The 280,205-nt window shown below is 49.2% G+C and overlaps 14 protein-coding genes, 3 non-coding genes and 2 pseudogenes across 20 annotated transcripts in view; 7 read left to right on the forward strand and 12 right to left on the reverse strand.

Annotated features, from left to right (window-relative positions):
- Positions 1–2,609: 2,609 nt before the first annotated feature.
- On the forward strand, positions 2,610–14,185 carry MARCHF2 (membrane associated ring-CH-type finger 2). The gene is made up of 5 exons (XM_049789461.1): positions 2,610–2,740; positions 8,800–9,026; positions 10,561–10,756; positions 12,714–12,923; positions 13,563–14,185. The coding sequence occupies exons 2-5, from the start codon at positions 8,851–8,853 to the stop codon at positions 13,719–13,721; spliced, it is 741 nt and encodes a 246-aa protein (XP_049645418.1). The 5' UTR covers positions 2,610–2,740; positions 8,800–8,850; the 3' UTR covers positions 13,722–14,185.
- Positions 14,186–17,304: 3,119 nt separating this feature from the next.
- HNRNPM (heterogeneous nuclear ribonucleoprotein M) lies at positions 17,305–58,245 on the forward strand. Of its 3 annotated transcripts, XM_049789429.1 has the most exons (17): positions 17,305–17,448; positions 29,006–29,175; positions 35,898–35,950; positions 36,886–36,893; positions 36,995–37,088; positions 38,378–38,416; positions 38,534–38,569; positions 39,632–39,785; positions 40,947–40,996; positions 42,158–42,218; positions 45,127–45,228; positions 46,538–46,582; positions 47,002–47,079; positions 52,229–52,282; positions 54,721–55,520; positions 55,914–55,965; positions 57,822–58,245. In XM_049789429.1, exons 1-17 carry the CDS (start codon positions 17,324–17,326, stop codon positions 57,983–57,985), a joined length of 2,085 nt encoding a protein of 694 aa, XP_049645386.1. In that variant the 5' UTR covers positions 17,305–17,323; the 3' UTR covers positions 57,986–58,245. The 3 variants fall into 3 exon arrangements, with proteins under 3 accessions (XP_049645386.1, XP_049645385.1, XP_049645384.1); XM_049789428.1 differs by having other exon boundaries at positions 38,378–38,569; XM_049789427.1 differs by lacking the exons at positions 17,305–17,448; positions 29,006–29,175; positions 35,898–35,950; positions 36,886–36,893 and having other exon boundaries at positions 38,378–38,569; positions 57,738–57,961.
- Positions 58,246–59,249: 1,004 nt separating this feature from the next.
- Positions 59,250–65,982, reverse strand: PRAM1 (PML-RARA regulated adaptor molecule 1). Its single transcript, XM_049788288.1, has 13 exons — positions 65,941–65,982; positions 65,107–65,169; positions 64,991–65,050; positions 63,608–63,884; positions 62,372–63,553; positions 62,225–62,291; positions 62,060–62,130; positions 60,190–60,247; positions 59,974–60,076; positions 59,690–59,852; positions 59,575–59,608; positions 59,446–59,480; positions 59,250–59,316 (listed from the first exon to the last, which is right to left on the reverse strand). The coding sequence occupies exons 1-13, from the start codon at positions 65,980–65,982 to the stop codon at positions 59,282–59,284; spliced, it is 2,190 nt and encodes a 729-aa protein (XP_049644245.1). The 3' UTR covers positions 59,250–59,281.
- Positions 65,983–68,196: 2,214 nt separating this feature from the next.
- On the reverse strand, positions 68,197–72,013 carry ZNF414 (zinc finger protein 414). Its single transcript, XM_049789445.1, is given in 12 exon segments — positions 68,197–68,386; positions 68,602–68,778; positions 69,372–69,422; positions 69,500–69,539; positions 69,541–69,636; positions 69,638–69,694; positions 69,696–69,750; positions 69,752–69,844; positions 70,587–70,692; positions 70,781–70,888; positions 70,986–71,301; positions 71,843–72,013. Coding segments are annotated over 12 exon segments (1,182 nt in total). The 5' UTR covers positions 71,846–72,013; the 3' UTR covers positions 68,197–68,306.
- Positions 72,014–72,261: 248 nt separating this feature from the next.
- On the forward strand, positions 72,262–72,392 carry LOC126031999 (small nucleolar RNA SNORA51). The gene has a single exon (XR_007503799.1). It is a non-coding gene; the product is annotated as a small nucleolar RNA SNORA51 (small nucleolar RNA).
- A 3,679-nt stretch (positions 72,393–76,071) lies between these two features.
- MYO1F (myosin IF) lies at positions 76,072–105,650 on the reverse strand. The gene is given in 44 exon segments (XM_049789414.1): positions 76,072–76,116; positions 76,118–76,135; positions 77,085–77,259; positions 77,360–77,555; positions 77,872–77,955; positions 78,301–78,449; positions 78,558–78,703; positions 78,955–79,107; positions 80,138–80,194; positions 80,196–80,276; positions 80,278–80,315; positions 80,652–80,739; positions 80,742–80,765; positions 82,126–82,212; positions 82,215–82,250; positions 82,252–82,276; positions 82,358–82,419; positions 82,421–82,457; positions 82,918–83,024; positions 83,695–83,776; positions 84,223–84,307; positions 85,462–85,636; positions 86,314–86,378; positions 86,381–86,399; positions 89,033–89,050; positions 89,052–89,069; positions 89,071–89,123; positions 89,246–89,282; positions 89,284–89,328; positions 90,253–90,414; positions 90,416–90,455; positions 90,798–90,889; positions 90,891–90,941; positions 91,692–91,742; positions 91,744–91,839; positions 91,948–92,004; positions 92,006–92,062; positions 92,064–92,084; positions 94,544–94,633; positions 94,734–94,821; positions 95,754–95,848; positions 95,938–96,027; positions 97,231–97,368; positions 105,629–105,650. Coding segments are annotated over 44 exon segments (3,336 nt in total). The 5' UTR covers positions 105,632–105,650.
- A 1,836-nt stretch (positions 105,651–107,486) lies between these two features.
- On the reverse strand, positions 107,487–125,585 carry ADAMTS10 (ADAM metallopeptidase with thrombospondin type 1 motif 10). 2 transcript variants are annotated; one of them, XM_049789412.1, is made up of 24 exons: positions 125,384–125,585; positions 124,828–125,174; positions 123,563–123,719; positions 120,893–121,113; positions 119,497–119,580; positions 119,266–119,411; positions 118,662–118,705; positions 118,432–118,537; positions 117,710–117,856; positions 117,274–117,415; positions 114,841–114,948; positions 114,186–114,331; positions 114,019–114,082; positions 113,237–113,339; positions 113,004–113,137; positions 112,796–112,919; positions 112,240–112,323; positions 111,955–112,118; positions 111,747–111,873; positions 111,500–111,629; positions 109,597–109,801; positions 109,345–109,521; positions 109,083–109,245; positions 107,487–108,142 (listed from the first exon to the last, which is right to left on the reverse strand). In XM_049789412.1, the coding sequence occupies exons 1-24, from the start codon at positions 125,469–125,471 to the stop codon at positions 108,033–108,035; spliced, it is 3,321 nt and encodes a 1,106-aa protein (XP_049645369.1). In that variant the 5' UTR covers positions 125,472–125,585; the 3' UTR covers positions 107,487–108,032. The 2 variants fall into 2 exon arrangements, with proteins under 2 accessions (XP_049645369.1, XP_049645368.1); XM_049789411.1 differs by having other exon boundaries at positions 111,747–112,118.
- A 28,506-nt stretch (positions 125,586–154,091) lies between these two features.
- On the forward strand, positions 154,092–158,410 carry NFILZ (NFIL3 like basic leucine zipper). The gene is given in 8 exon segments (XM_049788289.1): positions 154,092–154,265; positions 154,268–154,315; positions 154,317–154,434; positions 154,479–154,681; positions 154,683–154,780; positions 154,782–154,830; positions 154,832–154,894; positions 158,240–158,410. Coding segments are annotated over 8 exon segments (924 nt in total).
- Positions 158,411–161,570: 3,160 nt separating this feature from the next.
- On the reverse strand, positions 161,571–169,745 carry ACTL9 (actin like 9). The gene is given in 12 exon segments (XM_049788290.1): positions 161,571–161,657; positions 161,659–161,679; positions 161,681–161,731; positions 161,734–161,883; positions 161,886–162,002; positions 162,004–162,198; positions 162,200–162,256; positions 162,258–162,383; positions 162,385–162,429; positions 162,432–162,800; positions 169,341–169,438; positions 169,724–169,745. Coding segments are annotated over 12 exon segments (1,338 nt in total).
- Positions 169,746–187,098: 17,353 nt separating this feature from the next.
- On the forward strand, positions 187,099–187,228 carry LOC126031903 (small nucleolar RNA SNORA22). The gene has a single exon (XR_007503710.1). It is a non-coding gene; the product is annotated as a small nucleolar RNA SNORA22 (small nucleolar RNA).
- Positions 187,229–204,674: 17,446 nt separating this feature from the next.
- Positions 204,675–205,628, reverse strand: LOC126030098 (olfactory receptor 7A17-like). Its single transcript, XM_049788291.1, has one exon. The coding sequence runs from the start codon at positions 205,626–205,628 to the stop codon at positions 204,675–204,677; it is 954 nt and encodes a 317-aa protein (XP_049644248.1).
- An 8,778-nt stretch (positions 205,629–214,406) lies between these two features.
- LOC126030099 (olfactory receptor 7A5-like) lies at positions 214,407–215,351 on the reverse strand. The gene has a single exon (XM_049788292.1). The coding sequence runs from the start codon at positions 215,349–215,351 to the stop codon at positions 214,407–214,409; it is 945 nt and encodes a 314-aa protein (XP_049644249.1).
- A 7,440-nt stretch (positions 215,352–222,791) lies between these two features.
- On the reverse strand, positions 222,792–226,971 carry LOC126030100 (olfactory receptor 1571-like). Its single transcript, XM_049788293.1, is given in 4 exon segments — positions 222,792–222,862; positions 226,107–226,617; positions 226,620–226,661; positions 226,663–226,971. Coding segments are annotated over 4 exon segments (933 nt in total).
- A 2,570-nt stretch (positions 226,972–229,541) lies between these two features.
- Positions 229,542–229,651, reverse strand: LOC126031746 (U6 spliceosomal RNA). Its single transcript, XR_007503577.1, has one exon. It is a non-coding gene; the product is annotated as a U6 spliceosomal RNA (small nuclear RNA).
- A 12,954-nt stretch (positions 229,652–242,605) lies between these two features.
- Positions 242,606–243,541, forward strand: LOC126030101 (olfactory receptor-like protein OLF4; annotated as a pseudogene).
- Positions 243,542–247,144: 3,603 nt separating this feature from the next.
- LOC126030102 (olfactory receptor 7A10-like) lies at positions 247,145–252,958 on the reverse strand (annotated as a pseudogene).
- Positions 252,959–256,081: 3,123 nt separating this feature from the next.
- Positions 256,082–256,783, reverse strand: LOC126030104 (testis-specific Y-encoded protein 3-like). Its single transcript, XM_049788294.1, has one exon. The coding sequence runs from the start codon at positions 256,781–256,783 to the stop codon at positions 256,082–256,084; it is 702 nt and encodes a 233-aa protein (XP_049644251.1).
- Positions 256,784–268,386: 11,603 nt separating this feature from the next.
- Positions 268,387–269,325, forward strand: LOC126030105 (olfactory receptor 7A5-like). The gene has a single exon (XM_049788295.1). The coding sequence runs from the start codon at positions 268,387–268,389 to the stop codon at positions 269,323–269,325; it is 939 nt and encodes a 312-aa protein (XP_049644252.1).
- A 3,824-nt stretch (positions 269,326–273,149) lies between these two features.
- The window catches only part of LOC126030106 (olfactory receptor-like protein OLF4), a 14,514-nt gene continuing 7,458 nt past the window's right edge, over positions 273,150–280,205 (reverse strand). The window contains exon 2 of the mRNA XM_049788296.1: positions 273,150–273,397. Coding sequence (XP_049644253.1) covers positions 273,150–273,397 — 248 coding nt within the window. The remainder of the gene's footprint in view (positions 273,398–280,205) is intronic.

Consider the following 280,205-nt stretch of genomic DNA (forward strand, 5'->3'; position numbering starts at 1 on the left):
GGTTTATTCCTGGTTCTGCACTTAGGGATCACTTTTTTGTTTGTTTTGTTTTTGTTTTTTTGGGTCACACCCGGCAGCGCTCAGGAGTTACTCCTGGCTCTACACTCAGAAATCGCTCCTGGCAGGCTCAGGGGACCATATGGGATGCCGGGATTCGAACCACTGACCTTTTGCATGCAAGGCAAATGCCTTACCTCCATGCTATCTCTCCGGCCCCAGGGATCACTTTTGGCAGAGCTGGTGGGAGGCATATCGGTACCAGGGTGGGACCTGAGTTCCTGTAGTATCTCTTCAGTTTCATTTCTGATCATTTTATCTTTTTTTGTTTGTTTTGGAGCCACACCAGTGGTACTCAGTGCTCAGGAATCACTCCTGGCAGGGCTTAAATGTTGGGTCTGCCATGTGCAAGGCAAGTACCCTGCTTGCTGTACTCTCTCTCTGGCTCTCATAGTTTGATAATATATTTTTGGCCACACCTGGCGATGGTCTGTTGACTCCTGGTTCTGCTCTCAGAAATAGCTCCTGGCTGACTTGGGGGACCATTTGGGGTGCCAGGATTCAACCACCGTCCATCCTGGGTTGGCTGTGTGCAAGGCAAAATGCCCTATCTCTGTGCTATTTCTCAGGCCCCCTAGTTTAATAATTTTTTATTTTTGTTCTTTTGGGGGCCCCACCTGGTGGCATTCAGGGCTTACTCCTGGCTCTGTGCTCAAAAATTGTTCCTGGCAGACTAGGGAGATCATATGGGAGCCGGGATCGAACCCGGGTCCATCCTGGGTCAACTGCGTGCAAGGCAAATGCCCTACTGCTATGCTATGGCATCTGTTTTTTTTTTTTTTGGTTTTTGGGCCACACCCGGTAACTCTCAGGGGTTACTCCTGGCTATGCGCTCAGAAGTCGCTCCTGGCTTGGGGGATGCCGGGGGATCGAACCGCGGTCCGTCTCCTAGGCTAGCGCAGGTAAGGCAGGCACCTTACCTCCAGCGCCACCGCCCGGCCCGATAATTTGTTTTAACCAATAGTCAAATAGTTCACCGGTTTCCACTCTATTGGATTTTTTGGCCATAACCTTGGTGCTTAAGGTTTTTTTTTTTTTTTGTGGTTTTTGGGTCACACCTGGCAGTGCTCAGGGGTTATTTCTGGCTCCAGGCTCAGAAATTGCTCCTGGCAGGCACAGGGGACCATATGGGGCGCCGGGATTCGAACTGATGACCTCCTGCATGAAAGGCAAACGCCTTACCTCCGTGCTATCTCTCCGGCCCCCGGTGCTTAAGGTTTACTCCTGGCTCTGCCCACAGAGATCACTCCTGGTAGGACCTAAAGGAAGAGTCTTATGGGGTGCCAGGGATAGGACTGAGTCAATTCCAGGGTCCAGGAAGATAGTAATGTGGGTAAAGCCCTGGCCTTGCACATAGCTGACCTGATTCAATCCCCAATACCCATGTGGCCTACCCCTGAGCATCATGGGGTACGGAACCCTCAAAAAGAACTGGGTCAGCAAACTCCTCCATTGAACTATGTCTCCAGCCCAAGCTATCTGTATACTATGTAAGCTATCTGTATACTATGTATATACTATGTATGGGGGGTGGGGGTCAGGAGTTCAGGGGTTACTTCTGGCTCTGGGCTCAGAATTCATTCCTGGCTGATTCGGGGGAATCGATGCCAGGGATCGAACCAGCGTCTGTCAGGATTGGCGTGTCTGGCCCAATATAATTTTTTTCTCCTTTTTTTGGACCACACCTGGCTTTACTCAGGACTTGCTCCTGGCTCTGCACTCAAGAGTTGCTCCAGGCTCTGCACTCAGGAATTATTCCTGCTGATGCTCAGACCATATGAGGTTGGGGATTGAACCCGGGTCAACTGCGCGCAAAGCAAACGCCCTCCCGCTCTACTACCGCTCCAGCGCCATATTGATTTTGCTTCCTCCTGATCTGAGCTCAGGGTAGCTTCTGGACAGTTCTCAGGGGACCTGTTGAGTCACAGATGGAACATGGATCCCCAGTGAGCGAAGCAAGTGCTCAGCCCCTCTTTGTGCAAGATTGGGTGGGGGGAGGTTTGGGCCCCGCCCGGTGACGCTCAGGGGTTACTCTTGGCTCTGCGCTCAGAAATCGCTCCTGGCTTGGGGACCACATGGGATGCCGGGATTCGAACCACCGTCCGTCCTGGATAGGTTGCGCGCAAGGAAACTCCCTACTCCCAATTGCAAACGTTTTGCAATCTTCTAAGTCGCTTTTGGTTCTTTGCTTTTGCATTTATTAACTGCTCGTCGGCAGGGGGCGCAACGAAGCTCCGCTGCTGCCAGGGGCCGAGCCGGGCCGTGTGGGCGGGGCCTCAGAGATCAGGAGGCGGGGCCAAGAGCGTCAGGGAGGGGCGGGGCCTGACCGAGTCGAGGGCGTGGCCTAAACGTGGCCTAGGCTTGTCCAGGGCGCGGCGGGGGCGGGGCCAGGACGCGGCAGGGGGCGGAGCCGGCAGCAGCTGCGCGGCCGAGCCTCTGCAGACCAGGACGTCCCGGTCGCCTCTAGCCCCGCCTCCCTGGGCGGGCCGAGCGCGCTGATTGGCCGTCTGCGGGAGACACTCGGTCGCGATTGGTCGGCGGCCCTGTCAGCTCTGCGGGCGGTGTCCGGACGCAGGTGCGGGACGGAGCGGAGCCAGCGGCGCCCACCCGACCGGCCGGGCCGGGACCGGGGCCGGGGTGAGCAGTGGGGCCTGCGCGGCCGCCCGGCCCGGCCGCAGATCAGGTAGGCTGGGGGGGGGGGCCCAAGGGAGACGATCGCGGGGAGGGAGGCCACCCGGGATCGGTCCTGGGTTCGAGGCCCGGGCGGGACCTCCTGGCTGGGGCTCTGCGAGAGGTCCCGGGGCCTGGTGCACGGTAGCTGCTTCCTGGGCCTCAGTTTCCCCATCAGTGAAGCCAGGTCACCTCATGGGGATCCGGGGAGGGAAGAGAAGGAAGGGGAGCACCCTTCTCGGTTGTAAGGGGGTCCATGCCCTCCCCCCAAAACTGCTTTTCTGGGGGGGACCCTGCCTGGGATGACCATCATACCGCACTGGCCACCCAGGCTGCCTTAGCCCAGTTTGTTGGTGTTGGTGGATGTTCAGAGCAGGACAGCCTGTTTTGGGGCCTCCCTGCAAGAGTGCATTTCAACTCCAAATATTCCCCATGACGTGGACACAGGAGGTGAGTGCCAGGCTCTTGTTCAAGGCCACACAGCAAAAAAAATATCCAAGAGCTGAGTAGGATTTGAAGGCAGAGCCCAGGAAGGACTGGAGGACCCACCCGAGCCTCTCTGGTGGGTAAACAAAAGTAAAAGCTCCATATCCAGCCTAGAAAAAAACAGGAGCCACTGAGAAGGACGGTGGGTTTTTATTAAGCACTTACTGGACACTGACTGTATACTTGGGATCTTCAAACTTCCTCCAACAGATCCTTAAACTGATGAAGCTACTTCTAAAAGTAGAAGTGGGGTGGGGGACAGAGGGATAGCACAGTAGGGAGAGCTTTTGCCCTGCACGCAGCTGACCCTGGTTTCATCCCTGGCTGGCATCCCTGCCAGGAATCAACCCCGAGCATTGCTGGGTGTGACCCCAATGAAAAATAGCAACAACAACAAAATTAATGAATTTAAAAGCTGATGGTTAGGGTCAGAGATAACTCAATGGGCTGAAAGAATGCTTTGCCTGCGGCAGGCCAGTCTCAAACCCACATGATTTCCTGAACACAGCCTAGAATGACCCTAAGTGTCCCCAAGTGTGGGCCCCTGCCCCCTCTCAAATGATATTTATCAGCTGCTTTTGGAGGAAGCTCCCAAGTCCTGCTCAGGGCAGCCAAGCCAGACTGCCCACTAGTAGAGACTATTAGGGTGGGGCTGCCACTTCCGGTGCTGTTGGGGTCACCGAAGTCACGAGGTGCCAGTGATTGGACTCTGGGCCTTGCCCATGTGGGACAAGCACCCTGAACCTTGAGCTTTTCCCAGCTTTTTCCTTCTTAATATCTACAGATTTGTTTGTGTTGGGGCTACACCGGGCATTGTTCAGGGCTGACTTCTGGCAGGGTTCACGAGATCCTTTCAGGCAGTGGTCCTCAAACTATGGCCCTCGGGCCACATATTGTATTTGTATTTGTTTTGTTTCATCATTGCAAAATAAGATACATGCAGTGTGCATAAGAATTCGTTCATAAGTTTTGTTTTTACGATAGTCAGACCCTCCAATGGTCTGAGGGACAGTGAACTGGCCCCCTGTTTAAAAAGTTTGAGAGGGGCCGGGAAGGTGGCGCTAGAGATAAGGTGTCTGCCTTGTAAGCGCTACCAAGGAACGGACCGCGGTTCGATCCCCCGGCGTCCCATATGGTCCCCCCAAGCCAGGGGCGATTTCTGAGCACATAGCCAGGAGTAACCCCTGAGCGTCAAATGGGTGTGGCCCAAAAACAAACAAACAAACAAACAAAAAAAAGTTTGAGAACCCCTACTAGGTGTTGGGGATCGAACCTGGGTCAGCCTCCTGCAAGGTCCCTGGACTTTAGAACTGGTTGTCATTGGAAAAGCAGCAGTTTGTTGAGATTCTATTCTGGGATTTAGCTGAATTTGGTCAGGGAGGTGGGAGGCATGGGTTTTCTTCAGGGGGTCAAATGCCTGTTTTATGGCAGCTCTAGGTTGAACCCCCAGCATTTTATGGTGTCCCAACTACTGTGTTGGTGGGAGGCCCTGAAAACCACCACCCAGGACCCAAACTTTAATAAAAAGGAAAGAAAAGAGAAGGGAGGCGGGTATGAAGTTGGGGTTCTCCCAGTAGCATCTCCAAATAGGTCGACCTTTACTGGTTGAATTGAACCTAAGAGATACTATCCTGGAATCCCATGGCAGACACAATTTTATTTTAGTTTACTTTATTTTATTTATTTATTTATTTTTAGTTTCTGGGCCAAACTCAGTGGCACTCAGGGTGTACTTCTGGCTCTGCACTCAGAAATCCCTCCTGGCAGGCTTGGAGGACCACATGGGATGCCGGGGATCAAACCTGGGTCTGTCCTGGGTTGGCCATGTGCAAGGCAAACAAATGTCTTTCAGCTGTGCTATTTCTCAGTTATCCTACTTTATTTTTTATTTTCTTTTGTTTTATTATTATTTTGATTTTTGGGTCTTATCCAGTGGCGCTCAGGGGTTAGTCCTGGCTCTGCACTTAGAGATCACTCCTGGCAGTGCTCAGGGGACCTTTTGGGATAATGGGAATTGAACCCGGGTTGGCCATGTGCAAGTCAAGCTTCCTCTTCACAGTATTATTGCTCGCCCTTTGTATTTTTGTTTTGTTTTTTTGGGCCACACCCAGTGACGCTCAGGGATTACTCCTAGCTAGGCACGCAGAAATCACTCCTGGGTTGGGGGACCATATGGGACGTGGGTGGGGGGAGCTTGAACAGTGGTCCGTCCTAGGTTAGATGCGTGCAAGGCAAACTCCCTACTGCTTGTGCCACTGCTCTGGCCCCCTATTACTCACTCATGACCCTTGGCAGATACAGTTTACCAGCTCATTCAATTTCTTGGACAGGGTGGGAGCGATAGCACAGCGGCTGGATGTTTGCCGACCCATATTTCATCTCTGGCATCCCATATGGTCTTCCTAGCTTGCCAGGAGTGATTTCTGAGAGCAGAGCCAGGAGTAAACCCTGACCACTGCTGACTGTGGCCCAGAAACCAAATAAAGAAAACAACAAACAAAGAAACTTCATAGACAGAGAAGAATGAGGACAGAGAAAATGAGGCCCAGGGAGGTCAAATGATTTCTCTCAGGACACATAGCAGTAACAACAGTCCAGAGTTGGGAATTTCAGATCCACTCTCTGAGCTGAGTTTGAATCCTGCTATTGCGGGTCAGAGAGTTAGTACAAGGAGGAAGGCACTGACCTTGCATGTGGCTGACCCTGGTTTGATCCCGTCACTACCTGTCCTTCTGAGCACTGCCAGGAGTGTTCCCCTTTTCTGTGATCCAGGAAGAGTTCCATAGGTCTGCTGGGTGTGGCTGGAAAAAAAAATGGGAGGATTGGAGAGAGTACATTATTATTGAGTTTGATTTTTGGGCCACACCTGGCAGTGCTCAGGGGTTACTCCTGGCTCTGCGCTCAGAAATCACTCCTGACAGGCACGAGGGACCATATGGGGATGCTGGGATTTGAACCACCATCAGTCCTGGGTCGGCCGCTTGCAAGGCAAACACCCTACTGTTGTGCTATCTCTCCAGTCCCAAGAGAGTACATTATTAGTGAAGGCAGTTGGCTTGCATTCATTTGACCTGGGTTCAATCCCCAGCACCCCATAGGGTTCCCCCAAGCCCTCCCTAGGGTGATCCCTGAGCACAGACCTGGAACTTAGCCCTGAGCACTACCTGGTGAGGCCCAGAGACAAAAAAGAAGAAAAAAGGTGGGGGGAGAAATTTTCCTTAGGATAGCACAGCCTTGCACTGGCTGACTAGGGTTCAATCCTTGGCATCCCTAGAGTCCCCAGGAATGATTTCTGAGTGCAGAGCCAGGAGTAACCCCTGAGCACTGCAGGGTGTGACCAAAAAAAACTTAAAAAAACTCAGAATCAAACCAAACAAAAAGTTATCCTTGAAGAGGCAGGAAGATGCATCTTTGGGAGGAGGCATGGGGGTACTTAAGAGATTTCCTAGAGCCCGAGCCCACAGTTGAGGGCTGGGGATACGGGTCCCTCGGATGTTATCTTGCCCTGCAGCCTTCCTCAGGGCTTCTTGGGTTGTGCTGATACCTGCTTATCTGGAGACCGGGAAGTGCACTGTCAACTGGTCTGGCTGCTTGTGAGTGTGCTGCGGCCCAAAGTCACCCCAGACCTTAGTTTTGCTTCCTTTTGGAGTTTAGATTCTTTTTTTGGAGGGGGTCACACCCAGTGACGCTCAGGGGTTACTCCTGGCTATGTGCTCAGAAACCGTTCATGACTTGGGAGACCATATGGGACGCTGGGAGATCGAACCGAGGTCCAGGTCCGACCTAGCTTAGCGCCTGTAAGGCAAAGACCCTAACTGCTTGTGCCACTGCTCTGGCCCCTGGAGTCTAGATTTTTTTTTTTTGGGTCACACCCAGTGCTCAGGAGTTACTCCTGGCTCTATGCTCAGAAATCGCTCCTGGCAGGCACAGGGGACCCTATGGGATGCCGGGATTCGAACCACCGTCCTTCTGCATGAAAGGCCAACACCTTACCTCTATGCTATCTCTCCGGACCCGATTTTAGATCTTTTTAGTTTGTTCTTTGGTCCAAACCTGGCGACATTTAGGAGGTACTCCTGACTCTGCACTCAGGGATCACTCCTGTCAGGCTCAGGGGGACCCTATGGGATGCCAGGGATTGAACCCAGGTCACTACGTGCAAGACAAGCATCCCATGTGCTGCACTATTTCTTCAGCTACTGAGCTCAGGTTTTTTAATTTTTTTTTTGATTGGGGGAGGGGGCCACTCCTGATGGATCTCAGGACTGACTCCTGGCAGGTTTGGGGGACTGTACGAGGTGCCTGGGTTTGAACCTGGGTCAGCAAGGCCTACAGCTTACCTGCTGCATTGCTCCTGATCCAGAGGTTAGATCTTTTTGTTTGTTACTTTGTTTTTTGTTTTGGGGCCCCCCCTCTGGCTGTACCCAGGTCCTGCTCTGCATTGAGCAATTACTATTCCTGTGGGTGTTGGGAGGAGTGGGGAAGGGAGGGGACTCAGTATAGGGCTGGAACTCAGGCCAGCTATGTGCAAAGCAAGCATCTTCTCAGTATCTTTTCCTTGTTCTTCTTTCTTTCTTTCTTTCTTTCTTTCTTTCTTTCTTTCTTTCTTTCTTTCTTTCTTTCTTTCTTTCTTTCTTTCTTTCTTTCTTTCTTTCTTTCTTTCTTTCTTTTTTTTTTTTTTTTTTTTTTGGTTTTTGGGCCACACCCGTTTGATGCTCAGGGGTTACTCCTGGCTATGTGCTCAGAAATCGCCCCTGGCTTGGGGGGACCATATGGGACGCCGGGGGATCGAACCGCGGTCCTTCCTTGGCTAGCGCTTGCAAGGCAGACACCTTACCTCCAGCGCCACCTACCCGGCCCCTCTTTCTTTCTTTCTTTCTTTCTTTCTTTCTTTCTTTCTTTCTTTCTTTCTTTCTTTCTTTCTTTCTTTCTTTCTTTCTTTCTTTCTTTCTTTCTTTCTTTCTTTCTTTCTTTCTTTCTTTCTTTCTTTTTTAACCTTTTTGGGGCTCGAATCCAGACACCCCTCCTTCTATAAGGTCAGTAGGACCCAGTAGAACCAAACTACCTGGTCCTTTATTTATTTATTATTCTCCCCTCCCCATGATGCTTAGGGTTGATGCCTGGCTCTGCACTCAATAATCCCTCCTGGTATGGAGGCTTGGGGAGGACCCTATGGGATGCTGGCGCCCTCAGGTCAAGCTGTGTGCAAGGCAAATGGCTTCCCTGCTGTGCTATCTTTGCTCTGGCCCCACCTCTGACCCTTGATAGTTTTGGGGTTAGGTTTCTGGGCCACAGCTGCTGGTGCTGAGGCCTGACTCCTGGTTCTGGACTCAGGAATCAGTCCTGATGATGCTTTGGGGTACTCTATGGGATGCTGGGAATCGAACTGAGGCAAGCAAGCGCCCTACCCATTGCACCACCTCTCTGGACCCCTCTAGTCCTTTATAGTCTCCCTGAATCCTCCCCCTCCACTCTTAAGCCCCATGAGACAGATGGGGTGCAGGGTAAGCTGCTGCCACTCAGCTAGAGCAGAACCCTAGAGTAGGTGAGAGGGCCTCCCTGATCCCACTCTTTTCCTCCATGCAGGCCCCCCGGAACCATGGGCCTGGGGCCCTAGGGTGCAGGGCTCCCAGTGCCATGACGACGGGCGACTGCTGTCACCTCCCCGGCTCGCTGTGTGATTGCAACGGCGGCCTTGCTTTCTCCAAGGTCGTGGAGGCCTCGGGGCTCGGACCCCCCCAGTATGTGGCGCAGGTGACCTCCTGCGACGGCCGACTTCTTTCCACCGTCATCCGCGCCTTGGACACACCAAGGTGGGTGGTCTTGGAGTGTGTGTCTGTGGGTCCCCCTCCTGATTCCTTTCTCTCTCTCTCTCTCTCCCCACCAAGGGAACAATGTGGGGTTGCAGCAGAGGCACCCTGGTTTCAACCTTGCATGTGATTCCCTTGAACCCCGCCAGGGGTCGCATGTGAGCACAGAACCCCAAGTTAACCATGAGCACCAAAGCAAAGCAAAACCAATGGACCCTTTGGGGTGCTCAGCTGAAGAACCAGGCTTGGCATTCTCAGTCAGTGCCCTGGGTAAGGGTCTCCTTGGCTGCCGCTGGCATCTCCATTGTGCCCCTCATCCCATCCTTTTTCTCTCCATTTTTTTCTTTAGGCCTTCCCGGCTGTGCTCAGGGTTGACTCTTTTTTTTTTTTTGGATCACACCCGGCTTTGCTCAGGGGTTACTCCTGGCTATCTGCTCAGAAATAGCTCCTGGCAGGCACGGGGGACCATATGGGACACTGGGATTCGAACCAACCACCTTTGGTCCTGTATCGGCTGCTTGCAAGGCAAACGCCGCTGTGCTATCTCTCCGGGCCCAGGGTTGACTCTTAACTTTGTGTGCAGGGCTGATCCAGGCATGGCTTGGAGAACCATATGGGGTGTCAGGGATTGTACCCCACTTGCCCTCATGCAAGGCAAGCACCCTCCTTGCTAGATTACCGCTTTGGCCCGCCCTCTTTATTTATAGTATTTTGTTCTTGGGGCCACACCTGGCAATACTCAGGATTTACTTCTGGCTCTGCACTCAGGGGTCACTTCTGGTGGTACTCAGGAGACCCTGTGGGATCTGGGGACCAAATCCAGGTTGGCTATGTGTAAGCGCCAACCCTACCACTGTATTATCATTCTGGGCTTTTTTTTGGTTTTGGGGTCACACCCGGCAGCGCTCAGGGGTTCCTCCTGGCTCTATGCTCAGAAATCACTCCTGGCAGGCTCGGGAGACCATATGGGATATCGGGATTCGAACCACCGTCCTTCTGCATGCCAGGCAAAAGCTCTACCTCCAGACTATATCTCTGGCCCGTAATAGGGCATTTCATTTGCTTGGTCTCTCTGGTACCAGGGCTGCGTTTTTGGTTTTTTCTCTTTGGTTTTTGGTTTTTGGGCCACATCCTGCGGTGCTCAGGGGTTACTCCTGGCTGTCTGCTCAGAACTAGCTCCTGGCAGGCACGGGGGACCATATGGGATGCCGGGATTCGAACCAACCACCTTAGGTCCTGGATCGGTTGCTTGCAAGGCAAACACCATTGTGCTATTTCTCCGGCCCAGGGCTGGGTTTTTTTGATTGTCTGTCTGTTTTGGAGGACCTCACTGGACAGTGCTCAGCACTTCCTCTTGGCTCTGCACAAAAGGAATTACTCCTGGCAGGCTCGTGGGATCATCTGTGACAGTCTGGGAAAGCTTCCCAGGGGCAAGGGCATTTGGAGCTGGGTGTTGAAGGGTGAATAGAAGTTTTCTCAGTGACTGATGATTCCTAACACTGCCGTGTTTGCTTCCCTGTACTGTTTCTGTGTCCAGCGATGGCCCGTTCTGCCGCATCTGCCATGAGGGAGCAAGTGGAGAGACCTTACTGTCCCCCTGTGGCTGTACGGGGACACTGGGGGCTGTGCACAGGAGCTGCCTGGAGCGGTGGCTGTCCTCGTCTGACACCAACTACTGTGAGCTGTGCCACACGGAGTTTGCCGTGGAGAAGCGACCGCAGCCCCTCCGAGAGGTGCTCCAGGATTGGGTTGCAGGGAGGAGAAGAGGGAGGAGCACTGGAATCGTGGGTGGGGGGGAGTGAGTGGGGAAGTGATTTCTTCATTAGGGCTCACTTGGCAGTGCTCAGGGCTAACTTCTGGCCCTGTTCTTATTGGGAACTCAGAGGACCATATGGGATGCCGGGATAGAACCCGGGCCAGCTGAGTACAAGTCTTCCCTGCTGTACTGTCACTCTGGCTACCCCCTTTTATTTGTACTTTTTATTTGTTTTGTTTTGCCACGCCCAATAGTGCTCAGCACTTACATCTGGCTCTGATCTAGGATCATTCCTGGAGGGACTTGGAGGACCCTATGGGATGCCAGGGGTAACCTGCATTGGCTGTGTGCAAGGCAAATACCCTCTCCACACCCCCTGTTATTTATTTATTTTTGTTTTTTGGTACACACCTGGTGGCGCTCAGGGGTTACTCCTGGCTATCTGCTCAGAAATAGCTCCTGGCAGGCACGGGGGACCATGTGGGACACCGGGATTTGAACCAACCACCTTAGGTCTTGGGTTGGCTGCTTGCAAGGCAAACACCTCTGTGCTATCTCTTTGGCCCCATTTTTACTTTTTGTTTTGTGGTCACAGTGCTCGAGGCTTTTTCCTCTCTCTGTACTCAGGGATCTCTCCTGGCAGTGCTCTTCTCTGTGCTACCCACTGTACTATCTCTCTGGCCCCCTCTTGCTGTTGTTTGTAATAGACGGTGAAGGAATGTGGAATGAGTAATTGATGAATAAATTGTGTTGGTATTACATAAACATCTTACCTGCTGTACTATATAACTCTCTACTTTCCCTCTTTTTTGGGGGGGATTTCACATCCAGTAGTGCTCAGGATTTATACCTACCTCTACACTCAGGAATGTTTCCTGGTGGGGCTCCAGGGATGATAAGAGATGCTGGGGATGGAACCTGGGTCTGTTGCATGGAAGGCAAATGATCTACCCACTGTACTCTCTTTCTGGCCCCATCCTGCTGTTGTTTATGATAGACAGTGAATGAGTCTGTTGAGTGATGATGGTGGATTCTGCTGTACTATTGCTCTGCCATTCATCAATTTTTTTTTTATTTTTTGGTTTATGGGCCACACCCTGGTGCTCAGAAGTTACTCCTGGCAGGTTTGGGTGACCCTTTAGGATACTGGGGATTGAACCTGGATCAGCTGTTGTGTAAGGCTAACTGCCCTACCCGCTGTGCTATCCTCTGGCCTTTCCCCCCAATTTAGTTTTTTGTTTTTGTTTTTTATTGGGCCATACTTGGTGGCACTCACAGGTTACTCCTGGCTCTACACTCAGGAATCACTCCAGTTAGGCTCGGGGGACATATGGGATGCCAGGGATTGAATCCGGGTTAGCAGCATGCAAGGCAAAAAACATCACTGTGCTATCACTGCAAGAGTTTCTGACCATCACCACTAGGAAGTGAATTCCTAGATCAACTGCTTATTTATGGGAACGAGTCAACCTTAGTATCCCTTTTTTTTTGGCCACAGCTGGCAGTTTTCAGGGATTACTCCTGGTTCTGCACTCAGAAATCGCTCTTGGCAGGCTCGGGGTACCATATGGGATGCCTGGGTTTGAACCCAGGTCTGTCCTGGGTTGGCTGAGTGCAAGGCAAACACCCTACCACTGTGTTCTGGCCCCATCCCCCCAATATTTTTTTTTTTGTTCTTGTTTTTGGGTTACACCTAGAAGGGCTCAGGGCTTACTTCCCTTCTGCACTCAGGGATCACTCCTAGCATTCCTCAGGGGGTCCTATGGGGTGCCGGGATCTGAACTTGGGTCAGCCTTGTGCAAGGCAAATTCTCTCCCTACTTTCATATAGCTTAGGCTCCAGTGGGTATCTTCCCTAGGTCCTGCCACACCCCCCCCCCCCCAGCTTGGCCTGTCCTGTCTCTATGTGTGTCCCTTTCTCCCCCGTTCCTGCAGTGGCTGAAGGACCCTGGGCCCCGCTCGGAGAAGCGGACACTCTGCTGCGACATGGTCTGCTTTCTGTTCATCACACCGCTGGCTGCCGTCTCGGGCTGGCTGTGTCTCCGGGGTGCACAGGACCACCTCCGTCTACACAGCAGGCTGGAGGCTGTGGGGCTCATCGCCCTCACCATCGCCCTCTTCACCATCTACGTCCTTTGGACGCTGGTGAGTAGCCCCAGGATCCCCCTGAGCACAGAAGAGGCAGCTGGTGGGAACTCTGGTTGGTTTGGGGAAGTGGGGTGCCCTGCCTCTGTTCATAGTGGGCACAGAGAATCAATCCCCACCCCGATCTAGGTTGTGGGGGGATCCCTGGGCCAGGTGTAAGCCGTGGATATGTGGCTTCTCCTCCCAGTGCTAACTTCGGCACCCCCTTGACCCCCAATCAGGCTGAAGTGGAGTGGAGAGGAAGTATAGCCTTGTTTTTTATTTTGGGGGAGGTGGCCCACACCCAGCAGTGCTCAGGGGTTTCTCCTGGCTCTGCATTCAGGGATCACTCCTGGGGGACTTGATGGACCCTATGGGATGTGAAAGACATATTGCCTTTTTTTTGGGGGGGGGGGGTCACACCTGGAAGTGCTCAGGAATCATTCCTGGCAGGCTTGGGGGACCCTATAGGATGTCAGAGATTGGATATGGATTGGCCACATTCGAGGAAAATGCCCTCTCCGCTGTACTATGGGTCAGGGCACAATGCTTTGTTTTGGGGGCCACATTCAAGGAAAATGCCCTCTCCGCTGTACTATGGGTCAGGGCACAATGCTTTGTTTTGAGGGATAACCCGACCCTCCCCCCCCCATTCCTCAGGTCTCCTTCCGCTACCATTGCCAGCTCTACTCGGAGTGGCAAAGAACCCACCAGAAGGTGCACCTGAAAATGGGGGACGCTGCGGGCCCCGAGGGCACTCCCCTCTCCCCGCTGACCGCTGGACTCCTGAAGAAGGTGGCGGAGGAGACACCGGTGTGAGGATCCCTAGGACACCTCACACCTTCCCTTCCTGCACAGCGAGCGCATCATTGAAGGTGGCCCCTCGGCGGCCCAGGCTCAAGGCTCTTTGGCATCTGATGCACAGACACGGGTGGTCCCGGTCCATCGTTTCGGGGAGCCGCGCCCCAACCTGGGCACAAGCCATCTCAGCTGCAGCTCTTCTCCAGGGCCCATCCTAGGAGGCAGAGCCTCAGGGGCCTCCACCTCCAGCAGCTACCCCACTCCCACCCACCCCTCACCCGGGCAGGGCCCGGCGTTTCTTGCAAGCTGCACTCTGCTGCACTCTGGCTGCACCCGGCAGGCTCGCTTGCCTCAGCACGGTCCACTTTATCCAATTTTGCACCGCGACTCACAGACCCGGCTCCCCATCCCAGCCCCTCAGAAGACCCCGATATAGCCCTGGCGGGGTTGCATGCCAAGCAAGCGCCCCCCCCCCAGCCCCCAAGATATTCTTGGCGAAGAACACTTAAGATCAAGACAGATGGTGCAAGGTGCAAGCAAGCATGCACCAGGGGACTGTGGGCATACCCAGGACTTGAATGTTTGGGGATCAGGGGTTGCACTCCAGGGATCCATAATGCAACCCCAAGGGGGGACGAAACAGCTGGTTTTCCAAGTGGAGGGCAGGGAGCGGGTTCTAGAATAAATCATTTTTAAAAAAAACTTCAACTTTTTCATTTTTTTTCCAACATCCAGGGCTTACTCCTGGTTTTGTGTTTCGGGATCATTCTTAGCTGTGTTTGGGGTGGATCCTCTGGAATGCTGGGGATAGAACCCGGGTGAGGTGCGGCCAAGGCAAATGCCCTACCCGCCTTACCTGGACTCTCCAAACCTGTTTTTTTGTTGTTTTTTTTTTGTTTTGTTTTTTGGCTTTTGGGCCACACCCGGCAGTGTTCAGGGGTGACTCCTAGCTATCTGCTCAGAAATAGCTCCTGGCAGGCACTGGGACGTCGGGATTTGAACCAACCACCCTTAGGTCCTGGATCAGCTGCTTGCAAGGCAAGGGCCGCTGTGCTATCTCTCCGGCCCCTCCTAACCTGTTTTTTAATTGTTCTGTATGGATTGTATGTTGATTTTTTGTTTGGTTTTGGACCACACCTAATGAAGCTCAGGGTTTACTCCTGGCTCTGAGCTCAGATGTTGCTCCTGTAAGGTTTGGGGATCATATGGGATGCCGGGGATCTAACCCGGGTTCATCCCAGGTCAGCAGTGTGCAAGGCAAGCAACCTACTGTTGTGCTATTGCTCCAGCCCCTGGTTTGTATGTTGGAAGTCAGCCCAGACCTCCACAAGGATCATTTTGATGGAGCCTTCTTTTCTATTGTGGGGACAAAGGGAACTCGATCATTTTTGGCTGTAATCAGGGTTTACTCCTGCTCTGCCTTCAGGGATCCCTCCTGGTGCGGCTCTGAGAGACCCTATGTGATACCAGGAATTGAACATAGATAGGCTGCATGCAAGGCAAGAGTTGACCTGCTCTCCTATCGTTGTGGGGACGGGTCTGTGACTGCTGGAACTTTTGGAAGTATGGAAGGGCAAGGGAAGACTGCCCCCCTCGCACTCTGTGAATACCCAGAGTTTGAAGAGCCAGAAATTCTTGGTGACGATGATATTTAAAAAAGGATGGAGGGGGCTGGAACAGTAGCACAGTGGTAAGGTGTTTGCATTGCACACGGCCAATACAGGAAGGACACTAGTTTGAATTCTGGCATCCCCTATGGTCCCCTGAGCCTGCCAGGAGCGACTTCTGAACACAGAGCTAGGAGTAACCCTTGAGTGTTGCTGAGTGTGACCCAAAAACAAACAAAAAAAGAAGATGGAGCTTGGGAGCTGGAGAGAGGACAGGGGTAGGACACTTGCCTTGTACACAGCCCACCTTGTTTCATCTGTTTTGTTTGTTTTTTTTTTTTTTTTTTGGGTCACACCCGGCAGCACTCAGGGGTTCCTCCTTTGAACCTTCTGCATGCAAGGCAAATGCCTTACCTTCATGCTATTTCTCCGGCCCCCATCTTTTCTTTTTTAATGGGGGGGCACACCCAGCGGTGCTCATGGGTTACTCCTAGCTCTGTGCTCAGGAATTACTTCTGGTGGTGCTCAGAGACCATATAGGATGCTGGGGATTGAATCCCAGTCGGCTGTTCTATTGCTCTGGCCCCCCATGTTCCATCTCTGGCACCTCATATGGTCCCCCAAACACTGCAGGGTAAATCTTGAGTGCAGAGTGGGAGTAGGTTGAGCATCTCCAGGTGTGGCTGTAAAACAAAACAAAAGAAGGACAAAAAGAAAAAAGATGTTGGTACAATCAATCCTAAGGTTATTCTTTTAAAAACATTTTTAGGGGCTGGAGAGACAGATGGAGGTAAGGCATTTGCCTTGCATGCAGAGGACAGTGGTTTGAATCCCGGCATCCCATATGATACCCCGAGTCTGCTAGGAGCGATTTCGGAGCATAGAGTCAGGAGGAACCCCTGAGCGCTGCCGGGTGTGACCCAAAGAACAAAAAAACAAGCCAAAAAAGAGGGCGGGAGGGAGAGAGAGCACAGCGTGGTAGGGAGTTTGCCTTAGAAGTAGAAGGATGGGCCCGGAGAGATAGCACAGTGGTGTTTGCCTTGCAAGCAGCCGATCCAGGACCAAAGGTGGTTGGTTCGAATCCCGGTGTCCCATATGGTCCCCCGTGCCTGCCAGGAGCTATTTCTGAGCAGACAGCCAGGAGTAACCCTTGAGCACCGCCGGGTGTGGCCCAAAAATCAAAAATCAAAAAAAAAAAGAAGAAGTAGAAGGACGGTGGTTCTAATCCCAGCATCCCTTATGTTCACCCTCAGCCTGCCAGGAGCGATTTCTGAGCACAGAGCCATGAGTAACCCCTGAGCTCTGCCGGGCGTGACCCCCCCAAGAGAAAGAATGCCAAGTAAGGGACAATCCAATAGACTATCATCACCAGATCCCACCCTAGGGTGGAATACAATAATTGATTAGGGGGGGAATCAGTAAGTAACCCAACACCCTAACAGCAGTCAAATCAGGTCCCTTAAAGCTCCAGGATTAGGGGCCGGGCGGTGGCGCTAAAGGTAAGGTGCCTGCTTTGCCTGCGCTAGCCTTGGACGGACCGCGGTTCGATCCCCCGGCGTCCCATATGGTCCCCCAAGCCAGGAGTGACTTCTGAGCGCATAGCCAGGAGTAACCCCTGAGCGTTACCGGGTGTGGCCCAAAAACCAAAAAAAAAAAAAAAAAAAAAGCTCCAGGATTACAGGGGCCAGAATCAATAACAACTGTGGGACTGGGACTGCGCCTGCGCGCGGCGGTGGGGCGGGAGGGGGTGTGCCCAGAGCAAAGGAGGCGTGGCCAGGTCGGGCGAGGCGGGACGGGGCCCGGACGTGCTAGGGGGCGTGTCCCGAGCGGAGGGGGCGTGTCCAGGGCGAAGGCGGGAGCCGGCGGCGGCGCGGCGTCCGCGGCGGCTGCGCGCGCATGCGTGCCTTACCGGCCGGGGAGCGGGAGGAGGCGCCTGGGGGGGGGGTCACGTGGTCGCGCCTGCGCAGCGCCGCGCCGCCCGCTTCCCTCACACAAAGCCTAGACGCGGAGAAAATGGCGGCAGGGGTCGAAGCGGCGGCCGAGGCGGCGGCGGCGGCGGCGGCGGCGGAGCCCAAGATGGAGGAGGAGAGCGGCGCGCCGGGCGTGCCGAGCGGCAACGGGGCTCCGGGCCCGAAGGGGTGAGTCCGGGCCCGTGTTTGGGGGTGACCCCGCGCCCCTTAACGGCCCGCACACGTCACACACACACACACACACACACCGCCTCGGGGCGGCCCCCCAGATTGCTCTGAGCGTCGGGGCCGCTTCCGGGGGCCGCTCCTGGCCTCCGATCGGGGGGGACCCACTTCCGGGCCCCCCCCCGCTTCACCCCGCCTTAGGGGCGCCCCACTCGGACCCGGAGCCGGCCCCGGGTTGGTTGGGGTGTCGCCCTTTGGAGGCAGCCCGTGCCTCAGTTTCCCCCCTGGCGCCGCGCCTCGCCTCGCGCTTCTGGGGGCTCCGCGCGCCCACGCACCCGGAGCCCAACGGCCGCCCAGACTCGCACCCGGGCTCCCCCCACCCCACCCCACCCCACCCCGCCACGCGCTCCGGGGTTCTCGGAGCGCCCCGCCCCGCACCCCAGGCGCCCGCCCGCCCGCCCGATCTCGGGGGGTGGGGGGCCCCCCCGGCGGAAGTTTGCCCGGTGCCTACGCAGAAGCTTCTGGAGAGTTTTTGCTCCCCTCCCCTCCCCGTCCAAAAGATCATTTTTTTGGTCTTTTTATTTTTAATGATTTTTTTTTTGCAAATTTTGTTTTAGGGCCCACTTCCCGCCGTGCTCGGGGATCCCCGTCGCGTTGCAAAGCTGAGCCCCCCAGCAAAAGTAGCTTGCACACAACAAGCAGGGCTCAGCAAGCAAGAGGGGGTTCACACACACACACATACACACACACACACACACACGTTCACCCCATCTTACCCCCCCCCCCCCGCCGAAAACCAACCAAAGATTCGGGGGGCCCAGGCGGGAGTGCACCGTCTTCTTCCTTGTCCAACGGGAAGTTCCAAAATTTAAAAAAAAGAAAGAACATTTTTTTTTTTCTTCTCCTAGCTGTCAGTCAACTTGGAGGTCGGTGGAGCGGGAAGCTCAGTTGCTTGCAAAAAAAAAAAAAAAAAAAGAAAGAAAGAAAAACTTCTGCTGCCGGATTTCGAGTCTTTGGAGTTTCTCGCTTTTCTTTTTTTACTTTTTTTCCTTTTCTCTTAGGGGCCATGCATCCCCAGCGCTGTTCAGGACTTGTCATTTGGCTCTGTGCGCCCCGGATCATTCCTGGTGGGGCACCACCTCCCCGTGTTTTGCTGGGGGATCGAGCCCCCCAGATAAGGGCACTTTGCAGAGCGTCGTCCTACCCGTGGTATTACCTCTCAAGTTCTTTATTTATTTTATTATTATTTTTTAAACTTTATTGGTTGGTTTCTGGGCCACACCCAGCGGTGCTCAGGAGTTACTCCTGGCCCTGCATTCAGAAATCGCCCCTGGCAGGCTGGGGGACCTTCTTGAGATGCCAGGAATCGAACTGGGCCCCTCCTGGGTCCGCCACGTGCAAGGCTCTGCTATCTCTTGGGCCCAGGTCTCCAGGTTCTTTAAAGTTTACTGGAAAACCCCCCCGCCCCCTTTTTTTAAAGTGATGTGGGGGTAAGAGAGTATGCTGAGCGGTGGTCTCCATGCAACTTATTATTTATTTATTTATTTTTGTTTTGTTTTTGGGCCACACCCGGCAGTGCTCAGGGGTTACTCCTGGCTGTCTGCTCAGAAATAGCTCCTGGCAGGCACGGGGGACCATATGGGACACCGGGATTCGAACCAACCACCTTTGGTCCTGGATCGGCTGCTTGCAAGGCAAACGCCGCTGTGCTATCTCTCCGGGCCCGCAACTTAATAATTTTGGTCTCCTGTATCTGAAAGATAATCTGGAGATTGGGGGGTGGATGTCAGGATTTGTATGCTTGGGTCCACGGGAGGAGAGAGAAAGCTGGACTCCTGTTTAGTTTACCACCGATTAAAGAACAATAAAATCTTCCCAGTAATATAGTCACTATGCAAAGTTCACCGTGGAAGCCTGGCAGCGGTGACAGGCCCCGGGGAAGGGCTTGTGGGGCTGTGCGTGTGCCAAACTACAGCCTTGGACTTTCTCATTCTGAAGAGGCTCAGGCCCTGAGTTCCCCCGTGCCCCCTTACCCGCAGGTTTCAGGTTGTGTTCGTGAGAGGAGAAGGTAATAGAAGCACTTCTGTAAAGGAGCATTCAGTGTGCACAGCTGTGTGGTTAAACTTTCTGATTTTGAATGTGGGGGTGTTTCGGCCATATCCGCTTGTGCTCAGGGATGACTCCTGATGGTGTTTGGGCGGACCTGTGCTGTGTCAGCAGTGAAATTGGGTCCAAAGTGGGTGGACTGTGTGCAGGGAATATCCCTGTATGCTTGCTAGCCCTCAGGTTGAGAGAAAGATAGAAGGATTACACACACCCACACTCCCAACTCTCTTTGGCATATTCAAGGGAATGTTTTTTATTATTTTATTATTTTGGTTTTTGGGTCACAGCCGGCAGCACTCAGTGGTTCCTCCTGGCTCTATGCTCAGAAATCGCTCCTGGCAGGCTCGGGGGACCTTATGGGATGCCAGGATTCGAACCACCGTCCTCCTGCATGCAAGGCAAACGCCCTACCTCCATACTATCTCTCTGGCCCCTCAAGGGAATGTTTTAATTTTTCTATTATTTCTTTGGGGCCACTCCTAGAGGGCTCGGGATCATATGGGATGCCGGGATTCGAACCACTGTCCTTCCATGCAAGGCAAACCGCCTACTTCCATGCTATCTCTCCGGCCCCCCAAAGGTTATTTTTAAATCCTCTCCAAGGCTCAGGATTTCTGAGGGCCTGTAAGATGCCTTTATTTCTTTTCTTTTTTTTTTTTAAATATAATTTTTATTTTGATCATAGTGGCTTATATATTGTTGACAATAATATTTTAGGTACATATTTATTTCTTATATATCTCTGTCGTTCCCAAAGCAGCCGTCCTGGTTGCAGCAGGTGAGAGAGAAATGGAGTGAGTTACAGGTGATAGCTTCTGGGGTGCATTTTCCAAACGAAACATTTCCCCCTGCCCATTGTCAAATAGTGTTTTGTGACTGATTGATTTCAAAGTTATAGCACCTTAACTCTTAATCATACTGTACCTAGGATTGTTCAATACAGAATATTTTAGGAAGCTAGCCACGCACATAGGTTATACAGGTAGAAAACTTGTCTTTCCTTAAAAAACGTTTTTTGGGGGGGTTTGGTTTTGGGCCACATCCAGTGTTATTTTTGGCCCTGTATTCAGGGTTCATTTGTGGCAGTGTTTAGGGGACCTTAGGGGTGTCAAGAATTGAATCTCGGGGCCGGGAGGTGGCGCTAAAGGTAAGGTGCCTGCCTTGCCTGCGCTAACCTTGGACGGACTGCGGTTCGATCCCCTGGTGTCCCATATGGTCCCCCAAGCCAGGAGCAACTTCTGAGCACATAGCCAGGAGTAACCCCTGAGCGTTACTGGGTGTGGCCCAAAAACCAAAAAAAAAAAAAAAAAAAAAAAAAAAGAATTGAATCTCTGGGACCAGTGAGGTAGCGCTAGAGGTAAGGTGTCTGCATTACAAGCGCTAGCCAAGGAAGGACCGAGGTTCGATCCCCCAGCGTCCCATATGGTCCCCCAAGCCAGGGGTAATTTCTGAGCGCTTGGCCAGGAGTAACCCCTGAGCTTATCAAACGGGTGTGGCCGAAAAACCAAAAAAAAAAAATGAATTGAATCCCTGGTCTGTTGCATGAAAGGCAAAAAACCTGTCCTGTTGCCCCTTTTTCAAAGCTCTCAAGTAAAGCTCAAGCCACAAAGTTCAAGTCCTGGGAGAGGATTGGGTTAGGGACCTGGGTGCAAGCCCCACCTCCAAAGCACTAGGTCCATGGGAAAGAAAGTGTCAGGAGACATTTGTAATGTTGGAAACTAACCTGGTGAAAGGGAAGTAGTTACCATTAGTGGAAATTTTTTGTTGGGACCACACCCAGCCCTGTTGGGGACTACTGGCAAGGTGTCCTGTTTCCTGATGATTAGGACCATGCTGTACTGGGGCTCCAGTTTCCTTGGCCCTGAAAAATATGTGGGGGGGAGCTTTTCTTTTGGGTGGGGGGCACACACATGGTGGTGCTTAGGGTTTACTCCTGGCAGGTTACAGGGACCATATGCTGTTGCAGAGATCAAACTGGTATTAGCTGTGCGCAAGGCAGTGCCTTAACTCCTCTGCTATGCAAATATTCTTTTTTTGGGGGGAGGTTTTTGGGTCACACCCAGCAGTGCTCAGGGGTTACTCCTGGCAGGCACGGGGGACCATATGGGACACCGGGATTCGAACCAACCACCTTTGGTCCTGGATCGGCTGCTTGCAAGGCAAATGCCACTGTGCTATCTCTCCGGGCCCTGCAAATATTCTTAAGCATTTGTTGAACATCCACCCACTCAATGCTACCACCCTCAGTCTACTAGGTCATAACAAATAATGCACGAAACCAAAAACATCAGTAATACCTTTTCTTGTTTGGTTTTTGGGTAACACCGGACGACACTCGGGTTACTCCTGGCTCTGTGCTCAGGAATCGCCCCTAGCAGGCTCAGGGGAGCACATGGGATGCCAGGAATCAAACCACCGTCTCCTGGGTTGGCCTTGTGCAAGGCAAATGCCCTACTGCGGTGCTGTCTCCGTTCCCAGTAATCTGTATTAAAGGCAGGAAAAGTATGGCAAACAAAGGGCCTCATGAAAGTAGGACATGGAGGGGAGGGGTTGACTGCAAAACATACGTCCCATGTAGATTTCTTTTTTGCTAATTCAGGTCTGTTAGAACGTCTGAAAAATGTCTGAAAACCCTGGGTATCTATATTCATGAGGGACCCCACCATTGCTTGCCTCAAGGCTGTGAAAGAAGATGCTGGTGGGAAGAGGCAGACAGAAGCCAGAGTGTCCTGTCAGGGTTTTTGATTAGGCTTTGCACCATGATAATCTCAAGCTGCTCTTAAAGTACTTAGAGTATTGCAAGGATCACCTGGCCACTGGTGGGCTATAATTTCCAGTTAAGGGTTTTGGATTCTCCCCAGAAGACCTTTGTTCGAGGAAAGGGGGGGGGGCAAAGTTTTGTCCTGCTGCCTGACTCTGCTCTGGAATCACCCCTGTCTGTGCTTGGGGCATCAAATGTGGTGTGGCCCTGGGATTGAGCCCTCTTGGACACATGCACAGTTGTACTTTCTTTGCTCCCTGGTTGCTTCTTCATACATGGCTTCATGTCTATGAGCTTGTTACTTGGATTCAGCCACATTCCCAGTCTGGATTGATGATTTATAAAAAAAATTTGATCTTGGGGCCGGAAAGATAGCATGGAGGTAGGGCATTTGCCTTGCATGCAAAAGGACGGTGGTTCGAATTCCAGCATCCCATATGTTCTCCGAGCCTGCCAGGAGTGATTTCTGAGCGTAGAGCCAGGAATAACTCTTGAGCACTGCAGGGTGCTTGATCTTGTAGGTTCTTGGGAAGATAATGAATTTTCTTTTTTTTTCTTTTTCTTTTTTTTTTGGTTTTGGTTTTTGGGTCATACCCAGCAGCATCCTTACTCTTGGCTCTACACTCAATTATCACTTATGGCAGGCTCGGGGGACCATGTGGGATGCCAGAAATGTAACATGGGTCAGTCCCAAGTGGCCACGTGCAAGGCAAATGTCTGCCGCAGCTATTGCTCCAGCCCCTAAATTTTCTTTTTGGAGCCCAGAGGCTTTCTCTGTCTCTGTATTTGGAAGTGATCTCTGATAATCCTCCTCATGCTGAGATTTGAACCAGGGGCCTGGTTACCACAGCTGCCTGGAAACCCAAGTGCCTTCTCTTCTGGGCCAGGAGACACCAAGAAAGGTTTTCTGGTTGTCTTAACTCTGAGGCTCTTGCTGTTGCTGCGGCCACAGTACCAATCTGTGGCCTCTTGGGAAACAGCCATTTATTTGTATTGTTTTTGGTTTTGGGGCCATACCCAGCAGGGCTCAGGGGTTACTCCTGGCTTTGAGCTCAGAAACTACTACTGGCAGACTGTGGGGAGGGGGGACCATATTGGATGTTTGGGATCTAACCCAGGTTGGTCTCCTGCAAGGCAAACGCTCCTCCTGCTGTGCTGTTGCCTTGGCTCTTATTTGTATATTATTTAGAAGAGGTGTTAGAGCCCTGGTGTTTTGCTTTAATTTGAATATTTGCTGTACCTTAAAGTGATCTCATACCTGGGCTGGAGAAATAGGGTAGGGATTAATGCATGTACCTTGCATGCAGCCCTGGGAGGTAGCCCAAAGGGCTGGAACACATAGTTAGCATGTGGGTGTGATCCCTGATACAAAGAACTTCCTTGTGCCAGGGGAATACTGGCCTCGCCCCCAGAGATAAGCTCTCATTGCCATGGTGACTGTTTACCAAGACTGTTTAGGGTAGGGAGAGACTGCTCACCAGTGACGAACTGAGCTCTCTAGTTGCAAGAAATGGGCCTTGGAGTTCAAGCAGCAACTTACCCTGCTGTCACCTCAATTAGTTACCCTGAGCAGTTCCTCACCTAGGCTTTGGTTAGGCTGGTGAAGCTCACAGCCTTGTTCCTGCCACTCTGCAGGTTCTGCTGGTTTTGCTGTGGAAGAACTTGTACAGGACGGAGCAGGAATAACAGTGCTCTGAAGAGGAAGATTTATTTATTTTTGGTTCTGGGGCCACACCTAGTGACGCTTGGGTCACTCCAGGCTGTGCACTCAGAAATCTCTCCTGGCAGGTTTGGGGGACCATAAGGCATGACGGGATTCGAATGACCGTCAGTCCCAGGTCTGCCGCAATCAAGGCAAATAAATGTGTTACTGCTGTGATATCTCTCTGGCCCCTACAGAGGAAGATTTAGAGCAGCGCAGATTGAAGGAGTGTCTGGCCCAAGCCGGAGGACCCTGGGAAGATACTTGTCTTGCAATCAGCTAATCCAGGTTCCCCCCCCATATGGTTCCATGAGGTGCACCAGGAGTGATTTCTGAATGCGGAGCTAGGAGTAAGCCCTGAGAATTTCCGAGCACAACCAGTTGTGGGCCCCCCCCCCCAAAAAAAAACCCCAAAAAACAATAACTAGAGACCTGAAAGAATTTCTATAGTCTATTACTTATAGAAGGGATGGTTCTCTGGGGTGCCTGGGGGCTCAGTATTTTCCTCAGGAGATGTGGTCAGAATTCCAGGATATTGGGGTTGCCACTTCATATCGAACTTTTTTTTTTGGTTTTGGTTTTTGGGTCACACCTGGCAGCGCTCAGGGATAACTCATGGCTCTCTGCTCAGAAATCGCTCCTGGCAGACACGTGGGACCATATGGGATGCCGGATTCTACATGCAAGGCAAACGCCCTACCTCCATGCTATCTCTCTTTGTCTCCCAGATCATACTTTTTAAAAACTGTTTTGCATTAAAACAGGTTACCTGGGCCAGGAGAGATAGCACAGTGGTGTTTGCCTTGCAAGCAGCCAATCCAGGACCTAAGGTGGTTGGTTCAAATCCCCGTGTCCCATATGGTCCCCCGTGCCTGCCAGGAGCTATTTCTGAGCAGACAGCCAGGAGTAACCCCTGAGTACCACCAGGTGTGGCCCAAAAACCAAAACCAAAACCAAAAACAAAAACCAAAAAAAAAACAACAGGTTACCTGCTTCCAGGCTGGAATGTTTTAGGTCAAAATTGGGGGTGTTTATCACTAAGGGGCTGGAGAGATCAGAGGGCACTTGCTCTGCACACTTTGCATATTCCTGCATCCTGAGCAGTGCTAAAACAAATAGAATCACCCCTCAATCAGACCCATAGCCTGTCTTCCCTTGTAGTCCTCCCAAGTCCTCCCCCTTCCAGTGAGATGTTTCCCATCTGCTTGCATCAGTGGTTCTCAATGGGGAAATCTGTTTTCCCCTTGGGACATTTTCCATCTTCTCCTAGCGACTAAAAGAGTAGGGTTGCTGCTGTGCACACCTCCCCACCCCCCAGAGATACAGGGAGCTGCTATGAACATTCCTGTGTCCGCCTCCTCCTGGGCACAGCAAAGGATTAGCTTTGCAGATTAGAGTGTTCAAATATAGTTTCTTTGAGATCTTTATTTTATTTTATTTTATTTTATTTTTGGCTATGCTCAGTTGTGCTTAGGGCTTACTTATGGCTCTTACTCATGGCTTAAGGGTCAATTTTGGCAAGGCCCAGGGAGACCATATAAGATTCCAGAGATCATACCCAGGTTGGCTGCATGCAAGGTAAGTGCCCTCTCTGCTGTACAAAAGGCTCTGTCCAAACCCTCTTTTTGAGTATAGTCATTTAATACATAAATAGCCCTTCAAATGACGTGCCTTTTTTTTTTTTTTTTGGTTTTTGGGTCATACCTGGCAGTGCTCAGGGATTACTCCTGGCTCCACACTCAGAAATTGCTCCTGGCAGGCTCGGGGGACCATATGGGGACGCTGTGATTTGAACCATCGTCCTTCTGCATGCATGGCAAATGCCCTACCTCCATGCTATCTCTTCGGCCCCAAATGATCTGCTTTTTTTTGTTTGTTTTGTTTTTTGGGCCACACCCAGTGGTGCTCAGGGGTTACTCCTGGCTATCTGCTCAGAAAAAGCTCCTGGCACCGGGATTTGAACCAACCACCTTAGGTCCTGGATCGGCTGCTTGCAAGGCAAATACCGCCCCCAAATGATCTGCTTTTTACACCGGATTAAACCAACCAGATTCCTGGCATCTGATCAGATTTGGAAATCTTCCGTTTGTTTAGTATTGGTTTTGGGGCCATACCTAGTGATGCTCAGGACTTAACTCCTGTTTCTGTACTCCGGGATCAGTCACTCCTGGAAGGGCTCATAGAGCTCTATGGAGTTTTGGGGATAGGCCTTGTGAGTCTGCTGCAGGCTATTGCCCTCTCTCCTCAATAGCATTTAATATTGCCTGCTGTACTATTTCTCTCTCCTGGAAAGGGTGTTTTGCATGTATTGTCACCCAGGTTTGAGTCCTGAGACTGTCCCCCTGCTAGGAGAGAAACCTTGGAGGTCCCTGGTATGGCAAGGTCAGAGCCAACACCACAATGCTCAGTTTCTTTCATCAGGGTGTAGTGAGGGTGTCAGTCACCTGCAGTTGCCTGAGCACTGCTTGTGCCCACACTCTCATGCAGGTCCTGTTTAAAGCTCATAAGGAAGTACTTTAAATGTGATGTATTTTGTAACTTGGAGGTGAGCCTAGACTAGCATCGTTACTGTCTGTGATCTTCAGTTCAGTGTTTTTAAAATTGAGTCAGTGGAACTGGAGCGAAAGCATAGTAGGAAGTGTGTTTGCCTTACATATGGCAGACCAGGTCTGATATCCTGCAGCCCATATCCCTGAGCCTACCAGGAGTGATTTCTGAGCACGGAGCCAGGAGTAACCCCTCAGTGCTGCCACTTGTGGCCTAAAAGCAAAGTAACAACAACAGCAACAACGTCATAGGGGCTGGGGCAACAGTTCAGTGGTAAAGCCTGGCAAGTGATCAAACCAGGATTCCAGCCTTGACATTTCATGTGGTCCTCAGAACCTGTGGGAGTGACCTCTGGGCCCCACCCAAGAATAATCCCTGAGCATTACCAGTGTGGGCACCCCCAAACAAACAGACAGAGGGCTAGGTAAGCAGAACTGTCCTGTGGCTGTTCCAGGTGCCAGGAAGGGTTAGAGCCGAGCAGAAAGCCAGGGAGCAGCTGGGGCTGCGTGGACATTGGCTCTGCCTCGGAGGTCACACTTCCTGTAGCACTTCCTGTAGCGCTAGTTTGCGTCTGTGGGGCGGAAGCACATGGGCACACCCGGCACTCAAAGGCCAGTTCCCAGAGAGGGAGGCCCTGCTGAAGATGCATCCACCCTTCTTTACCAAGGGCGGCTGAAGGCACACTTGCCTCCCGCGTGGAGCTACTGCCTTCCTGTCTCCCCTTTTCTTTTCCTCTCTTTCACACCCAGAGGGGAGACCATCAACGGTCCAGTGTCAAATCTGGGCCTGCTCTATGCTTTGCGTGCATTCGGCCCCTCTCTGGCCCAGGTTTCCTCTTTATAGCCTCAAAGTTGTGGGGTTGGGTAAAGTACCACGGGCCAAGGGTGAAAGTCCCATAAATGGTGATTGGGGCACTAATTGAGATGGGTGCTGTAGGAAGGAAATAAGGTTGGAAGGGCCACAGGCAGTATAAGGTTAAGAAACTGGTGTGAATGGTTTTAGGGATGAGGGTGTTGGATCTTGAAAAGTGGTGCTCTGCCTCTGGGTCAGGTTGTCAGTCCAGCCTTGATCCGGTGCTGGGAATTTCCTGGGCCCACCCAGGCAGTGCTCAGGGGTCTACAGGGTTCCGCCCAATTGTGTTCACTGCTGCTAGGGCTGTACCCTGTGATGTTTGCCTCCTCTACCCAAGGAGTGAAGGTCCCCAGTGCTTTTTCATACAATTAAAATACCTTGCTGATTCTAAAACCATTTTTTGGGGGTGGAGTTCACATCTGTCGGTGCTCAGGGGTTACTCCTGGTTCTGTGTGCAGCAATCACTCCTGGCAGGCCTGGGGGACCTTATGGGATGCCGGGATTCAAACCACCATCCGTCCTGGATTGGCTGTGTGCAAGGCAAATGGCCTACAGCTTGTGCTATCTCTGGCCCTCCAGAATTTTTTTTTTTTTTTTGGTTTTTGGGTCATACCAGGCAGAGCTCAGGGTTTACTCCTGGCTCTACACTCAGAAATAGCTCCTAGCAGGCACAGGGGACCATATGGGATGCCGGGATTCGAACTACCGTCCTTCTACATGCAAGGCAAACGCCTTACCTCCATGCTATCTCTTCGGCCCTCCAAAACCATTTTTAAATATATCATTATTTTGGTGCTACGGCGTTCAGGAACCACTCTTGGCAGGTTTTGTGGGGACTGACTAGTGCATGGGTTTGAATCCTGCTTGGTTGTGCATGTAGCATGTGCCCGATGTGCCGTTCTGTTTTTGCTGTTCTTGTTACAGTTTATCTGATTTTCCTGATGAACTTTTCTCTCACACCAGTTAGCAATTATTAGGTAGCTCCTTACTCCCCTCTCTCTTCCCAGCCTGTGTTCTGTGTGACTTACTTCATTGGACTTGTTTCCCAAGTTCAGCTCTCATGTCTTTCATGCGTCCATCCTGTGTGGTGGGGATCACATTTGCTTCATTTTCCTCTTGGTTGGCTCGTGGCTTTCCACCTGATGACATTTGGTGTACAGGTATCTTGGTTCTTCGTTTGGGGTATAGGCCTAGGACTGGGTTGTTGGATCATAACTTCTGAACTGTTATAAGAGCTGTACCATTTTCCCACTTAACCAATTCCCCCCACAAGAAGACACTGTGAAGCCGTTGCCATTCACGAGGCCTGTCCCTTCTTTGACTGGGTGCTGTGTCTTAGACCGCCCTCCTCTCACAGACACACCTCTGAGTGCACTTGGTTTCCCCAGTAGGTGGGTTTGAGTGGTTGTACTGTGGAAACTTTAAGCTTTGTGGGGCACTTCTCAGTGTCTGCAGTCATTGTCTTTTTCAAATCAAACTAACATTCATCTGGTTAGTTATCTATCCATAGCTTGGTGTGGACTTGGAGAGCTGGCAAATCAAATATTGTCTTTCACACGATTCTGACAGACACTTTTCTCTTTCCAATTCAGTGAAGGAGAACGACCTACTCCGAATGAAAAAAGGAAGGAAAAAAACATTAAACGAGGAGGAAATCGCTTTGAGCCATATGCCAATCCGACTAAAAGATACAGAGCCTTTATAACAAATATCCCTTTTGATGTGAAATGGCAGTCACTTAAGGACCTGGTCAAAGAAAAAGGTAATGGTACTGGTGGTGGAGTAGGGTAAGAAGGCCGCTGCGCCATCTCTCCAATTCTTTCCATGGTGATTTTTGGGCATTGGAAGCTGTTCTGGGTGGAGCATGCTTGCTGTCCAGCCCCCACAGCCCCTTTGTTTTTGTTTTTGTTTTTGTTTTTTTGTTTTTTTGCAGTCAGGCCACCTGCATGTTGAACAGTGTGGTTTTATTGCCCCGGGGCTTGCAAATGGTTTTACTGGCTTTATTTGGCTACTAGGGCTTGGATAAGCTGGGGACCTTTTTAAAAACTCTTCCTATTAGATTGCATAGGTTTCTCCCCCCCCCCCCTTGTTTGTTTTCTTTTTTAAACGTTTACCCTCTTGTGGGAAGGTTGACATTATGTGGCTGGTCTCCAGAAGCCAAGTTTGGTCGCTGGAACTTATGCTGTTCAGATCCTAGATCCTGCAACAAGCTCGTTTCAACACAAGCTTGTGTTAGGACCTCTCTGCCCTTGAACAACTCAGGAGAGGTGAGGGGCACTCGGCGAGCTCCATGGAAAGCTTGTAAAGGGTCTGATGGGAGGAACGGGCGCCACTCTGTTGCCACCAGGAGGCTCGAGGAGGCTGGTGGCCCTCGGCCTCAACTACTGTGGACACCACAAGTGTCTGCTTTGTCGGCTTTGGTTTCCCTGTCCTGGTTCTTGGCCCTGCTGGTGGCACTGGCGGCTCATGAGCTGGATGCTCAGCCCAAGTTGAGATGCACAGTCTTGCTCGAAGAAGCATGTGGCTGAAGCCCAGAGGTCTCCTCAGCCTGCCCTGGAGGGAACCCGAGTCAGAGCCCTCTAAAATGGAGTCTTTTTGGAAGGACTGGCAGGTATTGGAGTTCTGGAGCATACATCATGCAGTGGAATTGGCGCTTGATTTGTCAAGTATTGTACACTTCCGGGACGATGTTGCCCCTTGGCTAGGCCATTTCGGTATGTGGACTGGTACTCCCAGGATTGGGCTTCGAAGCCATGAGTGGGCCCTGCCATCATTGTCCCATCACTTCATTGGACCATGACATGCCAGAAGAAGTAGGTTCCTTGAGCATGGACACCCTTGTCAGTCCCATATGCTGCTCCCAGGGGACCCTAACGGAGAAATGTGTGGGTGTGAGGTTGGTGTCCTACCTTGATGGGCCAAAGACTCGCCTTTTCTCCTTGGGCAGCGGGTGACGAGTCTTCCTTTTGTCTGAAGGGCGTGGCACGGGGTGCTCCCAGATGCAGTGGTCTTGGTTTTGCGGGACTGCTGCTGCCTTCACCACAAGCTTAGACTTCTGTTAACAGTCCAGTTGGGTCTCAGTTGAATCCGTTTCGGGAATAAGCCCCAAATGCGTGTTCTTGTGATTTGGTGGAACCGCTGCATTGCTCCTTCATGGCTAATCAGGTATAGTGCCAAGGAAAACGCCAGTGTTCGCATTTTGTAAGAGCTTGCTGGCCATTTTATTTTCTCCACTTATAGAAATGTGTGAACCAGTTTTGGAACATGATGGATAAAGTAGGTGACCTTTTTACTGCTTTCCCATTCAGTGATGGTAGCAGCCGCCGCCAGGACTTTTCTGGATGTAGAAGCAGCTCACCTCAACAAACTATTTTGCACTGTATTAAGTGTGGGGCCAGCCTGGTGGTTTACTTGGATACTTCCAAACTGGTTCTTCCTATTCCCCTAGCATAAGCTAAGAAAACCCTGGTTCAGCCCTTTCTCAGTGTATTCTTGGTGGTGTAATTTAGAATTACAGGTGTGCAGTAAATCAATTATTTTTAACAAATCTTCAAATGTTCTTGTATAGTGCTCCCCTATACAGATTAAATTCTTTTCCACTTAATTAAATGATTAGTTGTATTGTCTTAGCTGTGGGGGAAAAGGACTCAAAAGAGAAAGGTAATTCTTTATGGTAGCACCTATTCAGTATGTGAAGTCTAAAGTTTACTGTTTACATACTCCATAAATATTTATTTTATGAGGGATTAAAAATGTTTTTATGTCTTGCTTTGGTACACTTAAAATATGGTGAAATGATAAAATGGTTATTTGGAATCAAATATTTAAATGAAATCTGTTGCACATAATTTTTTTTTTTAAGAATAGCTAATGCAAGGAAGTAACTGGCTTTTATACTTCAGAACCTTTGTTCTCTGGCAGGTCCTGGTATGGGAACAGCACAGATTAGGGCTGTCACCAAGTGCTTTGTCAGTGTCCTCAGCAGAGGACCCGGAAACAGTCTGTTTTAGTGCTGGCTATCCTCTGCCCAGCCTGGCAGTGCCTGGCCTTTCAGCACCTGCTCACTGCCTCTCTCAGTAGCACTGGAGGTCCCCATCTTGAGTTCTCCCCAATTTACCGCCCAGCCCTTTGATCCTCGTGCCCCTTTAGTTTGGGCAACGGGCAGCATCTAGATGATGCTTGAACATTGGGAGCCACCCTGGGACAGTGGCTCTTCACTGCCTGCCTGTCCTGCTCTGCTCTGAAAGCCTCCCTGTGCTGAGCACTCGTTCTCCAGCCAGCCCATCCATCAGAAGTTGAGCTCTTCAATCAGACTTTTCCTTTCCCACTCTGAGTGGCTCGTAGATCCAAGGAAAAGTTTTATCCTTTTGACTGTGGGCAGGGTTGTAGTTCGGGCCACACTTGGCAGTGCTGAGGAGCTTGAACTCTCTGGGAAAGGAATCCAGACTGCAGCTTGTAGAACCCACATATAGTCAGTCCCTCCAGCTCTCCCTAGCCAGCCTTACTTGCTTACAGTCAGTGATCCATGGAGCAGAATGGCTGCTTTGGGGACTGGAGCGATAGCACAGTGGTAGGGCGAACCCTGGTTCAATTCCTGGTGTCCCATATGGTCCCCAAGCGTGCCAGAAGTGATTTCTGAGCGCAGAGCTAGGAGTAGTAACCCCTGAGCACCACTGGATGTAAACTTCCCCCAAACAAGAATGGCTATTATGGTCGCCAAAATGTTGCTGGATTGGAAAGAAAGTGACAGCCCACTGGAAGGATAGGGATTTGGAATTGGTGACCACAGACCCAGGTATCTGAGTGTCTCTAGCAGAATCGCAGCTGCCTAATTTCTATCACTTGACCGATACTGGGAAAAGACCAGTATCAGACCATCTGGCCCGAGGTAGAAACTAAGATTTCTGTGAGCAGTAGAAATAGTGCTTGAACATTGGGAGCAGAATAGTGTTGCCCTGCATTCCCACAAGTCCTGTGGATGAATGACTGTGCTGTGGGCTGCTTGTTCTAGAGGCAGGTGGGGCCTTCGTGCTGGCTGGCAGTGAGCAAACACGGATATGGTTTGCACTAGGCATACAGGCAGTGTGGAGCTTACTCCAGTCAATCCCACACTTAGCAGCAGTCAGTTTAACTTGTGTGAGCAAAGATTTCTCTTAAGTCCTTAATCCTTCCATTTTGATGCATCACTTTTAAGTAAATTTCCAGTTGACAGAAAAATTGAGGCCTGCAGGGCAAGTGGAGTTTAATGGAAAGTCTCTGGGACCATCTGCACTTCAGGGGATCTGCTGAGCAGAACTTCTTTACTGTCGAAGTTCAGATCGTTGCCAGTCTCTTTCTCCTTTATGTTTTCCACTCTCTGAATTGCAGCCCGTTGAGTGCAGCCCGCCCTGATAGTGGGCACATTGTACATCCAGCCTGACTTACGGGCATTAAAAGGTGGTGCTCATCTGCCACTATCCAATGGATTGGGAGATGGACTAGTCTCGATAATGTTAACTTATCTGAGTCAGGTGGTCATTGAGTACTTTTGCCACGGTTCAAGCAGTCCTTAGGTCAAGAAGCAAACTCCAAACTCACTCTGCACTTGTCCATCAGTGACGCATGGAGAGATGAGAATGTTTGCTAGCATGTGCTGTTTTTGAGGCCCCCCCCCACCCCCGGGGAAAATTGGCTTTTTCACACATGAATTATCTCTAGTGAAGTCTTGGCCTCTGCTTTGTTTGTTCCCAATTCAGATTTCAACATTAAAAAAACCATCACTCGTGATAAAATTCCATGTAGCAGTGTTCTAGTTGCTTTGAGGGCTTGCCTGAAGTTTGGGACATTGACCCTCAAGTGTTCTGTACTTGAAGTGAATTTCCAAGGAATTCACCTAAATTGGTTACAAGAGGGCTTTTGGAATGTTTTAAAATAATGCTGGACTGGAGCATCCAGTGAGTCTAGAAATGTCTCTAGTAAGTTGTTCTGATGTTGACACTGCATAGCCTCACTGTATTGGCAGTCTCATCTCCTTGGGGAGCTCCATGGAGTCTCCCTGTGCAGTGGGGAGAAGAGCAGCAAGGAAGTCTTCGTACCCAGGTGCCTGTTTAAGCGGGACCACACCACAGACTGGACACACTTGGCGCTGGTGACCCTCACCCACTCTCTGGCCTGTGCTAGAGCTGGTTTTTCAGGGGCCTCAACTTTGTCTTCCCAAAGGCAAGTGAGAGCACACAGCTCTCATTCATACACCAGAGTCCATATGGGCTGACAGAGGGATGTGAGGAACTAGGAGAGGCATTTGGCCCTTCCTGGACCTTCTTTTACTGCAGGGAGCAGCATTGAACCCCATTTTTTAGTGTATTGGCAGTTGGATATGTGTTGCAAGTCAGCCCCTGAAGAGGTTGACTGATGGAGGGATGGAGGATGAGGTCTTTCCCCTCCAGCTCGGAGCACGCATCTGCCACCCTGTCCAGCGACGGTTCTGAGGTGAAACGGTGGGTAAACAGCTCGCAGACAGTCAGGCTTGTGGAAATATTAGCTTTATTTAGTGGACAAGACTGAAGTCCAAAGTCTCAGCCTCAGTTCCAGCCAAAAAGCCCCTCGCCTTCCATAGACCCTTGTTTTTATCCCCCAGAATCAGGTACCACCCAATGGTGGGATCAGATACCAACCAATGGTGGAAGCAGAATCAGGTACCACCCTAGGGTGGGGGCAGAATGCCAAGTCACACCCTAGGGTAGGGCACAATCACTGATCAGGGTAGGGTCAGTAACATAATAATCCCATAAAATGTTTACATACACAACAGATATGTACCATTACTGGAAGTTCTGCTTTCTAAAACCCCTTTCTAACCTGGTTAAGATCTTAGAATCAATTTTGCCTTGGGCATGCTTGGTTTCTTAATTATACTTGCTTTTTGACAAACTGGCTTTCAGCACACAGACTAGAAACTTTCTAAAACACACCAGTATTTGAATTCTGACCATTTGGTTACAACTGTTGTGTCCTCGGTAATAATTCTGCACAGCTTTCTTTTCACCATCCTGATGTCCCGCCTTGGCATTTTCATCCAGGTTAGTCCTCAAATTGCTCTGCTCATGGCCTCAGGACTTTACTCCTGTGAGGGTGAAATAAAGCTACATAGACCTACCACTTGGCCATGGTCACTTTTCACTTTACCTGGAGCATGTACCCAAAGTTAAACTATGGGTCCCTCCTGTTTCCTCTCCTTCCTTTTGTGTGCAGAGTGCAGACTTGCAGGAAGGGACCAGGAAGGAAAGAAGGTGAGGCTACCAAACAAACTGGGAACCCGGCCTTCTGGCCTACTGCCAGCCAGACTACTTACTCACTTGCCTTTGAGATGTTACTTTTGTTTTACACTTTATCCTCTCGTGTTTAGGTTAATTTAAAGATCTTCATGGCTTAATATCCTTTGAACAAAGAAGTTAGAGTAGGCAAGGCCCTCTGGTACCATGAAGAGGGTTACTTTTGCCCAGGTACTACCAAGTGAAACAATGGCAGTTGACTTGAAGGAGGCTTTTCCGAGCAGCTTCCAAAAACCAAAGACCTTTCTTGCTTCCGGAGGGTCCCCCAGTGTGACCCATTTGTCTTTCTGTTTCCCATGTGCTAGCTTCGAGTTCTGCAGCCATGTTGGTGATTGTCTTATTGAATGGGGTCAGATATTGGTCATGGTGGTCATGAATTGGCAATCCAAACCTTGAGGAAAAGCTGTAGAATCTTTGGAAATGCTCTGTGTGGCCCGGAGCCCTGGGATGCTGACTGAGCTGTGCATTTGCAAGAAGAAAGCCTGGCTGGCTTAATGTACGCAGGAGACTCCAGATGCTGCTCTACTCCTGCTATTACTCTGCAGACGTCCCTTCTAAAATTGTGTAGCCTACTGCTGTGGGTAGGACTAGCTCTAGAGCTAGTGGACTGGGCCCCTTGTTTAAAAACTTAGAATTTCAAGACAGTGACAGCAGACCATTTAAGCTGAGTACAGGGCTTGGTGCGATTGTGAATTGTGTGGGTTCACAATCCCCAGCTAGTATCTCTCTGCGCTGTTGAGTGCACACAGACTTGTATGGAATATTTGAGCTCAGTGGAGAGGCAGTGTGGACTGCTTAACTGCTCTCGCCAGCAAGAGAAGCGTGTATAAAACGGTTTTCCTCTTTTCCTCCAAAAAAGTGAACTACGCTGACCTCTTTCCTATAGATTTGGATTGCCTGTTGTCATGAATGAGTCTAGGGAAATGGATATGGAAATGTGTGGAAATAGCTCGTTTGTGGTGGGAGGAAAATCAAGGACATATTGTTAACATCTGACCTTCTTTTACTGCACACCTGTAATGCCTAGTGTGGTGGTTTAGAGAATATGGAGTGTTTCTGGGCTTTCTTATAAGGCAGAGGCTCCATACAAGGTTGCTGATGATTGTTCTAAATTCCCATTGTTTTCTTGGCTTTTCTCCCTTGGTTTATGTGTCGTCTGGAAACTGATTTGTAGTTGGTGAGGTAACATACGTGGAGCTCTTAATGGACGCTGAAGGAAAGTCAAGGGTAAGTGTCTGAGAGAATTTCTTCTGTGGATTTACTACATGAAAAATGTAACTGTATGGTGGCGTGGAATCGAATGCAATCAGGATGGCAGTGAGTGCCCATGTTACAGCAGTCATGTTTGATTTCTGCCAAACATTAGAGCGGGGTGGGGAGGGGATTTGCAAATGGGGGAGTCCCGCTCTTCCAAATGGCTGGCCAAAGAGCTTTTTGGTATTCTGTTTGGATGCCCATTTTGGGTTACTGGGGACCAAGAGCAGCATTGTCTTTGTTAACAGAGGAATTGGCTGTGTGTGAATTATGCATGGAATTTCAGCGGTGGTACATTAATGTAAAACGTGTGTTCTTGTCTAGAAAATGTTACTCTTGGTTGTTTGCTGAATTTGAAAGTTGCGTGAACCCAAGATTCTGAAAAGGTGCCTTTGTGCCAGTAATTTGTAAAATAAATACCTAAAACCGGAACGTTTCAAATTGGCCTAGTTTAAAGAGAAGAAAAACTTTTTCCTGTTGTGCAACAGAATGGCTTAGAATAAGCCAAAGGATTTATTCCGAGCTTAATTTATGGAAGGGATGGATTTAGAAGAGGAGTATGATCAGGAATTGATTTGAGTCCAGAGGGAAGCAGATACAAAGCTTGTGCGATGACTTTTTTATTTTTTGAGATCTTGAATTTAGGTCTTACTGAGAGCTTCAAGTCGCTCTTGTTCAGTACTGCTAATGTGCAGGCACAGGGGTTCCTGAGGCGCCCAGCTTTTGATAGGGGAGGCCAGGCAAGACCCTCTGGCAGCGTTTCCTTAGGCGGGTCAATTAAAAAACAAAAACCAAACTTTGTTACATAAATCGTATTTTATACTTCTGACTGCCATTGATACTTAACATTTTTTCTTTTCTTTTTCCCCACTTCCCTTGCCGATCTGACTCACGTGTGACTTCCAAAGGGGTGTGCGTAAGTATTGTTTGCTTATACTTATTAGATGCTTACTGGCATTTTGGGTTTTCTGGGTGGTTGGGACTGATTTCATTCAATCTTCTTTTGATTCTTTGCAGCGTTGTTGAATTTAAGATGGAAGAGAGCATGAAAAAAGCTGCTGAAGTGCTAAACAAGCATAGTCTGAGTGGAAGACCACTGAAAGTCAAAGAAGTAAGCTCTTGATTGTATGTTGGGGGCCATACCCAATGGTACTGGTGCTCCTGGCTTAACTTCTAGCTTGGCACTCAGGGGACCCTGTGTGGTGCCAGGGAATAAACCTGAGCCAGCTGTGTTCAAGGCAAAGGCCCGGTCCGCTGTACTGTCTCTCCAGCCCCAAAGAAGTAAGCTCACGAATCGTGGGCTACTGCTGCTAATGGTCGCGCTGTCGCTGTTAGGAGCTAGGAAGAGACAGTGACAGTCGCCGGCTCTGTTGTTCATCGTTCAGTGGTGAGTGCACGGATGAGTGCTGACCGCCTGCCTCGCTCACCAGCTGCCAGCTTCCCCTCTACAGCCTCTCCTCCCACCCCCAGTCCCTGTGAATTTACTGAAGCCTCTGGGTAATTAAACCCCATCAAATGGCTTCTCTCTTGACGAGGAGGATGGGTTGTTGGTGAAATACCTCCCTTATTTGTGTCGCTTCTTCATTGCTGAGAGGACCAGGAGTAGGATTAAGGGTTTTTGCGTTAGAAGGTGAGGCAGATCAGGGTCGGGAATTCGGGAACAGTGTCAGTGGTTTAGGAGACAGCTGCAGACTTGGGCTTGAGTTAGCTGCTTGCGCAGCTTGAAGGACTGGGGGGACTTGGGTGAGCGAAAACTGGGTTCATGAACTCTGGGGTTACTCCTGCCTCTACGCTCAGAAATCTCTCCTGGCAGGCTCCGGGGAACATGGGATGAAGGGATTTGATCCACCGTCCTTCTGCACTCAAAGAAAATGCCTTGTCTCCATACTATCTCTGTGGCCCCAACCCCATTAGTTTTGACTCTTTCCTCAATACCATGAAGATCTTAGTGTAATGTTTTGTTTTGGGGCCACACCTGGCAGTGCTTGGGTTACTCCTGACACTGTGCTCAAAGAAAACTGGCAGTGCTTTGGGACCATATGGGGTGCCAGGGATTGATCCCAAGTCAGCCAAGTGGAAGGCAAGCACCTTCCCCGCTGTACTACTGCTCTGACCCCAGATATTATTTCAGTGTGAACCTTCTGTGTTTTCTCACCTCTTCTTTGTGTTTTGATAATTCTGTTGAGCTAAATGTTCACATTCTTTTTCTTCTTACTTATGTTGCTGGAATACTTCCTGGACTGGTCGCTTAGCTACTTGATTTTCTTCAAAAATGATTTCAAGATATGCTTTCCAAATAATCTTTCAATCCCTGAAGTTTTGAGGACTATTTCTTACTGTACATGCATAGTCTTGATCATTTCTGGGCCATTGAAGTTAATGCGTTTGTGCTTATTTTAGGATCCTGATGGTGAACATGCCAGGAGAGCGATGCAAAAGGTGATGGCTACGACTGGTGGGATGGGTATGGGACCAGGTGGCCCAGGAATGATTAATATCCCACCCAGTATCCTAAATAATCCTAACATCCCAAATGAGATTATCCATGCATTACAGGCTGGAAGACTTGGAAGCACAGTATTTGTAGCAAATGTAAGTAAACAGAAATGTTGTTTTTTGTCAATATGTTCTAAAAGTAGTTAACGGTTGAAGAACTTAAAAGGCAGAGTTTTCTTCTTGATCCCCTTTCCATTTTTAGGGGGGGGGCACATCCTAGTGGGCTTGCTTACTCTTGGCTCAGTGCTCAGGGACCCATATGGGGTGCCGGGGAACAAACTTAGGTTAGGGCATTTGAGGCATGTGCCTTTCTTGTACTATCTCTCTGGCCCTGGATCTGTTTCTAGAAGACTAGTTCAGATTGGGCATTGCTTCCAAGAGATTACATTGGTCCTAAGCCATAGGCTTGACTCTTTGCAAAAGTGGCAGCTGTGCTCTTTTTAGGTGTAGGGTGAAGAAGTGGAAGTAGCAGGCATATAGCCAAATCATGATCTGTATGTTGAGATGACTGCAAGGAGGACTATTGATAAAAGAATGGAGTGGGAGGAAGAAGAGAAATCCGACTCCATGGGGAGCAATTTTTAAGCAGCCACAAAACAAGCATTTGCTTAAAGATATACTCAACCTGCTTTCCCAAAGAGCCAATTGGGTTTCTTTTTTCTTTTTTCTTTTTTTTTTTTTTTTGGTGTGTGTGCATGGTCTATGGTGGCTTATTCCTCGCTCTGCTCAGGGTTCATTCCTAGTGGGCTTGGAGCCAGGGAATGAATGACCTTGGGTCCGCTGAGTGCAAGGCAAGTGCCCTTTCCCCGTATGGTGGAGTTTTGTTTATTTTGTTTTGGGACCTCACCCACCATCATTCAGGGCTTTCTCCTGGCAAGTTCAGGGGACCGTATGGGATGCTGGCAATCAAACCTGGGTCTGTCCCAGGTTGTCTGCATGCAAGGCAATGCCCTGCTATGTGCTATCACTCCGGCCCTGGTGTAGTTTTGAGACTAGCTGTCTTGATCCTATTTGAAATTTTCCTCTAGTGTTTCTGACTTATGTGGTAATTCTATTTCAGAAAAAAATAAGGCATGTTTTGTTCGTGAAGTAAGTAAAGATGTTTTACTTAACTAACCATTGTACATTGAGATTTTTTTCCTCCTTTCCTTGATTTAGCTGGATTATAAAGTTGGCTGGAAGAAATTGAAGGAAGTTTTTAGTATGGCTGGTGTGGTGGTTCGAGCAGATATTCTTGAAGATAAAGATGGGAAAAGTCGTGGAATAGGCACTGTTACTTTTGAGCAATCCATTGAAGCTGTGCAGGCTATCTGTATCCTTTATCTGGAATCTGCACTCTGATGTGGCCTAGTTACAATGATTACATAGGTGTTTGTGAGGTAGAGGGGACTTTGTATTACTCTTTTCTTTTTTTCTTTCTTTTTTTTTTGATTTTTGTGACACACCTGGCAGCGCTCAGGGGTTACTCCTGGCTCTATGCTCAGAAATTGCTCCTGGCAGGCTCAGGGGATCATATGGGATGCCGGGCTTCAAACCATTAACCTTCTGCATACAAGGCAAATGCCTTACCTCCATGATATCTCTCCGGCCCCCTTTGTATTACTCTTAAGTAAGGAGTCAGAAACTGTCCATTTCTGAGACGTGAAGGTCCCCGGAGCTCTTCCTTCGATTGGGATCACTTCAGTCCTGTGTAAATAGATGATTCACTTCCTCTAGGTACAAAACTGTCCCATGTCCATACAGAGCTGCGCTCCAGCCCACCAGTGGAGAGAAAATTGATTGTTAGTTTATTTATTTTTTTGGTTTTTCGGGCCACACCCATTTGATGCTCAGGGGTTAATCCTGGCTAAGTGCTCAGAAATTGCCCCTGGCTTGGGGGACCATACGGGAGGCCGGGGGATCGAACCATGGTCCTGATCCTTGGCTAGCGCTTGCAAGGCAGACACCTTACCTCTAGCGCCACCTCGCCGGCCTCATTGTTAATTTTTAATTTCTTCCTTTGATTGATGGGCACCCTGGCAGTGTGTGAAACTCAACCAGGGTTGGTAATGTGTCATATTAGTCCCATAGCTACCAGACTTTGTTCGGTCCCTTATTTAGAGTCCTACAACGTCAAATCTCCCGGGGCCTGACAGGATTTCGGGAAGCGCTTCTCTCAGAGGCAGTCCCGCCTGCTGCCATTTAGTTTTCCAAGTGCCATAGATGAGTGCAGTCCCTTATCGATGGGATAGTCACTGAGTATCTTAGCAGAAAGCCTGGGCTTCCCAAAAGTATGGGTGGCCTATCCTGTCAGGTGCACACAGACTGCCTCAGTTGTTTGTGTGTTCACTGTAGAAACGAGGTTGGCCATATAAATAGCGAATTAAATTGCTTTAGACACCCGCCCTGTGAAGGGACTGAGCATGGCAGGGAATTGCCACCTGCTGCAGTGCGGGCTTGTCGAGCTGTCAGAAATCCTTAATGGCAACCCCAGCTATGTTTAACGGCCAGCTGCTGTTTGACAGACCGATGCATGTGAAAATGGTAAGTGAGCAGCACTTGCTACTAACATTCGCCGTGGGCAAGAGCAAGTCTAGCGATTGTTGTTTTGTGGATCGGTGCGATTGGGGGTGTCCATTGAACAAATTGATGACAAACACTCGGCTGATGCAACTTTGAAAACTTCTTGGGTACAGTCAACTGTTCTGCCATCTGTACCTTCTCTGTGAGCGAATGCTCATGAGTTTTCAGCTTTCCTAGCAGCCGCATCCATCGTGCAGTGTTTATTTAGCATCATAGCTGTTGTGAATATGATTGCATCTTTTTCTGGTTTTGTTCTGGGGCCATTGTGGCAATTATATATAATAATAGCTCAGGGTTAGTCCTGGCTGTACATTCAGGGATGATTCCTAGAGGCCTTGGGGCACCTAATAGGGTGCCAGAAATTGAACCTGAGTAGGTACATGCAAGGCAAAAGCCTCACCTATGTGATCCAGCCCACTGCAAGAACTTTTTTTCTTTAAACTCTTTTTTGAGGGATTACTAATTCTTCATTCAGAACACTGTGTAGGGCAGGGGTCTCAAACTTGCGGCCCGCGGGCCGTTTGTGGCCCGGCTGGCCTGCAAATATTGCAGTATTCACGATTATTCGCTTACCAAATAATCGCAATAAAAATCGCATTAGTAAGAAAAAAATTTCATTAAACATTCGCATACTCCGAGCAGTTTCGTTCGGGGTATGCAAATATTTAATGCGATTTTTTGCGATTGTTTTTCTTACTAATGCAATTTTTTATTGCGAATATTCGGTAAGCGAAATCCCTTATGCAGCTCTGCCTCAGTCCGACTTTGCCTCCTGCGGCCCCCAGGTAAATTGAGACTCCTGGTGTAGGGTAAAGTGTAGAAGGTTAGGGATGCAGCTCCAAGACAGCGCCGCAGGGGGAGGCCTTGGTGTCCTTCCATGGACTGCGTGGCCCTAGTGAGAACCATTTACTGGGTAGAAGTCGAAGTAAAATGTTGGCCCTTTCCCTGACACAAATGGGACTATTGGACTCTTCCACTGATAACTTCTGTTATTTTGGGGTTCCCTGTTCACTTTCCTATTTTGTACCTGGTGTGTTCGGGTTTGTTTAGCCCTCTGTTGCTGGGCGTTGTTCCTAGGTACTACTGTGCCTGCATACTGATGTTTGTTCCTTTTCCTTTCAGGACGAGAGGGCCTTACCCAAGGGAGATTTTTTCCCTCCAGAGCGGCCACAACAACTTCCCCGTAAGTGTCTGAACAGAAACCTTGGCTACGTTGCAGCCTGTTCCAGGCTGCTCCTAGGGGTGCAATTCTCCTGACCTTTCTCCAGGGAGGGAGAGGCTCTCCTCAGCCACACATTGTAGGACACCTTTCTGGGTACTGCCCCGTGGGTAAGCGGTACAGTTGCACATTGCTAGTATCCTGGTGAAGGAAGAAGAAACTACAAAAGGGCACGCAGACTGTTTGGGGTCAGAGGGACTGGGGGTGAGCCTGGGACCAAGCAAGAAGACTCATAGGCAGACTCATAGGTGGTTGGTTCACTTTTAGTTCCGGAGAGCCAGAAGCTTGGTGGCTGATCAAGGCAGGGTCACAAGAGATGAAATGCAGGCACTTCCCCTTAGGGTCATGTTAACCTTTATTTATTTTGGTTTGTTGGGCCACACCCACACTGCATTGAAGGCAAATGATCCCTCCCCACTGTGCTATTGCTCCCCCATTGCCCTTTAGAAGTAATGCTTGGCTGATCCTTCATTTCGCCTTGAAAATGTGAGGGGAGGGCCCGGAGAGATAGCACAGCGGTGTTTGCCTTGCAAGCAGCCGATCCAGAACCAAAGGTGGCTGGTTCGAATCCCGGTGTCCCATATGGTCCCCTGTGCCTGCCAGGAGCTATTTCTGAGCAGACAGCCAGGAGTAACCCCTGAGCACCGCCGGGTGTGACCCAAAAACCAAAAAAAAAAAAAAAAAAAGAAAGAAAAAATGTGAGGGGTATTGCCCCAGTCTGGGGGGAGGGTTCAATGGAGAGGACTGCTTTTGGGGTGCTGCTATATGCTCTGAGAGGTTAGTGATGGCGCCATGGTCAGTGCTATTTGTGGACATGGTGGGAAATCATTGGGAACGTGGCTACACAGCAAAGAGGCGTAAGTGCTCCGAGTCCTGTGGGTCTGAATGCCCCCGCACAGAGCCTTGGAGGTGAGGGCCTGCGGCAACCTGACCCCAGACTGTGGGTGACCCAGGTTACTGATGCAGTGCAGGAGGATTTGCCCCGAGGGGAGGTGCTCAGGCAAGTTTGGGGGCTGGTAGCAGCTCCTCACTCCCTCCACTCCAGGCCTGCCAGCAGAGCTTGTCCTGAGGCTGGAACGTTATTGGCAGGAGGCAGGCAGGTGGCTTCAGTGAGCATGGCAGCTCTGTGGTGAAGGCCCAGGAGACCATGTCTCGATGGCAGTGACCGCCCAGGCCTACATTTACTTGTTCTGGGTATGCCCGCTGCCACACTGCCCCAGGGGACCCATTATTTGGGACTCTCAAACTCCCTAATGGTTTTGAAATGTCCCAGTTGCTTTGGAGAGTTAAGTCACCTTGGTGATCTGCTCTGTCCTCAGCAGTTAAACATGGGTATTGAGCAATCTCAGTACTAGATGATGGTGTCAGGTTTTAACTTATTTTTGAGTTTTATTCCCTGGGGTGGGGTAGATGTCTACCTGTAGTGTTTGGGGACACTATTTGGTGCTGGGGTCTGGGTCTTTTACTTGTAAACTCTGGTGATCTCCCTCAGGCCCCTCTGGTATCAGAAATTTCATCTAAAACTTAACCTGCTTAAAGAATCTCATCTGGGGGCTTAAATGATAGATAGTACAGTGGGGAAGGCTCTTGCCTTACATATGGCTGACCTGAATTTAATCCCTGAGCCCCAACTGAGTGACCATAAGTACAGAGGCAGGAGTAAGCCCTGAGAACTTCTGGGTGTGGCCTCCCAAAATGTAGGCTCTCATCAAGTCCTGCTTCACACCTGAGACTGGGCCCCTGGCACCAGTCCACATTTTTTTTTTCTTTTTGGTTTTTTGGATCACACCCACCATTGCTCAACTGCTCTTGGCTCTATGCTCAGAAATCACTCCTGGCAGGCTCTGGGGACCATATGGGATGCCAGGATTTGAACCACCATCCTTCTGCATGCAAGGTAAATGCCTTTACCTCCATGCTATCTCTCTGGCCCCAAGTCTACATTTTTTGTCCCTTTGTGTTTGTGTAACACGGAGAGAGCGCCCTTAGTTGCACTCGTGTTGTGGCTCAGTCTGCAGAATGTTTGTGGTGCCAGCGAGGCAGCCCATGTTTCAAGGCTTATGCTCCTAGTCCTGCCCTCTAATATGAGTATATTGTCATTTCCAAAGTCTTTGAGGATTCCCGAAGTACCAGGCAAGTAATTCCTTGGTGGAGCATTTGCTTGGTTTTTTGTTTGTTTGTTTGTTTGTTTTTTGTTGTTGTTGTTTTGTTTTTTGCTTTGGATCACACCTGGCAGCGCTCCGGTTACTCCTGGCTCTGTGCTCAGAAATCGTCCCTGGAAAAAAAAAAAAAAAAAAAAAAAAAGAAAAGAAATCGTCCCTGGCAGGCACGGGGGACTATATGGGATACCAGGATTCAAACCACCATCCTTCTGCATACAAGGCAAATGCCCTACCTCCATGCTATCTCTCCGGCCCCAGTGGTGGAGCATTTGCAGTGCTCCTGTCTGGCCATAAATTTGACGCTCAAACCCGCTGTCTGATTTGGCTGACAAGTCGGAGAGTGAAGATTGGAGGTTATTTGTGTGATTTACCTGATGTCCGATGTCCAGAGACACTTCTCAGTTTATGATGTAAACAGATAAAAAGCTGCTTATTTCTTATAAGTAGTTCAGTTTTCTGTAATTTCCAGTGAGCTGATTTGAGTTGCCTTTCTCACTTTAACTCCAGTCTGTGGTAGCATGTGGTAGGTGCTGCCGTTAGAAAGAAGCTCCAAGTCTGCTGCTGACATCATTTGGGTTTGCTGGTAGGTTGTCAGTGGCGGAGGTGGAGTTCTGCAAGCCGCAGTGTGGACAGAGCTCCTGCTTCTGTGGCCTGGTTTTCTGAGAAAGTGTCATGAGGCTTCACTTCTGAACATTTGCTTTTTTTCTTAGATGGACTCGGTGGCATTGGCATGGGGCTGGGACCTGGAGGACAACCTATTGATGCCAATCACCTGAACAAAGGCATTGGAATGGGAAACCTTGGGCCTGCAGGTGAGGCTGTTTGCCTTCATTGGGGATGGCTGGGAGCGTTGGTTATTGAAGGTAGTTATTGGGATATGGTGGTTATTACTGGGTCAGAGTGAATAAAGATTAGTGACAATCCCTGTTTATTCACTGCTGGTTCATTTTCATAAAGCAGTAAGTATATTGTTTTCAGATTTTTATCTTGGAAGTCATTATACTTTTGCTTCTACTTTATCCTAAGCTAAGGTAGTTGAGTCATTCAAAAAAGGGGACAAGCCAGTGAGCTGGTCTTGCTTAAGGTCACACTGGAGTTAGTGTTTGTCTGTGTGACTCCAGGGGACCACAGACAGCCATGCCACCATCCAGAGCCCCTGGACTCTTGCCTTCTGGAAGATGATGGAAAAAGCATGAAGGCATGGCACTACCAGGGCGAGGTGGAGTTCGGAAGCCTGTGTGGTGTCTTGGAAAGCTTGGGCTTATGTAGTTAGTTTAAACCTGTTCTTAGTGTTTTCACTTTATCTTTGTATGGAGGACAAGCACCACAAACACCGTGGTTTCCAGGCTTCAGACTTGGGCCTTGGTTTCTTTGGTGATTCCTCTGATATGAGTCTCCCAGTCTCCCTCCCATGTGTCTTGGATCCCCAACTCAAGATATTTCTTCCAGCCTGATCTCCATTCATTACTCCTCCCAGCAGCACCTAAGGAGAAAGGGTTGGGACTGGAACTGAGTTTAGTGTATGGGTAACTGCTTTTGGAGGTCGGTGCGGACAGTGTGATGGCCTGGGAGTGTGGTGTTATTGCATTGGGACTAGAGGTTCTGGGGGCCACCTTTATCACCTGAGCATGGGGCCCTCCAGGGCTCACCACAGAGTGGGGGACTCATGGGCCTGGGCATCAAAGTACATACACAATCCTTTAATTTCTCTGGCCCCAATGAGCTGCTCTTAGGAATTTTACCTTTATTTTGAATTTTGGGAAAATTCTGTCCTCTAAAAGTGAAACCCCCTAATCTGTCCTGATAGTTAATTGACGACTGGTTAAAACCACCTGATTCAACCATCTGTATTTAGTGAAAGTAACATGGAGTTTACAGAGTCCTGAGCCCCGTGATGATGACTTTGCTAGACTTCATTTTTTCTTGGAATATGATCTTGAGACAGATGTGATTAGATAGTAAGGCTCCCCTCCCCTTTTATTTGTCTTGATTTGATTTAAAGTGATGTGTGTAAATAAGGCATAGTTTTTGGTGTGGAATATTTTTTTGTGCTGATTAAGCTTGAATGTTAACTTACTGCCTTGATATAATGTTAGTTTGCATTGACTTTTTCTTTTTAAGGAATGGGAATGGAAGGCATAGGATTTGGAATAAATAAAATGGGAGGTAAGATTCTTGAAATAAAACTGTCATTTTAGGTATGGTTTTTCCTCTTCCTCATTTCTTTCCTTTCTCTAAGCCTTGCATGAAATTCTTCCTAGCATTTTCTGGCTAGCAAAAGCTTGCTTGAGTCTGTCTAGAAGTTATTTGTGGATCTCTTGAGTGGGTATTTTTGCTTTTGCCTCTGGCTTCCTAACTAGCTCTCTGACCTTGGCGAATGGCTCCATCTCCTTCCAAGTAGGCCTCACTTTGCTTAATCATTGAGGGTTTGGATCAGATAGTTTCTTCTGATGGTATTTCAAAGCCCAGGCACTAGAATTCCCCCTTGTCCCCAGCCTGTCAATTCAGGGTGATACATGAAAACCACCTTTCTTCCCTGCAGAACCTTGATGACTCACAATTTCTTGTGCATGTTTCCCTTCCAGGCATGGAGGGACCCTTTGGCGGTGGCATGGAGAACATGGGCCGCTTTGGCTCTGGAATGAACATGGGCAGAATCAACGGTAAGACTTGGTTTTTCCCTCCTGCTTGTACCTTTGCTATCTGTTGCCTGAGCTGGCCTTGAGGCTTTGGATTCTGTCCTCAAAATCTGATGATTATTGAATCAGTCGTTTTTCCCTTTACTCTCTTTTCTACCAAGTCAGGTGTGTATCATGGTGCCTTACAAGATGGTAAAATGGTTGGTTGTGTTTTAGAAGTTAGACTTGATTTGAGGGTGGGTGCGTGTTAATTCTGTAGTCACAAAGTCGTTGAGCTGACCTTTTGATTCTCAGGAATTGTTCATTTTATTGCATTTCTCGAGAAAGCTTCATGTAGACACCTGTGGTTGCGTTTTCCCTGCTAAAAAATGGTCCGTGGGTCCTGCCGGGGGAGAGAACTTAAGTGGTAGAGTACCTGTCTGGAATGTGGTGAGGCCCAGACTTGGTTCCCACCATCCCCTGCCCTCACCAAGCCTGGCTCGTTGAAGGAGGTATAAAAGGGCCTCCAGGTGTACGGAGTAGTAAAGTGTGTTTGGAGTTTTTGCTCAGCTGCCTGCTTCCCAGTAGTTCTAAACAGGCTGGTCATTCTGGTCCTCTCAGGGACTCGAGGTTCGCACAGTAGTGTTATTGCATCTTACAGCCCTCCCAGCTCTGCTATACTCCATGATAACATTCAGATGTTGGCTATGCTATATATAACAGCTGCAGCTTCATTTAGTCCTTCCAAGACCTACAATGTGTAGGTAGTGTTACTTTGCCCTATTGGAAACTGGGACATAGAAAGTGACTTGCCTGATGTTGCATGACCAGTAAATGACTGGCTACAGATCCCAACTGCCTTAACTGCAGAGCCTGCCCTCTATTTGGGGGATGACTATGGGGACAGGTGTCTTCCTTTAGGGTCACTTACAGCGGGACAGTAGGGGTGGCCTGTAGGCCGACTTGTGGGGATCTTCAGGCAGCTGGCTCTTTATATGAGCCCCCTCTCCTCCTCCAGAACCCAATCACACAACTGACAGTCAGGGCAGAGGTTCTGAAGGATTTGCTTATTCCTAGAAAGACTCCTTGTTAAGACAGGCCTCAGACTGTTAGAGGAATCTTCAAGCACAAGAAGTAGAGCACAGTGTGTTCCCTGCTTTGATGGGTCCCAGTGCTGGGTGAAGGGTGAGCTGGATATTGGGGTTCTCACTGTTACTAAAAAACGTGGGAGCTCGGCGATCCCAGTGAGCCGCATGTTTGGCCTGTAGAGCTGGAGCCACTCACCCAGGAATGGCTCTGCTGACTCGGCAGATACATCTCATGAGAGGAAATTTGGGTGCTGCTCTGGAGGGAAGCAGTGAAGTGTGGCGGTTGGTGGAAGCCTAGAGCTGTCTGAGCTCCTGTCAAAGGCCTTGGTAAGCCAGACCGACAGATCGCAGCAGTGAGGCAGACAAAGTTCAGGATGCTGCGCCCATGGTGCCCGCACAGGAAAGCAGGCTAGGGCACTCCCTTCCTTAGGGGCCCTGGGCTTGCCCCCTGCACTGGCTACCCACTTCTGAAGGCGCTTTAGATATAGTTGACCATGTATGTGCTAGTGTATCCCATCACTGAAGATGACAACCCTCACTCCGACATATCTGGTTGCCAGTAGACAGATGGACGAACAGTGGATTGTGTGTCCCTTACGTAGGAAGAGGCAGCTTAGCTTCATCCCCACTCTGTCCAGCCCACACGGGACATTTTCACTAGCCTGGGGTCCTTTCCAGCTCAGCATTTCTGAGACCTGCATTTTTCAAAGTTTTGGATTACTGTGAGATACAGTGACAGTGTTCCAACATCTTTCCACTACCAGTACTCATTTTCTGCCCTCCCCCCACTCTTTTTTCCCTCTCTCCTGCCTCGATGGCAGACACCACACCCCTATGCTCTGTGGTTTCAGTCTCACTGGGGTTCTTTTAAGACCCCATTTTTTTGACCTGCATTTCTTTATTCCCTATCCGGCCTGTTACCTATTTCCCAATGGACTGTTGGTTTCTGTGAAAGTATAGGAACTTCAGGTACATTTCAGGAAGTTTTTCGACTTTTTTTTGGGGGGGGGGGGGGCACACACATCCGGTGGGCACTCAGGGATTACTCCTGGCTCTGCACTCAGAAGTCACTCCTGGCTTGGGGGACCATATGGGATGCCGTGATCAAACCCACGTCTGTCCTGGGTCAGCTACGTGCACCCTACCATTGTGCTACCACTCTGGTCCGGGTTTTTCAATTTGTATTGGAGCAGGGGTAGAAGGTAGCTGTTAAGAGTCTGTTATTTGAGGGCTGGGAGGTGGCGCAAGAGGTAAGGTGCCTGCCTTCCTGCGCTAGCCTTGGACGGACCTCGGTTCGATCCCCCGGTGTCCCATATGGTCCCCCAAGCCAGGAGCGACTTCTGAGCGTATAGCCAGGAGTAACCCCTGAGCATTACCGGGTGTGGCCCAAAAACAAAAAAAAAAAAAAAAAAAAAGAGTCTGTTATTTGGGGCCGGGTAGGTGGCGCTGGAGGTAAGGTGTCTGCCTTGCAAGCACTAGCCAAGGAAGGACCGCAGTTCGATCCCCCGGCGTCCCATATGGTCCACCCAAGCCAGGGGCGATTTCTGAGCACATAGCCAGGAGTAACCCCTGAGCGTCAAACGGGTGTGGCCCAAAAACCAAAAAAAAAAAAAAGAGTCTGTTATTTACCTAATTTTTTGTTTTCTTTTGTTTTGCTTTTGGGGCTACATCCAGTGATGCTCAGGGGTTACTCCTGGCTTGGGGGACCATCTGGGAAGCTGGGGGATTGAACCATGGTTAGCATGTGCAAGGCAAACGTCCTACTGCTTGCATCACCACTGTGGCCCCAAGAGTCTGTTACTTACCTGGTTTTTGGTTTTGATTTTTGGGTCACACCCGGCAGCACTCAGGGGTTTACTCCTGGTTCTATGTTCAGAAGTCGCTCCTGGCAGGCTTAGGAGACCATATGGGATGCCGGGATTCGAACCACCGTCCTTCTGCGTGCAAGGAAAACACCCTAGCTCCATACTATATCCAGCCCCACTTACCTGATTTTTAAACTTTTTTTCTGCATGGCATCAGTTTTCTGATTCAGATGAGGGACCTTGCTTGTGAGGCAAGTGCGATAGTGCTGAGCCCATTCCCATCCTTTATCCTCAACTCCCACCTGTTACTTCTGGGGGCTTCGAAAATGTTGTGTAGTACTAGGGGTCAGTGCTAAGTTGTCTGCAGGTGAGGCACTTTCCCAACTCTTTTCTCTAGTCTTTTTTTTTTTTTTTTTTTTTTTTGGTTTTTGGGCCACACCCAGCGGTGCTTAGGGGTTATCCTGCTAGTCTTTTCCCATGGCTTCCCTTTCATTCCCCTATCAAGATTTGCTTGCTCTGGGCATCGAATTGGGGCCCTGTGGTCCATCCAGGTAGTATGAAATTTGGGTGTTTGTGGCAGCTCTGCAGGTGGCCTTGTTAGCTGGAGAGAAGGTGAGAAGCTGGCGAGAAGGGTGTTTTACTGCAGAGGTATTCCAGTAAAACAGGGTTTTTTGACTCTGATGATGACTGCCCCGTCCTGCTGCTGAGTTTCCCTGGCTCACACAGATCCATCACGGGGATGATGTAGGGTGGGTGGTAGGTGTTGGTGACTAGATCAATGTTGCTAGGTGTAGCCCACAAACCAAAAAAAAAAAAAAGACTTGTTACCTGGAGCTCAGGGGCAGAGCATTGCTGGCCCACACATTTGCATCTTCTGCCTTTGCTGCATTGGACTTCTGGTTTGGGGTGGAAGCCGGCTCCATCACTTGAGATGGCTTTGTGTTTTTGTCTTGAAATGGTAGGGCATTTATTTATTTATTTAGGTTTTGGGGCCATTCCCAACGGTGTTCAGGGCTTGCTACTCTGCAATTAGGAGTCATTCCTGTTGGTGGTAGGAGAGTGGACACAATGACTAGGATATAACAGGCACCAGGGGTTGAACCTGGGTCTGCTGTGGCTTCAGAGTTCTGGACTCTAAAAATAAAATTTCTTGACTAAAAACTGACTATGGGAAACCCCCAGGTGAGGCTAGCAGGACACGTGACTTTGTTCCCTGTGACCAGGCTGCTGCCTTCTCCCTGGTGCCTATGACAACGCCTGAGCTGGCACAGAAAGGTCACTACAGTCCTGGCTACTCCTTGGGTTTCAGAGGCAGGCCCAGGATCCCAGGGTCTGGACAAATGTCTGTATCACATGGATATGGGGTTTGCCAGATGGGCTCGGTGGAAATCTTTCTTGGAACCTCTCTTGACACTTGAGTTCTGTGGGTGCTGTTTTCTGTCTCTCCATCATTATTGCTGGAGCAGGTCTGTCCCTTGTGCTGCAAACAGGCCTGTGCAGTGCTGAGTGACTTCCAAGGTCAGGTCTCGGGAGATTCTGGAGGTGCTGCTGCCCAGACCTCTGGCTGTGGGTCAGTAGGTGTGGATGCATTGACTCCAGAGGACCCGGCCTGAGGTGGCTCAAAGGTGATCAGGGCGTTTCTGGCTGTGGGGACATCCTACGGTCTGTGAAGGGACTGGACTTTTATCACTCAGGTGCCTGGTGAAGCCCAGGGCACCTTGAGTGAGTGCTGTTCCAGGACCAGTCTAAAGCCTGTCATAGTGATGCATCCCGTCGTCACCCCCAGTTCTCAATTATTGCACTAGAAAAAACTGGGTAGGATCTTCTTCCATCTCCTTTGTAGGGTATTAGAATGAGGCCATTTGGCCAAGATGTAGGCACTAGGTTTGTTCCTGAAAGTGCTATTCAGATGGAAGTTTCCAAAGTCTCCCAGTAACAGTGTTGGGAGACCAAGAATATCCAGAATTTTTGTTTTCCTGAGACATTGTTTCAGTGTCCCTGTCACACCCAACCCTTTCCATAAGACTAGTGTCCTCAGCTTGTTCCTCATCTGTGTCTGTGGCTGCAGGCTGTGGGTCCAGACTGTTACTTCTGGTGTGTGTGTGTGGGGGGGCGGGCTGTTGATTTGGCAGATGCTGCTCCTAACACAGGGCCCGTCTCTTTCTGTGTGTTCCCACCTTCCCCTTCCTCCCTTTCTCGTTACTTGTATTACCTGTATTCTCACTTCAGAATCTGGAAACAATCACATTTCTATTGCCTTAGAGTAATTTCTGATTTTTTTTTTCTTCCTGTTTTCCACAGAAATTCTAAGTAATGCACTGAAGAGAGGAGAGATCATTGCCAAGCAGGGAGGAGGTAGGAGACTGCTTCTGCATTTTCCTTTCTCCAGGAGGTTGGAACAGCTGAGGGGGATGAGGATTGAGTGTCTTTCTCTCCCAAGCTGTGCCATTTGTCCATCGCCAGGTTATTGAAGAGCTCATTCTATCCTGAAACAGAATATGCAAGTGTTTGCCTCTTAGTTGTTGGAAAGAGTTAATAGCTCTAAAATACACGCAACCTCTGAGGTGTGCTTGTAAGCACTAACCATTGTCATTGTAATGGCCTCAGAATTTTTTTTTTTTTTTTTTTTTTTTGGTTTTTGGGCCGCACCCGTTTGACGCTCAGGGGTTACTCCTGGCTATGTGCTCAGAAATCGCCCCTGGCATGGGGGGACCATATGGGACGCCGGGGGATCGAACCGTGGTCCTAGCGCTTGCAAGGCAGACACCTTACCTCCAGCGCCACCTACCCGGCCCCATGGCCTCAGAATTTAATGGGGAGATTTTGTTTTTGGCATTTTGTAGTGTCTTATTCATAAAGGTGATTGAGTTGGTGGTGCAAGAGTGATACAACAATGGGAGGGCGTTTGCCTTACTCATGACTGAGCTGGGTTCCATCTCTGGCGCCTCACCTGGGTCCTGTGAGCCCCACTAGGAATGATTCCTGAGTTGAGACCCAGGAGTAAGTTCTAAGTGCCACTACTATCACTGGGCCTGACCCCAAGCCCCCCAAATTAAGTTGTACTAGGTCAGCAATGGCGAACCTATAGCACGTGCGCCAACGGTAGCACGTGAAGGCCTTGCAGCTGGCACTCGGGAAGGTCCGCAATTAAGATACGTGGCTCGGCAGGAGGCGAGTGTGATACTAAAATCTTGTTATTGAGGTTTAATTGACGTGCTGGCACTTTGAGGAAATTTTGTGTGGTTTTGTGCGGCAGTTTGGGCACTCGGGCTCAAAAAGGTTAGCCGTCACTGTACGAGGTGGTGTTGAAATACTGCCTAATGCACACATGGTTTCTCAAAAAAATGTACACTCCTAAAATTTCAGGAATTAAGGGAGAAAGTAATCAGTTTTTACTGCCCACTGAAGGGGCCGGAGTGGTGACTCAGAGTGGTAAGGTGTCTGCCTTGGTGTCACTAGCCTAGGACAGATCACTGTTCGATCCCCCAAGCCAGGAGTGATTTCTGAGCACATAGCCAGTATAACCTGAGTGTCACTGAGTGTGGCCCAAAAAAACAAAAAAAGTGTTTTAGTATATTTTTCCATTGGTAGATTTTTGTTTTTAGCTGGGCATTTCAAACTAAATGTTTTCATCTGCATTATTTATTCAAGGTCAGTCTGATTTTCCCTTACAGCAATGTCTCAGCTTTTTTTTTGTTTTGGGCTACACCCGATGGTGCTCAGGGTTTATTCCTGGCTTTGCCCTCAAAAATTGCTTCTGTCAGGCACGGGATCTGGGTCTGTTCCTGGGTTGGCTGCATGCAAGACAATAACTATTGGTTGTGACCGCTATGGGTTCTCTGGCCCCTCAGCATTTTCATGGTAACTCCTGGCTGGTGATTTCTGTGGTATTGTGGTTTTGGAGGGGGTCCTTATGTACAGCAGCCTTTCTGCCCTTTCTCCACCCTTTACCATTCCCACAGTGTCTGAGACCCATGTCTAATACCAGACCAAAAACCAAACTAGGTGATTCGTAAAAAGCTCCTGGCGTTGGCCAAGAGAATTAGCTCTTGAAATTTTGGAGCGTTGCCTCCTGTCTGGGCTGTCTGGAGCCGTAGTAGACTGCATGGAGGCTCACCTTGAGCCATTTTCAGAGCTCTTACTGGGGAAAGAGGGACCCTCGACTCCACATGTGGAAAATGGCCTTTCAGCCAGAGCCCATTCCAATGCGGAGGTTCCTGTGCACGGTAGACCAAGCACAGGTGCACTAAGGACCTGATCCTCAGCCTCATGCAGAATCTTCTCTGCAGGGCCACTGGCCAGACAGCTCCCTGTACAAGCTGTTTATTCCTCTACCTAGAGCTTATTGGTGTGTCTAATTCACCTAATTACTACTCTGCTCTCAAGGTGCTAAGGAAATGCTGCCCGACTTAACCCTAATGGGCTGCGAGCCGGCACTCCTGATGGTGGCCCTCTGTGTCTGCTTTTGGGTTTGACATTTACAGATCATAAAGCTTCTCCCAAGGAATGGACAGGTTATTGGTGACCCAAGTGCACTAGGGCAAAACCTTCCCTCCTTTTAGACTCGTGTGGGGGTCAAGCCCAGCACTGAAGGTGGAGGAAGGATTTACTTCCCAGATAACGATGCTGCAATTTAGGAGTGTCTGATTCCCAATGTTGGCACTTAACTCCCTGGTTTGTTGTGCTTGTGAAGTGCTTGGTTTGGTGCTCTGCACCCAGGTCCCTCTTTCTGGCCCGGTGTGTGCACAGAAAGGCTGGTCCCTCATATCCTCCTGTGTTTGTGTTCATTTCAGGTGCCGGTGGAGGCAGTGTGCCCGGGATTGAGAGGATGGGTCCTGGCATTGACCGCATCGGGGGTGCCGGCATGGAGCGCATGGGCGCAGGCCTGGGCCACGGCATGGATCGCGTGGGCTCTGAGATCGAGCGCATGGGCCTGGTCATGGACCGCATGGGCTCTGTAGAGCGCATGGGCTCTGGCATCGAGCGCATGGGCCCTTTGGGCCTCGACCACATGGCCTCCAGCATCGAGCGCATGGGCCAGACCATGGAGCGCATCGGCTCCGGTGTGGAGCGCATGGGGGCCGGCATGGGCTTTGGCCTGGAGCGCATGGCCACACCCATCGACCGTGTCGGCCAGACCATTGAGCGCATGGGCTCTGGTGTGGAGCGCATGGGCCCTGCCATCGAGCGCATGGGCCTGAGCATGGAGCGCATGGTGCCCGCAGGCATGGGGGCTGGCCTGGAGCGCATGGGCCCAGTGATGGATCGCATGGCCACGGGCCTGGAGCGCATGGGCGCCAACAACCTGGAGCGCATAGGCCTGGAGCGCATGGGCGCCAACAGTCTGGAGCGCATGGGCCTGGAGCGCATGGGCGCCAACAGCCTGGAGCGGATGGGGCCCGCCATGGGCCCAGCCCTGGGCGCAGGCATTGAGCGGATGGGCCTCGCCATGGGTGGCGCCGGCGGTGCCACCTTTGACCGTGCCATCGAGATGGAGCGTGGCAATTTTGGAGGAAGCTTTGCTGGTTCTTTTGGAGCTGGAGGTCATGCGCCCGGGGTGGCCAGGAAGGCCTGCCAGATATTTGTGAGAAACGTAAGTGATGCTTCAGGAAACTTCTCTGGAGTGGGTGGACGGGCCTGGGTGTCCCAGGGCTTGAATGGCGTGCCTGCCCCCACCCCCTACCCCTGAGGTGCTTACATTTTGGGAACTGATTAGGCAGAGGAAGGAGGGAGGCTTAGGTGTGGGAACCTGGGCTTCTCAAGGAAGGGGCCCCTGGACTGTAGTTAGGGGCACCGAGACTAACCCTCAAAACATTGATCGGATTCTTTATCCTGTGGGATTGGAGCCTTGTTTTAGACCCAGCTGCCTTGTGCCTAGCTGAGCTTGAAAGGCAGCTGGTGACCAGCACCCTCAGCCAATTGTGATATAGGTTAGAATTTGGTCTAATCGCTTCATTGGTCTCTTTTTTTTTTCCCTCTCCCTCAGCTCCCATTTGATTTTACATGGAAGATGCTAAAAGACAAATTCAACGAGTGTGGTAAGTGTTTGAGGAAGGCTCTAGAATGTTTCCAGGGCTTGTGGCTTCAGAGATCTTAGTTAGTGGCAGCTTAACCTGGCTGGGGCTACTTCCCATGTAGTCTCTGCGTCCTCTGGTCATTGGCTCTACAGGACCGATGGCACTTGCCATTTTTCTGCCAGGCTGGTTATGTGGGTAGCTTTCTAAGGTTCCTATTGGGTTTCCATTTCTTCTTAGGGCTTTTGAAAAGAAGTGAGTGGGGTCTCCCTGATTTCCAAGTGATCCCCAGATGCCCAACATTTGGGGCTCGTGTTTCTGAGCTCTGAGTTTGAGGAGGACCTGGAATAAGGTCATTTTGTTCAGGATCCATTTGTTGGGCCCACAAGGGTTGAATCCCTTGTGATGTCCAAGCAGCAGTTCCCAGTATTAGTCTTTTGGACTGACACATGTTCAGAACCTGACTGGTGCCTTAAGTGGGGACTCACTGGGTGAGCCTTTGCCCCTTCTGAGGGCTGGCCTCTGCCTCTGCTCAGTGCTGCGCCTCAGATGCACCTCTGCCCCCTGTCCCCGGCTCTCTGTTCCTGGTCACCAGATCTGGGGGCCATTTGGGCTGCTCCAGGCTGTCCACTTCCTGTTTCGGCAGTGCCTCATGTTTCACCACTCCTGGCTGTTCCCGCTGCTTCTGTTAGGGTGCATTGTTGAGTCATAGCCTTCCTTCCTGCCCAGATCTGGTCCCCTGTCCCCACAACTTAGTTTCACACTAGCACATTCCTTTTTCTTTTTAATCACTTTGATTTGGTCATGATGAAATCACCCAGTTGTTCATGCCTGGGTTCCAGGCACCCAGTGTTTGAGCTCCGACACCTTCCCAGAGTGGGATGGGAGCAGGCTCCTCTTTGGTCCTCTGCTTATTAGTAGGTTTTTTTTTTTTTTTTTTGGGGGGGGGGGGGCCACACCCGGCGGTGCTCAGGGGTTACTCCTGGCTGTCTGCTCAGAAATAGCTCCTGGCAGGCACGGGGGTATGGGACACCGGGATTCGAACCAACCACCTTTGGTCCTGGATCAGCTGCTTGCAAGGCAAACGCGCTGTGCTATCTCTCCGGGTAGTAGTATTTTTTTAAACTTTATTATATTGATTGATTTTTGGGCCATACCCGGCAGCACTTGTGTTACTCCTGGCTCTGCACTCAGAAATCACCTATGGCATGCTGGAGGATCATATGGGATTCGGGTCCTTTCTGGGCTAGCTGCATGCCAGGCGCCCCACCACTGTGCTATCTCCAGCCCCATCTCTGCTTATTTGTAAAGTCCCCGCCCACAGGCTCCTGTAGTTTCTTGTCCCTTGATTTGTTCCTTTCTCTTGCTGCTCCCACATGTCCCAGAGCCTCAAATTGCAAGTGCTGTTTCCAAATTGCTCTTGTTTCACAGGGTATTGGCAAGAGCCTTGTTTCAGCCATTTCTGAACCATCCTGGGCGTAGCCCCATCACTGTCCTGGAATGTGACCCCTGGCCTCAGGTCCCCCCCACACACAGTGCAGTGCCTGCATTAAGCACTAAGGTCATTGCTTCCTGATAGGGTCATTCCTGATTGGCCTGTCCCCAGCTGTCCCTAGCCTTTACTGAGTATAAAGGCCCATTGGTGAGGTGGCCCTTCTCTGGGCACCGTCTGGCTGGTCCTATTGCTGGCAGAAACATGGCAACAGTGCTGAGGCCATGCCCCCATAGCTGCCTGCCTGCCACGCTGTCCTGCGCCCCGTGTCCCCCCTATGACTCTGTGCACCGAAATCCAACAGGTGATCTGGACTGAGTGGAGCCGGGCAGGCTGCGCTGGGGGTGCTGACGCGTTGTGGTCTCTCTCCCTCCCTGTGCCCACCCAGGCCACGTGCTGTACGCCGACATCAAGATGGAGAATGGGAAGTCCAAGGGGTGCGGTGTGGTTAAGTTTGAGTCGCCCGAGGTGGCAGAGCGCGCCTGCCGGATGATGAATGGGATGAAGCTGAGTGGCCGAGAGATTGATGTTCGAATCGATAGAAACGCTTAAGCAGTTGCCTTTTTTAAACATCGATACCAGACCTCTGAATTTGTATTTTTTCTTGTTAACCATTTTAATTTGTTGGCTGGATGTATAAAGATGTTTAAAAAATTCAGTTGCTTTTTGGGGGTAATTTGAATTACTTTTTTAATGACTGGGGTTCCATTGGACTGTTTGCATTGAGATTGCAACGTGCGCAATTTTTTTTGTAGTTGTGGCATCTTGTTGACATCGACTATGACTTTGATAATAAATACCAGTTCCTGAAAGCTGCTCGCTGTTGCGTCTGTGTGCTGGGGTGCCCTGGTTTGGTTTGGGTGCGTGGATGGAGCTCCTTTGTCTCCTTCCTGGGAATGTCATGGGGCCTGGCCAGCGGGGTCCCCCCTGGCCTCCCCCTCTCCCCCCTCACTTTTTCAGGGCAGGCTCTTGGTGCTTAATCCCATCCAGTTTGGCTTTGTTGTTTCCCATTCTGTGATGGAAATCCCAGCAGCCACCAAAGTGTGGACCAAGCCAGGTCCAGTGCCTTCCCCACATGGTGAAGGGCAAGAGCTCCAAGGACCAGTCACTGCAAAGGCCCTGTTCTCAGATCATTTCATTGGACAATCCGTCCCTCCCTCCCCTCCTTTCCTCTCTCCCTTCCTTCCTGTGTTTTGGGCCATACCTTGGTGGTGCTCAGGAGTTACCTAGCTTTGCGCTCAAATCACTCCTGGCAGGTCAGGGGACCATATAGGATACCAGGAACCTGGGTCCATCCCTAGTTGGCTTTTGCAAGGAAAACATCCTGCCACTGTGCTATCGCTCAGGCCCCTTTTAGACATTTTCTGACATCACTTCTAGGGATACGGCACATGCACCTTAAGGTGCCGTCTCTGCTACCCCAGACCAGGTAATGGAATGTGAATTTCTTGACATCTCCATCCAGAACCGATTCTAGGGGGATTCCTTTGCACTTTTAACGTCCTCAAGATGGACCCAGATGGGCTGGAGATGTGCACAGTGGGGTTGCCTAGTGCTGCCACCCTCTGCCTCCCTTGGTTCCCTTGCATGTGCCAGTGAGCATCGAAAGAAGAGACACTCGGACTGCTTTTATTGCTTTACTTGGACCCACCAGGCAGTGCTTTAGGTCCCCAATGGTGCTGGGACTTATCTGGACATCCCTGTACCAGGCATGTGCACACGCCCTCTGAGCCCTCTCATGGCCCCAGGATCTTCAAGAATTGTCTTGTAGGCCTCAAGAGTTGACCAGACCAGGGGCTCTAGTGGATTCCTGGTCCCGCGTGCGCAGAGCTGGGCTTCTGGGCCTTATCATCCCCGAGGAATGGGCTGGTTGTCTAGAGGATCTGTCACAGAATGGGGGGGGGTACTGTGGGCCCCTCAATGATTCATGTCCCCAGTGGTGTCACGGGTGGGGACACATTTACCCCCTCAGGACAGTGGTTCCTGCCAAGCCACCCAGAGGCTTAACTTACCCCAGAAAGCGACATCATCATACACCTCTGTCTCCCTGCAAAGAGCATAGTTGGATGAGTGAGGACCAGCCCGTCGATGATAGGCAACCCCTACCCTGAGCACCCTGCACCCATCCCAGCTTCACTCACAGTGGCAAGAGTGCGGTCCTGGGCACGTAGCCGTCTGCAAGACAACATGGAAGGGGTGAGGGATTCCCTTGGAAGGGAGTGCGTCCCCTGCCCGTGCCAGGCCGAGCTCACTTACACTTGCCCTTAGCGTCCCGACACAGCATCTCATCCTTGTTAGTGAACTCTATCACCTCCAGAATTTCCCCGCGCCGAATCCCCAGGTGCTTGCCACCACCACGCCGGGTCTTGGCATTGGGGTCAATCATCATCTTGGTTTGGATCACGATCTCCCCCTCAAACTGGGGGTGAGGGAGGAGATGGGCCACAGCTCTTTGTCTTGTGCCTTTTCTCTCCCACCAAAACCCCTGCACCCTCAGTACCACTTTGCGCCCAGCCCTGTGCAGAGAGCTATAGCTATACCTTGAACTTTTTCCGGAACTCACGCTCTGCCTTCTCTGCCTTCCTCATCAGCTTCTGGGTCTTCGGATCTATGGGGGGCAGCAGCGGGGGCACCTTCTCCTTCCTGAGATACCCCACCCCCAGGAGTTGGGAGTTTGTGAACAAGAGAAGGGGCTACTCTGGCCCCCCCTTGCACAGAGTTCCTGGACCTCCACCTTTCGCCATGCCCCGTGCTACCTGACTTCTGGTTCTTTCGATGGCCACCTGGGTGGCTGCTTGACGAAAGCTGCTTCCTCTGGGGAAAGAGACCAAGTTAGGGCTCAGCCCCTCTCAACCTTCCTTAGACTTTCTGGTGTTGATTTTTTAGCACTTCAGGACTTTCCCAATCTTCTACTTGTTAACCCCATCCCCGGGATTTTTGCCTGCACAATCTTAAGTTGTATCCTCTTTGTGACTGTTAAAGGGCTGTTAAAGCCCAGGGCCTTGACACCAGCAGGACAAATTCCTCTTACACTGGGCCACCTCTCCTGCAACTGGCCTTTTCACTCTTTTTATACCTGTCACAGCCTTGGCCCAGAGGAGCGGCTCATTTCCATCCTAACCGCCGATAAACTATCAGATCCAGCTCTGGGCATGTGTTGGTATGTAGAGGCAGAGCAGGCCAGGGAACTCTCCCAAAGGGGAGCCCAAGACTTGCAAAAAAGCAAAGCAAAGGTTTTTTTCTAGGGGGGTATTGGCCACTCCTGGAGGTGCTCAGTGCTTTGGCCTCTCCTCAGGGATCGATCCTGGGGGTGTGTGCCAGGGATTGAATCCTGGTCAGCTGCATGCAAGGTAAGCTCCCTCCTGCTTGTACTGTGTATCTGGCCCTGTTTGGGGGTGCTTTTTGTGGGTGTTGGGAATGCGTCTGGCAGTTTTCAGGGATCACTACTGGCAGGACTTAGGGGACCATAAAAAGTGCTGGGGTCAAAGCTGAATAGAATAGCCCTTTTTTTCATGGGATGAGAAGGGGGACTTTAGGATGGAAACCTGGGAAGCATGACAAGCCTGGAGTGTGGCGAAGACAGAGGAAACTGGAGGGGTGTGGAGGTGACCCGCAAGGAAGCTCTGTGTCAACAGGACTGTTACTACCTGGCTCTGCCACCGACTGGGGGCTGGTTGGTCCCCTCCCCCTCCTGAAAAATTCTAGATCAGAAGGGAAACCAGCTGAGAGCCTAGATCCCCAGTATCCTGATGGGCCAGACCTTGTGCTGGCTTGACTTGAATTGGATGTGACTGATTTTTCACCAAGAAAGGAAGGAGGATGTGAGGGTCCAGAATGATGGGACACTGGAAGGGGTGCTGGCCTTGCACGTACCAACCCAGGTTCAATCTCCAGCACCCCCCAGGTCCCTGGAGTCTGCCAGGAGTGATTACCTAACAGAGCCAGGAGCCAAGCCCTGAGCATTGCTAAGTGTAGCCACAGGGCTGGAGAGAGAGCTTGGAGATAAGGCCTTTGCCTTCCATGCAGAGGGTCAGTGGTTCGAATCCCGGCATCCCATATGGCCCCCCAAGCCTACCAGGAGCGATTTCTGAGCATAGAGCCAGTAGGAACCCCTAAGCACTGCTGGGTGTGACCCAAAAACCAAAACAAAACAAAGTGTAGCCACCCCAAAAGAAAAGAAAAAGGGTGTGGGGGTCCTTTGGCTCCTGAACTGTCTGTCACAGTGCCCTAGTGGAGTTATTGCAGAGACAACCCCATCTTCAGCTCCTGCCTCCATGTCCCAGGCTGTGACAGCCTGTCCCCAACTCTGGCGTCTGTCTCCCTTGCCCAGCTGCCCCTGTGCCCAGCCTCTTTCTGGCTTGGGGGACCATATGGGATGCTGGGGATCGAACCCAGGTCTGTCCTGGATCAGCCACGTGCAAGGCAAACGCCCTACTGCTGTGCTATCGCTCTGGACCCCAGCCTTTTCTGACTTCATCCTTTGCCCACAGTTTTCTCTCCTGGCCTCTGGGTTGTCCCTCTGGGAGTGTGCAGGACCCTTCTCTTGCATCCCTATCTTTTGGTCTCATTCCATGGACCAGAGATGTTCCAGGGAGACCATCTGGGGCCTGGGGCACCCCGACACACCTGCACCCTTAGGCCTAGGCTCATCTTGGAGCTCCACATCATCGTACATCTCGTAAATCTCATCGGGGTCCCTGCAGACAGCACGGGGTTGAGGAGTTAGGGTTATTTCAGCCCCCCAGCCTGCCCTGCCCCCCATCCCCATGCCACCCACACTCCTTCACTCACGGCCGTGGTTGTCTCGTGGGTCTGACCTGACCGAGGGTCCCAGCTGCCGAATGGCTCCTCCGTACGGCTGTGAAGACATACGAGCTGCAGGGAGGTGGGCACAGCCCAGTATTCCCCCTCTCCCCAGCTGGGTCTCCCCAAACCCACCTGAGATGGGCCCCAAGTAACTCCGAAAGCGCTGGATGTTCCTGAGCCCAGGAGGCAGTGGTGGTTTGGCGGGCGGAGGCCCCAGGGAGGTGAGGGAGGGCAGTGGGCGCCGGGTTGGGGGACCAGCTTGGAGGCTCCACCGGGAACCCCCAGAAGGGAGAGCCCCAGGTTTGTGCCGACCCAGGACCCCCATGGCAGAGGGCAGCGAGCTCTCGGACACTGAGGCAGGGAGCCGGGCCTTGCTGGGGACCTCAGCCTCGGGGTGTCTCTGTGGCCGGGCCTGGGGTTGCCAGTGGGGCTGTGTGGCAGGGAAGAGGGGGAATTCGGGCTCTGAGGCTGTCCTGGGCAGACCCTGAAATTGCAGCTGTTTCCCCAGGGCCCCGCCGCTCCCCTGGGCCCTGTGCGGGTGGTCGCTCTGCCAAGGTGCTGGCAGCTTTCTCTGGGGAGATCCCAACTCTGGCAGCTGCAGGGCCTTCTTGGGTGGGCCCCGGACAACCAGCAGTTTAGGGGACTGTGGCTGGGGCTCGCTCAGGGACGGCTGTGAGGACTTTCTGGGGGGCTCAGTAGGCTCGAGCTGGGAGGGTATTTCTGTGGGCTCTGACATCAGCGGCTTCCTGGGGCACACGGGGATCCCCAGGTCTGGCTGCTGCAGAGGCCTTCTGGGGGACAGGAGTGGGTTCGCCAAGTGCCTGGAGGGAGCCCGCCCCTCGGCTTCGTGGGCCTTTGTCTGGGCAAACTCGGGCTGGGGGAGCTTCCTGGAGTTATCTGGGAAATCGGGCTTCTTGGGGGGATCCAGGAACTGAGACTTCCTGAGGGGCCCTGGGATCTCAGGCTTCCTGAGGGGATCTGGGACCCCGGGTTTCCTTTGAGGATCTGTGAACTCAAGCTTCTTGGGGGGGTCCAGGAACTCAGATTTCCTGGATGGACCTGGAATCTCGGGCTTCCTGAGGGGATCTGGGACCTCGGGTTTCCTTTGAGGATCTATGAACTCAAGCTTCTTGGGGGTGTCCAGGAACTCAGATTTCCTGGATGGACCTGGAATCTCGGGCTTCCTGAGGGGATCTGGGATCTCCGGTTTCCTGGGGGGATCAGTGAACTCGGGTTTCTTGGATGGATCTGGGATCTCAGGCTTTCTGAGGGGATCTGGGATCTCGGGCTTCCTGGGGGGATCAGTGAACTCGGGTTTCCTGGATGGATCTGGGATCTCGGGCTTCCTGGGGGGATCCATGAACTCAGACTTCCTGAGAGCATCCGGGATCTCAGTCTTCCTGAGCTGGGGAAACTTTCTAGGGGCATCTGCAAACTCATTCTGTGGGGGCTTCCTGGGGGGATCTGTGGGCTGAGAGGCCTTTCTGGGCCCCACAGTGAACTCAGGGCCCTTCTTGGGGTGTTCGCTCAGCTCAGGCTGTGGAATCTTCTTCAGGACCTTGAACTCTGGCTTCAGGGGTTTTTTGCTCTCAGGTTGGGAGGCCTGGAACCTGGCCTGCAGACTCCGGAAGTCCTGGGGGCTCCCCTAGATAGAGCACACAGAGCCAATCTTGAGGGGTGTGGGGGCTGAGGTCACCCACTCAGCACCATCCCCCGAGGCTATGTTCGCAGTGGGAGCCGCCCCTCTCCCCTCTGCCTGGCACACTGGTACCCATGCTCAGACCCAAGTCTGGTTCTTTCCCCAGTCCCTCTGAGCTTTCCTCTTTTTGTTTGCTTTTAAGATCACACCTGGTGGTGCTGAGGCCTTACCCCAGGGTCTACATTCAGGAATCATTCCTGGCAGGCTCAGGGGACCCTAAAGGATACTGGGGGTGCAAATAGGTTGCTGTGTGCAAGGCAAGTGCCCTCCTTACTGTGCTGTTGCCCTGGCTCCAACCTATGGGTTTTGTTTTGTTTGGGGGCCGCACCTGGCGGTGTTAAGGGGTTCCTCCTGGCTCTTCGCTTAGGGTCTACATTTTAGGGATCACTCCTGGCAGGCTCAGGGAACCCTATGGGATGCCAGGGATCGAACCTGGGTTGGCATCATTCATGTAGGCAAATTCCCTCCTCACTGTCTTATTGCTCCAGGCCTCCTCTCTTCTCCTGCCCTGTTGTCACTTACCATCTGGTCTCTGATCAGACCCCCCCCCCATAGGATCCCCCATCACTTGAAGCTGGCATGTGCCCCTCTGCCCCGTGCCCAAAGGTTTCTTCAGACATTGCATTGAACCGCAGCTCGGTTTGGCCTCCCTGCCCTTCATCTGACCCCGACCCCAACTTCCCCTGTTCCCAGCAGCCTCTTCCCCCAGTTTCAAAAGAACCAGACAGGGTCCGGAGAGATAGCATGGAGATAATGTGTTTGCCTTGCATACAGAAGATCGGTGGTTCTAATCCTGGCATCCCATATGGTCCCCTGAGCCTGCTGGGGGCAATTTCTGATCATAGAGCCGGGAGTGACCCAAAAACCAAAAAAAAAAAAAGAATCAGACAAGGGCAGAAGCGAGAGCATAGCAGGGAGGGCACTGGCTCTGTAGGCAGCCATCCCAGCATCCCATAGGGTCCTTCACACCAGGATTCAGCCTCAGCACTGCCAGGTGTGGCCTCAAAACAACAAAAAAAGAGGCCTTGGTGTTAATGCTATCCGGACATTGCCTTGCCGGCTCCACAGGTATGTACAGAGATGTTGAGGCTGTCGGTACAGGACTTCTGGAACTTTCCAAGATGGGGCACAGTGAGTGGGTGCTGGGGTGGGTAGCGGGTTCACTCACCCTGGCCCCCTGAGACGGGAGGAGGGGCCCGGCCCTCTGCCCTGCCAATTTATTTTCCTCATCCTACAGGACAGACCAAAGTGGGCATTAGTGCCTTCAGGGATGCCTTAGAATAAAGGAAATCCAGGGCCGGAGCATGGCGCAATTGGTAGGGCATTTTCGTTGCATGCGCTAACCTAGGACGGACCTTGGTTTCATCCCCCGGTGTCCCATATGGTCCCCCAAACCAGAGGCAATATCTGAGCGCATAGCCAGGAGTAACCCCAGGTGTGGCCCAAAAAGCAAAAAAAAGAAAAAGAAAAGATAAAGGGAACCCATAGGATGGAGAGGTCCTGGGTGTCAGGGTGTATGTGACTGACCCAGATAGGGGGACAGAATGACCCATTCTGTTACCCTCTGTCAACCTGGCTTGTGCCCACTGTTCCCCTCAGAGCACTTTGGCGCCTGGGGACATCCTGGGGTCACCTTCTTCCTATACCCTCACCCTACCTCCACCAGACCTTAAAGACAGTCAGTCATTCTGTCATTCCTGTTTCTCCATTTCCCACACCCCAAAATCTGGCCTCTGGTGGGAGTGAGCTTTCTGGGCTCCCCCAGGGGACTCACCATGACTCCAGGCACAGAATAGATCACAGGAGTAGGTTTGTTTGGGGGTCACGAGCCCCTCACTGCCTCTTCCGAAGTGAGAGCAGCGTTTGCCCCACAGGCTAGGGGTGCAGAGCAGGAAGGAAGGAAGGGAGGCGGGGGCCAGCCCAGCCTGTCCCCAGATCCTGTCTGGGGCCATCTGCAGTTCCTGTCCCACTTAACCACGGTCTACAAAGCCCCCCCCCACACCTCTGTGTAGTAGCAGTGCTGGGGTTGGTACTTGCCCCCCATCCTTGCCGCCACCAGCCTTGCCTTCCACGGGAATAGAGGGGTTCACCTTCTGTGGGGTGCGTGACTGGCTTTGGGGGGGTTGAGCCCACTCCAAGGGGCCCTTGCTTTTGCTGATGCTCTGGTTGCCTCATGTGCCTTCTCCATTTCAACACTTCCCTGTGTGAAGGTGGATTTCTTTGTCTCTGGAGGGGTTGTCCGGCTGGGGGAGGGACAGACAGAGGTCAGAGAAACTGGAACACCCAGAAATCGGAGACGGAGGTATAGTTCGGGAGGGGTCTGCATCTTTTTCTGTGTATTTTTTTGGGGGGGGGGGCCACTCTTAGTGGGTTACTCCTGACACTATAGTCAGAAATAACTCCTGGTTGGGCTCTGGGAACCCTATGGGATGCTGAGGATTGAAGCCTGTGGGTCACATGCGAGGCAAACGCCCTTTCCGCTGTGCAATTGTTCCGGTCCCAGGGGCCTGAAACTCCATGCACCCCAAATTTCTTATGCAATGGCCTGGAGATTCTGAAAGATTGGTCTGTGCTGAACTCTGGAAGCTTCCTCCATGCAGCTGATCTGAAGTAATCCTGGATAGTACATGTGTGGGGGTGTGTGTCCCCACCCTCTCCTGGGCGTCAGGACTGCGAGGTCCTTGGGGATGAGAATCATCTGGAACTTGGATTGATTGGGAGGAGATGCTGCAGCTGTGAAGGAGCACCCGGGTGGTCCCAGGGGGGGTGACTAAAGGCACCCAGATGTGGAGGGCTCCGTGTGTGAAGGAGGCCCAGGCCCCCTAGCTCTGATCCGAACAGCCCGGGGAGCAGCCCTTGAACTGCTCAGCCACCCAGGGTTGACTCCAAAACAGAACAAAAATAATAAAATGAAAAATAAACCAGCATGAGGAAGAGACTCTCAGACGTGGTTTCCTCTTTTGCACAGGAATCTGGGGGATGGCCCCCCTCTCCTCCCCGGGGTCTCATTTAGAACAGCAGCGACGCCATCGACTGCCTGCCCCGGCCCCGCCTTCCCGCTCCCCCTTTTGAGTCCCTGAGCTTTACTACGGGTTTGTGTGTGGGGTCTGGGGTGCAGCCTGGGGAGGTCCGAGGGCTCCCCGCCTCCTGCACAGGAGGGCAAACGGGGTGGGGAGCGGACACAGCGCCGGAACCCCGGGGACCTGAGCCCCAGATCATTGGACTGTGGGGCCCAGGGTCCTACAAAGGAGCTGGGAATTGGGGGCCTCGGACGATCGACCTAGGAGGGTTGCCCGGCTGGCCAGATGGAGTTTGGGGGCTGCACGCAGCGTCCTATATTGGGGTGCTGATCTTTGCGGCTTGGTCCCGAGTGCTGCACGGGGCTATGGATCCTTGTGCCCAGTTCCTGAGACATGGGGGTGTGGGATATGGGGCCCACGGGGGCTTGCGGACACCTGGACTTTCCAGGCATATTCCCGAACCTCATCTTCTCTTTATGCTTGGGGGCAAGAAGAGACCTCCCATGTTTCCCACGGCTGTTCAGGAGGAAAGGGCTTGAGGAGATGGGGCAGGAGGGAGGTGGGGAGGGCCAGAATGACATTCCCAAAATTGGGTGCCCGTGGACTGACCTTCCCACACATAAGCCACCAGGTGTGGGACACCCCCCCCCAATAGGAAGGGTGTTCCGAGTCCCAAGGTGGTTGCCCAAACCCAGGCTCTCCGTGCCAACCAGGAAACCCAGCCCTGACCCTTCCCTTTATGGAGGGGAAGGGGAGAGAGCCCTGAGTCAGGACTGAGAGGGGCACCGGGGATATGCGGGTCCCTGAACCCCTGCACCGTGGAGAGCGCCCTGTCCTCCTCCCCATTTCCCCATCACCCTGGCTTGCCCATCCTGGGGCTCCTGCGGCCTTCTAGTCTGGGAGGTGCAGGCAAAGGGGCAAACCCGACCGGCCTTTGCACCCCATCTGGGATTCCCTTCACCTGGGCTTTTGGTTTCAGGGTTTCCAGGCTTTGCTGATAGAATCACATTCCCATCCTTCGGGCTCTTGGAAATGGGGCTCACTGTGTTGGGGACCACATGGGATGCCCCACCCCACCCTCGGGGGGTTGGCTGGAAGCTTGTTGGGTGTATGGAGGCGGGTCAGGGAGCTGGGTGGGGCAAGCTGCTGTAAAAACTGGGGGATCGGGGTATCTCGATTTCCCAGGGGCAGCGAGCACTTTACCCTGGAGGTAAAGACCCAGAAACCACACAGGCAGACCCAGCGCGCTTCCTTTATTGTTCCCCGATCCCTTCACGTCCGAGCCCCCCCTTAAGCCCTTAAACGACACAATCCGTCCATCTCTCCGAACCAAAACCATGCGCTGGGCTCAGAGCGGCGAGAACGCGGGACATTCCCCATCTGCTGTCAACAGCGGCGGCGGCGGCGGTGGGGTCAGCGGGGCGGGGCCTGAGAAGACAGAGGCGGGGCCTGACGGTCGGTCCCACCCACAAGGCGTGGTCTATGCCGGGAAGGGGCGTGCCCTAAGCCTCGACCCCACCCACTTCCGTCTCCGAACCAGAAAACGAGGCGGGGCCCGGAGTTAGGTCACGCCCACATGCAAACGACAGGGCGGGGCTGGAGTGGGCCACGCCTCCCGGCGCGCTTTCCAAGGCCTGCCTTACCAGCTGCTGGTTCTTCGGGGCGCGGCTGCCCGGGCGCGGGGGCCCCGGAGCCGACGGGCCGGTGGTCCTCCAGGTGCCGGGTCATGGCGGGCCGCGAGGCCGTGGAGAAGGCGCACTGCATGCAGGAGTAGCGGCCCCGCGTGTGCTCCCACACTATGCGGCTGGGAGCCGCAGGCCCTGCGGGCAGGTGCGGGTGGAGGGGTCCCCCTCCTGTCAGTTTTGGGGTGCGGGTGGGTTTGGCTCTACCCCGCGGGGTGACCCATCCCGGGGCCCACCGCACGGAGAGACAGGAGAGGCGGCGCACAGGAAGGCGCGGAGGCCGAGCGATTGTTCTATTTTTGTTTTTGTTTTGTTTTGGGGTCCCACCCGGAGACGCTCAGGGGTTCCTCCTCCTGGCTCTGAGCTCAGAAACCGCTGCTTGGCAGGCTCGGGGGGACCATATGGGACTCCAGGGATCGAACCCAGATCCCAGGCGGTCCTGGGTCAGCTGCATGCAAGGCAAACGCCCTGCAGGAAATCCTGCACTTTTTCTTTTTTTGGGGGGGGGGGTCACACCCAGCAGCGCTCTACGCTCAGAAATCGCTCCTGGTAGGCTCGGGGGACCCTATGGGGTGCCGGGATTCGAACCACCGACCTTCTGCATGCCTACCTCCGTGCTATCTCTCTGCCCCGCAGGGTGACTCTTGGGGCCACTTGGGAAGGGGGCGGCGAGCCCACCCACCCCCCGAGGCTCTCCTCCACCCCACCCGATGGCGATCACCTGCACGCACCTGGGGGCGCGTCCGAGCCACCCTGGGGTCTCCGCGGGCTGCCGCTTGCACCTGCGGCCAGAAGGGTGGGTGACGGGGGTCAGGGCCGGGGCACCCCACTTTCCCGGCCGGGTTCCACCCGCACTCACCTTGGCTCTTCTTCCACACCGCGGCGCTAGAGGCGGGCGGCTCCGGGCGCGGCGGCCAGGAAGGGGCGCAGGCGCGGGGGGCTCAGGCCGAAGGGCGCGGGGTTCAGGTAGGGCAGGAAGGGCCCGGCGGGCGCGGGGCGCGGGGGTCGTGTAGGGCTCGAGCAGCGGGAAGGGCAGGCCGGGCCCCGCGGCGGGGGTCGGCCTCCGGGCGTCGTTCGGGCGCAGGGGGCTCCTTGTCCAGGGCAGGGGGGCGGCAGGGCCGGGCTCTGTGCGTGCTCCGCACACACATGCAGGTGCTTGAAGAGCGAGCGGTGCGTGCGGAAGCGCAGGAGGCAGTTCTCGCACCTGGGGGACAGGCACAGGGCTGGGCTGGTTCTCCCGGGCGGCCAAAAGGGGTGCCGAGGCCTTGCAGGGGTCCAGAGGGAGCTGGGGGCTAAATCCTATATCTCGATCCCCACCTGCAGGGCTGGGGGCAGGAGCCTCTTTTTTTCTGTTTTGGTTTTTGGGTCACACCCGCAGCGCTCAGGGTTTCCACCTGGCATGCTCGAGGGACCATGTGGGATGCTGGGATGTCGAACACCGTTTCTACTGCATGCAAGGCAAATGCCCCACCTCCATGCCATCTCTCCAGCCCCCCAAGCAGGAGCCTCTTTAATTAAGCCCACTCCCTCACCTCCCCATCTGTGGCTGCCCCTTCCGGATTTCTCCGCTTTAAGTTGCAAAGAAATAATAATTTTTGGTTTTGGGGCCACACTCAGTAGCCATGCTCAGGGATCACTCCTGAAGAGTTAAGGGAACCACCTGGGGGTGTCAGGAATCAAACCCGGGTCTTAATTTTTATTCAGATTGAAGACACCTTTCCCTAGGGAATGAGAAAGGAGCCATGCCTACTGAGGCCCCATCCACGCCAAGATCATTTGTCTACTCTATTGGGTCCCTTGGGCGCTTTTAGGCGGGACGGGCTTGAGGCCACGCCAACTTTTAACACAGCTGCTGGACCTTGAAGTCTCTTTCGGATGGGGGTTATGAAAGATCCAGACCACAGGTTATGGCCCCCCAGGATGCCTGGGGGTGGTGAGGGTCTCACTTGAAGTAGCGGTTGGGTTTATAGTGCAGCTTGCCATGTGCCACCAGTTCCTGCATACTGGGGAAGGTCTCCGTGCAGCTCAGGGCCGAACAGCGGAACAGCTTGCCTGGCAGGGCAGGGAAAAAGGACAGGAGTGTTGGGTGGTCCACCAGGGAGGGTGGTCCCCGTGCCTGCTCCCCGCTGCCCCGACCTACCTTCCAGAGACTGTGTGGGTGGGCAATGGGTACGCAGGTGCTGTGCCAGGTCTCGAATGCTGGGGAAACTGAGGCAGCAACCGGGGCTGGAGCAGGGTATCTGCTTCCCTGCGAAATGCATGGAGTAAGGGAGTCACTTCCCCACCCAAGCTCTCCTACCCAGGGGTCCGCCCTTCTCCCCCAAAGACCCCCAATCACAGATCACCTGGTGGCAGGCGACATCTGGCAGGGGGCTGCAGGTCCTCGCTGGTTCCAGAGACTGAGCTGGTCAGGCCCAAGCCAGGATCAGGTTGGCCACTGTGGTCAGGGCCTGGCGAGGTGCCCTGCTGTGTGCCTCCAGCCCCACCACGCTCCCACGCTGGAGGTGTCTCTGCCTGGTTCGAGCCTGGCTCTTCCCCCATGCTGGAAGAAGTGGCTGCAGCCGGGGCGACCACCGGGGACCCCGCTTCTTGGTGGGTCTCATTGGAGCTGGGTTCTGCAGTGGTCGGCTTGTCCAGTGGCCCTGACGCTTCCTTTTCTTCCTGGACAAAGGAAGAGACCGGGAGAAGTTCTCTGGGTGCAGGGTATGTGGGGCAAATCTCGGGGGACCCTGTCCCTTCCCAATGAGATCAATCGCTGGGCTGGCCATTCCAGCATGTAGGAAAGTCAGCACCAAGCATTAGGGGTTACTATCGGGGAAGAGGAAGAGGAAGGAGCGGGTATCCCCATACTATATGTAAAGTGTCCCCCCAAATAGAGAAAAGGGGGAGTACCCGTCGGGAAGGACACAGAAAGCATCATTCCCTTCCCCTCCATCCCCATACGGCCAGAGATGCTTAGACAGGCCCGAAGCGGCCTGGTGAAATTGACGAGGGGCGGGGCTCCAGCCTTATGGGCGGGGCCTTGTCGAGCAGGGCCCGGAAGTAGGGGTTGGGACTCTCGGTGAGTGACAGGCAAGGGTGGGTGAATACCCGGATGTGGGGGCGGGGTCGGCCGGGCGACCGGCGCGCGCGAGCGGCGCTCCCTCACCGGCATCGCCGCCTCGCGCGCCCCCCCCATCTCCCGCCCCGGCGCCGTGCTCACCATCCTCAGCCCGTTGGGTTGCTTGTTCTCGCGGTTTCAGCGGCTCCGGCCGAGGATGCAGCGAGATTTCACGGCGGCCGCAGGACGGCGATCACGACGGCGCCATTTTTCGCCTGGTGGTTCTCGCGAGAGCGGGGGCGGGGCTTGCCGCCGCCACTCCTGAGGGGGCGGGGCCTGAGCTCAGCGGCCTCTGACCTCGGGCCAGACCGCCTTGGCACGCGGAGGTCGCGGGTTCGATACCCAGGACCCCACTTGGTGTCTGAGTTCCTCCTCCCAGAGCACAGAGCCAGGAGTAAGCCCTGAGCACTGCTGAGTGTGGTCCAAAAACCATTATTATTTTTATTTTTTTTTAAAAACCATTAAAATAAAAAGGAAGAACCCAACTACCATCATGCTTGTAATCATGGTGCTTAAATAAAGATTTAAAAAAAATATATAACGTGTTCTTTACACTGACTGTATATAAAAAGAGGAGGTACAGTAAATGCACCCCATAGACACCTCAACCCAGGCCCTTTGCCTGGTCTGTATTGTGAATTGGGGAACAAAAAATAAAATATATGTGTATATATATATGTATATATATATGTACATAAAATACTACTGTGAAAGATATGTAAGCCAATATGGTCAAAATAAAAATTAAAAATAAAAATAAGGAAGAAATGGGCCAAAGGGTCAATAGAATGTGGCTAAGGACACCCATGTGTTGGTGCCGTAAACTAAATGTTAGGTATTGGTAATAGACAGTGGCTGGGTTGAAGATTGCTTAATGGGGCAGGGGCATAGGCTCTACATGCAGAACTTCAGTCCCACATCTCATTGTGGGCTTGTGAGTCCCAGCAGGAGCTATCCCCACTCAAGCATGGGATTCAGGAAGAGCTTCTGATTTGGGCCCAGGGATTGGGTGGGAAGCAATGCCGGGTGATTTCTCATGGCTTACCCTACACTCAGAAATTATTTCTGGGGCCGGAGAGATAACATGGAGATAAACCATTTGCCTTGCATGCAGAAGGACGATGGTTCGAATCCCAGCGTCCCATATGGTCCCCTGAGCGCTGCCGGGTGTGACCCAAAAACCAAAAAGAAATTATTCCTGTTGGTGTTTGGATGATCCTATGTGTGCCAGGGATCGAACCCAGGCATATGTCCCTGCTGTCCTATGGCTCAGTTTCTCAGGAGGAGTCTCTTGAGCACTCTAAGTGTGGCCAGAAAAATTCAAGTTCCCATCTCCATCTCCAGTAGCCCAACCACTAGCTTTTGTTTTTGTTTTGGTAGCGCTCAGGGGTTACCCCTGGCTCTGTGCTCAGAAATCGCTCCTGGCAGGGCTCGGGTGGACTATATGTGATGCCGGGAATCGAACCTGGGTCTCTCCCAGGTCGGCTACAAGCAAAGGCAAATACCCTACCGCTGTGCTATCTTTCTGGCCCTATTGGGGGACCATATGAGATATCAGGGATCAAAGCCGGGTCTGTCCTGGGTTGGCCGCATCCAAGGCAAACATCCTGTGTCTCTGCTATCTCTCCAGCCTCACCCACCCCTAGTTCTCTTTCATTCATTCTACCTGGAAGGTTTTTCTTCTTAAGAATGGGGTACTGATGGGGCCCGGGGCGGGTGGCGCTGGAGGTAAAGGTGTCTGCCTTGCCTGCGCTAGCCTAGGACGGACCGCGGTTCGATCCCCCGGCATCCCATATGGTCCCCCAAGAAGCCAGGAGCAACTTCTGAGTGCATAGCCAGGAGTAACCCCTGAGCGTCACAGGGTGTGGCCCAAAAAACCAAAAAAAAAAAAAAAAAAAAAAGAATGGGGTACTGGGGGCACGGGCTCAGGTGGCGCTAAAAGGTAAGGTGCCTGCCTTGCCCTGCGCTAGCCTTGGACGGACCGTGGTTCGATCCCCCCGGTGTCCCATATGGTCCCCCAAGCCAGGAGGACTTCTGAGCGCATAGCCAGGAGTAACCCCTGAGCGTTACGGGTGTGGCCCAAAAACAAAAACAAAAACAAAAACAAAAAAAACAAAAACAAAGAATGGGGTACTGGGGGGGGGGGCCGGAGAGATAGCACAGCGGCGTTTGTCTTGCAAGCCAAGCAGCCGATGCAGGACCAAAGGTGGTTGGTTCGAATCTCGGTGTCCCATATGGTCCCCCGTGCCTGCCAGGAACTATTTCTGAGCAGACAGCCAGGAGTAACCCCTGAGCACTGCCGGGTGTGGCCCAAAAACCAAAAAAAAAAAAAAAAAGGGGTACTCGGGGCTGGCGTGGTGGCGCTAGAGGTAAGGTGCCTGCCTTGCCAGCACTAGCCCAGGACGGACCGAGGTTCGATCTCCCGGCATCCCGTATGGTCCCCCAAGCCAGAGCGACTTCTGAACGCATAGCCAGGAGTAACCCCTGAGCGTTACCGGGTGTGGCCCAAACCCCCCCCCAAAAAATGGGGTACTCACTACAGTGTATCTCTCACAGCAGTAGGGTCATGGCTGTTTGTACCCCCAAAGTGCCTTGGAGGTCGAGGGTGGGGCTGCATGGGCCAAGCTCAGGGGGGTCTGAGAACAAAGCTGGTTTCCCTTTTCAGCACCCAGGAAATCCAAAGCAGGTGAGGGTGGGAATCCCAGCTCGTCCCTACGAGCCTTTTCCAGTAGTTTTTAGTTTTGTTGAGATATTTTGTCTTTTGCTACACCCAGCAGTGCTCAGGGATCACTCCAAGCTCTGTGCTCAGGAATCACTCCTGGTGGGTTTGGAGAATCCTATGGGATGCCGGGAATTGAACCTGGGTTGACCACTTGCAAAGCAAACACCCCTTCCCTCATATACTATATTTCCAGCCCCTTGTTTGTTTTTGTTTCTCGGGTCACACGACAGCGCTCAGGGGTTACTCCTGGCTCTAAGATCAGAAATCACTCCTGGAAGGCACAGGGGACCATATGGGATGCGGAATTCGAACCACTGTTCTTCTTCATGAAAGGGCAAATGCCTTACCCTCCACTGCTTGCTCTCCCAGCGCCTAGCCCCTTGTTTTGACGTTTAAGGAAAGATCCACACACCCAAGGCTGATGGGAAGCGTAGGGTTAGTCCTGGCTGTATAGATTCCAGTATTAGAGGCCTATGCTGGTGTCAGAGGATGGGTGGGCATAGACTCCAACCACATGGGTTATTTTTGTTTGTTTGTTTTTTTTTTGTGTCACACACTGGTAAACGCTTGGGTGTTACTCCTGGCTATGTGCCTCAGAAATCATTTCCTAGGGGCCGGAAGAAATAGCATGGAGGTAAGGCGTTTGCCTTGCATGCAGAAGGAGTTGTTCAAATCCTGTCATCCCCATTGTGGTCCCCTGAGCCTGCTAGGAGCAATTTCTGAGGTAAAGGCCAGAGCCACTGCTGGATGTGTCCCAAAAACCAAAAAAAGGAAAAGAAAAAGAAAGAAAGGAAGGAAGGAAGGAAGGAAGAAAGGAAGGAAGGAAGGAAGGAAGGAAGGAAGGATGGAGGAGAGGAAGGAAGGAAGGAAGGAAGGAAGGAAGGAAGGAAAGGAGGAAAGAAAGAAAGAGGGAGGGAGGAGGAAGAGAAGGAAATCACTTCTGGCTTGGGGGACCATTATGGGATGCCGGGATCAAACTGCAGCTCGTCCTAGGTCAAGTGTGTTCGCCAAGGCAAACACCCTACAGCCTTGTGCCACTGCTTCGGCCCCATATGGGTTATTTTCTGCTGCCCTCCCAGCAACTACTAAATGAGAAGATGCAGAACTCAGCGTGAAATGAAGCGCTTTCCCCATGTGCTCCAGGGTAGGGAAACTCCCATCCCTGGGCCTCTTTTCCCTCTTGTCTATTGGGGGCATTGCGGGGTTTGCTCTCATGAGGCTGGGAAAAAGATGCTGAAGGGGGCCCGCTTTGAAAGTTCATTCGTTGTGCTCACTTGGGCAAATTTTTATTGCCTCATTGCATTTCATCCAATCAAACCCAGAAGGTATGCCCCTTTTGGTCTCCAAAGGCATGCTCAAGGGACAGGCTGGGACAGCCTCAGCTGTTGTGACCCTTTGGAGACCAAAGGAAATGGGATGGGAGGATACCAGAGAGGAGGCCCAAAGGCCTTCAGTGCAGAGGTGGTGACTTCAGTCCCACAGTCTCTGGGCAGAGCGAGGAAGCCACTGGGTTGAGATTTCTAGGTAATGGTGGCGGGGCCCTGGCTTCCAGGCAGGATGGGGGGACCAGTGGGGTTGGGCTCCCCTTTGCTCTCAGATCTTCTCCACGTTAGTTTCCCGGGAAGAGGCCTTCCTGGCCATGCAATCTGCCTTTTCCACCAGCCTGAGGGGGTCTGTAGGGGAGAAGAGAATGAGGGGTATGCCTCCCACCCCCCTGCAGACCTCAGTACCTCTGGCCCTCAGATGAGCTGGCTCCCACCTCAGTTCGTTTCTAGCCTGTGGGGTTTGGGGTTGTTTACTGTATTTGGTTATGGGGCCCATACCAGGCGGTGGTGCTCAGGGACTATTCCTGGCTCTGTTCAGGAGAGATCATACCCTTACCCCACCACACCCCCCATCCTGGGTGGTGCTTTGGGGACCTCCTATAAGGTTGTAAGAGACCTTAACCCTCCTGTTCTATCTCTCCAGCTGCTCTGGGAATTTTATTTTGAGGGGTTCACACACTCAGTGGTGCTCAGATCCACTTCTGGCCCTTCTGTGCTCAGAGGTCACTCTTGGGCATGGTGGATCTACCTGTGAAGCTCCTGCCAACCCCCAACAGGGGGTGCTGTGGAGCCCAAGCAGGAAACTACAGGGCACCAAGGTAGGGGCAGGCCTATGCACTCATTTCTCTACGACCACGGCTGTTTGAAGAGATGATCACAATGAAGCTGGGGGACAGGCTGGTGTTGCAACTGAGTTTCCAGTGTGACCAGGGGGTTGGGGGTGTGTCACTTTTAGGTGCTAGATTGGTGCAGCCCCTTGAGCACCAGAGCAATAGCTCGGTGGGGAGGACGCTTGCCTTGCACACAGCCAAACCAGGGTTCAATCTTAGCAACCTATAGGGTCACCTGAGCCCCCCCCCCCAGGTGTGATTCCTGAGCACAGAGCCAGGAGTCAGCCCTGAGTACCTGGTTACTAGGTATGGCTCAAAAAACAATATCATAAAAATTTCCCATGTAACTTCTGGCAGGAAGAGGACATCTTGGCGGGGGGGGGGCATGAGAGAAGTGTCTCTAATACCCTGGGGGAGGGAATGGGGTTGTCTGACTTTGCCCTAATCCACCCTGGGCCCCCCACCACCGCACCTTCCAAAATTATCTCGATGACTTCGTTCACGTTGAAGCTCAGCTCGTCCACATCCTGCCCAACATACTGGTACAGTGCGCGGCACCTTGGGCCATGCGTCCGGGGTTGAGGCTTGGGCCGGCCCACACCGGGTACGGGTCTCTGCCCTATACTGCGCTTCCTCTGCATGCTGTTGGACACAGGGGGGCCCTCATCAGCACCCCCAGAACACTCACCCTCCTCACCCGCTCCGGGCAGCCCTAGACCTCCACCCAATGACCCCCACCTACCCAGCAACCCCCTGATCTGGCACATTGAGAAACTCAGTGTTATGCTCTGAGGGGGGCCTGGCCCGCTGGCGGCGGCTGGCACCCAGGGCTGAGGCCGGAGGGGCCTTGGGGCGCCCCTGGGAGCTCCCTCCAGATGTGATCTCCAGGGGCAGGGGATTCCTTCTACCAGAAGGGGGAACTCCATTGCGGTTCTGGCCTAGGGTGGGAACAAGAACAGGCATTAAAACGGTATATTTGTGATACTTAGGGGGAAGGGGAGGGTTACCCCTCTAGGAAAGAAGGCAGGTTGGTGCTAGAGCAATAGAAGTGAGGATGGGTGCTTGCACATGGCCAACCTGGGTTCAATCCTCAATATCCCATAGGGGCCCCCAGTATCACCAAGACTAAATGCTGAATGCAGAGCCAGGAGTAAGGCCTGTGTGTGGCCCCAAAACAAAACCCCCCACAGGAAGAAGGCAGAATGATTCCCCTCAATCCAGTTTGATGAGGACTGGACATAGCATTCTCCTCACCTCTGGGAGGTCCAGGGGCTGCTCGGGTCGGACCCTGGCCCAACCTTTGAACTTTTCCCTGGGCTTTGCTCTTGCGGGTAGGCTCTGAAAAAGATGGAGGGAATTTGAGAGTTGCAACCTACAAGCCCCGCCCACTTATGTGGCCCCGCCCCTCTGCTGCTGCCTTAGCAACACTTCATTCATGCGGAACTGGCTCCACCCACAACTAGACCCCGCCCCTCCAGACTCCAATTCTGATTGGCCTGGCTTTCTGGGCTGCCATTTGTGAGCCCACTCATTGGCTGCCTTACAGGCCACGCCCCTTTCCCACTTCAGTTCCCCTGATTGGTCGCTTAACTCCACCCAATAGAGGTGTCAGCCCCTCTGATCGGTCTCCCTTGGTAGCCACGCCTCCTGTAGCCCCGCCCCCTCGGTTCTGCGCAGACTCACTGGAGTTTTTGGGCAGCCCGTCCCCCACGCTGACCATGAGGGTCCGGCCGCTGGCCTTGAGCATGGCCTCGTCTCCCGAGCCACGGCAGAAAGTGACACTTCGGGTGCTGCCTCCGCCCCAGCCTTCTTTCTTCACCCGGAACTGTAGTCTGTGGGGACAGGAGGGAGCCCATGCAGGGGTCACTGAACACACCGCCCCTAACCCGCTCCAGCCAGGCTCAGGGGGTGCACCTGCCCAGGCCCTGTCGTGTGCATACGTGTCGCTGAAGGTCAGAGTCAGGGGCCTCCGCATCGCCTCCTCGAAGCGCTTGCACAGGAGGCTGAGGAACTCGGTCTTGAAGATGCTCTCCAGAAAAGCTGTCGGCAGAGTCCCTCTTGGAGCACGAAGAAATCAATCCTGCCGCTGGTGCTGGGTGCGAGGAGAGGCAGGTGAGTGCCAGCGATGGGCACTTGCTTTGCATCTGGGCAATCTACGCTTCTGGGGGTCCCCATCCCTGAGCCCCTCCAGGTGGGATCCTTAAGCACAAACAGGGATCACACTCTGAGCATCCCTCGGGTGTGGCCCAAAAACCAGCTCTGGGAGGCGATCTGCAGCACCAAGAGCTGGGCGTTTAGCAGCAGGGAAGGCACATGGGACCCTTTGGGGGTAAAGGCACCTGAGAGCAACACCCCCGCACAGCCTGGAGCCTCCACCTTCTTCTTCAGCACCTCCTGCACCCTGCCCCTTCTCGGGCCCCATACTTCCACTTCTCCCCGCCCAATCACGTAGACACACTTGGGCGTCAGGATTAAGTCCCTCTTGATGGGCTGTGGGGGAGGCAGGACCAGAAAGGATGGTGAGAGACATCTGGCTGGGAGTTGGGTGTGTGTGTTTGATGGGGTGCTTGTGAACTTGGGGGCCACAGCGCACCTGGGCACAGGTGTGAATGGGGCAAATTTACAGGTGTCTTACTTGGAGACACCCTCCCCTCGAAATGATCCCCTGTTGAAGGCCAGGAAAAGAGAGGGGTTGATTTTGGAGGTCCCAACAATAGCATAGTGGGGTGGGGGGTTTGCTTAGAAAACACACAGCCAACCTGGGTTTGAACCCTGAGCCCCAAGGAGTAATGCTTGAGGGCAAAGCTAGTAGTAAAGGCCTGAGCCACCAACCAGGGGATGGCCCAGAAATTAAAAATTAGGGGGTTACCCCTGTGTGCAGGTCTGAGTTGCTGGAAATGGGTGAAAGGGATCTGATGGATGGGTCAAGTCTGTCTGGACCACCTTAAGGCATATTTACTGAACAGGCAAGTTCATGTTTGTTGAGTGTAGATCTGTGAGCAGGTATGCCTGGCCAGAGGTTAATGTAACTGCATATTTTTGTGTTTTTTTACCTTTTTTTTTTTTTTGGTTTTTGGGCCACACCCCGGCGGTGCTCAGGGGTTACTCCTGGCTGTTTGCTCAGAAATAGCTCCCGGCAGGCGACGGGGGACCATATGGACACCGGGATTCGAACCAACCACCTTTGGTCCTGGATTGGCTGCTGCAAGGCAAACGCCGCTGTGCTATCTCTCCGGGCCCGTGTTTTTTACTTTTTTAGGCCCACACCCAGCAATGATCAGGGGTCACTCCTAGCCCTGCACTCAGGATTCATTCCTGGCAGTGTTCAGGAGGCTGGAGATCAACCCAGGTTTGCTGCCTGCAAGGTCATCTCCCTCCCTGCTGCCCCTATTGCTCCAGCCCCTGTACCTTTGCCATTGGTGAGGGTATTTCTAGGCCAAGCAGGTATATTCCTGAGGCACCAGGTGAGGGGTGTGCTAGGCCAGAGTCCAGCAACCTGGTTCTTGGCCTGTGGTCTCACCTTGAAGCGCCTGTCATACTTGGTTGACCCGAGTCAGCGAAATCCACCTCGTTCCCTCCTTGGCCAGGAACTGGCCGAAGCTCAGCCGCTCCTCCAAGCCCAGGTAGTCCCCAACAAAGTTCCGGTTGATGCTGTTACGTCCTCCGCTCCTCCTTCTTGTGCAGCAGGATGTTGGATGCTGCAGGGGGCACAGGGTGGGGGAGTGGGGGGGAACACTGTGTGTGGGGGTCCTGCTCCAGCAAGCCCATCGTTTTCTTTTTTTTTTTTTTTTTTGGTTTTTGGGCCACACCCCGGTCCGGACGCTCAAGGGGTTACTCCTGGCTATCTGCTCAGAAACAGCTCCTGGCAGTCACGGGGGACCATATGGGACACCGGATTCGAACCAACCACCTTTGGTCCTGGATTGGCTGCCTTGCAAGGCAAACGCCGCTGTGCTATCTCTCCAGGCCCAAGCCCCATCATTTTCTGCCCCCACCTTGCCCTAACCCCGTATCTGTTGCATCTCACCTTCTACCATCCCGCATTTCCTCATATTTCCGCACAGCCACATGGCGCCTCCAGGCCTTCTGGATGGTTCGAGCAAATCCATCGAACTTGCGCCTCCCCGCATTTCCTCCAGCAGGAAGAGCTGGGCAAAGGGGGGAATTGTAGGGTCTCAGCCTCTCCCAAAGATCCCTGCCACCCCCCAGCCCATTTAATTGTCATGCTTTATATTCCACTGCCAAAATATTCTTTTTTTTGTTTGTTTTTGTTTTTTGTATTTTGGGGGCCACACCCGTTTGATGCTCAGAGGTTACTCCTGGCTAAGCGCTCAGAAAATTGCCCCTGGCTTGGGGGGACCATATGGGACGCCGGGGAGATCGAACCTGGTCCTTCCTTGGCTAGCGCTTGCAAGGCAGATACCCTTACCTCTAGCGCCACCTCATCGGCCCCATATTCTTTTTTTTTTTTTTTTTTTTGGAGAGGCCACACCCAGGGCTGCTCAGGCTTACTCCTGGTTCTGCACTCAGAAATAACTCATGGCAGGCTCGGGGGGGCCATATGGGATACAGGGAATGAATGCAGGCCGGTTCTGGGTTGGTCACGTGCAAGGCAAATTCCCTACCTGCTGTGTTATCTCTCTGGCCCAATATTCTTTTTTTTTTTTTTTTTTTGGTTTTTGGGCCACACCCAGTAACGCTCAGGGGTTACTCCTGGCTATGTGCTCAGAAGTTGCTCCTGGCTTGGGGGACCATATGGGACACCGGGGGATCGAACCGCGGTCCGTCCAAGGTTAGCGCAGGCAAGGCAGGCACCTTACCTTTAGTGCCACCGCCCGGCCCCGGCCCAATATTCTTAATTCTTAATATTTGTGGGGTGATGGTGGCCAGAGTGATAGTATGGCCAAGGACAGCATTTGCCTTGTACACAACCAACCGGGTCCAATCCCCAGCATCCCATAGGGTCCCCGGAGCACCACCAGGAATGGTCCCTGAGTGTAGAGTCAGGAGTCAGCGCTGAGTCTCAACTGCTTGGCCTCAAAACAAAATCAAAAAAATTATTTTGCTTTTGGGTCACATTCAGGTGTGCACCCTGAAGAAGTGTTCGCCTGGCACATGGCAGGCCCGGGTTCAATCCCTGGCGTCCCATAGAATCCCAGAGCCCTGTCAGGACTAATCCCTGAGCACAGAGACCTGAGCACTGTTTACTGTGGCCCCTTCTTCCCAAAAAAGGGAATTAAGAAGCCTGAGTTCCCAACATGGGACTCAAAACCAAGCCTCGGCATTTTCTCCTAGAGGTAACACAGGGGCACAGGGGTCCTTGGGGGAGTGAGATTAGTCTAGCCCACCTTGGTTCTTCTGGGGGTCCCCTGTCTCCCTCTTCCCATGTCTGATCACCCCACTCTTCCTCTCTCCACACTTTCCAAATATCGGAGGCTGGTATGGGAGGAGGGTACCCTAACCGTCCAGGGTCACTGATTATGGCCTCCAAGTGTAGGACCCTCTCACCGACTCGGGGTTCTTGACGAAGACCTTTGTGCTGCCCATCTGGTACTGGTCAGGCTCCATGTTGACCGCTCGTAGCAGGTGCTGCACCCTCCCTGGCGCTCATCCCCCCCACGCCAGCGTGGCCATTGTCTCGGGGGTGAGGATGGCATACCTGGGGGCGACATCCTGGGTGTGGGAGCACCTGTGCAGGCAGGGTTGGGGGGCCTGGGGGAGTCCTGGGGTGCGGGCTCACCTCTGCAGGAACTTGGAGAACTGGCGGCGGTAGGCGAAGCCGGCGCGTCGCACACGGATGTTTTTCCTTCAGGCCCAGGTACTCTACCTGGTGCTTCACCCTGTGGGGGACCCCATTCCCATCTTAGGGGGAATACTGTGCAGCATACACCTTCCAGTGGAGAGTCTGGGTTGATGCTGGGAGCAATGGTGGGAGGTCGTCCAGTGGGTCCCAGTTTGTGTATGTGTGTTTGTATGCACATGGTTTAGAACCATACCCTTCGGTGTTCAGGGCTGACTCCTGGTTTTGTGCTCATGATTATGGGAGGAGCTTGTTGGGGCGTGGGCTTATGATTGGGGGTGCAGACTTGCTCTGAGGGCGGGGCTCCTGGCTAGGGGTGGAGCCTTGTTCTGGCTTGGGCTCAATTCCTGGCCTGGACCATTTGCTCTTGTCTGTTTTGATTTGGGGCCACAGTTGTCTGTGCTCAGGGGTCCCACCTGGTAAGGTTCCAGGGATCTATGGGGTACTAGGGATTGAACCCTGGACCAAGGCCAGTGTCTTCTTGGGGAGAAAGGATTCACCTGCTCTCCTCCCAGTCTCGGGGCTTCTTGGTCTCGTTGGGTTTGATGCAGCGGATATAGTGGGGTGTGCATTTCTTCAACGTGCCCACCAGGTCATTGGCCTGTTTCTGGAGTGGGGAGAGGCAAGTGGGGGTACAAGTGGATACAGAGATTCTGAAGGGGGGACCCAGAGACCCTAAGGGTCTCTTTGACCCTCAAACTCGCCACACACTGCCCACTTCACCCAGTATGTCCTAAGTGCTCAGAGCCCATGAGCAGAAAAGATTGACTGAGCAATTGGGGGGCATGGGCTTGGATCCATGTCTGATTGCCCTGCGGGGGGGGGGGACAGGGAGCTCTGTAGCAAAAGTGGGATGTGGGGATGTGGGATGAGCACTCCAAGGCGCTGAGCACAGACAGGACCTGCAGGAGCCCTGGGCTTCAGCACTGTTGTTGCCTGGTCCTCTGACACCTCTTTGAGTATCAGGGCTCAAGCACCAGGCGAAACTCAGTCACACAGGTAGGGAAAAACATAGGGCCAGGAAGTTTGGCTCAGTGGGCTGCACACCATAAGGGTCCCCAGTATAGAGTGAACACTAAGTACCAAGCACTACTTTGGTGGATGCCCCATTTCAACACACACACACACACACACACACACACAACACACACATGTAGGGAGGCTAAGGAAATGACCCAGAATGCTGTGTCCTGATTTTGCATGCAGGAGCTTGCATCTCATTCCCTCAGTTGCAGCTAGGAGTGACCCGAGAGTCCATTGTTCCAACCCAGACGCACCTTGATCTTGGAGCCTGCAGTGCTGGGCCGGCCCTTCTTGTCTCCATCCAACTTCTCAGGAAAGAGCATCCGGAGGAAGGCCCTGGGCACGGGGAGCGGCATGGGTGAAGGGGCTGTTTGGTCTTGGGGCAGGCCTCCCACAGCAGTGGGGTCACCCTGATGCCTGGGCCTCAGAAGGGCCAGAATGAACTCCCAGTGGTGGGACAAGAAGCAGAGAGGGTACTTTCATTTCTCTGCAATCTCCCTAGAATTAGGGTGATTTTTGGCCCATCATGAGTAGCTGATACTGGGCAGTGGATGATGGTGATGAGACTCAGAGCTACGGATGGGATGGGGCGCAGGGCCCCGAGTTTGGATCCCCGGCACCTTTTTGCATGCTGGAGCATACATCGGGAGCTCTGCTGACATTGTGAATCCGCCAGCCACAGTGCACCCTGCTGTCCATGCCAGGAACTGAAACTAGGGACCTCCCTGCATTGGGTGCCTCTACTTGGCGTCCCCCCCCCCCCCACTATCAGTTCCACTCACTGCTCACTGGACTGCATGAGCTCAATGAGGTCTGAGAAAAGTACATCCCGGTTCCTCTCGCAGAAGCCGCTGACGTCATAGGATACTAAGGGATGATGGGAAGGACAGGTATAAAGTCAAGGGGGTCAAGGAAGATTGGGGGTAATCTTTGGCACTGCAGAACTTAGTGGGGCTGCCATCCACCCTCGGGATCCTTGCAGTCTGATGTCTGCGTGAAGGTTGGGGGTGTTGGTGGGGCGAGAGGGAGAAATCAGTCCTGTCAGATTTGGGTGGGAGGTTTGCAATGGGGAGGTTCAGGTTCAGTCCCCCAGCATCACAATGATCTCTGGGAGAAATCGCCAGGAGTCACCCGCAGACCCTGAAAGCAGTTCCCGCTGGTGTGGCCCCCAAACAGAATGGGGAAGAGGGACAGAATGGTCGCACAGTGGGGAGGAACTGGCCTGGCATGCATCGGGGCCGCCGGGTTTGCTCTCCAGCACCCCCATAGACCTCACAAGTTCACCCAAAGTAATCCCTGAGCTTACTCAGGAGGGAAGCCCCCCAAATGAGAAAAGTACTAGTTCCAGGAGTGTACGTGGGCTGGGGGGAAAGAGATCCTGGGGTCACCCGTCCATTTCTGGAGAGTTCCACAACTCTACCCCAGCTCTGTCCCTGGCTCAGAGGGTCCCCAGACCCCCACCTCTCACTGGGCTTTAATACTTAACTGGGGATCCCTAGAGAAAGGGGTTTTGTTTATTCCGAGGCAGTTTGAGTGCTCCAGAATGACAATGATGAAAGTGGGTTCTTCCTTGCAAATCTTTTTTTTTTTTTTTGGTTTTGGTTTTGGTTTTTGGGCCACACCCGGCGTTGCTCAGGGGTTACTCCTGGCTGTCTGCTCAGAAATAGCTCCTGGCAGGCACGGGGGGACCATAATGGGACACCGGGATTCGAACCAACCACCTTGTGTCCTGGATCGGCTGCTTGCAAGGCAAACACCTCTGTGCTATCTCTCCGGGCCTTCCTTGCAAATCTTAACACCCCCACACCCCCCACAGCCCATTGACTCAGCTTCCCACCCCCCCAGAAGAACCAGCCGAGGCATTTTCTATGTTTTATCCCCACTTTGGCTTTGGCCTACACCTGGCAGTGCTCAGGGCTTCCTTCCTGGCTCTGCACTCGGATCACTCCTGGCAGCTAGCCTGGCCTATCCAAGAAGGCACGACCCTCCCTGCAGTGCCCGGCGTGGGCAGCAGGGGGCACAGCTCACCTTGCCCGCGTAGTGGTGGATGACGAAGCCGGCGCTCCAGCTGTTGAAGTGCTCGTGGGAGCCCACGGCCGCCTGCAGCTTCTGCAGCAGCGTCTGGTCAGCGCCGCCGCCCGTGGCGTGCATGGTAGCGCATACATCATCCAGGACGCTCATGATGCCTGGAGGGCTCTGCAGGGATGGGGGTGCGGGTATGCAAAGGAGAACTGCTGCTTAGCCCCATCCATCATGCAACCCGAACCCCCCAGAGAGCCCAGAACAGGCCATCCCAGGAGCTGTGGCTCTTCTGGAGATCTCGAGGAAGTGGGGTGGTGACCGACCCCTCACTCCAGTGAATGGGGTGGAGGGAACCCCTGCAGGGGATGTGGGGGGCAGGGAGTGGGGGTGACCTGTCAGGCAGAAGCACCCCTCTGCCCCTGCCTGCACTGGGTGCAGAAGTGAAAAGGAGGGACCAAGATAGCACATGCAGGTAGGGTGCTCGCCTTGAACCCAGGTTCAATCCCCCGACACCTTTTAGGATTTCTCCAAGCACTGCCAGGAGGGATTCCTGAGAAGTGGGGAGCCAGGAGTGACTCCTGAGCATCACCCCCAATCCCCCCAAAATGAAAAGGTGTGGCCAGAGCAATAGCACAGCCAGACAGTGTCGACCCAGGTTCTATCCCAGGCACTGCCAGAGTGATTCCTGAGCACCAGAGCTAGGAGTCAGCCCTGAGCACCGCTGGGTGTTGCCCATAAACAAACAAACAAAACAAATGAAAGGGCATGAGGCATGATGGGGTGACTGGCACATTGCACAGTCCCTGCCCACCCGCCTCTCCCTCCTAGCCAGCTCTGCCCCAGCAACTCACCAGTTTGTTTTCGATGAGGTCGCAGACGATCTTGTTGTTGAAGTACTGGATGGGTGTCCAGCGATGCCTTCCTGCACGTACTCCTCCTGCGGATGGCGAGTGGGTGGGTTGGGACTCATGGCCAAGCCCTTGATGCTTCCCCACGCCCTCAAACCCTCCTGTGCCCCCTCAGCTCTCAGCACTTAGGATAAACCCTAAATACTGCTCAAGTCTGGGTCCCAGAAGAAATGGAGACCCCCGGTGCATAACTCGCTTCCCCTCCTATTTTTGGAGGGGAGGCACACCTGGCGCTGTTCAGAGCCCGACTCCTGACAGGCTTGGGTGGTGCTGGGGTTTGAACCCAGGTTCTTGATCACAAGCAAGGTAAACCCCTTATTCATTGTTACTACTTACTTCAGCCTCTTTAGTTTCTTCCCTCCTCCCTCCTTCCCTCCCTCCCTCTCCTTCCTCCCTCCTTCCTTCCTTCCTTTCTCCCTTCCTTCCTCTCTTCCTTCCCTTCCCTTCCTTCCTTCCTTCCTTCCTTCCTTCCCTTCCTTCCTTCCTTCCTTCCTTCCTTCCTTCCTTCCTTCCTTCCTCCCTTCCTCCCCTCCCTCCCTTCCCTCCCTTCCCTCCCTCCCTCCCCTCCCTCCCTCCCTCCCTTCCTTCCTTCCTTCCTTCCTTCCTTCCTTCTTCCCTCCCTCCTCTCTTCCTTCCCTCCTCCCTCTCTCCCTCCCTTCTTTCCCTTCTTTTTTTCTTGGGCAACACCTGATGATGTTCAGGAGTAACTCCTTGGTACCCCAATAGGGTCCAACAAGCTTCACTGAGAATGACCCCTCAGCACAGTGCAAGTAGTAGCAGGTAGGGAGTTTGCCTGGCACGTGACCAAGCCGGGTTCGATCCCTGACATCCTATATGGTCCTTCCGAGCCTGCGAGAAGCCTATTTCTTTTTTTTTTCCATTTTTAATTTATTTAAGAAAATGCATTACATAATTGACATAACTGATCATAATAGGTTTGTTTTTAGGAAGACCAAAAGCAACATGATTTAAAAAACATAGGAAAATTGGGGCTGAAGAGATAGCATGGAGGTGTAGGGCGTTTGCCGTTTCATGAAGAAGGTTGATGGTTTGAATCCCTGCATCCCATATGGTCCCCTGAGCCTGCCAGGAATGATTTCTGAGCAGAGAGCTAGAGTACCCTGAGGCGCTGCTGGGGTGTGACCCAAAAACCAAAAAAAGAAAAAAAAAAAAGACTCTGGTTTCTGGGGCCAGAGAGAAAGCATGGAGTTAAGGCATTTGCTTTGCATGCAGAATGCATCCCATATGGTCCCCTGAGCCTGCCAGGAGCGATTTCGGAGCATAGAACCAGGAGGAACTCCTAAGTACTGCCGGGTGTGACACCCCCCCCCCCAAAAAGAAAATTCTGGTTTCTGTTCCAGAAACTAATTCTGAGTACAGAGTCAGGAGTAACCTCTGAGTGTCACTGGGTGTGCTCCACCCCAAAATGGAACAAAAGTGAAAGCAGTGAAACAATTGCTGAAGGAGTGAATGAAGGAAGCAGCTATTTCTCAGTTCTTGTCAAAGCTTTTTTTTTTTTTTTTTTTTTTTTTTTGTTTTTTGGGGTCACACCCGGCGGTGCTCAGGGGTTACTCCCTGGCTGTCTGCCCAGAAATAGCTCCTGGCAGGCACGGGGGGACCATATGGGACACCGGGATTCGAACCAACCACCTTAGGTCCTGGATCGGCTGCTTGCAAGGGCAAAACGCCGCTGTGCTAATCTCTCCGGGCCTTTTGTCAAAGCTTTTTTTTTTTTTTTTTTTTTTTTTTTTGTGGTTTTTGGGTCACACCCGGCAGTGCTCAGGGATTATTCCTGGCTCCAGGCTCAGAAATTGTTCCTGGCAGGCACGGGAGACCATATGGACGCCGGGATTCGAACCGATGATCTCCTGCATGAAAGGCAAACGCCTTACCTCCATGCTATCTCTCCAGCCCCATTGTCAAAGCTTTTGAGCCAGAAAACCTCTTTCAGAGGGAGCTCAGGGAACCAGAGCAATAGGACAGTAGTGAGGGTGCTTGCCTTGCATATGGCTAACCTTGTTTTGATCCCCAGAGTCCCACATTGTTGTCTGAGCAATCGTTAGGAGTAATGCCTGATGCAGGGGTGAGAATGTATCCCGAGCAATTAATATGTGTGGCACCCAAAACAAAAATAATTAATCGAGAAATGAATGAATAGAGGCCAGATAGATAAAAAGTATAGTGGGGTGGAGCATTTTGCCTGGCATGTTGGCCAGTGCAGGGTTCAATCCCTGGCAACACCCCAGATGGTCCCCTTACCTAAGCGCCACCAGTAGTGATCCCCGATGGCAGAGGTCCTCAAGCCCCAGAAACAAAGGATCTCAGAAAGAGGCAAAATCGAGTTGCATTTGGGGGATAGAGTGCAACTCTCAGCCAAAGAAGGACCAGTAGGATCCATGCGATGTTCCAAGGATGTGTTGCCGCTCGGAACCTGCCACATGTGACCCCATCGGCTGGTCACCCCACCTGGTGACCCGGGTTCGAACTTGGGTCGAGTGTAATACAAAGTCAGGGTCTTTTCTGGCTGTCCTAGTCTCCAGGCCCCTGGAAGTTGCATTTTGGGACCCCTGACCAGGTCCCAAAGAGGTGGGGGTCAGGGGAGTCGGGGGCAAGCTGAGGCCCTCGTGGTCTTTCCCTTTGAAGCCCAGCCATCCCCAAATACCTGCTCTGCCTTCAGTGTTGAGCTCGATAAAGATCTGTTTGTAGCTTCTCGTTGACGAAATTGATGCAGAATTGCTCAAAAAGCCATTTTTCTATGGAGAGGAAGAAAAGGAAGAGGAAGGAGGGGAGGGTTCTGGCTAGGTGCCCTGAGGATCACCAGGGATCCCCCCAGGAGCAGGGGCATAGAAAAGATAGAGGGGGGATGGGCTATAACACTGAAAGATCTCGAAGCCATAGATGTCCAGCACCCCCAATACTGTACTCATCCTGGGGCTTTTGCATGGCGCGGTTGATGGCCTAAGTGGAGGACAGGGCGGGGGAGATGACATCAGGCCAAACCCCCCCCCTTGAGCCGGTCTCTGAGACACCAATGTCCCCGGCTGTCCCCACTAGGAGGGGCCCAAGTACCTCTACAGTCAGGTTCTGGTCCTGGAGCGCTGCCCCACACCCCACCTCTAGCTTCCTCAGCTTTGAAATGGGCTCATGAGGCTGGAGAGAGCACAGCTGGTGTTGCATGCAGCTGACCTGGGTTCGATCCCAGCATCCTGAAAACCCCCTTCTCTCCCATGTACCTACTAGGCATGATTCTTGAGCAGAGCCAGGAGTAAACCCTGAGCACTGCCAGGTGTGGCCCCCAAAGCAAAATAAAATAAAATGGCTCATATGAGGGCCAGAGAAAGTGGTTACGATTCTTTGCCTTACAAACAAATGACCCAGGTTTGATCCCGGGGTATCCCATATTGTCTCCCAAGTCTTTCCACTCAGTGATCTAAAGTATTCCCTGAGTATTGTTGGGTGTGCTCCCCAAAAGCCCCCAAAATGGTTTTTTCTTTTTTTGGCTTTGAACCACAATATGAGGGCTTGGTTCAATCCCTGCACCTCCCATCTGGCCTGTCACTCACAGCTGCACATTTTTGCTCCCCGCTGGCATGGTTTGAGGGTGGCTGCCTCTCCCCCCACGTCCCTTCATTTTTTTTTTTTTTTGGTTTTGGTTTTTTGGGCCACAGCCCAAGCGATGCTCAGGGAGTTACTTCTGGCTGTCTGCTCAGGAATAGCTCCTGCAGGCACGGGGGACCATATGGGACACCGATTTGAACCAACCACCTTTGGTCCTGGATTCGGCTGCTTGCAAGGCAAAACGCCGCTGTGCTATCTCTGCGGGCCCCCACAGTCCCTTCTAGGTCTGGGTCTTCTGAGTCTCTTCCCAGGCCCACCAATCACCTCCACCAGGAAGTCAAAGAGCCGGGCGTAGAGCCCCTTGGCCAGGGCGTCGCGGGTGTAGGCCGCCTGTTCCACGTTCAAGGTGACATCGATGGACCCTCGGCTGCGGCCGCCCCAGCGACTGTCCATCTTGCGGCTGGTCAGCTTCTCCTGCAGCCGCCCCGCTGTCAATGCCCAGCAGGTAGGGCGGGAAGGCCCAGGGACTGGGGGGTGGGGCACAGGGTGGAAAAGGGAGCAGCATATTGGGCACCTGGGGCTCAGGCTACAATTGACTGTCCCCCCACTTGGCCTTGGGACATGCTATGCCTGGGTGGGGAGTCTCATATGCAAGGGCCAGACTGGGAAGAAGTAGATCAGGGCTCTGCATGCAAGATCACAACGCATGAAAGTTCGGATCGCGAGCGCACACAGTTGCAAGGCACATGGGGGAACGCTCGTGGACTTGGACCCACGGCAAGAAGATTTGGTCGTGCACGCACAAGGTTCTCCCAAGCAAGCCTATATGCCCTCCTGGGGATTCTGGACCCCCTTCTGCAACCCCACACTCACGGTCCCGTACTTCTTCCACCCCGGGCATAGTTTCCCGTCCTCGCGGAAGCTGAATGTTATCCAGGTGCAGAATCCCCGCCACGAGATGCGAGCACCAGTTGCTGCACATTGGGTGGAATCCCGATGATCTGCATGGCGTTCTGGGGGGGGAAGGATGACGGACAGGGGCAGATGCTGAACCTCACACCCACAGCTGGACAGTCTCCTGGCCACCTCACCCCTTAGGGCACAGAGGCCAGGGGATCTGGCCTACTGCCCTCCTTTTTTGGAGAGGGGCCCACCTTGGGTGGGACCCACAGTGATGAGGCTTGAATCTTAGGCACCCAAATTCAAAGCTCTTTGCTCCAGCCCTTCGAGCTAGCGCCTGATCCTCGCCTCTTCTTTACACCTGCTTGTTCTGGGAGACAGAGGGGCAAGTCCCTGCACCTCTCTGAGCCTCAGTTTTCCTTTTTTTTTTTGGGGGGGAGGGGTACGCCTGGCGATGCTCCTGGCTCTGCACTCAGGACCTCTTTCTGGCTGGGCTCAGAATCGTAGGGGGTGTCTGGGATTGAACTTGGGCCGGTTGCATACAAGCCAAGCTCTCTCCCTGCTGAACTCATCTCTTTTTGTTTTGTTTTTGTTTTTGAGCCACATCCCAGCGGTGCTCAGGGGTTACTTCCTGGCTGTCTGCTCAGAAATAGCTCCTGTCAGGCTATATACGGGGGGACCATAAGGGAAACCAGGATTCGAACCAAACCACCTTGGTCCTGGATTGGCTGCTTGCAAGGCAAACGCCGCTGTGCTATCTCTCCAGGCCCCTGAACTCTCTTTTGGAACCCCAGAACCTCAGTTTCCCTGCTTTGCAGCTGGAGAGGGTTGGGGCTCGTAGCAGAGGGGTCCCAGCTGGTAGCTTGGTGCTCACCATTGTCTCCTGGAAGGTCGCTTTTGTCATCCGTGCCATCCAACCTTGTACGTGTCCGATTGGTTGAGGTAGTAATAGTAGTCAGGGTCATGAGGTCCCAGGTTCTGGCGCTGCTCCGGGGTCGCGCCATCCAGCAGCTGTGGGATATGTGGCACCTTGCTTATGTTTGCCCCCCAGCACTGGGGAACCCCAGCCCCTTGAGGGTTCCAGGGTCCCCCCAGCCCCACCGGGCCCTGTGCTGGCACCTGGTAATAGATGTGGAAGTTCCTCTCGTTCTCGTTCTGCATGACCACACGGGATTTTCTCCAGCAAGAAGTTGGACGATCTTCCGCCATCACCGGCTCCCCGCCACGGGCTGAACCTGGATCTCAAAGTATTTGCCCTAAACCCCAGAGCACAGATCAGCCCCCGACACTGGCCCCTGCTGGCCCCCAGAGGTTTTATTTTTGTTTTGTTTTGGGGCCACACCCGGCAGTGCTCAGGGGGTTACTCCTGGCAGGCTCAGGGGACCATATGGAGATGCCGGGGATGAAACTGGGTAGGCTGCATGCAAGGGGTTGAAACTGGGGTATGCAGCATGCAAGGCAAATGCCCTACCGCTGTGCTATGGCTCCGGCCCTCTTGTTTTATCTTTTGGGCTCCACACCTATCCGGCAGTGCCTCAGGGATCACTCCTGGTTGCTCAGGAAACCTAATGAGGTGCAAGGGATTTAAGCCTGTCTAGGATACATTTGAGATAATTACCTTCTTCAGAGTAGTCTTTCAAGCTAGATCCATTTGTTCATCTATTCATTCATCCCTTCCTTCCTTCCTTCCTTCCTTCCTTCCTTCCTTCCTTTCCATTCCTTTCCTTCCTTCCTTCCTTCCTTCCGTCCTTCCTTCTTTCTTTTTTTGGTTTTTGGGCCAACACCCATTTGATGCTCAGGGATTACTCCTTGGCTATGTGCTCAGAAATCGCTCCTGGCTTGGGGGGGACCATATGGGACACCGAGGGATCCAACCGTGGTCCGTCCTACGTTAGCGCTTGCAAGGCAGACACCTTACCTCTAGCACCACCTCTCTGGTCCCGTCTTTCTCTTTCTTTCTTTCTTTCTTTCTTTCTTTCTTTCTTTCTTTCTTTCTTTCTTTCTTTCTTTCTTTCTTTCTTCTTCTTTTCTTCTTCTTTCTTTCTTTTCTTTCTTTCTTTCTTTCTTTCTTTTCTTTCTTTCTTTCTTTCTTCCTTCCTTTCTTCCTTCCTTCCTTCCTTCCTTCCTTCCTTCCTTCCTTCCTTCCTTCCTTCCTTCCTTCCTTCCTTCCTTCCTTCCTTCTTTTTTTTTTTTTGGTTTTTCAGGTCACACCCATTTTGACACTCAGGGGTTACTCCTGGCTAAGCTCTCAGAAATTGCCCCTGACTTGGGGGGACCATATGGGACGCCAGGGGATCGAACCGCGGTCGCGATCTTTCCTTGGCTAGCGCTTACAAGGCAGACACCTTACCTCTAGCGCCACCTCGCCGGCCCCATCTTTCTTTCTTTCTTTCTTTCTTTCTTTCTTTCTTTCTTTCTTTCTTTCTCTTTCTTTCTTTTCTTTCTTTCTTTTTCTTTCTTTCTTTCTTTTATCTTTCTTTCTTTCTTTCTCTTTCTTCTTCTTTCTTTCTTCTTCTTCTTTCTTTCTTTCATTCTTTCCTTCCTTCCTTCCTTCCTTCCTTCCTTCCTTCCTCCTTCCTTCCTTCCTCTTTTTTTTTTGGTTTTTCAGGTCACACCCATTTTGACACTCAGGGGTTACTCCTGGCTAAGCTCTCACAAATTGCCCCTGGCTTGGGGGGACCATATGGGACGCCAGGGGATCGAACCGCGGTCGCGATCTTTCCTTGGCTAGCACTTACAAGGCAGACACCTTACCTCTAGCGCCACCTCGCCAGCCCCATCTTTCTTTCTTTCTTATCTTTCTTCTTTCTTATCTTTCTTTCTTCTCTTTTCTTTCTTTCTTTCTTTCTACTTCTTTCTTTCTTTTCTTTCTTTCTTTCTTTCTTTTCTTTCTCTTTCTTTCTTTCTTTCTTTCTTTCTTCTTCCTTCCTTTCTCTCTCTTTTCTTTTCTTTCTTCTTTCTTTTTCTTTTTATTTTCTTTTTGGTTTTTTTGGGCTACACCCGGCGGTGCTCAGGGGTTACTCCTGGCTATCTGCTCAGAAATAGCTCCTGGTAGGCTCGGGGGACCATATGGGATGCCGGGATTCGAACCAACCACCTTAGGTTCTGGTAGGCTGCTTGCAAGGCAAAAGCCACTGTGCTATCTCTCTGGCCCCAGATGGAGATATTTTTAAAAATAAAATAAAATAGACCGCCCCAAATTTTGTTTATTTGTTTTTGGGATTTTTTTTGGCCATATCCTCTGCCATGCTCAAGGGACACTATGGGATGCTGGAGACTGAACCTGAGAGGCAAGTGCCCTCCCTGCCATTCTATCTCTCTAGCCTCCAGGAACAAACTCTTAAAAGACACAAATCTTTTAAATGATTCTCTTTTCAATCGACGCCAGCACCTTAAGTGACACCAAGAGGCGGCTTGAGAACTATTCCCTGGAGGAAGGAAGGAAGCCAGAAGAAAAACTGGGAACTGGAATGTGAGTAGGAAAGTATGTTGCCTGTTTGCTACCTGGGGTGGGGGGGTTTCCTTTAAAATGTCGCACAAACATGCAAGACATGTTGCTCTTGGGGAGAACAGGACTCTTTTGCTTGCAGATCAGAAACAGGAAGTGAGTCTCCCAACCTTTTTTATGTGTAGTTGGACTACAGTTTTGTGTGTGTGTGTGTGTGTGTGTGTGTGTGTGTGTGTGTGTGTATGAGTGAGAGAGAGACAGACTCACAAATCGGCTAGAATTGTTGTTGCGCACAGTCTTGGCGTTGCCGAAGGCCTCGAGCAGAGGGTTGGATTGCAAGATGACATCTTTCACATTCTGGGGGCAGCGCAGGTGGGGATAGGAAGAATTCAGGGGTGGTGATGAACTTCCGGGCATCACCTGGGGGAAGACCCAGCCCGGCCCGTTCTCGTCTCACCTGGACCTTCTCACCTCCGCCAGACACCTTGGAAATGTAGCCCATAATGTACTTGGCAGCCACCGTCTTGCCAGCTCCACTCTCTCCACTGTGGGGGGTGGGCACGAGGGGATGGTTGGGTGAACAGCCAGGGGTGGAGAGGTAGAGGGAAATGCTCTTTCTAGGCCCTGATCATTGCATTCATTCATATTCATTCATTCATTCATCCATTCAGTCATTTGCTCTTTCAGTACCTCCTATGTACCAGACACTCTTGGAGGTACTGGGAATTCAGAGAGAATGAGGCAATAAAGACAATCTCTAATTTCCGACCTTGATATTCAGAGGGTGGATGAAGACTGAAACAAATACCATAGAGGGCCAATGAGAGTATTGCGGGACGGGCTCTTGCCTTGCACATGACTGCCCCGGATTCAATCCTCGCATCCCAGGGCCCCCTGAGCCCTGCCAGGAATTATTCCATGAGCACAGAGACAGGAATAAGCCCATAGAACTTCCAGGTGTACTCACTCCCCCCCCCCCCCCAAAAAAAAAGAAAATGGCTCAGACAGGGTAACAAGGAAAGAAACATTGAACTGGGGCCCGAAGGGGTGGCCAGGCTGTGTTTGCATCGAATTTTAGGCAAGAGCCAGAGAGATGGTTCAAGAGCAGGCTTTGTGAGCAGATCCCCCAGAAGTTAGCTGGTTGTTTATTTGTTTTGGGACCACACCTGTCGATGCTCAGGACTTACTTCTGTTTCTTTGTTCAGGGATCACTCCTGAACGGTGCACACAGAACCCTTTGGAGTGTCCTAATCAAACCCGTGTCAGGCATGTGCGTAGCCACCTCCTCCCAATGTACTATCATCCCAGCCCCTGATACCCGAGTTTGATACTCCCTAGCACTGCCAGCAGTGTCTTCCAAACACTGCAGATGTGGGATGTGACTCCCCAACAAAACAGACATCTCTAGAGACATCTATCTGGGCTTGGGGGATGAGGTTAGGATTTGGAGGGTTGTCTGGCTGGCCCCATCTCTTACCTGATGATGACGCACTGGTTTTCACAGTCAATAAGCATGTTGCGGTACATGTTGTCGGTGAGGGCATAGATGTGGGGGGGATTTTCATACTGGGCCTGAGGTAAAGAGGACAGCAGTTCTCATTCCTTGGCTCGGGTATCCTGGGGGTAATGACTCTGCCCAACCTGGGAGGACCCAGTCTCACCGCGCCCTGGTAGAGGTCAATCTCACGATCGGTGAAGTAGGGCATTTGCTTGAAGGGGTTCACGGAGATGAGCACGGAGCCAATGTAGGTCTGGGTGATGAGGTGGTTAAGGACCATGCAGGATCTTGGCTGGCTTTGCCCTTCACCGATGCCTGGCCCCTCTTTTTTGGGGAGGAACTATACCCATCAAGGCTTAGGGTTTACTCTGTGCTCAAGGATCCCTCCTGGCTAGGTTGGGGGATCATATGGGGTATTGAGGTATGAGCTTGCGTGCAAGGCAGCTGCCCATGCACTGCCCTATTGCACAGGTCTGCCCACTTATCTTGTTCCATGAAGCCATTCCAAGCCTCATAATTGTGATGATGGATTGGTGAGTTTTTTTTTTTTTTTCGGGCCACACCCGTTAGATGCTCAGGGGTTACTCCTGGCTACGCGCTCAGAAGTTGCCCCTGGCTTGGGGGGACCATATGGGACACCGGGGGATCGAACCGTGGTCCTTTCCTTGGCTAGCGCTTGCAAGGCAGACACCTTACCTCTAGCGCCAACTCGCCGGCCCCGAGTTTTTTTTTTTGTTTTTTTTAATTCTTATCTTGGGTACTAGGGGACGCTAGAGTTCAAGAGTCCTTTGGTAGCAGGTATTGACCCTTATGCCCTGTGCTTTTCTGGAAAGTGCTCCAACCCCTTGAGACTGTCTGCCTGGCCCAACATAGAGACATGGATAGGTGGAAAAAGGGACTGAGGGGCCTTAGAGAAAGCACTGGGGAGAAGGCACTTGCCTTGCCCGAGGCTGAGTCTGCTTTGATCCCTGCCACTCTACAGTCCCCAAGCATCACCAAGTGTGACCCTGGAACATCACAAGGTGGATTCTGGGGTGATGCGGAATCTGAGCATCACTGCACCATCAGGCTCTGGCATTGAGCCACCAGCCTCTTGGCTCAGACTCTGCAAGACTGAGCACTGCTAAGGAGCCCCCTACCCCCCCAACCCTAAAACAAAAACTTGGGATTAGAAAAATAGGAGAGGGGAGAAGATGCTTGCCTTGCACACGGCAGACCTGGATTAGATCCCCAGCATCCCATAGAAATGACCCCCACCAGGAATGATTCCTGAGCACAGAGCCAGGAGTCAGCCCTGAGCATCTCCAGGTGTGACCCCCAAAGCCAAACCAATCGAACAAACTGGGGCTCAGTCTGGGATAGGCAGAAATGGACCAATCCCTCTGGGACGGGGAACCTGCCTCCCAGAGAGGCAGCTAGGGGATCAGTCTCCCCCACACTCCCCAGCGCAGGGTACAAAGATGTAGTCGTCCATGAAGCGTTTGCGTAGGTTCCCCACAATGGCATCCTCCGAGATCTGCGGTAGCAACACCATGTCGTCCACTCCGCTCTGCTTCACGTTGTGGCTCTGCCAGTGGAATCGCTCCTTGCTGCCCTGGGAGTGGACACAGGTGATGGTGAGGGTGGCGACACCCCATGAACCCACAGAGAGCCTCCCCACCCCAGCCAGCTTTCCTTTCTTCTATCTACTGTCACTGATGGGATCTATGAGATTTATCCTCCAGGAAACCTTCCTGGATTTCTCCTTTCTTAGCCAGACTGAACCCAGCCAGGGCATTAATCTTTCACACACCAGTTCTCTCTGGGTTGCTTTGCCTACATGGCAGGGATTGGGATCAGGGGAGTGAAGGGGAGTAGGTGTGAGGACCCTGCATCTGAGGAACTCCCACCCAGAGGAGGTTCTGTTCCAGGAAGCCTCTGACACACACCCAGACCTGGGACATGAGAATTGGTGCTGATTGTCAGCTGCAAGAAGAGGACCTGGAGTGACCATGGTCAAGGGAGAGCAAACCCCAATTAGAGGCCCCAGGGATGGTGCAGTTAAGACGCCTGGCATGCAGCCAACCCACCACCAGGGGGTGTTTCTAAGCTTGGAGCCAGGAGCAAGACCTAGGCAACTCCTGTGCTGTCCAAAAAATGAACATCACCAACCAACCAACCAACCATCCATTCATCCATTCATCAGCCATCTTTCCACCCTCTGTGTTCATATGTTCGTCGGTCTGTGTGTCTATCTACCCATCCAACCATCTACTTTTCCATCAGCTGTTCACCCATCATTCGTCCATCCATCAATCCACCTACCCATCCATCCTTCCACCCACCGACTATCCAACTGTCCCATTAATTTATCCACCTACTGATTCATCCATCCATCTATCCATCCATCAGCACACCCACTTAACCCATCCAGCCATCATCCTTCCCACAAACCACCTATTCATTCTTTGATCTCTGTTCATCAGCTTAATTATCTGTCCATCCATTCATCTGTCCCTGTCTGTCCATCATCCTTCCACCCACTCATCATCCATTTATCCATCCATCCATGCATCCATCCATCTACCCACCCACCATCCACCCATTATCTCCATTTGTCCATCTGTCCATCCATACATTCATCCATCCATTCACCCACCCACCTACCCAACTGTCCATCATTCTATCCATTTACTCATCACCTCATCCATTCATTCGTCCATCCATCCCACCTACCCATACTTTCATCTTTCTGTCCATCTGCTTATTTATCAGTCCAGTTATCCATCTGTCCCTCTGTCCAGCCACCATTCCACCCACTCATCATCCATCTATCCACACATCTACCCAATTATCCATCTATCCATCCATCCATCCATCCATCCATCCATCCATCCATCCATCCATCCATATGTTCTTCCACCCACCAATCCATCTCATAGTGACCTCCCAAGTTCCTACACTGAGCAGTAACTCAGCTGTGGGGATGTGGGGTATGTGTGTCCTAGAACACCCCCAGCATCGCTCCACACATGTAGGCACTGCTCCATCCCTTTGAGCTGAGAGACCTGCTCTCCTGGTCTTACCATGTTACCTTTCAAAATCATTTTGGTTTTGTTTAGGGGCCACACCCAGAGGTGCTCAGGACTGATTACTGTTTCTGCCTTCAGATGTCACTCATGGCAGTGCTTGGGGACTCTAGGGCCAGGGGTATGTCTAGCATGGTGTGGCCATGTTCAAGGCAAGTGCCCTATCTGGTTTTTTTTGTTTGTTTGTTTGTTTGGTTGGTTGTTTTGTTTTGTTTTTGGGTCATACCCAGCAGTGCTCAGGGGTTCCTCTTGGCTCTACACTCAGAAATCTCTCCTGGCAGGCTCAGGGGACTATATGGGATGCCAGGATTCGAACCACCGACCTTCTGCATATGAGGCGAACGCCTTACCTCCATGCTATCTCTCCGGCCCCAAGTGCCCTATCTTGTACTATCTCTGCACCCACCTATTCATCTTCCCTACCACTCTCATTAATCTTTCCTTAGTAATGTCAACATACTCTTTTATTTTTTAATAAGAGGCTTCATATTGTAATTGCACTCCACCTGTCTTGCCAATGAGAAATAGTTGGCACCAAGTCTGTGTTAACAAGGCTGTGAAATACGGTAGCTGTTCCTGTATTTGGCCTCATTTCCCCGGATGCCTTTGTGGGCCAAGGTCAGTGCTAGGATCCGGTTCCTTTCGCAGAAGAGAGAACTAGGCCAGCATAGAGTGGTTATATATTTTCTCTTCCACCATACAGCAGGAAGGGAGCACTCGGAAGCACTCCTTATGGGAGCTGCAGGGTCCTCAGCTCAGTCTGGGTCACATGGAGCCTTGGGGGGATAGTAGGGAGGTAGAAGACAGGTAGATCCTGTCCAAGGTTTCTCCTTAGAGATAAACCCAGGTGCCTACCTCCCACCCCAGCTTTTCTAGGCCTCTAGGACTGAGCTGTTCTCAAGGCAGTGGCTTGGGGCACCCTTATCCCCAAAGAGCCCCAGACTCAGTTCCTCTTTCTGCTTCTCCTCCGCTTCCCCTCCTCATTGACCACCCGGCATTTCTGTTCCTTCTGGGCCCCACCCCCAGGGCCCCAGGAATCCGGGGGGAGGCTCCTAAATCACTCCCAGCCTCGAGATCACAGAGCTGTGGGGTGCTGGCGTAGGACCAAGTGACTTCACTCTAGTATGTGTATGGGAATTTTTTTGCTGAGTCCCATGTGGATATTTATAACATCACTGCCATAGTCAGAAGACCACAGGCGGGGCTGGGTTGCTGCTGGAAGCATCTGGACCAGTCTGGCCTGCACCAGGGCCAGATCCCATGATTTCTCATCATGCACTGGGACCAGACTCCATGACTTCCTATTACACAGTGGAGACTGCCATGATTTCAGATCTTGCCTTGAGACCAACTCCCCCATGGTTTCCCATCATGCACTGGGACCAGACCTCCATGGCTTCCCATCATGCACTGGGACCAGACCCCATGGTTTCCCATCCTGCCATGTGCTAAGGCCACACCTCATGATTTCTGGGTCCTTCTGACAGCTCACCCCTGCTCTACGGGGAACCTGGTGCGATATCAATTGTGATTTCAGGTCTGGATGTCCAACTGGGCAGGGGCCCGGAGAGCACATCTCCATCAGTTTGCTTTATATGTGGATTTCATTCATTTTCATTTCCATTTGCAACCAGTGGTGCTCAGGGCTGACTCCTGACTCTGAGCTCAGGGATCAATCCTGGGGGTGCTTGGGGGACTCTATGGGATGCCAAGGACCGAACCTGGGTCAGTTGAATGCAAGGCAAATGACTTCCACATGTACTATCCCTCCTGCCCTCTACATTTTACATTGTAAAAACCTTCTTTGTTTTATATTTTGAGCCGTATCCATCTAGTGTGGCTCAGAGTATCTCTTAGCTCAGGGGACCCACAGGGAAAGCCTGCCACACCTCCAGCCCTAAGACAGATTTTCAAATCTATCTCCTGTTGGGAGGGGACCAGAGTCTTTCCAGTGAGAAAGGCACTTGTCTTGCATTGCAGCTGACCCAGGTTCAGTCTCCAGCATCCCATAGGAATAATCCCTGAACATTGCTGGGTGTAACCTCCTCCCAAAAGAATGCCTCTCCTACATGGATATTTTTTGGCAAGGGGGCAGGCAGTGGATGAAAAAATATAGAGATGGGGGGAAGTATTGGAGGATATCAGGAAATTGCAGGGGGGTGAACCCCAAGAATGTGAAGGGACTGGTCAAAGTTCTTGAGTGAAGGAAGAGTGGAAGTACCCCCTTTCCTGGTCACGGCTGTCCCTTTCTTAGGGTGCCCATCCCCCTGGATCAAGCTGAAATTGTTTGTCCCTCAGTCCCTTCCGTTTTGGGGGCACAACAAAGAGACCGTGGTCACTGCTGACCACAAGGCAAGGATGACTCAACCTCCCCAGCTCTTGTGAAAAGCAGTCAGGGCTCAGAGTGGGGAAGCAGATGGGGCATCGAACCTCATCCCTACAGACTCCCCACTCCCTACAGGCAAGGGGTCCAGGGAGAGTGGGGTTCCTTGCTACCAAAGGAAGGAGGGTTAGAACTCTAGAGGTAATGTAACTTCCTGAGCCCCTCATCTATTATGGGGGAACTGTGCACCGCACAAGGAACTGTAGGTCCATACTGGAAGATGTCTAGGGGTGGTCAGGGAGAGCTTCCTGGAGGAGGCAGGCTTGCCACATCAATTTCCAGTCTAGTTGTGGAGCCAGTGTGTATATTGGGGTGTGTGTACTAAGGTTCATTACAGGCACCATATGGATCCCCAAAAAGTGCAGCCGTGGGGGCCTACAATACCCCTGGAGTGGCCTGGGGGATCCCCAACACAAAATGAGATCCCACATGGCCCACATCCTCAAGCCCTCATTTTGAACTGTGGTTCTGATTGGCTAAGAGTCACCATCCAACCCCAAAATAGTGTGACCAATGGGGCCAGAGCAATATACAGACAGGATGGTGCCTGCTGGCATGAGGCCCACTTGGATTTGATCCTCAGCACCTCGTAGGGTCCCTGAGCACTGCCAAAAGTCATCCCTTACCTCAGAACCAGGAGTCAGCCCTGAGCATCATCGGGTGTGGTACCCTAACCAAGCAGACAACTCAAAACTAAAATGAGTGCTTCTCACCACAATTTCTCTACCCATTGGGTGGCCTCCATCACCAGCATCTCAGCAGGGCCTTGGCACCCCTAGCCCAGCCATTATAGTCCACACAGAGCCAGACCTGGTACACCCCCTTTCAAAGCGGCCCACATAATGTTAGAACCATGGGACAGTAGGGACGGCAATCAATGCCTTGCATATATATGGTTGCCCCAGGTTTGACCCCCAGAACCCCACAGGGTCCCTCAAGTCCCACAAGGAGTGACCCCTGAGCAACCAAAGATGATTCAAAAATTCAAATAAAATAAAGCAAAGTGAGCTATGCTTTGTTGCGGGGAGGGTACCAGGTAAATTAAGGCACAGGCTTTGCTTGATGATGGCCTGGATTTGATCTCCCCAGCACCGCAGGGTCTGGGTCACCCCACATTCCCCATGAGGGTGTCCCTAGCACCCTTGTTGCTACATCTCATGGAACTGCTGGCTTGACAGAAAAATCACAGAGGGGTCCCCAAATTCAACCCTCAGCACCTCCAAGGGTCCCTTGAACCCCACCAGGAGTGATCCCTGAGCACCACTTGGAAACACCCCTCAACTACAACCATTTAATAGGGTCCAGAGAGCTAGCACAGCGGGGAAGGAAGGCACTTGCTCTGCATGCAGCTGGCCCTGGTTTGATCCCCAGTCCTGCAGAGGTTCCTCTGAGTACCTCTCAGGATTATTTCAAAAATTGGTTTTGGGGCCATGCTTGGTGGGGCTCAGGGGACCTTATGAGATTCTGGGGATTGAACCCAGGTCAGTCGTGTACAAGGCAAATGCCTTTCCCACTGTACTATCATTCTGGGCTCTTAAACCAATTTTTTATAAAGGCCCCAATTTGGGGTCTGAGTCTTGACACAGCAGGGAGGACGTTTATTTTGCATGCAACCGAGCCAAGTTTGATCCCCGGTATCCCATAGGGCCCTCCAAGCCTTCCAGGAGTGATTACTGAGTGCAGAGCCAGTGTAAATCCTGAGTGCTGCCAAATATGGCCCCAAAACCAACCAACCAACCAACCAAACACAAAAACCCCAGAAACAATAAGGCCCCAACTTAGGAGCCAGAGTGCAGTGGGGAGAGAAAGTGTTTACCTTGCACAGAGCTGACCCAGGTTCAATCCCCTGCCAGGGGTCCCTGAAAACTGCCAGGAGTGATTCCTGAGTGCAAAGCCAGGAGTCAGCCCTTAGCATGACCAGCCATGAACCCCAACAATGTTTGAACTTTCTAATGACCACTGAACCCCACCAATGGCCACAAGTATACCCAAGGCCTCTGCTATCCTTATCTGCCACTGTTTGAGAGGGATAATCATGAACTTCACTTTTCAACAAGTTTGGCCACAATCCCCCATGCCTGCACCCCGGAATGGTCCCAGATGGTCCCCAGCATTGCTCCCCGCCATGAGCTCACACCCAGGTGCTCTACCGGGTACCCCAATATCAGCCACCCCGGGGAAAGCTGGGGAGTGGGCCCCTCTCTTCCTCCAGCACCCTTGGGCTCGGGGGCAGTTTCCCCCTGCCTGGACCCCCGACCTAGCCAGCGCCCAAGCCCGAACCCTGACTCAGCGTTTCCTGTGTTGGCTTCTGGGTGCGGTTTCCCAGGTAGCAAATCATTTCCGGTGTGATTTTCTGTTCTGCTTAGAGCCCAGCCCCGCTCCTTGGCAGGGCTGCCAACGGTCAGTCCCTGGGCTGTGGCTGGTTTCGGGGTTTCTTCCTATCCTGTTTGGGGGTGCTCAGGAGCGCCCCTGTCTGTGGGACCCCAGGGACTGCTCTTAGCAGTGCCAAGATTGAACCTGCATCTTCCACTGCAAAGCCGGTGCTCAGCCCAGTTATTCATCCCTGTGGCTCCAAGGCTTTTTTTTTTTTCCCCCTTGGAGGGGGCCTCACCCCCAGCGGTACTCAGGTATGACTCCTGGGTCTGTGCTCAGAGATCATCCCTGGTGGGGTTTGCCGGGGATCAAACTCAGGTCAACTTACATACAAGGCAAGCGCCCTCCCCGTTGTACTTTCGCTCTGGCCCTTCTTTCCTTTTTCTCCCCCTACTTTTTTAAGTTTAAAAATTATTTTTGAGGGCCCGGAGAGATAGCACAGCGGTGTTTGCCTTGCAAGCAGCCGATCCAGGACCTAAGATGATTGGTTCGAATCCCAGTGTCCCATATGGTCCCCGGTGCCTGCCAGGAGCTATTTCTGAGCAGACAGCCAGGAGTAACCCCTGAGCAACGCCGGGTGTGGCCCAAAAACCAAACCAAACAAAAATTATTTTTGAGCCACACCCAGCAGTGCTCATGCTTCATTCCTGGCTCTGTGTTTAGGAGTCATTTCTTGCAATGCACAGGGCAACTATATGGGATGCCAGGGATCAAATTCAGTCGACCGAATGCAAGACAAATGTCCTACCCGCTGTGCTGTCACTCCGACCCCTCTCCTTATTTCTTTGGGTCATACCTAATTGTGCTCAAGGGTTACTCCTGGCTCTGTGTTCAGGGATCATTCCCGGCAGTGCTTGGGTGGGAACAGGACAAACCATATGGGATGCTGGAGATTGAACCCAGGTGGGCTTGCTGTACTATTGCTCTGGCCCCAATATTTGTGTGTGTGTGTGTGTGTGTGTGTGTGTGTGTGTGTTTGGGGAGAGACCCACCCTGTTGCGCTCAGGGCTCACTCCTCTTGGGGTTCAAGGAACCCTATGCAATGCCTGGGATCAAATCAGGACTTGCTAAGTGCAAGGCAAGCCTTCATTCTGTGTACAAACTTCCTCCATGATGCTTTCTTTCCCAGAGGCCTTTTCTCTCCTTGTCTCCCATATTACCTCGAAGGCCCCTGGACATGGGGTTAGGGGGCTGGGGCTGCCCCAGGCACCCTGCCCAGCTTGGACACGATGACCAAACCCGAAAGACGAAGTGGAAGGCGCTTGACGCGCCAGACTCCTGGCTCCCTTTTCATTCGCTGTCTTGTGATGCCACCAAGTCTGGCTCACTGTGGCGTGGTCCTCAGCCCTCCCACGCTCTGCAGGAGTAGGGTGCACAGTCCGGACATCCTAGTCTCAGGGTGCAGGGGCGATGCCCCATGAGGAACGGCCTCTGTGGTTGTCACCGGCTCTTTGCACCTCATTGCCCAGGACAGGGTGTTAGTGACAGGCACTGACACCCTTACCAGTGTGTGGCCCCCAAGTGCACAACCCCTCTTTGGCTTCCCACTCAGAGGTCCCCCAGGGGACACTTGCAGCGGTGACAGATATGGGAACAGAAGGCCCGAGAGAGGGGAAGTAACTTTCTCAAGCTACGTGGGGTGAGGGGCCGTTCGTCTGGGTGGGAGCCTGAGTTTCCAGAGACCTCAGGGGGGGGGGATTCCCAGGTTCCCCACAACCCCCTGAGCTCTTCTTTTATTCCCACCTCCATCCTCATCACCCTCCTCTCTCCAGCCCATCAGCAGATGGGACCTCAAGGGGACCCCAGTGGTATTCAATAGTAGGTAGTTCACTGAAGTAGTACCTCAGTGGTAGTAACCTGCTACAGAGAGAACCGCCTCTAGCTTTTCAGTGCCCTCACTGACACCCCCTTTCAGAGACTGACCCTGTGTGTGTGTGTGTGTGTGTGTGTGTGTGTGTGTGTCTCTGTATCTTTCCCTCCACTTGCTCGGTGCCCTCCACCCTGCAGAACACTCTGGTTCAAGGACTTACCATGGTGGCCTGCCTGGAGGCGGAGTCTGGGTGACGTGTCTGAAGGGGTCTCTGCGAGGGTGCAGCAGACTCAGGGGTTCCTGGGGGGCGGCTGGGGCATGGCCCTGCTCCTTTCCTTTCACCAGGACTCCTGGCCCTAGTTCCTCTTAAAACTGGCCCCTTGCACTTCCTCTGTCGGGAGGGGCCACGGCTGCAGGGGAGGGAAGCGTGGGCCCCCGGGGGTGGGCGGGGAGAGAACCCCAAGAGCAGTGTCTGCGGTGGACCCGCTGCCTCCTCGGAGGCTGACGGTGACAGAGGGGCAGCTCCAGGATTCCTGGTGACCAGCACAGCCACTACCCTGTCACCCCCATTCTCCAAAGCTTGGGGAAGGGGCAGCGGGTAGCATGCAAGCCACAGCATGGTAGGTATTGCAGGCATTGGTGGGGGGACTGCAGGAATTTTTGGGGGGTGACCTTGGGAAGCATTGGGGTTGCTGAGGTCTCCACTAAAGGCGCTGACCAGCTCGGAGCAAATTTGCATCTACCTGAGCCAGTTTCTCAGAATAGCGCCTTGGAGTCAGCTATGCGCGTGCATGTAGGAGGACGGGTATGCGCTTATGCATATGCTTGTAGCTTTGTGTGCACATGCCTGCATGCATGTGGCTTGCAGGAGAGGGCAGGCTTGCCACAGGTTCCAGGTCCCGAGTTGGTCATCTTCCAACTTGGCTACTTTCACTCCTGGATATCCGTCCCCAGCACCAGGCACATACAGGAGGGGTGAAGTGTGGGTGCAGGTTCAGATCTTGAGGGTGGCGATCACCTGCCAGACCACATCCCTCTCGGGGCCTTGAGCAGTTTGCTGAAATGTTCTCAACTTGCAAGGCTCCCCCCCCCCACCACCACCACAGCCCTGGGAGGGCAGTTCCAAGAAGGTGACAAACTGTGATGTTTGTCACAAGGGTGAAGAGGAAGGGGAGGGGTCGTCTAGCTGAAGAAACAGAGCTAACATAAGCCTCAAGATTGGGGTCTCCGGCCCGGAGAGATAGCACAGCCAGCGGCGTTTGCCTTGCAAGCAGCGGATCCAGGACCAAAGGTGGTTGGTTCAAATCCCGGTGTCCCATATGGTCCCCCGTGCCTGCCAGGAGCTATTTCTGAGCAGACAGCCAGGAGTAACCCCTGAGCACCGCTGGGTGTGGCCAAAAACAAAAAAAAATTGGGGTCTCTGGGGAGATTGAAAATCTTCCAAGAAGTTGGTTTATATAATTTGTTGGTTTGTTTGCCTTTTGGAGACCATACCCTGCAGTGCTCAGGGCTCACTCCTGGACAGCTCTGAGGACCCTATGGGGTCCTAGGGATTGAACCCCGGGTCATCCATGTGCAAGGCAAATGCCCTCCCTGCTGTGCTATCTTAACTCTTTGCTCCTGTGCTGCAACATATATATAGGCTTTTGAGCCACAGCTGGCAGTACTCAGGGGTTACTACTGACTCTGCACACAGGAATCACTCCTGATGGTCTCAGGGGACCCAATGGGATGCTGGGGATTGAACCCAGGTTGGCTGCGTACAAGGCAAACGCCCTCCCACTATACTATTGCTCTGGCCCCAGCTGCAATATTTCTATCCTAGAATCTCAGGACTGTAGTGTGTGTGTGTGTGTGTGTGTGTGTGTGTGTGTGTGTGTGTGTATGTGTGTGAGTGTGTGTCTGTACAGAAGCCCTGTTGAATCTCAGGACTGTAGTGTGTGTGTGTGTGTGTGTGTGTGTGTGTGTGTGTCTGTACAGAAGCCCCGTTGACGTCAAAGGGGGAGGACAGGGACCCTCTTGTGTCTGCAGGTGGCTTGTTGCGGTCCATCTGATACAGGCTCCCCAACACACAGAAATGGATACAAGACAGAACTTTATTGATGTAGAGATTCTCTGCCATGGCTGGGCACCTCTGGGTAGACTATATAGCACCATGATGAAGCCATCTGGATGTTAGGGTCCTCCCCATCCTGGGGTGCGTGTGTGTGTGTCAGACAGGACCCAAGCTTGGGAAAGGTTTTCCCAGCCCTGCTCAACCCCTGCAGCTGGGGTGGGGGGACAGGAAAGCTCAGGTGGAAGGTGTTGGTGGCGCTAACCACTACCCCATGGCGAACAAACACCCCTACACCCCACTCTTCACAGTACATATTCCAATCATAGGGGTTGGGCAATTCCCTCCTGGCAGGGGCTTCACTATGACTTTGGGAGAAGATTTTGGGGGGTTCAGGAGGAGCTCAGAACAGGCAGAGCCACTCTCCATCCCCTAGCCAGGAGTCTGCAGGAAGGTCCCAATAAATAACTTCCGGTTCTCTCCCACCCTTCAATCCCGGCTCCTTCAGCCAGATCCACTTGCAGCCCACAGTGGAGTGGGGGGCCTGGGGGGGGGGGGACCCCGCTCCACCTTAGCGGCCCTGGCAGGTTTTACAGCACATCTGGCGGAAGTAGGCTCGGCTGCAGAACTGAAACTTGAGCACCAGGGGGCAGTAGGCGACCTTATTCACGTCCTTGCATTCTGCAAGAGGGGACAGGATGGGGTGGGAGAGAAAGAAGGGGTGTGAGGTACTGCACCTCCCTGCAAGGGCTGTGTCCCCCATATTGAGCTTCCCGTGCTGTCCCTTTTCCCTCGCCCTTCAAGGGGGCACACACCTTGCAGCTATGAGGGTTTTAATTTTGGGTGACACACCGTTACTTTTGGTTTTTTCTTTCTTTTTTTTAAATTTTGATTTTGGGCCACACCCAATGGTGCTCAGGGGGTTACTCCTGGCTCTGCATTCAGATATTGCTCCTGGCAGGCACAGGGGGACCATATGGGATGCCTGGGATGGGACCCAGGCCGGCTGCATGCAAGGCAAACGCCCTATGCTGTTATTTCTGGCTTTTTGCATTCAGGAATTACTCCTGGTGGTGTTCAGGGAATTCTGTGGGATGCCAGGGATAGAACCCAGGTCATCTGCATGGATGAAATCCAGCATCCAGCGACATTTAGAACTCTGCACTCAGGTATTATTTATTCCTGGCAGGGCTCTGGAGAATATGGAGAAACAGGGAAATCAAACCCGAGTTGCCTGCATGCAAGGCAAATAAATGCCCTATTCTCCTACCCATTGTACTGTCGTCCTAATTTATCTTTGTTTTGTTTTTGGGTTGCAACGGGCAGTGCTCAGGGGTTCCTTCTGACTCTACGCTCAGAAATTGCTCCTGGCAGGCTCTCAGAGGGGGACCATATGGGATGCCGGGGATTCGAACCACCGTCCTTCTGCATGCAAGGCAAACGCCCTACTTCCGTGCTATCTCTCCGGCTCCTTATTTATCTTTTGTTTTGGGGCCACACTGCAGAGACACTCAAGGCTCTGCAATCAGGAATTATTTCTGGCAGAGCCCTGGGGAACATACTAGGGATTCAGGAGATTCAAACTAGGTTCTCTTACCTGCATCTCTCTGGCCCTACCTACCTTCGGGGCCGTCGCCTGGGGGTGCGCTGCTCTCACACTTGGCCTCGCACTGCTGCGTGGCCGGCGGCCTCAGGGCCTCGGTGCACTCAGTGGAGAGCTGGCCGGTGTGGCTGGTGCAGCGCACGGTGCGTTGCTGCTGCCCTAGGCCGCATGGCCCGGAGCACTGCAGAAGGAGCCACCAGCTGAGTTAGTTCCTGCACCTTCTTTCCCCGCTTGCATGCACCTCCCTGCTCTCCCCCGGGGGTGGCACCTCCTGCCTTACCTCGCCCCACTCGCTGGCCATCCAGCGCGCGGGGGGACAGCGGCGTAAGTTGCAGCGCAGGGTGGTGGGGGGCTTGGCCGCGGGTGGGCAGTGCGCAGGGGGCAAGGTGGCCCGGTGATCGGCGCTCTTGCACAGGACCACGCGGTGACGCAGGCCCGGCCCGCAGCTGGGGGTGCACTGCATTTGGAGAGCGGCGCATTAATGGTGCATATACCAATGCAGCAGGGGAAATGCGGGTGGAAGGGGGCTGACCTCTGACCACTCGAGGGCGGCCCACTCCGGGGGGCAGACGGGGCCCTGGCAGGCCTCCAGCACCGGGGGGCGCGGCTGTGGGCACGCGCTGTCGTCCAGGGTCTTCTCCTCCGAAGCGGACAGGCGGCGCTGGCACAGGACTGAACGGCTGCGCACACCTGCATCACAGCTGCGGCTGCAGCGCGACCAGTTGCCCACCACCCAGCTGCAGGGAGAGCGGGGTCGGGGGGCTGAGAGGGTCTGCAGAGCCCCCAGCCTCCTCCTTCCCAACTGCTATCTCAGGATGTACAGTAAGCAGTAAGCCCTACAAGGAAGCCAGTCCTCCAAGTAGCGGTCTTTGGCTCATATTTGATTCCCTTACTCCAGGGGTCACTCCTGGCAAATGTTTGGGGAACCGGAGATCAAACCCAGTTCAGCCATGTACATGGCAAGCGCCCTCCCTGCTCTACTCCGGCCTCTTCAATTCATCATTTTTATTTCTGTTTTCTGGTTTTGCTTGGGCTACACCCAGACATGTTCAGGGGTTACTCCTGGCGCTCAGAGGACTCTATGGGCTGCTGGGGATCGAACCCGGGCTGGCTATGAGCAAGGCAAACACCCTGCCCATTGTACTATCATTCTGACCTCTTAGCTGATTATTTCAAGATTATTATTATTTATTTATTATTATTATTATTATTATTATTTGTTTTGGGCCATACCTGGCTGTGCTCAAGACTTACTCCTAGCTCTAATATTAGGGATCACATTTCTGTAGGCTCGGAGGACCATATAGAGTTTGAGGGGTTGAACTCCAGTTTGCCACGTGCAGGGCAACTGCCTTGTCCCCTGTACAATCACTGTCCCTCCATGATTGTTGTTATTGCTATTATTATCTTTTTGTTGTTGTTGTTTTTGTTTTTGGGTCACACCCGGCAGCGCTCAGGGGTTCCTCCTGGCTCTACGCTCAGAAATCGCTCCTGGCAGGCTCGGGGGACCATATGGGATCCGGGATTCGAACCACTGACCTTCTGCATGAGAGGCAAACGACTTACCTCCATGCTATCTCTTCGATCCTTATTATTATCTTTTTTTTTGGGGGGGTCACACCCGGCGGTGCTCAGGGGTTACTCCTGGCTGTCTGCTCAGAAATAGCTCCTGGCAGGCACGGGGACCATATGGGACACCGGGATTCGAACCAACCACCTTAGGTCCTGGGCCGGCTGCTTGCAAGGCAAACGCCGCTGTGCTATCTCTCCGGGCCCCCTTATTATTATCTTTAAGATGCTGGGAATCAAATTAAGGCAGGACATTACACCTGCAAGGTCAGATGCTCTTTAGTGAACTTCCTGGCCCCGAAACTGAAACTTCATGACCCAGGACTTAATAGCCTTTAAAAAAAATTCCACTTCTGAAACTGGAGAGATAGAACAGAAAGAAGTAGGGCATGTGCCTTACATGCAAGCGACCTAGGACAGATGGTGGTTCAAATCCCGACATCCCATATGGTCCCCCGAGCTTGGCAGGAGCGATTTCTGAGCGAAGAGCCTGGAGGAACCCCTGAGCACCACTGGGTGTAACTCCAAAACCAAAATAAGTAAATAAATAAATAAAAATAAAATCCCACTTTTGAGCCTGAGCCATAGCCCAGGTAGGGTGTATACCTTGCACCCAGCATCCCATTTGGTTCCCTGAGCATCATCAGGAGTGATTCCTGAGCTTAGAGAACTGAGTACCATAGGGTGGGACCCAAAACCCCCCCATCTCCCCAAAAAAGTTCCTCTTTGGGAGTCCCAGCATTTACTGGTTTGCTAGCCACGCCCCTCACCCCATTCCACTGCCCAGAGCTCGCCCCGCCCCTCCAGACTGACCATGCCCCTCGGAGCTCTCCCCACCCACTTCTGCTGTCAAATCTGTCACTCACTCCGGCGGGCAGGGTTCCGTGTTGCAGGCCCGCTGCCTCTTGGGCAACTTGCTGTGCCCGCTGCAGTGGTGGGGGGCCACGGCCGAGCTGTCCAGCTGATTGCGACACTCCACCGCCTGCACCTGGCTGCCTGTGGGCGGGCGAGGGATCCGGCTCAGGGCTGCCCTTCTCCTCCTCAACCCCCCCCAAAGTCCCCCGAGTTAGCCGAGCACCACCCCCGGGCCTGGTCCCCGCAGCCTCGCCTCACCGCCCGCACACTGGGCCGAGCACTTGGTCCAGGGCGCGTAGTGCCAGGCATAGGGCGGCAGCGAGTCACGGGAGATGGGGGCGTTGAAACGATAGCGCAGGGGAGGAAGCTCCCTCTGGGCCAGCACCTGGAAGGGGGTGTGTGTTGGGGGGTGTATTGGGGTGCCTCTGGCTCCACCCCCGGACGCTGGCGACCACCCCGATCTTACCATGACGATCAGAGAAGCGTTAAGGGGTCCCAGGGCTTCTAGGTTCTGCGCCTGGTCTGGCCCTTGTCTCAGCTGAAAGGTGGTGCCAGCCAAGGGCAGGCGGTGCGGTTGGGGGGTCCCCGGTAGCCCCTCGAGCAGCAGGGATTCCTGGTCTCCCTTCAGGGCTGGAGGGAGCATGTGGTGTTTGGTTTGAGGGGCTTGGAAGCCAGCACATGGAGCTGCTCCCTCACCTCACCAGACCTGCACACACACACACCCCCCCCCCCCCCCCCCCCCCCCCCTCACCCAGATGGCTGAGGGACAGATTCAGGTCCTGGATGAAGACATGCACCGAGCCCTTGGGGATCCAGACCACTTCCTCGTAGTACCCTGGCAGAGGAAAGGGGACAGGATAGGGACCCCCCCCCCCTTTCTGTCCTAGATGAATTCTCTCTTTGTTACTGGGCCACACCCGGCAGTGCTCAGGGCTGAGTCCTGGCCCAGCACTCAGGGATCACTCCTGGCAGGCTCGAGGGGGTGCTGGCTTGAACCCCAGTTGGTTGTGCGAAAGTCAAATGCCCTCCCTGCTGTCATATCTCTCTAGTCCCCCCAATAAGCTTTTCTTGGCAGAGTTCCCCCAAAGCTGTGGAGATGGGAAATTTTGACACCCATTTCTTACACTCGTGTATTGCCAACAGTGCCTGAGCCTCATCTGGGGAATCTGTGTAAGTTTTCAGGGGTTCACTGAGCCACCCTTTCCTGAGGGTTGCTATCACTTGGGGTCATTGTGATGGGCACTGCCCAGGCTCTTGTAGGGAGTGTGAGAGGGAAATTGGGGCACAGGGCGCCGGGCGCCACTTACCGGTGCCCGGAGAGGAGGGCTGGAAGACGCCCTCGATGGTCTCACAAGCGCTGCCATCTCCCCCACACACCCGACATCGGTCCTCCCGCAAGTCAGAGCCCAGTACTCGGTCACAGCCCACGTGCTGGGGTTATGAGGAGTGACAGCATCAGGGAGGCGCCCCATGCCCTCCGCCACCACAGCTCCCTCTTCCAGGAAGCCCTTCCACCTTGCACTCGCCGCTGACGCAAATGTCCACCGTGTCGGGGCGGCAGGTGGTCCCGTCCACCACAGCGGCAGCCCGCTCCGTGTAGAAGTTGAAGCCTTCGGCCAGACAAGTGAGCGAACACGCCTTCACGCCTCCTGCAAGGAACACTGCTGTCAGACTGCCCGATGCCCTAACTCCCAGACTCAAAGGGAAATGGAGAGGTACTTCGGAAGACCCCTCATCACCCCATTCACCTCCCCGATATGTCTTCCACGTGTAGAATTTGCCCCGGAAGGGGATGCTGTCAAACTCCGAGCACTGCATTTCCCGAAAGTCCTGGGAGCCTGGGGGACAGTCCTGGGGTGGGAGACAATGGGAAGGCCCATTGACAACGAGGCACAGTAAGGGAAATGGGGGGCCCAGAGCAGAAATGAGCTGGAGGCAATGGCTTTGAAGGATCGGGGAAGAGGATCAAGGTCCCACATGGATGAGGATTGAGCAAACCACTCTTGGCTCCCTATATTCTCACTTTGAGCACCCCACTTTTTTCCCAGTAAATTCCAAACAAAACAAAACAAAACAAAACAAATCAGTTTGGGGCTGGAGAAATATAGTGGGGATGGTGCTTGTCTTTCATGTGTGACTGACCCGAGTTCGATCCCCTGCACCTGAGCATCACTGGGAGTGATCCCTGTGTGCAGAACCAGAAGTAACTGCTAGCACCGCCGGCTGTGGCCCCCAAAATAAAAAAAAAAAAATAACTAGGAGGGGCCGGAGAGATAGCACAGCAGTAGGGCTTTTGCCTTGCACACAGCTGATCCAGGACAGAGTGGTTCGAATCCCGGCATCCCATAATTCCATATTGTCCTGTGAGCCTGCCAGTGGCCATTTCTGAGCACAGAACTAGGAATAACCCCAAAACAACAAAAACTAGGAGAAGCTAGACGTCTGAGGAATTGCCAAAGAGCCCAATCACCTTGCCCCACATATGTGGGGGGACCCAAGGGGATCCCGCTCTGAGATGGGGAACACTCACGTCAGTGTTGCAGGAGCGGTGCCGCCTCCTCTCCCCCAGACAGTACCTTCCCCCAATGGTTGGCCTGCAAAGGTGGAGGGGGAGCTGAGAAATCGGGGTGGGGGAAGTGGGGGGCACAGAAGGCTGGGGCTCTCATCCTCTCCTCACAGGGAATCCCCTGAGCTCACCTGGGGCTGTCGCAGTGCCGGCTAGATGAGGATACTCCACCACCACAGGTCCGGCTACAGTCACCCCAGGGAGACCACGGGCCCCAAGCTCCGTCCACACCCTCTGGCCGGGTCCCAAAGGGGACACACACCCTCTTGTAGCACCACTGTGGATGGGGTGGGGATGAAGCTGGCCCTTTAGAATGTGCGTGCCCCATTCCTACCCACCCCTCATCACCAGCACTTGACACCCACCCTGGAAAGTCTGGGGACAGGTAACAGGGGAAGTCAGTGTGGAGGGGAGGCCTATGTGTAATCACACCCCTGGACGATTCTAAGAATGTCAAAAACGATGGAGATTCAGGACCAGTTCAGGGGCGTGGCTTATATAGCCACACCCACGGGCGGTCCTTAGACTGTCAAATGAAGGTTCAGAACCAGTTCAGGGGCGTGGCCTGTGCATAACCACGCCCCCTGGGCGGTCCTTAGAATGATGCCGGAAATGAAACTGATTCAGGACCAGGACAGGGACCTGGCCTAAGACCAGGTCTGGGAGGGGCCTGCTGGTGCAGCGCTGATGTGGGCGTGGTTACAAGTTGGGGTGTGGTCTGGGAGACGCCCCCATGTGGGCGTGGTCTCAGCAGTGGGCGGAGCCCCGTCGGCCTACTAAACTCACCCCCTTGTCAATTGTGCGTGTCTGGCAGATGGTGCCTTCGGCAGCTGGGATGCTGTTGGTGATGCAGCGGTTGCTCTTGCTCAGACACCACAGCTCGCTGCAGACCTCCTGCGGGCCAAGGCGCCTGCTCAGGCTCGCACCCCCCACCCTTCTCCCTGGGGTATCCCGCCCAGCTCATGAGGACCCAGGCCACTGCACATTGCAGGCGGGCCAGGGGCACCGTCACCCCTCCAGTCCTGGGTCGCATCCTCTCTACCTCTTAGGTGCATTTAAAACACTAATGTGTTGGGACCGTAGCGATAGCACAGCGGTAAGGCGTTTTCCTTGCACATGGCCAACACAGGATGGACCCTGATTCAATTCCCGGCATCCCATATGGTACCCCGACCCTGCCAAGAGCGACTTCTGAGTGCAAAGCCAGGAGTAACCCCTATGCACCACCGGGTGTGACCCCCCCAAAGCAAAACAAAAAAAAAACCCACACACACTAAGGTGCACCCTCTCACTGGTCTTACTGGCAGCAATAGTGGATAAGACCCATCTACAGAGCTAGGGTCACAAGGCTTGATCTCTGGCAGCCCCTAATTCCTAAAGCCAGGAATAGCCTCAGAGCACTGCTGTGTGAAATGAAAATGAATTCCGACCAAGTCCTCGACAACAGGGTCAATGAATAATTCTGTAACTCAGCCCCTAAGCTTCTACTTAAGGCATCTTGATAAAAGAGGGCTGAAAGAATCTAGATTTCTTTGGGGGGTGGGATGGAGAACTCATGGAAAGAGGGGATAGGGGAGAGGTATTTTGGAAAAATCAGGCCTGGGAGAGAGCTTGGTTAAGGTTTAATTTTTCCCACCTGGTGGTTCTTGAACCCACCATCAAATAAAGGAGGTGCAAAAAACTTTAACTTGGGGGGCCACAGCCATAGTACATATGTGAGGTATTTGGCACTCGGCTGAGCCAAGTTTGGTCCCTAGCACCACAAACCTGTCACAGCCGGTGGTTGTGGCCCCAAATCAAACCAAGAGCTTTTATCTTTGAGACTGGGAAGGAACAAAGTCAGTGGGATTTGTGTGGGATTTCCACTCCAGGGAAAATCAAGTTCCCCTTCTTCCCATCAGTACCCTGCTTGGGCCAGCCCAGGTTCTGGAAGGGACTGTATGTACCGCCAGGAGCTGGGTCACACCCAGGGGTTCAGATGAGTGAATTTATCTGGGCAGCCTGACTGGCTCCTGGTCTGGCTGGCATCTCAGACTCCCTTGCCTTCCCAGTTTCTCAGCCTCAGCCTTCAGAGATAGCACAGGGATTAAGGCACTAGCTTTGCATGTGGCTTACCTCCAAGTTTTGATCTCTTACACCACATATGATCCCCAGAACACTGCCATGGGTGATCCCTGAGCACTGCTGGATACCCCCCAAATGAGAGGGGATGGGCCAGAGCAATAGAACAGCAGAGAGGGCATTTGCCTTGCAAGAGGCTGACCCAGGTTTGATCCTCAGCATCCCACAGGGTCCTTCCAAGCACCACCAAGAGTAATTCCTGAGTGCAGAGCCAGGAACAACCTCTGAGCACTGCCAGGTGTGGGTCTCCTACCCCCCAAAAAGGAGTTGGATTTGCTACTGTCTGTGCTAATGGAATTTTGGGAAAGGAGGTCCAAGCCGAAGAAAGAGTGGGAAGGGATCAGACAGCTTCAGAGCGTGGCCACTCAAGGACTGCTGGCTGAGAAGCGAGTGAACTGGACTGTAGGGGCCAGAGGGAGGGGTGGTGGGATGTTCTTGGAAACCTTTGCCTCTGGCCAGCTTTTCTGCCAAGTAGGGAAGACAGCTCATTCACAGAGAAATGACTTGGGTTCAGATCTGGATGTTTTGTTAAAAAACTGCTCTGGTGGGAGGCAAGGTGGAGAATACGGAAAGTGGGTGGGAGGGGAGGCAGCATCGGAGCACATGCCTGGATGCAGGAGACCCTAGGTTTGATCCCAGATATTTGATTCCCCTGCCCCCAGCATCACTGAGGATGGCTCCCCAACACCCAGCCCCCCCCAATAAAACAGGCTGTGGAGTTAGCTCAAAGAACTGTGCATGCAGGAGCTGGGTTCCCTCTGTGGCACCTTCAAGAAGTGATCTTCTGGCCCCCAGCATGTAAGGCCCGAGCATCACCAAAAATGGTCCCTGGGAGGTCCCTTGCCCCTAAAATCAAGGGTCTAGAGGACTAGGAAGCCCGACTTTTGCTCGCTTGTGCTATCTCTTCTTCATTCATGCTCCTGGATCTCAGCTTCCTGGCTCTCACCCCACTCCCCACTTCCCTGGCTCTTCATCCTTCCATCCGAGAGGGTAAGGAGGCTGGCCAGGTGGAACGCCACATCCCGTTCCCTTTGGACCCCCACCGCGGGGGGTATCGGCCCTCCCCCCCAGGAAGGAAAGCAGGAAGGCTCTCTCTACCCCGTATTTACACTGACGCGATTTGACGCCATGCTGGAAGCGGCACTGCTCGTCCGCGTCGTAGGCCTGGCCTGGTGCCACCGTCGGGTACACGAAGTCCTGTCTGGGGGGCCGGTTATTCAGGCAGAGCCCCAGGCCCGAGCTGTGGGGAGATGGGGAGAAAAAGCATTGGGCCAAGGGGGGTCATTGGACAAAAACTTGGGCTGGAGAGGTCTATGAGTGACAGACAACATGCCCCATGCCCCCTGCTCATCTGTCTGGCTGGAGCTCAGCCTTGGTCCCTAAAGTCCTTCTCCATCCCTGCCCACTAAGCCCCGCCCCTAGTTCTGCCCTGCCCAATAAAATCCTGCCCTGACTGTCCTACCCACTAAAGCCACGCCCCAAGCCAGGGCCCGTCCCTCCGCCTGACCATGTTCCCCCTGGGGTACTTCCTCACTCCAGGAAGCTGGTTATATAGTCCCTGCTGCAGGAGGACCACACGAAGGGGTTGGTCTTCATGGTGATGTGAGCGGCCATGAGCTTCGCGGGGTCCTGGCCTCGGGCCCCACAGCTGTTGCCCACGCCGTCGTGATTCATGCCAAATCTGGGTAGGGCCGGGCCAGAGGAATAGGGTTCAGTGGGAGGACAAGAAGCCAAGAGGCCTTGGCTTCTAATCCAGCTTAAGTCCATGCCTTATTTCCCCCCCAAAAAGAGGTGGCCCTGAGCACCAGTGGGAGTACATTCCCTAGGCTGACAAAAGAGAAAGCAGGCTGGAGGGAGAGAACAGCGGGGAGGAAGCTGGTCTTGCCTATCGCCAACCCAGGTTTGATCCCCCAAGGTGGGAGTGATCCCTGAATGCAGAGGCAGGAGTAAGCCTGAGCACTGCCGGGTGTGGCCCCAACACTACATAAATAAATAAATAAATAAATAAAATAATAGTGAGCCAGAGTGGTAGTATGGTGGGAAGGGCATTTGCCTTGCATATAGTGGATCTGAGTAAAAGTCTCTGCATCCCATATAGTCCCCCAAGACTGTACCAAGGGTACAGAGCTAGGAGTAACCCCTGAGCTTCCCTGGGGGTAACCCCAAAGCCAAAATAAAGAAAAAAGGAAAAATAAGAAAGAAACCAGAATGGCCACGAAGTCCACCCTGGAAAGCCTGCCCCTCCCTGCCCCTCACGTGTGGCCGATCTCATGCGCGATGGTGAAGGCGGTGGCTAGGCCGATGTCCTCGTTGATGCTGCAGCTTCTTTCTCGCTCACACATTCCTCCCACTGGGGCCAGGCCTGGAAAAGGCGGGTGCAGGATGGGGCCTCTGGCCTGATTGCTCTTTCCTTCAGCCACCTCCTCCCATATTTCCCCATGCTGTCCCGCAGGATTGGGGTCACCCAGCCAACCGCGCTCAGGTACCTAATGTGCCGCAGGGCTTGTTCTTGTAGATGCAGATGTCATAGCTGGGGAGGGCAGAGAGAGGAGGGCATTCAGGGAACTGGGCCAAGCCTGCTGCCCACTGGAAGCTACTAAACAGCCCCTCCCCCCCCCCGGACTGTGAGCTGGGCTTGTGGATGAATGGCTGAATGAGTGATTCAGTGATGTAAAGAGTGCATGTAGGTCTCTGCACCCCCAAATCCCCAGCAGCCCCATTCCCCTGCTCCCCCAAGTCCTCCCAGCAGAAATGATCCCCTGTTCTGTTTTGCCCTTTTTGGGGCATTAGGCCACACCCAGCAAGGCTCAGGGGTTACTACTGGCACTGCTCTCAGGAATCACTCTGGTGGTACTTAGGGAACCATATGGGATAATGTGGGAGGATTGAACCCCTGGTTCCAGTGCCCTGCCCACCGTCCTATTGCTCCAGCCCCTAGTTGGCTTTTTCTTTTTCGTTTTTGGACCATACCTGGCAGCATTCAGGACTTATTCCTGGCATCACTCCTAGTCTCACCACTATGCTCTTCCTCTGGCCCTGTGCCGCCCCCTCCACATCTGTACCCAAGCAGCCCCTGCTGGGTCCCCTCACCGCGTGATGAGCACCGCCGTGTCGTGGTTGGCCACGCCGTTCTCGGGAATGGCGTTGCCATGACCACTGCGGTTCACGATGGATTTCTGCCACTTGCAGAAGCTGTCCAGGGACTTTCCGGCGTGGTGGGTGATCTCCAGGGTGGGCTGAGGACACGGTGAGGGGAAGAGGATGGGCAAGGTCAGGGGCACGGGTGGGCCAGCAGGGAGTGGGCGGATAGGGGTATCGTACCTGGTCCTCCGTCAGCAGGATGAGGCGCGTGACTTGAATGTTCACGATGCTTCCCAGACTTGAGTCCTGGAACAGTTTGGCAACCTGACCTCCAAGAAACAAGAGAGACCGAGTCTTAAGAGGCGCCCAGGGCAGGGCATGTCATGACCACACGACCAAGAACCACCGGGAGCCAGAGCATCCATGGGTCACTCTTGGCAGGTATAGGAGCCATGAGACAAGTACCTGCAGCACAGGGTGCAGAAAGAGATTGAAGGTGCTTGTCTGGCACAAACCCACCTGAGTTCTATCCCAGGCACTGTACAGGGAGGGTGCCCAGAGTTGTCACCAGGGATTGCTCTTGAGCACAGAGCCAGGAAGAGCCCCTAAGCTAGTGTCCCTCAGCCCCTTACCAAACTATGAGGCTAGAGAGAAACTACAGTAAGGACGCTTGCACATGGCAGATCCAGGTTAGGTCCCTGGCATCCCAGAGGGGACCCCCCCTCCCCCCGCCAAAGGTATATATTTACTTTCATTAAATTTTTTTCCTCTATTTTTGTTTGTTTGTTTGTTTTTGGGTCACACCGGTGATGCTCAAGGTTTACTCTTGGCCCTGCACTCAGAAATCGCTCCTGGCAGGTTCCGGAAACCAAATGGGATGCTAGGAATCAAACTGGAGTCGATCCTGGGTTGGCTGTGTGCAAGGCAAACACCCTACTGCTGTGCTATTCCTCTAGCCCCTAAAATTATTTTGGTTTTTGGGCCACACCCAGGGGCGTTCAGAAATTACTCCTGGATCTTCTCTCAGAAATCATTTCTGGCAGGCTTGGGGGACACATGGGATGCTGGGGATTGAACCCAGGTCGGCCACGTGCAATTTAAATATATATTAACACATCTTGTGGTACTTGGGGGTTACTGCAGGCATTTCGGGGACCCTGGTCAGCTGCATGCAAGGCAAGGCCTTCCTGGCTGTATATAATATATATTATATGAGTGTGTGTGTGTGTGTGTGTGTGTGTGTGTGTGTGAGAGAGAGAGAGAGACAGAGAGAGAGAGACAGAGACAGAGACAGAGAGACAGAGAGAGAGACAGAGAGACAGAGAGAGACAGAGAGACAGAGAGAGACAGAAACAAAGACAGACAATGGCTTCATGTGCAGAAAGACCAGGGTCAACTCCCAGCATCCCTGCATGTGACGCCCAAACTCCCCTCCATCCCCCGAAGAGAGCACTGGTTTTTAACCATCTCATTATGGTTCAAGCCAAAGCTTCCTGCCAGTAGCCTGAGCTGCGTCTTCTCATCCTGGGTGGTGGGGTAGGTGCCATTTCTTCTCGTGATCTTTGTGTTTTTTGAGTGGCTGGGCTCTAGCATCCCGGGGTCCCCGGCCCAGAGAGAGGAGGAGGGGAGCACTTACAATGTTCATGATGGCTAGCACGTATTGCTCCACGTCGCGGCGCCCATGGTATGCCAACATCATTTTGTCCGCTACCACCAGGGTCTCCACGTAGCGCTCCCGGTTAACCGAGCGCTTCAGCCCCGGCTGGCCCCCCCGCTCTGTCTCATTGCCCACAGGCCGGGCGGGTGGAGGCTTCAGCGTGCGCAGCCACCAAGGGCGCCCCTTCCACGGCTTCTCATCTGCAACCAACCATGTCTGGTTAGTGTCGTGTTTGGTCCCCTCTGCCCCACGGACAGCGTGGACAACACCTCCTAGCAGGGCCACTGCGAAAGACAGTTCTTGGCTTTATGATCAGGTCACTTTGCAGACCATTGGTTACAGGATGGGGCCACACCTGGCGATGCCCAGAGTTACTCCTGGCAGCACATCGTGGACCGAACCCAGGTCAGCTGCGTGCAAGGCAGTCGCTCTCCCAGCTGTACTATTTCTCCAGTCCAAGACCAGTGCCCTTTTTTTCTTCTTGGTTTTTGGGCCACACCCACTGGTGCTCAGGGGTTACTCCTGGCTCTGCCCTCAGGAATCACCCTTGGCAGACTTGGGGGACCATATGGGATCCCAGGGATCAAACTTGCGTCAGTCCCGGGTTGTGCAAGGCAAATGTCCTACCCGCTGTGCTACAGCTCTGTTCTATTTTGTTGTAGTTTTTGGTGGTTGTTTTGGGGCCATCTTAGGTGGTGCTCATGAGTTTCTCCTGGTTAGTTTGGAGAATCTAATGGGATGGCAAGGATTGAACTAGGTAGGGTCAGTCGTGTGCAAAGCAAGCGCCCTCCCAGTTGTACTATCCCTCTGGTCCATTGTAGTTATTATTTTTTTTTTTGGTGGGGGGACACAACAGAGATGTGCAGGGGTTACTCCTAGCTCTGCACTGCCACGGCATGCATAAACTTAGGGGAACTCAGGAGGCACACCAGGTATCCCCAGATTTTCCTGGTGTGGAGAACTGAAATAACCCCCACGGGGTTCCTCAAAAGGCCCACTGTGAATCTTCTTCCCCTGCATGAATATTTGAGGAATTTCCAAAGAGATAAATCTGTGCTTGGTATTATATTCTCTGTCATTATTTGGCTATCTCTCCTTTGTAAAATCTCAGGCAAAAATATGGCCTCAATCAATTTTTTTTTTTTTTTTTTTTGGTTTTTGGGCCACACCTGGCAGTGCTCGGGGATTACTCCTGGCTGTCTGCTCAGAAATAGCTCCTGGCAGACACGGGGGACCATATGGGACACCGGGATTCGAACCAACAACCTTTGGTCCTGGATCGGCTGCTTGCAAGGCAAACGCCGCTGTGCTATCTCTCCGGGCCCTCAATCAATTTTTTTTTTCTCAGAAATCCCAGCACCAAAGATTACTAAGAGAATCCCTTTTCTTAGCACTAAAATTTAGACAATCAAAAGACAATATTTTTTCTCTTTTTCAAATATGTCCTTGCAGCCTCAGTGTCTGTTAATCTAGGGCATAGCCAGAATGCTATAGAATGCATAGCCAGAATGCTGGACCCTTCTCAGAAAATGGGCTGGCACCTAAGGGGACTTGACTCCTTCTTTGACTTCTAAAACAGAGCTCACCTCAGCAGAAGACCATGTTCCTAGTTTTTCTACTTCTTAATATCCCATATTTTGCATTTGAAGTTAGTCGTTAAAAGCTGCCTGGGGTTGTGACCTTCTCCTTAACTTAGAATTCTTTTTTTTTTTTTTAATGTTTTTTTTTTTTGGTTTTTGGGCCACACCCTGTGACACTCAGGGGTTACTCCTGGCTATGCGCTCAGAAGTTGCTCCTGGCTTCTTGGGGGACCATATGGGACACCGGGGGATCGAACCGCGGTCCGTCCTAGGCTAGCGCAGGCAAGGCAGGCACCTTACCTCCAGCGCCACCGCCCGGCCCCTTAACTTAGAATTCTTACAGCTCTCATCCATAGCTTAAGTATTGTTTACTGTTAAACTTTGCTTTGTGATTGGAAACATTCTTCTCTATACTATGACTGGTTTTGCCCTTTATAAACTTCCCCTGCTTAAAGATTAAACGTGTCACACTTCTGCCAGAAGATGTGCTGACCCCACATACTTGTGTGTGGTTTCATTATTTCATATTTCATATTTCGACGCCCATGCAACCCACTCTCCCTGAAGTGGATTCATTGAAATCCCATTGGCGCTGTAGGACAGAAGCCACCTGCAGCACTGCACTCAAGAATCCCTCCGGGCAGACTTGGGGGGACCCTGTGGGATGCCGGGGATCGAACCCAGATTGGTCACATGCAAGGCAAACACCCTCCTCACTATGCTATCGTTCTGACACCCTATACTATGTTTCTGGCCTGCTCTTCCACAGTTATTTCTGTGCCAGACTGGCTGCTCATTGGCTCTTCTAAACTGTGGGTGGGTTTTCAGCTGCCCTTCAAGATCCACCTTAACCTTTCCTGTGTCTGGGACAACCTGGGACACAGGCTGCAGAGGTCAGGCACCACGGCGCCATCAAATTGGGCAGTGATGGACCTCCTTTCTTGCTGTGTGCCCCAATAGGCTTATTCTGCCCTTCCCCAACCCACTCCCCACCAGCAGCTGCTACCTGGTCCTGGACAAAGAAATATACCCTCCACACCTGTCTAACTCAAGACATCCCCAGACATACCTCTCACCCCACAGGCTGTGTCCAGGTGAGGGTGCCGCAGGGAGGAACGCTTGTACACCACGTGAGGGCCGCTCTCCTCTGGGCCCCGAACTCCTTTGCCCTGCCCATGAAGGGGCTCGATCAAATATTCTTCCTGGTCTGCTACAATCAGGCCATGCTATGGGGAAGCAGGCACAGGTCAGAGACCCAAGGTCAAGGAAAATTCCCAGCAGCCCTGTTCAGACTCCCTTCCGTTTTTCTGGTATTAGATGGCTATTTCCTCCCTTCCGTTTTTCTGGTATTAGATGGCTATTTTTTCCTTTATTTGATGATTTTTTGTTTGGCTGTCATATCTGGCAGTGCTCCTGGTGGGGGTTGGAGAATCTTCTAGGGAAGTAGGGATCGAACTTGGATTGGCTACATGCAGCTTGTACTCTCTCTCTCTCTCTCTTTCTCTCTCTCTCTCTCTCTCTCTCTCTCTCTCTTTCTCTCTCTCGCCCCCTTTTCTACTATATTTTTTGGATGGGGAGATATAGTTCATAATGGTGTGCTGGGATCTCTCCAGATAGTGCTCAGGAGATATGTGATGTCAGGAATTAGAACTAAGCTGGGCTGCAGGCAAAGTAAACTTTCTCTCCCTTCCAATTTCTAATTTCCTGAGATGCTCAGTGCATTAATTTGGGGCTGGATCTAAGGCTACACGTTTTCCTCTCATTCCTGCTTTGGTTGCATTCTAACAGGCTTTGATCACCTTAAAGTGCTTTACATATTTTCATATTTCCATTAGAGCCTCGGAGGGCTCAGTGACTACAGCATCTGCTCTTTGGGGCTCATGCAAGGCAAGATTCTTAGAGTAATAATCTCCAGTCCCAATTTTTTGTTTGGGGACCATGCCTGGTGGTCTCCGATCTGACTCCTAGTTCTGACTCGTGGGTCACTGCTGGTGAGGCGTAGGGGGAACCATGGCTTCTGGGAATTGAAACCCAGGTGGGCTGCATGAAATGCAAGCACCCATTTCTTTTTATTTTTTTCTGCTTTTTGGTCCACACTCAGCAATGCTCAGGGGTGACTCCTGCTTCCTGGTAACTCAGAAAACACTCCTGGCGAGCTTGTGGTGGTAAGCTTGGGGGACTACATGGGAAGCCGGGATCCAATGCAGGTCAGCCAAGTGCAAAGCAAACACTCTACCTGCTGTGCTATGGTTCCTTACCCTGGCCCCCTATTTTTCTGAACTCCCCCCCCCCCCAAATCTGACCTCCCATCCCGCACATTCGTCCACAGCTCACCAGGCCCCCACAGGTACTGACGGCCACCTGGGAGCTGCCCGCATGGCCCTGCAGGTGGCCGGAGTACAGGCAGTGGGGCTTGGCCGCCCGCTGCCAGGCCAGGCCCTCGCGTGTCCAGTACTCCACGGAGATGTAGCCGGCCAGCAGGCGGGGGCTGCGGGTCAGGTTCAGCACGAAGTGGGTGCTGGGGGCCGCCACCTTGTAAAAGAGGTGGGACTCGGCGGAGGCCCCCGCACCCCGCCGCTGCCTCCGGGGAGCAGGGGGCGAGAAGGCCAGCAGCGCCCCGTTGTGGTCCACTCGCGTGGGGAAGGCAATCTCATAACTGTCTAGGCTGGACAGGAAGTCATCTAAGGAGACAGAGGCCTTATATAGGCTGGCCGGCCACTGGGCGTGGCTTCCTGATCTCAGCCCCGCCTCTCCAGGCTCCGCCCCCTGACCACAGGCGGGGCCTCAACCAACCAGGCCCCACCTCCTGACCAGAGGCCACGCCCCCGATCACAGGCCCCACCCAGCAGCCCTGGCCCCACCCCAGCATCTCCCCTGGGCTCCCTGCTACCTTGAGACCTGAAGGCATGTGTGACCTTGAACGTGAGCCCCAGCCCCAGGGCGAGGGCCCAGCGGAGGATCTGGAAGGCGGGAGCCATAGAGGTCACGTGTCCACATGTCTCTCCAAGCCCCGGCTGCCGGCAGCCCTACTCAGTTGCCGCCTCCCCTGTTCACAGCCTGGGCAGCATCACGGGGTAGGGGGTCCCTGGGAAGACAAGGCCTGGTCAGGATACGGGGACTTTGGGCCTCGCAGCTCTGGCATTCTCCCCAAATTTGGAGCTCATAGGGGACCCACTGCATGCTGCAGATAATGGTCAGGGCGTTTTCACACCAGGATTACCACCCCCCCCCCCACTCTATGTGGCTAGGGAGCTCTCAAAAAGGGGCCAGTGTTCTTGCCTTTTTGTTGTTGTTGTTCTGGAGATACACCCAGCAGTGATCAGGGTGGTGGTGGTGGGCCTATATGGGATGCTGGGGATTGAACCCAAGTTGGCTGAAAGCAAGACAAGCACCCTACCTCTTGTACTATTTCTCTGGCCCTCGGAGCCAGGAGATGGGTTGAATGCATGAAGATGGGTTGAATCCCTGCCACTTTAAGGCCCTCTTGTGAGCACAGAATACAGAGGGCTCTCCCAACACCATGGGCTCTGACCTCCCTCAAACCAGATCCAACCAAACAAGTCACTGCAGGAGTCAGACATCTAAGAACTATCAGTTTTTCTTTTTGGGGTGGTGATGGTGGGATTCTGGGTCCCTATATCTGGTGGCATTTAGGACAGTGCCCGGGATCGTTCCCATGCCCAACATGTGCTTGGTCCATCTCCTGCCTGGCTGCAAGAATCTCTTCTATAAAACAGCAGGGCATGGGTCCGGAGAGATAGCACAGCGACAGGGCGTTTGCCTTGCAGGCAGCCGACCCAGGATGGACAGTGGTTGTGGTTGGAACCCCGGTATCCCAAATGGTCTCCCAACCCTGCCAGGGGAGATATTTCTGAGCGCAGAGCCAGGAGTAACCCCTGAGCACTGCCAGGTGTGACTCCAAAACCAAAACACAGACAGACAGACAGACACACAGACAGACACACAGACACACACACACACACACACACACACACACACACACACACACACACACACACACACACACACACGGGCAGGAGGGCACAGTGTTGAGGATTTGCCCAACCTCACATGACTAGGAACTGGTACCCTGGCTAGAAAAGGGGCGGGGCCCAGGTCACATGATTAAAAGGGCGTGGTTAGCTTCATTCATCATAAGGGCTGGAAAGGGTCCCTGTAATCTTGGTTTTGGAGACCGCCCCTCCTCCTGCTTCTAATCTTTTGGGGTTCTGTCTGTTTCTCCAGCACCCACATCTTTGGGCGGGCTGCCTGCCGCAGACGTTGCCCTGGGCCCCGGGACCCCGCTGCCAACCCCTCCTCTTCCTCCTCCTCCTCCCTGCAATTTCCCCCTTAATCACAGACTGTCTTGTTTTCTTTGTGGCGGGGCCAAGTCTGCGAGCCCATCCCCAAACAGCTCCAGTGCCAGCTTCTCCAGATGCCAACTTGGAAGCCTGAGCTTCCCCCCACCCACTCTCCTCCTTGCTAGATGCCGCCCACTTTTTCTTGGATCCTTCCAGCAACAGGGAGATCACTCCCAGACACTTAGAGATCCCATCCCTTCCTTGCCCTTGTGGTTCACATCTAACCTTGTTTTTGGGGGACAGGGGGTGGCTCTTTTTTCTCTTTTACCTCTTGGGAGTGTTTCAATGGGAGGTGCGCCGCGACCCCCCCTTTGGCTGAATCGTTCCCTTCACAAACCTCAGGTGTGTCTTCTGGGGCGCTGTGAAGGAAGGGAAGGAGCCCCACTGTTGAACTGAATTCGGGCGGCGCTGCAGACACCCTGCCCTTGCACCCCCACCTCAGCACCCTCATGAATCACAGCTGCTCTGCACCTCCTCTCTGCCTCTGCTGCCCCCTGAACCCCATCTCCTCTGCCTCTTTCTTCTCCTCTGTGTATTCCCATCTGAGCTCCCAACTTGTCCCTCCCTCCCACCACCCCATCCTGGGGCCCAGATTGGAGGTGAGAGAGCACTGTAGGAGGAGGGGTGGCTAGGGATGACCAGGAGGAGGGAGGACGTCAGGATTAGGGGTATCTGGGATGTATGGCAGAGGGAGATGGGGACTGGAGGGGGAATCTTCTGTGGGGGCCAGTTTCTAGAAGATTCCAGGCCCAGACCGGAAGGGAAGGGTGGGAGCATGGCTGGGGCAGGGAGCAGCTGTCCGCAGAGGGGGTGGTATCCAGTGGGGTGCATGCGTGTACACATGATGGATGTGAGGGTACATGCCTTCATGTGTGTGTGCTGGCTTTCTCTTGCAGGAAAGTCTGTGTTACTGGCCCCCGCAATGTTGTGATGGATGATGTGACTTGAAGGCATGTGACTGTGTGTGTGTGTGTGTGTGTATGTGTGTGTGTGTGTGTGTGTGTGTACTGGCCTGTCCCCCCCCAGCCCCTCCTCCCAGGAGGCAGGAGGGAGGCGGCTGGGTTGGGGGAGGGTGCCCAGCGGGAGGAGGAAATGCCGCAGGGAAATGACCCAGGGCAGGGCTCTATCCCTGCCCAAAGCTTGGAGGCTCCCAGCGGCGTCGGAATCCTGGAGGATGGAGAGCCTTTGGAAGACTAGCGGGGGGCCACGGGCGGGCCTCCTTCCCCGTCGAACCTCCACCCAGGCCCTGCATATTTGGGCAGGCGGGAGCCAGACAAAGGCCCCTCACAGGAGAAGGGGATGGCCAACCCTTCCCCCCCCCCCGCAATCAGCTGCTAATTAAAGGCCCGGGTAACCTTGGGTTGGAGGTCCCCACAGACAGCTGTGGCCTCGGTGGCCCTCTGAAGGAAGGGGGGGAACTCCCACACCCACAAACACAATGACAGCCGCGTTCGCATGCCCTGGGCTCTCCACACCTGCCCAGTCCGGGGACCAGCCGTCCTTGGGAGACTGGGGGGAAAGCCACCAAGGGAGGTCCCCCACCCCCAACGCCCCCAGACAAGACACGGGGTCAAAAATCACACCCACCCAGAGACACGTCCACACTCGTGGCCACGCTCCCCAGCCCAGACACACAACTTGAAAAGCGCCGGCCACCTGGCTGGGCGCCCGCCGCCTCTCCAGGACGCACGGGCGGGCGCGCGCACACAGCGGGCCCCGAAGCTTTTCCCCTCCCCAAACACAGAGCACCCACATCCCCATCCCCAACCCCTCCAGAGGGGGCTGTCACAGCGCCACACGCGTGCAGACACACGCACGGACACGTATGTGAGCGCGCACCCGTGCGCAAACACACACATACGCGCGCACCCTCGTCCTCTCCAAGACGCGCTTTTGGAACGGTCCCCGCGCGTCTGGGCTCCGGGTCGGCTCGCCACCCCCTACCTGGGGACCTCGAGGAGCAGCTTTTGGCCCCCCACCTCCATCCTAGCCCCCAACCCCAAGAAGCCCAGCGGCCCCCTCTCCAAGCGCGATCGCGGCGTTTTTGCGCGCGCGCGCGGACACACAAAGGCGTCCCCCGCGGGGCCCCGCTTTACCGCGCCCCGGCCCGGCCTCGGTCCACCGCCGTCTCGCCGCCGGCCCCTCGCGCAGGAAGGGCGGGAGGGAGGGAGCCAGGGGGCGGGCGCGGCGGCGTGGCCGGGGGAGGGGGCGCGGGGCCGCCGCTTCCTGAGCCGCCTGCCAGGGTTCTAAAAAAAAAAAAGAAAAAGAAAAAGAAAAACCACCCCAAACCTCGCGCGCCCAGAAACCCCGCCCGCCTTGCAAAGGCCGCGGGCTGGACCCCCGCCAGGACCCCGGGAGTGGGAGGCGGGGAGCAGTGGCTGCAAAGGCAAGGGGGTGGGGTGGGAAGGGGAGAAAGCCTGGAAGTGGGGAGGGGGCGCGCACCATGGGGAGGGGCGATCATGGGAGGAGACTGGGGTGCCAATTAGGAGGGGGGGAAGGGAAGAAAAAGCCTGGGAGGGGAAGGGGTGCGGCTGGGGGGGAAGCCAGCGAGAAGGGGAGGCCCAATTAGGTGGGAGAGGGCCGGAGGGAGACTTAGGTAGATGGGTAAGGAGAATTGGGTAGGGGTAAGAGGAGGTGCAGAGAAGGGTGTGGGGGGATGGAGGAGATGGGATCTTGCAGCATGGAAAGCTGGGGGGAAAAGGGGGCCGCCGCCCCAGCAGCTGTTATTTACCCGCCTGCCTGGTGGGCGCTGGGCACCTCCCGTGCGCGCCCGGCCTGGTGCCCAGGGCGGCTCAGAACAGAGCCATCCCCACCTCTTTCCTGCTCTCTGGGGCTAGGCTGGGCTGATCCCATTTCACAGGAGAGAAAACTGAGACCAGCGGGTGCCTGGAATGAGGGGAAGAGGAAGGGGTGCAGGAGGGGATACTTTGTGGGTAAGGCCCAACACAGCTCACAGTGGCAGAGGGTTCCAACCCTGCTCCCCAAGGGCCAGCAGAGTCTGCACCCATGTTTTCTTTCTTTCTGGGTGTGGGGGGAGCTGGGTGGGTGGGGGGACTCTGCAGACCCCTGGCATTTCCTAAACGCCACACCTGCTTCAGTTCCTACCAGGGCTCTCCACAGCACCACCAAACCCATTTGCTGCCTCAGTTTGTACCCATATCCTGGTAGCTCACCTTTAAAGAGTGAGTCACCCCCTTTCTGCTGTATCAGAGGTTTTGTCCTTGGCTTTAGGGAATCCCAGAGTCCTTTTTTTTTTTTTATTTTTTGGTCTTTGGACCACACCCATGATGGTAGCGGGCTATTCCCAGCTCTACACTCAGGAATCACTCCTGACCAGGCTCAGGCAACTTATAGGATGCCGGGGATTGAACCTGGCTGGCTGCTTGTAAGGCCAGCACCGTTCCCTCTGTGCTATTGCTCCGCTACTCCCATGTTTTTTTCTTTGTAATCACTCCCAGCGGTGGGTGCTTTGTGTTTTATTTATTTGGTTTTTGGGCCACACCCAGCTGTGCTCAGGGGTTACTGCCGGCTCTGCTCTTAGAAATTGCTCCTGGCAGGCTCGGGGGGACTTTATGGGTTGTTGGGGATTGAACCTGTGTCTGTCCAGGGTAGGGAGCATGCAAGGCAAAACCTTACCGCTATGCTGGCACTCTGGCCCATCCTGAGGACTTTAATTTTTAAGTTAATTTTATTGCATGCTTTCATTTTTTTAAGTTTATTTTTCATTTAATTTTTTAGTTAATTTTATTGCATGCAGCAGGGCTTACAATGCTGTTAATGTATAAATTATTCCAGCACGCCACTCTTCACTAGAGGGTCTGCTTCCATCCACAGTTGTTTGCCACCACCCAATCTCCACCTCTCCATCCTTTTCTCCCTCCTGAAGAGCAGTTCTCAGTTTCTTTTGTTCTTGGGCATGTGTTACTTCTCCACTATGTCTCTTTATATCCCACAAAGTGAGGGCTCTTTCTGTGCCCGTCTCTCTCTCTTGATGGTTGACTTCACTCAGCAAGCACTATCCTCTCCAGCTCTAGCCATACAGCAGCAAATGGCATCACGCCATCCTTTCTCATTGCCACGTAGTATTACATTGTGTAGATGTACCACAGTTTCTTTATCCCCTCATTTGTTCTTGGGCACCTGTTTTGTTTCCCGATTTTGAAGAGATCTGCAGTGAACATAGGGGATGCAAATTATCTTTTTTGAATAGAGGTTTGGGGTTCTTGGGGGAGAAGCCCCAAGAGCTCAATCTCTAATTTTGTTTTGTTTTGTTTTGTTTTGTTTGGGCCATACCCGGTGACGCTTGTGGGTTACTCCTGGCTATGCGCTCAGAAATTGCTCCTGGCTTGGTGGACCATATGGGACGCCGGGGGATTGAACGTCTGTCCTAGGCTAGCACAGGCAAGGCAAGATGCCTTACTGCTTGCACTACTGCTCCGGTTCCTCAGTGTCTAATTTTTTGTTTTGGTTTGTCTTTATGGCCATATCAGGCCGTGCTCAGCAGTCACTCCTGATGTTGCTCCAGGGACCATACCAGATGCCAAGAATGGAACCTGTGTTGGCTGTGCACAAGGCCAGTACCTTACCCACTGGGCTATCACTGGCCCCCTCCACATATAGGTTGTTTTTTTTTGGGGGGGGGAAATGTCCATTTTGTTTTCCAGTGGTACTCAGGGCTGGCTCTGTGTTCAAGGATTATGCCTAGGGGGCTCAGAGTACTCTCTGGGGGTATTGGAGATCAAATCCAGGCCAGCTATGTGCAAAGCCAACACCTGCACTCCTGCACTAGCTCCCTAACTCTGCCTCTGGACTTTTATTTATTTTTATTTTTTGTCTTTTGGGTCACACCCGGCAGTGCTCAGGTGTTCCTCCTGGCTCTACGCTCAGAAATCACTCCTGGCAGGCTCGGGTGCCAGGATTTGAACCACCGTCCTTCTGCATGCAAGGCAAACACCTTACCTCCATGCTATCTCTCCAGCCCCTGGACTTTTATTTTTTAATTTGGATTTAACCCCAGTGGCGCTTAGAGCTTACTCGTGGCTCTACATTCAGAAATCACTTCTGGCAGACTCAGGGGACCTTATGGGATGCCGGGGATCAAACCTGGCTGTGTGCAAGGCAAATGCCCTACCCTTGTGCTATCACTCTAGCCCTGTTTCTGGACATTTGCACTGGCCTTGTTCTCTCCCTAGGCAAAATACCTATGATATTGATGTTCTGGAGTGTGGTAGATTAATTTGCTCCCATTCAGAAGGTCTTCAACATCACTGCCCTCCTATCCCATCTCAGGGGCGCACCTCGGCTCCCCATCCCTTCCTTGTCTGTTTTTTGTTTGTTTTTTTTTTTTGTTTTTTTTTTTTTTGTTTTTTGTTTTTTGGTTTTTGGGTCACACCCGGCGGTGCTCAGGGATTACTCCTGGCTGCCTGCTCAGAAATAGCTCCTGACAGGCACGGGGGACCATATGGGACACCGGGATTCGAACCAACCACCTTTGGTCCTGGATCGGCTGCTTGCAAGGCAAACACCGCTGTGCTATCTCTCCGGGCCCCTTCCTTGTCTGTTTAATGTTGGACAAGACTCTGAGACTGCCTGATCCCTGACCCCAGCCCAGGTGCCCCAGGATGGTCCTTTCTTCTCTCCATGCTCTCTGGCTACCCAGAATTGAGAGGCTGGGCTGGCACTTTGGTGCTCCCTGACTGTCCCTTTAGTGCCTGGTACAGATCCTGGCACAGAGGGAGTGCTAGGGACCTCATCTAGCCTTCTGGCATCATCGCTTGGAAGTTGAATATGAAAGAACTTGAACTTGAAGTTTGAGTCTCGGGGCTGGAGCAATAGCACGGTGGGTAGGGGATTTGCCTTGTACGCAGCCCACCTGAGTTTGATTTCTGGCATCCCATAGGTTCCCCTAAGCATGCCAGAAATAATTTCTGAGCACAGAGCCAGGAGTAATTCCTGAGCATTGCCAGGTCTGGGCCCCCAAAGCAAATAAACAGAAAATTTGAGTGTTACGGGGTATGGGAATGCGGGAAGTAGTTTTGAGAAACATGCAAGGGGTCATTATGGCCAGGACATTCTCTGTGGATATAAACAAGCTTGGGGTTGTCTTAAGGTTTTATTTGGGGGGGGGGCATGGTTAAAGTGATAGTACAGTGGGCACACAGCCGACTCAGCTTCAATCCCTAGTACTCCATGTAGTACCCTGAACACCGCCAGGAGTGATTCCTGAGTACAGAGCCAGGAGTAACTCCTGAGCATCGCCGGGTGTGGTCCCAGAAAAAAAAAAAAAAGGATATTTTGGGACATGGAGAGATAATACTCACAACCAGTGGGGGATTTGATCCCTGACACGCATAAGGTCCGCTGAGCACTGCTAGTAATGATCCCTAAGCACAGAGCAAGGAGTAAGCTCCGAGCCCCATTGGCTGTGGAAACAAACCAAACCGAAAAAAACCCTCAATCATTTTGGGTAACTGGTTTAACCCAAAGTTTGCAGGGATGTTAGTTGTTGCTCCTACAGGGATGCAGTACCCACCGCCATCACTTGAGGGCGCAACAGCATCTGTGTTTCCCAGAGACTGAGACTGAAGGGCTGGGATTGAGCCTAATGGGGAGGAGGGGGAGATGTTGGAGAAGGAGGGGGAGGACAGTGCTCCGAAGATTGTTTTTATCACAGCAGCTCCCGAAGTCAAGCCCCTGATCATGCCAGATGTGGGTCACCGAGGGTCTGAGAAACTTGCTCAGGGAGGCCCCGCTAGAAATGGCTGAGCCAGAACAGGCCAGGAAGAATGTTGGAAGGGCGGGAGCACGCTCTGGGCATGTGGGGACTCCAAATTCCTTCCTCGGAACAACGTGATCTGCCCCCCAAGTATTGCTGGGTGCAACCTTGAGAGGTGAGAGCAAAGTTCTGTGAAAGAGACAGAGACACAGAGAGAGACCATCCAGCAAAGAGGGCTCTTGTCTTGAATGTGACTGTCTCCGGTTCAACCCCCAGCACCTCATAGGGTAACCTTCAAACTCACCAGAAGTGATCCCTGAGCAGAGAGGCAAGAGTAAGCCCTGAGCACTGCTGGGTTTGGCCTTTAAATGCCCCCTCTCCCATATAAATAAAGTAAATTTAAAAAATAAAGTGGTTTCAGGGGCTCAAGCAATAGTACAGCAGGGATGCCATTTTAAGTTTTTAGGTTCAATCCCTGGCATCCCATATGGTCTCCTGAGCCTGCCAAGAGAGAGTCCCCGAGCGCAGAGCCAGGAGCAACCTCTGAACGCTGCCAGGTTCCAGAGTCACTGCCTGGCCAGTGACAGTGGATGTGATGGTGGCGGTGGTGACTGTGAGACAGCGAGGAGGATGGCTGGGTTGACAGTGATGGAGATTGTGAGGAAGGCAATGGTGACAATGGGCGGGGTGAGCATGATGGGGTGATGGAGGTGATGGAGATGAGAGGATGAAGAGGAGATGGTGACCATGGAGATGGAGTTGGAGATGATGGGATGATGACATGGTAATGGGGATGCTAGAGATGGTGGTGGGGATGATGGAACAAAGTGATGGAAGGAAGGAAGGAAGGAAGGAAGCCTTTAGATAGGCAGCCTCTCTTTGCCCCCTCACCTGTTCCCAGGCAGACAGCAGAACAGCAGGGATCTCATCCAAACACCTGTCTGTGGCTGGAGACCATGGAAAGAGAGCCACTGGGGCAGAATCCTAGGGAGGCCCGGGGACGTGTGACAGAACAGAAATGCAGGCACTGGACATGGGAGCAGTGTAGAGACAAAACCGGGTCACTTGGACAGCAGACAGCATGGAGACTGGACCGGGATGACCCAGTCTGTACTGGGTATGTGTGTGTGTGTGTGTGTGTGTGCGCGCGCGCGCGCGTGTGTGTGTGTGTGGGGGGGTGGGGGTGTCACCAGACATGGGACATTAGGGCTGGACCCGGCCCCGGCCCCTTAAACTGCATAATAAACCCTTTCTCTGCGCACCTGGGAGTTGCCTGCAAAGATCCCCTAAAATTCTCAGAAACCCGAGAGCCTGGGAGGAAGTGCACTCTGGCCAACATTCCTCCTCCCACACCTCCTTCATCACCTCTTCCTCCAGCCCTGCCTGCCCCACTCCTGCCAGGACAGGGTGGCCAGGCACAAGGCTGGCATCCCATGCCCCTTCTCTTGGAGGGGGAGGAATCAGCCCAGGGTGGGGCTGTTTGATGGGGTTGGACCAGTTCAGAGCCAAGGCTGCTCTGTAGAAGCCACTTGGTGGGCGGGGCTTTGTCTGCTGGGCGTTACTTGTCTATGGGCAGGGCTCTTTTGTGGGCGTGGTCAGCTAGTGATTGGGGCTGTCTGGTGGGTGAGACCCTTTGGTGGGTGGAGCTTCTAGGAAGGTGGACTGCCTGATAGGTGGGACCTACCTAGTGGGTGTGATCCATAGGTGGGCAGGGCTTCTAAGAAAGACTATCTGATAGGTGGGGCCTGCCTGGTGGGCGGAGCTTTCAGGAAAGTAGACTGCCTGATAGGTGGGGCCTGCCTAGTGGGTGTGACCCATTGGTGGGCGGGGCTTCTAAGAAGGTGGACTACCTGATAGGTGGGGTCTGCGTGGTGGGCGGAGCTTCTAGGAAAGCAGATTGCCTGATAGGTGAGGGCTGCTGGTGGGTGGAACCCATTGGTGGGCGGAGCTTTTAGAAGGTAGACTGCCTGATAGGTGGGGCCTGCCTAGTGGGTGGGACCCATTGGTGGGCGGGGCTTCTAGGAAGGTAGACTACCTGATAGGTAGGGCCTGCCTGGTGGGCGGAGCTTCCAGGAAAGCAGACTGCCTGATAGGTGAGGGCTGCCTGGTGGGTGGGGCCCATTGGTGGGCGGAGCTTCTAGGAAGGTAGACTACCTGATAGGGTGGGCCTGCCTGGTGGGGCGGGACCTAATGGTGGGTGGAGCTTCTAGGAATGTGGCTAGCCTGATAGGTAGGCTGCCTGGTGGGCGGGGCTTGCTGGTGGGTGGGGATGCCTAGTTGGTGGGACTAGTTTGTGGGTGGGGCTTGTAGGTGGAGGGAACCAATCCAGTAGGCAGGACTGGCTCGTGGGCGTGGCTCTGAGTGGGCGTGACTGCCCGGTGGGCGGGGCAGAGGGCCAGATCCTTTGCTGTCATGGGGCCTGAGTTTTTGGGGCCTCTCCGGGCGGGCGGGCCTTCTGGGAAGGCAGCGGAGTCCCCCTGGGATGCAGCCCGGAGTTGAGCTCAGGAGAGAAACATCTGATCCCCCCCACCCCCACGTTCAGGGTCACGGCCGAGGCCACTGGTCGGCCCCCGCTTCTGGAATTAGACACGCGAGGCTGACCTGGCTTCCCCCCGAGCAGCTGCCAAGGCCTGGCGGTCGCCGCCAAGGCCCCGCAGCCCCCGTGGTCTCCGCTTGGCCTCTCCCAGCGTCTCTGGCTGTGTGTGGGGACTGGGTCACTCCAGGTCTTGTCCTCCGATGCGCCTTTGGAGAACCGTCTAGAAAGGCAGACGGCGGGGTGGGGTCGGGCAGCGCACGCAGGACACAGCCTGTTATCAGTGACTTTGTCGCCGGTGCCAGGGGATGCAGGCAGGGAAGGTGGAAGGGAGCCTAGCCCCTGGGGGACCCCCGACTGGAGCCCCCACCAGGCCTCCGCACTCCTTCTGTGCCCTCCCCACCTCGCATGCCTGCAATTGCGTCTCCCAATGCTGCAAAATTCGCTTTCTGTCTCAGTTTCCTTTCTGCAGAGTGGGTGCACTTGAAAGAGAGAAGTGGGGTGGAGATGGGGCACCCAGAAACTGGCCATAGATAGGGTGAAAGCCTGGCAGAGGGGCTGGGCTGGAGGGACAGGACAGTGGGGGGGGCACTTGCCTTGCACAGGACCCACCCGGGCTTGGTCCCCCACATCCTATAGTGTCCCACAAACCCACCAGGAGTGATTCCTGAATGCAGAGCCAGGAGTGACCCAGGAGCACTGTCGGGTGTTGGTCCCCCCAAAATAAAGAAGAATATGGCAAAAGGAAATGGAGGGGGGCGGGGCCAGGGGCCAAAACACATGCCTTATAGGCAGGACGCTCCAAGCTGGACCCCTGCTTTGGCACCTATTCCAGGGCTAACCCCTCTCCCCCCAGCATTGCTGGATGCAGGCATGGTAGCCTTCACTGGATTGCTGGGCCTGAGTTATGAGCTGTCTGGAGACCTAATGACTGGGAGTGTCCCCACTGAGCATTGCTTGGAATCCCCCTCAAAAATGAAGGAGAGAGGGAGGAGCTGAGGGCAGAGGAGCTTAGATGCAAGAGACAGGTGTGGGGGGCCTGAGAGTCGGGACAGTGGGGAGGCACTTGACACATGGCCTGAGGCAGGCAGGTTCTACCCACCACAACACTCCCACCAGGAATGATCCCTGAGCACAGACAATAGTCACTTTTGAGCACAGAAACAGGAGTGATCCCTAAGCACAGAGCCAGGAGTCAGCCTAAACTCTAGTGAGGGTGGCCCAAACTGACCTTTCTGCCTCCCCACAAACCAAATGTACAGGTGGGATATGGCTGTGGAGGGGGCTGGGAACATCAGGGTGGAAGCTTCCTGGAGGAGGTGACACTTGGGTAGACAGAGCATGAAAGGAGATGATGAGTCAGCACATAGTACAGGGAGGCGAAGCCAAGGCAGGGGTTCATCTGGGGTGTTTGTTTTGTTTTGTTTTGTTTTGTTTTGTTTGGGCTCAGGGCTGACTCCTGGCTCTGCACTCAAGAATCAATCCTGGCAGTGCTAAGGGACCCTATGGGATGCCAGATATGGAACCTGGGTCAGTCTTACACAAGGCAAATGTCCTCCCCACTGTCCTATGGCTTGGTCCAGGGTGAGGGGGCTTTGACCTTGGGTGGGGGGGACTCCGTGGGTAAAGAACAGGAATGATGGGTTCCAGGAATGCTGAGTGCTGACTGGCAGGTTTGCCTGCTGCATTTTCTGTCATTTCAGCTTTATTATTGTTGTCATTGTTGTTATTGCTATTGTGGGGGGCTGAGGTCCAGCCACGTGCTGGCTCTTAGCGTCTATGCGGCTGTGATCTAAAGCGTGGCACCTCCTCCCTGTTTGCCGGGCAGGGGCTCCGCGTACAGATGGGATCCAGATGTGAGCCAGGGTCATCCTCGCTGCTCTCTCCCAGGACCTGCGCTTTCTTGGGAGACTCCCCGAAAATTCCTGCACTTGCCCTTCTTGGGGCGGGCGGTATCTTGGCCCAGTTCCTATGCGCTAAACCCTCCTTCCCTGTTCATCAAGGGGCCCCAGGACCAGGGCTTTGGGAAACTCCTCTCATGTTTCTAGTCATGTTTATGGGTTTGTGAGGTCACCACCCCAGACCACCCCCAAGCCCTTTTCTAAGATTCTGCCCTTTTCTATGTTGTCTTTAACATTTTTTTTTTCTGAAAAGAAAACATGATTTTAAATATTCACATCTGAGCATTGGTTTCTAAATGTCAGAGTTTTCAGTCAGGCTTGAAAACACTTTAAACTAAGTTTTTGACAACCTCCAAATTAGTCTTGGTGATTGTGTGTGTGTGTGTGTGTGTGTGTGTGTGTGTGTGTGTGTTTTGGGAGTCACATCTGGTGATGTCCAGGGCTGACTCCTGGTTTTGTGCTCAGGGATCACTTCTGGTGAGGGTTGGGGGAACCCTCTGCAGGATTGAACGCAGGTCAGCTGCATGCAAGACAAGTGCTCTGGAGCCGGAGCGGTAGCACAATGGTAGGATGTTTGCCTTGCACGTGGCCAACACAGGATGGACCCAAGTTTGAATCTCAGCATTCCTTATGGTCCCCCAAGCCTGCCAGGAGCGACTTTTGAGTGCAGAGCCAGGAGTAACCCCTGAGCGCCAAGGATTGTGTTCCCCCAAAAAAGGAAAAAAAAAAAAAAGAAAAGAAAAGGACAACTGCTCTGCCCACTGTGCTATCTCTCTGGCCCTGATATTACAAGGAGCAGATGGTCTTTTTTTGTTTGTTTGTTTGTTTTTGGGCCACACCCGGCAGTGCTCAGGGGTCACTCCTGGCTGTCTGCTCAGAAATAGCTCCTGGCAGGCACGGGAGACCATGTGGGACACCGGGATTCGAACCAACCACCTTTGGTCCTGGATCAGCTGCTTGCAAGGCAAACACCGCTGTGCTATCTCTCCAGGCCCGAGCAGATGGTCTTACCTCAAAGATTTTTTGCTGGGGCCGGAGAGATAGCATGGAGGTAAGGCGTTTGCCTTTCATGCAGGAGGTCATCGGTTCGAATCCCGTCGCCCCATATGGTCCCCTGTGCCTGCCAGGAGCAATTTCTGAGCCTGGAGCCAGGAATAACCCCTGAGCACTGCCAGGTGTGACCCAAAAACCAAAAAAAAAAAAAGATTTTTTGCTTTGGTTTTTTTTTTTTTTTTTTTTTTTTTTTGGTTACACCCCACACCACTCAGGGCTTACTCCTGGCTCTACGCTCAGAAATTGCTCCTGGCAGGCTTGGATGACCATATGGGATGCCGGGATTCGAACCACCGTTCTCCAGCATGCAAGGCAAATAAATGCTCTACCTCCATGCTATCTTTTCGGCCCCAAAGATTTTTTTAAGGTGTCACATTCTACAGTGCTCAGTTGTTACTGCCATCTAGCGGTTGTCTGGAGATTAGAGCAGATGAAAAACTTAATTCTAAAAATTAAGAAAAATAAAAGACACTATTGTAGTAATACCCAGAGACAATAGAGATGAGGGCTGGAAGGGCCGCCCATGACATGAAGCTTACCACAAAGAATGATGAGTGCAGTTAGAGAAATAACTACACCGAAAACTTCACACTTCAAACAACTGTCAAAACAATGGTAGTGAGTGAGAGAAATAGAATGCCTGTCTCGAATACAGGCAGGGAGTGGGGGAGGAAAGAGATCAGGGGCATTGGTGGCAAAAAGGTTGCATTGGTGAAGGGGGTGTTCTTTTTTATAACAAACCCAACTACAAAAATGTTCGTAATCATGGTGCCTAAATATATTATTAAAGATAAAAATTTAGCCGGGCGGTGGCGCTAAAGGTAAGGTGCCTGCCTTGCCTCTGCTAGCCTTGGACGGACGGCGGTTCGATCCCCCGGTGTCCCATATGGTCCCCCAAGCCAGGAGCAACTTCTGAGCACATAGCCAGGAGTAACCCCTGAGCATTACCGGGTGTGGCCCAAAAACCAAAAAAAAAAAAAAAAAAAAAAAAAATAAAAATTTAATATTTATTTATTTGGTTTTGGGGCCACACTCAGCAGCGTTCAGGGGTTATTGCTAGCTCTGCACTCAGAAATCGCTCCTGGCAGGCTCAGGGGACCATATGGGATGCCAGGGATCGAGCTCGGGTCTGTCCAGGGTTGGTCCCGTGTAAGGCAAAAGTCCTACTGCAGTGCTATCACTGAGGACCCTAAAAGCATTTTTAAAAACAAAACAAAACAAAAAAACTTATTCGATTGTTTCTAGCTTTATTTGGGGGGGGGGCAGTGGTGCCCACACCCATCTTTGCCCTGGGCTGCCTCCTGACTTCTGGCTTCTGGCGGTGCTCAGGAAGGGGTCCCTATGGGATAACAGGGTCAGTCTCCAGGTGAGATGCATGCAAGGCAAGCGCCCTCCTCATCACTATAGCCCTAACCCTGTGGGGTCCCCAGTTACTAACTTCCACAGCCTCCACCATGAGCCTTAGGTGGGGTAGTCCCCTCCCACAGCCCCAGCTCCTCCACAGACACCCCAGAGGTGGAAGCCACCGGCTCTGCACACAAGTCACCAGAACGGAAAAAGGGGGGTGACTCACCGCCGCCTGGGCCCAGCAGCTGGGAGCCCCGCTGGTGTGTCTGAGGCAGCACTTGGCTGGGATGTGACTGAGCAGGTAAGTATGGGCGTGGGGGTAGAGAAAGGGAAGTCCTGCCATCCAGGGCCCCCATCCTGCTATGGGGGGTGGCTGGGGGAATCTCGCCCTCCTCCCCCAGATCTTTCTCCAGCCTAGCCTGAGTCTCTGTTCTGCTGTTCTCTCACCCACCTCTTTCATGAGATCTCAGATGCCCCATCACAGCTCCAAGTTTTTTTGGGCCACACCCGGTAGTGCTCAGGGCTAACTCCTGGCTCTGTGCCCAAGAATCCCTCCTGCCAGTGCTCAGGGGACCCTATGGGATGCCGGGGATCAAACCCGGGTGCAATGCAAGTGGCCGCTGTAGCATCTCTCTGGCCCTTCAAGGCTTTTTATTATTTTTTAAAGTTTCATTTTGTGCTTTTTGGGAGGAGAGCCAGACACTTGGCCTCCTAGCTCTGTGCTCAGGGATCCCTCCTGGAAGTGTTCGGGGGAGTCTCTGGGATGCCGAGGATCAAACCTGGATCTGACACATGCAGGGTAAGCGCCATTCCTGCTGTGCTGTCGCTCTGGCCCTGCAGAAATAAATTGAAATAAGCTTAAGGGAAGGCTTTAGAATTGGGACCCCAGATAGACATATTGTGTGTGTGTGCGTGCGTGCGTGTGTGCGTGCGTGCGTGCGTGCGTGTGTGTGTGTGTGTGTGTGTGTGTGTGTAAGTGAAAAGGACTGCTGAGCGCAAGAGCACAGAAATGCCCCCCTCAGAGGGTGATGGCATCAGCTCAGAAGTGGGTAATACTGAGCCAGGCTCGACTCTGTCTAGGTTGTCCTTCACTCACCCTTGTCATATCTTTCCTTTTTTCCTTCTCTTTCTTTCTCTCTCTTTCTTTCTTTCTCTCTCTCTTCTTTTCTTTCTTTTTTTCTCTTTCTTTCTCTCTCCTCTTTCTTTTTCTTTCTCTCTCTTCTTTCTTTTTCTTTCTTTCTTTCTTTCTCTTTTCTTTCTTTCTTTCTTTCTTTCTTCTTTCTTTCTTTCTTTCTTTCTTTCTTTCTTTCTTTCTTTCTTTCTTTTTCTTTCTTTCTTTCTTTCTTTCTTTCTTTCTTTCTTTCTTTCTTTCTTTCTTTCTTTCTTTCTCTCTCTCTTTCTTTCCTTCTATTTTCTTTTCTTTCTTTCTTTCTTTCTTTCTTCTTTCTTTTTCTTTCTTTCTCTTTCTTTCTTCTTACTTTCTTTCTTTCTCTTTCTTTCTTTCTTTCTTTCTTTCTATTTTTGTTTCTTTTCTTTCTTTCTTTCTTTCTTTCTTTTCTTTCTTTCTTTCTTTCTCACACCCAGCAGCACTCAGGGGTTCCTCCTGGCTCTGAGCTCAGAAATTGCCCCTGGCAGGCACAGGGGACCATATGGGGTGCCGGGATTCGAACCACCGACCTTTTGCATGAAAGGCAAATGCCTTACCTCCATGCTATCTCTCCAGCCCCCCTTTTTTCCTTTTTCTTAAGTCACCATGAGATATAGAGTTAAAAGTTGTGCGATAGCATAGCAGGTTCGATCCTCAGCATCCCAGATGGTCCCCTGAGCATTGAGAGGAGTAACTTCTGATTGCAGAGCCAGGAGTGATCCCTGAGCACCACTGAGGGAAGCACAAAAGCAAAACGAACAAAAAATAAACCAAGCAGGGTCAGAGCAATAGGCCAGCAGGGAGGGCACTTGCTTTGCACCCAGGTTCAACTCCTGGCATCCTCTAGATCCCCTGAGTACCACCAGGAGTGATCCTGAGCATAGAGCCAAGAGTGAACTCTGATCACCACTGGTTTTGGCCACCCTCCCAAAAAAAAGTTATCGATGCTTGGGTTTTAATCATACAATGTTCCCACACCTATCATTTCACCAGTGCCCATTTCCCTCCACCCATTTCCTCAGCTTCCTTTCCAACAAGCCTGCCTTAATGGCAGAAATCTCTCTTTCCTTTTAGCTTTCTTTTTCTTTTAGTGTTTGGGCCACACTTGGCGACACTCAGGGGTTACTCCTGGCTCTGCGCTCAGAAATCACTCCTGGCAGGCACAGGGAACCATATGGGATGTCGGGATTTGAACCACCGTCCGTCTTAGATCGGCTACATGCAAGGCAAATGCCCTACCACTGTGCTATCTCTCCAGTCCCTATTTTTCCTTTTAGACACTGTGGTTTGCATCAAGCATAGCCCTTTACTTCCTTTCAGTTCCCAGTTCTTGTCCAGAGCTATCATCATCAATTATTGATTATCGTTTTGTTTTGGGGGCTACATATGGCAGTGCTCAGGGCTGACGCCTGGCTCTGCTCTCAGGAATCATTCCTGGCAGTGCTCAGGGGACCCTGTGGGATACTAGGGATGGAACCTGGGTCAGCCATGTGCAGGACCAATACCCTCTCCGCTGTGCTCTTTCTTCGGCACCTCTGATTCTTATTTAATTAGCTTTTTCTCCAAGATGTTTCTACCTATTTCTGTGCAGAAAACAGTTTTCTGTGCTCCTTTACCTGGAAAATGGCTGTCAAAGCACATTTTAATGAGATTTGCAGTCTGTCTCTCCGCTTTTACCCATAGCACCAGGAGGATGAACCACTCTCTTCTTTGGCCTTATTTTCTGTTATTTGGGGTCTTTTGTGGGAAAGGGGGGAACACCTGGTGGTGCTCAGGGCTGACTCCCGGCTCTGCGCTCAGGGATCACTTCTTGTAGTGCTCCAGGGGACCTTATGGAATGCCAGAGATTGAATCTAGGTCTTCTACATGCAAGGCCAGCGCCCCCCCCCCCCACTGTGCTATTGCCCCTGCCCAGGTTCTTGGCTTGAGAGCTTGGTTTAGGTAACACATTCAAAGACTGAAGGAGTGGGGGATGTCCCTGAACCCCACAAGGATTTAGTCTTTTTGGGTCTACTCTGCTGCCCTTCTAAGAAATGGGGTTACTGGTCTTTTGGGGACTTATGGGAACTGTCCCCTAGGGGAGGGGTGAAGGATTGATGAGTCAGAGTGGAATCAGGAACAACTCATCCACCTTCACCCAGCAGTGCTCAACTCAGAGAGAAGGAGGGAGTGAATGTCTCTGAACATACTTCCAGGGTTGGGCAGATCACTCCCTGTCAAGGCTTTCTTCCCTGGGTTGATGATGGGTATCCTTAAAATGATTGTTTTTGGGGGAGAATAGAGCAGTGGGAAGGGCTCTTGCCTTGCATGTGTCCAACCGGGGTTCAATCTTCATCATCCCATAGGGTCCCCTGAGCCCTGCCAGGAGTGTTCTCTGAGTGTAGTGATCCCTGAATGCAGAGCCAGGAATCAGTTCTCAGCAGTTCTGAATATGGCCCCAAACAAAAATAAAATTATTATGTATTGGAAGGGTGCATGCCTACATGTGCTCAGGACTGACTCTTAACTCTGTGCTCAGAGGTCTCACTCCTGGTGGTGCTTGGGTAATCCTATATGGATGAGGCTGAGAATATTTGCAAGGCAAGTATTTCACCTGCTGAGCTATCTTTCTCTGGGCCCCAGAAAATTCTCTCTCTCTCTCTTTCTCTCTTTTTGTCTCTCTCTCTCTTTGTTTTTGTTTTTCTTTTCTTTCTTTCTTTCTTTTTTTTTTTGGTTTTTGGGCCACACCCAGCGGTGCTCAGGGGTTACTCCTGGCTGTCTGCTCAGAAATAGCTCCTGGCAGGCACGGGGGACCATATGGGACACTGGGATTCGAACCAACCACCTTTGGTCCTGGATCGGCTGCTTGCAAGGCAAATGCTGCTGTGCTATCTCTCCGGGCCCTCTCTCTTTGTTTTTTGGGTCACACCTGGTGGCACTGAGTGGTTACTTCTGGCTCTGCACTCAGAAATCACTCTTAGTAGGCTCAGGGGACCATATGGGATGCTGGAGATCAAATCCAGGTATGTCCTTGATTGGTCGCATGCAAGGCAAACACCCTTCCACTGTGCTATCTCTCTGGCCCCAGAAATTTTGTTCTCAAGCTGGTCCAAACTGTATATCTCTAACCTTGTCTTTCTGGTCCTAATTTATTCAAGTTGTCAGAAACTAGCACCCATGATAGACCCTTTCCCCGCATCTCTTGTGTCTCCTCTGCAAGTACTTTATGATTCTGGGAGATCCTGCTCGCCTAATCAGGTATCCGGAGTGGGAATTGTTCCATGGCTGAGGCCTGGCCTCCTGGGAAGACTGGAGATGGGTCGGTGTGGTTGGCTTCCTGTAGGAAGTGACATGTAAATGGCTTGCTGGAGGACGAATAGGATTGAACTGGGGGAGATGGAGAGTGTTTGGGGGTAAAGGAACTGTACCAACACCACAGGGGTCTTTTTGGGAAATGCAGGATATTCGAACTGCTTGACTGAATGTTTGTGGCAAGAGAATGAAGCCAGAGAGTGTAGTTTGAGGACCAGGAAGGATGAGTAAGAGAGGCCCTGTGACACCTTCATTCCTCAACCAAGGTGTGAGCCCCCCTCTGATTCATCCTTTGCTTGGCCAGAAAGCAATGCTCAGCACCACCATTTTTTTTTTTTTTTTTTTTTTTTTTTGGTTTTTGGGTCACACCCTGCGACACTCAGGGGTTACTGGCTCTGTGCTCAGAAATCGCTCCTGGCAGGCACAGGAGACCATATGGGATGCCAGGATTTGAACCACCATCCGTCCTGGATTGGCTGCCTGCAAGGCAAATGCCCAACTGCTGTGCTATCTCTCCGGTCCCTCAGACCACCATTTCCAAGCAAACTTCATGATCATCTCACCCCAGCCTCTCCAGCATTGGGTTTTTAAATTTTATTTATTTATTTTATTTATTTATTTATTTATTTATTTATTTATTTTTAAAACAATGGAAGTTTCCATCAGAAACAGGCATCTTGCATTGTGGTCAAAGAAAAGAAAGGTCAAAGGTGCACTTTTCCTTTACAAAGGATGGAGGGGAAGTGTGTGTGTGTGTGTGTGTGTGTGTGTGTGTGTGTGTGTGTGTATCTGTGTGTGTGTGCCACCATTTTTGATAACTTTCAGCTGCACAAATACCATCTGTGTCTTAAGAATTGTATTAATTTCCAGCTCCCCAGTAGAAGTCAAGAGTGATCTTGCTGGTGCTTTCTGGATGTACGGGGCGTCGGGGAGATTTGTATCGTAGTTTATCTGTCCTTTCTCCTTTGATTCATTTTTTGGTTTTGTTTGGTATTGTGTTGGGGTCATGCCTGATGATTTCAGGGGTTCCTCCTGGCTCTGCACTCAGGGATCACTCCTGGCAGGACTCAGGGGACCCTATGGGATGCTGAGGAGCAAACCGAGCTCTGTTCTATGTAAGCACCCTCCCTGCTATACCATTGCTCTGGCCTGGATTTGCTGTGCTTTCCCCCTTTTTTTCCATTGTATTATTTTTCAATTGGAGGGGGCATAACCGGTGGTGCTCAGGGGCTCTTATGTGGTGTTGGGGATCGAATCCAGATCAGTTGCTTGTAAGGCAAGTACTTCCATGCTAGACTATCTCTCCAGCCTTTTTATTTTATTTTATTTTATTTTATTTTATTTTATTTTATTTTGGTTTTTGGGTCACACCCGGCAGTGCTCAAGGGTTACTCCTGGCTCTATGCTCAGAAATCGTGCCTGGCAGGCTCAGGGGACCACATGGATGCTGGGATTTGAACTACCGACCTTCTGCATGAGAGGCAAACGCCTTACCTCCATCCTCCATGCTATCTCTCCGGCCCCTCTCCAGCCTTTAATTTATCTTTTTTTTTTTCTTGCTATTCCTTTCAAATTTTAAATCTTTCTGCTTCTGTCTGTCTCTATCTCTCTGATATTAGTTCTTGGGTTACAGGATTTGAGTTAACCCTTATTTGGGGCATCTTTGAGTGCAATGAAGAGTTGTCCAACCCCAGGCAGGTGATCCTGGGGCGAGTTCCCCAAGATGTCTTATACTTAGCACATTTTATGGGGGAATTTGGTTTGTTTATTTTTGGAAAGGGGTTTGGGTCACACCCGCCGGTACTCAGGGGTTATTCCTGGCTCTGTGCTCAGAAGTCACACCCGGGAGGCAAGGGGACCATAGGGGATGCTGGGATTTAAACCATCATCAGTCCTTGATCAGCAACATGCAAGGCAAACTCCCTTCCACTGTGCTATCTCTCCAGTCCCTTATGGGGGAATTTGGGCTATACCTGGCAGTGCTCAGGTTAACTCCTGGCTCTGTGGCTCAGGAATCACTCCTAGGGAGATTGGGGAACCCCATGGGATGTCGGGAATCAACTCTTAAGTTGGCAGCTGCACTCAATGCAAGTATCTTTTCCACTGTACTCTGGCCCTTAGTATTTCTTTTTGTTTGTTTGTTTGTTTTTGGGCCACACCTGGTGATGCTCAGGGTTTTCTCCTGGCTGTCTGCTCAGAAATAGCTCCTGGCAGGCACGGGGGACCATATGGGACACCGGGATTCGAACCAACCACCTTTGGTCCTGGATCGGCTGCTTGCAAGGCAAACGCCGCTGTGCTATCTCTCCAGGCCTAGTATTTCTTTCTTTTGCTTTCTTTCTTTTTTATTGGCTACACCTGTCGAAGCTCAGGTGCGATTACTTCTGGTTCTGTGCACAGGAATTACTCCTGGCATTGCTCAGGGGACCATGTAGAATGTTGGGGATTGAACTCGGATTAGCTGTAAGCAAGGCAGGTGCCCCCGCTCTCTGTGCTATGGTTCCAGCCCGTGTTGTTTTTATCTTAAGTCTACTTGTTTTTGTTTCATGATCTCCAGTTCTTGTTTTCTGGCTGTCTTTCCACCATTTATTCTCTCCAAGCTGCTTCATAGATTCATTATAAATACCTTTTTTTTCCCCTGTCTCTCCTTCCTTTATTATTGGGGCCACTTTTAGCAGAGCTCAGGGGATCTGCAATGCCAGGAACCCATTCTAGTTTTTCTTTCCTTCTTTCCTTCTTTCCTTCTTTCCTTCCTTCCTTCTTTCTTTCTTTCTTTCTTTCTTTCTTTCTTTTCTTTCTTTCTTTCTTTCTTTCTTTCTTTCTTTCTTTCTTTCTTCCTTCTTTCTTTCTTTCTTTCTTTCTTTCTTTCTTTTCTCTTTCTTTCTTTCTTTCTTTCTTTCTTTCTTTCTTTCTTTCTTTCTTCTTTCTTCTTTCTTTCTTTTCTTTCTTTCCTTCTTTCCTTCTTCCTTCCTCCTTCCTTCCTTCCTTCCTTCCTTCCTTCCTTCCTTCCTTCCTTCCTCCTTCCTTCCTTCCTTCCTTCCTTCTTTCTTTCTTTTCTCTTTTTTTTTTGTTTTTGTTTTTGGGCCACACCCGGCGATGCTCAGGGGTTACTCCTGGCTGTCTGCTCAGAAATAGCTCCTGGCAGGCACGAGGGACCATATGGGACACCGGGATTTGAACCAACCACCTTTGGTCCTAGATCGGCTGCTTGCAGGGCAAACACTGCTGTGCTATCTCTCCGGGCCCGTTTTTTTTGTTTTTTGTTTTTTTGGCTACATCCGGTAATGTTCAGGGGTTACTCCTGGTCATGCGCACAGAAGTCGCTCCTGGCTTGGAGGACCATATGGGACGCCGGGGAATCGAACCGCGGCAAGGCAGACACCTTACCTCTAGCGCCACCGCGCCGGCCCCCCCCCCAGTTTTATGTATGTTCTAGCCCTTTGAGGCATTTTTATTATTATGATTTGATTTTAAGGATCACACCCAGAAGTGCTCAGAATGTTCTCCTGCTTCTGTGCTTAGGGATCACTCATGGCAGGGTCTGGCAGATCCATTGCGGTACTGGAGATAGAACCTGGCTTGACTGTTCAAGGCAAGCGCCTTCCCCATGCACACTCTCTGCTGCCCCAGCTCACCTCATTTCCTTCCTTCCTTCCTTCCTTCCTTCCTTCCTTCCTTCCTTCCTTCCTTCCTTCCTTCCTTCCTTCCTTCCTTCCTTCCTTCCTTCCTTCCTTCCTTCCTTCCTTCCTTCTTTCCTTCCTTCCTTCCTTCCTTCCTTCCTTCCTTCCTTCCTTCCTCCCTCCCTCCCTCCCTCCCTCCTTTCCTTCCTCCCTCCTTCCCTTCCCTTCCTTCCTTCCTTCCTTCCTTCCTTCCTTCCTTTCCTTCCTTCCTTCCTTCCTTCCTTCCTTCCTTCCTTCCTTCCTTCCTTCCCTTCCTCCTTCCTTCCTTCCTTCCTTCCTTCCTTCCTTCCTTCCTTCCTTCCTTCCTTCCTTCCTTCCTTCCTTCCTTCCTTCCTTCCTTCCTTCCTTCCTTCCTTCCTTCCTTCCTTCCTTCCTTCCTTCTTTCTTTTCTTTTTACTCTCTTTTTTCTTTAGATCACATCTTGTGATACTCAAGGTTTATGCCTGGCTCTGCTCTCAGGAATCATTCCTGGCAGTGCTTGGGAGACCCTAGGTTGTGCTCAGAATTAAATCCAGGTCTTCTGCTTTCAAGGCCAGCACCCTCCCTGCTGTCCTATCACAACATTTTCTCTTGATCATTTATAAGGGCTGAGAGACAGGATTGAGGGAAGTTTCTAGAATCCACAGCTTGAACCGAAAGCTTTTGTCTTCTCTGCTTATGTGCCTTTGTGCTGGTAAGGTTACCCCTGGAGGTCAGATGGATGGTTCACCATTTTTCTTTTGTGAGGGCTGCAACTTATGCTGTCAGCTGAGCTGGGGCTGGGGGCTGGAACCCCGAACCTTGCACGTTCTGTGCCATGTGCTGCACACCCCAAACCTGCAGAGTATTTTCAACACAGGAACAGCCAGGGGTGGGCCTAAATTCAGCTCCAGACAGACCTGAGGCTGCTCACTTAGAGGAAACTTGGCTCTTAACACGCCACCTAGTTTCTTTTCCCTTTTTTTGGGAGGATAGTTCTGGCTACTCTTGGTCAACTGAACCAGGGGTATCAATGCGATAGCCCAGGACTTTTGGGGTCCTGCAGTTCGAGGGTTGCTGGGTCCCCTAGCTGTATTTGAGGGTCACACAGTTTAAGACTGGGAAGACCCAGGGTGCTGGGCACTGAGGCAGGATTGGCTGCGTGCAAGGTTGGTGCGTGCCTTAACCTTTGTTCTAGCTCTCTGGTTTGCTTTATTTACCCTGTATGATACTCTTATTGAGTGTGTGTGGACTCCTGATTTCATGTTGGGGTCCCTAGGCCCTGGGGATTGTCGCCACAAGGACTGAACTCAGGGTTTAGTAAAGCATATGTTCCAGCCTTTGCTTTATCTGCCCAACAAACTCTTTCATTTCTGGAGCAAAGGTCAATAGTTCCGGCATCTCCACTGCCTCCCAGGCTCACTGGAGACTCCTTCCCCTTCTCTCCATCTCCTTCCCTCCCTCCCTCCCTCCCTCCATTCTCTTCTGTTCTGTTCTGTTCTGTTCTCTTCTCTTTTCTCTTCTCTCTTCTCTTCTCTTCTCTTCTCTTCTCTTCTCTTCTCTTCTCTCTCTCTTCTCTTCTCTTCTCTTCTCTTCTCTCTCTTCTCTTCTCTTCTCTTCTCTTCTCTTCTCTTCCTCTCCTCCCTCTCCTCTCCTCTCCTCTTCTCTCTTCTCTTCTCTTCTCTTCTCTTCTCTCTCTCTCTTTTCTCTTCTCTCTTCTCTTCTCTTCTTCTCTTTTTTCTCTTCTCTTCTCTCTCTCTCTCTCTTTTTTTTTTTTTTTTGGTTTTTGGGCCACACCCGGCGATGCTCAGGGGTTACTCCTGGCTGTCTGCTCAGAAATAGCTCCTGGCAGGCACGGGGGACCATATGGGACACCGGGATTTGAACCAACCACCTTTGGTCCTGGATTGGCTGCTTGCAAGGCAAACGCCGCTGTGCTATCTCTCCGGGCCCTTCTCTTCTCTCTTATGTCCCCTCCCATCCTTGCTGGCCCCCTGGCCTCTGGCCTAGTGTCAGGACTGACTTTCTGTGTGTGTGTGTGTGTGTGTGTGTGTGTGTGTGTGTGTGTGTGTGTTTGGGTCATAGCTGGCAGTGCTCAGTGGTTACTCCTGGCTCTATGCTCAGAAATCACTCCTGGCAGGTATGGGGGACCATATGGGATGCCGGGATTTGAACCAGTGACCTTCGGCATGAAAGGCAAACGCTTTACCTCCATGCTATCTCTCCAGCCCCAGGACTGACTTTCAATGGCCCCAGCTGTCCCCTGACACCTTGAGTCCCCATGGGCGAGATCATCTGGCCATTCTCCTTCTGCGTCTGACATTTCATTTCAACCCTCACGTGTGGGTCTCTCCAAGATGGAAGCAGAATTTCAGTTCTTTTTTTTCTTCTTTGCTTTGTTGGTTTTAGTTTTGGGGGCACATCCAATGATGCTCAGGGCTTGCTCCTGACTCTGTGCTCAGGGATCACTCTTGACAGTGCTTGAGGGACTCTGTGGGATGCTGAGGATCGAACCTGGTCAGCCTCATGCAAGGCAAACACACTCCCTTCTGTGCTATTGCTCTTGCTTCGATTTCAGTCCTTTTCTTCTTTTAAACTCACGCCCTCTGGTACTCAGAGCTGACTCCTGGCTCTGAACTCAGTGTTCTCTCCCCGCAGTGCATGGGGGACCCTACATGGTGCTGGAGATCAAATCTACTGCAAAGCGAATTTCTTCCCCATTGTCCTATCTCTCCTCCAGCCCTTTTTTCGTGTTTTTTGTTTGTTTGTTTGTTTTAGTTTTAGTTTTGTTTGTTTGGATCACACTTGTTGGCACTCAAGGGTTACTCCTGGCTTTGTGCTCAGAAATTGCTCCTGGCAGGCACAGGGAACCATATGGGATGCTGGGTTTCAAACCACTGTCTGTCCTCAATCGGCTATGTGCAAGGCAAACACCCTACCACTGTGCTATCTCTCTGGCCCCTGCAACCTCTCATTTTTTGTTTGTTTGTTTGTTTTTGGGCCATCCTGTTGGCACTCAGGGCTTACTCCTAGCTATCTGCTCAGGAATCACTTCTGGCAGGCACGGGGACCATATGAGATGCCGGGATTTGAACCGCCTTTGGTCCTAGTCGGCTGCTTGCAAGGCAAATGCCCTACCGTATGCTGTCTCTTTGGCCCCATCTTTTTTTTTTTTTTTCCGTTTCTGGGTCACACCCAGCAGTGCTTAGGGGTCACTCCTGGCTCTATGCTCAGAAATCACTCCTGGCAGGCTCGGGGGACCATATGGGATGCCAGGATTTGAGCCAATGACCTTCTGCATGCAAGGCAAATGCCTTACCTCCATGCTATCTCTCCAGCCCCCCACCACCATCATTTTTTAACTTCCAGTTTTAAGAGGCAGCTCCCAAGAATGCTTGAGTGGTGGCAGGGTGCGGGGCAGTGTGACAAGGGCTGGACAGTCCAGTGGTCATGCCTAACAGTGCTGGGGCCCACATGCTTGGATGTCTGGACTTAAACCCAGGGAATCACACATCCTTTTTTTTTTTTTTTTTTTTTTTGGTTTTTGGGCCACACCCGGCGGTGCTCAGGGGTTACTCCCAGCTGTCTGCTCAGAAATAGCTCCTGGCAGGCACGGGGGACCATATGGGACACCGGGATTCGAACCAACCACCTTTGGTCCTGGATCGGCTGCTTGCAAGGCAAACGCCGCTGTGCTATCTCTCTGGGCCAGAATCACACATCCTATGCACAAACTTTCAGGGTCCTGGGTTGCCCCTGCTTGGACTGTGGCCCGGATGGACTTACCCTGGGATAGCAATGAGTGGCCCCTTCTCATTCTTGGTTTGCTGCTTCCTCATCTTTGATGGTGGCTTCAGGGGTGCGCCCTGTGCCCCCCACCCCCACGGGTGCCTGCTTCAGCCACCGGAAGACCCAACCCTGCCCCCCCTCTAGCCCCCCACGTCTTTCTCAAAATAAACTCGCCTGTGACTGGGACTCACAGCGGTCACCCCCCTCGGTTCCGCTGGAGGTGTGTGTGTGTGGGGTGCTGCGGTTTGGGGGTGCTCAAGCCAAGCCACAGAAAGGAGGTGCTTGGGCAAAGCTTGTTGCTGAGCTGTCCCCCCCCCCGTTTATCTGCCCCCACAAGCCACTTCCCTGACCATCGGCCACGTCCAGACTCCTGTCCCCCACCCCTGACTCTGGCCAACACCCCCTGTTTAGCGCTGCTGGCCTATATCCTCTTACTCATGCATCTGGAGACGGAGGGACTGTCTCTTCTGGGTATTGTCACCCTCCCTCTGCCCCTGCCACCCCACATCCTTGGATGTCCCTCTTACATCCCACCCAGGAGTCCACCAGCTCTTGGTGGGAGCATCTTTGGAGTTGGATCCAGGTGGGGACCAGCAGGTGCTTTGGGATAGAGAGGCCCCGGAGGACTGGAGCTATCTAAAGGGATGGAGCTATCTGAGAGGGTGGGGACTCCTGGGAGGGGAGGGGCCTTATGGAAGGGAGGGGCGGAGCTTACTGGGGGTGTGGCCCAACACAGCTCCTTGCCAGGTGAGCTCTATCTAAGCTGTTCTGACTTTACTGTCATATTCAACATCACCCCCCCCTTTATCCCTACCTTAAAAAAAAATTTTTTTTTTAACTTTTTGGGCCACACTTGGCCATGCTCAGGGCTGACTCCTGGCTTAGCATTCAGGGATCATTTGTCGTAAGGGGTGGGGGTTTTCAGGAATCCAGTGGGGTACTGGGGATTGAATTCAGTCTGCTTCCTGCAAGGCCAATGCCCTCCCCGCTGTGCTGGCACTCTGGCACCTGAGACTGAGTCGAGTCCCACTCCTGCCCCTTGTCTTTTCCTAGGCCCACTTTCAGCTTCCTGCTCCCTTCCTGGTCTCTGCCAGCCCTGTCCTGGAACTCATCCTGACCTGAGTCCTTTGGCTGGCCTCCTGCGGTGCATGGCCCAAGTTTGGGCCCCAGAGGTAATACAGTAGGTAAGAAACTTCCTTGTTGTGTGATCCATCTCCACTGGATCCCTGAGCACTGCAAGGTGTGGGGAAACCCTGAGCAGCACCGGATGTGACCTTCCCAAACCAACCCCTATACCTGTCCCCTCTAAGTGCCCTTGGTAAGAGCCTGCGACCCTCAATGATACAGTAGCTATTAAATCTCCATGTTTTATTTTTGGCCACATTGGCCCTGCTCAGAGTTAACTTCTGCCTCTGTGCTCAGGGCTTACTCCCAGTTCTGTGCTCAACGCTCACTCCTGGCTCTGTGCTCCGGGGTCCCTCTTGGTTCTGTGCTTGGGGATCCTTCCTGACACTGCGCTCAGTGCTCCCTCCTGGCAAACTCAGGATGAATCCTATGGCGTGCCGGGGGATGGAACCAAAATCAGGTGCTTGTCAGTGCAAGCAAGCATCACCCTCTCCCCTGTGGCTGCCTGTCCCCACCCCAGATCTTACGGTGCTGGCCTTTCCAACTTATCCTTCCCAAGTGTTCTCCTCCAGTCCTCTTCCAGTCCTTTTCCAATCCTAGCCGTGCCCTGCACCCCTCCCTCGGTGAAGCTGCCCCATGCAAACCCGGGGCTGCCCTCTTTCCTCTCGCCCAGGTGCCCTGCCCACCCATCTCTCTCCATGGATGAGATCCCGGGCCTGCCCGAGGTGGAGGTGCACCCACGGCGCGCGGCTGCCGGGTGCTCCCCGCGCGGCGGCAGCGGGAGTTCATCTCCCGAGGAGCAGAAGGACACGGTGTATTGGGAGACGCGGCGCAAGAACAACGAGGCGGCCAAGCGCTCCCGGGAGAAGCGGCGCGGCTGCAGGACGCGGCGCTCGAGGGCCGCCTGGCCGCGCTGCTGCGGGGAGAACCAGGCGCTGCGGGCGAGCTGCGCGCCTTGCGCGCTGCGGACCGTCCCCGGGGCTGCGCGCGCGCTGCCTCTCCATGCCGTCTTCTGGGATGCGCCCTGGGGCCCCGAGCCCTGCACAATTGCCTGAGCCCATGGCCTCCCTGCCCCGCCCCCCCAGGGCTGCCTCCTAAGGGCGTCGTGCCCGCTGGATTCTGGGGTTCCAGGCTGCAGGAGCTGTTTTGCTGGCGCACCGGTGGGTCCCCAACTCCACCCTCCAGTACCCCCAAGAGAATCGACGTGGCACTCCCCGCTCACCTTCTTCAGCTGCCAGCTCCCTGGACGGGCATGGGAGGACCGGGACCCCAGTTCAGGCCCTGTTGGGGGGTTGTGGTCCCCGATATCCCCAGGGTGTCCCGCCACCTCGGACTCCCCCGGAAATGTTGCTTGAGCTCCACGGCAGACACCCTGGGGTTTGTCCCCAAAGGGCGCCTCTCCCCGGGAAGGACTCCGAGGGTCTAACTCAGCCGTCTTCTACCCCACAAACTGCGTCTCAAGCCCGAAGCCTCAGGCAGGGGGAGTCGAGATTGGGAAGGGGTGCGGCGGTGCCCTCTGAGCACAGTGGCACAGAGGGGACCCAAGCCCCTGGGGTCCTTGTGGAGGTCACAGTGGGGAGAGGGGATGCGTGGCTGCAAGGGGGGGTACGTAGGGTGTCCCACCTAAGTGTGGATTTGTGGAAGCCCAACTTGGTCAGGCCTGGCCTGGCTATGTAAGGAAGGAAGGCAGAAAGGCTCTTGTCAGATTCATTCTGGTTTCCCTGATGAAAGTCTGGTCTCTGGGGGACGAGTTCTTCCTCCCCTGACCTTTCCACCCGACTAATTCAAGTTCAGTTCTCTTTTGTCATTGTCTGGGAGATGCAGAGAAGCAGGTGTGCAGAGATGGGGGTTGTTTTGAGAAGCAAACTTTGGGATGGATGCGACGGAGAGGGATAATTTTTGGTTCTGTCCAGGGGTAGAGCAGGGGCGATGGTTGGCGGAGATCATCAAAGCAGCGTCTCTCTGGCATCCAAGCAGGTCTCATTGTGCTTGGTGTCAGCATGGACGATTTATTATCAAGCGGGTGTCACCATCACTGTGTTCCAATAAAACTTTATTTCCCCAAAGACACGTGGTTGGATTTCTGGCCACGTTTGCTGCCAGGCGTAATATACAGATGCGTCTGCGGCTCCAAAGGATTGGACCTTCAGCTCAAGTGTTTAGCCCAGTGTGGTGTCACCCTATATTCAAAAGAAATGCTTTCCCGACTTATTTTTAGTGTTTGGGGACCTACCCAGGGGCGCTCAATGCTGACTTCCTGGCTCTGTACTTGGCGGGGAGCACTCCTGGGGGGGTGCCGGGGGAAGTTAGCATGGTGCCAGGATAGAACCCAGGTTGGCTGTTTGCAAGGCAAATAAATGTCTTAACCCCATTGTACTAACTTGCATGCCCAAAACACTAGGTTCATGTAATTTTTTAAAAATGATTTTGGGGGGCCGGAGAGATTGCACAGCGGGCATTTGCCTTGCAAGCAGCCGATCCAGGGACCAAAGGTGGTTGGTTCGAATCCCGGTGTCCCATATGTCCCCTGTGCCTGGCAGGAGCTATTTCTGAGCAGACAGCCCAGGAGTAACCCCTGAGCATCGCCGGGTGTGGCCCAAAAACCAAAAAAAAAAAAAAAAAGATTTTGCGGTCAAAACCTGGCCAGTGCTCAGAGGGACCCTGTGGGATGCCAGGGATGGAACCTTAGGTTGGCTGTATTCAAGGCAAGTACCCTCTCTGCTGTCCTATCACTCCGATCATATTTTGAAATGATCGTGTTTGAAATGAAAAGACAGGTGGGGGGCACTTAAGGGGACTTAGAGGTTTTGCTGTGCCAGTGGGGGAGGCTGGGAGGAGTTTTGAGGAGCACCCTTGGTGGTGGAGACAGGAGTAAGGGTCAGAGGAACAGGCTGAGGAAGAGAAAGGCTCGGTGCTAAGGTGCTGAGGCAGGATTTAGGCTGGTGCATGTTGGAGGTATGGAAAAGGCCCCTGTGGAGGTAGGGGTGAAGGGAGGAGTAGGAGGGGGAGAGACAGAGATAGAGACAGAGACAAAAAAGAAATAGAGAGAGACAGAGAGAGGAGAGAGGAGGAGTAGGAGGCAAGGCAGGGCAGGGCAGAGGGGAAGCCGTGGTTTCCCCTGACTGAAACCCGGGGGTACCGGGGAGTTTCTGAGCTTATTGTGCTGTCACACGCACATGAGCACTCTCTGTTCCCCCCCCTCCAGCCTCAGTTCCATCCTGCGAGTGTGTGAGGCGGAGAGAAAATCAATAAACTCACCACACATGTACAGGAGGGGGCCTCCCATTGTCTGAGAGCATGGAGGATTGACCACAGTGCGGGCCCTGAATCATCCTGTCCCCCTGCCCCCCGGGTCTTCCTCATACCACTGTCTCCCACCAGAGTCCAAATGTTCATCCTGGGGCCTGAGTGAAAGTGACAGCGGTTTGCCTTTGCACACAGTTGACCAAGGGTTTCCATCGCTGGGATCCCATAGGTTCCCCTAAGCTCCGCTAGGGGTGATTCCAGCAGAACCCAGAGCGCAGGAGTCAGCCCTGAGTGTCACCAGTGTGGCCCCCAAACAAACAAGCCCCCCAAAAATTGAGTGCTCATCCTGCCTGCTTCTGTGTTTTTTTTTTTTTTTTTTTTTTTTTTGGTCTTTTGGGCCACACCCAGCGGTGCTCAGGGGTTTTACTCCTGGCTGTCTGCTCAGAAATAGCTCCTGGCAGGCACAGGGGACCCTATGGGACACCGGGATTCGAACCAACCACCTTGGGTCCTGGATCGGCTGCTTGCAAGGCAAATACCGCTGAGCTATCTCCTCGGGCCCTGCTTCTTGTTTTTGATGCAGGCAAAATCCCCACCAGAGCCAGATACATTCTGTTCTGGACTTTTCCTTACAAAGTCACCTTCCAGGAAACTTTTTTGTTTGTTTTGGTTTTGGGGCCACATCCGGCGATGCTCAGGGCTGACTCCTAGCTCTGTGCTCAGGGATCACTCCTGATGGTGCCCTTTAAGGGCTGCCAGAGATTGAACCTGGGTCAGCCATGTGCAAATCCAGCTTCCCTCCCCACCAAGTTTAAATTATTTTTGTTTGTTTTTGGGTCACACCCAGCACCTCTCAGGGGTTAACTCCTGGCTCTACACTCAGAGATCGCTCCTGGCAGGCTCGGGGGACTATATAAGATGGTATTCGAAACCACCGTCCTCTGCATGCAAGACAAATGCCTTACCCTCCATTGCTATCTCTCTGGTCCCCAATTTTTAAAAATTCTTTTGTTTGTTTGTTTTTTGTTTTTTGGGTTTTTTTTTGGGGGGCCACACCCCGGGCGGTGCTCAGGGGTTACTCCTGGCTGTCTGCTCAGAAATAGCTCCTGGCAGGCACGGTGGGGACCATATGGGACACCGGGATTCGAACCAACCACCTTTGGTCCTGGATCGGACTGCTTGCAAGGCAAATGCCGCTGTGCTATCTCTCCAGGCCCAATTTTTAAAATTCTTAATTGGGTTATTCAGGACTTACCTTCTGGCTCTGTGCATAAGGGCCACTCCTACTTGGATTTGAGGAATCTTCTGGAGGGGCTGTTTGCATGGCAGATGCCTTCCCCTGCTGTGCTATCACTCAGGGCCCCCCCAGCCTACATTTATGGGGGACCTTCAGGGAGCCGGTGGTGTGGGACTCCCCCCCTCTGCTTCTAACCTCCCCAGGTATGCCCCTTACACCCTTCTATGGGGCTGAAAGGTTAAAGAGTTCAGTGGGTACGAACATAGGGCTGTTTCCTCCCCACCCCAAACCTCAGCAGGTAGGGGAGAGACAGTCTAAGCAAAGATCTGTTCCCCCCCCCCCCCAACCCCTTTCTCCTTGTAGGCCTTCCTGCAGCCCCTGAAGCTCCCCTCCCCTCTTCCTACTGTAAATTCTAAGAAATCCCTTAGTGGTCAGGCTATGTCCTCCCCCACCTGCGGCCACAGGGCTGCCCCCACCACTGGCTTCCGGTCTTCACAGCAGGGAGAGGTGCAGGAAAGGGGGAGACCAGTTTAGACCACCCCTCCTTCAGAGAATGGTCCTGCTTTAAGGGCATCTCCTCCGCTTTCTGGGTCTCAGTTTCCCTCCTGTTGAATGGGGTAGGGGTGGGTGCATAGCTGGTTCCCAACTCAGAGGGAGCTGGTTGCATTGCTGTCGCTGTCAACGGGGTTCGATCCCGGCACCCACATTGTGTTTCTGGAGCCCCGTCTAAGATAGATTCCTGAGATCAGAGCCAGGAGTCAGCCCTGAGCACTGCGGGGTATGGCACAAATTCAGAACAAATACTGTTCTTTAGGTATTGGGTTGAGGTTTGGTATCCCATGGTTCCCAGAAGGGAAAGGGATGTCCTGTACCCCCTATCCAGGAGAGGACAGGGGAAGCTGGTTTGTTAACAATTCCCCACAATAAGTAACCACACAGATATGGAGGATATAGTAGGCAAGAAAACTCACATCACAAGCAGTTACTCCCACCACAGGGAACCACAAGCCTAGATGACAGCTCTTCGCTAAACTCTCCTGCCTTTCATTAATTAAAATCCAATTCAAGCCCTCCCCAAGGGGAGGGGGGGAAAAACAGGTGAAAGGCAATGGGAAAACAAGACCAACAGAAAATAATTGAGATACAAAAGATAACTATTCTAATACAAATGGGGAACTATCTGAAAGGCTTCAGTTTACCTCATAACTAAACAATAAATCAAGTCATGGGGCCAGAGGGATAACACAGCAGGGAGGACTTTTACTTTACACAGAGCTGACCTGGGTTCGATGCCTGGCATCCCCAAACACTGCTAGGAGTAAGTTCTGAGCACTGTCAGGAGTAATCCCCTGAGCACCTGCCATCTGTGGCCCCAAAACAAAAACGAAAAGGCAGAGGAGGGAGACCCTCATTAGGGTGCCTGGGATGCCCCGCTTTCTGCCTCTTTGCTTTTTCTAACTCCAGACCTCCTGCTTCTTTTCCCTATCCCTGCTTCGATCCCCCCCACCAAAAATGTGCTCTGGAAGGACCCCAGGAGGCATGGGTACAAGTACCCTAAGGTGCGCCTTCCCTGGAATGTGTTCAAGTGGGGTGGCCTCAGGTTTGGAGCACTGCGGAGGGAGCTAAAGCTTGGGGGTAGGGGAACCTCTGTTGGTCTACAAAGAGGGTCTGTTGGGTTTAGGCCGGGGATTTCTTGGGGCCTCATTTCCTGTGGCAGATGACACAGCGTGTGTGTGTGTGTGTGTGTGTGTGTGTGTGTGTGTGTGTGTGTGTGTGTGCGCGCGCGCGCGCACGCGTGAGTGTGTGTGCATGTGTGCGGGCATGTCCCCGTGCCTGGGTACCAGTTCTGATGTCACCCAGTGGGTGTCCTTGGCCAGGGGCTGCTACGTCAAACCCTAAAGTAAGACTAAACTAAACTTGGGTTTTTGACTGGGACGTGCTGCCCCCTGGTGCGAAGAGTGAAAAGTTTTCTCTTCCCCCTTAGGAACCCCGGACTGGAAGGGGGTCTAGGTAAGACCTCTCAGGATAAGGCAGTGCTTCTCAAATAGTGGGGCGCGCCCCCCGGAGGGTTGCGAGGCTCTGTAAAGGGGGGGGCGCGTTTGACCTCAGCAAACACTGTCATTACAAGCTATACCCCATGTTTATATCTATGTATGTCTCTGGAGCTCAGCGTTGCTGTGTCCTGCTTCAAACCCTGCTTCGAAAAGCTATGCATTGCAAAACGTGCTCATTGTAGCCATTAATCCAGACATCGCCTCTGATTAAAAAATCAGCTCAGGGGCCGGAGAGGTGGCGCTAGAGGTAAGGTGTCTGCCTTGCAAGTGCTAGCCAAGGACAGGACCGCGGTTCGATCCCCCGGCGTCCCATATGGTCCCCCCAAGCCAGGGGCAATTTCTGAGCGCTTACTTTCTTTCCCTCTGTCACACCTGACAGTGCTCCAGGGATGATTCCTGACTTAGCCAATAGTAACTCCTGAGCATCAAATGAGTGTGGCCCAAAAACAACAACAACAACAACAACAACAACAAAATCAGCTCAAATTATTTTATATATTTTTGTTTAGCAGGTTAAAGTTTTTTTTTTTTAAATAAAGATACTATTTACAGTCGCACGGGGTGGGCATGAAAAATGTTTTCTTCTTCCTAGGGAGGCATGACAGAAAATAATTGAGAAGCACTGGGATAGTGGGTGGTGGATGGGTTGGAGCGATAGCACGGTGGGGAGGGTACTTGCCTTGCGCGAGGCTGATTCGGATTCAATCCCTGGCATCCATAGGTCCCCCTTTCCTGAGCATCATCAGGAGGGATCCCTGAGCAGAGTAACCCCTGATCACCTCCAGGGTGCTAAAACCAAACCCCAGCCAATAATCAAATGATATCCGGGGGCACCAGCAACCTTGTCTGGGAGAATTTGAGCACTGGGGTGGGATGGGGCTCTTGAGGGCTTCTGAGTCAGGCCCTAGGAAAGTACATTTTGGGGGAGATGCTGTGCAAAATGGGAAGTCTGAGGACAGTATGGGTGACAACCTTGATAGTTGGGCATTGCCAGAATATGGGGATGATGGAACTGGAGCGGTGGTGGCACAGGCGGTAAGGCATCTGCCCTTGCCCACGCTGGCCTAGGACAGACAGTGATTTGATCTCCAAGCGTCTCATATGGTGCCCCAAGCCAGGGGCGATTTCTGAGCACAGAGATAGAGTAATCCCTGAGTGTCACCAAGTGTAGCCCAAAAACCAAAATAAATAAATAAAAAAGATGGGGGTGTTTGGGACCAGAGCCCACAGTACAGCGGTGGGGGAGGGTGATGTCCTGAAGGCCGACAACCTGGGTTCGAACCCCAGCAACCCATAGGGTTGACCTGAGTATTGCCAGGAGTGATCCCTGAGCACAGAGCCAGGTGTGATCCCTGAGCGCAGTGCCAGGAGTGACCCCTGAGAGTGCAGAGCCAGGAGTGACCTCTGAGAGCAGAGCCAGGAGGGATCCCTTTTCGCAGAGCCAGGAGCAATCCCTGAGCATCACCGGGTATAGCCCCAAATCCCCAAAACAAATGAAACAAGAACTGGAATGGTGGATATGGGGGGAAATTTAGGGGGTATTTGTGTGTGTATTGGGGGTCATCAGAACAGGTCCAGCTGGGCAGGGGAGACAACCTTTATTATTACCCCCACACCCTTCCCCTCCAGCGAGCCCCCTCTCAGTAGCACTTGCGGTACACGATGTGCGGGCCTTGCTCCTCGTACTGCGCCTTGAGCACCCAGCAGGACTGGAAGGCGCGCAGAGAGGGCCAGGATGGAGCCGCCCACCCCACACGGCCAGGTGGCGGCTGGGCCCGGCCACTACGTGCGCGGGCGGCGACGGCCACGACTTCGGAGGCGTCTCCCCGCCGCAGCTCGGCCCCCGAAACGACTCTCGAAGCCCGGGAAGAGGCTGGAACCGCCGCACAGCAGCACGTTGCGCGCCACCTCGTCGGCGCGCGCCTCGGGGGGGCACCTTGAGCAGGGCGCGCTGTAGCCATGGCGGGGAGACCCACGGGCGCCAGGCCGGGCATGTCGGGTGGCCTGAAAAGCAGCTCGGGACACTGGCGGAGCTCCGGGCCCAGAGTCACGCTGCGGCCATCGGGGAGTTTGAAGGGTCTGGGCGGCCTCTGCGTCCTGCCCCGCGTGGCCATCAGCCGTGGCCACGTAGCAATGGTGATGTTTGACATACTCCACCGCCGCCAGGTCCCGCTGGCTCAGCGGCGCCCCAGGGCCCAGGTGCATCTTCTGCGCCAGGAAGGCATCCAGCTGGGCACCTGCCAAGTCCAGGCGCTGCGTGGCATGGCCCCAGCGGGTAGCCCTGGAAGACGGGCACCGCGTAGGACACTCCGTGGCCCGTCTCCACCAACCAGCCCGCTGATGCGCCCGTGCGCGTACACGGCCAGCACGGGCTGCGAGGCCACGAACATGCCCGGCGCGCCCAGGTTCTCGAAGGCCACCTCCACCAGCTTCTCCCGGTTGGTGGCCGGGCCTGAAGGGCGCGTCGGAGAAGAGCAGCGGGTGCTCGGAGGGCATCACACACCCAGGTCGCGCTCCAGCAAGTGGCGCCAGATGAGCTCGGCCGCCTCCCAGTCCACCACGACGCCGTGGCGCAGCGGCTGCACCAAGGCCAGCTCGGGCCGCGCACGCGCCGCCTCCCCGACGAACGTCTCCAGCTCCGGGGGTGCGCCCTGCGGGGCGGGTTTCTTGGGTTGGCAGCCCACCAGGGTGGCCACGGCGTACATGGGGCGCGCCAGGCCGGCGAAGCCCGCCTTGCAGGTGCCCGAGCCCATGTCGATGACCACGGCGCGGGGCTGCGGGCTCCAGGGCTCGCTGCTGACCACGCGGGGTGCTGTCTCCGTCTCCTTCTCCGCCTCCGGGGGTGTCTGGATGAGGATGCTTGGCGGCGGCTTGGGGCTCCATGGAAGGTGAATCGGATGAGCAGCCCCCTTATTTTTGGGGAGGGGGAATGAGGGGGGGTAGGTTGGAGAGATGGGAGGGGGTGTCTGGCTACAACAGGGCAAGGGCAGGGAGCCAGCGGGGGGTGGTGGTGGCGGTGGTGGAGGGGGGGGTCTATGACATCAAACTTGGGGGATCCTTGGATAGACTTCACAATGTGGGTAGGAGGGGGTGGGGGCAGGCACCCACCCAGCTGTTCGCCTCTCCCACGTCACTCTCACCTCCCCCACATTTGGAGAAAAGATTTCAGACCCCAACCCAGGAATATCTACCCATCATCCTTCCTTCCATCCTTCCTTCCATCCTTCCTTCCATCCTTCCTTCCTTCCTTTTTATTTTATTTTATTTTGGCCAGTGTTGCTCAGGGGTAAATTACTCCTGGCAGGCAAATGCCCTTCCTGCTGTACTATTGCTTGGGTCCTTCCTCCTTCCTTCCTTCCTTCCTTCCTTCCTTCCTTCCTTCCTTCCTTCCTTCCTTCCTTCCTTCCTTCCTTCCTTCCTTCCTTCCTTCCTTCCCTTTCCTTCCTTCCTTCCTTCCTTCCTTCCTTCCTTCCTTCCTTCCTTCCTCCCTTCCTCCCTCCCTCCCTCCTTCCTCCCTCCTTCCTTCCTTCCTTCCTTCCTTCCTTCCCTTCCTTCCTTCCTTCCTTCCTTCCTTCCTTCCTTCCTTCCTTCCTTCCTTCCTTCCTTCCTTCCTCTTTTCTATTTTTTTTGGGGGGGTTTTGGGCCACACCCGGTGACGCTCAGGGGTTACTCCTGGCTATGCGCTCAGAAGTCGCTCCTGGCTTGGGGGACCATATGGGACGCCGGGGGGATCGAACCGCGGTCCGTCCAAGGCTAGCGCAGGTAAGGCAGGCACCTTACCTCTAGCGCCACCACCCGGCCCCCTCTTCCTCTTTTCTTCTTTCCTTTTTTTTTTCAAATTCCTTTTTCTTTCTTTTTTTTAATATTTATTTATTTATTTTGGTTTTTGGGTCACACCCGGCGGTGCTCAGGGGTTATTCCTGGCTCCATGCTCAGAAATTGCTCCTGGCAGGCACGGGGGACCATATGGGACGCCGGGATTCGAACTGATGACCTTCTGCATGAAAGGCAAACGCCTTACCTCCATGCTAGCTCTCCGGCCCCTCTTTCTTTTATTAATGTAATTTTTATTTTGATCATAGTGGCTTACATATTGTTGACAATAATATTTTAGATACATATTTACATAAAATCAGGGGGATTCCCATCACCGATTTGTCCTCCCTACACCTCCATTTTCGTCCTACCTCCCATATCCTCCTCCCTCACCCCGGGGCTGCTAGAATATGGTCTCCTCTGTACCTAGCTTACTACTTAGTAGTCTTGCACCTGTTTGGTCTTGGTGCCTCCCTTATTTCCCCCTCTAACTGGGAGGCGGGACTAGATAGTTCAAGTTATGTGGTTTTGTTTGAAGAAGAGAAAAGTAATAAACTGGGGTAAAAGTCTAGTACGCCACAAATGGGCAGACTCCTTCTAGAGGCTCTTATCATCGATTTGAGAGATGAAGGAGAAAAAGGTGAAACACCCCAACAGTACAAAAAGACGTGTCAAATATCCAGTGAGGACTCCAATAATAACAATAAGCACCACACACAAAGAAAACCGTGGTCTTGAGATAAGAAACATGGCAGAGCACATAAAGAAAGAAAAGAAAAGAAGAGGAAAAAAAAGTATAAATGGGGACAACTTCAATAACCAAACCAAAACAAAGAAATCAACAAAAAGTAGATAGGTAAATAAAAATAAAAAAATAATAAATGAAGATTAAAAAATAATATATATAAAAAAATGTTTTGTGCTTTTTTTTTTCCTTCCTGCACCGGCACAGTAAATATTGGGGTCATTCGAAAAGGAATTCACTTGGCCTAAGAGATATGGGGTTTCTCCACCCTTGGAGTATATTGTCATGGGATTAACTATAGACTCCATTCAGGTTCATTTACTCTCCCAGTGGTGCTTTCGTGGTGTTTGGAAGGCTTCTGCTCCGTCCTGGGTGATAAAATCAGACCTCTATATCTAGAGATCTCAGTATCTGCATAGGTTCAGAAGTGGAATTTATGATGGTCTTTCTTTGTTGTTCTAGAAGTTCTGTTCTCTTAGTGTCATTTTAATCTATCTTCTATGGTTGGTGGTCTTGGTCTTTGCACTGATCCTAGGATGGAACCTAGGATAGCGTCTTTCATTGTGTTTCCAGAAGCTCCATTCCATTGCAATTGTCTCTGCCAGACCTTTGGAACTGGGGATCATGGTTGTTGTGGAGGTCGTAGTTCAAACCCTAGACTAGGGCTTTTTTATTGGTCCTAAGATATAGACAGTCTGGTCATGGTTCTAGCAGACAGTCATCTGTAAATCGCGATCTTGGCTTTTGGACCGACAAAAGGGTGACAAGTCTTCTGATTTTGTCTTATCGTTAGCTGCTTCTTCTTTCCTTTTTTTTTTTTTTTTTTTTTTGTTTTGTTTTGTTTTGTTTTGTTTTGTTATGTTTTTGGGTCACACCCAACAGCGCTCAGGGGTTCTTCCTGAGCTCAGAAATCGCTTTTGGCAGGTTCGGGTGATCATATGGAATGCTGGGATCTCAACCACCATCCTTCTGCATGCAAGGCAAAACGCCCTACTTCTAAGCTATCTCTCCAGCCCCTCTTCCATTTCTTTACTTCCTTTCTTTTTCTTCTTCTTTTCTTTTCCCTCCCACCTCCCTCCCTCCCTCCTTCCCTTCCTTCCTTTCATTTTTCCTTCCTTCCTTCCTTCCTTCCTTCCTTCCTTCCTTCCTTCCTTCCTTCCTTCCTTCCTTCTTCCTTCCTTCCTTCCTTCCTTCCTTCCTCCCTCCCTCCCTCCCTCCCTTCCTTCCTTCCTTCTTCCTTTCCTTCCCTTTTCTCATGCTCATCGTGGTCCTATGATCTGAGCCCACATTGGCAGCATGCTAGGCAAGTCCCATCCCCACTGTACTGTCTCTGTCTGGAATCCTTTTCAGAGCACTGCCTCTTGTAGATGTTTTTATTACTTATTATTATTATTATTATTATTGGTTTTTGGGCCACACCCGTTTGACGCTCAGTGGTTACTCCTGGCTATGCACTCAGAAATCGCTCCTGGCTTGGGGGGACCATATGGGACGCTGGGGGATTGAACCGCGGTCCGTCCTACGCTAGCACTTGCAAGGCAGACACACCTTACCTCTAGCGCCACCTTCCCAGCCCCAGATGTTTACTTTTAATGCCTTTTTTTTTTTTTTTTTTTTGCAGAGCACACCTGGCGATGATCAGGGCTGACTCCTGGCTCTGTGCTCTGGAATCACTCCTGTCCTCTTCCTGCAAAGTTGGAATTTTATTTTTTATTAATATTTTTATTTAAACACCTTGATTACAAATATGATTGTAGTCAGGTTTCAGTCATGTAAAGAACACCCCCCTTCAGCAGTGCAACATTCCCACCACCAATGTCCCAAATCTCCCTCCTCCCCATCTCCACCCCCGCCTGTACTTGAGACAGGCTTTCTACTTCCCTCATTCATTCGCATTGTTATAATAGTTGTCAGTGTAGTTCTTTCTCTAACTGCACTATTTACTCTTTGTGGTGAGCTTCATGTCGTGAGCTGGACCTTCCAGCCCTCCTCTCTTTTGTCTCTGAAAATTATGCAAAAACGTCTTTCATTTTTCTTAAAACCCATAGATGAGTGAGACTATTCTGCGTCTCTCTCTCCCCCTCTGACTTATTTCATTCAGCATGATAGATTCCATGTACATCCACGCATAGGGAACATTTCATGACTTCATCTCTCCTGATGGCTGCATAGTATTCCATTGTGTACATGTACCTCAGTTTCTTTAGCCACTCATCTGTTGAAGGGCATCTTGGTTGTTTCCAGAGTCTGGCTCTTGTAAATAGTGCTGCATGAATATAGGTGTGAGGAAGGGATTTTTGTGTTGTATTTTTGTGTTCCTATGGTCTATCCCTAGGAGTGGTATAGCTGGGAGCTCAATTTTCCAGTTTTTGGAGGAATCTCCATATCGAGCAAAAGCTGGAATTTGACTCTTCAAATTTTAGCAGGGGGTGTCACCACTTCCACCCAGCAAGCCTTCCATGATTTCCCATCTCCATCTATTCTCTGTAGGGGCTGTATAGAGAATTTGGAGAGTTGCTTCAAGTCCTGATTTTGATGGTGTCGTATCATCCACAGGAACTGTGCTCCATGTGCTCCATGATATAGAAGAGAGCCTTGGGGTCTCCATGGTGCAGTCACATGCTTGGCATAGAAGGTTGGGGGCTTGTGAAAAGGTTTGGCAGCAGGAAAAAGATCTTCTTGTTTTTTTTTTTTTTTTTTTTTGATTTTTTGGGCCACACCCGGTAAGGCTCAGGGGTTACTCCTGGCTATGTGCCTCAGAAGTCGCTCCTGGCTTGGGGGGACCATATGGGACACCGGGGGGATCGAACCGCGGTCCGGCCAAGGCTAGCGCAGGCAAGGCAGGCACCCTACCTTTAGCGCCACCGCCCGGCCCCAAAAGATCTTCTTGTTTCATTGAATTTTGGGCCACACCATCAGCACTCAGAGAACTCTCCTGGCTATGCTATAAGACCCTATGGATGCTGGGGATGGAACCCAGGTAGGCCGCCCTTCCTGCTGTGCTATCGCTCTGACACTGGCAAACAGTTTCTGAACATGCAATGACTGAGAATAAATTCAAAATCAGCTGTATTGGTGGCATAAGAGATGCTGAAAGCCAATGTAAACCAAGACAACTAGAACTGGTCTTCAGTAGGAGACATGCCACCCTTGAGGGGAGGACAGAGAGGAGGCAACATATGTGGAGAAGGGAAGAGTTCAAACAGGAGGAAGAGGTGGTGCCAAAGTGTTAGGTATTAAACTCTGTCAGCTACAGGACTGGAAACCACAGTGCAAACTTATAAAAAATATGTAAAGAACTGTAAACCACGGTGCAAATATATACACCATAGTGCAAATATTTTAAAAAAATACAAAGAACTGTAAGTTGTGGTGCAAATATATTTGACTATAAAATACTGTAAACTATAGTGACATTATATAAAAAATAATATATAAAATACTGTAAGCCATGATGCAAATTAAAGTACTTTATATTTTATTTTATTTTATTTTTGGTTTTTTTTTTGGGGGGGTGTCACACCCCACCAGCACTCAGGGGTTACTCCTGGCTCTACACTCAGAATTGCTCCTGGCAGGCTCGAGGAAACCATATGGGATGCCGGGATTCAAACCATCGTCCTTCTGCATGCAAGGCAAACGCCCTGCCTCCATGCTATCTCTCCAGCCCTAAAGTACTTTATATTTTAAAACATTTATCTATTTAGGTTTTTGGGTCATACCTGGCGGCACTCAGGGGTTACTCCTGGCTCTGTGCTTAGAAATTGCTCCTGGAGGGGCCCGAGAGATAGCATGGAGGTAAGGTGTTTGCCTTGCATGCAGAAGGTCGGTGGTCTGAATCCCGGCATCCCATATGGTCACCGGAGCCTGCCAGGAGCGATTTCTGAGTGTAGAGCCAGGAGGAAACCCTGAGCATTGCTGGGTGTGACCCAAAAACCAAACCAACCAACCAAACAAACAAAAAAAGAAATTGCTCCTGGAAGGCTCAGGGGACCATATGGGATGCTAGGGATCAAACCTGGTTGGTCAGGTGCAAGACAAATGTCCTACCACTGTGCTATTAAATTAAAATACTTTAAACCATAGTGCAAATATAAAAAAATATATATAATGTACTGCAAGCCACAGTGTAAATATTTATAATAATATAAAGCACGGTAAACTATGGTGCAAATATATGAAAAATATATAAAGTACTAAAGCCACAATTGTGCAATATAAATGGTGCAGATATAAAATACTTTAAGCCATACTGCAAATATATGAAAATATACAAAGTACTGTAATCCACAGTGTAAATGTATAATATAAACCATAGTGTATATATATAAAATATATAAAATATTGTAAGTCACATGCAAATATATGTAAATACATATAAACTACTGTAGGCCACATTTACAAATATATCTAAATATATTTAAATTATTTGTGTGTTTATATATGTAGATATATAAAGTGCCTCTTGTGGAAACAGGTTGATGAGAGGTAAATAGAGCTTAAAGGACACTGGCATAGGGAAGGGGGACACTGGTGAGGGAGTGGGGTTGAAACATCATATGCCTGAAACCCAAGTATAAATTGTTTTAATTTTAGTGGCTTAAAATAAAACCCAACTACATGACAGATCTGAGGTAATGCGGGAGGACTTGCGTGCGTGGCATTGCTTGGGTAGAAAAGGAGTTATGAGTGGGGATTTAAAAAAAAAATACCAATCCAAACCTAACAGGCTGGAGTGATGGCCAAAGGGGGATAGCCCCAAAACAAAACATAAAAACCCCAAACAACCTAGAAGGCTGCATGGGAAAGAGCCATGTATGACTAGAACTGGCTGGCACAGAAGCTGTACCATTTCTGCCCCCTTCTCACTGCTGACCCTCGTCCAAGGGGGTGATTGGCCCCCTGACACGTTGGCACAAAACCTGTGTAAGAAACCCTTGGAAAAACCTGGGCAGGTGTCAAGGGAGCCCGAGATCCTTCCAGATTCTCTCCAGCACTGCTGGGGCTTAACAGTACAGCAGACCTTGGATCCTGGCTTTGCTCCTTCCTTGTTTCTGTCACACACCCCAGAACTTTCCGGTTCGCTGTAAACAGGAAACCCAGGAGCGCTCTAAGTTGTTTATTGTAGTTTCTGCAGGGGTACAGGGGAACCCGATGACCTTCCTGGGCTGGTTGGCACCCTAAACAAAGGCGGGGGGAGGCTTGCTAAGAGGCCCTGGAAGGATGCTCAACCTTCCATAATCATCTGTTCCATGTTCGTTCAACTTCCAGGAGGCTTTGCAGGGATGTGGGGGTGAGCTTCAGGACAGAGAGGAGGGCACTTTCCTTTGGGCCCTGTTACCCCCAGAGCTCAGCCAGGAATGAGCACAGAGCTAGGAGTGATCCCTGAGCACAGATTCAGGAGTGATTCTTGAACACAGAGCTAGGAGTAAGCCTGGAGGAGTACAGAGCCAGGAGTGACCCCTGAACATTGCTGGAAATGGGCCCCCAAACAACAACCACCAATAAAATAAAATAAAATAAAATAAAATAAAATAAAATAAAATAAAATAAAATAAAATAAAGTAAAATAGAATAGAATAAAATAGAATAGAATAAAATAGAATAGAATAGAATAAAATAAAATAGAATAGAATAAAATAAAATAGAATAAAATAGAATAGAATAAAAAATAGAATAGAATAGAATAGAATAGAATAAAATAATAAAATAAAATAAATAAAATAAATAAAATAAAATAAAATAAACAACCTCAGCACGTTGGCATTTGCCACATTCACCCGCAAGGGTGATTGGTGCCATGTCAATGTACTCAGAGAAGAAATTCTGGGCCCGAGTGATAGCACAGCGGATAGGGCCTTTGCCTTGCATGCGGCTTATCCGGGTTCGATCCCCAGCATCCCATCTAGTCTAGTCCCCTGAGCCCGCTAGGTGCGATTCCTGAGCACAGAACCAGGAGTCATCCCTGAGCACCCCTTGGTGTGGCCCCCAAGGTCCAAACCAGAACAAGAGGGAAAGGACACTGATGGGGCGGGCAGCCCTGGGCTCTGTCTCAACCAATCAGGGACAGATGCTGGGTTGGGGGGGCGTGGGCTGGGAGCACCGTCCAATCAGGGCCGTGAGTCTGGGACACCATCCAATCAGGACGGTGGAGGGGCGGGACCAAGGGCTCCACATGGTGCACGGATGGATGCACGTGCGGGAACCAACTTTTGCACACGGCCCCGAGCTAACGTCCGTCCGTTTGCATGCTCCCGGCGTGGCACAGACGCATGTGCGTGAATCCCTTCTGCACGTGGCCCCGAGGGCTCCTTCCGCACTCACCCCTGCAGGGGACACGTGCCTGAACCTCCCTCTGCGCATGACCCCTGCTGCACCGGTTGGTTGCTTCCCTGGCTCTCGCTTGAGCTCACTTTCCTGCACCGCCGTCCTGGGGAGCTGCTGCGGGGAGCACAGAGGTCGGGGTGGCAATGGTGAGTGTGTGGCCTAGTCTGAGAAGGGCCGGAGGACCCCCTGGACGCTGCTTCTTACTGGCACGAGGCTCCCCGATCTCTGCTAGGCCTCGCCCCACGTTGGAGCGGAGCTACTGCGGTCCCCCACTGCTGGTCCTCTTTGTTCTGTTGTTCCCACATTTAGGACACAGGATGGGGGGGGCCCCCAGTTTCCTTCCTGCATGAGGTGCCCACGTTTGGGCCAAAGCTAATCTAATGCTTGGATCTCCCCACATCTGGGCCAAAGCCAGTCTGGTGCTTGTGTCTCCCCAAGTCTGGGCCAAAGCCAGTCTGGTGGTTGGGTCTCCCCACATCTGGGCCAAAGCCAGTCTGGTGGTTGGGTCTCCCTACAATCTGTGTACCCTACTACTCCCCACCCTGCCTCAGATCTTTTCAACCCAAGTCTGCTCCTGGTAACCTTTTTTTTCAGGGCGGGGGGGATATACACCAGCTCAGGGTAACTCTGAGCTCGGGATCACTCCTGGCAGTGCTTAGAGGACCCTATGGGATGTCGGAGTTCGAACCCTAAGTCGAGGCCCTCCTCACTGTGCTATTGATTTGGCCCCTGCTTCTCTCTCTCTCTCTCTCTCCCCCCCCCTCATATCTTTGGGCCACACCTGGCAGTATTCAGGGGTGCAGGAATCACTCCTGGTGGGATCAGAGGACCATATGAGATAACGGGGATCAAGCCCAGGTCAGCTGCATTCAACAAGTGCCCTACCTGCTGTGCTATAGCTCTGGTCCCTCTGGCAACCTTTTGATTCCCAGGTTCTCTACCAGGTTGTGGGTTTCCCAGCAGTGCTCAGGGGCCACTCCTGGCCATGTTAGGGGTTTGGCACTTTATGAGCTGCCAGGGATAGGACTGGGGGGGGGGCGGAGTGGGCTGCATGCAGAGCAAGTGCCTTAACCTTGGTACTGTCTCTCTGGCTATGATCTGTTTTTTATTTATTTTTATTTTATTGGGAGGGGGCACACCCAGCGGCACTCTGTTTACTCCTGGCTCTGTGCTCAGAAATTGTCCCTGACAGGCTTGGGGACCATATGGGATGCTGGGGATTGAATCCGGGTCTGTCTCCGGTCAGGCCACGTGCAAGGCAAATACTATACTGCTATGCTATTGTTCCAGTCCCACTGGTCTGTTTTTTAATTACAAAAATTGGGGCCTGTGCGTACCCAGCAGTGCTTAGGACTTATTCCTAGCTCTGTGCTCAGGGATTACTCAGAGAGTGGTTCCAGGGAACCTATGCAGAGGATGGAACTGAGATCAGCAGTGTCCAAGGAGCCACAGGCTTAAAGTCAAGTTCTAGACCCTAAGTGTCATCATCCCCTCTGAATCCTCCAAATGAAGAGAGGGCTGAGTTGGAATACTTGGGTGTTGCAGGATTCTGTGACTTTCGAGGACGTGGCTGTGAAGTTCACCAAGGAAGAGTGGGAGCTGCTCACCTTTACCCAGAAATGTCTATACAAAGATGTCATCCTGGAAATCTGCGAGAACCTGGCCTTTGTGGGTGAGGCTGGCAGCGGGGCCCCTTCACTGCGTTGTGTAGGGAGCAGAACCCACCCACCAAGGAAAGGAGCTGTCAGAAAGGAGAAGGGTCCAAAAGCTCGGGGCTGAGAGCCATAGCACAGTGGGGAGGGCATTGGCCTTGAATATTGCTGGCCCGGGTCTGACTGCAGGCATCCCATGGGATCCCCCCCCATCCCTACCATGAGTGACCCCTGAGTGTGCAGAGCTAGGAGTCAGCCCTGAACATCACTAGGTGGGCCCCTGACGCCAATAAGTAGATTTAAAAAAAAAAAAAGAAATGTCCACTGCCTTCTCACAGTCTATTCTCCCACAGAAGTTTAGCTTCATGAGATCAAATAGCTTTTGACTAAGGGCCATGCTTAGGGCTTCAGTGACTGAAGGCCATGCCATGACATGCTTGGTCTGGTGCTGGGGACCTAGTAGCTGCTCGATGCTTGGGCCCAGCGGGCCTTGAGTAGTGAGTGCCAAGGCTACAGCGCTGGCCAAAAAGGTGGTGCCTGGGGTCGAATCCCGGCCTGTGCCTGACCACGGAATCATATCCCTTGGTCTGAACTGCGTCTTCCAGCGGGACCAGAATTGGAGTCACCCTTATTTTGAATTGTTAGCTTTGTGCTCAGGAGTCACTCCTGGCAGGCTCGGGGGCCCATTTGTGATGTCAAGGATGGAACCCAGGTGAGCTGCCTGCAAGACAAGCACCTTTCCTGCTGTTCTATCTATTGCCCTGCCCCAATGTATATAATTATTTACATATAGTTATTAATTTATTAATATGTAATTATTGATTTTTCTTTGATTATTTGGGGGCCACATCTGGTGACGTTCAGTGGTTTCTCCTGGCTGTGCGCTCAGACATTGCTTCTGACTGGGGACCATATGGGATGCCAGGGATTGAACCAAGGCCCGTCCTGGATCAGTCATGGGCAAGGAAAATGCCCTGCCTCTATGCTAGTGCTCTGGCCCATAAATATTGCTTTTGTTTGTTTGTTTGTTTGTTTTTGGGCCACAACTGGCAGTGCTCAGGGGTTACTCCTGGCTATCTGCTCAGAAATAGCTCCTGGCAGGCACAGGGACCATATGGGATGTCGGGATTTGAACCAACCACCTTAGGTCCTGGATCAGCTGCTTGCAAGGCAAACGCCGCTGTGCTATCTCTCTGGCCCCAAATATTGATTTTGATTAAATTTTTTTGATTGTGCCTTGGGGTGGCTTTATGAACTCCATGTCTGGGAAATTGAGCCTTGAGGACACTCCATCCTCAGTAATTTGGAAAAGCTGTTTAAAGTTTGGATGATGATGGATGGGGTGGGAATGTTGTCTGGCCTGCATCACTCGAATCGCCAGATTTTCTTCAAGAGCATCAGCCAAATTCAGCCCCAGGGGCTGGGGGCCAGGGACGAGAAAATCCTTCCAGAGTCTCATGCCCCAGACCCCAGGACCCTGCCAGCCCTTTGCTAAGAGGGGAGATTCAGGGCAGGGGAATGTGGTCCAGTTGGCTGCATTTTGAGTCTCACAGGACCTGTCTGTCATACGCCCATCTGGACCTTTCTGCTAGTCCTGTCCCCACATGAAGAGACAGTTCTCGGAGACCTTGTGTTGGGGACATGAACACGCAGAAAAGGCATTCCTGCCCCACTCCTGCTGCCCTTTATCTTCAGTTCCTGCCCGACTCTGTGGAAGACTTCATCACTTTTGGACCAGCTGCCATTTTATCCCCCCACCCATTGTCTCAGAATCCCTGAACTTAGGTCCCTGCAGACAGACAGACCTATTTGCAGACAAATCTGCTGATCCTTAAGGGATTTGATGACATTTTGGAATCGGTCAGTAATATCTGTCCGAAGAAGGTGTATTTCCTCCTCCCTCTCCCTCCCCTTCCTCCTTCCTTCCCCTCTCTCTCTCCTCCCGTCCCTCCTCTCCCTCCTCTCCCTCCCCTCAGAAGTGAAGTGTGTCACCAAATTGTTACAGATGGTTACACTCAATGGCAAAGAAGCAGGGGTGCCGAGGCTGTTTTGCAGACCGAGCTGTCCAGCGAAGAAGACACAGCCACTCTGATATCCCGGGACCAGATGAGGTCTGTGTTTGGAGCCAACCTGACCTTTCAGAAGCAGCCTGGAGCCCAGTGCCAGGACCGTAGGAGGTGAGTGGCAGATCTGGGGGCCCACTGGATGGGTCAGACATGGGTGGTGGTGATGGTACCTCTGTGTGTGTGTGTGTGTGTGTGTGTGTGTGTGTGTAGTGTAAAACTAGTTATGCAGCTGTGTGATCCCAGACTGTCCCCCAGTCCCTTCTTCTGCTTTGGGGGTGTGGAAACTGGGCAGGAAGAGCAGAGCCGGGAGTTGTGCCTGTCGCTGGCTTGGTGCCCTCAGCCCCGGCCTCGGCTGGGTCCACTTTGCTGGTGAACAGGTGCAGACGCATCGCCCTCTATGCTAAATCCAACCCCCAAATCAGGCCTAGGGCCTGGGTCACAGCGCAGGGCAAGGCTGGAGGGCGCTGGCTTGCACGTGGCAGACACGGGGTGGACCCCTAACATCCCAAGGGTCCCCTGAGCCCCGCCAGGAGTGAACCTTGCTTGAGCATAGAGCCAGGAGTCAGCCCTGAGTACCAGTGGACGCGGCCTCCGCAAACTGGCCCCCAGGACAGGAATAGGTCATACCCCTATCCAGACAGACCCCCAAGCCCATGGCCTAATGCTGACACCCTCTCTTGGCAGTGGCGAGTCCGTGGAGGGAACCGGACTGGACCCTGGAGCCTGGATGCCGACAAGGAGAGCCCCGGAGCGCGGGGCCATCGGCCCGGGCTTTCCTGTGCGCCTGGCCACGCAGGGGCCCCCTTCTCTGGCTCGGGGAGCCGAGCGGCCGCCCGTGGGAGGCCCAGAGTCGGTGCTGTGCGAGTGCTGCGGGCGGCTCTTCCCGAACTCCTGTTCGTACCGGGGTCACCTGGGGGGCTGCCGCAGGCCAAGAACCCACGAGTGCCGCGCGTGCGGCAAGGCCTTCTCGTCCATCTCGGCCCTGGGTCACCACTCGGCGGCTGCGCACCCCGGGGCCAAGCCGTTCGAGTGCGAGCAGTGCGGCAGGGCCTTCGGGTACCCCACTTCGCTGCGGGTCCACCGGCTGCAGCACGGCGACCCGCAGGCCTTCGTGTGCGCCCGTTGCGGCAAGGCCTTCGGCTACCGGGCCGGGCTGCGGGCCCACCAACGCACCCACTCGCAGCAGCCTTGCCCCAAGTGCGGCAAGATCCTCCGCGCCTCCTACCTGCGCCGCCACGTCCGGCTGCACGAAGCCGCCCTCCGACGCCCCGACATGGGCGAGGGGGACAGACGCCCATGCAACAGCGCCAAGAAGCCGCAGCCTGCGTGAGGGCGCTCGGGACGTTTGCAAAACTGCACCAAATATCCCCCACCCTGCACCCCCGCTTTCCCCGCAGAGTCTGTCTCGGGATAGGTGGCTCCTCAGAGGCTCTCCCACAGTCCCCCGACCGAGAGCCCATGAAGATCCCCAATGCCAGGGTCCTTGCCAGGACTTGCCAGGGTCCTAATCGGTTATGGGACCCTAATCTGTTAGCTTCCCTTTGCACCCCCAATTCTCCTCCCTCAGACCTGCTTGCTCTGCGGCTCCACCAGCATGCTGGACAGAGCTCCTGAGCACAAGGAGATCTCCAGCCTGGTGCTTCACCGCGCAAAACAAGGGCTTTTAGTAGATAAAATTTTTTCCTGGAGAGGGTGGGCATCAGTTGGTTTTGGGGGGTGCTGCGCAGTGCCTTGCTTATGAGGCGCGGAGCCCAGATCTCCCGGGGACTCAGTGCCAAGGATGGTGCCTTGAGCCTGGGTGGTGACACAGTGTGACTAGCTCTGACTCTGGTTCTGAATGGAGTTCATTTCTATCCAGGATTCGAATGCAGATAACGATTCGAATTCTATTTGTGCCCCATGGGTGTGAAAAGCCTCGGTTTGCCCATTGGTCACCCCTGTTTCTAAAGCCCATCTCTGACCCCTCCCTTCCTCAGGACCCTTGAACAACTTGTGGACCAGCCCAGTGGCAAAAGTGGGGCTTGCTTGCTTGTTTTCTTTGAGACATTATACTTTTTCTTGTGATTTTCCTTTTGCATGTTGCAAAAAAAAAAATAAATAACATATTGCAGTTATTTCATGCCAAGTGGCATGAAGGTGTCTGGCCTTTCCTGGCACTATTTGGGGCCCACTGGAATCAGACAAAATGTTGGGTAGTGGGATTCAGTGGGGTTCTTGGGTGATGAGGGTCACACGTAGATGCACTTGGGGGGCTACATTGTTTCAGGGTTCAGAAGCCCTTGAGCCTTCTCCTTGGCTCCTTCATTGATTTTTGATTTGGGATTGATTTCAGGGACCAGACTCGGGGCCTGTTGGCCACAGAACACGACTAGTGATGGAGTCACATCACGCTGGGCCTGAAACACATCATTTCACGGCACCACTTGCAACTCAGGCTGCCTGTGGTGGGGCACAGTAGGAGACAGGGAGTGGTGGAAAGGTCCTTTGGGGAACCCCACCATGCTGGAGTCTTCCTGGCACATGTCTCTCCTGTTTTCATCCCTTCCAGATGTGCCCTCACCCCTGGAAACCACATATCTGATCCTCGCAGATATGAGCAGGGGTGGGAAGCCCCTGACAGCTCAGGCTACCCTTTGACCTTTTCTCTCTGCCCTCATCCCAGGTTGGAGGCTGGACAGGAAGTAACAAGTTGAAAAGACAGGTGTTGAGAGGGTGAAACTGTCATGCCCATGGCTTGGTGGACACTCGGTAACTTTCCCGCTTTGTGCATCCTGTTTGGTTTTGGGGGGGTCATAACACTCCTTCCACTTTCTAAGAGTCCTTTTGTGTCCACTATCAGGTTGAGTGATTTTTCTCAGTCCATGAACCGCCATTCCACTTTCTAGAGATGTGTTGAGTATTTAGCATCTTGTCCCTCACAGCTGAGCTGCCTATCTCCCCACCCCCATATATTATGTTACACCTTAGTTCCCTGACCGCATTGTTGATGATCATGATGCACAGACCTCTGTGTATCTCATACACAGAGATATTCAGTTATTCCTGACCCTGCACACTCTGGAATCCCTTTTGGCAAGTTTGGGGGACTATATAGGATGCAAAGGATCTAACTTCCTATATCTCCACACCCATATTGGAATTCAGAGATCAGTATTGGGGCTGGAGTGATTATACAGTGGGTTGAGTGCTCGTCTTGCATCTGGCCAACCTGGGTGTGAATCTTTGGCATCTAATAAAGTCCTGATACAGTGTCGGGAATGATCCCTAAGCACAGAACCAGCAGCCATTTCCTGAGCACTGCTGAGTGTGGCCCAAAAACCCAAAACCACTTTGGTTATAAGTACACAGCAGTAGACTTCAGTCTTCCCTCCAAGAAGGCCTGACTGGGGTAACTCACAGCATTTCTAACTCTTTGCACTTTCTGGAACTGAAAGTGGTCAATCATAAGAGAACAGGCAGGAAGCTTGTTTTCTTCAGGTGGTCTGTCCCAAGGATGTCTCATGGACTACAGGAGAGCCCTGGTAGGTCTGGAATTTAGCGTTTGTACTAAAATCTGCAACAGATCCATGACACGGGACATCTGCTGACCATAGAAACATCTGCATAGGGGGTGTCCTGTCTAGCACAACAGGTCATGCAAACAACCAAGAGGACAGGATACCAGCTGCCCTGCTTTTGCTCAGGGTAATGCTTTCTTTAATTTGTAAAATGGGTTTATAAGCTCCTGGCTTCACCTCCCAAATTAGAGAACTTTTTTGTAGGTGCACCCATGATACCCTGTCTAGTGCTTCTGCCAGGATACAGCTCAACTGCTTGAGTCCTGGGCAATTTATTTTTCTTTAATAAGATCTTTATTTAAGCACCACTATTGCAAACATGTTTGTAGTTGGGTTTCAGTTATAAAAATAGAACACCTCCCCTTGACCAGTGCAACCATCTCACCACCAGTGCTCCCCTCTCCCTAGTCCCTAACCTCTTGCCTGTATTTGAGACAGACATTCTACTTCTCTCACTATCATTGTCATGATGGTTGTCAGTGTAGTCGTTTCTCTAACTGAACTTGCCACTCTTTGTGGTAAGCTTCATATCATGGGCCAGTCCTTCTAGCCCTCATCTTTATCATCTGTGGGTATTATTTATTTATTTATTTATTTTTTGTTTTTGGGCCACACCCAGTGATGCTCAGGGGTTACTCCTGGCTATGCACTCAGAAGTTGCTCCTGGCTTGGGGGACCATATGGGACGTCGGGGGATCGAACCGCGGTCCGCAAGGCTAGCGCAGGCAAGGCAGGCACCTTACCTCTAGTGCCACCACCCGACCCCTTATTAATTAATTAATTTATTAATTAATTAATTAATTTATTTATTTTGGGGGGTCATACCTGGCGGTGCTCAGGGGTTACTCCTGGCTGTCTGCTCAGAAATAGCTCCTGGCAGGCACGGGGGACCATACGGGACACCGGGATTCGAACCAACCACCTTTGGTCCTGGATCGGCTGCCTGCAAGGCAAACACTGCTGTGCTATCTCTCCGGGCCCATCTGTAGGTATTATTAACATAATGTTTTTTTATTTTTCTTAAATCCCACAGATGAGTGAGAATATTCTGTCTGTGTCTGTCTCTCTCCCTATGGCTTATTTCACTCAGCTTAATAGTTTCCATGTCTATTCATGTATAGGAAAATGTCATGACTTCATTTTTCTTAATAGCTGTATAGAATTCCATTGTATATATGTACCACAGTTTCTTTAGCCACTCATCTGTTGTTGGGCACCTGGGTTGTTTCCAGATTCTGGCTATTGTAAATAGCCCTGCAATGAACATAGGCATGCAGAAGGCATTTTTGTATTGTGTTTTTGTGTTTCTAGGGTATATGCCTAGGAGCGGTATAGCTGGGCCATATGGGAGCTCAATTTCCAGTTTTTGAGGCATCTCCATATTGTTTTCCATAAAGTTTCCCCCAGCAGTGAACGTGAGTTCCTTTTTCCCCACATCCCCACGAGTACTGATTGTTCTCTTTTTTTGGGATGTGTGCCAGTCTGTGGTGTGAGATGGTACCTCATTGTTGTTTTGATTAGCATCTCCCTGTTGATTAGTGATGTGGACAACATTCACTCTTGGCTGCAAGAGTTGGTACCAAACACTCTGGGCCCCAAACCCTCTGGAAGAGGGCGGAGAAAGCAGAAACCCTAATCAGACCTTTTCTTTCAATCAGCCTCGCAGGTCGAGGGAGGTGTAGGGCAGAGACGGGCAGGGCTTGGGGAGCACGTGCTCTGAATCATATTTATCTGGGGCTGTTGAGCCATTATAGTATCATCTACTCAGGGCCCGGGGTGGTCTAAGAGCTAAACAACCTGAGCAGTCGTGCATGTCGCTTTGGACCCTCCCCTTCTGCTGCCTTTGGGGTGGTGGTGGTGGTGGAGGTTGATGGGGAACCCACTCCCAGCTTCGCCCCCAAATTCATGCCTCACCTTCTTGAGCCTGATTCCCAGATTGGTTGCGAATTAGGGAGTCCCCGCCTCCACCTTCCTAGGCTCGGCTCTAATTGGCTGCAGAGGAGAGTCTCTGACGCCTTCCTAGGCCCAATTCTCTGATTGAACGCGAGGTATCCACCTTCAGGATGGAGTCTCTGATTTTCTGCTGTGTCTTTCTGGCCTCAGTCCTGATTGGCTCACAGAATGAGTCTCCACCTCCCTTCTCTCTGGGTCTCATTCTGATTGGTCGAGGAGTGGAGTCCTGGCCCACACGATGCCCTGATTGGCTGGAAATGACATCTCCACTTCCGTGTCAGGTGTGTGTGGGGAATCCTAGTGGATTCCATAGCTCTGTTCATGGGAGGGCCTGAGCTTTCTGTTTGGTCCCCATGTGGGCCAGTGGAAATCTGAGCCCAGACCCCCCCCCATTAGGTTGGAGGGCTGCATCACTGGGGGTCCAACTGTTCCACCCCTGTAGCTGTCCCATTGAGTCCTACGGTTTCTGCCAACAGAATCTTTCTTGGGGGGATGACCCCCCTACCCAGTGGTGCTCGGGGCCTCCTCCTGATTCTGTGCCCAGGAATCACTCCTGGAGGTGCTCAGGGGACCTGTAGGATGCTGGAGATGAACCCGGTCGGCCTTGGGTGAGGCAAGGGCCCTCCCCGCTGGAATATCCCTCCAGCTTCGGTTCCCTCTAACCGGGAGCGCCTCAACGACAGAAGGGAAAACTGAGGCCCAGAGACCAGAAGCATATGACGGCCTCCAAAGCAAGGTAGGACAGTGATCAAACAGACAAACAGATATCAGATCTGGAGCCCCTGCACGGAAGGTGGAACCGTAGAAGGATGAGAGCAGGTGGCCAGGCCGAGGTCATCTGGATCAGTATGGGAGAAAAAAAAAAAAAAAGCTCAGAAATAACTCTTGGCAGCATCTGGGAACCACAAAGGATGCCAGGGATTGAACCCAGGTTGGCAATGTGCAAATCAAATGCCCTCCCTGCTGTGCTATGGCTCTAGGCCCTCAGTCTTCTTCAGTGCTTACATATACACATTCTTTTCCTTGCAGAGTTTGAAATATCCCTCTGTGCAGCTGCTTCCTGAGTCCAGATCTGCTGTGTGTTTCCTGACTTCTCACTTGCAGGAAAGATGGTGAGCTTTGGTTTCTTTAGGACACTGATGATGATTTCCTTCATTTGGATGATGATGATGATGATGATGAATTTGTTAGAATGCATATGATGATGAAAAGAATGATTTTCTTGAGGGTGCTTGATTTGTTGGGGATGATAACTACGATGATGATGTTGATTTTTGTTTAGAGGACACCTGGCTGTGTCCATCAAGCTGACTGTGCTCAGGGATCTTTCCTGATGGAGCCTGGGAAACCGCGGGGGGTGCTGGGAGATCCTAAGACATTCTTTATCTTGGTTCCCTGGTCTATCGGCACCTCCCAGCACCTCCCAGCCTGTCGTCTAGATTAGCCCAGCCCTGGATCTTTGTGCTGAGCTCCCAACCTTTACCTTTCCTCACACAGCAGTGTTGGTTTGTTGGTAGCAGCTCCAGCCTCTGAGGCTCCTTCCTTTTCTCCCCAAATGTCAGCGCATAGCTATTAGTCTCGATGCTATGAAGATCATTTTGGCCTTGTGAAGAGACTTGTCTGACTCGGGAATTATGAATACTGGTAGGTTTGTATTTTAGTTTGTTTGTTTCTCTCTTTGTCCTCTGGTGATGGTCAGGGTTAAGTCCTGGCTCTGCACTCAGGGATCACTCCTGGAGATGCACAGAGGGACCCTCTGGGAAGTCAGGGATCTGACTCGGTGTGACCACATGCAAGACAAACACCTGCCCTGCTGTCCTCTGTCTCCAGTCACTGTGTTCTGGGTTGTCATATCAGGGGAGGTTCAGCTAAGGAGATTTTTGGTCCTGTGGGTTCTAGGAGACCTGTAACCAGTCATCCTTTCCACAGGATTGTGGCTATTGATTTTATCCTATGTTTTGTATCTGATCCCCTTTTTGTTCCCCCTCCCTGGTGTTTGAGCCACACTAAGCAGTGCTCAGGCATTACTCCTGGCTGGCTCTGCACTCAGGAATTATCCTGGCAAATCAAGGGACCAAACGGGATGCTGGGGATTTAACAGGTTGGCAGGATGCAAGGCAAAGGCCCTGCCTGCAGTGCAGTGCTATCACTCTGCCCCCTTGTATGGATTCTTGTACTTTTTTTTCCCTTCGGTTTTTTGCCACACCCAGTGGCACTCAGGGGATATTCCTGGCTATACTCTCAAAAATCAATCTTGCAGGCTCGCGGAACCATACGAGATATCAGGGATCGAACTTGGGTCTTTCCTAGTCGGCCACATGTTAGGCAAATGACCTCCCATAGTGCTTTCACTCTGGCCCCTTGTATCTGATTCTGAAACCAGCTGACAGTAGCTTAGTTACTAAAGATGATTAGTTTGGGGCCCAGAGAGATAGCACAGCAGCGTTTGCCTTGCAAGCAGCCGATCCAGGACCAAAGGTGGTTAGTTCGAATCCCGGTGTCCCATATGGTCCCCCGTGCCTGCCAGGAGCTATTTCTGAGCAGACAGTCAGGAGTAACCCCTGAGCACCGCTGGGTGTGGCTCAAAAACAAAAACAAAAACAAAAAGAGAGAGTTCAGCAGGGAGAGAGCTTGGCTTGTATGCAACCGGCCCAAGTTCAATCCCAGACACCCCTACGATTCCTGAGCCCAGCCAGGAGAGATCCTTGCGTGCAGAGTCAGGAGCATCGTCAGGCGTGACCCCCCCAAAAAAAAGGGAAACTGAGGCTCAGAGAGGTGCAGGACTTGCCCCTCTGTCTCTCAGAACAAACAGGTGTAAGAAGAGGTAGGATCAGGTGCTGGCTCAAAGGGCTGGAGTAGAGAGCTTTGAATTTGGGTGCCCAAGATTCAAGCCTCATCACTGTGGGTCCCCCCAAGTGGGCCCTCTCCAAAAAAGGAGGCAGTAGGCCAGATCCTGGCCTCTGTGCCCTAAGGGGTGAGGTGGCAGGAGACTGTCCAGCTGTGGGTGTGAGATTCAGCATCTGCCCCTGGGCCCGGAGAGATAGCACAGCGGCGTTTGCCTTGCAAGCAGCCGATCCAGGACCAAAGGTGGTTGGTTTGAATCCCGGGTTTCCATATGGTCCTTCGTGCCTGCCAGGAGCTATTTCTGAGCAGACAGCCAGGAGTAACCCCTGAGCAACGCCGGGTGTGGCCCAAAAACCAAAAAAAAAAAAAAAAAGAAAAAAGAAAAAAAAAAGATGATTAGTTTGATTTTCTTTAGACTCAGAAATAAACATTTTATTCATTGAGTTTATTAGGACACTGTGATTTACAAATTTAATTCTAGATGAGTTTTAGGCATCTGAGTTTCTAGCAACAGTCTCGTCACCAACATGTACATATTTGGTTCTTTCAAAACCTGTTTTTGTCCACATCTGGCATTGTTTAGGGGTTATTGCTGGCTCTCTACTCAAGAATTACTCCTGGTGGTGTTTGTGGGGACCATGAGGGGTGCTAGGGATTAAACATGGGACAACTGTGTGCAAGTGCTCTCACCAGTATTGTCATTTTTGCCAGTATACAAGCTTTTTGAAAAATAATTTTTGAGGGGTTTTTGGGTCACAGTCTACAGTGCTCTGCACTTAATCTGGCTCTGTGCTCAGGGATTTCTCCTTTTAGGGCTCAGGGGACAGACTCTCTAGGGTGCCAGGAATTCAACCTGTTTCTGCTGCTTGGAAGGCCAGGTACTTCTCTTCTCTTCTCCCAGGGTCAGCATTGTCTTTTTTGTTTGCTTTTTTGTTTTGGGCCACACCTGGGGGCACTCAGTGTTGGGGACTGACTTGTTTGAGGCCATTTTGCTATTCTTTCTGCCATAATCCAGCCTTTCACCTAAAGGCTACATGCAGTCTTGCTGTAAGTTCTTGGGCCAAAGAGAAAGGAAAATGCAGCTGCAAAGTATAATTAATCTTTTAGCCCGGAGGAGAGCAACACAGCCCAGTACCATTCCCAGAAAAGAGGCCTTACTCCCTTAACCATATCCCTGAGTTTACAAGACATTCATTATTGTGTATATGCTACATTGTCTGTTCAAGATCACTGAGGCAAGCACATCTTGCACCACCTCCTGATAGTCAAGCAATTAGGAATGCAGCTAGAAGGTCACAAGATGTTTCCATGGATACTGCAAGAAGTATTGCCCACTTGCCTTATTTGGAATAATGAAGTAATTTTCATGCCAAAAGTGTGATTGACATCACCCTTGTACTGCCCCCTTCTCCTTCTCTATATAAGAAGGAGCTGTAGCCAAATAAAGTGGCCCTTGAACAGTGAGACGCTGCCTTGGGTCTTTATTATTAACCTCTTTCAGATTTTTTACAGGTGTGGTTGCTCTTCTACTCAGCAAAATAGGAGTGCGGTTGTCTGAGAAGCCTTTCCAGCTAATTCCTGCTGGCCGGGTCCCCCCTGGGGGGGCTTCAGGACACCGCATTTTGGCGCCCAACGCTGGGCTCGAAGACCACCGCCACACTCCGAACGACTACGGGTCGGCGAGTCCGGAGCTGTTTCGTAAATCGCAGGATATACCCCATCCGGGTAGGCGTTGAAACGAGTTAGCCTTAATCAAATATTTAAACTGCAGTTTTTTCAGTCGTTCTGATCACCGCCCCTGATTGGCTCTTGGGGCTTCGCCCGTTGGCTTCACTTCCATGGGTGTTTTCATTGAGTACTGAACTTAAATTCATTATTGATATTCAGTCTGAGTTGAAAGCCAGACATGTAGAGGTTACCAAAAAAGAATATTTGTAATTTTCTTATGTTTATTCATAATGTATGTCATTGGTTTATTATTACCTGTCCAGAAATTGTTGCGTCCACTTGGGACAAAGTAGGACATGAAATGAGTGATTATTTTGTAAATAATGATGATTCACAGAAGGAAAAAATTATGTTCCAATATTGGAGCCTGTTAAGAGATATCATTGTAACTAAAAATGCCGGAACCGCCAAAGACATCATCCATGCCGTTGAATCTCATGTACAACAAGTCTCCCGTGAGTGTTCCAGGACTCCCTCTCGTTCTAATTCTGTCTCTCATCTCCCTTCTCCCTCTGAGAATACTTCCCCTTGTCCTCCCTCCACCACTGACCTTTGTCTCCAAAGTAACTAATGCTCTTAAAGATCTCTCTAATGCTTCTCATTTATATCCCTCCCTTACTTCTGTCCATGCTTCTGCTCTATGCACCCAGACCCCTACAGAAGAGGCCGCTGCACCCTCTGTGCAAAATCCTAAACAGCCCTTCACTTCCCTAGCTTCAGCTCCGTCCCTGTTTCACCAAAACCTTTACTCCCCTCACCACCCTCCCCTCCTTAGCCAGCAATTGCAACAATACAAAGCCTTTAATTGGAAAAGCCTCAAAGAGCCGTTTCAAGCCGTAACCTCCTATGGCCCCCAAGCCCCTTACACGCTCTCCTGCTTAGAATCTAAAAGCTGAACTCTTTGTCTCTTGGGAAGTTAACTTTTTTTCCATTGCAAAGCCCCTGCAAATAGGCAGGAATCCTAATCTCTAAACTCTTATAGCTGGCCTCGCCTCTTTTCATACCTTAAAGGTACAGCACACACTTTCCAGGTCCCAGCTTGCCAACATGGCTCTTGCTGCCCTCCGTGCCTGGAAGTCGCTCCCCAAAGCCAGCATTCCAGCAGCTCCCCCACACCGGCAACAAACTGTTGCTGCTTTCTCCCTCCCCCCCCCCTTTTTCTGACTTGAGTTCCCAACTCACCACAATTACATCCATGGTCTCTCACCTCTCTAACAAACTTGATAATGCTCTTGGCTCAAAAACCAGCGCTACCTTTCCTGTCTTTCTCCCTAATGGAGAAAGTCTTCCCCCGCCTGCTCAGCAGCCTCCACCGCGGAGAACGCTCAGTCCCTAACCATGGCAGATTCCCTCCTCTCACCGCTCCCCCTCTTAAAGCTATAGAAATGAAACTACTTGGCCAAATTGAAAATCTTAAACAAATCTTAAGCCTTCAAAAACAGGCTGCTTCTCTTAATTCACAGGTTTCTGCCTTTCAGGCGTTCCCCCCCCTCCTAAATCTATAGTTGTCTGTCCTCTGCCCACTGAATTCCACGGCCAGGCCCCCCCTCTTGAGAACTCAAAGAGACAAACTAATGAAAGTGAGGCTAAGTGCCATAAAACAGAAACTGCTGCAGTGCCTACAAAAAATTCTAAGGGCACAGTAAGCAGGATAATTACAAAGTATCATCTGCTAAGCCATAAAACCTTGCGATATCTACACTTTGCTGTTAAAACTTCTGAGCCTAATGTACCCTTTACTTTGCTCAAACCAATCCTCAGCCTCCTTCAGCCTCTTTCCTGCCAGCCTTGGAGAACAGCCAGCTCAAGCCCTGACACTCCCACTTTAAGCCTTCCAATTCACCTTGAAATACCCAATCTTTGTTATTCAAAAGAAATCTGAAAAGTAGCATCTCTTGCATATTCTCAAATCAATTAATAAAACCATGATCCCCATGGTGCTTTTGCAACCCAGACTCCCCTCTTCAGTTGCCATTCCCTCTAATTCCAATAAATTAGTAATTAATCTTAAAAAATTGCTTTTTTTTTCCTATATATCATTACACCCTGCTAACTGTAAATAATTTGCCTCTAGCCTTCCTGCTGTTAACTGTGCTGGCCCCTCCCCGAGTTATCAGTGAAAAACTCTGCTTCACCTTGTCAGCCCTACACTTCGTCAAATATGTGTTATTAGGTTTAGTGCATTAAGTGGTGTAAAGTAATTATTAAAACATTAAAAAGCAACAAAAAAATAAAGGCAATAAATTTTTTTTTCATGCCTCTCAGAAAATTTTAAAGCAAGGTCATAATTCTGTCACTTTACAGATAACAAAATGTTGGTAAAAGAAAAACTTCTTTGTGTTTTAAAATCCAAACAAACACAAAAGTGTTAAAATTAAGTCTTATATTTCTATTAAAAGTTTTATTTTAATTTTTAAAGTATTTACAAAATTATGTAAAAAATAATGTGGTTAGCCTTTTTAAACAATATAGTTAATTTAATGCACAGTAAACACCTAGGTGTGCTTTATAGTACCCTTAGTTTTAACTTTGTGCTACAGCAATGGTTGTTCTTTATTTCTGCATTGAAAGAACTATTATTTTAAGTGCATTCAAAATATCAGCACATTATACAAATCTGTATATTTGTGTCGCAGTAAAAAAAATAATATAAATGAAAAATATATTATATATAATTTTATAAGAATATATAAAAGTAACTAAACTTTATAAGCAAATTAACTAGTATTAAATACAATTTAGGTCTTAAGTTCTAGGTGTGTAAATGTATCAGATGTCTTTAACTATATTTTATAATACTCTAAGCATTTAGTTAATTTAGTATGTAATATTTTTTACAAATTATTCACATAAAGTCTTCATAGTAAAAACAGTTGTTTGTTTTTTAAAATCAGTTTTTATACCTTTAATAATCATAGTTCATGCTATTGTGTTTAATCATAAAAATTTTAACACTTTATTGCAGCTGTCTTACTGTTCTACTGCAAAACCAATTTAAAGAAAACCTATTCATTTACAGCAAATGATTTCATACTTCAGAGTAAAGACTCCTTCTACAGTGCTCATTAACCATTTTACTTAATGTTTTAAACTTCAAATTAAAGTTGTTTTAAAAATGTTTTGTGTTAAATCTAAACCTTAAAATTTATTTTCAGCAAAGTTCCACTCCATCTACATTAAGTACTTCTCAAAACTAAAAAAGTTTTTCTACAAAATTTTTTTTTTCTTCTCACAAACATGCTAGCTAAATATTTAAAAGCGCTTGTCAATTTTTTATAAATCAGTCTTAAATCAATCCTTTTGTCTGTTTATGTGTCTGTTGTGATGAATAAAAGTGGCCACAAGTGTAAAATGTTGTGTTTAGTGTTGTTTTGTTTTGTCTGTTTATTTGTTATCTCTACATTTTATAATAATACAATTTTTAAAGCCTTATCCATTTTTTAAATTTCAATTAATTTTTTCAACCTGGTTCAGTCTGGTCAGTTCACAAACTGGCATCTTACAATTAAAAATCATGTGTTAAAAATTATGTATTAAGCTAGCTTTGTCCTTCTAAAAACATGGCGGAAAGTGTGAGGGATGGCAAACCCCAAATTTCTCAATGGCCATCGGGGATAACTTTTCCCTGGAGAATTTCTGGACTTTGCAGTCACCCAACTTTCCTGCTATGTGTAAGTTCAGGCCTATAGAATATGTATTTATAGCTAAAAAATAGCATCTAGCTTTAAAATAATAACTAAAAAGTTTAACAAAAATCATTTATGTTCAGTTTAAAAGTTTTTGATAAATTGGCGATTGTTAATTATAAAAATTTTTTAAATGCTGAAGTCTAACAAAAAATTTCCGCAGCCTTCCACAGTCCTGTCTTCATCCACTTCAAAAAAGCCTGTCACCCCTCCTGCCAGCCGCCTTTCCTGCAAACCTGTTTCTGACAAACTCCACCTTTAACAATGCTGAATTGAGCACTCTGCCTAGCTGCCTTGGATGCCCACCATTGCCACCAACAACCTCCATTGTAAACAAGTCACGGTCGTGGAACTTTGCTTGCTCGAACCATATATGTGCCCGCCTGTTCAACAATCACACATTTGCAATCAAACCATTATTGTTAACAACTCTTCCATCTTCATTGAAGCCCCCAACTCCACTTATTTTGTTTACTCCACTGCATTTTCTCCCCATATTGTTACTGAAATGTTTCTTGCTTATCATAATTATTATGTTTTAGCTTTGTTAAAGCCTACATTAACCATCAAACCTGTTGGTCCGGTTTCCACCTTGAACCTCATCCTGCAAATGGTCAATGCCTCTGCCCAAGCGCTCTCCAACACCAGCTATGAACACTGTTAAATCTGCAATTCACCGGTTTCGCCGTTTTATAAAAGCATCACAACGTTTAAATCTCCTATCTACACCAATAACTCTAAACTTCTTCTCTGGAAAGTTCAGCCTCAGCGTCATCAACTCACTATTAAGCAAGTTGTAAGCTACGAACTCTGCCTTCTAGCCCATCCTTCTCCTCTCAAGTTATTTTAAATATTATAAATGCCTCTGCTCTAGCCCTCACAAAACCATATTATAAACGCTGTTAGCTTAGCTTCTCTCCTCAACCCCTACGATACTGTTAGTTCCCTTGCTGATGTAGTTCTTCAAAATCGTCGTACTTTATATTTTGCCCTTATATAGGAAGGGGGAGTCTGTGTGGCCCTTAAAGAACTATGCTGTGTATTTAAAGACAAATCTGGATTAGTTAGGGATAGTGTTCTACGTATTGGTAACGGTATGAAGGAGTTCCAGAAACGTTTTGACCAAAAACAAAGTTGGTAACAGGGTTGGTTTTTCTCTTCTCCTTGGATACATACATTACTGTCCACTATTTTGGGCCCTCTTATTAGCCTCATGCTGCTCTTTTCTCTTGGCCCATGGATTTTCCGCAAAATTACTGCCTTTATTAAGAACCAGGTAGATGAACAGGCAAAAACCTCTATTCAGGTTAACTACCAGCGTCTAACCCCACGTGACTCCTGTGAAAACTTGGCTTTAGTCACCAAGCCGCCTTTCCAGCCACTAAGTTTCCAGGAGATAGAGCGCATAGCTAACAAACGGAGCTCGCTCCGGTACTTGTGCTCTCGGCTGTGGAGATACCTACGACGGGATTAGCAAGGTCCCAGTTAGGACACGGCCCTAAAAGGCTACAACACATAATTCGGATCTCTGTGCACACCCACGGCGCTTGTAGCCACCTTTTAAATGCGGCTTTGGCCGTGTCCGACCTGGTCAAACCTTGTAGCCTAAGACACGGTTCTTCCACCCGCTCACGACTTTCCTTCTTTTATTAGAAGAGAAAGGGGGAGATGTTGGGGACTGACTTGTTTGAGGCCATTTTGCTATTCTTTCTGCCATAATCCAGCCTTTCACCTAAAGGCTACATGCAGTCTTGCTGTAAGTTCTTGGGCCAAAGAGAAAGGAAAATGCAGCTGCAAAGTATAATTAATCTTTTAGCCCGGAGGAGAGCAACACAGCCCAGTACCATTCCCAGAAAAGAGGCCTTACTCCCTTAACCATATCCCTGAGTTTACAAGACATTCATTATTGTGTATATGCTACATTGTCTGTTCAAGATCACTGAGGCAAGCACATCTTGCACCACCTCCTGATAGTCAAGCAATTAGGAATGCAGCTAGAAGGTCACAAGATGTTTCCATGGATACTGCAAGAAGTATTGCCCACTTGCCTTATTTGGAATAATGAAGTAATTTTCATGCCAAAAGTGTGATTGACATCACCCTTGTACTGCCCCCTTCTCCTTCTCTATATAAGAAGGAGCTGTAGCCAAATAAAGTGGCCCTTGAACAGTGAGACGCTGCCTTGGGTCTTTATTATTAACCTCTTTCAGATTTTTTACAGGTGTGGTTGCTCTTCTACTCAGCAAAATAGGAGTGCGGTTGTCTGAGAAGCCTTTCCAGCTAATTCCTGCTGGCCGGGTCCCCCCTGGGGGGGCTTCAGGACACCGCAACTCAGGAGTTACTCTTGGCAGGCTAGGGGACCATAGGGATGCCAGGATTGAACCAGGTGTAAACATTTATTTGCCACACCCAGTGATGCTCAGGAGTGACTCCAGGCTCTGCACCCAGAGATCAGTCCTGCTAGTGCTGGGGACCTTAAGGGATGCTAGGGATTTCATGCGGGTCAGCTGCATGCAAGGCAAAGGTCCTCCCCACTGCACTATCACTCCAGTCCGTCAATGTTTTCTTTGAGATACCGTTTTAGGTACTGTGGTCCACAGTCCTGTTGTAGGTAGGGTTTCCAGTACAAAACATTCAAGTTTTCATGTTTTTGTTTTATTATTTTGTTTGTTTTGGGGTTTCACCCTGTAATTTTGGGTTCCTCTTGACTCTGCACTCAGGAATCAGTCCTGGTGAGCTCAGGGGACTCTATGTGATGCTGGGGATCAAAGCCGGGTTGATTTTGTACAGCCAGAGCCCTCCCCACCATATTGCCTCTGTTCTAGTTCCTAAGTGGGGCATTGGGCCTCACCCAGAAGTACTGGGGTTCTATCTGGCTCTTCACTCAGAAATCACTCCCAGCAGTCACTGGACCATAGGGGATATCTGGGATTGAACTTGGTTTGGCCACATGCAAGCAAACTGTCTACTGTGATCTGATTCTCCTGTGTCTTTGGGTTAAAAACCACCAACAGCAGCAAACAACCAAACCACCTTAAGGTTCTTCTTCAGTTCTGGTCCTACTTGGTGGTCCTCAGGGTTACTCCTTGCTCTCTGTTCAGAATGACTCTTGGTGTGGCTCATGGGCTCTAAGGGAGGCCAGAGATGAAACCTGGCTTGGCTACGAGCAAGGCAGAGGACCCTGCCCACTGTCCCATTGCTCCAGCCTTACCCTTCACGTTGTCCCTACCCCTGCTACCCCAGTAGGCCACTGGACACTCATGGAGGGGATTCCAGTTTATTCCCAGCTGTCCTTCCCCACCCCCATCCTGGTTGGGTGCTGCTTGGGTTCCCTGGGCTTCTTTGCATCCCTGGTAATGGGTGGAACCCTGTGACACACAAAGACACACAGAGGCTGCCCATCTCTGTGTTGGACTTGTAGGTGCAGACTCTGTTTGAGTTTGGACTGCTCGTTTGGAAACTTGTGGAGGTGGTGACCAACTGTGTCACCAATGAAATGATGAGTTTCCAGTTTCTTTGGGTTCAACTCTGGGCCCTGGTGTTGTGGCCCATGGTTCTAGGTTCAGTAGTGCTGCTACTGATCACGATCAGTTTGGTTTTCTCTGTTCGGAGCATCCTGTACTCCAGGAAGGAGAAGCTGCTGGATGCTGTCGTTGCTAAGCTGATCAGTGAAAAAGGCGACAATACTGAGGAACTGTATGCCCTCCAGCTGCAGTGGGAAAGGCTCCAGCAGGAGGCTCCATAAAGGAGCCCGGCAGACATGGAGCACAGCAAACCTGAGGATGGCCTCATCGACGTTGACATTGAAGCCCCCAACTACGACAGCATCGTCACTCACATAACCCAGAGGTGCCAGGTCCAAGACTTGGTGTGGGAGGTGTCGGCACTGACACGCCAGTCCAAGGGCCAGGAGGAAGAGCTGGAGGCCATGCTGAAAGAGGTGAAGGCCTTAGAAGAGAGCATGAAGCTGAGGGCCAGAGACTCTTCCCAGCTTGTCTCAGCAGCCAAACTTCTGTACAATTGGGGACCATGCTCCGAGAGTCACCTGCTGCTTTAAAGTCACCCAGGTCTCTCCACTTAGGCCACATTTGGGGTCCCTTCAGCGTGGCCAGTGAGTGGGTCCAGGGGAACTCCTCTCCAGTGCCCCAATGCCATCTCATGCCAGCTCTGGGGTATTGGGCTGAGAGCTGCTTGGGGCTAGGGCTAAGAGGACTAGCTTGGCCCTGAATGACATGCCCGGTCCATCCTGGGCTCTTCTATCCGAGCCCTACCTAGCAGACTCCAAGCACTGTGCTCCCTGGGCTGCGGTATATTTATTTCCTTCGGGAGTCCCTAGCAAGGCTGTAGAAAACCCGCATTATGGGTTTTGCATTTGGTATGGACCCCTAATTAAATCTCAATCGACTCCTTCTCTTTTCAGTCTTTTGATTCCAAAATGCTTGAAAGTGAGTGAGAGAAATAGAATGCCAGGCTCGAACCCAGGTAGGGGGTGGGGAAGGAGGGAGATGGGAGGCATTGGTGGGGGGAATTTTGCTCTGGTGAACGGATGTTCTTTTATTATAACGGAAACCAAAAAACTTGAAGATACCAATGCAATGCAGCTTTCTTGTTCCCTTTGCCCCAAGCATATATTATCAAAGGAATGGAGACTCTCTTCAGATGGAGCTACAGAGACATTTTCTTTGCTTCTTTCTGTTTGGTGTAGAGAAGGCTTCTTGTTGGAGAAAAAAGAATTGGCCTTGGGGCCGGAGCTGTGGCGCGGAGCAGTAAGGCATCTGCCTTGCCTGTGGTAGCCTAGGACTGGCTGCAGTTTGATCCCCCATATGGTCCCCCCCCAAAAAAAGAATTAGGCCAGATCTTTGGTACAGGGTATTTACTTGCCTTGCATGTGATCAACCCTACTTGATTCTCAGTCCCTTTAGAAAGCCCAGTCTCCCCATCAACACCCAGAGTGGACCCAATAGGTGTGGTGTAGAGAAGGCTCAGTATTGGAGAAAAAGGAGTTGGCCAGTTAGAAGCAATTGTTTTCAGGCCAGGGCTTTGGTACAAGGTACTTGCTTTCCTTGCATTGCATGTGACCAACCCTACTTGATTCTCAGAAGTCTGTGGTGAGCATAGTTGTGTGATGTCCAAAAGGAAACAAGGAAACATATGAGATTCCTGACCAAGAAGAATCCCAGTGGGATGATTTTGGTGAAACTCACCAAAATCTGTGGGGTGAGTTTCACCAAAATCATATTTTGACTCAAAATATTATCAAGAATTTTTAAAGAGGAAACTACTGTGCTGACAGAAATGAATCAGAGAGAGAGAGAGAGATAGGCACAGATTAGTCTCACTCATATGAGGGATTTAAAAAAAATAAAAGACAGTATGGTTCTACTACCCAGAGACAAGAAAGATGAGGTTTTAACGGACCCACCCATGATAAGAAACTTACCCCTAAGATTGGTGGGCGAGTGCAGTTGGAAAAATAATTACAGCAACAACGATCAGGACAATAGTAGTGAGTGAGAAAGAATGCTTGACTGTAACACAGGCAAGGGGTTTGGGTTGGACTGGAGGGAGATGGGGTGTATTGGTGGTGGACAGTTTGCACTGGTGAAAAGAGTGTCCTTTTTGATGACTGAATCCTAACTACAAACATGCTTGTAACCCTAGTGCTTAAATGAAGATATTAATACACAAACGAAGACAAAATAAAACTAAACACAAGTTTATTTTGTGTTGAGAGAGAGAGAGAGAGAGAGAGAGAAACATAGAAATTAAAATTACCTGGTGGAGAGGGTAGGTGGAAGGGAAAGTACATTATATAACTAACTCAATCATGAACAACTTAATTTTTTGATATTTTAAATACTTTCTTTATTTAAACACCATGATTACAAAAATAATTGTTGCACTTCACCGTGCATCCTTTCCATCACCATAGCCCCCATCTCTTTCCTTCCTACACCCCACCTGTATTTCACATCCCTCACTCACTGACATTGCTATGATAGTTCTCTGCATATTCTATAACTTCTATAACTCTTTGTGGTGAGCTTCATATCTTTTTTTTTTTTTTTTTTTTGGTTTTTGGGCCACCCCCGTTTGACGCTCAGGGGTTACTCCTGGCTATGTGCTCAGAAATCGCCCCTGGCTTGGGGGGACCATATGGGACGCCGGGGGATCGAACCGCGGTCCGTTCCTTGGCTAGCGCTTGTAAGGCAGACACCTTACCTCTAGCGCCACCTTCCCGGCCCAGAGCTTCATATCTTGAGCAGGTCCTTCCAGCCCTCATCTCTGGGAATTATTTCAATGTCTTTAATTTTTAATTTTTCTTTATTTCTTTTAAATTTTCTTCAAACCCATTGATGAGTGAGACTATTCTGTGTATGTCTCTCTCTGACTAGTTTCACTCAGACTAATTGATTCCATGTACATCCAAGTATAGGAGAATTTCATGACTTCATCTCTCCCGTGGCTGCATAATATTTCACTGTGTTTATATACCACAGTTTCTTTAGCCATTCATCTGTTGAAGGACATCTTGGTTGCTTCCAGAGTCTGGCTATTGTAAAATGTTCTGCGATGAATGTAGGTGTGAGGAAGGGATTTTTGTATTGGATTTTTGTGTTCCTAGGATATATTCCTAGGAGTGGGATAGCTGGGTCAAATGGGAGCTCAAATTCCAGTTTTTTGAGGAATCTCCATATTGTTTTCCATAAGGGCTGGACTAGACGGCATTCTCACCAGCAGTGAGTGAGAGTTCCTTTCTCCCCCTATCCCTGCCAGCACCAATTGTTCTTGTTCTTTGTGATGTGTGCCAGCCTCTGTGGCATGAGATGGTACCTCATTGTTGTTTTGATTTGCATCTCCTTGATGATTAGTGAGTGATGTGGAGCATTTTTTTCATATGCCTTTTGACCATTTGTATTTCTTCTTTGAGAAAGTGTCTGTTCATTTCTTCTCATTTTTTTTTGATGGGATTAGATGTTTCTTTTCTTGTTAAGTTCTGTCAGTACCTTGTATATCTTAGATGTTAGCCCCTTATCTGATGGGTATTGGATGAACAGCTTCTCCCATTCTGTGGCTAGATTTGTATCCTAGCCATTATTTCCTTTGAGGTGCAGAAGCTTCTCAGCTTAATATAGTCCCATCTGTTTATCAATGCTTCAATTTGTTAGGAGAGTGCTGTTTCTTTCTTGAAGATGCCTTTAGTTTCAATGTCTGGAGTGCTTTATCTACATGTTTTTCTATGTACCTTATGGTTTCAAGTCTGATATTGAGGTCTTTGATTCATTTAACCTTGGTATATGGTGTTAGCTGGAGGTCTGAGTTTGTTTTTTTTGCAAGTGGCTGACCAGTTGTGCTAACACCACTTGTTGAAGAGGCTTTCCTTGCTTCATTTTGCATTTCTTGCCCCTTTATCAAAGATTCATTGATTGTATATCTGAGGAGCATTCTCTGAATGCTCCAGCCTATTCCACTGATCTGAGGGTCTGTCTTTATTCCAATACCATCCTCCTTTCATGACTCTTGCTTTATACTCTGGCTCCAGCCACTGTGTTCCAACTTCTAACATAAAGGGAGGTTCAACTAAGAAGATTTTGGTCCTGTGGGTTCTAGGAGGACTGTAATCAGTCTTTCTTTCTTTCTTTCTTTCTTTCTTTCTTTCTTTCTTTCTTTCTTTCTTTCTTTCTTTCTTTCTTTCTTTCTTTCTTTCTTTCTTTCTTTCTTTCTTTCTTTCTTTCTTTCTTTCTTTCTTCCTTCCTTCCTTCCTTCCTTCCTTCCTTCCTTCCTTCCTTCCTTCCTTCCTTCCTCCCTCCCTTCCTTTCTCTCTTCCTTCCTTCCTTCCTTCCTTTCTCTCTCTCTCTCCCTCTTTCTTTCTTTCTTTCTTTCTTTCTTTCTTTCTTTCTTTCTTTCTTTCTTTCTTTCTTTCTTTCTTTCTTTCTTTCTTTCTTTCTTTCTTTCTTTCTTTCTTTCTTTCTTTCTTTCTTTCTTTCTTTCCTTCCTTCCTTCTTTCTGCCTTCCTTCCTTCCTTCTTTCTGCCTTCCTTCCTTCCTTCCTTCCTTCCTTCCTTCCTTCCTTCCTTCCTTCCTTCCTTCCTTCCTTCCTTCCTTCCTTCCTTCCTTCCTCCCTCCCTCCCTCCCTCCCTCCCTCCCTCCCTCCTTTCCTTCCTCCCTCCTTCCCTTCCTTCCTTCCTTCCTTCCTTCCTTCCTTCCTTCCTTCCTTCCTTCCTTCCTTCCTTCCTTTCTCTTTCTTTTGAAATATTTTATTTATTACTTTCATTTTCTAAATCTTTCTTTTTTTTTTTTTTTTTGGTCACACCCGGCAGCACTCAGGGGCTACTCCTGGCTCTACGCTCAGAAATCGCCACCCCCCACACCCCAGGCAGGCTCAGGGGACCATATGGGATGCCGGGATTTGATCACCATCCTTCTGCAAGCAAGGCAAATGCCCTGCCGCTGTGCTAACTCTCCAGCTCCTCTAATTCCTTCTAAGTACAATTTAATATTGAGGGGTTTTTGTTTGTTTGTTTTGTTTTTGGGCCACACCTGGCGGCGCTCAGGGTTACTCCTGGTTCCATGCTCAGAAATCACTCCTGGCAGGCATGGGAGACCATATGGGATGCCGGGATTTAAACCAGCATCTATCCTGGATTGGCTGCATTCAAGGCAAATGCCCTATCGCTCTCAGCCGCCAATCACCATTTCTTCAGGATTGTGGCTGTTGATCTTATCATATATTTTGTATTTGATGCTCTTTTTTTTTTTTTTTTTTCCCTCCCTGATTTTTGAACCACACCAGGCAGTGCTTAGGTATTACTCCTGGCTCTACTCTCAGGAATTACTCCTGGCTAATTTGGGGTTGTAGGGATGCAAGGGATTGAAGAAAGTGCAGGGCATGCAAGGCAAAGGTCCCACCTGCTGTGCTATTGCCTTAGCCCCTTGTATTCAATTTTCTTTGGCCACACCCAACAGTACTCAAGGGTTACTCCTGGCTGTGAGCTCAAAAATCGCTCCTGACAGGATCGAGGGACAGGATTGTGGGATGCTGGGAATTGAACCCAGGTCCATCCCTGGTTGGCCACAAACAAGGCAAACACCCTACCACTGTGTTATCTCTCCAGCCCTTGTATCCGATTCTTAAACCAGTTTGTGGTTTGGTAAAACTGGGTTTGATTTTGGCTGGCAATATCTTTATTTATTAAAGATGATTTATTTGGTTGTATTTAAACTCTTCATTGGGGGGGTTTGGCCCCACCCGGCGATGCTCAGGGGTTACTCCTGGCTCTGTACTCAGAAATTGCTCCTGGCTTGGAGGACCATATCGGACGCCAAGGGATTGAATCGCCGTCCATGCTAGGTAGTGTGCACAAGGCAGACACCTTACGGTTTGCACCACCGCACCAGCCTCCCACCTTTGTTAAGGTTTTTGGGTCACAACCTGCTGAGCTTAGGGATTACTCCTGGCTCTATGCTCAGGGATTGTTCCTGATGGAGTTTAGGGGACTGACACTGTAGGGTGCTGAGAATCCAACCTGTTTCAGCTGCTTGGAAGGCAAGCTACTTCCCTGCTGTGTTATCTCTCAAACTCAGCATAGTCTGTTTTTGTTTGTTTTGGGCAACACCTGGTGGCACTCAGGGGTTATTCCTGGCATGCTAGGGGACCATCTGGATGCAAGCATTGAACCACATGTAAACATTTATTTGCCACACCTAGTGATGATCAGGGGTCACTCCAGGCTCTGCACTCAGGGGTCACTCCTGCTAGTACTGGGGGGCCTTCAGGGATGCTATGTAAGGACCAAGATTTTTCCTTAGTCTATGAAGACAAGCCCACACCCTAGTAAAGTGTCCTTTTTCACTCCTTGCAAAGGCTCCCTTAACAACCACCCATGGGCCCTGAATAAGATTGTTGCTTATGATAAAGATCACGTTAACAGTAAGCAGTTTTGATTCTTATGCCAGCAACATTCTCATGACGCTGTTCCTGAGGAGGTGGGAACCGTATGTGGTGTTGCTTAAGGTTGACTCCTGGCTCTGTGCTCGGAAATCACTTCTAGCAGGCTCCCTGACAATAGGGGATGCCGGGGATTGGACCTGGGACGGCCGTTTGCAAGGCAAATGCCCAATCTGCTGGGCTATCGCTCGGGGGGCCCCCTTCCAATATTTTTAAAACTTTGTCTCAGGGTAAGAAATACCTTTTCTCTTGTGATACAAGCTGTCTATCCATAAACCAAGATATATATATATATGTATATATATGTGCAAATTACGCTCTCACACACACATACACACACACATGGTTACAACTGAGCTGACAGAACCACAGAAGGATTTGATTTGCAGTGCAAGCGCCTCACCTCTTTCCCATCTCTCAAGTCCTCCTGCAGTTTTTTTTTTTTTTTTTTTTTTTTTGGGATTTTGGGCCACACCCAACATTGCTTGGTCCACATAGTGAGTAGGGCATTTGCTCTGCACACAACTGACCAGGTTCGATCATTGGCATCCCACATAGTCCCCTAAACACTGACAGAAATAACCTCTGAGCACTGCCAGGTATGGACCAAAAAAAACCAAAATTGCTAGGAAAATAAGATCAGGTTTAATATAATGAAGGCAAGTGCCTTTAATAAAATAAGGTCTTTTCACTCACTACAAATTTATTCATTACATTTGCTCTTAGAAACTGAAGATTCTGGAGATGATGGCCGAAATAAAGTTTTTAATAGAAATGCAATACTAATCTCTGGAAGAAAAGACAAAACAGTAACAATTTTCTGAGTCAGAGAAATAGCACAGCAGGGAGGGCGTTTTCCTGGCACTTGACTGACCTGGGTTTGATCTCCAGCTTTCCATATGATCCCCAGTGACTGCTGGGAGTGATCCCAGAGTGCAGAGCCAGGAGTGAATCCTGAACACTGCCAGGTGTTGCCTTCCCCCAACACCAAATCAAAACAAACACCTCCATTCCTCCCTTATAAGAAACTTGACTAGTTTGAGAGTAGTGGAGGGGGTGTTACCAAAACTTAAATGTAAGTGAATTCAGGTGTATTTTTGGAAAAACTCGAGACAATCATTTATGAAGTGCAAAAGGAGTGGGCAAGTGCTCTTTGCAGACAGATCTAAACAACAAAGCAAAATGGTAGCATGAAAGAAAAACAGGTATGAAGGAGAATATGGCACCTAAAAGCAGAACAATCATAGTTTTCAAGTATAAATTACCAAGTGACATGGTAATGAGCACTGTATGGGGAGACTATACCATGAAATTGATATTATATCTATTATATCTATTACAGAAGAACATTAGACAGCCATTGGTATGGTGAGCATATGTATTCATGTGATTGATCTATGAGTTACAGTTAAAAAGCAGACCTAGGTGAAATGAGACATTAAAAAAAAAAGGGTGGGGAGAGAGAAAGAAGAAATAATTCAAGCCAGTAAAGGTTTTCCATTTTCTGGTCCAATCCTATTGGTGAGGGTCATCTTATCTTTACTGGGAAAAGGCTACCTGGAATAGATTGTGTATAAGCATTCTAGCAAATACATGATTTGGTAAAGAGCACCGTATGTGGAATACATACTGTGTATTATTATCCAGTGATTTTTGCACATCCCGTGTCCTTTTTTAGAGGCAAACTATAATTATGGGCAAAATGGAATAATGGTAGACTAAGAGAGTGCAGTTTCGTAAAAAAGGACCAATGAGGCCCGGAGAGATAGCACAGCGGTGTTTGCCTTGCAAGCAGCCGATCCAGGACCAAAGGTGGTTGGTTCGAATCCCGGTGTCCCATATGGTCCCCCGTGCCTGCCAGGAGCTATTTCTGAGCAGACAGCCAGGAGTAACCCCTGAGCACTGCCGGGTGTGACCCAAAAACAAAAACAAAAAACAAAAAAAAAGGACCAATGAGAAGGAGGGGAAAGCTCTTTTGTAAGGCTGCCTGGGCTACCCCAGACTAGCGTTCCCTTTCCCCAGAACTTTGTTCAGAGATGGCACAAAAGGTGCACAGAACATGTGCAAGCAAGTCTGAAGATACCAGATGCAGACATTTCCCAAATCCTCACCAAGAAGGACGTGAGTCCAATATCTTTACTATTCCTGGTCAGGTTTTCTTCCATAATTTGGAAATCCTCAAGGCAAGAGAAGACAGACAGTGCACTATGGAGGGCTCAAGGACTGTTCTTTATTGTTTGTTTGCTTTTGACCCATGTCCAGGGATGCTCAGGGCTGACTCCTGGCTCTGTGCTCAGGCTCAAGGCCTGCTAGTGCTCATGGGACCCTATGGGATGTCTGGGATTGAAACCAGGTCTGGGACTGGAGTGCTTGCCTTGCATGCACCTGACCCAGCTTTGATCTCTGGCATCCCCATAGGGTCCCCAAAGTACCTTCAGGAGTAATTCCTGAATACAGAGCCAGGAGTAAGCCCTGAGGATCATCAGGTGTGGTCTCAAGAACTATCACCAAAACAAAACAAAATAAAGAGAAAAACTATGCTATCCACTGTACTACCTCTTTGGGCCCTTCTAGCACAACTCATTAAAACACTCATCTGTCATTGGGTATGCTAATTCCAGGAGAACGATGCGCCGTTCACAGACACCAAGACCACAGTCTCATGCAAAAGCAGGGGGTTTATTTTCTTACAAGCATATGCAGGGGCTGTGCTAGAATCCGGCATGAGCCAGAAACTGCCAGCCCCGAGCCATGAGCTTACAAGCTGTATATAGTACTTCAAACAATAGAAAGGTACAGTAGATTGATTTGCTTCAGGAAGTACATGGCATCTGGCATTTGCTCAATCACATTTTTGCAAGGTGCAGGTGCAAGCTTACAGGGTTAACATGACCAGGTTAGAACCATGTCAGAACAGAAAGAAAGTTGAACTGTTACTGGGTCTACAAGTTCCCACAATTGTGAAGGGGGGGGGGGGGGTAGGTGATCAGGGCAGTCAGGGAACTCAGGGGAAATTTTTCCTTTACAGGTACTTGGTCTTTATCCAGATCTGGAGTATTGTCAGTACTGTTGCAGCGAATCTGATGAATACCTATGTCTGGATCCTGTAGATCTTGGGATCGATGCCTAGGAGTGGAATCTCTGGAGCCCTGTTAGTAGTTTTATTTTATGTTATTTTGGGGCCACACTGGCCGTGCTTTGTGATTACTCCTTGCTCTGGGTTCACTCCTGCAAGTGCTCAGGGGAACCATATGCTGTGCCCAGGATCAGACTGGAGTCAGCTGCATGCAAAGTAAGAGCCTTAACCTCTGCACTATCTCTTCAGCCCTTCTGGTAACTATTAACAAATGACCATATTGAGACTCTGTGCAAAGGAATTAGCAGGCTTAGAAAATCTTGTCTGGGCCTGGAGAGATAGCACAGCGGCGTTTGCCTTGCAAGCAGCCGATCCAGGACCAAAGGTGGTTGGTTCGAATCCCGGTGTCCCACATGGTCCCCCGTGCCTGCTAGGAGCTATTTCTGAGCAGACAGCCAGGAGTAACCCCTGAGCACCGCTGGGTGTGGCCCAAAAACAAAAACAAACAAACAAAAAAAAAAGAAAGAAAATCTTGTCTGTCTGTAAAGAAAACATGGTAACTGTTGTGTATGTAAACATTTTATGGGATTATTATGTTACTGACCCTACCCTGATCGGTGATTGTGCCCTACCCTAGGGTATGACCTGGCATTCTGCCCCACCCTAGGGTGGTACCTGATTCTGCTTCCACCATTGGGTGGTATCTGATCCCACCATTGGGTGGTACCTGATTCTGGGGGATAAAAACAAGAATCTGTGAACAGCGAGGGTGGTTGGCTGGAACTGAGGCTGAGACTTTGGACTTCAGTCTTGTCCACTGAATAAAGCTAATATTTTCACAAGCCTGACTGTTTGCAAGCTGTTTACCCGCCATTTCACCTCAGAACCGTCGGCTGGACAGGGTGGCAGACACGTGCTCCGAGCTGGAGGGGAAAGACTTCATCCTCCATCCCTCCATCAGTCAACCTCTTCAGGGGCTGACTTGCAACAGTAACCCCAAATTATGTAAGTGAATAAATGAGTGGGGAAAATGGAAGAGATTCTCATGCAGAAAAGAAAGGCATAATGAATAATATTGGTTTTATTCATTCCATACCCTGCTTCTTTTTTTTTTATTTGTCACCTAGGATATTGGGGTTCAAACCAGGATCAGCAAGGCATACACTCTGCCCACTGTACTATATATCTCTGGCTCCCTCAACACCACATTTTTATTATGACAACTTAGTAAAAGTGGATAATTTTTTAAAAGTTTTTGGTCCACACCTGGCAATTTTTAGCAGTCACCCTTGGCTCTACACTCAGGAATGACTCCGTTTGGTGCTGGAGAGATCATATGGTTTTCTGGAAGTTGAACGCATGTCAGGCACATACAAGGCAAGAACCCTACACACTATACTATCTCTCTATTCATAAGGGGAAATTTCTATAGAAAAATAGAGCATGTCATATTTTAAAATAATACTAGAAGTTTTTAAAAAGGGACTTAGAGGATTCAATTCAAGCAGAATAAAATTGACCAGACTCATTTGTATCGTGTAGTTTTGTTTTTTTGAGACACACATGTGATACTCAGGGCTTATTTATGACTCTGTGCTTAGAAATTATTCCTGGAAAGCTTGTGAGGATCATATGAAATGCTGGTGATTGAACCCTAGTTGTTCTTATGAAAGGCAAGTGCCCTGCCTTTCTGTCTGGCCCTACAACCAACTAATAAAGATACTCATATAGAAAAAACAGTCTACTATATTCCAAGAAGTCAATTATATTATGAGGAGTAATTATTTTTATAGTAAACAAATGTTTTATTCAACTTCTTGTTTTAATCTGACTAGTGTCTCAACCCATCAAATTTGCTTTTCTTAGTTGACTTAAAATGATAAATGTTAAAAAATTATAAGTGTTAAAATTTTTTTGTTTGTTTTTGGACCACATCTGGTAGTGCTCAGGGGTTACTCCTGGCTCTGTGCTCAGAAATTACTCTTGGTAGGCTCAGGGAACTATATAGGATGCCAGGAACTGAGCCCAGGCCCACCGCTTGCAATGCAAATGCCCTACCTACTGTGCTATCATTCTAGCCCCTTATTTTTTTTTAAGGTGTTATCATTCAGGTATAAAATTTTAATGGTTTTAGGTGTATAATGTTGCCAAGTCACAGTACCCCCCAAAGTTTCATTATTCCTCTATATGAAATAGCCAAATTGGGGTACAGAAGGATGGGGATGCGATGGTGGACTAGAAAGATGATACTAGGTCTTTCATGGAGGGCCTTGGACACTTTTGTGGTAATAACTCTACATCAAAATCATAAATGTTAGGGGCCAGAGAGTTAGCCTAGAGATTGAGGCTCTTGCCTTGCATGTGGCTGGCCCCATTTCAATCCCAAGTATCACATATTGCTCCCCAAGCATCGCCAGAGATAAATCCTGAGCACAGCCAGGCATGAGCTAGGCCCTTCCCAAATAAAGACACTCTAATAAAATGCTCAATATTTCACTGATGACAAGTTTAAGAGCAGCAGTGCAAGTTCTCACACAAAAGAATGGCCGACACAAAAGCAGAAACGGTGATACCACATTCCCAATTGTCTTCTTGAGAATCAAATGTACTCTCTTTCCTCAGTAAGAGTAGTACCTACTCAGGATAATTCATCTAGTAAAAGAAATTTTCTTGGATGGGATGTTGTTAAAGAAAAGTTCCACCAAGGAAAAAAATCTAATCATGCTATTTTATTAATATAGGGGGATTTCCAAATTATTTCTGACCTATGTTTGGAAATAATAAAAAGTAGGAAATAAAGGGAGTAAAATTGAATATCAAAGAGAATAAAAATTGGATTATGTGAAATAAATAGAGAAATGGAGGCAAAATGATAGGAAGTTCTAGGGAGTAAATGTAAAGATAAACTGTATTTCCTGAAAGACCAAAGAATAGTTTATTTTTGTTTTCTTTTTTTTTTTTTTTTGTGGTTTTTGGGTCACACCCGGCAGTGCTCAGGGGTTATTCCTGGCTCCATGCTCAGAAATTGCTCCTGGCAGGCACGGGGGACCATATGGGACGCCGGGATTCGAACCGATGACCTTCTGCATGAAAGGCAAACGCCTTACCTCCATGCTATCTCTCCGGCCCCTATTTTTGTTTTCTTTGGCCACACATGGAGGTGCTTACGGCTGACTCCTGTCTTTGTGCTCAAGGATTACTCCTGGTGGGCTTAGGGGACAATATGGGAGTGCCAGGGAACAAACCTGGATTAGCTGGTGCAAGACCCATTGTACTACCAACTGTACTAACTCTGTGGCCCCTGTAGAATTTCTGAAGTTAGACCATTGCAGTCAAGGACACTCCTTCATCCCTGAGACAACTGTCCTTTTTGTAGCTTCTTTATAAAGAAATCTTTCAAGGCCCTCTTGATGTCTTTGTTCCTCAGACTGTAGATGAAGGGGTTCAGCATGGGGGTGACCACTGTGTACATCACAGAGGCTGTTGAACTTGAGTGTGAGTTGGGGGAAGCCGCAGAGCTAAGATACACGCCAAGGACTGTACAATAAAACAAGGAGACCACGGACAGGTGAGAGGCACAGGTGGAAAACGCCTTGTACTTTCCCTGAGCTGACGGGATTTTCCGGATGGAGGAAACAATCTTGGAGTAAGAGTAAAGGATCCCAGCAAAAGGGCCAATACACAGAAAGAAAGCTGCCAAGTACATCACCACGTTATTGAGGAAAGTGTCCGAACAGGCAAGTTGAAGCATCTGGTTGAGTTCACAGAAGAAGTGGGGGACTTCCACGTGTGTACAAAACGACAGACGCAGCAACAGTAAGTTATGCGTCAAGGAATCCAGGACCCCTGTGACCCATGACCCTGCAACTAACAGTCCACAGAGCTGGGGGTTCATAATGACTGTGTAGTGCAGGGGGTGGCAGATGGCCACAAAGCGGTCATAAGCCATGACTGTCAGGAGAAGAATGTCCAAGACAGCAAAGAGTACGACAAAATATACCTGGGTGATGCAGCAGGAATAGGGGATGAGTTTTCTCTCGGTCTGCATGTTCTGTAGCATCTTGGGGACAATGGTAGAGACAAAACCAATGTCAACCACGGACAGATTGGAGAGGAAGAAGTACATGGGGGTATGGAGGTGAGTGGCTGAGATGACGGCCAGGATGATGAGCAGGTTTCCAAGGACAGCAATCAGGTACATGGAGAGGAAGACTCCAAACAGGACTGGCTGCAGTTTTGGGTCCTTTGATAATCCTAGGAGGACAAAATCTGAGATCTGTGTCTCATTGTGTTGGTCCATGGTGGGGTAACTCTGAGGAAAGAGGGGATAAATAAGACTGAATTTCATCCAGAGTTTAGTTAGTATCACGCCATTAAAATGTTTGGCAGACAAAGTCATGAATATTTTCTGTCTTGTTTTTCCCCCCTTGATGGGGCTATAGTGATGTGTAATTTGTGGTGTTGAGATATTGGCCAGGTCACTGTTTGCTCCAAGGTCCAATTGCTGTACAATTGAAGCAAATACTGGCTGTGATTCTACAGATGCAAGGCTCAAGGAGGACTTGATAGAATTGGGATTTGAAGGAACTAGCCCCCCAAAATAAAACAGAACCAAGGAAGAACAAACATTACAGAGTGAAGCAAGCTGTCTCCAAGTTCTAAGGGTTCTCATGGCAATGAGATCAGCAGAAGAGGAGAATTTCAAAAGGCAGAGCAAATACAAGAAAGCCCAAACATCCATCAAAGAGCTAAAATACCCCACAGGGGAACTAAAAACAATTAAGATAGAAGGGCATAATGACAGAGTGAAAAAAACACAAAACCCAAATCAGTGAACTTGAATGTAAAAGTAGAGGAAACTCTAGAAATCATCAGCAAAATCAGAATCCCAAAACTACGATGGATGAAAAACATAAAACTAGAACACCGAGAAAAGCAATGCTTGCAATACAAAGGTTCCAGGGAAGAAGCGAGTGAAAGTGGCAGTTCTTATTCAAAAAAATAATAGCCGAGAACTTCCCCAAGCTGAGAAAGGAATTGGAAACACTAGACTCAAAGAGCTTCAAATATAAAAAAAACCTAATCCAGCCATGAAGACACATGAAATGGCCAAAGTCAAAGATAGAGAATTCTGAAAGCAGCAAAAGTATTTTTTGCCTATTGGAACCCCCATGAGACTGTGGATTTCTCCAGAAACTCTATGTAAGTTAGAGGGGTATAAAAAGTGCTCAATGCAGGTGCTGGAGAGAGAGCCCAGTAGGGAGAGCACTTGCCTTGCACGTGGCCAATCTAGGTTTGATCTCCAACATGCCATAGGGTTCCCTGAACCTTGACAGGAGTGATCCCTGAGTGCAGAGCCAGGAGGAAGCCTTGAATACTCCTGTATGTTGACCCCAAAGAAACAAACAAAAAAGTGGTACATCCAACCAAGAATATTCTACAACATAGTTCACTTAGAATGCAGACTTGGAGGAGTAAGAAAACAATGATTTTTTCAGTCATAATGGTTCAGAGGAGTCCTCATCACCCAACCAGCTCTTCCAAGAGGACCTTAAGGGACTTCCTGAAAAGGAAAAGTGGCCCTTGATTCAGGAACAAAGAAAATGCCACAAAGTGATGTCTCACTATTGTGTGAACTTGAATGGGTTCTCTGAGGATACAGGGAAAAATTCCGGGCTTCTGTCATCTCTGACCCCTCAATGTAGGATCATATGGGCTGCACTCCGATGGGAAAATGCTGAGATCAATGTTAAATCTGGAGGATGGACCTTAAAACTCTGTCATTAGGCCAGGAAGCATCAAGACATCTGTCCCCCAGTGAGAACTATGACTGCAGGTAAGAAAAATCAAGGATCAACATGACCTTGTCCCAATCACCTCAAGGTGATCACATGCCACAGGAGATGAAGGGCTGTTTACAATCCCTGTTCCCACAATTCTCCTGTGCAAAGGGAATTCTTTGTCTTTTGGACAGAGGAGGCCATTTCCTACAGCTCTCTGATCTCAACTGACCAACTTTGAAGTCAGGTGAGTTTTCCTGTTTGAGGCTGGTTTATTTTTAATCTCTTTTTTCTCTCCATGCACTTTCTTCCCTTCCCCATCTTTGCTTCCTTTGGAATGGTTCTTTTTTGTTTTGTTTTGTTTTGTGGCTACACACATTGATGCTCAGGATTAACTCCTGGCTTGCTTAGTGATCACTCCTGGCTCTGCGCTCAGGGATCACTCCTGGTGGTGCTTGGGGGACTATCTGGGATACTGGGACTTGAACCCAGGTTGACTGTGTGCAAGGCAAGTGCTCTTCCTACTGTGCTCTTCCTCTTTCTTCTGGAATAGATCTTTCTAAGGATTTAAAATATACTTAAATATATTCTCTTTTCCTTAAGCTTTTTTTTGGAGTGGGTGAACATCCCAGACAATGTTCTTGGGATTGTTGGCCAATGAATAGTTCAGTACTAGGACAAAGAGGATTCAATGTGAGGTGATGGGGGATTCTAGGCCTGAACCTGTGATGTTTGGGGGGACATAGGATACCAGAGATGTAAGCAGGATCCAATACATGAAAACTGTATCGCCCATACTTACACATTATCTCTGCAGCCCATTTTTTTGCAGCCCCTTCTTAAACTTAAATTTTAAACTTCTTAAATTTTTTGGGGGACCCCACCTGATGGTTGCCCAGGAGCTAATCCGGATGGTGCCGAGTGTGGTATGAGATGGAGAGATGGAATCCTAACCTCCAACATGCAAAGCCTTTTCTGATTTTTCCATTTTGATAGTCTATGATTCTTGGAAACTTTCCCTCTAATCCTCCCTTCCTCTCTCTTTCTCTCTCATTCTCTCTCTCCTCCAGCATCCATCACATCATTGTCACTGATGATTGTTCTATCACAGCTTCCGGTAGACCCTTCTCAACTTCATAGAATTAAGACAAAAGCTAAGTAGAAATTGGTTCATCAACCCAGCTTATGCAAATATCTAGAGTCTGAGCAAGGGGTGGAGGACTTGTCTGGGTCAAAGAGTGTGTTTTCCTTCTATCTGATTTTATCTGTGTGCCCCAAAGGGGTCTCAGACTCACTGGACTGTATACTTGGGAAGTCTCAGCAGGAATGTCAGATGGTGGAAGACGGAGAAAGAAGCCTTGATCCCAGTCCAGATGTGGGAGGAAGGAAGAAAAGAAAGAGCAAATCTCTCATCTGTGTATGAGCTTGATTTAGGCAATCACGGATCCTGCTCTGTTGAGGGACGGTGGCAGAGAAATATTTACACCTCCCTGGAAAACTTACTTCTGCTCATTAAGTGCATTTCCCCCTGGGGACTCCAATTGCTGGATGGGATTACCTGGGGGAAATCATTCTAGTGCAAGGAAGTTTCTTCCTAATGATCTAGGATCCCTAGGGAGGAGAAGTAGGTTTACTTGTATAACTCCTGCTCTATGCTCTTTCTCTACCCTGCCAGTGAAACTAATACCTTTCCTCTCTTTTGTAAATTTTTTTCCTTTGTAAATTTTTTAAAAATAATTTCTTTATGTACCATGGTTACAAACATGTGTGTAGTTGAGTTTCAGTCAGAACATGTACTTTGCAGCCCTTTGCAAAATTGAAAAAAAAATGGAATCACTATCAGTCACTAAATTCCCAAGTTATTCATGACTGAGTTTTAGGCATACAGTATTTCTTCACCAGTTTCCATCCTTTCCCATTTATTTCTAATATAGAGGACACCTTTTGGGTCCTCACAGCACTGATTTGTGGTGAGACACAATCTTGATATCTCCCAAGACTCTGATTCTGCTCCTCCATGAAAAAAATAACTTGGGCCCGGAGAAATAGCACAGTGGCGTTTGCCTTGCAAGCAGCCGATCCAGGACCAAAGGTGGTTGGTTCGAATCCTGGTGTCCCATATGGTCCCCCGTGCCTGCCAGGAGCTATTTCTGAGCAGACAGCCAGGAGTAACCCTTGAGCAACGCCGGGTGTGGCCCAAAAACCAAAAAAGAAAGAAAGAAAGAAAGAAAGAAAGAAAGAAAGAAAGAAAGAAAGAAAGAAAGAAAGAAAGAGAGAGAGAGAGAGAGAGAGAGAGAGAGAGAAAGAAAGAAAGAAGAAAAAAATAACTTTATTACCTATCAACTTCCAATATCATATTCTGTGACTGTCAATAGTTTAAAATTTTGAATTTTATGCTCAGCCAGTTCAAAGTTGTCATTTGCTATCTCATTACAAAATAATTTACTTAGAATGCATGTGTTTTTGTTTGTTTCTGGGCTACACCCAATGGTGCTCAGGACTAATTCCTGCCTCTGTACTCAGGGATGACTCCTGGTATATTTGGGGGATCACATGGGGAACTGAGCCTGGGTCAGCCATGTGCAATGCAAGAGCCCTGCCCCTTGTACTATCTCTCATACTCAGTTTCTGGTCTTTTCAATAAAGGTAATTGGATTAAAAATTTTTGTTTTTGTGTTTAGTTTTTGGGCCACATCTGGTGGTGCTTGACTCTGTGCTCAGAACTCACTTCTGGAGGGATTAGGAGACAATATGGGATTTTGGGGATTGAATCTGCATCAGTTACATGTAAGGCAAGTGCCCCACCTTCTGTACTATTGCTCTATCCCCTGGGATGAAATTTTATTTTATTTTATTTATTTATTTATTTATTTATTTTTTTTTGGGCCACACCCTGTGATGCTCAGGGGTTACTCCTGGCTATGCGCTCAGAAGTTGCTCCTGGCTTCTTGGGGGACCATATGGGACGCCGGGGGATCGAACCGCGGTCCGCCCTAGGCTAGCGCAGGTAAGGCAGGCACCTTACCTCCAGCGCCACCGCCCGGCCCCTTTATTTTATTTTTTAACTTTTTTCTTTTTTTGTTTTTGGGGCCACACCCATTTGATGCTCAGGGATTACTCCTGGCTAAGTGCTCAGAAATTGCCCCTGGCTTGGGGACTATATGGGACGCTGGGGGGATTGAACCATGGTCCTTCCTTGGCTAGCTCTTGCAAGGCAGACACCTTACCTCTAGCACCACCTTGCCAGCCCCTGGGATGAAATTTTAAATAGGATTTGGGGAGTTGGAGAGATAGTATGGCAGCTAGAGTGCTGACCTACCATGCCACTGACCTGAGTTCAATCCATGGTCTCTCCTAGGTTTCCCTGAGCACATTCAGGAATAGTTCCTGAGTGTAGAGCCAGGGAGCATCATTGGGTTGACCACCCCCAAATAGCATTTGGGATATGATGTTTGGAAGGGTTTGAAAACCCTTCCAGAGGGGCCAGAGAGATAGCACAGTGGTGTTTGCCTTGCAAGCAGCCTACCCAGGACCTAAGGTGGTTGTTTCAAATCCCAGCATCCCATATGGTCTCCCATGCCTGCCAGGAGCTATTTCTGAGCGGATAGTGAGGAGTAACTCCTGAGCACCGGGCCCCAAAACAAAACAAAACAAAAAAGAAAACCCTTCTGGAAACACAAATGAAAACTAGATTCACTTGAGTCTAACTTAGTCTTTAACTTAGTCTTAGAACACAGAATCTCCTGGAAGCTTTTCCTTTCTATCCAAAACAAGTGACTCAAAGGAAAAATTTGTACTCAGGAGGCAGAAGCCACAAGCTGGCAATGGACCCACTGAGAAGAGATGGGGGAGATACACATATCTGTTGTGATCAGTGAAACCCTGAGCTGGACCCAACCTAACTGCTGTTTGTGAGTCCTCAGTTTGGCTGGGGATGCCCAGGTTTCATTTACTCCTGCTGCCCAAGTCTGGTAGAGCTTTATCTTTAAAACACACCCTCCAGGAAGAACTTGAATCTCCAAAAGGCAGTCTTCCCTCTAAAATCTTCCATGCAAGACTAAGGCTCAGTAAGTAGGCCCAGAAATGGACAGAGAATTCAAGGCCACCTGAGAGCTGACCTCAGCATAACACATGCTGTACACAGAACAGCAAGTTCCATAATTTTCTCTTTTTTTAGAGCTGCATAATATTTCATTGTGTGAGTAGATATCTATATAACAACTTCTTTTCTTTTAAATAATAATATATTTAAGTACCATGATTGCAAACATGTTTGTAGTTGGGTTTCAGTCATAAAAAATAACACCCCCCTTTACCAGTGCAACATTCCCACCACCAGTGCCCCCCACCTCCCTTCTTCTGCCTGTATTTGAGTCAGGCATTCTATCTCACGCACTACCATTGTATAGGACAACTTCTTTATTGGGAGACCATGCTGGGAGGTAATCAGGAATTACCTGAGACTCAGAGGACCATATGGGATGCTGAGTATTGAACCTGGGTTTGTTACATGTAAGGGAAATACATTTTCCATTGTGTTACTGCTCTGGCCCCATCACTTATTTTTCTTTTTGTTGAGCATTGCCCAGGGGTTTATTCCTGGCTCTGAGCTCAGAAATCACTTCTGGCAGGTTTGGGGGGCCCTCTGGGATGCTGGGGATCGAGCCTGGTCAGCCATGTGCAAGGTAAACACTTTCCCCACTGTGCTATTGCCCCACCCACCCCCATAACTTCTTTATTCATTATCTATTGTTGGTCATTTGGGTTATTTTCACATCTGGGCTATTTAATTACCTCAAAATAAGAAAGTAAATAAATGAATCAAATTGACTAAATGCCAAAGCTTCTTCTTGGTGTTGGACCAGATTAAACCCCTCGAGATTTAAAAGGCACAAGTGTGCCTACAGTGTGAGAGCTTCAAGTTTGTAAATAAGATGGTGGGGATAGAGGGAACCCTACAATGATGCCTGCAAAACAGGGTTCCCACTGAAGTTGTTTCAGAAACTGCAGGTTAATCATATTTACCTAACCAGAATCTGATCTGTAATTAAAATCCTGGGTGGGTAATGGGAATAGTTATAAAAGATTTGGACAAGGCTGGAATAGATGGATTTTTATCTCAGTCTCAAATTCACAGGATAACATAGATGTTGGGTGACTCTGTCATTTTGTGTTTTTCAGCATCTCTTGAGACATTATCAAATATCAGCTCAGAAACCAGGTTATAGTGGTAATACAGTGAGTAGGACTCTTGCCTTGCCTGTGACTGATTTAGGTTCGATCTCTACCACCCCATAGGGTCCCCTGAGCCCTGCGAGGAGTGATTTCCAAGCACAGATCCAGGGGTATGACCTGAACATTGCTAACTATGGCCCAAAACAAATTTTTAAAATTTATTTATTTATTTATTTATTTATTTATTTATTTATTTATTTATTTATTTATTTATTTATTTATTTATGGGTTTTGGGCCATACCTGGTGGCACTCGGGGGTTACTCCTGGCTTTCAGCTCAGAAATCGCTCCTGGCAGGCTCAGGAGACCATATGGGAAGCCAGTGATCAAACCCAGGTCTGTCCTGGGTTGGCAGTGTGCAAGGCAAACACCCTACTGCTGTGCTATCTCTCCAGCCCTGAGATTTCTTAAAACATTTGAAATAGGAACTCTTGTAGAACCCTGCAATTCCACTACAGGACATCTGTCTCAAGAACCCCAAAATATTAATCCCAAAGGAAATATACACCTATGTTTATTAGAGCGTTACTGGTAATAGCCAAGATCCATAACAACCAACTGAAGAAAGAAAGAAAGAAAGCAAGAAAGCAAGCAAGAAAGAAAGAAAGAAAGAAAGAAGGAAGGAAGGAAGGAAGGAAGGAAGAAAGAAAGAAAGAAAGAAAGAAAGAAAGTAAGAAAGAGAAAGAAAGAAAGAAAGAAAAAAGAAAGAAAGAAATAGAAAGAAAGAAGGAAAGAAAGAAAGAAAGAAAGAAAGAAAGAAAGAAAGAAAGAAAGAAAGAAAGAAAGAAAGAAAGAAATTGTGTTTCAGATACAAAATGGAATACCACTCCATTGTAAGAAAAGAGGACATTTTCTGATCTGCTGCAAAGGAGATGGGATTGGAGGAAATTGTGTTGAGTGAAGTGAACTTGAATGTCTCTGGGAACATTGATGGAGGAAAGTTGACACTGGTGCTGGGATTGATGCTGAAACATTGTATGTCTAAGACTTAACTATGAATAACTTGGAAAATCACAATGTTTTAAATACTAATTTAAAAAAAAACACCTAAGAACAGATGAACTTTCTCATGTTCAAAGTCTAAAGGTAAAAAAGAAAGAGAAATGGCCAACCTTTCTGTGATGAATAGAATAAAGAGCTGAGGAGGGTAGGGGCTCATAGGGAAAGAGGACTATGGGGAAAAGGTAGAGGCATAGAATACTCTATGGGGTTTAGAAAACTTATAGAGGGATAAAGTGTGGTCATGCATGTCTGGTTCAACTCCTGGAACCTCATATGAGTCCCAGAGCAAGCAAACATGAGCCCTGAGCACCAAGCCAGGAGTAAGCGTGATGTGGCCCAGTTATACCCCCACTTCAACAAACACGCATGAAGCCCCCAAATTAAATATTCTGCAAGTCATTGACTATACCATCAGGAGGGACAGTCCAAACTCAAAACAAAGAGTGACCAGCACAAAAGTAAGCACTGTGCTCTCAGAATTTCCTCTCCAGAAAATTGTTTGACAATCAAGTACATGTTTTTCTTTAGTCCATAAAAAGGAGCATAGCTCAATAATGATACTTTTTAGTAGCAGAAATCAAGATTGGGTATGATTTGAGTCATACTAAAAATAATCCATGTTCTCATCAGGCAAATGAGAAGTTCTGAATATATCTGATCTATGGTTGGAAACACACTTTAGGGAGTTGGAAAGACACAATGTTGAAAAAATGTTGGCCACCAAAGATAATAAATAATAACTGAATTATGAAAACTGAGCAGAGAAGTGTGGGTAAAGCAGAAGAACATTCTGGAACATGAATGTAGGTAGAATAAGCTTTATTTTTTTCCAAGTGACCAAGAATAGTTTCTTTTTTTTGGGGGGGGGTATCCACTCCCAGCAATGCTCAAGGGTGACTCCTGGCTCTGTTCTCAGGAGTCACTCCAGGAGCTGCTTGTGGGACCCTATGGGATGCCCGGGATCGAACTTGGGTCAGCCGTGTGTCAGTCAAATGCTCGACCCATGGTTCTATCACTTCAGCCCAACAATCTCTGAGGTTTATCTTTTGGCGGTCACTTGTTTATTCCTGTCCTTTGTGTATTTTCTTCATAAAGAAAGCTTTTAGGGCCCTCTTGATGTCTTTGTTCCTGAGACTATAGATGAAAGGGTTCAACATAGGGGTGACCACTGTGTACATCACGGAGGCCGTTGACGTCGAGTGCGAGTTGGGGGAAGCCGCAGAGCTAAGATACACGCCAAGGACTGTAAAATAAAACAAGGAGACCACGGACAGGTGAGAGGCACAGGTGGAAAACGCCTTATACTTCCCCTGAGCTGATGGAATTTTCCGGATGGTGGAGACAATCTTGGAGTAGGAGTAAAGGATTCCAGAAAAGGGGCCAACGCCCAGAATGAAAGCTGCCATGTACATCACTACATTATTAAGGAAAGTGTCTGAGCAGGTCAGTTGAAGCATCTGGTTGAGTTCACAGAAGAAGTGTGGGATTTCCACGCGTGTACAGAATGACAGACGCAGCAGCATTAAGATCTGCACCAGGGAATCCAGGGCACTTATGAGCCAGGAGGCCGCCACTAAGAGTCCACAGCGTTGGGGGTTCATGATAACTGTGTAGTGCAGGGGGTGGCAGATGGCCACAAAGCGGTCATAAGCCATGACAGTCAGGAGTAGGTTGTCCAGCACGGCAAAGAGAATGACAAAATATATCTGGGTGACGCAGCAGGAATAGGGGATGAGTTTGCTCTCAGCCTGCATGTTCTGTAGCATCTTAGGGGCGATGGTGGAGACAAAACCGATGTCAACCACGGACAGATTGGAGAGGAAGAAGTACATGGGGGTGTGGAGGTGAGTGGCTGAGATGACGGCCAGGATGATGAGCAGGTTTCCAAGGACAGCGATCAGGTACATGAAGAGGAAGACTCCAAACAGGACTGGCTGCAGTTTTGGGTCCTTTGATAATCCCAGGAGGACAAACTCTGAGCTCTGTGTCTCATTGTGTTGGTCCATGAGGGGAGAGTAACTCTGAGGAAAGAGGGAAAAAAATAAGACAGTGTTTCATCCAGGGTTTAGTATCACATCATTAGAATACAGACAAAGTCATGAGTAATTTTTGTCTACTTATGCTCTGATCAATGAGATATGCCATTGGAATATGTAATTTGCTATATAGAGATAATCCTTAGACACTGCCTGTGATTTTGTGTATATAAGTTGAATACTTTATTTGTTGTTTGTTTGTTTTTGGGGGGCCATACTCAGTAGTGCTCAGGGGTTATTCCTGGCTCTGCATGCAGGAGTTACTTGTGGTGGGTTTAGGAGACCATATGGATGCTGGGGATTGAACCTGGCCTGGCTGTGTGGAAGGCAAATCCCTCTACATGCTGATCCAGCCATTATGTTGACTATTTTTTGAACACAGACAGCAGCCCTGCCAGGCCCTCTTGGAGCATTTGACATGGTAAAGATTTCAAGTAACTCATCCAGACAAAAGGATCAGACAAAACGAAAGAGAATGAGGCAAGCTGCCTCAATTTCCTAAGGATGATAATTGAGTGAGAATCTCCAAAGACAGAGAAAGAAGGCAAAGAGCCTAGAGCTACCACACCCAGTATTTGTACTAAATAAATAAATAAATCAGAGGGCACATGGCTACTGAAAAGAAGTTGGAACCCAAATCAGGGAGCTTGAAAATAACGTAGAGGAAACCATTCAAATCTGTCAGCAAAACAGGAAAGAATGAAAAAAGATGAAAAATGGGAAAAAAGCCAATTATATGGAATAGCACCACAGAGGAACCATGCTTGTAACAGAGGTTCTGAAAGAAGAAGAGAGGGAAAGTGCTAGAGTTCTTATTTATTTGTTTTAGGTAGGTTTTATTTTTTTGTTGTTGTTGTTTTGGAGCCATCCCTAGCAATGCTTAGAAATTACTACTGGATTTGCACTCAGGAATCACTCCTGGTGGTGCTCCAGGGACACATAGAGTATATCAGAGATAGAACCCTGGTCCGCGGCATGCATGATCTAAAGGCAAGCACCCTACCCTCTGTATTATCTCTTGGACTCCTTTTTTTTTTTTTTTTTGAGTCACAGTGGCTGTTCTTGGAGCTTCCTTTGACTCTGCACTCGGATCACTGCTGGTGTGGCTTGAGGGATCAGATGTGCTGGGAAACTAACCCCCTCTGTTGGCTGCATACAAAACAAGCAGCCTATATACTGTATTATCTCTCCAATTTCTCATTTAAAGTAATAGCTAAGAATGTTTCCAAGCCAAGAAAGGAATTGCACACCCAGGACCAAGAATTTCAAAGAGTTCTACATACAAGAAACCCAGTCAGATACATCAGGACACAGTGGTGGGAAAATGAGCAAAAAAAGCAAAGATAAACAGAGAACCCTAAGAGTTGCAAAGAAAACAAGTATTTTTTTTTTTTTGTTTTAAGGAGCCCCCCATGAAACTGTCAGCAAATTTCTTCAGAAACATAATAGGTCAGAAGGGTATAAAAAATACTGAATGCCAAGTACCTCTAACCAAGAATACTCTACCCAGTTCACTTAGGATTCAGATTTGAAAAGAGAGTCAAAAAGAGCTTGCTGTCGGGGGCTGGAGTGATAGCACAGCGGTAGGGCATTTGCCCTGCATGCAGTCGATCTAGGACAGATGGTGGTTCGAATCCCAGCATCCCATATGGTCCCCCATGCCTGCCAGGAGCGATTTCTGAGTGCAGAGTCAGGAATAACCCCCGAGCACCGCCTGGTGTGACCCATAAACAACGCAAGACAAAACAAAAAGAGCTCGCTGCCAAACAACAGTTAAGAGGATTCATTAGTACCAAGCCAACTTTCCAAGATGGCTTGAAGAGAGTTCTAGAAGAAGAAAAGTAAGCCAGGAAAATGTTGGGCAGTTGCTGAAATGAACAGAGCAATCCCACACAGCCATGTCTCACCTTTGTGCAAACCTGAACAGACCCTCCTGGGATCACAGGGCAAGATTCTTGGCTTCTGTCCTCTCTGACCCTTCAGTGCTGGATCAGCTGGGTGTTTGACTACACCCAGATAGGAATGCTGAGAAGATGGTCTCCATGGGCAAGTTTGGAAGATGGAGGGTAGAACCTAAATCTTCGTTCCAAGATAAGACAAACCAAAAGATATCAATTAGTTCTAAGTCAGAACTAGGCTGGCAGACAAAAAAAAAAAAGGTTGCCCTGCCCAACCCACCCCTATGCCCCAGGTTTGGAGCTGAAGAGCTATTTGCAGCTCTGCGAACCTGCTCTCGAGACACATTTCTTCTTGGGTTTCTAACCTTTGAGCCTATGATTGCTTGTGCAGAAGGAATCCTGGTCTTTTAGGATGCAGGGAATTGTTTCCCATTGTTCTCTGATCTCAAGAGCCCAACTCTTTTTTTTTTTTTTTTTTTTTTTTTTGGTTTTTGGGCCACACCCAGTAACGCTCAGGGGTTACTCCTGGCTATGTGCTCAGAAGTTGCTCCTGGCTTGGGGGACCATATGGGACACCGGGGGATCGAACCGCGGTCCGTCCAAGGCTAGCGCAGGCAAGGCAGGCACCTTACCTTTAGCGCCACCGCCCGGCCCCAAGAGCCCAACTCTTGAAGGCAAGCGAGAGTTCACATGTGTGTGTTTTTCTTCCTTCCATAAATCTACCTCTCTTATGGAGCATTGAGTCTACTGGCGTGAACCTTCTGCAGGAATCCAGATATACTCAAATCAACCTTATATGTTCATAAAATAGGTCTGTTTTGGGGAAACAGTATGAGGGAGGACATCACAAGATATGCTTGGGAGGTCACCCTGGTGACACTTGACCAATGACTAGATCAGCACTAGGTCAAGAGGGTGCAGTGGTGTTTGGTGACGTTGGGAGCCCTCTAGGGTTTCACTTGGTGGTGCTTGTAAGGTGATAGAGCACTGAGGAACTAATTCACATCCTGCACTTGAAAAGCATGCACTCCTAACATGCACTTTAATTTCCGAATCTAGTATTGTGGTTTTCTTTTTGGGGGGCATAGCTAGAGCTTTTCCTAATTGTGCTCAGGGGTCATGTCTTTAGAGCCATCAGCATGCAAAGCCAGTGATAGCCCACTGTGCCATGTTTATGCCACTCTAAGACATTTATAAAGACTCCACGCCAAAAGACACTATCACCATACTTGACTTCCCCACTTTGACCCCACAACTCCTGAGATAGAGTGGACTATTATTATTGGAAATTTTTCCCCTCCTGTTCCTTCCTCCCACTCATCCCACTGGAAATCCAGCATCTGTCACCTCATTGTCACTGATGGTTATAATGCAGTTCAGCAGATTCTTTCTTCTCTCCTGCACAGAGTCAAGAAAGGAGTGAAGTCGAACTCCATCCCTTCAGCCAACATATGTGAAATTCTGGAGTTTGAGCAAGGGAGATTTCTCTCTCAAATAGCGTCAGATTTAAAAAAAAAAGTTCTGTTTTCCTACTTTCTGATTTTATCTGTGCTCACCACAGGGGTCTCTGACTCACCACCAGGTTGGGGACTTGAGAGGGAAGTCTCTGCAGGAATGTCTGATTTCCTTCCCGGATGGTGGATGATGGAGAATGAATTCCCTGAACCCAGACCAGGTCTGGGAGGGAAGGAAGGAAGGAAGGAGCGAACCTCTCGTCTGTTTCTGAGCCCAGCTTAGGCAATCATGGATCCTGCTCTGTCCGCCCAGTGTTGAGCTTGTTGAGTGATTGCAACAGAGAAATATTTACACCTCCCTACGATATTTGCATTGGCTCATTAGGCTCTTTTCCCACTCCAACCTCTCCAACCTCTAAGGTGATTCCAACCTCGAAGGATGGGATACACCCGGGGGAAATTAAGTTGGTGCAAAAGGAAGTTTTTCTTAATCATCTTGAATCCTGCGGGAAGTGAAAAGTGACGTGAGTCTAGTTATAGTAATCGTGCTCTCTATTTCTCTCTCCTTTTTTCCATTTAGGCATTGTTGTTTGCAATATTTTTACTGAAGGGCTATCATGCATATCACTTTTACCTCCTTTCAGCACCCAGTCCTTGTCCAGACTGACCACTCCCATGATCTCTCTTGTCATGCTCTTGTTGGTCATTTTAAATGTCCAACACTATCCCTCCACATGGGATGGATTATCTTCCCATACATATATGACTCCTTTTAGGTCTTCTGGGTCTTGGGACCCAGAGCCTCTGATTCTGCTCCTCCACAAAAAGAACTCTGTCTGATTTAACCCCTGGATCATGGGCAGTTTTAGGCAGTTATGGACACCATGGCCAAGATTTCCAAGTCATGGTTTGATCTCTCAGGACAAAATGTTTTCAGTGATGAAGGATGCTTATACATCTTTGGTGCCTTATAACCCTCTCTTTGTTTCTCTTTTTTTTTTTTTTTTTGGTTTTTGGGCCACACCCGGTAACGCTCAGGGGTTACTCCTGGCTATGCGCTCAGAAGTTGCTCCTGGCTTGGGGGACCATATGGGATGCCGGGGGATCGAACCGCGGTCCGTCCAAGGCTAGCGCAGGCAAGGCAGGCACCTTACCTCCAGCGCCACCGCCCGGCCCCCCTCTCTTTGTTTCTCAAAGCAGGTTGTCCTTCATAAGTTCATTCTTTGAGGTTGTGCTAGCATGAACTCCATTATTCTTTGTAGAGATGGACCTTGAAGGGGGTTAGTGATAGGAACGAAGTCACCATGTGAATGAGGAATGGGACTTGTTTGGGTTTCTAGCAGTAGCTTCTTGTTTCCAAACACTACATCTTGGGCTTTTATCACATGTGATTTTTTTGACTTTGGGGGAGTCTCAAGTGATACTTGGAAACATTAAAAAAAAAAAAACCCAGGACAAGTATCAACCCAATATCCATGATTACCCTGGCCAAATGTTATTTTGAGGATGGGAGAAAATCTTGCTAGACCAGCCCTGCCTACATCCTTTGTTACTGTGCCTGTCACTCACTCAGGATTCCAGGTGTAGAGTAGATTCTGATTTCCAGATGTGGGTCTGCCTGCAACGCAACTTGGGTGATGGTGGTGTAATACATCTTGGTCTGAGAATTACTCTTGTAGTGACAAGGTTGTCAAAAGTGTGTTAGAATAAGCTCAAGGTCATTTTAGAAATATGTAAATACTTTTGGATGTGACTAAGGATGCAGTGTCTTAAAATGTCTGAGACTGGGCCCGGAGAGATAGCACAGCGGCATTTGCCTTGCAAGCAGCCGATCCAGGACCAAAGGTGGTTGGTTCGAATCTCGGTGTCCCATATGGTCCCCCGTGCCTGCCAGGAGCTATTTCTGAGCAGACAGCCAGGAGTAACCCCTGAGCAACGCCGGGTGTGGCCCAAAAACCAAAAACCAAAAAAAAAAAAATGTCTGAGACTTGTGCATTTATTGTTCAACTTCCTTCCTTCCTTCCTTCCTTCCTTCCTTCCTTCCTTCCTTCCTTCCTTCCTTCCTTCCTTCCTTCCTTCCTTCCTTCCTTCCTCCTTCCACCCTTCCTTCCTACCTTCCTTCCTTCCCTCCCTCCCTCCCTCCCTCCCTCCCTCCCTTCTTCCTCTCCCTCCCTCCCTCCCTCCCTCCCTTCCTTTCCTTCCTTCCTTCCTTCCATTCCTTCCTTCCTTCCTTCTCTTCCTTCCTTCCTTCCTTTCTCTTTTCTTCTTTCTTCTTTCTTTCTTTCTTTCTTTCTTCTTTCTTTCTTTCTTTATTATTTCTTTCTTTCCTCTTTCTTTCTTTTATCTTTTTTTCTTTTTTTCTTTCTTTCTTTTTTTCTTTCTTTCTTTCTTTCTTTCTTTCTTTCTTCTTACTTTCTTTCTTTCTTTTTCGTTCTTTCTTTTCCTTTCTTTCTTTCTTTGTTTCTTTATTTCTTTCTTTCTCTCTCTCTCTCTCTCTCTCTTTCTTTCTTTCTTTCTTTCTTTCTTTCTTTCTTTCTTTCTTTCTTTCTTTCTTTCTTTTTCTTTCTCTCTCTCTTCACATAGTAGTGCTTAGGGATTACATCTGACTTTGCATTTAGGAGTGATTCGTGGTGGGACTTAGTGAGCCATATGGGGTACCAGGGATCAGACCCTTGAAGGCCACTTGTAAGGCAAACATCATGTTGTATTAACCAGCACCATCATTGCCCAATAATTAATTTTTTATTTAGGGGATGTTGGACAATACCCAATGGTGCTCAGGAGTTATTCTTGGCAGGCTCGGGGGACCAAATGGGATGCTGGGAACCGAATCTGTGTCAGCCTGTGCAAGGCAAATGCCCTTACCTGCTTTGCTCTCACTCCAGCCTCCCAACCAAAAAAAGGATTCTTCTATAAGGATTTATGGTTGACATAATCCAAAACTCTTCTGAGAAATATGTTTTAACTTTCCAGGAAGGAAAGGGAAAATAATACTAAAAACTATTTTTGGGGAAAGATCTTATCAGAAGAATACAAGATCACCTTCCACTTATTCACATCTTAGTCTCCAGAAGATTTGAATAGGAAACTCCCTCTCCCTTTCAACTGTTGGCTACCCTTTTGGCATCTGTATTATCATTGTTTTTGGAATTTGGGGCCATACCTGATGGTGCTCAAGGCAGTTCCTGTCTCTGTGCTAAGCAGTGACCCCTGGTGTTGCTCCAAGGGAGTGCAAGTGTGATTCAAACTAGGGTCATGGCCACCATAGTCAAGCATGGCAGTTATGGACTTTATCTCTGTTTTTGGAAAAATCTGTGTTTTAAGGGATGTGTTTGGAAAAATAAAAGCTAGGTCCCAATGATCTGGAAATTTCTTATGTAGTGTTGTAGGGGACAGAGAAGAGGGAGACGAGGAGGTGGAAGAAGAGGGGGGAGGGAGAAAAGGAAGAGATTGAAGGGAAAGAGGAGAGAATAAACTTTATAAACACTCTTTGGATCATGTTTTACTCAACCTCACCTCTCCCAGCACAGTAATTAAGAACAGAATGATACAGGCAAGCTGTCAGAGACAGTTTCTTTTGGGGCCAGAATGATAACACCATGGGTAGGACTTCCCCTAAGATCCCTTGGACCTGCCAGAAGTAATTTCTGAGAACAGAACCAGGAGTAACCCCTGAGCACCACTAGGTGTGGCTTAAAAGCAACAACAAATAGAACCAAAAATAAATAAAACCAGTTTTTCATTCTGTGAGATTACAGAAACGGTTCCCAGTTCCAGTTGGCAAGTCTTGAATAGACATGGGAACATATGTATTTCATCCAGTTCATCTCCTGAATTTAATAAAGCGATGACAAAGTGACCAGTTCTAGAAACTGAGTGGACAAATTTAAATGTATAGAAAGCAAGGGAAAGGAAGGAAAATAATTATATATAAAATGTTGGTCCCCAAGAGATGGAAATGATGAACTCATCTTTCCTGGCAATTGTCCAACCAGAGATCCCCTTCAGGGTCAAGAATTACATAAAAAAAAAAAAAACACATAAGAACATGTAAACAACTAAGCCAGCTGTGGAAAATACTGTGGTCTCTGTGGTGTCAAAATATCCCACGGCCAAACAGCCTTCAAGACTAGGTACAAAGAGGGTAAATCAAAAAGTCACTCAAGTAAGTTTAAAATTGTTAAGTAAAAAGATACTTGTCAACAAAGCACATGCAAAAATTTCAGAATGAGAACCTTGTGCTTTGGGGCCAAAGCGATAGCACAGCAGGTAGAGCATTTGCCTAGCTCATGGCCAACCCAGGTTAGAGCCTCAGCATCTCATATTGTCCCCGGAGCCTGCCAGGAATAATTTCTGAGCACAGAACCAGGAGTGACCACTGAGCACCGCTGGCTGTGGACCAAAAACCAAACAAAAACTTTGAACTTTGATGCTTGATGTCTAGTCTTAATCATTTGGTTGTGTTTTGGATGTCCAGAAATAGCCACAATCATTGCAATGATTAGTACCTTCACCCCAGTGTTTAGAGGGATGGACGGGTCAGTGAATGCAGAGCTTTTGACAAATACAGCTCAGAGAGCAAAAGAGTTTGGCATAGATTCTTCCTGGGAATAGATGAACAGTTACTCTTTCCTTTTTTAACATTTTAATTTTATTGTGATTTACAAAGTCCTTCATGTTGGGTTTCAGACATACAATAAATCAGGGCCAATCCCACCACCAGTGTTGGACCTCCCTCCACCAATGTTCTCTAAGTGCATGCCATACCACCCCCCCTTGCCCCAACCCTGCTAGTATAACAGGCCTATTTTAAATTTATATTGTCCAAGTTTGGGTTTCTTGATTACATTATTGTTGCCTTTGGCTTGGATATTTAGTTCTGTTCCTTTTTAATTTTATTTGATACCACTTGGCCCCTGGCCTCATCCTTTCATATTTATGTTTCTCCTCTTTCACTCAGTTTCTTTCCTTCTCCTCACTATCATCTGGAGGAACTCAGGGGACCATAAGGGATGCCGGAGATCGAAGCTGGGCCAACTGCATGCAAGGTAAATACCCTCCTCACTGTGCTATCACTCTTCCACTCCTCTTTTTTTTGTTTGTTTGTTTGTTTGTTTTTTTTTGGGTCACACCTGGCGGCACTTAGGGATTACTCCTGGCTCTACGCTCAGAAATCACTTCTGGCAGGCTCAGAGTACCATATGGGATGCCGGGATTTGAATCACCATCCTTCTGCATGCAAGGCAAGTGCTTTACCTCCATGCATTCTCTCCAGCCCCTCTTCCACTCCTCTTTGGTGAACTTAAAAAGTCTTATAAAAAGAACTCTTTCTTATGGACTTGATATAGAGAAAAAACTATGAATTATATATATATCTCTCTCATGGTGATTCGATAAAAAATAATATAGATACAAAAAGGAGTTTCCAGTAGATAATGAATTTATTTATTTATTTATTTTATTTTACCAGGACTCCTAGCACTATTGGGTAGCCCTATGGGGCTCTGAATATTGAACCAGGACCAATGCATGCAAGACAAAGACCTTAATCCCTGCCCTATTTCTCTTCAGCCTGTTATGTAATTATAAAATTAAGCCTCTTGTCTCTTACATGTGCTAGAGAGGCTGTTATTTTCTTAGAGGGGAGGGAGATGAGGCCATACCCGGCAGTGCTCTGGGGTTACTCCTGGCTCTGTGCTCAGAAATTACTCCTGGTGATGCTTGGGGGGGGGGCACATGGGATGCCAGGGATTGAGTCCAGATCAGCTGTGTTCGAGGCAAATACCCTCACAGTTGTGCCCTGAGAGACAGTTCTTTAAGGTAGTAGCAAGGAATTTGCAGTCGGTCACCTGTCCACAAGCTCCCCTGACCCCAAGCTGAAATAAGTGAAGAGCAGTTTGGAATATTTTTTGTTTTTGTTTTTGGGCCACACCCAGTGATGCTCTGAGGTATTCCTGGCTATGCGCTCAGAAATCTCTCCTGGCTTGGGGGACCATACTGGACTCCAGGGGATCGAACCAAGGTCTGTCCAAGGCTAGCGCAGGCAAGGTGCTACCATGCCAGCCCCTGGAATATTTTTTATTGCATCAAGAAATGAGAGAAGGGCCCGGAGAGATAGCACAGTGGTGTTTGCCTTGCAAGCAGCCGATCCAGGACCAAAGGTGGTTGGTTCGAATCCTGGTGTCCCATATGATCCCCCGTGCCTGCCAGGAGCTATTTCTGAGCAGACAGCCAGGAGTAACCCCTGAGCAACGCCGGGTGTGGCCCAAAAACAAAAAACCAAAAAAAAAAAAAAAAAAAAAGAAAAGAAAAGAAATGAGAGAAAGTGTCCTCACAGTATTCACTGAAGAGGGAAGAGATGAGAGATACTATAACAGGGCAAAGGGCAGACTCTAGGAATGGTTTACATCTTCTCTTCCCAGGGTCCATGAGAAGGTGAGTCTGCACCTGATGAAACATATAAATAGAAGAGGATAAAAACACATTTGAGAATAAACACATGGAATTTAAAAACACATTGGATATTTGAAGATATTCACATGGACCATAAATAGTAGGCACACATCGAAAAATCTACCTAGTAGTGTCTAAGTTGTTTTAGACTATTTTGTACAAAAAAAACACCATACACAGTGACGTAGGAAACAACTGTTATTTATTTCATCTGGATAGTTAAGCTCCTGAATATAGTTATCAAAAGAATATCTTGACACTCTATCATTTGGTAAGATATTATGGGGCCAGAGTGATAGCATAGCGGTAGGATGTTTGCCTTGCATGTGACTGCCCCAGGACAGATTTGGGTTTGATACCCAGTGTCCCATATGATGCCAGGATATGGTCCCCTGAGCCAGGAGCAATTTCTGAGCACATAGCCAGGAGTAACCCCTAGAGCATCACTGGGTGTGGCCTAAACTGAAAAAAAAAGGTATTTTTATTACTATTCTCATCATCATTATTAGTTTTGGAGCTACACCCGGAAGTGCTCAGGGCTTACTCACAGTTCAAGAGATTACTCTGGAGGGACTTGGGAGACCAGATGGGGATTGAACCCAGGTTGGCCATGTATAAGGCAAGTGTATTATCTATACTAACTGTACCATTTGTCAAAAATTCTAGTTAAGAAACCTCTGTTGCCCTGAAAGAGATGAGAATTTCCAAATATTCCCTCATGCAAGTGGGGATAAATCTTGGGAGAAAAGAGAAACTGTTGAAATATGATTAGAGGGTGTGATCATGTGAGCTATTTGAGAAGTTAGGTTCAAGAAAAATAAAGAAATTTCCAGTAAAAAATTTTTTATGTTCAGAATTTTGGTTTTTATTTCCTCAGTCAAGAGCTCCTTTTCAAACTTGAGATATTGACCCTTTCATACCTCCCAACCCCGAGAATCTTTTCAGAGCCCCCTTGATGTCTTTGTTCCTGAGACTGTAGATAAAGGGGTTTAACATGGGGGTGACCACTGTGTACATCACGGAAGCGACGGAAATTGACTGGGAGCTGTGGGTGGCTGCAGAGCTAAGATAGACGCCCAGGACTGTGCAGTAAAACAAGGAGACTATAGACAGATGAGAGGCGCAGGTCGAAAAGGCTTTAGACTTGCCCTGAGCTGATGGAATTCTCCGGATGGAAGAAACAATCTTCGAGTATGAATAAAGGATCCCAGCGAGGGGACCACCTCCCATGAGCCCAGCATCCAAATATATCAGTAATTTATTCACAAAGGCATCAGAACAGGCAAGCTGGACCATGTGATCAAGCTCACAGAAAAAGTGGGGGATTGTTGAGTCTGGGCAGAAGGACAGATGCAGCACCATTAAGCTATGTAGTAAGGAATTCAGGACACTCGTGATCCAGCAGCCCAGGACCAACAGCACACAGAGCCGGGGGTGTTCATGATGACCGGGTAGTGCAGAGGGTGGCAGATGGCCCACAAAGCGGTCATAAGCCATGACGGTCAGGAGAATGTCATCTACTCCTGCAAAAAGCAACGCACAATACATCTGGGCCAGGCAGCCTTCATACATGATGGTGCGGCTCTGGGTCTGGATGTTGGCTAGCATCTTGGGGATGGTGGTGGAGACAAAGCAGATGTCCACCATGGACAGGTTGGACAGGAAGAAGTACATGGGTGTGTGGAGGTGAGGGTCGGTGGCCACAGCCAAGACGATGAGCAGGTTCCCCCAAACAGTAATCAGGTTACATGGAGAGGAAAAGCCCCAAAGATGAGGGGGCTGCATGCCAGGTTCCCATGATAACCCCAGGAGAAGAAATTCTGAGATGTGGGTGTCAATTGTGAGACACCATGTAGGGAGGTGATACTGACTAGGGAGAGGAAAAAAAAAATCCAAGCATATAGTTAATTTTCTTTTTTTTTGGTTTTTGGACCAAAACCCTAATAGTGCTCAGGGGTTCTTCCTGGCTCTGCACTCAGAAATCTCTCCTGGCAGGCTCAGGGGGACCATATGGGAGGGATGTCAGGTCAGCTGCATCCTGAGGAAAATGCCCTACCTACCCACTGTGCTATGGCTCTGGCCACCAATATATAGTTAATTTTTACATGGATGTTATAATTAACTATGGAAACGCTGTGTTTTTTTTTTTTTTTTTTTTTTGGTTTTTTGGGCCACACCCAGCGGTGCTCAGAGGTTACTCTGGCTGTCTGCTCAGAAAATAGCTCCTGGCAGGCACGGGGGGACCATAGGGGGACACCGGGATTTGAACCAACCACCTTTGGTCCTGGATCGGCTGCTTGCAAGGCAAACGCCGCTGTGCTATCTCTCCGGGCCCCGGAAACCGCTGTGGTTTATAGATTGTAGCTGAGAAGTCAATGTGGAAATATACTAAGAGATGTGATCTCTTTTGATTAAGTGAGATTATATGGTTTGTTTGTTTGTTTGTTTGTTTGTTTTATTTATTTTTTGGCCATACCTGGCTAGTGTTTAAGTTTTACTCCTGGCTCATGCTCAGGGATCAATTTTTTTGTTTTGTTTTCTGGCCACAAACCCCTCAATGCTCAGGGGTTACTCCTAGTGCTGGCCACTCACGAATTGTTCCTGGCGATGCTCAGGGGACCCTATGGGATACCAGGGATTGAACTCAGGTCACTGCATGTAAGGTAAGTGTCCTGCCCACTGTTGCTATCACTCCGAACCCCTCAGGGATCACTCTTACTCGGTACTCGGGGAACATTAGCAATGAGGAGGATAAATCCAAGGGTCAACCTCTTGCAAAGCAACTGCTTCCCGTTGGACTAGCTTTCTGGTCCCAGCCTATGATATTGTCATGGAAAATAGGTTGAGTTCTGTCTTCTCAACGATGTTGTGGTTCAACTGAATGATGGAACGGGAATCTAAGAACCTAATTCTAAGACCATCATCACAGCTTCTAAAAAAAAAAAGTGAAAGTAGGTAGATGTTAGCATGGGAGGAAGTTTTCCTAGTTTCAGAAGAGTTTAGGAATTCATCCCCAAGGAAGTGCTTGTTTTGGATTAGAATCGATCATACAGCAAGGAAGGCATTTGCCTTTGTACATGGCCAACTCTGTGTTTGATTCCTGCCATCCCATAGTGTTTCTTGAGCACTGCCAGAAATGATCTCTGAGTGCAGAGCCAGGATTAAGGTCTGAGTGCTGCTTCGTATGGCCAGAAACATCAGAAAAACACAGAGAGATGTAAATATGAATCCCTGTTTTCAAGTCCTACACAGTTACTTCAAAATAGATTTTGAGGGGCTGGAGCAATAGCATACCATAGTGTTTTGCCTTGTACATAGCTGGCTTGGGTTTGATCCCCAGCATATCTCCTGGTCCACAGCCAAGCACTGGTCGCTGTCGCTCTGAAGATCCCCCAAACACCACAGAGGTGGGTGATCCAGGGGAATCCCCGCCACTGCAGCCAGAAGACATAGCGTCTCTGAGCCCTTGGCGTCAACTCTGTCATGGTTCACCAAGCAAGAAAACTTACCAAGTTACTCTTTTCAGCATTTTCAGGGCATTTCCTCTGGGAACTCCCCTAGTGGGAAATACTCCTGGCTCAACCCTATGTCCTCAGAATTATTTGAAATAGGGCAATAGGACAGCGGGGAAGGCACTTTACTTTGCCACATGGGCTGAGCTGGGTTTATCCTCAGCATCCCATAGAGTTCCCCCAAGCCTTGCTAGAAATGATTCCTGAAGCAGAGCCGTGATGACCATATCTACCTTCTCTTGGTTCCTGAGTTTCTAATTTTTAGACACAGACAAAAAAGAAAATTCTGACCAAACCCAAGTCAACGAAAACAAAATCGATAGCCAATCTTTCAACAGCCTATACACAGAGGGGACCAGCTTACCCTAGCAGGTCTGGGGGGGGGGCAAAGGGGAGAATGCTGGAAACTGGGGGTGGAGGTAGGACAATACTGGTGGTGGGATACCCCTGACTCAATGCCACTATGTACCACAAATAATATTGTGAAAGATTTGTAAATTCACATTGGTCACAATAAAAATTATTTTAAAAGGGCCCAGAGAGATAGCACAGTGGCGTTTGCCTTGCAAGCAGCCGATCCGAGGACCAAAGGTGGTTGGTTCGAATCCCGGTGTCCCATATGGTCCCCCGTGCCTGCAGGAGCTATTTCTGAGCAGACAGCCAGGAGTCACCCCTGAGCAACGCTGGGTGTGGCCCCAAAACCCAAAAAATAAAAATAAAAAATAAAAATAAAATAATAATATAAATTGTAATAAATTTTAAAAAAGGAAATTCTGTTATGTTCCTGGCAATAGAGCTTGGTAGAGACCTAGGTTTTTTCTTTCTTTTTTTTTTTTTTCTTTTTTAAATATGGAACGCTTCACGAATTTGCATGTCCATCCTTGCGCAGGGGAGCCATGCTAATCTTCTCTGTATCGTTCCAATTTTAGTATATATGCTGCCGAAGCGAGCACTCTTTTTTTTGGGGGGGGGCACACCCATTTGATGCTCAGGGGTTACTCCTGGCTAAGCGCTCAGAAATCGCCCCTGGCTTGGGGGGACCATATGGGACGCCAGGGGGACGAACTTCGGTCCTTCCTTGGCTAGAGCTTGCAAGGCAGACACCTTGGACTTGATCCAAAACACCTCTCTGACTGTGATGCTTTGCAAATAGTGGGGACATCTTTCCTTTTCCCCAATCCCTGCTATGACCACCCTCAGATAAAGATATATGCTTAAAACATGTTCCACATTAGTGTCCTGCATATTCCTGCTAACCTAATTACATTTTTTTGTGACTTAAACTCTAAAACTTCTCAAATAAATTCCAACTGAGCCAGAAATGCTTGGTATCTTTTCATTCCCCTTGCAGCTTCACCAAATGGACTTTCATTCTTATCTGCTGATCATCAACAAAGACTATTGTGTTGCTGAGTCCAATAACCTCTTTCTACTTTTTTTTTTTTTTTTGCATTTTTGAATTTTTTGGCATTTGAGCACCCAGCAGTGCTCAGGGGTTTACTCCTAGCTTTGTGCTCAGGCATCATTCCTGAGAGCTTGACCACCATATGGGATATCAAGGATAAAAACTAGATGCTAGATTGAAGGGCTAAAAACTAGATGCTAGATTGAAGGGCTGGAGAGATAGGACAGTAGGGAGGGTGTTTACTTTGCATGAGGCTGACCTGGGTTCAATCCCCCAGCATCCCTCTAGTAACCCACCAGGAGAGATTCCTGAGCACAGAGCCAGGTGTAACCCCCCAAACACCATCAGGTGTGCCCTGACTACAAAAAAACAAGCAAGCAAAAGTAGGTTGATTGTATATAAGACAAGCACCCTAACCATTGGACCATCTCTCCTGGCCTCATTCTTCATACTTTTCAAATGTATAAACCATGTTGATGATAAATTATTCAGGGACCAGAGATTTAGTACAGGGCTTAAAGCATTTGCCTTGTACAAGCCTGAGCCCCCACTTATCTTTTGTGCCACAACGGTTCCCTGCTAGAAGTAACTAACCCCTGAGCTCAGAACCAAGAGTAGCCATGAAAATAACCAAAGGTAGCTCACTACTGCATCCCCTATGAGAGAGAAATTAGACTAATCATCTATACATGGCTACTGATCAGTCCTTAATAGCTGATCAATAAGTAAGCGGGCCAGTGAAGACATCAAGTCAAAACTCTCAACTTCTATGAATTCTTTTTTAATTTTTTTTGGGGGGAGTAGCAGTTTTAGGGCCACACACAGAAGTGTTCAGAGATGACTTCAGCCTCCGTACTCAGAGGAATCACTCCTGGCCGATGCTCTGGAGATCCTGTAGGATGCCAGAGATCAAACCCAGGTCAACCATGTGCAAGGTTGTCCTGTCACTCCTGCCTCTCTCTGAACATAGCCTTTGGCCTTTTTGTTACTCACCTAGATGGAGTCGCCTGAGCAGGTCGCTGTGCAGTAGTCCCCAAGTCTTCAAGGATGCTTGCGTGGTGGGGAGGAAGGTCTTGCTTCTCTTAGACACAGCAGGAGGGAGCTAAACTTGACCGCTGGAGCCCAACTTGAAAATTCAAAGGCAGCCACCATGCCTGGGCCAGTCTCCCCAGCTCAACTCCCCCCCCCCCCCCCCGGTTCCCTGGAGATGTCACAGACAAGCAGATATTTATTTACAGTTATTAGGTCTTCTGCAAATGAGGGTTTCGTTTTCATAATTGCACCAACCTCTGAGCATGTTATGTGGGGTCCCTTGGGTGGGTGGGAGGATTTGAGTTAGGACAAAAGGTGGGTGGAAAACTTTCCTGACTGATTCTGTTTCCCAGAGCAAAGGTGTGAAGGGACTTCAGAGTCTCAGAGTCTCTCTGAAATCACCTGCCTTGGGGAGGATCTAAGCATCTTGTTCCTTAGGACCATCTAATGGTCTTCTCCAACCTCAGACCAATTTCCTGATCTAATTGGTGGTATCATGGGCCTTCATTATAAGGTCAGGTGAATGGAATGGTTCTTGATCTTTCTAGGACCATAGAAGAGAGATGAGTTTCTTGGCTCTAAAAACAGGAAGTTCCATGTTGCTTTAGGAAGATCCATGAAGAGATGTATGGTTTTAAGGTCATTGTTGAAATTGTCATAGAATCTTTATTAAATGATAACACACACACACACACACACACACACACACACACACACCACACACACACGAAACTGGAGCAATAACACAGTGGGGGAGGGCATTTACCCTTGCATGAGACTGACCTGGATTTGATCCCTCAGCACCTGGAAGGTGCTTGAAGGACCATGCCATGCCCAGAAATAAACTGAGATCAGATACTTGCCAGACTCTGGAACTTAGACACACATAAGCTTGTGTAAGATGAAGATGCATGACGAAAACTATTGAAAGCTTCAGACTTGAAACAGACAGCTCTGGGGACTGTCAGATCTCGCGACAAGATCATGGATTCAAATCCTTAGCTTTTTCTTATAGAACAGGCTGTTCATATTTATCCTGTTCTTCATAGCTGCCAGATGAAGATTGAGAACAGGTTCAAGTGGAGTTTTATGGCTTCTGTGGAGGTGATATCGTGGGATGGTGGTTTGCATGCCATGAGAGAGAGAGAAAAAGAATTTCTTCTTTGCCTGATGTGAAAATGAAGGGCCGGAAAAGATAGTACAGTGGGGAGGGCACTTGCCTTGTCTTGATCTTCAGCATCACATTGAGGCCCTGGAGCCCATCATGTGTGATCCCTGAGTGCACAGTCAGGAGTCCAGGGCCTGAGCACAGCTGGGTGTAGCCCAAAAATAAAAAACCAAATTGAAAATGAGATCAAGATAAGACAATATAATATCTTATGTCATCTACTCCTCTTATTGGAAATATGAATCTCCACTTTCCCTTTCCTTGGTTTCCCCTTTCCCTTGTTGGTCCCCTTTGATAAACTAGCCCTCTGTTGGACATACTTTTGAAAACCCTATGCTTACACATACTACAAATAGTTATCAAATATCTGCATGCCATATATATATATGTATATATTTGGTTTTTGGGTTCAGCAGCGTTCAGGGGTTACTCCCTGGCTCTATGCTCAGAAATCACTCCTGGCAGGCTCGGGGGTTTTTTGGGATGCCGGGATTTGAACCACTGACCCTTCTGCATGCCAAGGCAAACGCCTTATCTCCATGCTATTCTCCAGCCCAGAGATGTTTTTTTTTGTGTGTGTGTTACCATGAATTATCAGATCACATTCCATTGTTTTTGGAGTGTTATTAGAAGATTTTTGGTTTTGGTCCACATCCAATGGTTCTCAAGGTTTCCCCTCCTGGCTCTGAACTTAGGAATTACTCCTGGCAGGCTCAGCGGCAGATAATCTGTGGCTGCCAGGATAACCCTGGTCAGTCACACGAAAGGCAAACATCTTATCCGCTGTTACTATCATCTAGCCCCCAGAAAGATATTATTAAACAGTACCCATTGTTTATATTTCATTACAGATATGTGATGCATACAGGTTATTGTCCCCATTCCCTTTTCCCCATTATTTTTGACTTACAAAGACTTTGACCACTTTTAACTCTATTCAAAGCCCATTTTTAAATATAATCTACCAAAAACTTTTCTTCCATAGAAAACTTTTTCTGATGGAATACAATAACTTGATATATCAATATAATAAACTTAAATGCTTTATAGTATTGATACACCCACACAATCCTGGGCTATACAATTCAAGATAGTGGATTTGTCATTCTGTGAAACCAAGTTAGTATTTTTGTTTGTTTGTTTGTTTTTCTTTGTTTTTGGGTCCACACCCGGCAGCGCTCAGGGGTTACTCCTGGCTCTATGCTCAGAAATCGCTCCTGCCAGGCTCAGGGGACTATATGGGATGCTGGGATTCGAAACCACCTTCTACATGAAAGGCAAATGCCTTATCTCCATGTTATCTCCCTGGACCCCCCCCCCAAATTAGTATCTTACAATTAGCTTAGACTGTTCCTTCAAAAGAGAAAACACCTATACAATTTCATGCTCAACAATGATGAAAACAAACTGTTACTACCTAAGTAGGATATTAGTAAATGTTAGAAATTGATTTGTTACTATTTATTCAAATTAGTGCTCATTATTTCAACCTTGATGGAGTTACAAATAATTTATTGATTAAAATGAACTCATAGCATGCCATGCATAAAAGAGCAGCAGCGCTCTTTTTGTTTTGTTTAGGGCACCCATTTGTGCCTGGCTGGTTATTCCTGGCTCTGTGGTCAGGAATCACTCCTGGCAGTGTTCCAGGAACACGTTAGGATGGCCAAGAACGAAACCAAACTAAGTTGACTGCATGTAAGGCAAGTGCCTTCCCCACTGGGCTATCTCTCTCTACCTTAAGCACAGAGTCCTTCTAAAGAGTAGCGAAGAGCTTTGCATTAGTGATTCCAATGCAATATCTGTATCACTTCAGCCCCAGGTTTTGATTACACATATCAGACCCACCTAACATCTCTTAGACTCAAGTTCTCTCATCATAGTAGGGCACAAGGTCACTCATTTTTGCTATTTCTCCAAGTGCTAGCCTACGTGCCTACCCGCACAAACATATATGAATATACACATGCATCGACCCTTCCCAATTTCTTGCATTCCCCACACCATTTTTCCTCTGTCCCAGACACATTTTTTTGTTTGAGAAAACTCAACACGGTCAGATTCTGATAGTCATGGAGCATCACTACCATCACCATCCTCCTCCTCCACAAATTTTTATGTACAATTTCTAGAAGACACTTTTCACAGATCTTCTAAGAAGTCCAAACAAAGAGACTATAAGCATAATGCCTAAGATTTGCAAGAAAACTTACTCTGAGGCAGTGAGCTGAGGGGTTTGTACTTTTGTGTAACACCAGAACTTTGTGAAATTCACATGAGTTCCATGGGGGGAAATGAGAACAAAGTGCTTCTTGAAGCAGTCCACGTGGAAGGCTGCCTGATATCTTAGGTATGACATCTCCTTCCTTTCCAGGTTCATGACCTTTAAAGCCATTGCTCAACTGTTCATCCTGGACTGTCGTTGGGGTTTTAGTTTTTTTCATGGTAAAGGAACAGTGGGGAAGAGAGTAGATTCGATTTTCACCTACGTCTTCACCATTACCAATGTCCCTATGACATTTGTGACATGTGGGGTCAACTTGTTTCCTGAATCGCCAGGTAAGACTGTGGCTTTAGTCTCCCCCAGTGAGTCCTTAAAATCTAACTAAATAGTTTCATCTTCTTTGGTTGTAGCCTGGAGATTGGGTTACAGCTACCAGTCCACTGGTTTCAACAGCTGGTCTAAAACCTTCCTCCCTAACATACCAGTGAAGGGTTTTAGAGAAGGACAAGGAGATGAAAATGAAAGCCCTGAGAGATAGCATCCGAGGTTAAAATATTGGCTTTGCATGTAGCCCAACTTTATGTTGATTTGATCAACATGACACCACAGAATACTCTCCCCCCAAGCACTGCCAGATGTTGTTGCTGAACCCAAGTCATTATTCTCATCATTACAGTCATATCATACATCAGTTCTATGATCATGTTCATCATTAATATTCCCATCAGCATCATGACCCAACAATTTCTTCATGTTCACAATCACGACCCTCTTCATCACCACGCATGATGTCACTTTTGTCGACATCATCATTTCTTTCATCTTCATTTTTTTTCCACTTAAAAAAGTTATTTTTATTTCAACACCATGGTGACCAGATAGTTCAAAACACAGTTGTTTCTTCCCCCTCTACAGTTACAAAGTTGTTCATAGGTTGAGTTTTAGTCATACAATGTCCAACACTTTTTCACCAGTACACATTTTAAACATAGAGTGTACTCATTTGTGGAATATAAAAATGTTGTATGGGTTATTCAGAAATAGAAGAGAGAGGAAGGGCAGGAGGAACAAGTCCACGATAGGAAACTTGTCACAAAGAGCAGGGAGTAGTACAAGTAGCAGAGGAGCACTATGACAATAATAGTTGGAAATGTTTACTCTGGACAAGAACGGGATGCTGAAAGGGGATAAAACCGATAGCATTGATACCACTTAGGAACAATATTTTAAAACACCAGAGTTCTAATAGGGAAAAAGGAAGAGGGAGAAAGTGAGAAAGAAAAAAGGTCTGTTCCCAGAGTCAAGCAAGGGAGAGGGCAGGAGGAGGATGGGAGGGAAATAGGGAACATTGAGGCGGGAAATGTACACTGTGAAGGGTGTTGACATTGTGTGACGGCCAGCCTTAATCATGAACCAACTTTGTAACTGTGGGGGTAACAAAAAAAACAACCCAACTGTATGATGAAAGCGCTTCTGTAGCCATGGTGTTTAAATAAAATAATTTTTTAAAAAATGGCTCCCTTCTCGGCGTAGGAATTAGAATATAAGAAATGACTGAGAGGGATGAGGAAAGGGAACTTAAGCTAGAAAGTACTGACATCCCCAAGTCCATTATCCAAACCAAGATGGTAAGGATTCAACTCCACAGGCTCACTGGCATCCATTTTCCCTGTTTATTCATAGAACTTTCTAGTTCTTTGAGTTAGATAAAATAGGTTTGAAACTAATATATATGTTGGTTTTGTTTTGTTTTGGGGTCACAACTGGTGGCACTCAGAAAATCGCCTCCAGGCAGGCTCAGGGGACCATATGGGATGCCGGGATATGAACCACTATTCATCCTGGACCAGCTGCATGCAAGGCAAATGCCCTACTACTGTGGTATCTCTCTGGCCCTGAAAAAAATATTTTAAAGGGTCCAGAAAATCTTTAATACAGTTGTTGAGGCTCTTGCCTTGCACACATACACCCTAGTTTGATCCCCAATATGCCAGAGGGCCCCTCAGCTCCCAAAGGAGTGATTTCTGAGCACAGAACAAGGAGTCAGCCTTGAGCAGTGCAATGTGTGCCCCCTAAACAAACAAATATAATAAATAATAAAATAAATTGGATTAGGGGGCCGGAGCAATAGCATAACAGTAGGTTGTTTGCCTTGCATGCTGCAGATTTGGGACCGACTTGGGTTCTAGCCCCAGCATCCCATATGGTCCCCCGAGCATTCCCAGAGTGATTTCTGAGTGCAGAGCCAGGAGTAACCCATGAGCACGCTGGGTTTGGACCCCAAACTAAAATAAATAAACAAATTGGAATAGGCTCTTGTGTGTTGATACTGAATTTTATGATTTTTTGGTGACACACAACAGAATTATCTCTTCAGCCTCTGGTTTTCTTTCTCTTCTTTTTCTCCCTTCCCTTCTACTCCTCCTCATTTTATATTTCTCTTCTCCTTCTTCTTTTCTGTCTCTTTCCTATTTCTCTTTCTTCCTCTATTTTCTGCCTTCTTCCGCCTTTCTCTTTCCCATCTTTCTACAATGATCCTAACGCTATTTCACTAACAATTTAAATTTATTTTACAAGGACTAAAAAGAAGCGAGTGAATGCCTAGTACATGCCAGACACTGTTTATTAGATGTTAGAGATGCTCACAGCTGTTTTCACATGTACAACAATCTATTTTTACTTTTTTTTTTTTTTTTTTTTTTTTTTAGTTTTTGGATCATACTTGGCTTTTCTTAGGACTCACTCCTGGTGGTGCAGTGGTTATTTCCTTTAGCCCATTCGCTCCCTTATCTTTCCCGATCAGGAGGAAACTGGCGGTTTCATTGGAAACAGAAAGGCAATCACACTTTGTATCAATCCAACTCCAGTCCCGGATCCATAAAGTCTCTGCTTTATGGCAAACAAAAGAAAATGGACAGGTTTGTCAAAAAGGAAGTGCTAAGACCACCCATAATACAGACAAATTCTACCATCTACCTTTTTGGGCAAAAATATGTAATGACATGTTTCCTATACCAAAACCCCATTTTGCCATTTATCTCTGTGTAAAACGAAAAGACCATAAGGAAAATGCCCAAGGCTCAGGAGTTGGAAGTGTATTTCACATGAAATTATATGCTCCAGGGATTGGTGTGTGTGTGTGTGTGTGTGTGTGTGTGTGTGTGTGTGTGTGTGTGTGTGTGTCTATACCCACCCTACTTGGATAATCCTGGGCGGGGGCAGGAGTGGAACCTGTGACGCTTTCGTGCAAAGCTTGAGCTGCAAACCTTTCAGTTTTCTTTCTTATTCCAAATGAACTGATTTCCTATGATGAAAGAAAGAAGGAATTTTCTTTCTCCAAGGATGGCCAACCTTGTCAGGATCCTGCATCCTGATAGGTGGATGGATAGACAGATGTCTTCCTGTTCTCTCTGATGCAACGTAAGCTTCCAAAGATCCCACTTCACTTAGCACCAATACCTCCCAACATAACAAATACTTCTTAAAAGTAGGTTGCATCCTTCAATGTCAAAATCCACCACCATCCTCCTGTATCATTTGAAAGGTGTTTAAATGTCAGACTTCGAGCTTTTTTTTTTTTTCCAAAAATGTTTTGGGTTTGATTTTTGGGTCACACTCAGTGATGCTCAAAAGAAACTCCTGGCTCTGCTCAGGAATTACTCCTTGCAGTGTTTGAAGGATTATATAGAGTCTGCAGGATCGAACTTGAATCAGTTGTTTGCAAGGCTAACACCCTTCCTGCTGTCCTATTACTCCAACTCCATTTCCTCCTAATTTTTAAAATCACCTGATGTCTTCTTCAACTCTGCCCTTTACCCAAAATAAATGTAATTCTTTTTCTTGGTGTCTTCTTGACCTTATTCTGAGTCAATTGTCCCAAATAAACTATACTCTTTTATGACATGGTCTAGCTTTTTTTTTGAACTTTATCTTTTCTAGCCCTGCCTCTGCCACAGCAAAGTATCAAATCCCTCTAGTGTTTTTTTAGCATTAGAACGAATAGAGGCATAACTAACATTTTTAGTAGACAGTAGTTGAAAACTGTGACCCCAAAATACATCAGGACTACCAAATAGAGCCCATGTCTCTCCAGAAACAGATGCTTCTAAAAACAAAACAAAACAAAACAAAAAAACCAATCTCCTGTCCATGAACTGAAAAAATCAGATTATGTCATGTAAAACCATCTAAATCTGAATATATCATTTTTCAACAAACAGGTTATATAAGAAAATAAAGACCATCTTTTTTTTAACTCGTGAGCTAAGTCTGGAATACCTGATGGTGGGTTCTGAGCTCTGGAAGAGATAAGAGATGGGGGTTAAAAAAAAAAAAGATTCACCTGAGTCCCGATGTCTTGGGAAAAGAGAATCATTAGGAACTATTTCCTACGTGTCCAGAGCAGATTTCCATAGGGGTTTTCTGAGCTTAGAGACAGTGGCAAGTTGCAAAAGTTCCTAATGAGCAGGTAGAGGGCGCTTGTAAATATGTTCTGGTGCCCTCGGTCTCAAGCCTGGCTGCAGAGCAAAGAGAGGCATTGTTCCCTTTTTGGTGGTCTCTTGGTTCCTGTATCCCTCATTCTGGCAGGGATGTTGCTGTTTCCTTCCATTCTGTGCTCCTGGCTGAGGACAGACTTTTCACCTCCATTACTGAGTGTTGAGTGAAGAATTGAGATTCCCACTTGGATTTCTTCTTCTCAGAGTTCCTCTCCCCTGGGTGAGTCTGAACTCTCAGTCATTTCAGGCTGTATCTGATTTTTCGTTTTGTTTTCTTTTGGACCATCCTTGGCATTGCTCAGGGTTTACTCCTGGCTCTGAGCTCAGGAATCACTCCTGGTGGACTTAAGGTAACCAGATGGGATGCCAGGGATTGAACCCGGGTCTGGATGTTTGCAAGACAAATACCCTCTCCGCTATGCTATCACTCCAGCCCTATACCTTATTCTTAGCTGGACTCTTCTGCACAATGCATGCATAATTTTTGAGCTGTTCATCTGAAATATTGCGATTATACTTGAAGTAATCACACTGAGTTTTTGGATGCTGTCTGAGGGAGAGGCTGGATTGGCCACCTGCTTTCTAAAGGGATGCATTTGGTTCAATGGTGACATCCTATCTAAATGCGATGGTGGCAATTTTATTGGTTTTGTTTGCTGTTTTTTGTTATTTGTTTGGCGATGCTCCGAGGTTATTCTGGACTCTGAGTTCAAGGATCACTCATGGCAGGGCTCAGAGGGACCATAAGACATGCCGAGGATTGAACCTTGGTTAGCTGCTTGCAATGCAAACACCCTCCTTACTGTAATATTGTTCCACCCCCCAATGGCATTCACTTGCTTGACCTAGGAATTATTTCTCCTTAAATTGTTAATGTCAGAGCAAAGCTGGGACAAGTGTGCTGAGATGTGAAGTTCAAGGGATGGTTCTCAATGGGGAGGGGCAGTTGCTAACCTGTGAACTTGAGTCATGCTTAAACATGTTGGGTGTCACTGGAGAGAGAACTGCGTTGCTCTTTTTTTTTTTTTTTTGGTTTTTTGGGCCACACCCGTTAGATGCTCAGGGGTTACTCCTGGCTACGCGCTCAGAAATTGCCCCTGGCTTGGGGGGACCATATGGGACACCGGGGGATCGAACCATGGTCCTTTCCTTGGCTAGCGCTTGTAAGGCAGACACCTTACCTCTAGCGCCACCTCGCCGGCCCCTGCGTTGCTCTTTTAATGCACAGGAGGAAAAGCAGACCCAAACTCAGCTGAATTTATCTCCTGAATACTCACATTGATCATTTGGAGTCCTTATAAGTTCTAGTCTTACAGTTTTCAGGCTTTTCCACTTTTCTACCAAGTAGTGTCCCTTTGCTTAAAAAAAAATATGCTAACTCCAAGGTCAGAGTGAAAGTACAGCAGGTAAAGCACTTGTTTTGCACACAGCCAACTAAGGTTTGATACCTGGCACCCCATAGGATTCCCCCAAGCATGGCCAGGACTCATCTCTGGGCACAGAGCCAGGAGTAAGTCTGGAGCATGGCTAAGTGTGGCCAGAAACACACACAGACAAAAATTCCAAACCCCTCATATCAACAGCTCTTTAAATTAGTCCCAGGTTAATGGGTGTGAAAGAAACTGCTTGCTTTCTCTTAAATAGAATATTACTGAGTTGCAAGGTCCTTCATGTTCATGTTCACTATTTAGATTTATTTATTATATGTATGCAGATCACTGACACTTTTTAAAATACAAATCAGATTTTGAATACTTTATACAGGTGATTTTTTCTCTCTCTTCTTTTTTCTTCCTTCCTTTCCTTCTTTCTTTTCCGTTCTTCCTTCTTTTCTTCTTTTCTTTCTTTTCTCCTTTCTTCTTTTCCTTCTTTCCTTCCTTCCTTCTTTCCTTCCTTCCTTTCTTTCTTTCTTGCTTTCTTTCTCTCTCTCTTTCTCTCTCTCTTTCTTTCTCTTTCTTTCTTTTTCTTTTCTTTCTTTCTTTCTTTCTTTCTTTTTCTTTCTTTCTTCTTTCTTTCTTTCTTTCTTTCTTTCTTTCTTTCTTTTTCTTTCTTTCTTTCTTTCTTTCTTTCTTTCTTCTTTCTTTCTTTCTTTCTTTCTTTCTTTCTTTCTTTCTCTTTCTTTCTTTCTTTCTTCTTCTCTTCTCTTTCTCTCTTCTCTCTCTTTCTTCTCTTTCTTCTTCTTTCTTCTTTCTTTCTTTCTTTCTTTCTTTCTTTCTTTCTTTCTCTTTCTTCTTTTTTCTTTCTTTCTTTCTTCTTTCTTTCTTTTTTTCTTTCTTTCTTTCTTTCTTTCTTTCTTCTTTCTTTCTTTCTTCTTCTTTCTTTCTTTCTTTCTTTCTTTCTTTCTTTCTTTCTTTTCTTTCTTTCTTTCTTCTTTTCTTTCTTTCTTTCTTCTTTCTTTCCTTCCTTTTCTTTCTCAATAACCTGCTGAATCTCAGGTTACTCCTAGCTCTGCTCTCCTGGCAGGATCAGGGGACCATATGTGATGCTGGAGATCAAACCCAGGTTGGCAGCATGCAAGACAAACACCATCTCAGCTGTGCTATCACTCTAGACCCAGGTGATTGTTTCTTAATTTGCTTCGAGAAAATAATGAGCTATAAATATTTAAAAATGAACACAGGGGTAAACTCAAAGTACTGTCAGACCCCTGGGGTAGAGGGTTAATCCCTGACCCTGTGTGGTCACTAGAGCACCAATGGAATGATTCCTGAGTTGGATATGCCTCCTAAACCAAAGACCTCCTGTTTCATTTAAATACTCTTCTCATTCTGAGCTGCATCTGATTCTTGTATGTTGCATACATATTTGAACTGTTCATCTACAAAGTTGCTCTTTACACTGGTATTTTAAATCATCGTGTTGAATGTATGAAAATTTTCTGAGAAAGAGGACCATTTCCCTCTTTCTAGGACTCGGTAGATGTTTCTTGCCTGATTATATTTTATGATGCAACATTTCACAACTCAGTGGAAACAATAAATTTCCATATTCATATTTTTTCTTTTGAATAAAATTTTATTTGAATTACTGTGACCAAAAGATAAATTGGAAGAAAAAAAAAAGCTTCACGTTAGTCATCAAGGAGATGTACAGAAAAACAACACGGATATACCATCTCATACTACAAAGACAGGCACACATCAATAAGAATAAGAAAATGGGGCCAGAGGAATAGCACAGCAGGAAGGGCTCTTGTCTTTCATGCAGCAGACTAAGCTTTAGTCCCCAATATCCCATATGGTCCCCACCATTCCTGAGCCTACCAGGAGTATTTTCTGAGTGCAAAGCCAGGAGTGAACTCTGAGTATCACTGGGTGTAGCACAAAGACCAAAAATAAAACAAAACAAAGGTAATAAGAACCACCAATGCTGGTATGGATGCAGGGAAGAAAGAGAAACTCCTTCACTGCTGGGAGTCCAATGTTCTTATTTAGTCAGAAAGAAGAGCCTATTTGGAAACAACAACACTAACAGCTTCTGGGGGAAAAATATCACAATCAAATTAGCATCTTATTATGATCTTCAGATCTGTAGGAAAATTCACCATGTCCCTTCCCTGTTCCTTAGAAATCGTCACCCAACATGACTCTAGAAAATTCTTCTCAGATGGCAGACTTTCTCCTTCACGGCTTCCCCTCAGAGCCCAAATTGCAGCCCCTCATCTTTGGGATGTTCCTGTCCATGTACCTGGTCACGGTGTTGGGGAACCTGCTCATTATCCTGGCCGTCAGCTCTGACCCCCACCTCCATACGCCCATGTACTTCTTCCTCTCCAACTTGTCCTTGGTGGACATTGATTTCACCTCCACTACGGTCCCCAAAATGCTGGCCAACATCCAGACACAGCATAAAGGGATCACATACAAAGCCTGCCTGGCACAGATGTATTTTGTCAGCCTCTTCGAGTGCTGGACAACTTCCTCTTGACCGTCATGGCTTATGACCGCTTCGTGGCCATCTGCCACCCTCTTCACTACACTGCCATCATGAACCCCCAGCTCTGTAGACACCTGGTTCTGGCTCCTGGCTTCTCAGTGCCTTGAATTCCTTGCTGCAGTGTTTAATGGTCCGGCGCCTATCCTTCTGCACAGACTTGGAAATCCTCAACTTTTTCTGTGAATTGAAACCCATGATTCAACTTGCTTGCTCTGATACCTTCATCAATAATGTGGTCATGTATTCAGCAGCTGTGGTGGTGGCTGGGGGTGCCCTGGCGGCATCTTGTACTCCTACTCCAAGATCGTGGCTTCCATCTGTGGTATCTCCTCTGCTCAAGGCAAGTATAAAGCCTTTTCTACCTGTGCATCCCATCTCTCCGTGGTCTCCTTGTTTTTTTGCACAGTCCTAGGAATTTATCTTAGTTCTGCAGCCACCCACAGCTCCGAGGCAAGTTCCATTGCCTCTGTGATGTATGCTGTGGTCACTCCCATGCTGAACCCCTTCATCTACAGCCTCAGGAATAAAGACATCAAGAAGGCGCTGAAGGAATTGTTGGTGAAGGGGTCTACAAAAATATAGGTTTTCTAGCCCACCACAGGTGAGGTCAAAGTATGAGAGTCGAAATTGGAGGGGCCAGAGTGTTAGCACTAGTGGGTAGGGCATTTGCCTTTCATGTGGCTGACCTGAGTTCTATCCTCTGCATCCCATCTGGGCCCTGGAGCTTGACAGGAGTAATTTGTGAGCACAGAGCCAGGAGTAATCCCTGAGGAATGCCGGGTGTGCCCCCCCCCCAAAAAAAAAGAAAGAAAAGAAATTGGGAACTGTGTGGTTCAACTATGGTTGAAGAATTTGCCCCCTATTTCTTTCATCTCAGCACCATCTGGGTCGGTGATTCAGAAATCAAGAGTTTCCATGTTCTGCTGTTTTCTTTTGTCCAATAGTATTTTCCCCTTTATAGCCTACTCCCTATTTCCAAATTCATTTCCAACCGCAAATGTGAATGATTTCAAGATCATCCTTTGCCTAATGTGGTATTGTGGGAGTTTGGAAATATTATTATTATTATTTTTGTTTTGTTTTGTTTTTGTTTTTTTGGGCCACACCCAGCGGTGCTCAGGGGTTACTTCTGGCTGTCTGCTCAGAAATAGCTCCTGGGAGGCACGGGGGACCATATGGGACACCAGGATTCAAACCAACCACCTTAGGTCCTGGATCGGCTGTTTGCAAGGAAAACACCGCTGCGCTATCTCTCCAGCCTCATATTATTATTTTTTGTTTGTTTGTTTGTGTGTTTTGGGTCACACCCGGCAACGCTGAGGGGTTACTCCTGGCTCTATGCTCAGAAATCGCTCCTGGCAGGCTCGGGGAACCGTATGGGATGGCGGGATTTGAACCTCCATCCTTCTGCATGCAAGGCAAACACCCTACCTCCATGCTATCTCTCCGGCCCCATTATTATTTTTTTAACCAGAAGACATATAATAAACATGTTTTTCTCTATAGAATTGTAATGCATTGCACTAAGGGAAACAAACTACACTTGGTTGCATCTATGAATGTTGATATTGGGGGGAAAATCTGGATTATTTTCAACCCTCTGGCTAATATTTCTGCGTGTCATTATCTTAATGGCTTTTCCCAATAAAGAAAACTTTTATCAAACTGGATAACTTGTGCCTGTTTTTTACTACTCTGAGAATGGATTCTTTTTTTTTTTCTTTTTTACTTATTTTCTACCTGCTGACTGCATTTGGGTGTAAAATGAGTATCAAAACCTTATTTTCACTGGGTGCTGAAAGGAGATAAAGTGATAAGCATGATACAATATTTATACCTGCAGTATAAATATTGTAAATAGGGCCGGAGTGGTGGCACAGCTGCTGTCAGGCTTTTGCCTTGCATGTGTCTGACCTAGGACTGACCGTGGTTTGATCCCCCAGCATTCATATGGTCCCCCAAGCCAGGAGCAATTTTTAAGCACAGAGCCAGGAGCAACCCGTGAGCATCACTGGGTGTGGCCCACAAACCAAAAAAAAATTGCAAACAAGTGTCTAAAGGGAAAAAAGGAAGAGAGAAAAAAAAGAGGGAGAGAGAAAGAGAAGAAAAATATCTGCCCCAGAGACACTCAAGGGAGAAGGGCAGGAAGGAAATAGGGGACAAGGATAGTTTCAGAAGATAGAATTCCCCCTAAAATACTGTAGTTTGGGGCCAGAGTGATAGTACAATGGGGAAGGAAGTTGCCTTGCATGCAGTGAACTCAGGTTCGATCCCTGGCATCCCACAGAGATCCATGAACATTACCAGGAGTGATTCCTTAGTATAAAGCCAGGAGTAATCCCTGAGTATTGCTGAGAAGGAAGCCTCAAGCTCCAAATCCAGGACCTGTAGAAATGAAATTCTGGGAGCAAACACCGATGCAGGAAATAATCAATCCACAGAGTTTAAGAGGGTAAAAATGGGTTCAGTATTTCCAACACTCAAGCCAGGAATTCCAAGCCTTCCACTCCTAAAAGGCAGGTAGCTTAGTGGGGAAGACCAGAGAATGAATGCCTGAGACCCGGGCTTTTGATTAGCAAGAACCAGACCACACCCTAGGGTGGAGAACAAATACTGAGTAGGATATGACCCAGTTAATCCCAAACATTACCAAATATTCCCCACCCCACCTAAAAAAATTGCAAGAAAAGCATGAGACATAATAACCCCTGTCAGATTTTTATTTTATAAAATTATATGATCAATTTGGTTGGCAAGGGCACTTTTTCGAAAGAAATATTATAAACATATTATAAACACTATTGTTACATTTATAAAACATTTTTATTACGTGAGGCAACCAACTTCTAACAAAGCTGCCATTCAGAGAGGAAAAGAAATCAAGAGGAGGAAGAAGACAATGAGAAAGAGAAGTATTGGGGGGAACAGGGGTTGGGGCTTCAGTTATATTGGGGATGTGGAAGAGGGTTATTAGCTCTACCTCCAAAGCCTGGACTTAACCACACTGAAAATTTGAAATCAAAGCTGTAACTACTGAACTTTATAATGTGCATGTCAAGGTGATAGGGAGGGGAATGGTGTGTTGTGGAAGAGAATGGAAAGTATCAGTGGAGGGAAGCTGAGCATGTTGATTGGTGTTGAAATATTGTATTCCTAGAAACTCCAGCTATCAGTAACTTTGTACATCATGGTTCTCTGAAATAAAACTTATTTTTCTTTAAAAATCATTCATTAAGGGGCTGGAGAGATAGCAACAGCAAGTAGGGCGTTTGCCTTGTATGTGGCTGACTCAGGAGGGACCGGTTCTATTCCCGACATCCATATGGTCCCCCAGCCTGCCAGGGGTGATTTCTGAGTGCAGAACCAGGAGTAACCCCTGAGCACCGCTGGGTTGTGACCCAACAATCAATCAATCCATCAATAAGTTTTTTTTTTATAAAAAAAAATCATTCATGAGCCCGGAGAGATAGCACAGAGGTGTTTGCCTTGCAAACAGCCGATCCAGGGCCAAAGGTGGTTGGTTCGATTCCGGTGTCCCATATGGTCCCCCGTGCCTGCTCAGGAGCTATTTCTGAGCAGACAGCCAGGAGTAACCCCTGAGCACCGCTGGGTGTGGCCCAAAAAACCAAAAAAAAAATAAAAAACCCAACAAAAAATCATTCATTAAATTGGGTTCATTGGTGGTGGAAATGCACCAATGAAGGTTGTCTGTATATTGTTTGACTGTAACTCAATTATGAACAAACTTTATCTGTGACAAAAAAACCTGTACTATGAACAACCTTGTAACCATAGTGTTTAAATAAAATAATAAATGAACAATAGCTTCAGTCAGAAAAAATTCATTATTTTATATTTTCAAATCATAAGCTAAATAAAATTTTCCAAATTTAAATCCCTGAAATGAATCTTCACATTCATTCCCAATTTTCCAATGACCATCCCTGTGTGGGGGTAAAGGAAAGATGAGAGTCTATGAACAGAATAGACAAAATAACCCCCAATACCATAAGATGAGACACTGGATAAGAGACTCATAAAACTGAGATGAACAGAGTCATTGAAATCAAAGAATGGTAATTCTAGAAATAAATTCACATAACGGACAATTACTCAGCTAAGTGGCGAGGGTGGGAATGGTAAATTTAGGAGTCCTTGTTCTAGTACTCGTAGACAATTGACGTTTCATGCTTTCTTCCCAATGATCATTCTCAGGGCACTCTTCAAGTCTTTGTTCCTGAGGCTGTAGATAAAGGGGTTCAACATGGGGGTGATGACTGTGTCCATTATTGAGGCGATGGCTCCTTCGTGGGAAACCATGGGCACAGCAGAAACCTGAAGTACACTCCCAGGCTCGTGCACCATAAAACAGGGAGACCCCACTATGAGGTGAGAAACACAGGTGGAAAAGGCTTTCTGCTTCCCCTTAGCTGAAGGGATCGTCGAACGGAGGAAATTATCCGAGAGTAAGAATAAAGAATATAAACAGCAGGGCCACCACCCAGCAAACACCGTTACTCAAAATACAGCACCATGTTGTTCGCCAAATGTGTTTGAACAAGAGAGCTGGATCAGCAGATTGAGTTCGCAGAAAAAGTGGGGGGATCTCTGTGTTTGCACAGTAGGAGAGCCGGAATACCATTAAGGGCTTCTAATAATGAATGCAGGGCACTGATGACCCAGCACCCCAGAACCAGCAGCCCACAGAGCCGAGGGTTCATAATGACAGTGTAAGTGCAGGGGGGTAAACAGATGGCCACCAAAGCGGTCATAAGCCATGACAGTCACGAGAGAGTCATCCACTGCTGCAAACCAACATGAAGAAATTACAATTGAGTGAGACAGCCCTGATACGTGATGACTTGGCTGTGCATACTGGATGTTCACCAGCATCTTGGGGATGGTGGTAGATACGAAGCATGATGTCGGTCAAAGACAGGTTGGCAAGGAAGAAGTACATGGGCGTGTGGAGGTGGAGGTCAGAGACGGTGGCCAGGATGATGAGCAGGTTCCCCCAGCACCTGTAGTCAGGTACATGGACAGGAAGAGTCCAAAGATGATGGGTTGCATGTCAGGTTCTTTTGAAAATGCCCAGAAGTACAAATTCTAAAATTTCTGTCAAGTTTTTCTGGTTCCATGGGGTGAGTTGGAGCTAGAAGAATGAGAGATACTGAGAAATGAACTTTGGGACAAATGCAGTTGCCATGTTCACACCCAGGCCAGCTCCCACAGAATTACTCTTTCTCGAAATAGTTGTAAATCAGGCCATGAAAAACCTTGGGTACACCCAAACATGCAGTTTAAGCCGGGTAATCTTGGGGGAGATAAGGTGAGTCAAGACCCAGCCTTGCTGAAGCCACGCTGGCTGCATTCAATTCCCCATAATTAACCACTTTGCCTATAGCCCCTGCATCACCCATTCTTCTATGATTTTCTGCAGAGACACCAATCTGACCATAACTCTAGGTATACTTGGTACTTGTGCTGATATTGTTTGGACTTTTGTTGAGCTAGTGCAGGCATCCTTCCTGACACTCTTCTATTCAGGGAGACCTGGTAGCTGAGAACACACTCTACAAAAGCCCCAGTGTTTTTAACAGTGCTTTGAATTCTTGGACCTACACGGCTGCAGTCAGGAATTTTATTTTATTTTTCTTTCTTATATTCCTTTACATTTTAATTTTTATTCTCTATTTCTATTTTCTCCTTTCTTCCTTTTCCTTTCATTTCTAGTTTTTCTTTTTTTTTTTGGAACGGGAAGGAGAGGGGGAGGGAGGAGAGGAGGGAGAAAGGGAGAAAGACAGGGAGAGGGAGGAAGAGGGAGAGGGAGAAAGGGAAAGAGAGAGACAGGAGGGAGAGGGAGAAATAGGGAGAGGGAGAGTGAGAAGGGGAAATAGAGAGGAAGGAAAGAGAGGGGAGAGGGAGAAAGGGAGAGAGAAGGAGAGGGGGAGGGAGAGAAAGAGGACATTTCTATTTTTTAAACATATTTTTTCATTTATTTGGAAACAAATGCATTGCAGTAAACTGTTAATTATGTGATGCATGTTCTTTAAATAAATAAAAATAAAAACAAGTAAAAGGAAATGAACTTCAGGTTATGTACACTACACAGACTTTGAAGAGACAAGATGATCACATCCTCAAGTAGGCAGCTTCTACATGAATATTTCTCTCAATTAATGAGGAGAGAAGTTGTGTGAGGAAAAAACACAATTAAGATTCCTCGGGCTGGAGAGGTGGCGCTAGAGGTAAGGTGTCTGCCTTGCAAACGGTAGCGTAGACGGACCGCGTGTTCGATACCCCGGCGTCCCATATGGTCCTCCCAAGCCAGGAGCGATTTCTGAAGCACATAGCCAGGAGTAATCCCTGAGCGATACGGGTGTGGCCAAAAACCAAAAAAAGAAAAAAAAGATTCTCACAGACATGTGTTACACATGTAACAAAATACACATTTTCTATTTAGTTGTCAAGAATATGATATATATTCATTTCAGAGGCATGAGAAAAAGCACAGTAGGTAGGGCATTTTCCCTTGCATGTGGCCTGACCTAGTTTCCATCCTGGGCACCCCAAAAGGTCCCTGAGCTCTGCCCAGGAGTGATTCCTGAGTGCAGACGCCAAGAGTAAGTCCCCCGGAGCACTTCTGGGAGTGGCAAAAAATAAAATAAAACAAACTTTTTTTGTGTGTGTGTGTGGTTTTTTGGGTCACCACTCGGCAGCCGCTCAGGGATTATTCCCTGGCTCCAGGCTCAGAAATTGCTCCTGGCAGGCACGGGGGAACCATATGGGATGCGGCGATTCAAACCAATGACCTCCTGCATGAAAGGAAAACTGCTTACCTCCATGCTATCTCTCCGGCCCCAAATAAAACAAACATTTAAGGGTTGAAAATATAGTACAGAAGGTACTTCTTGCCTTACACAAATCCAATCCCAGATCTCAATCCCATATGGTACCTGAGCACTAGCAGGAGTGATTTCTGAGTGCAAAGCCCAGAATAACCCCTGAACATCACCATGTTTGGCCCAGAATACAAAAGAAAAATTTAATTTTATTATTTTCACTGTGATCTTGGCCTCTCTTTGTTAGTTCCCCGAGACCCTCTCTACTGTTCCTGTCTCTCTTAATTATAGTGATTTATAATTCCCCAAGAGATCATTTATTCACCACTTTTATCTGAAGTCCAGTGTCTTACAGGGTTAATTTCAGAGTATGACCATGTTAGAGAAGGAAGCCAGGGGCCTAAGGTGCTTGGTGACAATCAGTAACACTTTAATGAAGGAGGAAGCGTGTTAATAGGGAAATGCCTGTCTAAGGACTCAGGCCATCATAGTAGAATGGGGCAGCTTAAAAGAGAAGAGGGATAGCCAGAGTGATAATCCTGTGGGAAGGGCATTTGCCTTGACCTAGGTTCGATCTCTGGCATCCCATAGATTCCCCAAGCTTTCTAGGAGTGAATTGCTGAGTGCAGAGTCAGGAGTAAGCCCTGGGTAGTGTGGATATGACCAAAGAGAGGGAAAGAGAGGGATAAGGAAAATAGAGAGAGAGGGAGAAAGAGAGAGAGAGAGAGAGGGAAGAGAGAGAGAGAGAGAGAATTTTTCTTACTAGAGTTCAGATGATACCAGTTAACAGGGGACAAATCATCCCACCACAAGGAATTCAAGACCAACTAGGAAAGTTGCCTGCAGAAATGTCTGAACTGCAATCATGGTTGGAAAATGATTACTCTGGACCAAAAACTGGGGGCCTGAAAGCGAGATAAAAGATAGTAGGCACCGATATCTCTTCACTAAAAATATTTGCAAACCACAGTGTTTAAATGGGGGTGAAAGGAAATGAAAATGTATGAATGAGAGAGATAGAGATAGAGAGAGAGATGAAAACTGTCAGTTAGGGACGGGACGGTGGAAAGGATTTGGACATTGGTGGTGGATAATGACTATTGTACATTGTATGACTGAAAACTCATTCATAATTTTGTGTAAAAAAAGGCAGCTTTATTATAAAAAAGTATGTTGGTTAATTTGAATTTTATTATTCTGAAATAACCTGCACTCACATTTATAATGTATTCCTTCCACTGTATAAATAAAATACAAAAATGTAAAAAAGGACAATAATCATTACAGCTAATTTAAAAAATTAAAAATAATAAAGGACTGAATGCAGGTATGAAAGCTCTGAATTTATTTCAGGAATTTGGATTTTATTTTGTTTTTTTTGTTTGTTTGTTTTTGGGTCACCACTCGGCAGTGCTCAGGGGTTACTCCTGGCTTTAAGTTCAGAAATTGCTCCTGGCAGGCTCAGGGACCATATGGGATGCTGGGATTTGAACACTGTCCTTCTGTATGCAAGGCAAATGCCTTACCTTTATGCTATTCTCTCTGACCCCAGGAATTTGGATTTTAGGAGGAACCAGATTGGGGGACAGAGACTGTGGGAAGAAAAATGATCTCCCTGATGCTGGGCTTCCCCCTCGGACACTAGGCAGGAGAGAGCACTGTCACCTGAGCCTGACCCAAGTGATTCCCAGAGCCACACAAGCCTCTGAGCAACCCAGGCCCCAATTTGGAGGTGTCCCATAACTGGTGGGTTACCTGAATACCCCAAAACCACAGGACTGGAGCAGATTGTATCTCATGCAGTGGCATTGACCAGGGGCTGAAAATTACAGGTGGGCCACCTTGGAGCTCCTGAGAATTCAAAAAAATATATATATATATATAACCCTGAGTTCCTCCAGTAAATGACTAGTTTGGTTTCAGGGTCTTCCCTGTAGTGAACTCTCAGCTGGTCCCAAACTCCATCTACTGGCTACTGGCTGGTCTCAGCTGCATCTGAGTCTCCTTGGCATATATGAACCCCATTCTTTGCTTCAGGAATGTTCTTCCCATTATGTGTGTGAGTGTGAGTATGAGTGTGTGTGTGCAGAAACCATAGATGCTCCAAAACATCCGCCACACAACATACAACACATACACACTCACAACATATATCCCCCATACATACTCCAAAACATCCACATACAATGAACACACACCCCCCAAACACCCATACATACATACACCAAATATACACCACAAATTTGTCTATGTCCACACTTGTATGTTTATACTTTGGAAAAGGCAGGGGAAAGCAGCACCAGAGCTAGCAAGTATCTGGTCCACACTCTGAAGAAGTCAGGCCCATCTACAACAATGATCTGAAACCATTCGGGCAGAGTAGATCCCCTTATCTTCAGATACAGACTGGATGAGCAAAACAGGGTCCTCCTCAAACACTAAGAGAAATCTGCAAGTGCTCAAGATTTTGGAGGCAATTTCAGAGAGGCAGGAAAGCAGGAAAGGCACTGGCCTTTACACAGCCCCAACCCAATATTCAAACCCTGGCGCACCGTAGGGTCCCCCAGGCAAGACCCAGAGTGATTCCCTGAGCACAGAGCCAGGAGTCAGCCCCGAGCACAATCCTATGTAGACTCTTCTTAAACAAACTAAGATTGCATTAATGCATCTCTATTAACAGGGAGCACCAGGGCTGGAGAGATAGGCTGGAGGTAAGGCATTTGCCTTTGATGCAGAAGGTCGGTTGTTAGAATCCCAGCATCCCATATGGTCCCCTGTGCCTGCCAGGAGCGATTTCTGAGCACAGAGCCAGGTGAGCGCTTCTGGGTGTGCCCCCCCCCCCCAAAAAAAAACCCAAACAAAGAAACAAACAGGGAGCACCATGGAAGCAGCAAAAGAAAAGCTTAAGAAAAGGGAAAGGAAGAAGGAGAAGCCACTTGTTCCCCACGCAACACCCTGAACTCCTGGCCCAGTGTCCCTGAGACAACTCTACTGAATTTTTATTCTCTCAAACCTTCTCCAAAGGTCTACACATCACGCAGGCTCACCAGGATGGTCTTGCTGTATGAAAGCCTTCCAAAGCAAATTGTCCACGCCACCCTGGGTGCTGATGATGGACCAAGGTGCCCGAATGAGACAGCAGGAAGGAGGGGAGCATGGGGCACCCAGCCAGACTCAGGACTGCAAAAGCAACAAGGTGAGGGAGGAAGCCAAGAGGGTTCTGGCTTCTAGCTCATTAGGCTCTCTGCCATCCAGTTACTGTCCCCACTAAGTACATCAGTGTGTCCCTTGAGGCCAGGTCTGGACACCTGGAAACTCTCCTGCTTCTCTGATCCCAGAAGGGAGGGTTGGGACTCAGCTAGTGCCTATTCTTTTTTTTTTTAATTATCTTTATTTAAACACCGTGATTACAAATATGATTATAGTTGTATGATTACAGTCATGTAAAGAACACCCCCCTTCACCAGTGCAACATTCCCACCACCAATTTCCCAGATCTCCCTCTTCCCCCACCCCACCCCACCTGTACTCGAGACAGGCTTTCTACTTCCCTCATTCATTCACATTGTTATGATAGTTTCAGTGTAGTCATCTCTCCAACTGCACTCATCACTCTATGTGATGAGCTTCATGTCATGAGCTGTAGTGCCTATTCTTAAGGCTTCCACTTAATGAACTTAATTGTCTTCTGCCAGCACCCAATCCCCAGCATGGCCATTGAGCTTGGTCACAAATCTAACTTTGAATCATGCTGGATTCACACAGTTTACTTTCCCTTGGGCATGTGGCCCTTCCCCTCAATTCTAGGTAACTGTCATTCATCTCTTTGATGAGGGAGAGGAGCCACATTCTTTTCTAAAAAACTTTTGTTTCTTTGTGGCCATACCTGCTGATGCTCAGAGTTGACTCCTGGTTCTATGCTAAGGTATTATACCTGCTGATGCTTGGGGGACCCCTAGGGGATGTGGGGATGGAACCCACATTGACCATGTGCAAGGCAAGCACCCTGCCTGCTCTACTATTGCTCTGACCCCTCATCTAAAATCTTAGGAGCTGAATTCTTAGCTTTGGGATGTATTAGCCACTCACCAAGTAGGAATTTCATTTTTAGACAACAAGTCTTGTACTGTCTTGTTTTCCTTGTCATAAAATGGGTTATGCTCATTATTTATAAGATGGTTACCTATGTATGCTTCCTGAATTAAAGTTACTGCTTAATAGGAATGTTCTGACTTGTTTTATTTTATTTATTTATTTATTTATTTATTTATTGGTTTTGGGGTCATACCCAGTGACACTCAGGGGTTACTCCTGGCGCTGTGCTCAGAAATTGCTCCTGGCAGGCTCAGAGGGATTCCAGGATTTAAACCATCTTCTGTCCTGGGTCAGCTACGTGCAAGGCAAATGCCTTACTAGTAATGCTGTCTCTCCAGTCCCTGATTTGATTTTTTAAATAATATCTTTATTATTTAAGCACCTTGATTACAGACATGATTGTAGTTGGGTTTTAGTCATATAAGGAGCACCTCCTTCACCGGTGCAACATTCCCATCACTGATGCTCCCAATCTTTCTTCCCCCAGCCGGTGTTCAAGACAGGCAGTCTTCTCTTCTCTCATTGACTTCATCACCATAATTGATTTGATTGCTAGGCAGGATGTAACACACCCAACTATGCTCAGAACTATCTTACTCCTGGATCTGTGCTCAGGGATCACTCCTGGCAGTGATCAGGGGACCTGAGATTATAGTGGAGGGTCACCATGTGCAAGAAAGGCATTTTAGCCCCTACAGTTGTTCTTTGGTCTCCTAGGTGGTTTTTTTGTAATCATTTTCATGATATGTTAGCTCTCCACAACTAAGGGTTTAAGTTATTTCTTTGTTGTGGTTGTTGTCTTTTTTTTTTTTTTTTTTTGACAATACCTGGCAGTGTTCAGGGTTTACTCCTAGCTCTGTGCTCAGAAGTCATTCCTGGCAGGTTCAGGGGACCATCCAGGATGCAGCAATCAAACCCAGGTTTGCCATGTGCAAGGCAAATACCCTATCAGCAGTGCTATTGCTCAGCCCTCAAAGTTATCTATGTAATTTTCTCAGTTCACCTTAATTTTAAATTAAGAGGTATTGGAGTGGGGGTGCAGGTCAGGCCCAGAACACTTGCTCTGCATGTGTGAAATCTTGAATTAAATCTAAAGCAATGCAAAGAAATGCATACATCTTAAAAGCATAAATTATATATCAGAATATATAAATCATAGCAATATGTTTATATTGTATATATTTATATTATTTAAAACTTTATTGATTGATTGATTGTTGGGCCATACCCAGCAGTACTCAGGGGTCACTCCTGGCTTTGCACTCAGAAATCGACCCTGGCAGACTGGGGGACCATAAGAGTGTCGGGAATCGAACCAGTCCCTCCCAGGTCAGCCGCATGCAAGGCAAAACACCCTACCACTGTGCTATCTCTGTGGCCCCCTATTTATATACATATTAGGGGCCAGAGTGATAGCACAGCAGTAGGGCGTTTGCCTTACACATGAACAACCTGGGATAGAGCCCGGGTCTCTCCCAGGTTCTCTCCCTGGCATCCCATATGGTATCCTGAGTCTGCCAGGAGCGATTTCTGAATGCAGAGCCAGAAGTAATCTCTGAGCACTGCCAGGTGTAATCCAAAAGCCAAATAAATATAGCTATAATACTATATAGAGATTTATAATATTGTTATATATTTATATATTAAAATGTTGTCTATAAACTTTAATATAAATTTTTATATCAAACAAATGGATCCCATGGAACACAGAGATAATTCAATGGTCAGAGTCCAGACTTTGTACAAAGGAGAGCCAGAATTGAACCCTGGGACAACAAGGTTCCCTAAGCTTCCCCCGCCCCGGAAGTGATTCAAAGGCATGGAACTGATGTAGCACCACCAAGTGTGGGGCAAAAAACAATTAATAATGATGATGATGAATTAGAAGGTAGTTATAAGCCTTGAAGTGGCTAGTCCATGTTGAGATCACTAGTTGTCTGTCCTTTCTCTTAGTTTCTTTCTTTTCTTTTCTTTCTTTCTCTTCTTTCTTTCTTTCTTTCTTTCTTTATTTCTTTTCTTTCTTTCTTTCTTTCTTTTTTTTTTTTTTTTACAAACTCAAAGTTTTATTTTAATTTTAACACAGGTAGGACTCTTTTTGTGAAGCACCAGCTACAGGTCCTGTCTTCAAGTATGCGCTGAACCCTACGACAATGTTGAGATTGCATCTTCATCTGACATCAGTTCTTCAGTTTTCCACTGCCTGCTTCACAGTTCCTTGTTCTGGTATTCTCTTCTTCATGTAGTACTTCAGAGGGTTGGGCCAAAGTTCTTTGATGATGATATCAGCAATCCTGGTGGACCCTTCAAAGTTGTGGTCATAAAACCAGTTGAAGAAGTTAGGGCTGCAGTTGTGGTGCCTGCGTTCAGAGGCCTTGAGTTCAAAACCATGGCACCAGTGAATTGGAGTGGAATGAGATGGTTTCAATCCAGTGATGCCAGTGATATACTCCTTGGCAACTACATCATTCCAAAAATAGCGGTTCTTCCGAAAGAACAGCATGATCTTGTAGCCATCATTTGGATGAGTCGGATCTTCGACCTTTAAGTTAGTAATGTAACTGAGTAACTCTTTATCTTGGTGACTGATTAGGGCTGACATCTGGGGGTGATTCACAAAAGTTTTGGCCCAGAAGCCAGGAATGCCCTGGATTATGTTGCTTCTGAGTTCCAGGTGGTACTGACGTTTTTGTTTCATCCTGAGTTTGAATCTGTAGAAGGCCCTGCTGGCTTGCTTATTCACAGGCTCCATTTCTAGCTGAAGAGCTTGCAGCTCCTCTAGTGGGGGCTGCTCGGGCAAAGTTCTGGAGGCTGTTTCCTCTTGCAGCTGTTCATCTGGCTTGTTCTCCAACGGCTGAGTTTCTGTCATGGCGTCCTCATGATCTGCCATGTGCTGCTCTCACTCGGTCTGAGGCATCCTCTGGGTTTTGGGTGAAAACAGCGTCTGTTCGTTCAAAGAAAACATGTGAGGAGTAGGCGGAACTGTTGGTCTCGCGGGCGGAGCTTCCGTTTTCCGTTCTCTCTTAGTTTCTTTTTTGTGTGATTGCTTTGGTTCATTGGATTTCCTTCTGGAAGACTGGACAAATTTGGGTTCATGTGTGATGTGTCTTACTATGAAACTGTCCTTGGGTTTTGGTAAGAATTCAGACATGAGGAGCCAGAGTGATTGCACAGAAGGAAAAAAACTTGCCTGGCACCTGGCTGCCCCACATTCAATTCCCCATTATCCAATATAATCTCCTGAACCCCACCAAGGGTGACTCCTGAGTACAGAGCCAGGAGGAGTAACTCTGAGCATCACCAGGTGCCCTCCTCCAAAAATAAAAAAGAATTCAGACAGTAGAATGGACTCAAATTAATAGATTCATTTTATCCATCCAGGTCGTGGTGAACTACAAGGTTTCATCATTTGTTACAGCTACATAATATTCATGTGAATACTAAATAAATATTTATGTTTATTTATTTATTTTTAATATATAAAATCTTTACTTAAGCACCGTGATTACAAGCATGATTGGAGTTGGTTTTCAGTTATTTCTTTATTATTTTATTAGAATTTATTATTTTATTTTTATTGATTTTATTGTGAGTAAACAAATAAATATATAAGCTACAACTTCTTTATCCATTCTTTGATCCTTGGCATTGATTGTATAGTCTGGTTATGGTACGTAGCACTTTTGTTTGTTTGTTTGTTTGTTTTTTTGTTTTTTTTTTGTTTGTTTTTGGGCCACACCCGGCGGTGCTCAGGGGGTTACTCCTGGCTGTCTGCTCAGAAATTGCTCCTGGCAGGCACGGGGGACCATATGGGACACCGGGATTCGAACCAACCACCTTTGGTCCTGGATCGGCTGCTTGCAAGGCAAACGCCGCTGTGCTATCTCTCTGGGCCGTACATAGCACTTTAATGGACAATTTATATTATATGTTAGGGAACAGGATTTCAGTGGGTGCTTTTGTGCTTTGGAGAAAGGATGCTGAGAAGGTACTGAGTAGAATCGCTGGAGCCTACCATTTTTGTTTGTTTGTTTATTTGGGGGGAACATCCAGCAGTGCTCAGGGACTACTCCTAGCTCTGTGTCCCAGGATCACTCCTGGTGGGCTTGGGAGATTCTATGGGATGCTGGGATTGAACCCGGGTTGACTGCATGCAAGGCAAACATCCTCCCCAATGTACTATTGCTCTGGCCCCTCTTTTTATTTTTTCTTCAGATTTCCCCATATTGTTTCACGTAGAGACAGAACCAAATGACATTAGAGCCAGACAGGAATGGAGATTCCTTTTTCCTCACACAGCACACCAACTCTAGCAGTTGAAGCTTCAATTATGCCTCCTATGTCCATGGTACCACTATTCACCACAGACACTTTTCTCATTAGTCAGGGCCCCTCTTTCTGTAAATCTCACCAACCACTTCATCTGCCACTTATCTGAGGCTCTTAACCACCAGGAAACTGTCTGAGGCTCTTAAATGCCAGGATCAGAAACCTTCCCCCAAACACACACTTGCATCAAGTCTTGTGCAAAGGAGGTCAGACCACAGGTAACTGGGATTTTTACTTTCTTATTTATTTATTTTGCTTTGGAGTTATACCCAATAATGCTAAGGGCTTCCTCCTGGCTCTAAGCTCAAGGATCACACCAGGAGAGCTCTGAGGGCCCTATGGAATGCCTGGGATGGAACCTAGATTGGCCCCATGCAAGGCAAGCACCTTCTTCAATGTCCTGTTGCTCTGACCTCTTTTTTTCCTCCTTGCTGCAGACTGCTCAGTCATCTGAGGGCAGCCTAGGGTCCTCCTCGGAAGACAGGTGGGTGCTGGAAAGTGGCTAAGAGTTTTGGCCTGAGCCTCTGCTACGGAGAAACTGCATTTATTTCTCTAGGTTATTTATACATCTAAAATAGCAGGATACTGGCAAAAAAATCAAAATACATCAATTTATAGGTTCCTCATTCCCACATATATTTAATACATATTGGCAATTTTCTAGGTATGTTGACCTTATCAAGAATTAGATGGGCCCGGAGAGATAGCACAGTGGCGTTTGCCTTGCAAGCAGCCGATCCAGGACCAAAGGTGGTTGGTTCGAATCCTGTTGTCCCATATGGTCCCCCGTGCCTGCCAGGAGCTATTTCTGAGCAGACAGCCAGGAGTAACCCCTGAGCATCGCCGGGTGTGGCCCAAAAACCAAAAAATAAATAAATAAATAAAAGAATTAGATTTGGGCCCGGAGAGATAGCACAGCGGTGTTTGCCTTGCAAGCAGCCAACCCAGGACCAAAGGTGGTTGGTTCGAATCCCGGTGTCCCATATGGTCCCCCGTGCCTGCCAGGAGCAATTTCTAAGCAGACAGCCAGGAGTAACCCCTGAGCACCGCCGGATGTGGCCCAAAAACCAAAAACAAACAAACAAACAAACAAACAAATTAGATTTAATCTTACTATTCTAAACAATGGCACTCTGGTGGTTGTCTGTATTTACTATATGACATAAGGCTAGTGGTTAATCTTTGCTTAATTTTAGAAGCCTGCCCAGCCTAAGCTGTGAGCAGGATTTTTTTTTTTTTATGTTTGGGGGTCCAGGTTTAGGTCTCCAATCATGAACTGCCATGGTTCAAGCCTTCCAAAGCCTGCCTGCCTGCCTTCCTTCCTTCCTTCCTTCCTTCCTTCCTTCCTTCCTTCCTTCCTTCCTTCCTTCCTTCCTTCCTTCCTTCCTTCCTTCCTTCCTTCCTTCCTTCCTTCCTTCCTTTCTTTCGTGAATCCTATTGCTCCTGTGTAAAATGACACTAAAGAGGCATTGCTGTATTTTTTAAAAAGGGCAATTTATAATAAGACACTCTTTTTCCTTCATGTATCAATCATCTGTTACCAGCTTCACATATACTCCTGTATAAGGTAAGGGATCAGGTGTACTTAATCCTATGCTAAGTAGGCCATAGCTTAGTCCTATAGGTGGTTCCCATTATTTGCCCAGTGTTAGATATAACCATCGTGTGCCTTGCTTTTTCTTAGGAACATAAAAAATTCTGTTTCCTTTACCTGATCTATTTCTGCCTTTTATGGATATCCTTATAAATCTGTCACAGTCCTTAAAGTTTCTCTAGCTGTCAGGTTTTGAGCTATGGGCTTTTCCCTAGATTCTTCTGTGAGAGACTCTTCTACTTATAACTGACCCAAAGTTGTGGCTAAATGAGTCTTACTTTTATTATTCTTAAGAATATTAGTGATAGCTTTTAAGCAAAATTTCTTGATTTTCTGCTAAAGGCTTCTTTTCTAAAAAATTGTTCTCGGCTGTTTCTGTATAATTCATAAAATCATTAACGTGTTCTCAAATGATTATGTTATGTGTTTCTATAGAACCCAGTGTTCCCAAGTTACTGTAGCATGGAATAAGAAAAACAAGCATCATTGTTCCCAGAAGCAGTACATGACGTGGCAAATATTTTCTTGCTCTTTGACCACCCATGACTGCTCCAGGAGACTAACTTCCTTGAAGCTTTTGCCTCAGGTCAGAGAGCATGGCTCTCACCATGTCATGTGGACTCCATTGGAGCTGCCATAGCGCCTCCTTTATAAAATTTTGTTATAATTAAACTATAGAATCTCCAGGCTATAGTTTTGTAGTTCTGTCACTGTGTAATACTCAGTTTTTGCTAGTGACTCAGGTAGATGCTATGAAAATCCAGGCAAAATAAGAATATAACCAGGTAACCAATCATCAGACATATAAGCCTAAAATCAACATTGTCCTATGACCAATGTACAACAATAAACAGGAAGGACCATGGTTGGAAAAATAGTACAGCAGGGAGGGCACTTGCCTTGCATGCAGCTGATCCAGGTTCACTCCATAGATGGATGGATGGGTGGGTGGGTGGGTGGATGGATGGATGGATGGATGGATGATGGATGGATGGTGGATGAATGGATGGAAGAGAGAGACATACCATAGTGAAAAATGGTTTCAGAATTTCCTCCAAAGATGCAATTATGTCAATGGACTCAGTTTCAAGCATAGTTTTATTTTCATGTGAGTTATGATTTCTTTTTTAGTAAACCTAAAGTAGAAATAACTTGTAACATGATGGATCTGGAAAATATCATGTTAAATGAAGTAATCCAGAAGAAGAAGGATAAATATAGGATGATGTCAGTTATATGTGGTTTTTGGAATACCTGCATGAAGAAATGCAATGATCTTAATGTGAGTTGTTGAGAACACTCTAGACCCCAGAATATAGTGAGGAGAAGGAAAAAAATTGAGTGGAGGAGGAGAAACATAAATATGAAAGGACGAGGGACAGGGGTCAAGGGGTCTCAGAAAAAACAGAAAAAACAGAACTAAATATTCAAGCCACAGAGTCAACAACCATGAAACCATGAGACCCAAACTTGAACAACTCAAATTAAAAATGGGGAGTGGTGGCAGGGGATGGACTCTGGAAACGTTGTTGTTGGTGGTGGTGGTGGGGTTGGTCCTGAAATATTGTATGTCTAAAACTCAACTATGGTTTAAATCACAATGGTTTAAATAAAAATATTTAAAAAAATCTAAAAAAAATAAAAAAAAAAAGAAATGACTTTGAATAATGTCATTCCAGAAGAAACCCGTTTTCTGAGCCAGCGCCATATTATAGCAGGAGAAGGGCACTTGCTTTATATGCAGTTGACCTGGGGTTTTATTCTAGAGGCTTTTTGTTTGTTTGTTTGTTTGTTTTGGGAGCCACACCCAGTGACGCTCAAGGATTACTCCTAGCTATGTGCTCAAAAATCGCTCCTGGCTTGGGGGACCATATGGGATGCCAGGGGATCAAACCGGGTCGGTCCTAGGCTAGCACCAGCAAGGCAGACTCCTTACCGCTCCGTGCCACCGCTCCAGTCCCTATTCTAGAGATTTGTATGGTCCTCCCAACCCTGCCAGGAGTGATCCCTGAACAGAGCACTCCTTGAGCACCAGTGAGTGTGACCCAAAAATCAAAAAAGAGAAAAATTAAGTAAAAATATTAAAATAAAAATTTTGATTCAATTACCTTTTACTTTTGCTTATTATTTAATTTTGGGAGTGGGAGGAAACATCTGGCAATGCTCAAGGCTGACTTCTAGCTTTTAACTCAAGAACTACTCCTGGCAGTGCTCAGGGGACATATATGATGCTGGAGCAAACCTAATGCAAGGCAAATGTCCTTATCTCTCCAGCCTTATCTCTGCTCATTTTTCAATTCAGAAATGTCTACCTTCTATCATGATATGTATATTTTATGATATCTCAATCATCTTTTATTTTATACATTTAAATGTATTGTAGCCAAAGCAATAGCACAGCAAGGAGAACACTTGCCTTACACAAGCCAATCTGGGTTCAACCCCCGGCATCTTATAGTGCCCCCTCGAATAACAGCAAGAGTAATTTCTGAGAGTAGAGCCAGGAGTAACCCCTGAGTGGCACCAGGTGTGGCCCCCCAAAATTATTGGGACGTTTGTCAACAAGATTATATATTGTCTTTCCTAAATAATGCCAAAGAAGAATTCTATAAGACAATTTTATACAATTCAAATAATCTATTTATTTAAAAAGCTACTTTATTTAAACAGCATGATTTACAAGGCTGTTCATAATACAGTTTTTTTACGCAGTACATTCTTAAAATAATTGAATGTTTATTGTGTCTGACAATTAAAATATTTACATTATATAAATTGTTTACATTTACCAAGTACTATTGTTTATTTTTCCCTACAAAATCTAATATATTGCAAACAGAAGATTCTGAGTTTGACATTTGAAACATACTTCACAGCATTTAAATCCAGTGTGGCATACAAGTAATATAAACACTTCATCCGTTCTGTAGTTTCCAAATTATGGGGAACCATGTACTGAGCAAAGATACGCTCGACAAGCAATCGATCATCGATACTATTTTGATAATATATGTGAAGCAATTTGTCTTTGATCCATGAAATCTGTTTTGCAGCATCTTTTCCAGCTGCTGACTGTAAAGCATATTTCTTATAGATCTGGGCAAGTCCCATCATGGCTTCTTTGCGTACTCTCCACCGTTTGTCTAAAGTTCTCTCTCTTACAAAATTAAGTAAGTGATCATTGACCAAAAGAATATCCTTCTTAGCAGCTGTAACTATAGACACAATAACATCATGTCTAATAGCTTCCTCAGGGTCATGGGACCTCACTTTAAGATATTCTGTTAAGTCCTTTGCTAAATCAGGATGGTTCATGAGACAATGGCTAGCAAATTTCATGCATTCCAAGCGGATTGGTACATGAATATCATTAAATTTATTTGTTATAAAGATCATTTGAGAAGGGAAGATCCTCCTTATGTCATGGTCAAGGTAAGGATATATTAACAACTGAGAGGGGAGAGATAGAATCCATAATACAGTTGTTTTAATAATCTCTCTTAAAATAGAGATCTTCCTGCTCCCCAGAGACCTCTAAGGAACTATCCCTGGCATTGATTAGGGGAAACATGAATTGCTAGACCCCCGAGGATTCTCTGCAAAATCAAGTCCACTTTTTTTTTTTTGGAGCTCCTTGACTCCCAAGGAATCATGATCTTCAGAGAGTAAAATAACAATAGCACAATTAATTTAATTAGGTCTCCAAAGCCTTAGTTCTGCTGAGGACTATCTTATATGATACATTTCTACCATGTTGGCCTAAACCAGAGCAGAAGAAAGGCAAGCGCATCGCTCAGAGACACAGGATGGCTTTTGTCTGTCTGCCAAGTCTGGCTGCCCAGCTACTCTCTGCAAAAAGTGCTCATGGAAGAAACGTGGCAAGAACCAGTGACTGCAACACCCTCAGTGGCCACCTCTTTGGAACCCAGAGAATCCTTGTAAGTGCAAGAGATTAAAATATAAAAATGAGATCTGCATAGAGGGTCTATAATTAGAGGTTGTACTTTGTTACCTATTGGGGTTGATGAATGAAACCTTCAAAATATTGCTTTCTCACATGTAGAGACCATTGACTTGGAATATGCCTTTAGCATAAACTTTATTGAGTTTTTTTTTTTGATTTTTGGGCCACACCCGGTAATGCTCAGGGGTTACTCCTGGCTATGTGCTCAGAAGTTGCTCCTGGCTTGGGGGACCATATGGGACACCGGGGGATCGAACCGCGGTCCGTCCAAGGCTAGTGCAGGCAAGGCAGGCACCTTACCTTTAGCGCCACCGCCCAGCCCCTTTATTGAGTTTTTTAAAATCTACTTTCAGATGCAGATTTGCCTTTGGGGGGTTGTTTGTTTGTCTGTTTGCTTTTTTTTTTTTGAACAGAGCTAACTGGAGCTTTCAAAGGAGGAGACCTCCATGCAAAACGACTGGAGGGTGAAACTGTGGTGTGGCATGAAAAAGAAGACATGAATAAATATGGAGATTATGATGCTGAGTGAGAGGGATAGATTAGAATAATCTCATGCTTTTGTGGAATAAAAGAAAAAATTAAAGGGAGTTGGAGAGATAGCACAGCTGTAGGGCATTTGCCTTGCACAGAACTGACCCAGGATGAATCTGGGTTTGATCCTTGGCATCCCATATGGACCCCCGTGCCTGCCAGGAGCGATTTCTGAGCACAGAGCCAGGAGTAACCCCTGAGCACCACCGGATGTGGCCCCTCCAAAAAATAAAAATAAAAAATAGTATATACTAATATGCAGAGACAATAGAGATGAGGACCAGAAGGACCAGTCCAGCGTAGGAAGCTTGCCACAAAGAGCCATGAGTGCAGTTAAGGCAAAGAAGGGACCGCTATGACAATGAGAGTTGGAGCTGATTTCTCTGAACAAGAACTGGGTGCTGAAAGGAGGTAAAGTGATATGCATAGTAGCACTTTGTTAACAATATTGCAAACCACATTGTCAAAAAAGGAGAGAGAGAGAGAGAGAGAGAGAGAGAGAGAGAGAGAGAGAGAGAGAGAGAAAAGCAGGAGCAGATGGTAATGGGGTGGGAGGGAAAATGGGGACATTGATGGTGGGAAGTGTTCCTTTGAAGGGTGATATACATTCTATGACAGAAACTCAATCATGAACAATTTTATAACGATAGTGCTTAAATAAAGTAATTATAAAAAAGAAAAAGAGAGATAGCACAGTGGTAGGGTGTTTGCCTTGCACACAGCCAACCCGGGATGATGGTGGTTTGAATCCCGGCATCTCATATGGTCCCCCGTGCCTGCCAGGAGCTATTTCTGAGTGCAGAGCCAGGAGTAGGCCCTGAGCACTGCTGGATATGACCCAAAAACCAAATCCCTCCAAAAAAAGAAGAAAGAAAGAAAGAAAGAAAGAAAGAAAGAAAGAAAGAAAGAAAGAAAGAAAGAAAGAAAGAAAGAAAGAAAGAAAGAAAGAAAGAAAGAGAAAGAAAGAAAGAAGAAAGAAAGAAAGAAAGAAAGAAAGAAGAAAGAGAAAGAAAGAAAGAAGAAAGAAAGAGGAAGAAAGAAAGAAAGAAAGAAGAAAGAAAGAGAAAGAAAGAGAAAGAGAGAAAAAGAAAAAAGAAAGAAAGAAAGAAAGGAAATAAAGAAAGAAGAAAGAAAGAAATAGAAAGAAAGAAAGAAAGAGGAGAAAGAAAGAAAGAAGAAAGAAAGAAAGAAAGAAAGAAAGAAAGAAAGAAAGAAAGAAAGAAAGAAAGAAAGAAAGAAAGAAAGAAAGAAAGAAAGAAAGAAAGAAAGAAAGAAAGAAAGAAAGAGAAAGCTTTAGGGGGCAGAGCAATAGTATGCCAGGTAGGGCACTTGCTTTGCATACAGCCAACTCACGTTGGATTCCTGGCATGTATTGGGTCTCCCAAGCACCACCTGGAGTGATCCCTGAGTACAGAGCCAGGAGCGACCCCTGAGCACAACTGGAGTGCTCCCAATCCTCAAAAGAAAGCTCTTAGTTCTGAGTCTGTAGAGATAGAACAGTGGGAAGGGAGCTTGCCTTGCACACAGTCAACTAGGTTCCACCCCCAGCAACCCATAAGGTCCCCTGAGCTCTGTCAGCATCAATCCTTGAGGACAGAGTCAGGAGTCAGCCCTGAACATCACCAAGTGTGGCCCCCAATCAAAATATTCACAGCAGGCAAGTTAATAGAGACAGAAGGTAGATTGTCAGAGCAGCAGAATTCAATACTGAAGGCCCCACAGACTATTACAAATACAGATGGGTTCCTTGATTTGCTAATGCATAAATAAAAGCCCTTCTAGTAAGAATATCCACAGACCCATATTTTAACAGCACCACTATGAACTATTTTGTGCACCCAGCATGACACTTTTGTGAATCAATTGTTGATTAGTTATTAGAAATCACTTGATCAGGGGCCAGAGAGATAGAACAGTGGAGAGAACTTGCCTTCCATGTGGCTGACTCGAGTTAGATTCCCTGGCATCCCATATGGTCCCCTGAGCCTGCCAAGAGCGATTTCTGAGTGTGGAGTGAGGAATACGCCCTGAACACCAAAACAAACAAGAAATCACTGTTTTCACTGATGGCAGGTGCTAGAGGAGAAGGGAATAGGACAAAGCTGCTGCTTCTTCTTCTTCTTCTTCTTCTTCTTCTTCTTCTTCTTCTTCTTCTTCTTCTTCTTCTTCTTCTTCTTCTTCTTCTTCTTCTTCTTCTTCATCTCCTCCTCCTTCATCATCTCTTTCTTCTCTTCCTTCTCCTCCTCCTTTCCCTTTTCCTTATTCTCCTTCTACTTCCTTCTCCTCTTCTCTTTCCTTTTTCTTTTCCCTCTTCCTCTTCTTCCTTCTCCCCCTCCTTTTTTTGCTTTCTTTTTGCACCAAACCCAGTGGCACTCAGAGGTTACTCCTGGCTCTGCTCTCTAGAATTACTCCTGGTAGTTCTTGGGGGAACCTATGGGATGCTGAGGATCAAACCTAGGTTGGCCGCATGCAAGGCAAAAACCCTACCTGTTGTTTGATCGCTCTTCTTCAATTTTCCAACTCTCATTCCTTCCTTCTGCTCCCCTGTTCTATGAACTGAACCCCTTCTTATGTTGCCTACAACCCTCATTGATAGAATTTTCACCTTGAAATATCCTGGGAACCTAGAGGAGACCATAGGGTACCCAGTTGAGAAACACTGATTAGAATCAGGAGTAGTGGCATGAGGCTATAAATGTCTTTCTTTTGTTATTTTATTTTACTGAAACAATTGTGATCTACAGAGTCCTTTATAGTTGAAATTAAGATATACAATGACTAGGGCTCTTCCCACCACCAGTGTCAACCTCTCTCCACCAATGGCCTGAGAGTGCATCCTGTACCACCACCCTTGGTCCCTGGACTGCCATTATAACAGGCCTCTTTAAGTTTAGATTATTAGATTCTATTATTGTTGACTTTGGCTTGGATATTTAGTTCTGTCCTTATTTATTCCCCCACTAATGCATCAGATATCATTTGGCCCCTGGCTCCTAGCCTTTCTTTATTCCTTTCTTCTTAGTTTTATAGAAAAATGTGTACGTGGTAAAAATAATCTGTGCCCCCAGGTTCTATGAAAAAGGCAAGAGCTCTGAATTAAAAGATATGAAAAAAATACAATAAAAGGGTGCATGCATGGCAGGATTTTTTCCATAGACACAGAAAAATATGGGGAAAATAGAAAGGAAAAACCTTTGGCCTAAAAACAGGGAGACCTTACTCATAAAGCATCCTGCAATAAGACCAACTACAGGCTCTGGACATACTATGTTGTCTAATCCTAAAGTCTTTCTCTGTGGTCCCAGTAAAAGATCTTCACAATCATGGTTTTAGTGGTCAGGTTTCTGTAGTTAGAGATCCTGGTTTTTGTACAGAGTCTATGTCAAAGTCAGGGTGACACGGAGAGTCTCTGGTTTAACCTTACCATTAAGTGGTAATGCAGAGATCCCTGTATTATCAAGTCATCGGGGTGTCATATGAACCCATTCTGGAGCAAGTCAATGCCAGGGCAGCATTAGAGCCTTCTCTGGTAGAAGTTCTTGTATAAGTTTGATTCCTAGGGCCCGGAGAGATAGCACAGTGGCGTTTGCCTTGCAAGCAGCCGATCCAGGACCAAAGGTGGTTGGTTCGAATCCCGGTGTCCCATATGGTCCCCCGTGCCTGCCAGGAGCTATTTCTGAGCAGACAGCCAGGAGTAACCCCTGAGCAACGCCGGGTATGGCCCAAAAACCAAAAAAAAAAAGTTTGATTCCTAGAGCTGGTGTTGAAAACCATGTTGATTCCATAGATGTGATCCAAGGTTCAGGAGTGAATGGCTAATGTCTGATCTTCTGAAGCCTAAGACAAGTCACTATGCCAAGTGTTCAAGGTGTAAGGCCCCACTACAATACAAAATTTATGTGTTCCTATCCCTATTAGGTAAGAACTTGTTTGTACATTTTAATTTTCCCATTTTAATGTGCCTATGCAAAAAGGAATAATGTCTCATGGTATTACTGGTGTATGTGGGAGTGTAAACGTCTATTTCTTTACTCATCTCTCCTGTTGCCTTATTCCAGACCATCAAAACCAAGAGATGGAACTAGAAAATAACACCCAATTCTCAGAATTTCTCCTCTTGGGGCTCTCAGATGAACCAGAGGTGCAGCCCATCATCTTTGGGGTGTTCTTCTCCATGTATCTGATCACAGTGCTGGGGAACTTGCTCATCATCCTGGCCACCGTCTTTGACCCCCACCTCCACACACCCATGTACTTCTTCCTCTCCAACCTGTCCATGTCTGACATCTGCTTCACTTCCACCACTGTCCCTAAGATGCTGCAGAACATCCACCTGCAGAACCCAGCCATCAGCTATGCCTCCTGCCTCACCCAGATGTACTTCTTTATCCTTTTTGCCGAATTGGACATCTTCCTCCTATCAATCATGGCCTATGACCGCTTTGTGGCCATCTGCCACCCACTACACTATGCGGCCATCATGCACCCTCGCCTCTGTGGGCTGCTCTTACTCTTCTCCTGGATCCTTAGTATCCTGGACTCCATGATCCGGGCTCTGCTGGTGCTCAGACTGTCCTTCTGTGCACCTGCGAGAATCCCTCACTTTTTCTGTGAGATAAACCAGGTTCTACAACTCGCTTGCTCCAACAATGTCCTCAACATGGTCGAGATGTACTTTGCCACGGTGCTGATGGGCATCATTCCCCTCTCGGGCATTGCCTTCTCCTATTCCCGGATTGTATCTTCTATCTTGAGAATGGCATCGACCAAAGGGCGCTACAAGGCCTTCTCCACCTGTGGGTCCCACCTCTCGGTGGTCTCTCTATTCTACGGCACAGGCCTGGTTGTGTATCTCAGTTCTGCAGCTACCCAGAATGACAGGGCAAGCGCCATTGCCTCCGTGATGTACACTGTGGTCACCCCCATGCTGAACCCCTTCATCTACAGCCTGCGAAACAAGGACATTAAGGCGGCCTTGAGAAGTCTCCTAAGCAGTGCAGCTCTCAAGCAGTGACCAAAGTGATGACCTTGAACCATTTTGGAGCCATTTTTATAAGGCAGGGTTTCCCTGATTGGGAAGTAGAGGGCCCCATCTTCACACTACCCACCATCCAGAGACATTTACATGAACCAAGGAGCAGTAGCAGGTTTGGGAGCAAGTGATAAAAAAGGAGACACTTTCTATTTGCTCAAAGAAGGTCCATTTCTGGACTGAAGCAACAGTACAGCAGGAAGGGTACTTGCTTTGCAGGCAAACAACCTGGATTCCCTCCCCAGCACCTGTCTGGTCCTCCAAGCCCATCTCATATGTCCCTGAGCACACAGCCAAGAGGAATCCCTTATCATAGCCAGATATCACCTCTCCCAGCACCCCCAAACTAAAAACCAAGAAGCTAGATTTCCATGAGATGTCAGTGATTGTTTATTTTACAGAAAAGAGTTCATGTGGCAAATAAGTTTGTGGAATTCTAATATCAAGGAACAGATAATGGTTGGAATGTAAAAACATACATTTCCTTGATATGGGTTGGAAGGTTTGGAAGGGTTGCTGGTATGTCAGTTCTCCCCAACCCCCAAATCATTGATCCCATTGAGTATCATCCCATCCATACCCCTGTAGTATCCCTGGCCCTGTTTTCCACCTCCACATCAGTGCCATGCTGTTTGAATTACTGTAACTTTGTGAAGTGGTCTAAACCAGAAAGCAATAAGTATGCCTTGTGCTTCATTTTTTGAATTCCATGGAGGTCACTAAAAGTTATATGGGGTACCACAGGAATTTTAGGGTGTCTTATTTTCTTTATGATTTGAAAACCTTAAACCTAATGGACGTAGCAGAAAAAGTACCTCCACACAAAAAATAAAGATCAAAGATGACTGTTCCACCCCATGCATTTTATTCAATGATGAAAATCAAAGGCTAATCTCAAAATCAAAAACAAGACAACTGTTTACAATCACATTTCAAATTGGAATTTGAACACCTAACCAGAAAAATACAGAACAAGTGTCATCTCATGGGAATTTCTTAATTAAATCCTATGAATAAAGCAATTCAGTGGTAAAAATTGGCCTTGTGTATACAGGATTTATAGAAAATACTCTGGAGGGTATTGCGTTGCACATGGCCAACCTGGGTTCATTCCCTGGCATACCATATGATCCCATGAGCCTGCTAGGTGTGAATTCTGAGTGGAGAACCATAGTAATCCTTGAGTGCTGCCAGGTGTGGCCCAAAAACAAAACAAAAATGACCTGGAGGTGACTTTGTGTATTGAATGAAGACCAGAACCAGGGCTAACTTTCACCCATTGAACTTGTCAAAAAATAAAGTGACCTAAATGATATTCCTTAATTAATAATGGTGTCAAAATCAATGTTAAAAGAGAAAGAAAAGTGTCAAAAAAGAAAAGGAGAGAGAGAGAGAGAGAGAGAGAGAGAGAGAGAGAGAGAAAGAGAAAGAGAGAAGTGAAATATTTGTCCAGAAGCAGGAAGGAGGAAGCAGACAGGAATACTGGGACACTGGTTAAGGGACACTGTTTGACTGAAATTCAACTATGAACAATTTTGTAACCACGGAAGTAAAATTAAAAAAAAAAAACAGAAGCTGCAGAGGTAGGACATCAGGGAGGGCTCTTACCATGCCTATAGCTGACCTGAGTTTGATCCCCAGCATTCCAGAAAGTTCCCCTAGTCTGCCCAGAGTGATACCTGAGCTCAGTCAGGAGTAAGCCCTGAATACCATCAAGTGTGGCCAAAACTAAGCAAAAATTCAGGACCTGGAGACAGCACTGCAGATCAAGCACTTATTTGCACATGGCTGACCTAGGCTTGACTCTTAGCACCGCATGTAGTTCCTTTCCTGAGCTCTACAAGGAGTAATCCCTGAGCACAGAGCCAGGAGTAAAACCTAACCACTGCTGAGTGTGGCCCCCAAACCAAGAACTAATGTCCAAGAATCCAAATGATGCCAAAGAAAAAAAATGACATATAAACATAAAAGATGTGCCTCATCTCCTCATATGCCACATAAAACCTAACCGGACTAATTAATAGGGACTTATTAATAGACACAGGAAAGAAGATCCCTCTTCTTTCTGATCCTTGTCCGGGTATTGGCTCATTACTCATTGACAATACTGCAGAATTCCAGCAAGATTTAGTTTTCTGCCTCTGCCTGAAAAAAGAACTCACTGTTGGGGCTGGAGAGAGCACAGTGGGGAGAGAGCTTGTCCTGCATGCAGCTGACCAGAGCTTGATCCCCAGAATCCCAGAGGGTCCCCCGAGCACCACTGGCTATATTGGGATCAAACTCAGACTCCTGTTCTTGAGCACAAAATGCATCCAGTGTATTTCTTTTTTGTTTTGTTGTGGGGGCTATATCTAGGAATTCTCCAGGGTTACTCCTGACTCTGTGTTCAGGTATTACTGCTGGGGGAGTGTATATCTGTTGTGAATATTGGTCAAATTTTTTGTGTATGTTGGCTCATCTAGTTGACAAGGAAAGGATGACATAGGGGGCTGAGAGATAGCACAGCGGGTAGGTGTTTGCCTTACATATGGCCAACCCAGGTTTGATTGCTGACATCCCATATGGTCTCCTAAACCTGCCAGGAGCTATTTCTGAGTGCAGATCCAAGAATAACCCCTGAGCACTACCAGGTGATGTCCAAAACCAAACCAAAACAACAACAATGAGATCATTTAAATCGTTAGTTGTGGAGAGCTAGTATATGATGAATACTACTACCAAAAAAAAGCTTAGGAAGCCAAAGAACAGCTCTAGAGGCTAAGATGCTTTTCTTGCACATGGTAGACCCCTCACTATGATCTCTAGCATCACCCTCTGGACCCCTGAGCACTGCCAGGAGTGATTTCTCAGCACAGAGTCAAGAGTAACATAGTTCTGAGCATAGCTTGCTGTGTTCCACCCAGCCCAACAATCAAATCAAATAAAACAAGCCAGAAAATTTCTATTAAGAAATAAATCTAATTCCAGAAGTATAAATAGACAACCATATCATAAATAATGAACATATCTCATTTTGTGACAAGGAAAACAAGACAGTACAAGACTTGTCTAAAGATGAAATTCTGACGTGGTTCTTGGCTAATATGGCCCAAAGCTAGGAATTTTGCTCCTAAGATTTTATATGAGGGGCTAGAGTGATAGTACAGTGGGCAGGGTGTTTGCTTGCATGTAGTCAACCAGAGTTCCATCCTCACATCCCATAAGGTCCTCCCAGCATCAGCAGGAATAATACCTTAGCATAGAGCCAGGAGTCGACCCTAAACATCACCAGGTATGGCCACAAAGAAACAAAAGATTTTTTAGGAAAGAATGTAGTTCCTTTCCTCTCTCTCATCAAAGAGATGAAAGACAATTTCCTAGAAATGAGGGAAGGGCCACGTGCCCAAGGAAAAATAAACTGTGTGAATCCAGCATGATTCAAAGTTAGATTTGCGGGGCCGGAGAGATAGCATGAAGGTAAGGCGTTTGCTTTTCATACAGAAGGTCATCAGTTCGAATCCCGGCATCCCATATGGTCCCCCGTGACTGCCAGGAGCAATTTCTGAGCATGGAGTCAGGAGTTTCCCCCTGAGTACTGCTGGGTGTGACCCAAAAACCACACAAAAATATTAAAACAAAGTTAGATTTGTGACCAAGCTCAATGGTCGTGCTGGGGATTGGGTGCTGGCAGAAGACAATTAAATTCATTAAGTGGAAGTCATAAGAATAGGTACTAGCTGAGTCCCAACCCTCCCTTCTGGATCAGAGAAGCAGGAGGGAGAGTTTCCATGTGTCCAGACCTGGCCTCAAGGGACACACTGATGTACTTAGTGGGGACAGTAACTGGATGGCAGAGAGCCTAATGAGCTAGAAGCCAGAACTTTCTTGGCTTCCTCCTGCACCTTGTTGCCTTTGCAGTACTGAGTCTGGCTGGGGGCCCCATGCTCCCCTCCTTTCTGCTGTCTCATTCGGGTACCTTGGTCCTTCATCAGCACCCAGTGTGGCGTGGACAATTTGCTTTGGAGGGCTTCCATGCAGCAAGCCCACCCTGATGAGTCCGTGTGCAGTGAAGACCCTAGGAGAAGGTTGAGGAAATAAACGTTCAGAAAAGTTGTCTCCGGGTCACTGAACCAGGAGCCTGAATCATGCGAGAGTTCAGGGTGTCCCATAAAGAACAGGTGGCTTCTCCTTCTTCCTTTCCAGGTTCTGAAAGAATTTCTGTTGCTGCTGTTGCTTTCTGTTGCTGGTGTTCCATGTAAATGGAAATGCATGAATGCAATCTTGGTTTGTTTGGGGGTGGGAAGAGTCCACACCTGATGGTGCTAGAGTGACTCCTGGCTCTGTGCTCAGGAAATCACTCCTGGTCTTGCCTGGAGGACCCTATTAGGGTTTGAATCTGGGTTGGGGCTGTACAAGACCAGTGCCTTCCCTGCTGTCCTGTCTCTCTGAAATCACTCCCAAATCTTGAGCACTTATAGATTTCTCTTCATGTTTCTAGAGGACCCACTTTATCCTGTTTTGTTCATGAGGATGAGGGAGTCTAAACTATCCAAAAAGCGCAGAATCACTGTGCAGTCTTCAGTGTGTGACCAGATCCTTGCTAGCTTCAGTGCTTCTTACATACATGGGTAGATGTAGACAGGTGTTTTTATGTATATTTGGGCTATGTGTGCATATGTGTATGGGTGTTTCGGTGTGTGTGTACATCGTGTGTGTATATTATGGAGTATGTATGTTGTGGGGTGTGCGTGTTGTGTGCAGCTGTTCTGGAGCATCTATGGTTTGCATACACACACACACACACACACACACAGTTTTGGGAAAACATTCCTGAAGCAAAGAATGGGGCTTATATCTTCCAAGGAGACTCTGGCGCAGCAGAGACCAGCCAGCAGCCAGCAAATGGAGCTTGGGGTCCCTGCAATGCAGACCCTAAAACCAAACTAGTGACATGCTGGAGAAATTTGGGGTTTCTGTCTAATTATGAGGGTTCCAAGGTCCCCACCTGCGATTCTTATCTTCTAGTGTCTGAGATGCAGTCTTCTCGGGACCTGCAATGTTGGGGTTTCCAGGTCACTCCACCAATGATTGGACCCTCTAAACTGGACCAGGCAATGTTCAGGAGCTTATGAGGTTCTGGGAATTACTTGGGTCAGGCTCATGCTGACAGTGCTCTCTCCTGCCCAGTGTCTGAGGGGCAGCCCAGCAGCAGGGAGACTGTCTCCCCTTCAACAGTCTCTGTCCCCTAATCTGGTTCCCCCCAAGATCCAAATCTCTTAGAAAAGAACTTTTCAAGCTCAGAACTTTCCCACCTGCATTCAGACATAGTTTTTAATTTTTTAGAACTAACCATATGATTTATTGACTTGTGTTTTCTTGGGTTTTTTGTTTTTGTTTTTTACTTTTTCTGTTTGTTTATTTTTGGGTCACACCCAGTGGCTCTCAGGGGGTTATTCCTGGTCCTGTATTCAGCAGTCACTCCTGGCAGGCACGGGGACTATATGGGATGAGGGGATTCAAACTATTGTCCATCCTGAATCGGCTGTGTGTAAGGCAAATGCTCTACTGCTGCGCTATCTCTTCCAGCCCCATTTTTTTTTTTTACATTTTTGTATTTTATTTATGCAGTGAAAAGAATACATTATATATGGGATACAGGTGATATAAGAATAATAAACCTCAAGTTTCCAATCATACTTTTTTAATAATGCAATTGATTTTTTACACATGATTGAGTGTAAGTCATACAATGTACAATACCATTCACCAGTGCACATTTCCCACCACCAATGTCCCAAGTTTTTCTCCCACCACCCTCCCTACATGCCTAAGGGACAGACAGTTTTCATCTCATTCTCTCTCTCTCTCTCTCTCTCTCTCTCTCTCTCTCTCTCTCTCACTCACTCACTTTCTTTTCCTTTCAACCCCCTTTTAAACACTGTGGTTTGCAATATTTTTAGTAAAGGGATATCATGCCTATCATTTTATCTCCTTTTAGCCCCTAGTTTTTGTCCAACTATCATTGCATCCAGACATTTCTGCAGGTTTGTCTTGAATTTCCTGTGGTGAAGATGTATTTATTGTCCCTTGGTATTATCTTAATTCTAGTAAGAAAAATTTCTATCTCTTTAACTTTCTCTCTCCCTCTCACTTTGGTCATATCCAGCACTACTCAGGGTTTACTCCTGGATCTGCACTCAGGAATTATTCCTAGAAAACTTGGGAAATTCTATGAGATGCCAGAGATTGAACTCAGGTCTAGGTAAATGCCCTCCCTACTGTACTATCATTCTTTTCCTCTTTTAAGCTGCCCCATTCTAATATGATGGCTTGAGCCCATAGACAGGTGTTTCCTCTATTAACACGCCTTTTTTTTTTTATTAAAGTGTTAATGGTTTTCCCAGGGAAGCCATCCACGAAACATCCAAGTTTGTCTATAACATCACCTGGAAGCAATCCTCTACAAGGGAAGACCCTACCGCTGCTCTGACATCGACCTGCTCAAAAGAGACTTCCCTTAACACTGAGAAGACTTAACAACAACGACCTACTTATAGGACAGGGCTCTCTGCATTGCCCTTTAATTGTGAGGTGAAACTAGAGGACGCTCCACATCCTGACTTCAATGTAGAAATGCAGATTCCAGGATCTTTAATACAGAAACATGATACCAACAACAGAGACTATGTGAAAAATAAAAGTGTGTTGGCACTACAGACAATGTCTTGGATTGGACAATCTAGCTAGCCTGGAGCCTAGAGTTGGTCTTACATCAGGAAACTTCAGGGGTAGGGTCTCCTTATATTTAGGCCAAGGTTTTTCCTTTTGATGTCCCTCATGTTTTGGTGGGCCTATGCAAACAATAATTGCCACTCTAACACTGTTTTTGCTGTGCTCCTTTGACTCTAATCCTTAAAAAAGAACCACTTAAACTTTTGAGTTTAACTTAAACTAATATGCATGTGCATGGAAATGTAAAAAAATAATATGCCTTTAATGTTTAAGGAGTTACAAAAGTTTTATGGCTTTAGATTGCTTTGCGTGCTGCTAAGAAATATTATAATGTATTACAATCTGGGGACTTGAGGGATAAAGTAATTGTACATGGGTTCTCTTTTATTTATCTTAAAGTTCTTTGGCTGAAAGTTCAAAAAGTTAAGATATCAGCAAGGGGACTTCTTCTGAGAATTCTGTTTATGGGAGATTGTCCTTCCACTGTAACTTTACTTGTCCTCTTTCTTTGTGTCTTTGTTCTCATAATTAAAAAAAAACACCAAAAAAAAAAGTGTTAATGGTTTTCACCAAGCACCATAGATAGGTCCCTGGCTTCCTTCTCTAACTTGGTCACACTCTGACTTGTCTTGGAGATAATGGACTTTAGATAAAACTGGTGGAATAAATGATCGCTTAGGGAAAACAAAAATTACTATAATAAGAGAGATGGAACAGTAGAAATGATGGCTTCCACACAGCAAGCCCACCCAGATGAGCTCACATGCTGTGTAGACCCTGGAGAAGGTTTGAGAGTATCAAAGGTCAGAAGAGTTGTCTTGGGGCCCAGAGAGATAGCACAGCGGCGTTTGCCTTGCAAGCAGCCGATCCAGAACCAAAGGTGGTTGGTTCGAATCCCGGTGTCCCATATGGTCCCCCGTGCCTTCCAGGAGCTATTTCTGAGCAGACAGCCAGGAGTAACCCCTGAGCACCACCGGGTGTGACCCAAAAAACCAAAAAAAAAAAAAAAAAAAAAAAGAAGAGTTGTCTTAGGGCCTTATGGGGTACCAGGACTTGACTCTGGATTGGGACTGTATAAGGCCAGTACTTTTTCTGCTGTCCTATCTCTCTGAAATTGCCCCAAATATTTAGCACTTGCATATTTCTCTTCATGTTTGCAGAGCACCCACTTTCCCTTGTTTCACTCATCCACAGTCTATACCCGAGGATGAGGGGATCTAATCTGCCCAATGATGCAGAATCATTGTGTAGACAATCCAAATTTCTTCAGTTTGTGCTAGATCATTGCTAGCTCTGGTGCTGCTTTCCCTTACTTCATTCAAACTATAAACATATTTGTGGGGATATAGACAGATGTGTGTGGATATTTGGGGGGATGTGTGCATGCATGTATGGGTATTTGGGTGTGTGTACATTGTTTTGGAAAAATATTCCTGTAGCAAAGAATGGGGCTTATATCTTCCAAGGAGACTCTGACGCAGCAGAGACCAGCCAGTAGCCAGCATGGAACTTTGGGCACCAAGGTTTCACTGCAGTGGAGACCCTGAAACCGAACTAGTCATGTGCAGGAGGAACTCAAGTTTTGTGTCTAGTTTTTGAGAGGTTCTCAAGAGGTCCAGGATCCCCACCTGTGATTCTTAGCCCTAGTGGGAAATTCAATGTCAGTCTGAGATGCAGTCTGCTTGGGTCCTGCAGTGTTGGGGTATCCAGGTTACCCCAGCAGTGATGGGACACCCAAGCTGGATCTGGGGCTGCTCATGGGTTTGTGTAGTTCTAGAAATCACTCAGGTCAGGCTCATGCTGACAATGTTTTCTCCTGACCAGTGTCCGAGGGGCAACCTTGCAGCAGGGAGACAATCTCCCCTTCCCACAGTCTCTGTCCCCAAGCCTATTTCCTGACCGAGATCCAAATTTCTAAAACAAGCTCAGAGCTTTCCCAGCTGCATTCAGTCATTTTTTTCTTTTCTTTTTTTAATATATTTTATTTAAACACCTTGATTACATACATGATTGTGTTTGGGTTTCAGTCATGTAAAGAACACCACCCATCACCAGTGCAACGTTCCCATCACCAATGTCCCAAATCTCCCTCTTCCCCACCCGACCCCCGCAAGTACTCTAGACAGGCTTTCCATTTCCCTCATACATTCTCATTATTAGGACAGTTCAAAATGTAGTTACTTCTCTAACTAAACTCATCACTCTTTGTGGTGAGCTTCCTGAGGTGAGCTGGAACTTCCAGCTCTTTTCTCTTTTGTGTCTGAAAATTATTATTGCAAGAATGTCTTTCATTTTTCTTAAAACCCATAGATGAGTGAGACCATTCTGCATTTTTCTCTCTCTCTATGACTTATTTCACTCAGCATAATAGATTCCGTGTACATCCATGTATAGGAAAATTTTATGACTTCATCTCTCCTGACAGCTGAATAATATTCCATTGTGTATATGTACCACAGTTTCTTTAGCCATTCATCTGTTGAAGGGCATCTTGGTTGTTTCCAGAATCTTGCTATGGTAAAGAGTGCTGCAATGAATATAGGTGTAAGGAACGGATTTTTGTGTTCCTAGGGTATATTCCTAGGAGTGGTATAGCTGGATCGTATGGGAGCTCGATTTCCAGTTTTTGGAGGAATCTCCATATCGCTTTCCATAAAGGTTGAACTAGACGGCGTTCCCACCAGCAGTGGATAAGAGTTCCTTTCTCTCCACATCCCCACCAACACTGTTTATTCTCATTCTTTGTGATGTGTGCCATTCTCTGTGGTGTGAGGTGGTACCTCATCGTTGTTTTGATTTGCATCTCCCTGATGATTAGTGATGTTGAGCATTTTTTCATGTGTCTTTTGGCCATTTGTATTTCTTCTTTGTCAAAGTGTCTGTCCATTTTTTCTCCCCATTTTTTAATGGGATTAGATGTTTTTTTCTTGTAAAGTTCTGTCAGTGCCTTGTATATTTTGGAGATTAGCCCCTTATCTGATGGGTACTGGGTGAATAGTTTCTCCCACTCAGTGGGTGGCTCTTGTATCCTGGGCACTATTTCCTTTGAGGTGCAGAAGCTTCTCAGTTTAATATATTCCCATCTGTTAATCTCTGCTTTCACTTGCTTGGAGAGTGCAGTTTCCTCCTTAAATATGCCTGTGGTCTCAAAGTCCTGGAGTGTTTTGCCTATGTGTTGTTCTATATATCTTATGGTTTCGGGTCTGATATCGAGGTCTTTAATCCATTTGGATTTTATCTTCGTACATGATGTTGGCTGGGGGTCTAAGTTCAATTTTTTGCAAGTGACTAGCCAGTTGTGCCAATACCACTTGTTGAAGAAGCTTTCTTTGCTCCATTTAGGATTTCTTGCTCCTTTATCAAAAATTAGGGGATTGTATGTCTGGGGAACATTTTCTGAGTATTCAAGCCTATTCCACTGATCTGGGGGCCTGTCCTTATTCCAATACCATGCTGTTTTGATAACTATTGCTTTGTAGTACAGTTTAAAGTTGGGGAAAGTAATTCCTCCCATATTCTTTTTCCCAATGATTGCTTTAGCTATTCTAGGGTGTTTATTGTTCCAAAAAAATTTCAAAAGTGCCTGATCCACTTCTTTGAAGAATGTCATGGGTATCTTTAGAGGGATAGCATTAAATCTGTATAATGCCTTGGGGAGTATTGCCATTTTGATGATGTTAATCCTGCCAATCCATGAGCAGGGTATGTGTTTCCATTTCCGCGTGTCCTCTCTTATTTCTTGGAGCAGAGTTTTATAGTTTTCTTTGTATTGGTCCTTTACATTTTGAGTCAAGTTGATTCCAAGATATTTGAGTTTGTGTGGCACAATTGTGAATGGGGTTGTTTTCTTAATGTCCATTTCTTCCTTATTACTATGGGTGTATAGAAAGGCCATTGATTTTTGTGTGTTAATTTTGTAGCCTGCCACCTTGCTATATGAGTCTATTGTTTCTAGAAGCTTTTTGGTAGAGTCTTTAGGGTTTTCTAAGTAGAGTATCATGTCATCTGCAAACAGTGAGAGCTTGACTTCTTCCTTTCCTATCTGGATTCCCTTGATATCTTTTTCTTGCCTAATCGCTATAGCAAGTACTTCTAGTGCTATGTTGAAGAGGAGTGGTGAGAGAGGACAGCCTTTTCTTGTGCCAGAATTT

Source organism: Suncus etruscus, chromosome 15 (assembly GCF_024139225.1).
Source record: "Suncus etruscus isolate mSunEtr1 chromosome 15, mSunEtr1.pri.cur, whole genome shotgun sequence".
In the NCBI taxonomy this organism is placed as follows: domain Eukaryota; kingdom Metazoa; phylum Chordata; class Mammalia; order Eulipotyphla; family Soricidae; genus Suncus; species Suncus etruscus.

Bases quoted from the DNA above. Each gene is read 5' to 3' on its own strand.
- LOC126030098 (XM_049788291.1), bottom strand. From the start codon at position 205,628: ATGGACCAACACAATGAGACACAGATCTCAGATTTTGTCCTCCTAGGA.
- HNRNPM (XM_049789428.1), top strand. From the start codon at position 17,324: ATGGCGGCAGGGGTCGAAGCGGCGGCCGAGGCGGCGGCGGCGGCGGCG. The intron at 29,176-35,897 runs GTAATGGTACTG...ACTGATTTGTAG, and splicing joins GGACCTGGTCAAAGAAAAAG to TTGGTGAGGTAACATACGTG. The intron at 45,229-46,537 runs GTGAGGCTGTTT...TTTCTTTTTAAG, and splicing joins GGGAAACCTTGGGCCTGCAG to GAATGGGAATGGAAGGCATA.
- PRAM1 (XM_049788288.1), bottom strand. From the start codon at position 65,982: ATGGGGGGCAAGTACCAACCCCAGCACTGCTACTACACAGAG. The intron at 63,885-64,990 runs GCAATGTCCGGA...TGCTCTATCTAG, and splicing joins ATACCTGTGGAGCCGGCAAG to GGGAGCCCCCAGGACTTCCG. The intron at 60,248-62,059 runs GTGTGTCGGGGT...CTCTTTCCCCAG, and splicing joins GCCTAGGCCTAAGGGTGCAG to AGGAAGCAGCTTTCGTCAAG.
- LOC126030104 (XM_049788294.1), bottom strand. From the start codon at position 256,783: ATGGCAGATCATGAGGACGCCATGACAGAAACTCAGCCGTTGGAGAAC.
- MARCHF2 (XM_049789461.1), top strand. From the start codon at position 8,851: ATGACGACGGGCGACTGCTGTCACCTCCCCGGCTCGCTGTGTGATTGC. The intron at 9,027-10,560 runs GTGGGTGGTCTT...TTCTGTGTCCAG, and splicing joins CGCGCCTTGGACACACCAAG to CGATGGCCCGTTCTGCCGCA. The intron at 12,924-13,562 runs GTGAGTAGCCCC...CCCATTCCTCAG, and splicing joins TCTACGTCCTTTGGACGCTG to GTCTCCTTCCGCTACCATTG.
- LOC126030099 (XM_049788292.1), bottom strand. From the start codon at position 215,351: ATGGACCAACACAATGAGACACAGAGCTCAGAGTTTGTCCTCCTGGGA.
- ADAMTS10 (XM_049789411.1), bottom strand. From the start codon at position 125,471: ATGGCTCCCGCCTTCCAGATCCTCCGCTGGGCCCTCGCCCTGGGGCTG. The intron at 123,720-124,827 runs GTGAGCTGTGGA...GCTTCCCCATAG, and splicing joins TCAGTACCTGTGGGGGCCTG to CATGGCCTGATTGTAGCAGA. The intron at 108,143-109,082 runs GTAGGTAGGGCC...CCCCTCTTGCAG, and splicing joins CCCAGGCGACGGCCCCGAAG to AATGCAAGGACGTGAATAAG.
- LOC126030105 (XM_049788295.1), top strand. From the start codon at position 268,387: ATGGAACTAGAAAATAACACCCAATTCTCAGAATTTCTCCTCTTGGGG.